This window comes from Melospiza melodia, chromosome 11 (assembly GCF_035770615.1).
Source record: "Melospiza melodia melodia isolate bMelMel2 chromosome 11, bMelMel2.pri, whole genome shotgun sequence".
Classification (NCBI taxonomy): Eukaryota; Metazoa; Chordata; class Aves; order Passeriformes; family Passerellidae; genus Melospiza; species Melospiza melodia.
Window position 1 is genome coordinate 31,561,613 of NC_086204.1, and position 287,639 is coordinate 31,849,251.

Here is a 287,639-nt window from a genome sequence, read left to right on the forward strand (position 1 = left end):
GAGGAGCATGCAGGACAATGTCACAGTGTGCCATCTGCAGAGACCCACGAGCACTTTGGGGATCCTGCGTTTGACCAAGCGGTCTGAAAGGCAGCTGCACGTCAGAGCAGACCCAGAAGGGTCCCTGTGCTGATCTAACTCATGGCCACTGCTCCAGCTGAGCTCTGCCTGCTCCAGCAGGGCTGGAATTGGCCCCGCTGCAGCAGGGCCCTGCCGCAGAGCCCTGAGCCGGGGCTGCCGCAGCCAGAGCCGCCGCAATTTGGCTGATCCGCCGCAATTTCCTCCTACACGCTGAGCTGATCCGCACGCTGACCTCGGCCAATTTGTCTTCTTTCTGGCAGAAATGTCATCCGAAAGGAAGTTATTAAGTCAAGGAGGTAATTCTGCAAGAGCAGTCCACTGTATAAACAGAACTTGACCCAGGGTAATTTATTTCCAGTCCTGCACAAAGGTATGACCAATGCCTTAAAAATATTCATGAGGAGTTTTCTCTAGAAAATGAGAAAGAAGTGTGAAACAGCCTTTAGAATCAGAAGAGATTTGGTATCTGTATTTAGGAGAATAAACATCTGCAGACAGTAGAGGTGGCCTAGAGTTTTGCTAACCAATAGCAAATTTTATTTAATTCCCTCCCTAATGTGTTAAACTACATTGATGTTCCTCCACTTAACAACATTGCAAAGGGATAATTTACTGTCTTTTTTCTTTACCAACTTGATAGACTGCTTAAAAATCATTTTAAAAAGGAGGCAAAGAGTGAAAAAAATACTAATTCCTGCTCTCTAATGTAGAAAAAAAAAATTAGAATGCAGTTGGAGGCTGTCTTCCTTACTAATATTAAATTAATGCTTTGCTTAGCCTAAAGCAATTTCCTGACCCAAGTCCAGTTCTCAGCACATCCAGGAACCCAAACCATCAGGCTTTTCTTGCGCTGGGTGCGCACACAGGCACCGACAGCTGGAGGGAACCCGCGGCCCCCGGCCCCCGCAGCGCCAGTGGTGCCCAGGCACAGCCCCGGGTCCCGGCCTGGCCCCTCCGCCCTGGGCAGGGCAACAGCCACAGGTCCCCTCCGGCCTGCCCCGCTCTGGGCGCCCTTTGGGCTGGCTCCAGGAAACGGCCCCGGAGAGAGGAGACAGGAAAATCACCAGGCTGCGTCTGCAGAGAGCCGCTGGAGCAGCCTCCCATCTGGGGCAGGAGGCGCCAGGGCTGGTTTGCAGGCAGAAGCTCACATCCAGCTTTTGGCAAAACTGCCGGCAATGTTGTCATGGTTTCAAGAATCAAAAGAGTACAGAGGGCTAATGTCACAGTTCCTACGTCATCAAACCTTTTCTTGGTGTGCCAAGGTATGAAATGGTTAATTGTATTTATATTGAGCATGCACATGACTTCCCGAGCTACGGAAAGCGGCTCCCTTTCTTGCCTGGTATTTACACTTACATTAAATAACTCACTTTCTAGAAATACCAGCATTTGGAGCTTAAGGAACTTCATGGTATCAAATGTTCCCTTGATGGCTGCACCTGGACCCGGATGAGCTCATTGTATACAACTACAGCCCCACTCAAATGCATTGCCTGCTCTGTTTGCTTTCACCAGTGAAACATGATGTATGTCTCCAACAAACACAGAATCTGCTTTTTGTTCTTGCTCTTGTCACCCAAAAGGAATTTCACAACATATTTTATTTGGTTATCACATAAAGTCGTGTTATTTGCAGTGAGTTTCATATCAGAATTCTTCCTACAGCTCATAGTACCCATCAGTCCTTCATACTATTATCATAATAATTGTTTGGAATTATCATTACTGTTACGTATGCAGAGAATAGAAAATTAAAGTAGCACACAAATCAAATGGAAAATGCATTTTAAAAGACCAGAATTCAAATCTAAAATGGCAGGCACAACAACACGACCTCTCTGTGGAAAAGATGTGGGTCTTCACAGCTGTGGATGAGGCACTCCAGAAGATTGTTCATCAGTATACATTTTAATACAACCTTAAAATATTAAAATTAGAACTGGGTGAGAAGTGCTCAGCCAAATAATTTCAGTTCTGTTTCAGAACACAAGCCCCTCTGTTCCCTTCCTGCCTCCTCACTGTCAGCCACAGACAAGGGGACAGTGGTGTCACCAGCAAGGTGTCCCAGGGAGTTTCACATCCTCCTCCAGCTGCAGCACAGCCAGAGAACCCACCAGTGCAGCACAGCTTGTGGGGAGCCCTGAGGGCCCAGGAGCCCCTGGCACAGCTGGTGCCAGCCCTGGACCCAGGCCAGAAAAGTGATTAAGGGCAAAACCAAAGGAGGAAATTTCACAAACAAATATTTCTTTCTGTTCCAAACCTTAGTGATCTTTTGTCTGACAGTAACAGGGATGCACTAGCAGCCTAAATACCCATGCCACAATCAACCAACACACCAACATGACACACGTGTCCAAGTTACTGAGTTACACTCTTAAATCTGGAGCAAGATATCCTTTCAACGAGTCAGTCTGGAATTGATGTCAAAACACTCCTGCTTAGGTCAGTCTTTGAGCAAATTGAGGACAGAGGGTGGTTTCCAGTGAGATACCAAGGTTTAGTCATTTGATGGAGAATGTACGATTGGACCAAGCAAAAGTAAACTGCAAGAAGAGTTTCCTGGTTATATATATAAACATACATACTAGCACGAGCAGTTTTATCATGGCAAGTGCAGCAGGCAATGAACCATTGCTCTGCCTCATTCCTGCCATAGGGAGCACTGACACCTCTAGGAATTTCACCAAACAAGCTCCTGATAAAAGTGCAAATAAAATAGAGTAAAAGAGATTTGTAATTGCAGTTGAGGCCCCCAGCTTGAGAGAATTGATCTCTGTCTTTTGCTTTCCAGTAGCTTCTCTGTGTGACTCAAATATGTGCCCCACTTTACCTGTCTTTCCATAAGCAATAACAGTTTCCCTTTTAACACGAGATTTAGCCCTGACTGTGGCTGCAGCGTGCCCACAGCAGCAGGGAAATCACCTGCTGATACCTCACAGCCCCGCACACCTTTGCCTCGCTCATTTCTCTTGCCCTGCCCAGCTCCTGGGCAGCTCTCTCCAAGCAGCAGCACTGAAATCCATCAGGGGGGTCCTTGAGGCAGGGTGAGCTGCTACAGAGCTTGCCCAAACAGCAGCCTGGTCTGGGGGTGCCTCAGCCTGTGCTGCGCGTCCCTGGTGCCAGCGGAGCCCTGCGGGTGCCAGCTGTGCCCTGGAAACAGCCCCGAGCGCCTGCGAGCAGAGCCAAGCCCAGAGAAAGCCCCAGACAGACACACAAGGGCTGGGTCTGAGCTGCAAACGCAGCCGATGCCCAAAGCAAACACTGCAATCCACTACTGCCCACTGCAATCCCTTACTACTCACTGCAGATGGAAACCGTGTAAGCCTACACTCTTCACACCACATTTTGATTCAATACCAGCCAAAGACCAGAGCCAAAATTCTGTCAAGACTCCGCTCTTTTCAGTTTTCATTCCTGGAGAAAGAATCTGAGGGAACAACATGGCTAGGACACCTTTAACCTAATTAGAAACTTATGCCCTCTTACAAATGAATAGAAGAGATACAGACAGTGAAAGGAAATGTCATCAAAATCCCAGGATTCCAACAGTCACAGGGATGTGAGCAATCCTCTGGTAACCCTATAGCTGCATCAAAAGCAGCCAGTGAGCCCCAGGCAGTATTGCCAAGATGATTACTCAGTTCCTCTTGGAAGTTTGCATCCAGCTTCATATCTTACGTGCCCCACACTCTGCATTCTGCAACAGGTAAAAGGAAACTAAGCCATGTGTTCCTGTTTTAATTACAAATCCAACCCTTTCAACTCATTCCTGGATGACTTAATCATGCTGGGAGACTGAGCAAAGCTGACAGGTGAATGTGAGCATAAGGAATACACCGTTGTTAATCTAAACCTTTCCTCTGCACTGGGGGCCTCCCACCACGACTGGCAGGAGTGAAACACCCAAGGGCCCCAGGGAGGACTGGTGTGGTTGCAAGGCTCGGGTAGAACCTGCACAGCTCCCCATCTCTGGTACATTTTCCTTTGTAAAACCCCTGGGAAATGCAGTTTGCAGAAACTGAGAGGAGGCATACCAAGGAACCGAATGATTTACCCATGGGCATACAGATGTCACGCCACTGACATGACAGGGGACTGACATTCAATGTCCAGAGTCCTTGGCTCCTTTGCCAAGCGCACTCTCCACACCCAATCCGTGCCCAAAGGCCTGTGCCAACCAGCCAGAACCAGGAGAATGGCAGAGCCTGGGGTGTTGAAGTCACCTCCAGCTGTAACCAGGCACGGCTCAGCATGCCCTGCCCTCATGCCCAGCACGGTGTCACGGCTGGGGAACAGAGCTGCCTCTGAAGCAGGACTATGGCAGAAAAGCAGAGGCAGGTTTGACCTGATTCAGGATTTTCCTTCCAACACCCACTACCACATACAGCACAACACTCAGTATCCAACTGAGATCTCCTAGCAGACTGGTGATGGAACATTCCAGGCCCTTCTCAGCCCTCAGGATGATAGCAGATGGCTCTGTACTTCACCACTCAGATGAAAACCCATGGGTTCAGAGGTATTTCATCTCTCTGCAGCATGTCTCAGCTTTTTCTCTACCAATGACGATTATTCAATAAAAGTTTGTAACTTCAACTTCATATCCACAATATAAATCAGTTTTAACTGCACAGTCTAAATATGTGAGTGTTCTGGCAACCAATTGAAAACAGATAGGTTCCTGCTCACAGCTCCATGGCAGTGAAAACCATGACAAGCTGAGGAAGGTATGCTCAGAAAGGAAAATCTCACACCAGTGCTCATATGGAAATGATTTTTTCAAAACACTGTGGTATTACAAACCCAGCCCAATAAATAGCAAGGTCACAGTAGCATTGTTCATCATGGCATCTCCTGTAAAATTCAACTTATTCAGCATTTTTGGCAGTCAAGACCCTATTTGCTCCTCAGTGTAAAAAGTTAACAGCTGAACAAAAGAGTCATCTTCACCATTACTAGTTATTTCTAAAGGTTCTCAAGCTCAGGAATTAGGATATAAGCTCCCGAGCGCTGGAACCTTACCTGTAATATAATTGCCTACCTACCAACATGAGACATTGCACACTTGCTACTTACAGTAACAAAAAATCACAACTTTATTCGTTAGCCCAAGCCTGCCAGGGCTCAAAGATCTCTTTGGAGAAAGCTCTCTGATACACGGTTTAACTTTCAGTTGCTCTGTGTGGAGTCGGGAGCTGCACTCAAGGGCTCCCATGGGTCCGTTTCAGTTCAGGATATTCCGTAATTCTATGCATGTTGTTGGGCCAAGACCAAAGCACCCATGATAACATGTTCAAAAGTCGTGTACATGTGTCAGTTTACAGAGGTCTTCTTGAGAGCCTGTGTGGGCTGCCCTGGATGTGTCTGTGCCTGGAGAAAAGCCATGATCAAACACACTCATTTAAATTAAGAGACAGGAACAATTACTCAAAAAAATTCCTGAGTGAAGGCTAAATTTGGTCCACTTGGAGATTTCATAAATACAATGTAGTGGTGAGCAAAGTTACCATAAAACAACGTGTTTCTACCCAGTCACGCAGCCCTGAGCAGGGGCTGGCCACCTTTGGGAGGATCCAGATGCTGGCTGTTCTTCCTGGCAGCCCTCAGATGGACAGACAAGGGGAAACAAGCATTCCCCTGCTCAGGGTGCTCCAGCTTCTTGCACCGGGGAAACCCTTCAGCTGCTGCTGTGCCAACCATTCTTGTGGCCTGCACACCCCCATACAAGACACTTTTTCTGTTTTCAATGGTTCCTAATCCAGGACAGGAATCAAACACGTGCTTAAACACATACTGGAGTCCCATGGAAGCAAAGAGAGCAGCTTAGGAATCAGTGCCAAAGCAAGGAGAGTTATTTCAGTGGCTTGGGAAACACAGCTGCGGTTTTGCTCTCCCCTCCCTTGCTCCGAGCTGTCTGTTCTCAGCCCACCCCTGGGCCAGCGAGGCCGCGTGCCCCTGCCAGAGGAACGTGGCACCAAAACCCCCCTGAGAGTCCCTCCCCACAGGTGTCCCTTGAGGGCCTCACCGTGCTCTGCTCACACACTGCATCTGCCCAGGAGCCTGTGAGCGATGCGCAGGATGCTCGGGGGCAAGGACTGCGTGCTGCTTGAAGATTGGGGCCACATTATTCCCAGGGAATCTAACCTGCAAGAACCATCAGCAGGATGAGAGGAGATGACCCCAGGTTGCACCACAGGAGCTTTAGATTAGATATTAGGAAAAAAGTCTTCATGGAAATGATTGTAAAGCCCTGGCACAGCTGCCCAGGGCAGTGGTGCACTCACCATTCTTGTAAATGCTCAAAAAATTATGTGGCTGTATTACTTAAGGACATGGCTTGATGACGAACATGAGGTTGATGGCTGGACTTGATGATCTTAGAGGTTTTTTTTTTTTAACAATTCTATAATTCTGTGGTTGGAGTTTCTTCTCTGTTATTTGGAAAAGCCATGTTTTTACTGTATTTTTCACTCGGGCAGCTCCTTGCAGACTGCCATGCCGGTGTCACACAGGGAGGGGCAAAAGGCAGCTCCAGGAGCAAGAGGGCTGGCTGTGTCTGCTGGTGAGGAGACAACCAGCTTTGTCTGTAGAGGAAAGAGGTAAAGTATTGCTGCTACCCAAAAAGTCACAGTGTGACTGAGCAGCAGGCTTCGGAGAGGTCTGAGCAGCCACAGGATGGCTGCAGCCACAGTCAGCCTTCCACAGAGGCGCTTGCACATCACAGACACAACCAGCAGAATTCAGCCCGTTACAGCCCTGCTGGTTCTGGATATGCTTTTTTTCCTGAAATGTACCTCTGCCATCTGATTGCTTATCAAATAATTAGCCTAAATTTGGTCTTTGAGTGGTTGCAGCTTTTGGGGGTGAATGAGATTTCTAGCAGCTCGTTCCTGTCCTCTCACTGACATGCATAATGGAACATGGGCGAGGAAAGGGAATAAGGCAGGGGCCTCCAGCACTGGGTGGGCAGGGCTGAGCACCCTCCAGAGACAAACCCCACACTGCTCTGGATGCTCAGGGATCAATCAGCCCTTCCCCATATGTTGTGGCAAACACTTACATATCCCACGGAAGGGTTGTGTTCACTGATAAATACCAGATTGCCTCAACATGGCTGTTCTGGGACTTAAGTTTCTTGAAAAATGCAGCTTTTATTAAAGACAATTAAGCATTGTTTTTTTTGGTGTGAGTCACTGAACTGCATCATGTTCTGCCTTTGCATTTTGGATGATCTGTATGATGATACTGGGAAAATATAACAATTTTGATTACTACAGCAAGAGCAAGGGCAACAAGTTCTGATCTTAAATTTCACAATGCGCATCTATTACTACTCCCATATTAACAGAGCAGAGCCCTGAACATGTTCATTTTTTACCCATGCTCCTTGGGAATATTGGAATAGTTATTGTTCCATCCCAGTTCTTAGATACTACAGCTCTTCAGTTTACCAGCTCAAGCCAAATTCATACTGACTTCAGGAAACTATTAGAATATTTCAGCCAATTTTCCTCTAGCAAGAAGCAATCACTTGGGAACAGAAAGGATTAGACTCCATCTTCAATGGGGCCTAAGCAGTTTTTTAGGCACTTTCTCAGGAACACCACTTTGGAGAATCCAGCTTTCATGGTCAGCCTTGCAAAGGATTTTCCATCAGCAGTAAAAGCCTTCGGAAGGGAACCAAGGCTTTGCTGCCATTCAGTCCATGGAGCCAAATCCTCATCACCTGCGCAGCAGCGGGGGCAGGATTTGCCTCTGGCCGCTCAGGGGGATCAGACACTGTGACTGCAGGGCACATCCACCTCATGCACAAAGGCAGCGCTCCAGGGTTCCAGTTCCATCAGAAAGGATTCTCCCACCGTGATGTAAAGGTGTTATGCCAAAGATGTTGCATAAATTCCTCGGCTTTCTTTTCTGTCATGACTGCTGGCTAAGTCCCAGGCAAAAATGGGCACGTGAGTGTAGACATACTGGGGTTTACCTCCCTCCCCTCAAGAGCGGCCCAAAAGTCAGTTCTGACTTGGTGGAATTTCTATTAATTACAAGATCCTGTGCCTATTGCAAAGGTAAAAATCTGCCTATTAAGAATAAAAAAGTGTTAGGCATCAGAAATTACCAAGCAGACTTTCAGAGCCTCAGAGGTTGCGCTGAAGCATTTTCTCATGATCTGTTAACAAATGTTGCGTTCCCTGAGAAGAAAGACTCTCCCTTTGTTTGCTAAATATAACTCAGACCTATAAGACCTGTACAAAATACACTAAACCCAAAATAATAAAGCAGCAGTTTGGATTCCACTTCCATCCAGATTTTTGGAAATTTCTGTAGTCTGATCTCCAGCTGATGAAAGAGGAGCGTGACCATGTCTGCGAGAAGAACCCACTCCATGATGAGAAAACCAGCTGTGGCTAGGACAGGAATGGCCCTCAGGACCATTATTCTGTTGTGCAGCACAGGTAATAACGCCTTGCAGCTTACAGCAGTGCCAGTCTTGTGATTGCTGGGGGAAGCTTCAGCCTTAGCTCCTTTGTCTTGCAGGTTTGGATTTCAGGAGGTTTCAGGGCTTAACAAGGCCTTGAAACACTTGGCCAATTGTTGTTTTTTTCCTTTCATGTAGTTAGAAAACGGAGACTGAAATGGGGAAGAATCTTTCAGAAAAAAAAACCCCAACAATTATACAGTTTGTATATTTAAATATACAAATATACAAATATACAAATATAACAGTTGTTCTTAATTACTATAAAAATATGAAGATATATAGAAGATTTAGATTTCATATGGAAAATTCTAATCTCTAATTAGAATTCTCTTTAAAGCTTGATTCCCTACAAAATACATCTCTGTGACACAGCTTTCCAAAGGAGTCCAATTAGTTTCTACAAGATAAAATCGAAAGAATTTCTCAAGGGGTTGGTTTCTAAACCATTTTTATTCTAAATTAATTTTTATTCCTAATACCAGTAATAAATTATTTTTACCACATTCTTTTACCACATTCTGAGTTACAGGCTGCCACAAAATTACCAAGCCACACTACTGGAATAAAACACTTTAAAGCTTACCATTCTTATGAAATATTTTGATTACATTATTCCGTTGATCTTAAACATAAAAAAAAAATCACAAGGGAAATTCTTGTGTGGTTCAAAGCCATATTCACCTGGTTTGATCTTTTGTTTTTGTCTTGAGTTAAAGCTGTACTCATTAACTTGAAAAAATACAAGCAAACTTTTAACACTTGTGAGTTGAGTTTGACTCAATGTCCTGGCAGCTTTCCTGGGGAGGTGTTGCACAGTACCTTATTTTGCTTTCACAGATGTACAACAACTTAGAGCTCCATAGATGATGCTGGTGCCTCTAAAATAGTCCAGATATATTTAAATTTACATTAAAACACAAACACTAGGCTGCCACAGCCTTACAAAGGGTGACCATAGTGCCAGCGTTTACACTGAAAACTCAGAGTAAATTTTGGGATGTTCTTCTGTGATGAAGAAAGGTGCAAAAAGCAAGGACAAATGGGTCATCAATTACTAAATAAGATGTTGGATTTTCCTGAAGGTGCGTGACTGTGCAAAGGCCATTTGTCAGCAGGAGGGACTTTGCAAGAGCACCTTTCTTACCACCATGTAGTTTGATTGTGAACTTTGAAGGTCTCTGGGGTACGGTGCACAGCCTCTGCCAGGGGAGGAGATTAATGCTCGCAGTGTAACCTGATGTTCAGGACACCCCTCTGCCTCTCCAGCCCCGCAGTCAGGGTGACCTTGGTCACACACAGGTCACTGTCACAGGAGCGCTCACCAACAGCAGTGTCCAAAACAGCCCCACAGTCCCCTGCATTTAAAGCAGATGGTGATTGTTGAAGTGTTGTGACACCTCACATAAGCAAGTACCTGTTGTCCTGTGCCAGCGCTGAGCCAGCCGCTGACCCTGCACACGCACAAAATGCTCGTTTTGTCCCACTCCAAAATACTCGTTTTGTCCCACTCCAAAATGCTCATTTCAGGCTTTGTTGGCATGGCAAAACAAACGCAATACAACGCAGCACACTAAGGAAGCCAAAGGATGCATCCACAGAAAAGATTCGCAAGGTAATTTTCACTCATGGCAAAACTGAAGAAAATCCCAGCTCCCACAACACACATACCAGGTCCAGACATAAATTTCCATCTCTGCACACATGCTGTTTGTACTTACATTGCCTGCCAAGTGGTTTTAGAGAAACGTTTATATAAAAAAATGTGCTGATTCATCAACAGTAATTTTGTATGTAGGGAAAAAGGTCAGTTATGAGAAACTGACAGTTTCAATATCCAATCAGAAATCCAATTTTAGAAGTCCAAACTAACAGTTTCAAGTTTTTATTCGAAGTCACTTTTTACTATGAAAAACTAATAGTTTTTTCACAATTTTTGAAAATATAATATGAAAGGAAAAAAAATTAAATTGAGAACATAATATTTTTAAATATTCTAAGCAAGCAGTTACAACTGACTCCCTTAATTTTTGTATTTTCAGTTCTTCCTCACATCTTAATGGTACATGCAGTAATATGAATAGTGGTCTTAAGTGTTTTTGCACTATTTTTCCCTTCAACATCCCTCTAAGTACTATCCATAGATGCCAGAGCTTCGTATCAGCATGATTCAGAGTGATGCAGAGGGCTCACTTTGCAGGGAATCAAGTCCAACACGCTGTGGAGGACCTGCTCTGACAAACATTTCCATTACAGCATTCCTTACTGACCCTCTGCCAATGCTCCATGACAGCATGGCACACTGTGAGCCCTTGTGAGCTGTCCCCAGCTCCCTGCTGCCCCTCGGGCCCACCAGCAGGGACACGGGCACCTCGGGCACCTTCAGAGCTGATCACACAAAGTCATTCACAGCTCTGCAAAATTACACCCAGTTATTAAACACTGTCCTGAGCCACCACCAGCAGCAGCAACCCAAGGACAGAAGCCTAGACTAGACTACAATTTGCTTCTACATTTTAATAAAAAATTACCTCCTAATCAGCCTTTCCTGTAAGTCCCAATTAAAACGACATCATGGAGGGTCTAACAGAATTCTCCAAAGTTTCTTTCTACAAATTTATTTTAAACAAAACAAAACAAAAAATGAAAGTTGCGTGGGCTCTGTGTTGCAGGTCTTGGCTCTCAAGGCAATTAAATCCTTCTGCTTTTAAATCCCCAGGTTTTTTACCCAGCAGAGCAGAGAAAATCTCTCTCTGTTCATGGGGAAAATGACAACTGGGATTTACTTATTTGTTCTCATTGCAAGGCACCCCACTGCCAAAGCACTCCTCCCACCCTGACCACGCACCTGGAAAGGGCTCTGCCCCGCTCCACATGGGGAAACGTGCCCTTGGCTTCCCACAACCACCAGCACCAAATGCCAGGAAAAAACACACGCAGGAATTAAATTAAACAAAGGCGGTACTATCGAAAGGGTCCCTAATACACAAGATAAGCTTTCACACTTTAGCAAACATTTTACTTCCAAAGGACAGCAATCTGGGTAGCCCAGAACATTATGTAAGGGACATCGACAACAGAAGAATCATAAAGTTTAAAAGTCTCTCTTAATCAATGACAAATTTAGTACTTGTTGCTACAATTACAAAGATAATAGTTCCTTATGTCAGTGCCTTTGGTTTTGCAGCTGTAAAATAGCTTTGAATTCAGCATTTCAAGTAACAGAAATTAATAGGAGGTCATTCCTACCAGAGAAATTTTAGGGGCCCATCCTCTCTAATCATCATTAAAAACTAAATCCACAGGAGAAGAGGCACTTTACTGATTGTCAAGTGGAAGCTATTATTCATTTGATGAAGCTCTTGGCACTGTGCCATTTATTCTGCTGTAGAGCCTGCTGGTTGCTCTACTTCATCTCATGCAATCAAGGTTGTTTCTGCCTGCCAAGAGTTATTTATAGAGTAGGGGAAAAAAATAGCAATATGCTCTCTTGCTTCAAAAACAAGTTTCAAACTTTCTAAGTGAACAACTGCCTCCCTTCTCCCTGGTGACATTCTTCTTTTTGACCTGCACTAGCACAAAAACAAAAGCACTTTCCTAGATTTCATCTTTCTTGAAACATGAAAACAATTCTCGTGCCGTGGACGTTTTCATTGAGAAATCATCTGATTTTCTCCAGTTAGGATTCTGCACAGCCACACAGCCACAGCAGCAGGCAGCTGCTCCCGTCGTGCCACCCCTCCCAGCCCAGCATGCCAACGGGGACGGGCAGAAAGGACCTCTGAGGGTCCCTGCTGCAGCTCCCCTGTACCTGCAGAGCAGGGAAATTGTGTTGGTGATGGGGACGCTTCCCGTCCTCACTAAGCTGCCAGTTTGAGGAGCCAGCCAAGGCATTTCAGATGAGGGATGATGAATTTCCATCCCAAAGTTTGATTCTCCAGGTCCAGACCCTGTATAATCCTTAGACCCAGGTGGGGTGGGCTGCAGTGCTCTGGGAGGCCTTTATGCCCTGTATGATGTGCAAACGACTGTAAATTCCTAAACAAAAGCCTAAAGTCTGTTTTTTACCTCAAGGCCAGTTTAAATTAGGAATCCTAACGTTCTTGAACTGAAATACATAAAATCAGAAACAGTCTTTAAAGTGAATGTAGTAAAACATCACTACTGTTGAGTTTGAGCATAAAACTAGGACCAACCCTTTATGGTTTATGTAGTTTTTAAGAGCAGCCCAAAATAAAGCTCAGACTAAACATCTGAAAAGGGGAGAAAATTGATTTCCTGCATGGTAAGACTAGAAGTCTCATAAATGTTTGGGGAGAAAAACTATCAAAGTGCAATTGAGTAATATTCAATTCTGATTTATTAATCTCAAAGCAAACTATTGTCGTCTCCACTCCAGGAAATATTGTTAACCTTCAATTTCCAGAGCCATTAACCAGTTGATTTAAACAGACATGGTTATTTCAAGTTTACTCATTGCAGTCCTGATGCCTTTGCTCACACAAGTAGCACCCTGTTCCATGGGTGTTTTCCCTGATATCACAAAATTCTTTCCTGAGCTACCTATCACTGGTACTCTATTCCACCTTCAAACATAACAAAAAAAGCACAATCTCTGCACCAGTCTCCTTCGCCCCTAGACCAAACTAACAATTCCCTGATGAAGTCCATAATAAATTCTCTCTGGTGTCTGATTTAGGGATGTCTGGGTGACAGCACAGGCAGGGGCAGGCATGTGCAAACAGCAAGGGATGCATGCAGCAGCTCTGCAGTAATCACAGAATCATTTGGGCTGGAAAAGCTCACCCACACCACTGAGTCCAAGTGTTCCCAAGCACTGCCAAGGCCACTAACCCATGTCCCCAAATGCCACATCCACAAGGCTTTTAAATTACTCTGAGAATGGGGATTCCAAAACTGCCCATGGCTGACAAATTACTTGTTTGGTTTGCTAACTTTGTCTGGAGACTAACAAAGATGATTAAACTAGCCCTGTTTCTAAGCTTTTATTATTTTTATCATCTTTTTATCAATCTCATAGACAAAAAAGCAGAAATTTTATTTCAGATAATGATTTCCTAAAGTACCAACCAAATGCAGAAACGCTATTTTCTATTCCCTTCCTTCTGACCAAAACAAATTTTGCTATAACTTTGTGGATTATTAGTCAAACAGAATTCATAAGACATACAAAGAGCTACTTAAATACAACTGCTATGGAGAGACTACCAGGAACTCCCTTCAGTAAAGAAAATGTTGAGTATTTGTTGGCCAGTTTCCTAGGGATTTCATACATAATAAACAAAGTACATTACAAGCTCTTGATTTAACAAAAACCCCTGAATTATGCATTTGTGTAAGAACAAGTATTGTAGGCAACATTTCACAGGTATGCAAATTTTATGTAAAATATTGTTTGCATATGTGTAATACCCATCCCCCAAATAAAACGTGGTATAATTTCAAGGAAGAATTTTCAGCATAGTAAACTTGATCAAGAAAACACAGTTTTCTGAAACAACCAGCAAACCTATTGTTAAAACTGGGATGTGAAAAAAAATATGCATAAATCACTGGAAAATCATGTGTGCTTTGAGGATTATGTCTTGGAGCTGGTTTTCCCATTGGATGACATGCCAAACCCCAGACACCAAAATGGGTTATGCTGAAAAGCAAATACCAGTCATTAACTTTCCTGTGGTTTAATAATTACACCTCTTCCTGGGGATGTGATTAAACCACACACAGCATTAGAAAACAGAGGGAATTAAGTCAATATGCCTCAGAGCTGATGAGTAAGTGACTGTGTGGATTCAAGAAAAAGCTGGATCAGATGGCTGACTGAACGTTTCCAAGGTCCGTCCAGCAGTGCAACACACGAATGCAATAAGAATAACATCACTACCAGATGTAGCCGTGTTTCCCCCTCCGCAAGGAAAATGCAGCATTGCATTACAGACCAGTGTGAGGAGCGCCATGGTCAGCAGAGACCTGGCCCCCACCACGAGCCCTGGCTCTCCCAACGCAGGGATGACTCCTTGGCAAAACATTTTGGCCCACCATTTATTCCATCACCAGTGCTGTGGGTTTATATCCCTAGCTGGAACACAGAGAAGAGCACCTGAAATGCCTGGCAGGGAACTGAAGCCCCTTAAATCGTAAATGCAACCAAACTGAAGCCTGTAGAAAGGAGCATTCAGCTCAAAGACAAGCACTCCCATTCCATACGTGCCCGGCCAAAGACAAGCTAAGAGTCCAGACATTTGTGTTCTCTCTCCCTTCACCCTTGACCAGCACTGCAGTGTTGGAAACACTCCCAACACTGTGCTACAGCATTGTGCCATGATCCACGTGGCGCTGTGAGACGACATAAGCCACAGGAAACATAACTTCTGAAGAACTGTGCTAAGCAAACACTCCCCCATTTCTCAATTTTTTAACTGGAGTAACTCCAGGAAATTCACTCTAGTTACATCTGGGTGGGAAGCAACAAAGGGGGGAAAAACAGTTTCTGTGTTCCTGCCTTTGCCTGTAGGACAACACTGCACGTCACACTGACTGTGGGAAACTGGCAGGTACCAAAGCATCTACAAGGAGACAATGAACTCAGACTGTGACACTGCGAGGGACAGTTTCCAGCCCTACCCTGATGTGTCTTGCCCTCCCCACATTTTTCTCAGCCCCCTTGCTTTCCAAGCCACACCTCACCTTTGTGGCTGCAGACCAGTGCAGCCCCGGGGGAGGCTGAAGGAGGAAGGACTGCGCGTTCTCCAGGAGCCCTTGGCGGGCACTGGGCAGCTCCATCACAGCCCCCGAGGAGGTTTGCAACCTGCTCTGGATCTGAACCAGTGACCAGGACAGAAGGGACCTTGTCAAGGTTTTGTCTGTTGAGCCAACCCAGTGCTTCTTGAGCTGAGCAGCAGCCCAGCTGCCAAGTGTTTGTGGACTCCAGTGAGTGAGATTATTAGTTTTTACCTTGTATTATTTTACATTCTCTGGAGAAGAGAGCATTTTGGCAGAATTTGATGCAAGCAATAAATAACAAATTGTAAAAAACCTTCCAGCTTTATTAGGCCCACTAATAAATCAGTTAATACATCATGCATGATCTCTTCGGGTCAAGTGCCAGTCCTTCTGCAGGGACAGCTCTTTTCCTTTGCCCACTGACCATGCTCTCTGACTGTGGCATGGGAGGAGGACTCATTCTAAAACCATTTGCAAGCAACAGGAACAAGCCAAAAACGTTTGGCAAAGTTCAGAAGGATGCTGGCTGAGGAGGCCAAAGTAATTGGCTTTGATGGAGCAACATCAGGGAGGAATTTAGGACTAAAGCATTTCAGTTGTGAGCAATTTCGGCTCCAATGTCACCATCTGGTTTTGGACAGTTCTGTAACTGTGCTGCTCAAGGCTATGCTCCTGGGAAGACCTGGCAGTTTTGTACCAGAGCAGGGACACACAGCTACCCAGATGCCGCTTGCAATCCCGGGTAGGGGGAAATAGCAAAAGTGACAAGGTTTTTATTGTTTTTGAGCATTTTTCTTCAATAGTTTTGTGGTTCTCTGTGAGATATGCAAAGAGAAGGCATTGCATCTTTCAGTTATTTGAGAAATCATTTTACATCAGTGGTAACCAGATTTTGGACCAGATATAGCCAATGTGCAGTTTATTTAAATTGTAGGGATTGCAGGACTGAAATGTGTCACATCCTCAGAGTCAGTGATGTGATATTTTATACTCCAAGAAGACCCAAAAGCACACCAGTTTATTTGATAGACTGGTCTATTATTAAAAAAGTTATAAAGATAATAAAAATAAATACAAATTATAAATATAAATTGCAAATAAACATATCTCTTTGCGAGAAAGGTGATAAATACATAATTTTTAATGAAGATGCATGCCTCTGAAATTCCTCTGACCACTGAAGCAGAAATGCAATTTATCCCATTTTGATAGTCTAATCAGGAACCTTTAAAAAAACAACTATTTCACTGAATACCAGAGCCATTTCATAGCTCTTTTTATCAAAATCATATGGATTTACAGCATAAGCAAGGGACCCACAAAGGGTATGGAGCTCAAACACTTTGACCATAATGAGTGCACTGATTTCTGTATTTTCTAATGTAAAAGAAACTGAAGAATTAAATTAAAGGTACATTTCATGTTCTGAGCTTCTTGCAAGAATCAGACTCTGCTGAAATTCAGTAGCTCTTTCCGTTGTCAGTATCTCCTCTACCTGGACTGCCTCACTATTTGCTTTAATGTGCTAAATCTACTCCGTAATCACAGGAGAGGAGACCACTCAGGTAACTGCAGTTTATTGGAGGATGTCACTTTAGCCAGCTATCAGGCCACGCTTCCACAGCCACACTTAACCACATGTGTTGCACATACTCATTTTCTCCCAAGCTGTAAGGAAGTACACAGCACCTGTGTGTGGATGCTCTCACTTTGAGCAAAACCACGTTACTCATGCAGACTCAAAAATGCTATGCTTAAATGTTGACATTCACAAAGTTCTACTGCAAACCATATTTAAACAAAACAGATTTACAATGTATGCTCTACAAGAAGGGATTTTTCTAGCAAATTCTGGGATTAGCCTAAAGGAAGTGTGAGACAATAAATTTTAGCACTTTAATAAACATGTGATTCCCTGGAGAGATAAAAAATTTTTAAAAGAGAGGTGTCATTGTGGTCTGCAGGCCAGATTGTTTCTGTGTTTCTGCCCTGTTACTCGCTGTTCCCACTGTGTTTACTGGAATAAATGGGCAGGTCTTCTCGGAGTCAGGTAGAAGCTCAAGGATTCTTTTTCACCCTCTGTAATTTCACCCACAGCTACCCAGGGAATCAGGCTGTATAAATATTGACAAAGAAATACACATAACAAAAATATTTATCATTTCTGTTTAACTCAGCACTGAAATTTTGCTTCAGGATATGAGGTGTCTGTTTCAGTGAATCTGCTCATTAGCAGCCAAAACAAGCAGGATTAGAAGATTTGTTTTTCGAACAGGATCCGTGATGCATGCCGTGGTTTAGAAGCTGTGCCGCCGACGGCGAGGCCGGAGGAGCCTTTAGCAGAGCACAGGGGAGATGTTGTGCCTGGCCCTGGCAGCGCCGCACTGAGAGCCGACAGCGCTGCTGGCTGAACGGAGCTCGCTGCGGCAGGTGCAGGGCGATAAAGGCACTCGTAAGCGTCTTATTCTGACTACATTGAAGCAAAAAGACATTTTTCCTGGACTGTCCTTCCTAGGAGATTCCACACAGACTGGAGTATGAGTAAATATTGAAACACGCACGGATTCTCGGCGTAGCAGCAGAGCAACGCCATTCCCAGTCCAGCCAGAGGGATTTCAGTGCTAACAGTACAACACACGGAAGAAGCACGGCGCCCAGGTCAGAGTGAGTGGAGCCCTAGCACGATGTCAGTGCCAGCCCACACCTGGCTGCAGCCCAAAGCAGAGCGGGCACAGCAGAGCCGCGGTGATGCCCAGCGCCTGCTGCTCCTTTCCTGCCACCTTCACCAGGAACCTGGCGAGCGCACTGAGGGCCCTGTTCTTGACAACCCCAAACAGCAGCTTGGCTTACTGAGCCAGTTTTCTGCCATCTGCCATGAAGAAAATAAGGGGAGCCATGCTGTATTCGTATGAGCTGCTCAATTCCTATGCCATCCAGGCAAAACAGGAGCCCATGTTATTTCTGTCATTAGTTATAATTAGAGAACTCTAATCAACCCCCTGCCTGCCTCAGTACTCAAGTGTTTGAACTGCAATTTTACTTGTGTTCTTCATTAAGCAGAGGGAAAAAGGAAAAGAAATTCATTCATGAAATTTCCATCCATATCAAAGTCTTTTATTTTAGGATTTACTTCCAACTTACACATCTTTAGACCTCTCAAAGAGAAATACAGTCTCGTCCTCTACCATTCTCTTTCATGCAACATCTTTGTAATGTCTGTTAAAGAGCAGAGAATTCTCATTCTTCTGTTGAAGTAACTACTGGAATTTGATGCAGAGATGAAGAAGAAATATTAAGAGAACACAAAGATCTTCAAGACAACAGAGGTATTTATTGCACATACTTTCTGGTGCAGAAGGTCAAAATTACTTAAAAATCTTCAGCATCTTAAGTCTCAGCTATTTCCAATAGATGGAGCTGATGACATAATTACTAGTGATTAAATTTTAACATTTGTTAGTGAAGGATCTTAAAAGGCACGGGTTAGCGGCATCAAGCCCAGAGTGAAATGTTCACCAGGACTGCCCAGATGCCATGACACCAAATTTCACTTCCACCCACTCCACTGTATAGACACTGGGTGTCACAGATTTCACAGGTTGCTGGATTTCAAAGGTACCTAGAGACCAGAGAGAGGGATAAATAATCATCCTTTTACTCCATCTTATGCTTGCAGGAAAATGTGCCATCTATGCGAGCTACATCAATCAAGGCTTCTTTTGAGCCAGGTGTTTCTCTCTTTTTTCACAAACAGAACGACATGCTACTAAGAGAGCCTCAAGGAGACCAAGCCACCTGAGCCTGACATGGTGATATTTGCTGGACATTGATACAAGAGACTGACGCAGCAGATTTCAGACACCAAGCTGATCAAGGCATGTAAAAGTTGATGAAAAACTACACAAAAGGTTCTGTTTTAGAAGAGATCACTCAACTGCTGACTGTGATATTAGCAAGACCTGCTAGCCAAGTATCAGAGGGGAATACCTTTTTTTTTCCCCAGAAACCCAGGACAGTTTATTCAGAATTTGGCCTCAGACACAGCTAATTGCCTATATACTTTAAAGAACTAGTAACATTTAACTAAAATTTCATGCTGCCTTGTGGAGAAGAAAAGTCCTCTGAACCTAGAGTGGGCAGAACCTCGAGTAGAGCACATCCTGAAATATACCCATGTATAAAACGTGGCCAAACTGCCAGCCCTGAAATCCCTGCAGTGTGCTGTGAACTCCAGCAGTAATTGGACCAAGATTTACTGGATTCAAGGAGCTCAATGTCACCAAGTATGCATCTTGGTAACATTTCCAAAGAGGCTTTCCAGACTGGAATCAGAAAGGATGACACCATACATCAGCAACAGCCTCACCCTCTTTCTGGAAAAAAATCTGCTGTGTTCACATCTGGCCTGGGTCTGCATTTCCCTTACCTGAAGCTGCATGGTTTTGCTCAGCTGTAGCCAGAGCCCCGATTCTTCCTCAAGATCCCCAAAAGCCTGTTCCATTTTGTGGGGAAGTGTCTCAGGTATCAAGCAGGTACCAATGTATGACCAAATGCATGTTTTTCAAAAGGCACCTGGTAGATCAGCAGGCAAATAAAAAGTGTTTTTAGCATTGGTCGTCTCCTGAATTTCACCCACACAGGAAATGGAAAATGTTCTCTCTGCAAAGTTAGAAAGGAAAAAATGGACCCAGATTTCAGATCTGTTTTTTAACAAATCAGGCTAAACATCTGGGAAATTCAAATCCCCTAAAAGGACAAGGACAGTTTTAAACTCTACTTACATTTGTCAGAAATACTAAAAGTCTTAAGTTTACTCGGAAGGATTGACATTTCATTTTATTCACCCTGAAACAAAGGGAGGATAAGAAGTACCACCCAAGTCAGGAATAAACACAAGTACACAAAGTCAGGATCATCTGAGAATCTTAAAAATGCAGATGGAGCTTGGAGACAGACCCTTAAATTTTAAACTTCTACTAAGAAAAAAAAATGTTGCATTTTGGTCTACAAATTTAAAGTGAATGGGTGCATCCTGATGTTTATGAGGATGCAATAAAGGAATGGTAGATCAGAAAAAGGGTTAATAAGGAATTATCTGATTACAAATGTAACTAAGATAAAGAGTACATCAAAAGAAAATAGCAAACAATTCCAGTCTGTGAAACATTTTGATTCAAAAACAGCTGATTTCAGCAAGCAAACTCAACCTATTCAGTTACATATGAAAGGGGGGAAAAAAAGTTGTCTTTTCAGGAAATCTTTAGCATTACTGATTCACTGAAATTTGACAAAGGACTGATAATGAAACATTTGAAGAAGATGTTGTGGTGGGAGATTCAGCAGAGTACAAGCCTCAATAGCCTGTAATTAAGATCAAAAGCCTCCAAATACTGTTACTATCCTAAGTTTCCTAAAACTTGTGGAATTTATCGTGTCCTTAGATGTAGCAATGGAAAGAATATTTTCCTATGTAAACATATTTGGACAGAGTTCAGAAAACTGGCAAACACAGGTTTTTCTGGGACTGGGCTTAAAGTTAAAGCCAAAGTAAAAAAATGCATGAAAAAACTTCCTTGTTTAATTCAAAACATCCATGACACGTGAGAGCAGAAAGCAGTAGTCCAAACAACAACATTATTAATGAAACAGAGTTGCAAATTTGAAGACAGTGAAAATATACACTAGAGGGAAAAATACGTGTCGCAACAGGGAGCTGCTGCTTCCCTAAAACACTCCTCCAGAGAATTTCCTCTTGCTTTTCAGGCAGTGTGTTTCTTTCACGCAGGACAGAGATAAGCCCACGAGTGTCGGAGCAAGCGGCGCTGCTCTGGGTGCGCAGCATGGCCGGGGTGATGCATGGCAGGAAGGGAGTGTGCGAGAGCAGGGACCTCAGGCTGGAAATGCTGCAGGGCACAAGCGGGGGCTGCTGGCACCTGCTTTCAAACTCCTCCTGGCCTGCTACTTCCACAACTTCCCTGAGAAGCCACTTTCCGTAGCGAGGAAACACTGCTGACCAAGCAAAACACCGCTTATCCACTCAGGGCAAAATAGTCTGCCTTTTTGCTGGGAACCGTAAAAATAAGTGCAATGAGAAAAATAAGGCAGTCACGCATCACGTCTGACACAAAGCCCTAATCCATCACCACCACTTGGGGTTTGGCCGTCTCCAACCTGCAGCCACTCCTCGCTGTGGCCCCTCAGGCTCCCGCCGGCAGCACGGGGAGCCGGTGCCCTTGTGCAGGGTGCGCGGGTGCCAGGAGGAGCCCTGAGCGTGCCACCCATGGCGGGGCGGCTCTGAGCTGGAGCTGGGACCTGCAGCGTGTGGGTGCCCTGCCACTGCAGGGCACGGCTTCCCCCAGGACGCACGGGACAGCGGCGGCTGCTCCAGCTGCTGTCGCGACAGGGGCAGCTGCACCAGCCCATGCTCTGCGGACAGCGGGAGCGGGAACCCAGCCTTGCTCCAGCTGCTATCGCGACAGGGGCAGCTTTCCCAGCGCAGCAGGAGCGGGAACCCAGCCCTGCTCCAGCTGCTATCGCGACAGGGGCAGCTGCACCAGCCCAGCAGGAGCGGGAACCCAGCCCTGCTCCAGCTGCTATCGCGACAGGGGCAGCTGCACCAGCCCAGCAGGAGCGGGAACCCAGCCCTGCTCCAGCTGCTATCGCGACAGGGGCAGCTGCACCAGCCCAGCAGGAGCGGGAACCCAGCCTTGCTCCAGCTGCTATCGCGACAGGGGCAGCTTTCCCAGCGCAGCAGGAGCGGGAACCCAGCCTTGCTCCAGCTGCTATCGCGACAGGGGCAGCTTTCCCAGCGCAGCAGGAGCGGGAACCCAGCCCTGCTCCAGCTGCTATCGCGACAGGGGCAGCTTTCCCAGCGCAGCAGGAGCGGGAACCCAGCCCTGCTCCAGCTTCCATCGCACCGTGCCAGCTGCAGGGAGGTGGGACGTGGCTGCCCGACCGGGAAGGGATGCAGTTTTAGCTCTGGGTTAGAGGAGCCCTTTGCCACCTCGTTAGCCCCGTGCTCCCAGTCGCGTTAGACCGCGTTCCTCAGCGCTCGGCTGCCCGGACGGTTGTGTCATGCGAGCAGCAGGCTGCACAGATGTCAGATGTCACGCTCTATCTGATGAAGAGGTCTCTGCCTCGGGCTGTTTATATATAACCTACCAGAATTTCCTGCTGCATGATGAAATAATTAGGGGGCCCTCATGCAGGGAACAATGTTGTGAGTAGGTTGCAAAGGCATTACACATACAGAAAAAAAGAAAATTCTAGGCATTTTCCTTATCTGTGATACAATCTTCTAAGACTCCTTATATACCAACTTGTATAATTCAACTTGTTTGTATTATTTCTTTTAATGTTCTTCATACAGATGCTAAATAAAGGCTTCAAAAAGTTCAGCAGCGGTCTTTCCTTTATGCTCAGATTACACAGTAGGAATAACAGCATGGGAAAACCAGAAAAAAAAATGGAGATTTATTTCTTTGTTTTAAATCAGGATTGCTTTTTGCATCTTAAGTTGGTGAACTCTAAACTGCGGATAGCTTAATAGAAGCTGATCCTGTCATCAGACTCCTTTTGTGGCACTCTATTTTTTCTAATCAGTTTTGATTTACAACTGGTTTTATCCATAAAGAGATCACCTATATGCCCACAGACGCTCCATGTGCTGCTTCATCTCCCAGCTCACTACAAAATCCAGCTGGATCATATCCCCAGCTGCAGTCTGGATCAGCTTCCCTCTGATCGTCAAGCCCAGGAGGGAGGCTGGCACGGGGCTCTGTCCAGAAACACCCCCAGAGTGGAGACCCTGCAGCCCCTGAGCCCTGCCAGGGTTGTGCCAGCGCCCTCACCCTCTGCTCTAGGTGCAGAGCTCAGGGCACCACAAGCTGCTGGCAGTGAACACGGGCAATGATCAGGGCACCGGGAGCTGCTGGCAGTGAACACGGGCAGAGCTCAGGGCACCGGGAGCTGCTGGCAGTGAACACAGGCAGAGCTCAGGGCACCGGGAGCTGCTGGCAGTGAACACGGGCAGAGCTCAGGGCACCGGGAGCTGCTGGCAGTGAACACGGGCAATGATCAGGGCACCGGGAGCTGCTGGCAGTGAACACGGGCAATGATCAGGGCACCGGGAGCTGCTGGCAGTGAACATGGGCAGAGCTCAGGGCACCACGAGCTGCTGGCAGTGAACACGGGCAATGATCAGGGCACCGGGAGCTGCTGGCAGTGAACACGGGCAATGATCAGGGCACCGGGAGCTGCTGGCAGTGAACACGGGCAATGATCAGGGCACCGGGAGCTGCTGGCAGTGAACACGGGCAATGATCAGGGCACCGGGAGCTGCTGGCAGTGAACATGGGCAGAGCTCAGGGCACCGGGAGCTGCTGGCAGTGAACACAGGCAATGATCAGGGCACCACGAGCTGCTGGCAGTGAACACGGGCAGAGCTCAGGGCACCGGGATCTGCTGGCAGTGAACACGGGCAGCTGCACACACTGGGCCCTCCAAAACCTCCTGGGGCTCAGCAAACCCCGTTTTAATGAGGTCAGCACATCTGAGGCAGAGTTGGAAGTCGTCTTAGGGGAGAAAGTTTGTTGAATATTTGGCATTGGGGTAGGCTGCCCAGAGAGACTGTGAAGATACTCGTTGTCATTTGTTTTGAGAGTGCAAAAGTATTAGATAGGTCTCATGGTTCGAATTAAGAAAATGAATGAATATCCATTTTCAGATTGGGTGTGTAACTCATAGCCAGCCACCTAGCCTGGATTTAGACTTTCTCTGGGGAGACCGTGAACAAGTAATAAACATGTAATTAAATGGTCAAAAATATGTCCAGAGAGTTAATCAATGGGGTATTCTCAGAGCAGTGCAGTAGGAAACAAAGATATGCTGAAGAAACACCTAGACATGATAAACGAGTAAGTCAGATTTTTTTGTAAATTCCTCATATCACAAGGTCATTCGATAATTTTTATTGGAAGGAACATCAGAAGATGATCTCGGGACCTGTACTCAATGCAGGGACACCTCAGCCTCTCAGCAAGTGACCGTGGGGGCTTGGCTGCCACCAAGATCAAACCGCAGCAATCATGCTGGACCTCAGTGTAGAGCAAACCGGGATGAACCATGTCACCTTTTTACTTCTTACACACCCTCAAACAATGCATCAAGACATACCAAAAATCTTTTCAGAAGTCAGAATCAACCTATCTTCCAAACAGCTCAAACGGTTGCCGTAAGTCTATCACATTTACTTCCCATAATTCAAATGACCACAAATAATTGGAAATAGGATAACAGCATAAGACAAGTTTTCTGAGTGCTCACCATCTATATGTTCACGGTTAGGAAAACTAGATCCGTGTTTTTATTAGAACACAGCCTGGAAAAGAAATTGACATTTCCCAAGTATCAAAACATACATATGTCGCTGTCCTACAGATACATAATATAAAACAATTTCTAAATTATCATTGCCTTCCTATGTCTATTAAGCATCTCAGCGGTCTTCCTTTACCCATCTTCTTGTCTAAATGGATTCTGTCTTTCACTGAGCAATGGTTCAGGCACAATAAACAGACACTTGTTTGAGTGTGTTGTCTCTAGAGGTATCAGTTCACATTAACACTTCTGAAGTTAGGTTTGCATATAGCACAGCTTACAGCACCACCACGGTAATCAATCTGAAAGGCTGAAATAGAACAACATTTCTTTGATCTTAGTTTTCCATTCAGCTCACTATTTAATAGCTTCCTTAAATATATCAAGGAGAGAGACACTCATTTTTTCACCACCATGAAAACCATACAAGTCCTGAACATCAGTGAGGCTCTGGGTGGGGGCACACGGGAGGCGGGAGCGCCCCTCACACCACGAGCAGCAGCATTCTGCCTCCTCTGAACCAGACAGCAATGCATTCCACTGCGCTGCTATTCAGCCTCTGCCAGCTCATTTTGAGTTCCTTATTCTCGGTGCACATTCAAGAAAGAATAAAAAGGCCATAAGAGAAGGAAATTTTTGCTGCTCATGTATTTGAAGACTACAACCATAACAGACATCAAGCCACCTATCATCAAGGGCAGGACACCCTCAACAGCAGTCATTCCTCTCTGTAAGGGAAAATCAGCAATGACATGTGATGATGGAAGGCTTTGCCTTCCTCAAGGGCCAATTTAGCACAGCAGGAGAAAAGTAGCTCAGGCAATATGCATCTCAAAGCAGAAGAAAAATTTAAGGCAAGAAGAGGAAGACTGGATTTGGAAAGGAGAGTAAGGGATGAAAGCAGTAGCACTAATTGTGGGAAGGATAACCATGACAAGGGCAGTGGATAAAGTGGAGAAAATTTAGTCCTTGCAGCTTTTTAGTGTATAGGATACCTGGACTGAGAAACCTGGGAGAAAACTAGGGTTGGAGCCTAGACAAGTGTAAGTTACAAGAACGGCTGTTTCTCTGTTCAGCTGTTTTCTACCAAAATGTAAAAAACCTTTAAGACGCCAATACCTGCGCGTCAGGTGTCTTGCAGCAGGCTTGCAGAGCTACGGCTCTCGCTGAGTTCTGACCTCATCTCTCAGCTGTGAAGGCCTTGCTAGGGCAAATAAACGGGAGCAGCTTCTGGCCCCGCATGTTTGTCCCCAAACCCAGCCCAGATAAGGCTGTTTCCCTGTTGTCCATCCACCCTTCTGGCCCGTGTTTGGCGCAACCTCCTCCACACAGGAACATCTCTGTCTTGCCTAGGCAGAACTCTGCATGGTGCTGCCCAGCTAGCGAGAGCCTGCTCACACCACACCCCTCGTGTGCACCACGTGCACTGGGGTGGCACCGTGCTAGACCCCCATCCTCAAGGACCCCAGGCAAGTCATTAATTTCCCTGCACCTCTGTTTCTGCCTCCAATAAATTTTACTGACTTACCTTACACAGCTGAGAAGAAAGATTATTAAATTAGCAATTGAAAGTTGTGGAGAATTCCCTTCACACTGTCTGCTGCCAGAGCCCTGGAACTGTATCCTAAACAATTTACAAGTTCTATTAGTGTCTGTTTTTTGAATAAATTATTTGTTGAATGAGCATTATCTTTTGACCTCTAATTTGTAACATCAAGTTACAACTTCTGCCTAAATGTGCATTTTAAACAAAAACCCAGTAGTGGTAGGATAAAGGAACAGCAAAGCCTTATACAAATTAAATATGATCACTTGAAGTTGATGTATGTTACACAAAACTTTTCACCTATTGTGCTCTGTCCTTCAACCCAAAAATTTCATAAACTGAAATTTTTTCCAAGTTTCTATGGATTTAGGCAGTCCATTTGAAAATGGAATTCCACCTGTCCTGTAGGCAAAGGACACAAAACAGACAGGTCCATTTTTCCAAGCTCACAGGAAATTTTGTCTTGGTGGTCCACTAAATCCTATATATTGAGGGACAATACTGAAATGTTTTCAGTGTGAAAAGGACTCTAGTCTAGGGCAAACCTGAACTCCTTTTCTGCCCGTCCCCGTGATTTTTGTGATTATATATATCCTTATCTTAGTTTTTACCTATTCTTAGTTTTCCTTTGCAACATTTCTAAGCCCTATTCTGATAATCATTTTATTCCCTTGTTTTCATTTTGTTTGGCAACAGCTGAGCTGGCAGCAAGCCCAAAGCCCGGTAAATGACAAATCACTACCAGATGAAGCTGTGAGTTTTACACAGAGCATGTCTTCTAGCAATGGAATACTTTTGAGGCCCAATAAAAATTACCAAACTGACTGAGAAGACAAGTTCAAGCCTTTTACACGAAGGCCTGCCATTAACAAAAACCAGATTAATTCTCCAATCAGTGAAACTAGTGATTTGGGTAATGAAGCCTCTGAAAAGCTGAAGAATCAGAAGCAGAGATAGAAATGCAAATCCTTAGCAGGGCCCCCAGGCTGGTTGCAACACTTGCTGCCTCACAGGAGCAGGAAAGACCCTCTGTTCCTCAAGCAAGAAGGAGTCACAAGCCAAAATGATCTCAAGAAGCACTAATGCCCCTTCCATCCTCCGTGTCCGAGTTGCAGCTCTGTGCCAGGTGACCTCCCTGCAGAGCACCGAGCTGACACGGACACAGGGAGCTGCCCAGCATCCCAACACTGGGGCCAGAGAGGAAAGTGACCCAGAGAGAATTCCTGCTGCCAACAGCTGTCACAAACCCTTCCCTGCAGGCCGTATCCCCTGAAGCACAGCTTACAGCCGTCACAAACCCTTCCCTGCAGGCTGCATCCCCCGAAGCACAGCTTACAGCCCTACCAAATCCTTCCCTGCAGACCATATCCCCTGAAGCATGGCTTACAACAGTACCAAACCCTTCCCTGCAGGCTGTATCCCCTGAAGCACAGCTTACAGCCCTACCAAACCCTTCCCTGCAGGCTGTATCCCCTGAAGCACAGCTTACAGCCGTCACAAACCCTTCCCTGCAGGCTGTATCCCCTGAAGCACAGCTTACAGCCGTCACAAACCCTTCCCTGCAGGCTGTATCCCCTGAAGCACAGCTTACAGCCATCACAAACCCTTCTCTGCAGGCTGTATCCCCTGAAGCACAGCTTACAGCCATCACAAACCCTTCCCTGCAGGCTGTATCCCCTGAAGCACAGCTTACAGCCCTACCAATTCCTTCCCTGCAGGCTGTATCCCCTGAAGCACAGCTTACAGCCCTACCAAACCCTTCCCTGCAGGCCGTATCCCCTGAAGCACAGCTTACAGCCCTACCAAACCCTTCCCTGCAGGCTGTATCCCCTGAAGCACAGCTTACAGCCCTACCAAACCCTTCCCTGCAGGCCGTATCCCCTGAAGCACAGCTTACAACACTACCAAATCCTTCCCTGCAGGATGTATCCCCTGAAGCACAGCTTACAGCCCTACCAAACCCTTCCCTGCAGGCTGTATGCCCTGAAGCACAGCTTACAGCCCTACCAAACCCTTCCCTGCAGGCTGTATCCCCTGAAGCACAGCTTACAGCCATCACAAACCCTTCCCTGCAGGCTGTATCCCCTGAAGCACAGCTTACAGCCCTACCAAACCCTTCCCTGCAGGCCGTATCCCCTCAGAGGGTCAGCCCCCAAATGGGCTGAAGTTAGGATTGGGAAAAAGGACGTTTCCCCTGGGTGCCCTCCAAGCAGGCCAGCATTGCCTTTTTCCCAGGAGTCCTCCCTGGGAACCCAGCATTGAAGCCACAAGGCACAGAATGTGAACGCTTTCCTGAACCTTGTTTCATCCTTCCCAGGCTGACACCTCAGGACATCTCCTTTTATTATCCAAAATTATCAGACAAGAACTGAGGAAAGCCACCTTGCAAAAACTGTCTTTTGCTAGGTTTCCCTGTCTTTTGCTAGGTAGGTGTTTTAATCAAGGATTTGGCACTCACAGTACACTTGCAGGTCGTGTAGAGAGGATCATTGCCTACTCTAGTAATATAGAGAGAGAGGCCTGAATTTCTGTGAGTAGTGATTTTGTAGTAGATATAGAATGATATGTGGATGTAAACCAACAGTGTTCTGAGTCACATAACATAGGCTGGGCAGCATCTGGCTGTGGACATAGCCAAAAGATGTAAAGTGAAGCCGTCAGAGTCCTGAACATTCCTGAGGTGCACCCTTCCCAGATTGTCATAATGGACGATATATCCGTGCAGTGAATGTTGCAAAGTAACATCAGAGGAGAAGGTAAAATCTCAATTAAAAAAGAGTGTTTGGCTATAACCCTGTGTCCCTGGATGTCACACGACAACAAAAATTCCCTGCAGCCTCTCCCCTGGTCTGCCATGGAGAGGGCCCCCATAGGCACCCATTGCACCCCAGCGTAAAAGCAAGGGCAGCACCCATGGTCCCCAGGAACACGGGCCAGGGAACCCCAGCACCGCCACTGCAGAAAGCTGCAAGGTAGAGGTGAGAGCAGCCTCAAAGGATTCAGTCCAGACAATACTTCCCTGTCCCGGGGGCGTCAGACACCGTCTGGGAGAGGCCTGTCAGCCTTCATTGGCTACAGGTAATGGTATAGGGTAATTTCTCCTGATAATGTCACTGCAAGAGGAAATCCTGCAGACTAAACTCATTAAAGTCTGAGGGGAGCACTGTGAGGGGCTCCTTCTGCAGGGAGAAGGACTGTAGGCTGGGTTTGTCTGAGTGGGAGAGCATCTCTTTTGGCATATGGTTGGAAAGCTCTCAGGGATTTCAAACACCCTTCTTTGGCCTAAAAGTCCAAGTTTTCACTTCAAAGTCATCCTTCCTTCCAAAATGCAGCCCCCCAAGGGAAAACAAAAATACCAAGGGGAGATGGCAGATCGGTGCTCAAGAGCCAGTAATTTAGAGGCAATTGAGCAACTGTCATTCATTTGCACTCTTATGTCAAGCAAGCAAAAAAATAAGACACTATATTGCTGTAAGTGCTTGTTCCAGAGGCTGTTAGGGCTTTGAATCAAGACTGATAATGCCTTGAGTTGCTGAAGGGCAATGTCATGTGCCCAAAACAAGCACTGCTATCTCTGCAAGGCACCTGAGGTGCACGCAGGAGTTAGCACCTGGCTCTCCCCTCCTCTGTGCTTCCCCAGGCCTGGAGTGAGGCCCTTGTGGCACAGGAGGAGGGGGCACCACGACAGGGGCTGTCCGTGGGGTGAGCAGCCAGTGCCCACCAGGCTCCCACCGTGTGGGCAGCCCTGCCAGCCCTCAACCACAGCTCCTCTGGCCCCAACAGAGTGCACACACTGGGTGCTCTGCGCTTGGCCCACACCTGGTCTCTGGCTCTGAAGCACTGACCTGCGCATTGGCAACAGATTTGAGAAAATGGGAATTTCCTCCTCTTCTGAGAAGCACAGTGGGACAACTTATCTACTCAGCTCAACAGAAAAATGCCCTTGATTTCAAAAGCAAGGCAGCCTGATCCCTGATCTTTTGTAGGAAAATATTTTGACAGTGTAACAGATGAAATTAGCTAAAGCTAGGATGACTGGCACTTAATCTGATAATCCCTCCAGAAGCAATTACCTTGAAACTATCTGATAAAATCTGTTCCGTGTGTGTCTGTGCCGTGGCAGGGCAGGCACAGCCCAGCTGGCACGCAGCTCTGACCTGGCCATGGCTGAGGCCGCGGGGCCTGGGGACAGTGTCCTGCTCACGATCCTCTCCTCCAGCCATCCCACTCCTTCCTCCACAACACAGCTGGTTCCCACACCTCTTGAGAAACATGGGACTTGACACAGGCAAAATTCAGTTATCTGGTTAGAGAACCTCAGCTTCATCACAACAAAACAATTGTGGCTTTCATCAGCACCAGTCAGAAAGTTTCTGATGGACAAGCACTTTAAGAATCAGCTTGCCACAAGTGAAACAATTTAGGGAAACAATATGTCGCTTTTGCAGAATATTAAGCTTCCTCCAGTATCCCATTTGCAGAGGAAGATATTAGACTCCTAACTGCATCCATGATTCTTCCAATGCTTTCCTAAAATAATTGTTTTTATTTGGAAACTTAAATGGAAGGAGCCATACATATGTAGTGCAGAATATATTTGAGTCATCACTTCTATGCACTAAGCTGGTCTAATTCTGTTTCCTTCTTCATTCCTGACAACGCACTTTAAATCCATTTGCATCAGATCCATGAGTTCGTGTTTTTGCCCTGATATTACCTCACACTTAAAATGAGAGAAATAGGGTTGTAAACAGACAAATCCTGCACCAATGTGACCCATGGGCACTCAGCATGGAAGGACAGTCCTTCAGGTGACCCTGAAGAAGGTGAGGGCTGTTCTCTCTGCTGGACCAAGCTGGAAGAAGCCTCCTGGCGCACCATGAGATGCACCTGGCTAAAGACTGACGCAAACCCTGAAGAATGCATTTTGTGGGAGCAGATGACCTCAAATGAGCTTCAAAATTATGAACTTTTGTTGGAGAAGGTGTTTAACTGTTCTCTGAAAGTAAGGCAGGAGGAATATTTTGCCTCATCCCATGAGAAAATGAGATGTTTTGGCCATTGAAATCACAAAGACACACTTGGAGAGCAGGCTGTCCTATCTTAACTACTCTTGGTATCAAAATGTGACTGGTGCTTACACAGAGTGAGTAAAAGCTCATTTGCCAAATGAAACTGGTGAAAACATACTTGGTTCTTAATTTTCTCTTACAGTAAAACCAGAGTTTCTACAAACCCTGAAATACAGCAGAGCTGGAATGAAGGGATGCTTCAACTACACAGCAGAATTCTTTAGTGATATGAACTTCAGAGAAAGGAGGACCCAGGAATATACTTAATATGATTTATTAAAATTGACCCTGAAAATAAATTCTATTTCTCTTACATCCCTATTTTAAAACATGGAGGCTTTTTCTACTTAAATAAAACTGTTTCTGTATTTGAGGTCTTAATTATATAATTAGTAACAACAACAAATTAAAATGAATTAATCCCATTCTGATTTATTTTGCTTGTGGTGTTAAATAAGAGGTACACAAAACACAATTAAGTAATTTTAAGTCTTCTGTTTAAATCCTAATCAGAAATTGCCACATCTAGATAAAGCCAAACCAAAACAAAGCTTTTCATTTGTTATGAACTGAGAAGTGCGTAAAGTGCACAGTGCCCACTGACTGCTTCTTAGTATTTCTGGCTAAAAAGTTGCTCAACAATTTCAGGACTGTGCACAGATGATTACACAGAATCTACTACTTGGAATAATTAGTGCAAGAAAGCTTCAACTACAGTGTACAATATACAGACAGACATTGCCCTGAGGATAGGGAAGGTCTGACTCTTGCTAAAATGAAGAGAGGAATGGTTTGAAGACTTGCACTGGTACCAGTACTCAACCCTCATGTTGTGTGCTGACATTTCTGCATGCACCTCACCCCCAGGCAGCCCGCTGCGTTCATTTTTAAGCACTCAGACTTGTGTCTCTAGCTAAGGCATTGCACACACCCAGGTGAAGCTCAGCACGTGGCCCACAGACCCCGTTTGAGGGTCCAAGCCCTCCCTCAGCTGACAGCAGGCACAGACAGATGTGGGCACTGAACAAGCAGGGGCAGTGCAGCGGGGCTGGGGCACGGTGCCAGCCCTGCCAGAGCAAGGGCTGCTGTCTGTGCTGGCACAGGCTGTGCCCAGGGACACAGCACCAGCAGGAGCACAGGAACGCTGTGCCCATCCCCAGGGCAGGGGGACACCTCAGCTGCTGCTGCACTGGACAGGCTGTGCCCAGGGATGCAGCACCAGCAGGAGCACAGGAACGCTGTGCCCATCCCCAGGGCAGGGGGACACCTCAGCTGCTGCTGCACTGGACAGGCTGTGCCCAGGGATGCAGCAACAGCAGGAGCACAGGAACGCTGTGCCCATCCCCAGGGCAGGGGGACACCTCAGCTGCTGCTGCACTGGACAGGCTGTGCCCAGGGATGCAGCAACAGCAGGAGCACAGGAACGCTGTGCCCGTGCCCAGGGCAGGGGGACACCTCAGCTGCTGCTGCACTGGACAGGCTGTGCCCAGGGATGCAGCAACAGCAGGAGCACAGGAACGCTGTGCCCATCCCCAGGGCAGGGGGACACCTCAGCTGCTGCTGTGCTGGCACAGGCTGTGCCCAGGGATGCAGCAACAGCAGGAACACAGGAACACTGTGCCCGTGCCCAGGGCAGGGGGACACCTCAGCTGCTGCTGTGCTGGCACAGGCTGTGCCCAGGGATGCAGCACCAGCAGGAGCACAGGAACGCTGTGCCCATCCCCAGGGCACAGGGACACCTCAGCTGCTGGCAGTGTGACTGCACCAGAGAACAGAGCCTCACGTTCCTTCCCATCCCATATGCCATATCATGTGCATGTGACTAGCAGAGGTCCAAGAGTTATTGGGCTGTTTTGGGTGTTCTAAATTAGCCCACCTGTGCACACACAGAGACACTATCTGCCCACAGATGTACATGTGTCCCACCAGTGCCCATTGACACTCATGGGGTAAGTCTTGGAATGGAAGTTGGTAACCCCAGCACAAATCAGAAAACAATATAACATGAAGCAGATTATTTGTTGGATGGTCCAGCTGCTCTCCCACCACCTCGATGCAGTTTGTGAGTCCCCCGTCTCATCTCATTTTTCTCCAAGTGGTGCCCAGACTTCTCCCCTGCATGGGTGGACCAACCTCTCCCCTGAAGATGGCAAATGTGACCCTGCACTGTTGGGCTGCTCCTAAAGCCTGTTGAGAGCCAAAGCTTGCAACTGTGTGCAGCACAAATGAGAAGGTCAAGAAAGGGAATCAACATAGCTGTTGATTTTTCAGGCAGCCTGAGCACCAGAGAAAGCGTTGTTCCCTTGGAAGGCACCAAAGATACAACCAATGTTAAACACAAATTCTCCTCATGGCAAAAAACACATAAAATAAATTGCAGAGAGAGCTCTTAACTATTCCCAGGGCATCAGGCAATGAGGAAGGTACCTCACCTGCCAGTTTGGCAAGCACATCAGTCAACTGTGTCCCCTCAAGGAGTGTCATCATAGACCACACCAATTCCTTCTTACTGCAGGGATGAGTCCTAACCAGTGCCTCTGTCTGCTCCAGTAGGTGTATTTGTGGTTAGATGGGCACTGCACATTGGACATTTTCATTTCTCTGCTGTACAAATCAACAATCTTAAACCACATTCACTATTCATTCAATATGGGAAGGAGTCCTTCACTATACCAACACTTTCTTTGGTCTTTAGATGTAATTGCTGTCTGGTCGGACTCCATTCTTCTTGTATATATCATCTAGTCACACGTATCATAGCTGAATAGCACATTCATAGCCTCTAGCTCTGAATAGAATCCATATGTTCTCTTCTTGTACCCCTGCAGAGATTTAGCAGTCTGAAATACTTCCTATGGGATCATTCATATCCCATTTTAGACCAACATTCAGACATAAAGCAGCATCATGAGAATGTGGGGAACAATCAAACATCAATATGAAAATCCCCCAAAACACTGGTATGAACAGCAGTGAAGAGAGGATAAATGTAATTTCCATTTCTGAACTGTCTATGATTTTGTCTCCCCAGAAAGTGCAGATTTCCACAGTAAAAGTAGAAATATAGCAAAAAACATTACATAATATAGGCAGTAAACAAGGCAGAGAGGGGCCATGTCTCCCACTCTGCTTGCAGCCACCTAGGAGGCCAAACCAGGCAGCCCTGGTGCCCTCACAGCTGCTGCTGTGACGAAGCTGGCAGGCGTTCACAGAGTTGTGTGTGTTCCACCTGCCAAAACCCTGGGCTCCAGCCCCACTGGGCTCCACACACCGCGAGACTTTCAGTGGGCAGGAGCATGGCAATGCAAGGGCTTCACTTTGGTGTTCACTTTGGTGGAAGTGACACAAAATGCTGAGCATGGACCCATTGCATAGTTTGTTTTGTAAATCTGCCTCTCAGTGTCACCAGGAGCTGATTGAAGGGGATGTAAGTGTTTGGATATTTATAATAGAGCAGTAGACTCTGTATTATAGTCTGTATAACTGTGATGGCAAGTCAATGTTTCACTGAATTCTAAGTTTTCTTTCATCCCTCAAACTTTCTTTCCTTGAGAGTTGATGAAATAATTTTTCTCCTGCTCAAGCACGAGCATTCAGATTGGTACCAAGGAACAGCAAAACATTAAACAATTAAATGCTGTTGTATGTAAACCCTTTTTGAGGTTATCAGTCAGAGGTGACTCATCTCAACAAGTGTTCCTTGTATATATTAAAACAGTTGCTTTTAAAATTACTGTTCTTTCTGTCACTCTCTTGTCCTTCTGTAATATCACGTTAAGCAACAAACAGAAACCTATCTTACACAACCAGCAAAAAAAGCTCATTTTCTGTTGACTTCTGTTGTGGAGTACAAATAGTACCTAAAGTGCTTAATGAGAGCACAGCATCTCTCCTGGGCCCCAAAAATGTGATGAGTGGTTTTGTGTAGAGCAGTGGGGTGAATAAGACTGCGTTGTTAACTTGCCGTTAAAGTAATCAACCTCTTCAGTTACTCTTTTTTTTTTTTTTTTTTTTTTTTTTAACATATGCTCACTGAAACCTATCCTTAATGTCCTTCAAAAGCAAAGACACGATAGTTGGGGTGCTGCTGACTGCAGCAGGAATAGGACTGGATCCAGATTTCCATAATTATAACCAAGGTACCACAAAACAATGATTTTTCCTACAGCCACCATGTGCTCATAGATGAAAGATGTATTTTAAACACTGACCAGTGTCTTTTCCCGTGTGAACAGGTTAGTTAAACTCAGAAAACAGCTCAAACCAAGCAGGTTGACATATGTAGTTGTGTTAAACTTAACATGTTATTTTCCCCATTTTGTTACCTGCCCAAAAGCATTAGAATGTTTTCAGGCACTAAACTCAATGAAAGGAGTCTGACCAAAAACATACACTCTTCAGGCTCTTCGTTCTCCTCCAGATCAACATCCCTCTGGCACCAGCTAAAATTTCCCCACTCAGTTCTGTGTCAGTCAAGAGCTAATATTGTCATACCAGTTTTAAAATTATAAGCACCAAGAATAATAAGATTTCTCATTTCTACTTAGAACACTGCCCTTCTTGCTTCTTAAAACCTGCAGCCTCTGCACTTTCCAAATAAATGTATTTTATTTCAAAGTATTACAGTAGCACTTTGTAAACACCAGTTTACATAACTGTAAATGTGGATTTACTTGCAGACGTAAGCAAAAATTTCGTCAATTGTAACCTGCGGCCAGCAAACCAGAATCTCGTTTCTGGAGGCTCGCTGTGTTTTTCAGACCTGGTATGAACGAATCACCTTTCTTTCATTAGCTCCCTTCCCAATTTGCCCACTTACTAAACAAAACAGCGTAGCTCGCTAGTCCCAAATGTGCTCGATTTTTAACAGACATTTTCACTGTAATACAGACACTTAACGCTGTATAAACACACAGTCACAAATTGGCCGCGGAAGAATTTGAAAGATTAATCTGCCCTGGAACTCTGTTTTTCTCTGAAAAGCATTGGCTGTTCTGTGGGAAGGGAGCTGTCGTTCCTCGCAGAGGCGGCTGTCTGTCCCCCTCGGCGGGGGCTGGCACCCACGGAGCCCAGGGCAGCCGGCTCCGAGGGCATTGCAGCGGGCGGCGCTGCCCGGCTGCCGCTGGTCCTTGCCAGATCCCGCTCTCGGGGACAATGGCCAGCGGGGCCAGGAGCAGGCGGCGGCCCGGCTGCCCTCCCGCTCTGCCCGGCACAGCCCGGCCCTGCTCCCCGGCCGCTGACCTCGGCCGCCCCCCCTTCGCACGTCCTTCCCCGCCATCTCTGCCCCTCCACGGCCGCAGCCCCGACAGCGATCGCGGCCCGCGGGCGGAGCGGGCTTGTGCGAGCCCCGGGGCGTGGGCGGTGCGGGCCGGGCCCGGTGGGTCCGCGCGGCGCGGGCGGCTCACGGCGCCGGGCAGAGCCCACGCGCGGGGATCGCGCTCAGCCGGAGCGACCGCGGCCCCTCCGGGGACAGCTGGGAGAGCGCAGGCTTTCCGCGATAGCCGCGCGGGTCCCGGGCAGCCTCCCCCTTGCCGGGCCTGGCGGCGCCCTGCAGAGCCAGCTGCAGGACGGGCAGACGGATGGGTGCGCACGGCCGCCGGTGGCACGGACCCCAGCCGGGGCGGCTCCGGACAGAGCGGCCGGACAGCCTGCGGGGGCACAGGTGACTCCTAGGGAAGCTCTCCTACTGCCGCACCCCTCGGGTGTTTCCCAAAGGCCGTCCAGGGAGGGGCTTCCCGCTGCGCCCTGTCCGTATGGACGACGGCCGAAGCAGCCGAAAACCTTCCGAGCGTACTGTGGCCCCCGGGCCCCGGCCTCCCCCGCACAGGCTGTCCCGGGTCTCTTCCAGAGAGTGATTATTCATCGCATGAACAGAAGCGAAAAGCGCAAGGCCGGCAGACCCGATATCTTTCAGGCCCTCCAGCGTGGAGTTACCATGCTCACCGAAACCAGGACATCCTTACAATGTTGTGTCTGTGTATGTATAAACAGCCCACCATGGTTTCCAGTTTGTCTTTGCCTTCCATTACTTTAGGGGCAAAATGTACTTTTACATTATCTGATCGCTGCTCTGATTTCCTCCGTCCCCAGCGCTTTCTGTAACTGAGTGACAGCATGACACAATTAGCATAGATACTTAAAAAGTCAACTTCTACATCAAGTGTTCACCGCGATTTCAGAAACGCGGAGATGCAACACTTGATTTGAACAGGCACGGCTTGCATCCAGATAATACGTTCAGAGTGCAGAGACCAAGAGTTGAAATTAATGAAGACGTTCCACACTGATATGTCAAAATTATTCCCTGCACGTCTGGTCGCAGTGCAAGGGCCAGCAGTCTAAAAACATGCAGGGCTGCATCTCGCTGATTCCTTTCTTGCCATCTGCCTCCCCGCCCCAGCTCCCTGTTGAAGGGAAGGGGAAAAAATGCTAAAAAAAAAAATAATTGGAAATTGCATAAAAGTCTTGGTCTTGGCAGGGGAACCACACACTCAGGAATCCAGTTAGGGAATAGGAATTTTTCCCTTTGACTGATCTTGCCACTCACAACTAAGCAAACAGAGCTCTACACTAGAAGAGCCGTGGACAAAAGCTGCATGTTTGCAGCCCTGAAACATCATAGACCCGCAAACCAGAGACAGCCCGACCCAAGTGCATTGCACTGATTTGGAAAACGAGTCGCCGGTAAGAGACTGGGTTCGTTTCCTTCCCGTTAAATCAGCCCAGAGTCAATTATTCAGGGCTAGTCCAAACCCTGCATCTTTTACCACTGGCTGGGATCAGTGGGGGTGCAAACTCACAGAGAGCAAGTCTGAGGGCGCTGGCTTGGCTCTTTCTTCCACAGCTCAAGACACGGCGATCTACAGATGAAAAACCTCTGGACACTTGCAGGTGTACAAACACCCAAGTAGTGCAAAGAGACGGTTGAGACGAGAGGGGAGCTGCCGGGGAAGTGAACCTTGTCCCGAGGGTGTCGGGCTTCCCTCTCTGAGCCGCCCGCCTCTCCGAGCTCTCCTGCCAGCAGCTGCTGGGGGCACATGGGGTGGCGCTCCGCTGAGGGGACGGTACGAGCCCGCGGTGCCCCCAGCCCGTCCCGCCGGCAGCGCGGAGGGACCCAGGGCGGGCGCTGGGATGCGCGGCTCGGGCACCGACAGCGCCGTGCCCAGCGGCACCGGCCGGCCGTGGGCACCCGGTTTACCCTGGCCCTGGTGTCGGTGCCCGTTTTTCATAAGCTCACCACAGTGGCGGTATTAATTTCTTACAGAACCTGTTTTAACGGGAGAACCGGTGTCGCTGAAGAAGACTCCAGAGAGAAGCACCCAGCCGCATGCACTTGCAGCACGGTGCAGTCTCTGATGAAGGAGTCCGTGTGCCAACACCCTTTCATTAAAACAGCCCTAATTCTCCGCGTTCAGTATTTTCTTCATGCTGTACCTTATCGTCAAATATTTAAGAGATCTTTCCTATGTGCAACTGGTCAGCGCTCCCACCTACAAACATCCTGGTGTAACTCTTGAGAGAGGGGAAGCAGAACCAGATACAGACCCCCGTCGGAGGGTCCCGCTGGACTCACCCGCTCTTCTCCCCTCTCAGCCTCAGCAGGATCAGGCCAGGGCCACCCTGCCCGCCGCCGACAGGTTCCCCTTCCCTCCCGTCTCCGCCGAGGGGTCCTACCCGGCGGCCCAAAAGGGGACACATGCTTCCGATGTGCTCAGAGACAGCAGTGGGAGAGCAGGGTGCACATGAGCCGCGAATTCTCTAGAGCCTGCGTGTCTGCCCGTTTCCATCTCTTCAGAAAACGATGCAGGAAACATTCACTAAAATATCGAGGGCGTGTAATTTAAGCGATGAAGTTTAGACTGAGCTTCGGAGAGATGGGTGATAAAGGTGGACGGCCCAAAGTGTATCCCGGATAACCAAGCCCATATACTTCCCACGTCCGCCCCGTACACGGTATCGCGTTTCTGACCGCTTCTGAGAAATAACGCCTCTCTCCAATTAACTCGGCAAAACTGCTCACCTCTTGCGAAGCCCCTCCGGCCACAACAATAACCCGGATCTGCTGACGGACTGTTCTCTGGGCGCGTTTTCCTCCTGACTCCCCGAGCCTCCCGCGCCCCGGGGCGGCCGACACAGCCTGCGAGTCCGCGCAGCCATCGGAGAGGCCCTGGGCGAGCCCGCCGGGCCCCGCACCCCCGCAGCGTCCCTGCCCCGCCTCCGCTGAGACCCCCGCACTGCGCGGGGCTGCTCCGAAGCCTCGGGGCGGGCGGAGAGACCCGGCGGCCGCTGCAGCCGCGCCCGCTCCTCACCCGGCGGAGCCGGCTCCGGACGCCGCGCGGAACATGGAGATCTCCCGCACGCTGGCTTTCCTCCAGCACCGCACTATGAATTACCGCTGCTCGTAACCTCACGGTCGCCGCGGGAGATAACGCGCAGATAGACTTTGTTGATTCCTACCGCTGTATTTTCAGAGCGAAAAGGCGCATAGGAAGGGGATTGTTTCATAGAAATCTAACCCGCAGCCCTCCTTGGAGCGCGCACCAACCTCATTAATTATCTCGTTGAAGGCGCAGGAAATACAAAGACGATCGACAGCCTTGACACTGCTCCCGGCCGTGCCCGATCCGCCGCGACCGGGCTCACCGCGGGCTCTCATCACGGTTGCCCGGCCCCGCCGCAACGCATCCCTCGGAGCCCCTCGCCAGGTGCTCATTTTCTGTCGTGCTACCTGCGACAGACGACAGCAGTGCTGTCCTGCCTCTGTCGGTCAGGGATGGGGAGATCCGCGTGGGGGGCAGGATGGGGGCTCGGCAGGATCCGCGCCGGTCCGGCTCCGAGCCCAGCGCTCCGCTCCGCCCCGCCGCGACCCGCGGGGCCGCCCGAGCGCTCGGCCGCTGGCGCCCCGACCGGCGCTGCTGCGGACGGAGCAGAGCCCCAGGGGGAGCCCTGCTGCGGGGGGCCTTGGAGAGCGGCGGGAGCGGTCACCGGGCGCCCTACACCGGGCGGCACAGCCCGCCGCCGGCGGGGCGGCTGCTCGGGCCGGATCGGCGGCCGCGTTTGCGTCGGAGTTTGAGCGAGCACAGCCCGGCCCCTTGCGGGAGACGCCAGAAGGCCAGCTCCGGGTCAGCGCAGGTGTTGGTCAGGGCTGGGCCGGTGCTCCCCGGGGCCAGCCTTGTCCGTCTTCCCTGCCGGCGCTCGGTGCTCTGGACGCCGAGCCGCGTTACGGCCATCCGAAACCCCAAAGCCCTGCTTGCCTCGCTGAGTCAGCGGTGTCAGGGACACCGAGACTGGATGTCAGCGGGATTCTGCCCACGGTTAGATCGGTTAAAACCGCTAGACAAACGAGTAATTGACGGGACGTCCCGGCTTTACCGAAATTCGGCACAGCCGAGTTACGGTTTCACAAGATCGGGTCTCGGGATTTGAAACAACGATTATCTTTTTTAGCGGGAGAGCAGTACGGGGCTTCTCCTTCCACACAGCTCCTCAAACGCAGAATTCCCGGCATCATGTTTTAAAACGTAGGGGCAATTCTCTCAGGTCACTTTACAGAGGATCAACAGCACGTCCTGCATCCGTGGTGAGGCGAGGCTGAGCCACAGAGGTGAGGGGAAAGATGGAAACTAAACGACAAGTTTAATTAAAAGCAGCTGGCTGGTTAAACACCTGCCTAGAAGTAGATACCCGGTTATTTATCTCACCTGCGAGGGACGAGCTACTGCTTTATTCTGCTCCAATGTTCCGAGAGCGCACCAATGGTGCTTGATGCGAGGGAACTCTGCAGACAAGATTTGTAGTCGTGCAGAAAGGGTGCCCGTAACCCACAGCCTCTCCACGGAGAGACGCCGGCTGATTCTGCAGGCAGTGAGGGACAGTCGGCCTCCGCACCCTCTGTTCCTGGTGCCACCGGGACACCGGTGTTAATCAGCAGCACCTGTGGGAGCTTAGAGCCGGAGGAGCGCTTCCATAGCTCAGGTGCTTCTATTTTAGCTAAATGAGAAAGGTTTTATAATGGGAGGTGCAAGCAGGAGGTGAGGTAGTGAGACAGATGGAGGAGCTGCGAGTTTGAGCTGCAGGATTCGCTTGTGCTTTGGGATTTAGGAGTGCGGGAAAATCGCTCGTACTGGCTCTCCCTTTCCATCGTGTCTGTTTTCTTCGCTAATAGGGAGATGCGACTGGAACGTGTGCCTAGACTGGGGTGATCGGGGGAAGTTGTGGCAAAAGATTAGGACAAGTGAGGGGGTTCTCAGGGGGGTTGTTTTTTGTTGTTGTTTTGTTGGGGGGGTTCCGTGCCTCCTCCCCTCGCTAAATCCGCACGGGCTCGCTAGCGGAGATAACGGAGATAACGGCCCCGCCGCGCTGGAAGGCGGGTTCTGTGCAGGAGGTGAGGCCAGCGGGGCAGGTCCACCCACTTGAAAACAAAACTTTTTTCCTGCAGGCGCTGAGAGCAGAGACCGGCGCGAGGTCCCCGGAGCCGGCTCGCCGCCCGCCGGGGGCTGGAATGCGGTAGGGTAGGGCCATGTATTGGAAGAGTGACCCGATGTTCGTCTGCAGGCTGGAGGACAAGGACCTGCCCGCGCTCGGGGGCCCGGCGGAGAAGGTGCGCGGGGGGCGGCGCAGCTCGGCGGGGCCGTGGCCTCGGCCGTGGCGCTCCCGCCGGGTGCCGCGGACACCGCGGCCTCCTCCGGGGTCCTGGCGGGACCCGCAGGCATCGGCGGGCCGGACCGGGCCGGCGCGGGGCTCCTGGGCGTGGCGGGGCGCTGACCGTTGTCTCCCCGCGCTCCCGCAGGCCAGCCCCGCAGCCGCTGACGAGGACTCCTGCTCTTCCTCCGCTGCCCTGTCGCCCTCCTCATCGCCGCGGTCCATGGCCTCGGGCTCAGGCTGCGCCCCCGGCAAGTGCGTGTGCAGCAGCTGCGGCCTGGAGATTGTGGACAAGTACCTGCTCAAGGTAAGGGCGCCCGACCCGGAGCCCCCTTCGTCTGGCGACTGCCCTCACCGCCGAAGCCGGAGGGCGGCCTGCTTAGGCAGAGCCTGCCCGGGTGGCCGGTAGCGCCCGGAGAGCCTCGGGGAACCGGGCCCGGTGGGATCCGGGGCTACAGCCCCCCGGGCGGCCCTATCGCTCCGCTCAGCCCTGCCCGCCCCGGACGGCGCGGAGCTGCCGCGGACACGGGAGCGCGGGGTCGCAGCGCGTTTGTTGGCGGTGCTCGGGCCAGAGAAGGGACCCTAGCTGCTGTCGGTGCTTCGGGCGGCGCTGCTGGCTCTGGGCTGCGCGCTCCTGACGCACTGGGAGAAGCGCGGAAGCGAATGGAACGGGGCGTCCCGACCGCGGCCATTCCCGCGCTCTCTCGGTCAGACGGCGGCGGCGCGACCTGCATTTTACTGACACAGGTCTGGGGGGAACGGCGTGAGTCTCAAAGCCAAAAATAACTCTTGAGAAATGGAATAAGTTATTCCTGCAAAAGGTGGCTAACTAATATATTTGAAGGAAACGAGCTGCGTGCGTGCAGAGCTGTTCTCTTGTCTTAGCAATCAGAACCGAGTAAGATATTTTAAAAACAAATAAACAAAACTAAGTGGCTTTAAATATGAAGCGTTACTGCGGGGGGAGGTGTGGGAGAGAAGTTTATTTGCTTTTCGTATTATAGCCGTTAAAATTATTCTGGGTCAGAGTTTTGCCGTCTTTCCTCTCAAAATTGAGAGTTACGATCATGGTAGAAGTCGGTTGATTCCATCAATTTTAGACGAAGTTGTTGTATAGTCGCAAATTGATAGGGGGTAACACCCCTGGAAAGACATCTTGTGTTGTCAAATCATCCGGTTAGGTCTTCGTTGAGGTGGGGAGGTCTAAGTAAAATGCCTGCGGGAGCTAGTGTCCATTTAAAGTGGGGCTGGTGCAGGAGCTGCCGCGCATCCCTGGTTCGGGTGACCCCGTCTCCCTTTCGGCAGCTTGGGCTGGCACAGAACAGGCGGGTGGACAAGGACCAAAACTGACTTGAACTCAATTTCAGTTCTGTTAACTCTCGTGACGTTTTGGCAGCTCATTGATAGTTTACTGATCACTGCTGTCTCCTATCTGAACAACCAGGATAACGGGACTTGGAGCAAAAGACCTCTGAATTATTTAGCCTTGAGTTTAAATTAGCTGCTACTGCTTCTTGTGTAGGCAGAGAGGAATCGATGCCGGTATGCTGGTGTCCAGCAGCAGCACACCTTTCAGCTTCATCAACTGGCAAACAGGAACACAGACAAATGGCATTAAATGGGACAGCCAGGGAAGCTGCTGGTGTCCCGCTCTTTGGAAGTTGTGTAAACTTGTCAGCATGTGGGAAGGTGGCTGCCGACAAGGATAAGGGTTAGGAAAGCATTGGGCAAACGGCAATATTACACCCTGAAGAATGACTGAAATGGGTGATCCCAGCATGGGTGTTGGAGTCCATGCATTGCCTTCTCTGAGGTTTGTCTGGCCATGCTCTGATGAAAGGCACATTCCGGATTACCTCAAATCTGCTTTTCCATAGGGAATATATGGGCTATTTGGTATGAGATGAGAAATTGGCTCAGTGGGGAGAAACAAATTAAAACATAATCATTCTTTGGTTTTCAGAATTCCTCCTCTACAGTATGGGATTATCCAGAGGGCTATTACTTAATTTGTGTGGTCACTGGGAGTCTTGGGTCGTCAAATCATTTATTTAGGTGATGTGCAATGTCTGTGCAATTAAGGGTTCCTTTTAAAGGAAAGTAGAAATTGAAATAATTGCTCTCATTTTATTTTTTTTATATGCCCAAAAATGATATGTAAGTTTCCAAAAATGCTGATTTCTACCGCATTCCATGACTATGTTTAGTTTTGCTATGGACATACTAAAGAAATATTGAACTTGCTATTAAAACACCTGCTGCTGTTTTGAAACTCAGATGCCATTCACCAAATTTGCTTTAACAGCAACAGGGCAAATGGAGGAGTGGGTGTTTTTCTATTTGACAGACCTTTTTCCCCTTCAATACTCGTGTTTTAAAATTTTAAATAACTTTGTAATGTTTGTTTTTTGTTAGGCAGGAATCTGTACAGACTAGGAAATAGAAGTGTGTTAGTTAGTTGCCTTTCTAAGGTCACATAAGGCCAAAATTTGCTCTCTTACTCTAGTGCTATGGGAACAGAACTGGCCACAAAGCACCTGCATGGAACTTGTATCTCTTGCTTCCTCTTCTACCGCTTTTAATTACAAACCCATGAAAGCTTATTCTGAAGACTTGAATCAAATTCGTTTACCTTCAATAAACGTGCAGTTCCATAGAGAAAACATCTTGCATTCAAGATAACTTTTCTGTGAATCATGGTGCATATAACATTTGATCATTTCTGGAAAAACCCCGGGGTTTGTAAATATAAAATGCAATATTGGTAGTACGGGTATTGAGGGGTGGTTTTTTGTTGGGTTTTTGCAGGTGAATGACCTCTGTTGGCACGTGCGCTGCCTCTCATGCAGCGTTTGCAGAACGTCCTTGGGAAGGCACACCAGCTGCTACATCAAAGATAAAGACATCTTCTGCAAACTTGATTATTTCAGGTATATCATACAGGAATATAATTTATCAGATAACTTGTTATACTTGCTTGTTTCTTTTCACTTCAGCCACAACTGAAATTCACTTGAGACTTTTTCATTTGCTAGGTTTATTTTCAGCAGTTTAAACTATGGCTTTTCTTGAGGAGGGACTTGGGGAACCCTAAGTCTGTGTAACGTGACCTCCTGCTAAGTCTCCAATCTGCCTTTCCCCTGTTGCACATAGCTGCTGTATTTATCCCATCACTCACTCGTGTATGCATGGAGGAGTCCCTGCTGCAGTTTGGTTGTAAAGCCATCCTGTGTGCAAAGAGTCGTCCTTGGATAATGCTGGCTGAGAATGCAATGTAAAATTGAGATGATCTGTTTGGAGCAGTTCTTCACTGGTGTAGGGCTTAAGGCATCACAAGGAGCTGTAAAATCAACCCAGAATAAATCCCATTATAGTGAAAAAAAGCTTTCAGCAGTTACACTTTTCTGTGATCAGTTTGATTTAGAATGTGATTCCTTCAAAATTACAGGCTAATCTTGCAAGGAAGAATATTATTTGTGTTGGCAATGGAGTACTCAGGATGCAGAGTTTTTGATCCAGAAAGCAGCAAAAATTGCTGCAGTTAATTTTGATGTGATTGCTAGTACTTCTCTAGTTGGATTGCTAGACCAAACTATCTCTGGGGTTCTCAGGTGTGCAGTGAATAGATTGCATCCAGCTAGTCAAGTTTGAGACATAGTGGGAGGGGGCAAGCTGAGTGCTGTAAACTTCTGAAAAAACTAAATTTGTGGGACTTGAAAAAAATTTGGGTCTGCAAAGATCTTGGGGACAAATTCTTATCTAAATAATCAACATATTTTGATGGCTACTTTCCTCTTCAAAGAGAAATTTTCTAGTGTAATAATGCAGATTTTCTAGTTTATTTAAAAATCATAATGTGATGTGAATTGAGGAAATAACTATGAAGATGCAGGTTTTCCCCTGTCTGCTGAAGATGCTAAAGATTAGTAAAGGGGTAATCTAGCTAAATATATTAATTCAGACTACCACTAGAATAATGTGAAATACATTTGAAAAACTGGAAAAATTTTCAAGAGTCTGCTGTTTCCATCTTTCAGCTTTTAAGAGTAATTATCTTTATAAAAGGAATGATGAGGAGCTATGAATTCACGTAGCAGTTAAAATGCTTTGATTTTGCTCTTTGCCTTCTGAAAATACTAACCTCTGTATTTCAGTAGCGTCTTGCCTTAAGCTAGCATATAGAAACTTGCTGATTTTCCTTTTTTTTGCAATGCCAGCGCAGTCGTGCTGTGGGCTTCAGCCGCGCTGCCACAGCCCGGTCACCCCAATCCTGTGGGGGCCTGGCAGTGCCCGGGCCCGGTCTCAGCTTCCCCGGTTCTCGTTGTGGGGGCCTGGCAGTGCCCGGGCACGGTCTCAGCTCCCCCGGTCACCCCAATCCTGTGGGGACCTGGCTGTGCCCGGCCGGTCTCAGCTCCCCCGGTCACCCCAATCCTGTGGGGCCTGGCGGTGCCCGGGCGGTCTCAGCTCTCCTGGTCACCCCAATCCTGCGGGGGCCTGGCTGTGCCCAGCCGGTCTCAGCTCCTCTGGTCACCCCAATCCTGCGGGGACCTGGTGGTGCCCGGGCCCGGTCTCAGCTCCCCCGGTTCTCATTGCGGGGGCCTGGCGGTGCCTGGCCGGTCTCAGCTCCCTCGGTCACCCCAATCCTGCGGGGGCCTGGCTGTGCCCGCCCGGTCTCAGCTCCCCCGGTCACCCCAATCCTGCGGGGGCCTGGTGGTGCCCGGGCCTGGTCTCAGCTCCCCCAGTTCTCGTTGCTGGAGCCTGGCTGTGCCCGGGCCCGGTCTCAGCTCCCCCAGTTCTCGTTGCTGGAGCCTGGCTGTGCCCGGGCCCGGTCTCAGCTCCCCCGGTTCTCGTTGCGGGGGCCTGGTGGTGCCCGGGCCCGGTCTCAGCTCCCCCGGTTCTCATTGCGGGGGCCTGGCGGTGCCTGGCCGGTCTCAGCTCCCCTGGTCACCCCAATCCTGCGGGGGCCTGGCTGTGCCCGCCCGGTCTCAGCTCCCCCGGTCACCCCAATCCTGCGGGGGCCTGGTGGTGCCCGGGCCTGGTCTCAGCTCCCCCAGTTCTCGTTGCTGGAGCCTGGCTGTGCCCGGGCCCGGTCTCAGCTCCCCCGGTTCTCGTTGCGGGGGCCTGGCGGTGCCCGGGCCCGGTCTCAGCTCCCCCGGTTCTCCTTGCAGGCGCTACGGCACTCGCTGCTCGCGCTGCGGGCGCCACATCCACTCCACGGACTGGGTCCGGCGGGCCAAGGGCAACGTGTACCACCTGGCGTGCTTCGCCTGCTTCTCCTGCAAGAGACAGCTCTCCACCGGAGAGGAGTTCGCGCTGGTGGAGGAGAAAGTCCTCTGCAGAGTACATTATGACTGCATGTTGGACAATTTGAAAAGAGAAGTTGAAAATGGTAACATACTGCTTAAGAAATATGTTTGTGGTTCAGATTTAATTAAATTGTTGAGGTTTGCTCCATTTTCCACACTGGGAGATAATTGGCTGGTTTTACTAAGACTGGAAGCACAGGTACTTGAATCAAAGTAATGGTAAATTATTTCATATTCAGGGGATTTTATTTGTTTGCTTTGGTTTTGCAATTTTGGTTTGGGTTGGGTTTTTTGTTTGGTTGGCTTTCTGGTATTTTTTTTTTTTTGGGGGGGGCATTGCTTTTTTGTTTTCTTTTAGTGCTTTGGGTTTTTTTAGTCTGCAGAACTTGTCTTGTATCCTATGGAAAACAAAATATCAGCATATCCTGTTGATAAAATATCATGTTACATTTATTTCTTCCCTCACTTGCAAGGGAGTTGTTTAGGGCATAATGTGTTATGATGCTAGATCAATTGAATTTTGAATAGGTTATGTTTTTTTAAAGCTGAAATTCAGCTGACCAACTACTGTTGGTTATTGCTGGAGAACAGCCTGACTTACAGCAACATTGTGAATGTTTAGAAGGCAGTGTTGTTTTCTTTTTAATGTTTCAGGTAATGGGATTAGTGTGGAAGGAGCATTACTAACAGAACAAGATGTTAATCATCCAAAACCAGCAAAAAGGGCTCGGACCAGCTTCACAGCAGATCAGCTCCAGGTAGAGATACTGCTAAAAACTTGTGTAGCTTAGGTTAAGCCGGACATGGGCACTGAAGCAATAGAAAGTTTTATGCATACAGGGGGAAAGAAAAGCTTGAATGCTTTAAACTACTTCATAAACTATCGAGACACAGCATGTTTCTGGAAGTTTACCATGAAATAGTACTCTTTGAGCTCTTTATTTCCCTGGGGGAAGGTTGTAATTCTGAAGAGTGGAAACAAAAAAGGTGGTTCTATTTGATTGCTCGATGAAATCTATTTAATCAGCCATTTACATCACTAAGCATAATAAAAAAAAATATTCTTTAGATTATGTAATGTGAAAAGTTTTTCTGAAGATGGCTACTGTATGTGACTTCAAGACATTAATAAGATGGAAGTTGGAATTGTTGTAGTGCCTGCATCTCCTCCACTTTCCAGGTTTCTTGTCTTTTTGTTGCCTTGACAAGAGTTAACTTCTATTGAGACAGTTTAGAGCTACTTCAAACTCTAGATAACCACTTGAATTAGCTTTCTAGGGAAAAACTCTAAGATAGGGCCAGCTTCCAACGAAAGAGGGGATGGTGGGACAAGATTTAGAGGTTTTAACCTGTAGTGAGAAGGAAGTTGTGACTTTCTACCTAATCCTGACTGTACATCCCTGCCTTCAGTTTAGCAGGTTTTTGACTTTCTGGTAACAAGAGTTATTTTGTTGGCCTGTCCTCTAATAGTGAAAGCAGTTGAGAAACTCATCTTGAGGTGTAATAACATGTGAGGTGTTAAGGTAGTGCTATAAAAAAGGGCATGGAGTTGTTCAAAGCTTCTGTTATAGTCATGACTGGAGAGAGGAGGTGGTGTTAAAACACAAAACAAGCATGTAAACAATAATCCATCTGGGTGCACAGGGCAAGGGCTCTGGGCATTGAGCTTGAACTTCAGCAAAATGGAGCTTTTTTGCCCAGCAGAAGCTGAAAGGGAGAGAAGATCAGCCATTAGGATGGGAACTGTATTCAGGGGCTCTTCACAGCTGCTGTCATTCAAATTTCCATGTTCCCTTCTTTGCCTGTTTAAAGTAGATTGTAACATACTTTAACAGGTGTTTGAGGTCTTATGGCATCTTGTTAGTTCATGTTACTTTCTCTCTGCTTGCTGTACCTCTGTACCTCTGTACCTGTCCTCGAGGCTGCTATAAGACTTTACTTCCAACAAGAGAAACACTGGGACAAGTGCACTGTCAGAGTTGGCAGCATGTAATTATCTCACAAAGTACTGGTACAGAAGAATGTCCACACTTTTCTGATGGTTTTGTTCTTTAGCACCTCCCAGGACCTGAAAAGGCTCAGAATGCTGGAGAGGCAGTTTGGATAAGGGCTGGAGTGACGGGACAATGGGGAATGGCTCCCACTGCCAGAGGGCAGGGATGGATGGGATATTGGGAATCAGGAATTGTTCCTGGCAGGGTGGGCAGGCCTGGCACAGGTGCCCAGATTTGCTGTGGCTGCCCCTGGATCCCTGGCAGTGCCCAAGGCCAGGCTGGACACTGGGGCTGGAGCACCTGGGACAGTGGGAGGAGTGGGAGGTGTCCATGCCCATGGCATAGGGTTGGAACAAGGTGAGCTTTTAAGGTTCCTTCCAACCCCAACCAGTCTATGATTCTATGAAAAATTACAAAAGTAAATAGTCTGTATCTTCAAAGATGAAGCCAGGCAAAGTTTGATGGGTCAAAAATCCAAAAAACAAAATAATGCTTTGAAATTGCTGAAGATACCCTGCAGAAATCCATGAAGCCCTACTTTCATAAACAGGCCGAATCCTTAAAGCCTGTGAAAGTTTTCAGTGTGCAGGCCAAATTGACATTTACTTCCTCAGAAAAAAGGTGTAATTTATATTCTTAAGAGAAGTCCTGACTACTTCAATTTTCTGTCAAAAGATGAGTGGCCAAACCATCAGAAAGGCCAGGTTAGCCACAGTGGAGCCTGTTTCTTGGGGTGGTAAAAGACAAAGGAAACAGCATTCCTGTATCCTCCATGGAGATGTAAAGAAGATCAATTATTCCATTTAACATAGGATGCAGATAGTGGTTGACAGGTTCAGAGTGGTGGATCATGGCTCATGCCTTTTTATGCTGTGGTCTGCTGCTATAGGTATTTATTGAGCATATTTGAGTTGCTCTGCAGTAAATTTTCTCCTATAGTTCTTTTAATGCAGTCTTACAGAGGACTTCTTCCAGTTTTTACTACTACCAAGCAGAATGGATTTCTCTAATTTCTGATAAATGTCACAGCTCAGTCAAGCATAGCAAGGACTTGTACTTTGGCTTTGGGAGATTTTTTTTTTTTTTAATGTATTGAGTACTCTCTAGAGACTAGTGATCACAAAAAGTTTCCTGAAGACAAGCAAGGAGTAGTACCTTAGTCTGAAAATACTGTCTAATGTGGCTTTTGATACAAATGCTCCTGCAATCTCGTGTCTTGCCTTTTCAGGTTATGCAAGCACAGTTTGCTCAGGACAACAATCCAGATGCACAAACACTTCAGAAACTGGCAGAAAGAACAGGCTTGAGCAGGCGTGTTATACAGGTAACAGTGTGAAGTTCCTTGACTCACAGTCTGGTACTCATCCATTGGAAATGTTCAACCAAATTTTTTTCTAAGGTTATTCTAACATGGAAAAAGATCCTAATCTCTTTTAACTTTGGACAACATCCTTAGTCAGGAATAGGTCTAGAACAAGCATCGTAATTTGGAAAACTTGCTATATTCCTCTTGTACTTTGTGTGAAGGGATTAAGTCTTCTAGGAAGAAACTTCTCAGCCAAAACAGTACAGAAATTGGTATTAATTTATTTCAAATATATATTTGACTGCAGTAGTCTGTTCTTAAGACTTGCACTCTTTTGGAAAGCGTCTGTGGTATGACATTAGGAACAAGTGAATATCTAGCCATTTGTTATAGACAGCAGAGTTAAAATATGCACCCATGCCAACCAAAACTGAAACACAAACTCTGAATCCTTGCTTGAAGATGTCTCTCAGCAAAAATATTGATGCATTTTTTAAAATTCACATACACAAATGTGATTTTAAAAATATAATACAAATTATATATTTATATGTTAATATAAATAAAAATTAATTTTGAGCTGCCTTGGCTCATTCTAGCTTGGAAGATTGACAGTGTTTCTATAGAAATGACGTATCTGGCTGCTGCAATCAATCCTTAAAAAAAAAGAAGGAAACCTTTTCCATGTGAAAAGGCCAAGTGGGTATTGTGTGTGAAAGATGCTTTGCTGGCAGTAGCTCCCGGCAGGGAGGCGCTGGGTCCCAGCAGGGCTGCAGGTGATGAGATGTTGCTTGGCCTGGGCACGCCGGCCCTGGAGATGCCCAGCCCTGTCCCTGTCCTTGGTGGGTGCTGGCTACTGAAAATGCATTCCTGACTTGACCACGCTTGTACGTTCAGAACGTCAGCATTGCATCAAAGGCCAAATGAACTATGCAAACTCAGCTTAAGATAAACTCCAAGGTGGTTGTTGTTGTGCTAGTATTGAATGTGATGTATCAATGCGATGTGTGTTTCCCTCTTTTTCAGGTGTGGTTTCAGAATTGCAGAGCACGCCATAAGAAACATGTTAGTCCTAATCATTCATCAACTGCTCCTGTCACAGCAGTCCAGCCCTCCAGGTTGTCTCCACCCATGTTAGAAGAAATGGCATACTCTGCATACGTACCCCAGGATGGGACTATGCTCACTGCTCTGCACAGCTACATGGATGGTAGGTATAACAGCCTCGCTATTTTTCTCCTCATAAAAACGTTATCAGCTGTAGCAAAACCAGTTTACCTTTCTGATTAAAGAAACCCAATGGATATATCAATACTGTACTTGCTATCTACACCTCATTAAGAAAGCAGTAGCCCTTCACTGCAACAGCATGGCTGAAGATCTGAGTATGAAGACCACTATTCGTGCTTCTTCTAGTTTATTAAAACAAGAATAAGAAATTAAATACTTATTTAAACATCTACTTCACATATTTTAATAACATTTAATTTTAATGAAAACTGTTTGGCACCTGCTCCCTGGCTTTTGTCCCATGGACTCTGAGTATGCTCAATCCAGCAAATTCCCTGAAAGCTTCAGCTTTCCTCTCAGTAACACACAATCAGAGAGAGTGGGACAGGCTGGTGGTCAAAAGTGCTTCAATCTTCGTTTGTCTTATGACCCAGCAAGTCTACAAATTTGGGTCCTATTTGTGATTAGGAGGATTGTGAAGGTTTTGGGAGAACCAGGCTGAGCTGCATTTGTGGCCTGAGCTTGTTTTCCTCCAGAGCAGGGGGGTTAAGAGTGGCCAACTGGGGGAGGAGTGCAGAAGCTGGGTTAGGAAAAACACAATTGCTGCAGGGTTGGGACAGTGAACTGTCATTATGAAGTGGATTCACTGATTTTTAATCTTGTGCTATTTTCAATGAAGTTGACTGGTAAATGTTTCTGTTTTTGTAGCTCATTCTCCTACAGCTCTTGGACTTCAGCCTTTGCTACCCCATTCAATGACACAGCTGCCACTAAGTCACACCTAATTCCTTTTCATCAGGGATCTAAACTATTAAAGATGTAACCTTAAGTCACAGTGTATTGAAAATATAATTGGAAAGATATTAATGTTAACTTTTTATTTAACACCCAGAGCATTTTCAAGAAAATTTTTGCCCAAGTATGTACATCTATTTAGCTTGCAAGACACTTTTATGGATTCTGCATAAGTAACTATTAATTGTTTACAAGCCTTATTAAACACCTTTTTGTATTGTCTGGAAGTAGTCTGCTCTAGTTATGTGTGTGTTAATTTATTTGTCATCAAAAGAGCACTTTGCCTAAAAGAAAGGACTGACAATTGTGCAAAATGTTTACAATTCTTTGTGAAATTGTAGTTTATCATTAGGTTTGTATTTGTAAGTTATTGTTAAAAGTATTACCTGTATTTGAGTTGTGTAGAGCCTATATGTTAAAGCTTATTTCTGTGAGTTTACAAAAATAAATTTTGTTTGCAAATATTTTCAAAAAGAACTGAATAAAGTTTCTGCTGTAGCATGCCAAGCAAAAATGTTGCTGTGTCTATGGCTGAACTGTGATCATTTGTCAAGTGCGTAAATTGAATCTTCAATTTTAAGAGAAAGTCCCTGGTATACTGAGGAACATTACACTGAAGTCCTTCAGGAGGGCTCATATCTATTTCCATTGATAGTAAAAATAATTTAATGGATTTATATGGATCTTGAAACACTCCAAATATGTGCTGTACAAGTGGGTACATGCAAAGCAGTGCTGCCTCTGAGGATGCACACCTGGAGGGGGAAGGGAAACTGGGTACCTGTTGGACGGATTTTAATCTGTGGCTTGGCAAGTGGAAAACCTGAAGTTGCATTTGCTTTAACATTTTGAGTCTTTCTTACTTCAGCCTTTGTTTTCTTCCATTTTTTTGTCTTGTGATTTTGTTAAGCAGGGCGATAAATAAGAGGCAATAGTTGAATAGTCTGTTTTTTAAAAGTAAAATCTAGTCTGGCATTTTAACTGACCAGTATCAAACTGCATATGAACAATGACTGGAATTCATTCAAATGGACTACAGTCCATGGTGTTTAGAGCTGTCAATGTGCCAAGAGTGGTAGAACATGTTTTGATATACTAGTTTGATGCGTACAAGTTAGTACAAATTCAACAGGTTTTTTGTCCTCAAAGACTAGTTCCCTTGAATGACTTAAGACAGTTAGATCCCCCTTGCTCACTTAAACTTTTTTGCATCAGAAGGAAACCATATTTTGATAGGGTGTATGTGTCCATATCCCTTTTTTTCCCTCTCCCAACTATGCATTAGTGTCTACTTTGTGAAATTCCTTAATGGTGCTGGTCAAATCATTTCAATTTGGAAAAGGTAGAGTTCTCTGTTGATGAATTTTGTGAGCAGAAATTTGATGGCAAGCTCTGAATTAATAAAGTTCTGTAAGCTACATGCTGGCACTGTTTTAAGTGCTGCTCATAGGTGTCTGAGCTAATCTGAGTAGCCAAAACAATCTCCAGCGGTTTAAGGCTTTTATTACCCTGCCTTTTTTTTAACTTTTTTTCACAAAACACTCAAAATTGGGGCTGTAGTGGAACTTGACTGACCTTACATTTTATTTGAGCATTCATAACTTCTAAATTAAATGCCCTGGGTAGAACATGGAATTCCAGATGCCATTTTCAGTACCTAAGCTAGCTCCAGATATTTGCATGGTACCAAAGTACATGTGTAGCAGTAGACAAACTACTTTTTGTTCATTTGTCTGATGTGAAGTTTTACCAGTTAAATGCTAAATAATGTTAATTTAGATGTTAACATAAATTGGTAATTTGAATTGCAACATGGGCATTTGCACTGAGCCCCTTTAAGAAAAGGTAATTATTCAGTCTTATTTAAAGAACTGAGTAGCTTCAGCTTGTCAGAAACAAAAGCAAGTTTAAGCTTATTTATGAAACATCTCCTTCTGTTCAGTTCCAAAGTCAGAACAGGATTAAAGTACATGGGGGAGCAATTTTCCTATTTCCCTATGAAAATGGGAAGCAGGAGCATTGATCTTTTGCTACTGTTGAGTGCATGAGCAGATATTTATTAAAAGCCATGTGAGATATTTGTGGATGGGGCTGGGAAAATGCAGACTGCATTGAAAATAGGAGACTGCAGCAGAGAATCTGGGCTTTGAGTCTTCCTTTGCCAGTGCCAGAGCCGTCAGCAGCTGGCGTTGGGCTGACAGAGTCTGTTTAAAACTCGGCCATACTGCAACAGAAAACAGTCCCCTTTCTGAATGACATAACAGTGCCATCACAAACTGCACCAACTTTATTTCCCAAGATAATTGCATGGGAGAAAGATGTCTACTGCTGAAAGTCTCCCAAAACCAAAGGTTATTACCAAAACAGGGAAATCTTAGGACAAGTAACAGTATACTAGTATATAAAAAAACACACACTTTCTTATTTTAAAATTAGACCATTGTATGTTTAAGATAGCTACTTCATTAAACAAAATCACACAGGGAAGAGTTTGAGTTTTGTTTAAAATAGGTTAGCAAGTCATTCAAGTAAATTAATAATAAAAATATAATTTGAACACTTTGTAAGCTGCAATACGCTGAACACGGGACTCACTAGCAGACACTTTTTTTACTATTTTCAGAAACAATCAGCAGAAATACTAGCATTCCTGCAATAGGATACAGGCATTTAGCCAAAATATGATTTTAAGATCAAAGAAGTGTATATCTATGTTATGCATAGTTAAATGCATAAAAATGTTACCTTTCAACATGCACTTTGATCTTCAGTGTCTCTGCAGGAATTTGTACAGGTGACTGGGTGGGCTGGGATGCTCAGACATGCTCCACTCACACATTCAAATATGCCAGTGCAGGTTTATCACTACATCAGTTCAGAAAGAGTTGCCACTGCAATACAAGAGCCACTAATATAAAACTCTCAAAGAGTTTAACAACAATTTTTTAAGCTCTGCTGACCCAGAACCATTACAGCTGACTGCTATACTTTGATTTGTTATCTGTTTTGGACCATTGTTAGCGTTCTCAAAAAAGCAGCCCACTTGTGAGTTTAAACATACCAATGTCATGTCTGTCCAAATTGTCAGTATTTCTGTAAGAAAGTGGAACTTTGTAAACTAAAACAAACGAACAAAAAGTAAAATAAAAACTACTAAACCCTTATGACATTATCATTTGGAGCAAAATAAGTACAGACCCTTCTCCTGGGAGGACTGAGTCTTTTCCAAACTTAGCGTCTTTCAGACTAAAATTAAAACAGATTGCCCAGAGAGCCCAGGCAAACCAACAGAAATGAGAACCTGGGACTTAATGAAATGAAAGTTGATTCAAGACAGGAAATTGAGTTGGTCAGAGGTGTTGAAAATGATGGCAACCAGAAACTACATTACGAAGCTCCACATAAAACAATCCTTTCCTTCTTTAAGCCATCTGCAGATGTGTGGATTTGCAAAGGAACATGCCAGGTTATTGCAGAAAATGCATCAAAACCAACATTCATCTGCAAAGTCAAACCACAAAGATGGTACACATCAGATGCTGGCTGAGACAAAACCAGAAATATTTTAATTTATCACCAGGGTCTGTTTGACTGTAACAGGTCAGTTATGTTACCATTTCCTTCCTTAGCAGAAATTTCAATCAGACCAGACCACTGCTGCACTGTAAGTGTGGCTCAGGGTAGCTGCAGCACAATGGCAGCTCGTGGTGCCAGAGCAGAGTGGGGCAGCCTCTTTCCCCTCTCCCTGAGCACCTGGCAGCAGTGCCTGAAGGCGCCTCCCTGAGCAAGGTGCTCCGAACATCAGTGCTTCCCAAAAAGCCTCCTGACTGAAAATGAGCAGCCACGCCGTGTTCCACCAGCTGGTGACATGGGTCACTGGCCCACGCCCCAGGGCTGCCAGGGAGACTCACCACCACGTGACATTCCTCTTGGCTAACCAAAAAGAACAAACTGTGCAAAAGTAGGATCCCTAGAAAAGACTGGAGAGCAGACTGCTCGTGCAAGAGAAAAAGCTCCATGTAGCCTTTGAACTAATCTGGATGTGGATTAAAGTTTCTATGGCATGCAGCCAACATTAGATTTAAATGTAATGTGAATAGCAAGAAAACCATGTGAGATTAAAAAAACCCATCAGTCTGAAAACAAATTTTAAAAGAGGCAAGAAAGCAATTTTATTAGTAAACCTGACATTTGCTTAAGGAGGACAACATAAGTAATAGCTGCAGTCAGTTCCAACAGGCTGCATGTGTTAACAGGAGACACTGATGTTAGTTCAAAAAATAAAAATGTCAGATTTTAATCAAAATAACAACATACATATGAGACACATAGTAAAGGTCCTCTATGTTCCAGAATCCCCTTAAAATAACTTTAATACTACAATTTACCTTCCAGTGTCTGGGGACGCTATGTTAGATTCTTCAAGGCTATACATGATCACTTGAACTCAATATTCTTTAACCTACAAAATGCTTTACTGTTATTGTTACTTTCTGGACTGAAAAAAAAATTGAGCTTTACAGCAATGCTTTACAGAACAAAATGTATGAAGGTTTTGTTTGCCAAATTTGCATCAGATTAAATGTTAAAATGAAAAAAAACCCAAAACAAATAGAAGGGAAAACAAAAGTAACTACACTTTCATGGAGATTAACCATAGAACAGTAGAGTCTTTTATCTCTTCCAAGCAACTGTAATGTACCTCTTCCCATGTGGCATGGTCTCAGTCAGTCTAGCTGCTCACCTGTGCTCAAGGAACACCAATATTCCTCTAAAGATCACTTTTACTTGTTCACCTTTCACTGTCTAATTTGTACTGAACTGGCCCACATCTAAACCTCCTAGACTGTGTCATTCCCCTCTCCATAAGCATTTGCTTTCAAAGAATCACAGAATGTTCTGAGTTGGAAGGGATCTTCAAAGATCAAATCCAGCTCTTAGGTGAAGAGCCCACACTGGGACCAAACCCACAACTTTGTCACAAAACCCCTTTTCCAGCAGCTGCCTACCACCCCTTGTGGCACAGACCTGGGCCGAACAAGTACTGCTACTCATGGCCAGTGACTGGACAGCACAAATCAACCAGTCTCCCCACCAAAGCTGATAGCATTTAACCCTTGCAAAAATAGCATCATATAGTATAAGCCTCATACGCACTCATTTTCCCTAAAGTGATATATGCTGCAACTATGCGTACACAGAGTCTATGTCTGCATATATTCACTATCCAGCCACTGAATACCAAACACACAGCCATACCAGCTTTCTTTGCTAACTCAAAAACTTGCTTTGCTAATTCAAGGTCTCATTGCAGGGAATGCTAAATGCCAGAAGCAACTTCAGACAAGGCTCCCCATGGGGAGTGGAACGATTTACAAGGCATACCTTGAGTCCAAATTCTTCCTTTTTCCCCACTCAAAATAAGTGCTCCACTGCTATGTCTGCTGAATTCCATCCCCATCCCCGAAAAGGTTTTGCATGAGGCTTGGTGGTGGCCTTTTTCTTTTTCTGTCGTCCAGAAAAATATATGCAAACTGGCCAGATTGGGAGTCATCTGCCACAGGTCATCTGCCTGTGAGGCTCAGCCAACTCATGGCGTACAGTAAAGGTTTCTTCACTTCTCACAAAGACAGGGGAAAATATGACTGTGAGCCTCCTAAACTTCAAAAAAGATTTCTACTGAGTTCTATGGTATCATTTCAGCCATATACCTTGCTTCATATAAGATCTCAACTCAGATTCAGACAAAACCCAGTATAGTTTATTCTTACATTGTTTTAAAAAAATCTAAATTCAAATGAAAAACTGCAACAAGCAATCCTCCGTCCTTTATAACTAAACCCCAGAATTCCCCTCCAAGCAGGAGCCGCGGCCCCTCCTGGTGCCTCCTCTGCTTTGCTCCTCGCGGCAGCGGCTGCCCCGCACGGCCCCGCGCCCCAGGGCACCAACCGCGCCCGCGGCACCAACCGCACCCGGCGGCACGAACCGCACCCGCGCCCGGCGGCACCAACCGCGCCCCGCGGCACCAACCGCGCCCCGCACGGCCCCGCGGCACCAACCGCGCCCGCACCCCGCGGCACCAACCGCGCCCCGCTCCGCCCCAGCGCAGCCGGGGCCGCCCCGCACCCGTCCCCGCGCCCGTCCCGTCTCCGCTCCGCCCCCGCCCGCCCCGCGGACAGCCCGGCGCGGCGCAGACGCACTCCGGTTGTATCGAAATCTTTATTAGAACAATCCCCAACAACTGTGAATCAGAATTAAGCACTTCCGTTATCAAAGATATTTAAACAATAGGATTCTATTTCTGCATAGCAGAAGCAACAGGATTTAGAGCTCAAATCATCATGCTCGTGGTTAATTCGGTTTTGACAAAACATTACGATCTTAAGAATCATATTAATAAAACTACCTTTCGTTTCTTAAACCTCAAAGAGCCATTTGTATGGCTTTAAAACTCATTATTTGGGACAAATGCATGTGGACATTTTGTAGCATAGGGTAACAGACAATTTTAATACTAATAGCACTAGTATTACTTGAACATGAAGAAACACTCATTTTCAATTGTTTACAGTGCAGTACAAATTACAAATTACCCCAAAAATCATTGCCTGTATCAAAAGTTTAAAAATTTAGAACAATTTATAAAACGGTTCCAGAATAAGAAATTATCAGTCTTGAAATGGAGAAGGAACCTTATGCTTATAAACACACAAATAGATGCATTACAGTAATATATACGTAATTTTTAGCTTTACTTCTTGTGTTGTAAGTAGCAAGAGCCCAGTTCTACCCACAGTTACACAGCTACAATACACATGATCATTGTAAACAGAAAGCAGAATAGGGCCTACTCAGAAGTCCACAATATCACAAATTAAAGCTATTTTAAAAATCTACTGTATAAAAATGGAACAGTCTTGCACTGTTTTCATTTATTTGCAACACTATTGTTACATTTTCTCCTGGACCACACCATCAATTTTCATAATCTCTCAACAGCAACAGTGTGCTGCATCACACAGTACAAACACACCTGACATCCTTACTACAGTTGATTTTTTGTTAGCCAATTTGAAATAAAGTGTTGGTTTTCCTTTCTAGCCTTTTCTGTTTTGTAGTCTACACGGTATAAATGAATTTCAAAATGTAATCCAGGTAAAGTAACAGCCAGTAAGGCACTTTGTCTGCAAGGATACAGCTGTCCAGACTGGTCAAAGGGAGACATTCTGGGTAATTCAAAAACAGTCAGTTTATTCTTCATAACCATTTCTCTGACAGCCCACTTGTGGAAGAACACTTACTGACAATTGAAGAATCAGCCTGACATTGCATCCACCAAAATATTTATCCTGTTCTACAGCAGAACATGCAATAGTGAAATATTTCATAGAATACTAACATTTAAAGGAATATTCAGCATCCTTGGATCACCCAAGAATCATCTGCTGAATACTGTTTGGAAAAAAAATCCTCATCAGAAGAAATGATTCTATCTTCTTGTTTCTGTGTTTTGTTTCCATGGGGGTTTTTTTGTTTGTTTTGATGGTTTTGTGTGTGTGTGTGTGTGGTGGTTTTTTGTTGGTTTTTTTGTGGTGGTGGGGTTTTTTTTTTGTGGGTTGTTTTTTTTTTGTTTTTTTTTTTTTTTTTTTTTTTTTTTTTGTTCTTACAAAATTTGAAGGCTTGACATTAAAACTTTGGTATAAAACACGTAAATGAAAGCCGTTCAGTAATATGCTTTAGGGAGATACAGTGAATCCAAACCAAACTAAACAAACATGATCACATGGATGTGATAGCAGGTGTTTTCTACTGTCTTCGTTTCTGCATTCTGCTTGTTTGTGATTTAGAGAATGTTTATTTTTCTGCTCATGTAAAAGGGTCTCTCTTCAGATCCACCTGCTTTCCACAGCTCCTGGCAGGGAGAAGGTGCCTGGCCCGACCTTGGCATGCCCTGGGCAGCTCAGGAGCTGCTGGTCTGGCCTCCCACGGCTGCATCGCTGCGCCCGCGAGCACTGACCCCGCGGCCCTGCTGCACTGGTGCCGCTGCGCCACCAGCCCTGGCGGGCTCACCTGCTGCACTGGTGCCACTGCGCCACCAGCCCTGGCGGGCTCACCTGCTGCACTGGTGCCGCTGCGTCACCAGCCCTGGCGGGCTCACCTGCTGCACTGGTGCCGCCGCGCCACCAGCCCTGGCGGGCTCAGCAGCAAAGCACACGGCATGTTTGACTGCGTTCCACTCTCCACAGTAAAAAAAGCAATTTTTCATTTCATATTAAAGCAAGCAACAAAGTAAAAGTCCAAATCCAAAAACGTCAATATTAGTACCTCCTCTGTGGTGTGCATCTGCAGACTCTGGCCCACAGGATTAATTAGGAACCATTATAATAAGATAGTCTTCAAATATCTTAGGCGAACCTTTCCCAAGTAAATATTTGTATTATTTTGACTAATTATTTGTAATTTATTTCTAGAAAGCCAATTTTAATATTAAATAATTTCTACTTACTGAATTTATTGATTACAAAATCTACATGGTATTGCTTCGTATTTTCACAGTTCTCATAATTACATCGTAAGAAAATGGCTTTTAAATTTTCTTCTCAAAAATGATGATCAGTTACATTCTAAATACTTTCACAAAATAGTGAGAGGAGCAAACTTATACATATATATAATTTTTACCATATATAAATAATAATACAATTTAAAACTTTCACTTTTAGAAATTCCTTTAGTAAATGCATAGGTTTGTTACAAAAGTTTTCTAATCAAATAACTGTATACTATTTCCTATTAAGTTTTATTCCTAGTAAACTCTGTGGTTACATTCATATGATAAAAAGCAAGCTATATTCAGAAATATGCTTTTTCAATTGAGCTCCCAGTAAGACACTCAAGTTGAGTAGAAATATAGATGATGTAATGCAGTTTCTTTAGCTGAAAATTAATCATTAGTATTAAAAAAAAAAAAGCTTTAAAACATGGATTGTAACAAGATCAACAGCTTCTTTAATCACAGAATGGTTACACATACCCCCAAAAGTTACTGACTTCATTCTCAAAAAATATTAGAATCATGGGGAGGGTGTGTGTGTGTGTAATCCATACCATGCACATAATGAGAAAGGAATGATGATGATGACAATGATGAAAAACTTAATCTCTCGGGAGTCCTTTCTTTTCCCCAAAGGTGGAATTCCCAGTCCTTTCTAAAAGTCAAGTTTCCTCTAGGGTATCTCAGGAGTGGTTACCAAAATCTCAAGCTGCCTATAATCAGTAGCTATATTTGAAACCATATGCCTTTATTTTACATTATTGGAGTCCTAAACTGAACTCCTAATTTTTGCTGCAGGGAAAAGGCTCCAGCATACATTGGACCAAAGAGAAAGCTTACAAGGATACTCCCACCTGCACCTCAGGTCACTGAATTTCAAGATCGTACCATGCCCATGACTGCAAGGGTATGGATGGCAGTCACTTGTGCATCAACATGACCCCTGACCCATGGCATGAGGGACAGTATTACTGCCTTTGCAGTGATCACAGACATCACAAACCAGAGCTGTAAGTTAGACAGCAAAATCCCATTGGGATGTAGATGGTCAGTAAACTTTCCCCAGAAACTTGCCTTCAAATCGTCTCGAAAAGAATTTGCACTTCTTTTTGTGACACCAATGAACACCTAGGGTTAGAAAAGTATTTCCAGGTGCTAAACTCCTGTCACAGAACTAGCAAATGTATGGCACATGTCACTCCTGGAAAGTACTGGAATAACTTTTTCAATCCACTGGAATCCATTAAAAACAGGGGCAGGCCTCAGCACGGCTGGGTCCTTGGCTCCCCCAGGAGACTAATAAATTAAAGCCTTTTTAGCTCCATCTTGGTAGTAACAGACTTGATAAACTCTCCAGTGTTAAGACTTTTTCCATCAGCAGAGCTGTTACTTAATGGCAGTGACAATTCCACTACTGGGAGGGTCACAAACCCCACCAATCGTTAATGTGCTTTCTACCAACAGGTGTATTAATGACTTTGTACTAATGACTGGGCAAATTTAACAATCAAAAAGCAAACTAAATCTTTCAGAGCATCTTTCAGTAGTTGAATAATTCATTCTGTACCACGAGAAGATTTGAGTTCAATGTCCTAGTACCTTACTGTGTGAGGCACTGGGAGCACGGAGACGTGCAGGAAGTGCAGCCCCAGCCCTCTGCACCTGCAAAGTCATTCCAATGGCTTGGAGCCCTCCTAAGCTAGGCAGAGGCAATGGAACTCCTTGTGCATGCACACAGAGTGAAGACTTTCGTTCAACGAAAAAAGGACTGCATTTAGTTTTCCTTTCAGTGAAGCTCAACCTCCCTGTAACACAGAACGCAATCAGAGACTTGTCAGGGTTAGGGGGATATTAACACATGTGCATCTCTCTTAGACATCAGCTAAAAATTATACATTCACCATCTTGTACCAGATGAAACCTCATTTGTGTAAACCACAAATCACTTCAGCTGCAGTGTGACCTTCTATCAGTTATATAATCTTTTAAGCACAACTCCCATAAAACTTCACCTCAAGCAGTATCAACTTGAGTATTTTCTGACTACCTTCTTTGGGATCTGCAGGGTACCATCATGTCTTAAAAGATGCAGTTGTGGATGTGATTAAAATATCACTACATTTTTCAGTGTAGGAAATCATTAATGCATGTATAATCACAGTTTAAATAGCTGCAAACCAGCTTGTACAAAAAAATACAATCATAGCACCATATTTACAAATTTAGTACCATCTCCTCGTTAACTGGAGTCTCAAACTATATTTTTTTATGGCTAATTAGGTTATACGTTAGTGCTTTCAAAAAATTGCCTGGATTTCTTTTACAAATATACACTTATAAGAAACATTATCAAAACTGCTGTCATCTAAGGCAGCAACTTGTATTACAAAAGTTATTAAAACATTATACACTTATAAAAGTTTCAAATTTACATTTTCCTTTTCATAGGCACTCTATAAACTAAAATGTGGCCTTGTTTTCACAGCTGTTAGTTTAAGCATTTAAACTAGTTAAATGTTACCAATGTTGCTCTTTTTTTTTATATAAGCAAAAGGAAAAAAGAATCACCCATTAACCAGAAGCATCATTTACAGTTTTTACTTTTGCCTACTTTATACACGTTTTGCTTAAAAGTGACACTTTTTGATGTTGAGGTTTAGTGTTCATTATCCCGCTGCCTTCTTAGGGCTTAGTTTCTTCTTCCCTAGAATTCGGTGGAGGCTAGCTGACATGAAGTAGGGTTTTGCTGTAGATCCATCATTTCTTTCCAGGTCTTCACCTGAATTTACACAGCCAGACCAGTCAAAAAAGAAAACAGCAGTACAACCACACACACAGAGACACAAAAAGAATTGAAAAAAGGAGAGAGCAATAGACCCAACATTAAAAGATATGCAATCAAGCTAATTAAGCTTTATTATTAAGTTGATGAATGACATGATAAAATTTCTATTTTCTTAGACCACAATAGGTTTTACATGATGTGGAGACACAAACATCTTGTCATTTTTTAATGATAGCAATATACCCCTTTTTTTCTCCAGATCTTTGGTTTGGCAGTATAGGTAGAAACTTTCAAAAACTCTCATTCCTTCACTGAACCCTGCTGTTTTGGAAATCTCTTGCTAGAAAATGTGTCACAAAGACCGCCATGGAGTTAAGCACTTTCTAAAACTGGACCATTTTTCACTGCCTAAGATAAAGTTTATTTGAGAACCTGTTGCCGTGAATTAATAATATTCTATCTGATCTATTGTTCATTACTTAATGGTAGCATTGGAAGTAGAACAGAATATGAATAAGCAAGGCAGACATTACTTTTTTCCCTATAGAAAAGTAGGAGCTGAGTGTTATTAGTGCTATGTTTGCCTGTGATCATGGTTGCTTAGAACCAAAGCCCATAAAATGAGATAAATAGGATGTAGTTCTCAACTAAATACCAATTTTGAGTTTTCTAACTGATCTTATTCCTATGATTCTTTGGCAACCCGGTTTTTCAGAATCCCTGCTAACCTTAGTTTCTATGGAAGTGAGGTTAAAGTGAGTGTTTAAAGAATCAGTATTACCATGTCTACCTCACTTCAGTAATGCATAGTGTATACTTATGAAAGATGAAGCCTATGACTATTTCCGTTAGTATTATCAAATAATTTGCAAATTGCAAGAACAACCACTACCATGTAACTAATTTCTACTTGTGTCCTGCCACATGGCAACACACTTGGACCTACCAGAATGGTTTTCATTATAGAAAAATACAGCACATGGAAGGTACTACATGCTAAGGACACCTGCTTCTTATAATCATATCCTAATTCAAGAACAGCAGATTTCTTTTGTAATTTTAGTATTCTCTATCTGGGCAGCCTGAACAGCAGTCCCTTTGATTGTTTGCCACTGGGAGTCCAAGAGACAGTTAGCTTCAAGTGGTATTTCACAGAATCTTTAAAGGTAATTCAGCATAATACTTTGCTCAGGGTTATTAAACTGAAAACAAAGTACCATCTATATACCAAAGAATATATTCGTTACTGTCAAGACGCTTAAGCAAATCAAAACTGTACAGGACTGGCTCTTCACAAAGCACCCAGAAGCAAACTTAATGAAATTTAAGGAACATCTGAAAAACAAAACCCAGATATTTCCATAAACCATAAAGCTACCTTACACTTCCTAAAGTAATTAAATTTGAACACTAAAGCATGGAAGACCGTATCACAGACCCAATATGAAAAGAGGCTGCTAATTTTTCATAGAGTTTGCTAGTATGCCACCAGACTTCTGTGTCTGGAAGATAAGATGATTTTTTACTCCTCTTTCCATGACTTGCAGGTAATGCTGAAATGTAGTACTTACAAAAGCAGAGGAAAAGTGTGTCGACACACATTGCATAGACGCTGAAGAACCCGTGTGCAACTAAGTAGGAGCCAATGATGACCGTCTACAAAAAACAAACCACAATAAACCTCCAAATTTCTTTCAGCACCACTATGGTAGTAATAACACAAGTAGGAAGCCTAGTCTGCTATGCAAATTTAGAAGAATTTAATCTCAGCTCTGTATTTCTTCCAAAGGTTACCAGTGCTGTGGACAGGGATCACAAGTTCAAGACACAGCATCCTAACATGTAGTAGCTTCTAGTTTTCCAGCTGGAAATAGCTCCAAACTGAAATTATATCAACCTCTGAGGAGAATATATGCCAAGAATATTCCAAACTCCTTCAAGAATCACTCAGAGATGTCCTGAACTTTAAGGGGGGGCTTACAAAAGGAGAGAGAGATGCATTGCAAGTCCCTTCCATTAGAAGCCACACTGTCATCAGTGTCTTGCTGCCTGGGAAGGCTGAGGAAATGTGAAACCTAATTTTTCTGAAGATTCAGAGCCACTGCAGTGCCACTTCTGCCTGAAGGATCCCAAGGACTGGAGGGCAGCAGCTCAGTTCTCACTAGAGTGGATACTATGCCACTGAGACGCTGACCAAAGAAGCTGTACCAGACCATGCCCTGAGTAGTCTGAGCACCTCAAACTGCCCAGGCATGCAGGAAATTAAATGGTTGCCTTACCAACAATGGTACCCAGTAGTAATTTAGCATTGGCACTTCCTGTGCAAAGACTGGTATTCTCTGTGTGAAGAAAAAGAATGCAAGAACACCTGCAAGAAGCACAGGCAATTAGTTATTTCCATGCTAGTTCTAATTTCCCAGGATCTAAAGAATGGATAAGACAGAAAACAGATCCAAGGCTGGTTTCAATAAAAGTTTGTAAACAATACATTCTTCAATACCAATTATCTAACAGAAGAGATATGTAAATTAATCAATTACCATAGAGATATTAATGGGCCCAGAAAGACTGTAATGAGTTGTTTTGTTTCACTATTCTACTGAATTTAACAGCAAAATTAATAAATACTGTAATTCTACAGTGATGACAAAACATTTTATATCAGCTCTTGGTCCTAGTTTTACTTTTGATTAAAATATAATTAATTAGTTAACTTTGAAAGTACACAGAATGCAAAATATGGCTATATGTAAAATAGGTTTGTGAAACTGCTGTGATAATTTGGAGAAACCACAACAGAACACTGTCAACCTGAATTTCTGAAAGTGCTTCATTTAAAAGATAGAAAAACACTTTTCTGTCACAAAATACCATGAATAGTCTACTTGATAACTACTCTACTGAATAATCTATTTGACATCTACAGATAACAAAGAAAACCCTATAAGGATGCTACAAATACACTATTTCTTTTACTATAGCCGATAGATATAAGGGGCTCAAATTCAGCAAAGCTTCAGGTCCTGCAGACCTGTACCACCACATCTATAGGCAATTGTCTGTTACCAAGTGAATCACATTTGCAATTCTGTTCAGTTCTTATAGAAGGAGAACTGACTGTGGCTGACTTATTGGATGTGAATTTGGTTTGATGCAGCTATGATGATGTGGCTGCAGAAGTCCTTGCACCAGCCACACATTCAAAAGCTGTAAAAGCAATTATGGAAAAGACACTGTCAAGGCAAACCAAGTGCTGGGCAGGGGGGAGAAAGGGAAAAAATTGGTTTTAGATCAATCTAGCAAATCCTAGAAACACAAAAACAGATTTCCAAATAGTTAGACAAATGAGAACCTCCAGCTGCTAACTAAGCGTATATGAATATGGCAGGCATACTTGTGGGTACCAGAAAATAAAGCATACCATTTAGAAAACAAACAAGCAGCTTACCTACACCACCAGCAACAAGGATTTTCCCCAGAAATAGAAGGAAGTCTGTAACTTTGTCCAAAACTGCAACCCTGTTTAGCAAAGGACAAATGAGACATAATCGTCACAACCAGACATTTGTATTCTTTCTCCTTAAATCTATGGATAATTGCAAAACATGACAAGAAGCTGTCTTCTGCTGGTTTTACAGGCTGACAACACAGCACCACAGACAGGCAGTGCTGAGATGGGTACTGCTACAGCATCATCTCAGGAGGCAAAAAAGCACTGAGCCATTGTTGGGCAAGGCCTTAATGTAGCAATGCTGCTACAGAACTGACATGGAGACTATTTATTTCTCAAGTTGGTTTAAAAGAAATCAAACAACCCAAAATTCAAAATATTCTTATTTCAGCTTTTCTTCTAGGGGCACAGATCAGCCAGGCAAGAATAGGAGAAGTACAGATCAAAACAAAAAGCCGTATTTATGTAGATTGCTGGTAGGCCACCTTTTCACTTCGTCCTATCAGGCCATCTTTCATGAACTCATACTATGCCAAATCTACTATTCTAAGACATCATGGTACAACATGAAAGGCAGGAAGGTTCAGAGCAGGAAGATAATCACAGATGAACAAAGGCAGACAGAAAAGCTGATAATAAATCTGCAGCTCTCATTGAAGCACAGCAGGGAGTTTCCGTTCAATGTTCTGCCAGCCTGTCTTATCATAAACTGTAGATAAATAATGGGATGAAAAATTAACTTTGTATCTTCAACCTCTTGACAGCACAGAATGGATGTGGCAATACACAGAACTGACAACTGCGAAAAATGAATGTTAAGAACTACTAAAGAGACAAATCATCATTAACCAGTCAGAATTCAGATTTAGCAAAATGCACAAGATAAAAACATCTTTATTTGAAACAACAGAATTATATGTCTATCTCTTCACTATTGCTCTTATTAAGAGCAAAACCATAAAGGGCAGAGAAGTGATATTCTGTAAGGAAATGAAGGCAGCTGCTCTCCTATTTCACAGGCATTACCCAGTATGGACATCACTGTCCTGATATTAGTACAGGGTAACACAGTGAAGATATTCCATCTCCCAGCTCCAGTCCTTTTCTCTTCTTACTTAAGTGCCATTTCCACTTTCGTCTTTCAGCCCTTGCCTCCATTTCTCTCCTCATCCAGTCCTTCTCTTAATGCTTTTAAACCACCTAACCAGTTTTACTGAGTCTCTTGCTTGGTAATGAGATTGTGTTGTATTGCATCAATATGGCCTGCTCCTAAGTTATTCTCCCATTACGTTTTGATCTTACAGTAGCAAAGGAGGAGCTAGAAGCAAAGAAGGAAAGTACTGATGAGAACAGGGAGTTTGGCAACACACTCAGTAGTGGAAAAAAGGGCCAGGAAATTTCTAAGCATCAGAGGACATCTGGTTATGTTAAAGACAATCTTTTTGAAAGGAAAGTATTCTGTGTTCTTTACTTCCACTCTCCAACACCTCATAAGATTTCTGAATGAATCTGAAGACTTTGGTTTTTTTTCCTTTCCCTTTCTCAGACCAAGTGGACCAAAGCTCAAAAAACAAACATATGACAGATGATGAGCACCCCATTCCCATCTATCTGCAGATCTCCTCTCAGAGGCTCCACTTGTTTCTTGGAGGCATTATTACAATGTACTGGGTACTTAGGAATTTAAAGGACCAATCACAACAAAACAATGAGAGTCCATCAACTCTGCATAGGTTACTACACTGGCCAGCCAGCTGTTATTCATGGAGCGTAAGAAATGAGGGCCACATTTGAGGACAGAAGTGGCACTCAGAAGATATGGGAAAGGAAAGAAGTGTGCCCACAGAGTGCAATAGTAGGAACTCCTGACATTTCCAAGAAGGGAAGGAGACAGTCCCTTACCTCACCACGTTCCGCATGAGCAAAAAGAATGCTTCCTTTGCTGAGGTGCAGAAGTTTTTACCATATATGGCAATCTGTAAAATAACAGTGGCTGTTAAGTAATTTAAATAATTAGGGTACGTTCTCATATGCCAGGATCCATCTGCATGTAGTGCATAGTTCTCCCTAATTTGTGGCCTTGAAACTCAGATGAACATAAAACACTTTCCTCAGTCACTTGCTACTTCTCAATGTTTCCCATCAGGCTGGGACAGAATATTATCCATCTTTCCCCTTCAAATCACCTGACAATGAGCATGCTACCCCTTGTGACCTCACAGGTACCAGACTAAGTACTTTGCTAAGCAGAGCAAAAAAGGTACTTGTCAAGGCGTTCTTCTTCCTTTGCTGGTTACCTAAACTAGATTTATAGTCAGTGGAAAAGAATAGGCACTTGGAGAGCTGAAGTGAGCCCAAGTGAGATAACTACCCCTGTAGTTATCTCCTTGGACCTGATGCTGCTTTCCCGGAAGAAGAAATCTGCATAAAATAAAGCAGCAAAAGCTATTCAGGAACAAAACTGTTTCTTCCTGGAATAGTGTTCACCAGGGTAAGACATACCAGAACAGCTCCCAGCTCAGACAGTTTATGAACTGTAAAGAAGATTGTCAAAAACACTTCCTCTTCAAGATGGCAAAAATTTGTAATATCAATTGCATCAACACAGGTTGTAATGGACCCACTACAGCCACCTCCTCTGAGACGAGAAGTCTGTGACTGTACCATTCAAACACCAAAATTGCTTACAACTGGAAAAATCACAACATCTTCACATCAATTAACATACACAGATTTCAGCCTAGAATGTTCCAGCCAGAACATCCTAGGCTGAAATCTGTGTATGTTAATTTATGTGAAGATTTCAAACATCTCTTATCTGGAAGCTAAGAAGGCTTATTTGAGAGAAATATCACTGCTTCTGCTAGTAGAATTTGTGCTTCTAACTTCCAGGTGGAAATATACAATCATCACATGCCTTATGACCTCCTTATTCAACTAGCACCTCCAAACAGAAATGTCATCAACATGCAATATGAAATAAGCTAATATTCCTGTTGAAATCGGGGTATCAATTATTGAATTACAGGGCAGTTAACCAGTTATTCCATCCTTTCCCACTTATTTTGGGGGGGGAAGGGTGATGGACAAAGACAGGGAAAAAAAGAGGTTGAAATTAGAAGGAAAAAAAATCGTACTTTTTCATAGTAGAACCACACACATGTACTGAAAACTCCCATAAATCCCATCATCAGCAGATTTAAGTATACTGCTGGCTTTTGATGAACTAGTAGTGTCTAGGATATTTTAATGTTCTAGACAGGGGAGACAACATGCAGACATGGGACATACCATGATGTAGGCATTTCTGTTTATAAATTTTAAGAATTTTTCCAAACACCAGAAACAGCACTTGAGGCAGCAGAGTAGGAATCTAGTGAAGGAGTTCTGAGTACCTGAAAAGAGCAGGAGAGAGTACATCATACATAGAACTCATTAATAGTCTTCAGAATGTAGAAAGCTATTCAGAAGAAGACTTTGAATTGTGACATTATATTTTTATTTCTTGGTATGAACTCTCTCTCTCAACCAAATTGAACTCACTAGCTTTCAATTAGATCAGACTCATATCCCATCTGAACTTTGCATTAGGTTCCCAAGAACATAGACTCAGCTTGAGTAAATGAACACAAATTTACTGGCTTCCAAAGAAACTACAATGGATAATGTGGAATTAGTCTCTTTTCCTTGCTAAAAAACAGCTTGGAAGGAAGTAATATAGCAAGGAAGGTCTTAACAACCTAGGGCAGATTAATAAATCTCACCTTTCAGTTTGTGATCCAGGTATTCCAGTATTACTCTAATAAGCTGGACAATTGCAAGAATTAAGGCTCCAAATGCCAGCGAACCTGTATGGTATCTAAAAACAAAATATTTGACTGTTATGTCACACATGTGCCTATGTACATGGATATATGTATGCATATATGCATGTATTTACAAATAAAATCAGAAGTGAAGGAAGGTCCTTTAGTGGGAATTACACAAAACGAATGGACCCTTACCCCGATCCACCACAGAGGAACAGGATGAAGCCACTGGCGCTGCTGGTGTTTGTGAGTGTCTGTCTCTCAATCTGTCTACACATGTTGTGTACATGTATTTCGTGTGTGTGTCTACCGGGAGTACCTGCTCAGCATTACAACTGGGTGGATCTAGGGGCAGGGAGCTGCAGCAGCCTTGGTGCTGTAGGGCTACAGGATGCAGTCTTCACCTAATAACTACATCTTCCCAATTGTGTTGGTTGGATGGACTAGTTTTATTCATAGTAGCTTGTGCTATGCTTCGTTTAGGATTTCTGATCAGAACAATTATAACACACCCATGTTTTAGCCAGTGTTGAGCAGCACTTGCACAGCACCAAGAACTGCTCTGCTCCTCACCCTGCCCCACTGATAAGCAGGTTGGGGGTACATGAGGAGCTGGGAGGGAACATGGCCAGGACAGCGGATGCCAAATGACCCCAGGGATACTTCACACCATACTGTGCTGTGCCAGGCAGTAACAGCTGGTGGAAGGAGGGGTAAGAGGGGAGCATTTCAAGTTACAGGTTTTGTTGTTCCAAAACACTGCTACACATGAAGAAGCCCTGATGTACTGGGGATGTGCGTGCCAGTGGGAAATGGGGAATGAATTCCTTGCTTTGCTTTGCTTGTGCATGTAGCTTTCTTTTGCCTATTAAACTGTCTTCATCTCAACCCACATGCTTTCTCATTTTCACCCTTCAGATTCTCTTCCCCATCCCACTGTGGGGGAACAAGCAGGCAGCTGTGGGGGGCTTGGCTGCCACTGAGATTAAACCATAATGCTGACTAATCATTTTCTTAGGATATTCTAAGATTGGCTTCCCTAGATGGAAAAAGAGCATTTGTCCGATACATGACAAGGCTCGCTTCCAGCTCCACAGTCTTACCGTATTGCTCGTCCAAATGAAGAGAAGAGTGGCCACAGTGGAATATCAGCTGGTTTTCTGTAAGCCCAGTAATAAGAGGCAAAGGCACCAGCAAGGGTACACTGACCCAGTGCAATTGCAAAGTTCACCAGCCAGAGAAAGACAAAGGCATTGGCTAACTGGAAGATGAAGATGTACTTATGGTACAGGCTTTCTCCTCCATAAAAAGCAAAAGTACACTGAGCACCTGGGCACAATTTAGTCACATTGGTTGTGTTAAAAGTCTAAATAGAAAGAAAAATAAACAATCATAAGTAATGAATTCTATATACATAGTGTCTGAAGTTTAGCAGGTTAATACAAATAACATAACTCTCCTTGATGTTCCATTATGTCATTCAAAACTGCAACACTACGTAACCTGTTTACATATTTAAGGACTCATATCAAGGATTTATGCTAGTTTTTAAAGAATTCTTAAATTCAAACCCAGAGCCAAGTAAAAAAAAATTACTTTGAAGGCAAATTTATTTTGAAAAATTTAATTTGAAAGCAAAATTAAAAAAAAAACCAAGACAAATATTTTTGGAGCTTCATAAAGGTAATTACTGTGCCAGAAGAAACTAAGCTTCTGCTTCAAATCGTGGCTAGGCCCTGAGCAACTTTGAGGTGCAGCTTTCAACATTTACCACTGCCTTTGGAAGACCTCACAAATTCAAGAGCATCTTTCCTATAAAATTTTATTTTTGTCTCTTCCTTTCTCACTCTGTAAATTAGAATGCTAACATTTACAAGACAGTTTAGCAGAAAAACCAGTTTATGTCTGTAAAATAAAGAAGTGTTACCTGAACATCAGGCAATATTTTCAGATTTAACATGGGGACTCATTACTTAAAACACGCACATTTTTTACTAGAAGTGCATTCAATAGTGATTAAGAAATGCAGTCAGTATAGCTTTCCCTATAGGTAAATATTTGTTACACTTACCTCTGGGTCACAAGTCAGGTTTGCGTACTTGCACAGTGTTTGATTAGCCATTACTTTATACACAGGTTCTCCTGATGTGGCCAGAAAACTGAATGAAATATTTTAAGGAGGAATCACAAAACTGTGGTTTCTGAGCAACTTAGGATTCTGCAGTGGGTAACCACTAGCTCCAAAGAACTTGTATATATAACAGAAAAACTGCTCTCGCTCTGCAGAGATGGAGCTGAAGGGTTGACAGACAAGACCAAGCACTCTCATTACTTAAAGGACTACTGCAAACTCATCCCTGGAGCTGTAATAACCCCTGACCAGAATGGGCAGGGCACATAACATTGAAAACCATCCCCATCTCTCCTCCATATCTATCTTTGACAAAGCAGATTATACAGTAGTTCTTGTATTTTGGCAGAAGTAGATACAGAGCATAAGGATGAATTAACACTGCCCTGATCAGCAACAACTGACACTCTTTGAATATGAAATAACAGCCTGCTTTTTAATCAGCAGTTTTCCCCTTTTTTAATACTTACCAAACCCTTGTTGTTGAGGAACAAACAGTGATTGCTGTTAGGCAATTCAGAGGAGATAGTTCACTGTATATTCACTCTCTCCTTTCTCATATTTTTCTGAACAAAACACATACATAACCCGTTCCACCTCCAGTTAACTAAGAAACCATTAACATCAGGCCTATGGAGCACACAGCACATTAAAGACCATATTCACTCTTCACTGAGGGCCCATTTCACCCCCAAGAGTCAATCTTATGCAGTACACAAGGCTTTGTACAACCCCCCTGCCTTGGCCTGACTTTTAGTCCAGATTTTTTTTAATCTAATAAAATCACTGTCTGGTTTGTGCATCACATGTAGATGTGCAGTGCAGAAGACTGCATCAGAGGAGTAAGTGCTAAGTGACCAAACAGTCCTCTTAATATTGGTTTAATTAACGTGAAATAGCAGAAAATTATCTAGTTTTGCAGACCAGAAAACTTGCTCCAGATAGGTACACAGACAGAAGGATACACAGCTGTCACAGCCCAGTAGGAAATACAAATTGCAATGAGTAAGAAGGTGACAATTGGGTAGAACAGTGTAGACATTATATAGCCAATTGCCCTATAAAAGAAACAAAATATATCAATAAGCTGTAACAATTCCAGAAACTAGCTTTTTATCAGTCATCTTCTAGCAATTTTAGTTTCAGAACCTTGTTGACACTCATAGCATAAGCTAGTACTGGGATCTCAGAATACTGCAGGAACTTTTTTTCTTATGTATTCAAGCCTCGACTTTGTCATTTCTACCACTCCACTTTTATCAATGGTACTAGAGTGAACTTTTTCCATTTGCTATGTTCCAGCTTATCTTCTACTTTCTCCTTCTTCATGATTTCTTCAGAGACCTATCTCTTTCCAAGGCCATTAAGTGATTTCCATGACATCTTCTTGCCAGCTGCTGCAGACCCTTTATGTCCTAATTCCCACTCTGCTCATCCTGTGTTCTTCCTTCACTCCTACAGAACTGAAACGACCTTATTCTATTTTGTATTTGACAACTCTGTTCCCAGCAACTTTCCTGCCTTAAGTGCTAGCTAGGTAGGGGCAGAGACAGTCAACTTGTCTTTGCAATGCCTGGACAGACTGCACCTTCCTGCACTTGTGTGCCTTTCCTTGCACATGCTGTACATAAGTGGTGCTCACCTATGACTAATGGAAGGCAAAATAAATAATTGCCTTTTTCTGTTGACAGCTTAGACAGCTTCTTTTAATATCAAGGTATATGTAGCCTGATATTCTACTGCTAATTCCTGTGGCTAGAATGTGACTAGTGGCAGGAACTTGACCATGCTAGTTCCCACTCTGCCAGGGACTCATTCTCTGGAAGTGGGAGTTGACACCAGCCCTCTTGGTAAACCTGCTGCTATCCCAGAAGTGAACATCTCCAACTGGGTATCTCACTGGATGTAAATTCAGAAAGCATGTGCTTTGTTTACTTAAACTTACAGGCTGGCTCTCTTTATCACAAGCCTTTTTGTCTAGTACTATTTCTTACAGTATTTCCTCTATAACTTAGGGCACCTCTGATGTCATTTGTTTTATAGGATGCAGTTTCCAGACAGCAAAAGGAGAAAAATTTACTCAGCTTCTAAAGGTAAAGTAGTAAATGCTGGGGGGAATTCAAGGAAACTGTCATGTCCAATCCAGAGGTTTTGAGCCAAACATCAGTTGCTGTCTGAGCACAGAGACAAAAAAGTCTATTACAAGTCACACAGGAGGACACAGACTTATGCTGTTTGAGAAATAATCACAACAAATTGGCTGTGTTCAGCAGTTATTGGCAAGCCTCTTAGTATTACAATAGGACATGAAATAAAACAACACGCACGTTGGAACCTCCAAGGTAAAAAAAAGGGAAGTTTATTTCTCGACCTTGATATATATAGAATTGGAAAAGTGATCCTGGATTGGAGGATGAAATTGCCACCTCTTCAATGACACTGGTCAAATCAACAGTCCATGAAATTTCTCCTCCTCCAGAAAGGAAGGCAAAAACAATCATTATTTACATAAAGTGTATGAGAACTCCATTACAAAAATGTAAACATCAAAAGGCTTAGAAGAACTTAGAAAAACAAGGCGACTAAGTTAGTTACCATTAAGACCATACCCTATTATTCCAAAACACTGATTAACAACTCTTGTTTCTAACTATGGATTTCAAGTCAATTACTGGCATTATAACTAATATTTTTGAAAATGTAGCTAAAAGGTATTGAAAAACATAATTTGATTTCCAATCATTAGCACCTTATTTTTTATCTTCCTAAATATATGACCTGGTCTGTTAGGTTTACAGTAATTACATACAGTGTTTCATCTCATCCATTATGCATGAAAGCAAGAAGTTCACCTTCAAGTAACCTTTCCATGCTGCTGGAAAACTACAGAATGTTATTACTAATCAGCAAGAAGTTTATGAACTTTCTAAAATCCTTCCACCTGTCAAGGTTGTGAACAAAGGTTTTGAAGAATGTTAAAAGTGTTCCTGGATTTTAATGAATGAGTAATTAATTAAAGAGTAAAATTTAGTGCTGCCTAAATTAATTGCTATGTTCTAATTGCACAGTAGCATAAGACAGGAAACAGATACCTGGCTAAATGCAGAACTTCAGTATTTCTTAATTCCATGACAAAAATCCCAAATTGTGATTCCTGGGAACCACAGAGGCAATAAAGATGGCAGAAAACCACAAGCAAGTGCTCATAGATAAGCTTAGAGCTAACGCTATGTGCTCTGAGAACACAGGCTTGCTTTATGGACCTATGAGACCATAGCCTATTTGCAGTGAAATCCAAGTGACATTTTAAGTCAGTCAATTTTAAGTCCATTTATCCTTTGTAATAATCTCAATTAAAAAAATCCAAACTCCAAACCAAACCAAAAACAAACAAAAAAACCAAACCAAACAAAGGAAAAAAAAACCAACAAAAACCCCAAACAAAACAAAAAAAACCCCACTAAATGTTCTGTGTAAAACTGCTTAAAATAGGAACCACTGTGAACAAAGCCTATGCAGACTTCAGGAAACACACAACAAAGAGGTCCCTTTAGCCCAGAACTCCCATATCCTGGTTTGCCTTCTTCTTTACTCAGAGCTAAGAAGACATATCTTAGACCACATCCTCTTACAATGTCTGGTCACAGAAGTTTCTTTTTCTCTCTGCAGATTTATGCCTGTCCACACAGAAGTTCGACTGGACCCAGTAGAATCTCCTGGTCTTTTCTTAAATAGAAGCCAAAGCCAAAACAACACTAATCCTCTACCACTAGTGTAAGACTCAAGGAACAATCCAATGACAGAGAAAAGTTGGCACCTACAGGTCCCAGCCTCCTATAAACAGTATACCACACTTAGATTTTCTGCTGAGACACCTTCTTTGCACTAAGCATATGTGGTAACATTAAGAATGTATGAATTCTTAAGGCAAGAAGCAGAAAGATAAGAAATACCTTACTTTAAAAGAGAAAGCTCTATTAAGCACGACCTCATTAAAAGGTAACTGATATTCCTTGAACGCCTCCTGTGAATTCCTTGTTGAACCTGCTTCATGCAACAAATGCAGTGTGGTATTTTAAACCCCAATTTTCTGCCCTTGGTAATGCAAGATAGAGTTCTAGAAGAGTGTACTCTAGAGATCATTCAATAAAATTCAGCATATATTAAAATCAGACAAACATACCTACTACCTTCCTTCAACAGTGCAATAGCAATCCAAATCCGATTTCTTAGGAAGATCAGCATCAGTATGATTATGACTTCAACACCACAAAGTATGATCACTGTAAACAAGCAAATAAAGAAATTAGATTTATCAAGAACAAAACCAATATGCTGCTTCTGTAATTTTTTCCTTGTAATTTGAACTATTGTTCATGAATAAAATTCTGTGCCTGAGCAGTTCTTTCTACAACTGCACCTGCCAAACTTCAATCCCATTTCATAGGTTTTGAAGTCCCATTGAAAAAAAATTCTATTTGCAGTGAGTTAGTCAGAGTGTGTATGACCCTGATATTTATGTTTTTAACAGAAAAATGGAACATCTAATTCTCAGAAAAATATTAACTTCAATGTGACTGCAGTATCTAGCCTTAGATACAATTCATCCTTTACAAATTATACTTCCCATAAAGAAGAAATTTGCTCATAATACAAGCATTTGTTCATGCTATACTGTTGCTCATTTATAGTATTTAGATAATAAAAAATAGGAGATGAAGAGTCAAGTTTTTCATGGAGAGTGCATTTTTCTGATCTACATTGTTCTAAAATGTAGATGTACTAAAATCAAAAGGTTTGTTTGAGTATTACCTTGGCATGAGCTCCTTTCACCTCATTTAAGTTAAAAAAAAAAAAGAGACTAAGATAGGACCATCCTGGTCCAATTACTTTCACCTTCCAGTTGCATTGCTGGAATCATGCTCTGATATTAGAGAGCTGAGAGCTCTTAACTATAAGCAGCATTTGAATCATAACTGTGATTTCAGTAGAGTCTGCTTCTGCCCGCTTTCTATTCGTGTTGGTTCAAAACCTACTTCTGCAGTAGAAATAAGAAAAATCTGGGAACTTCACCTAGAGAAGACTGAGTCTTTAATGCCTGAAGCACACATCCTCCAACTCTGAGTCATATCCATTTACTTTTGGTGCTTCAGATCATTAGACAACACCTAAACCAGCCCAGTAGGGGCAGATTATTGTATGCAGCAGAACCTGTGTCCTCCAGCTGAGACCAAGAAGTTCTGTGGAGGGAGAGGAAGACAAAAGGGACAGTATACCCTTAAGTATCTAAAAACTTATATGAAGGTTTGCAAAGGAAGATGAGATTTGGCTTTAGGTCCCACAGCTTAGAGTCTCAGAATATCAGACCCAATAGTCACAGATGATGTTGAATTGCAATCCCAAGTATTACCCCTGGCAACAGAATAGCAGGTGCCATTCCCCCATGAAGGAATATAAAAACGGGTTTCTTTGAAGTTGGTCTCATTCCAATTTGACTCTGTTAGATTAATGTACTTGTCCAAAACACTGTGAAAAAGGCAAGCATTGTCAGTACATGATGAGTTCTAGACTAGGACTCTGACTACGTTTTCTTCAAGGATATGTAATTATTTACTTTGCTAAGTGATTTTGGAAAGCAATTTAATTCCTGTGTACCGTAATTTACTCTTGTGAAAGTGACACTAAACTCTAGGTAAACTATACACGGGCTGCTAAGAATCAGGCAGGGGAAGAGCCTGAAGAGTTACAGGGGAAAAAATCCATAATGAAGTCCTAATATTGTCTACGGAGAGCACACTAAAAAGCTCTGCCTCAACAATATATATAGAAGATGTCTCATAAGTTTAATGATCCAACACAGAAGTAAATGAAGACATAAATAAGAGATAGGAGATTTAAGCAGTAAGCTACTGCTCTATTAATTTAGCTACCAATAGGGAGAGGCAGTGTTTTTGGTTATGATCCATTCATCATCAGTTACAAGTCTGTGTGTCTTCGAACAGAGCAGTAACAGGAGTGCAAGCAATATTCGACAGTTATTCCTTCCCTCTTCTGCTCTTCCTTTCTTGTGGGGGAACGCGTGTATGCTGCAGGTTGTCTTGTTCCAGTAGGATTTTGTTTAAAATGGTTTATTTCACAGTCTTAGATCAGACAACAAGAAAATTCAGTGACCTAAGTGTAAACTGACAGGAGACCTCATTGTGGTCCTCAACATCCTCACAAGGGCAACCAGAAGGGCAGGTACCGACCTCTTCATTCTCATGGCCAGTGACATGACTCCAGGGAACAGCTGGAGCTGGGTCGGGGGATTTGGGTGGGAGATCAGGAAAAGGTTCTTCCCCAAGAGTCAGGCACTGAACAGACTGCCCAGGGAATGGTCATGGCCCCAAGGCTGCCAGAGCCCAAGGAACATTTGGACAATACTCTCAGGCACAGGGTGGGATTGTTGGAGTGTCCTGTGCAGGGCCAGGAGCTGGACTTGATCATGCTGATGGGCCCCTTCCAACTTGGCACATTTTATGATTCTAAGACACAAAACAAGTGTAGTTATTAATGTGACTTATTAATCTCATTTCTGGGGCTCTCAAGGAGGGAGAAAAAATAATCTGAGAGAGAAAAGTACACTTCCTTGCACAACTTCATCGTGATGAACTTAATTACTGCCTTCTGCTTTCCCCATGGTGAAGACTGAACACACAGGAAATAGAATGCTCCTAACAAAAGATTTTTTCATTCTTATCACTAGTGTGATTGCATTATCTCCCCTTACAAATATACGAGTCTCTTTTGAAAAAGCATATTTTTACACAATACAGAGAAAGGGAATTCTGCTTTCTCCTCTGAGCAACATGTGTAGAGGAGATTTAACAAGGCAGAAAGTGAATTAAGACACTGACTGATTTTCCTGAATATCCATTAGCAGATACCAAATGTAAAAGGGCACTTACTAAATGCTAACCATGTTTGCCTCAGTTGCAGGTACACTTTGAAGTCTGTCTGGAATCCAATATCATAAACAGTGAGGTCAGATCCAGGTATTCCTTTAAGATGATCATACTCCCAGTAACAATGCCAGATGCCTTTTAAAAAACAATCAATAAAATAGGAGTGTGTATGAAGAGCGCAAAGATGCAAATTAAAAAAAAAATATCTTACAAGCCAAATGTTTTGCTTTTGTATAAGCCTGTCAGGTCAGCAAAGCCCAAAAATGTATCACTGTGAGACTAGCCAATTATGATATCATATATATGGGAAAGAAATATCAGTACAAGTGATTACAGACTAAGCATACTGTGCATTGGTAATGCAGGTTACTACATCTGCTGCTAAGTATCAGCACAGCTGGATTCTTACTGCGTTGTGCTGCCATTTATGTCCTTCTCACTTACTTGTGTCTAAAACTAGGCATTAATTTACCCAATTGTACCATTTAATTGAGTTAACTACTGATTTTCCAGACTTAAGCAGTAAGAAAAAATAGTCTCAGAGGCTAGAAAATTACACCTACCATAACCTATAATTCCAATCACACCAAAGATGAAAATCCAGAAGAGAACCCCAGCTGTGAACCTCAATAACACAAGGAACAGCAGACTCAACATCATTGCAATGAACAGTCCACTAGAAAGTGAATAAACAGAAACACAGAGAAAATGAGTGTAAGAATCTATTCACATTCTTGCATTCCTGTTACTTCAAATGAGGGTCACTTCATCTCATATAATAGCGTGATTTGTAAAAAAAGTATTAAAAAATCTTCGTTATGAAATACATTCTCATGGCTGTTATCTGCCATTACAAACAGCTTATATATGATGATCTCATATATGTGTACTAGGTTCTCAGGCTGGTTGAATGGGATTAATAGAATGCCTTTTTTGTCACTTACACCAGCTGAAAAACTCACTGCCTTTTTCAGGCCACAGTCTAATCTACAGTACAGAAAGTTAAATTGGAGGGATACCTATGTGTGGGGAAGTTGCTGGTTTATGTCCTCCACAGAAAATCCCTGCTTGCAAAGAAACAATGTTAGTAAACAACATTCTAGAAGCTTCCTAGGGAAAAAAAAAAGAATTACATTTAGGAGAAAACCATCAGGAGGTTAGAAGGACATAATTTCTACTCATCACCGCTTCTACTAATCAGAAGAAGAAATGATCAGGGCACTATGATGCATAGAAAGAAACTGTTAAGAGCCTTTCTATGAAGTCCCTAAAGGCATTTACAGTGCCTTTTCTTCATCAAGACAATAATTAATGTAATGTAATGTAATATAATGTAATGTAATATTTGTTTTCATTTCACTCCTAGAAAGCAAGTCAGAAAGGAAAAAAATTATTGCAAAAGGCTTTTTCACTCCACATGGCTTTTTAAACAATTATGAAGAAAGCAATATGAATTATTAATCCCATTGAACAAATATCCAGCTCAGATGCTTTAAAGAACATTTCATGTCTCATTATTTTTAGTAGGTGTTACACGCGAATTTTGTATTAGTACGGACCCAAAAAAATTTAAACCCTCTTCTCGCCTGTGTTCAGTAACTTTTCCTCTGAATGTTCCCAGCTTATTTAGCCAACAACCAAAGCTAAAAAATGTGGCAGCCTGATCATAAAAAAAATCACATCAGCTTATTTAGTTAAACCTTTCTAACTCTGCCTTAAGTCCTATGTCTTTAATGGCTTCCTAGCCTGATGTATTTTCCCTTTCTGAATGATTTACTGAAATTCAGAATATATTCCTCAAGAAAAGTTGTAGTTTTGGAGCTCCATCTTGAAAGCAGTAAATTACTTTTATCTAAAGTTATCTTTAGCTATACATGAGTCCTAGTAACACCAAAACTGAGTACGTAGTAGCAACTGCCTTCAACAGACTAGTTCCCTTAAACTGAGGCTTGAAGCAGTAGTTCTTTTGAGGCATGCTAAAAACACTACAGCAATTCCATATTTAAATTCTAATCCAGCCTCCCTTCAGTGTCAAGTCTTTGCTGTTAAAAACTTTACCCAGCCTCTGGCACTTAAATATATTTGTCCAGAAATCATTTGATCTATGCTATCATTGGGTGAAAAGTGTGATGAAAATTATATCCAACTACTTTGAAGTGGTAACACTTCCTTACAAAAAAATACCATATTTGAAATGTGGAAACTTTCTTCAATATTTAGAATTTCTGTTCAAAACAATGGTCAGTTCTCTGTCCAGTGTGTCCAGTGGTATGTCCTTTGAAAGACTCTGTACCACAAGCCTGATTTCAGTAAGAGAGAGAGACCCAAGCTTGCTGAATATCCATGAGTTTCCTGCTACTAAATATTGTGAGCTGAGTATCAGACTATGAGAAAGCTGCCTTTCCACCAGTGTCTGAACACCTTTAAAAGCTGACAACATGTGTTTCTGAACGGACTAAATCTCCACATTATTATCTAAAGTATGTATTAAATGCTGTGGGTTTGCATTCAGGATTGACTAATGTATGCTTAACATGTGCATGTTAAAGGTTCTCACCTGGCAACAAATTCAGTTCCTGTTTAAATAGATCAACACACTGGTCCCTCATAATCAATATTAATGGGCTAGGAGTTCACAAATACTTACATATTTACTTCAACAAAGAAGCTACTTCTCTTGTTTTGGTGCTGCATTTTAATTAATTGGTGATTAATATTAATTGCAAGATAAAGTTAATACTGTTCAGTAATTGTTCTTGATGTTGCTTTGCCTGCTGCATTGGATTTATGGATTCATATTGAACTTAGGGATTATAATGGGTTTAACTGAATATTGCTTGCACAAATTCAGAAACTATCTGTTTTATATATGTACTAGTGATACTTGGCAAGTGCAACTGGCTTGAAAGTTACTTAATTAAGATTTTTCAGTTTTGGAATTGCTACACACATGGGTGCTGCAACAGAACCCTGTTCCTCCTGATTTTCTGACTGGCAGGACATTAAAAAGCTAATCCAGATCAACTGACACTCTATGTATGTCTGCTGTACTATCCTTACCATCCACAGAACTGTAACTATCTTATTATCATGTGTGATGAAAGGAAGTTACAGTTCATCGAGTTTTAAAGTAGAATATGTACCAAATACATACACAATCTATTTTTTTATTTCCTGCACATTGCAAAATGAGTTTCGAAACACAAAAATACCAAAAAAACCCTTACATTAAAATCCAATACCAAGAAATGGCATAGTCTTCAAAAATTTTCATTCCAACTGATCTTGCATCCAGGACATTATTGATGCCACTGAGAAAAGAAAAATCAAACAAAAGCTTGCTTCAGGTAGAAAAGAAGAATTTATTTAGACAACAAATATGATCAGTGAAAGAATTTGAAATATCTTTGGTAGTGATAAGAGTATACTAAAATTTTTTTACAACTATACTCCAGTTCTGTCACCAAATCAACATCAATCACAGTTAAAGCAAAGAAAAATCTATATAAGAATGTCTTTACAAGTCCTGAAAAAATTAATTAAAAAGGCTTTATTGTCAGAATTGCTTATTATGTCACAAGGCAAGTGTATACTATCAATATCTGCAATGTAGCAAGGGACAAACAGTAGTGACTCTCTAGAGTCTAAAAGCATAGAACCAGAAAACAGGTCAGTGAAGCAACTTGATGGAACTGTTTTTCTATTGTGCAGAATGCTCACCCACATAATAGTTTTCCGAAGAATAGCCCAATACATTATTTTTTACCAGAAGCAGGAGCACTCGGAGGAGGTGAGATGCCCAGAGTACTAGGCCAGCCCATGGTAGTGGAAAGGTCATTACAGAGCGGCATAGCCAAGGCCATTCCTGGCTGGCCTGAGTCCTGCAGCATGAGGATTGCATTTGAACCTCAGGTAACTTTCCTTGCAAAACTTATTTTTGCTAGAAAAAACAATAATTATTTAAAAAAATGACTGAGACCGTCAGACTTAGGCTTTTTGCACTTTTTGCTCCTTTCTGCACACCACAGTACTGGATTTCCTTAACGGAACTTTGGAAGTGCTCAGGCACAGAGAAAGCATTTGCTACCGAGTCTAGCTTGGGTACCCTCAGTCATTTGCTACAAGAGATTCTGATTCTTTAAAATTATTAAATTATTGTGCAGAATCCAACAAACACCGAAGAAGGGTAAAACCTACTTTGCAGCTTCCCTGAGATCAGTTACATTTCTTGTTTTCCCTCTTCCATCTTTGAATGTAGTCTGATTTGCCACGGTCAACACACCATTCTTCGTGGAGAAGTCTGGGAAGCATCTCTTCAGAACTATTCAAAATATCAAAACAAAGCCTGCATATTACATCTCATGTCAAGCTCTGCTTTTATCATGTGTGTTTTGCAACATATTTAAATAATTTCAGATTCACAGTCAATTGTTTTTCCACTGATTATATAGCAATATGTTGACTTTGACAAATCTTGGAAGAGCCATTGCATTCAAGATTATGATTTTTATGCTCGGAGGCTTTTTGTCTAAGCTCAGGCATGGTCGGATCATAGATTTCAACTGGAGATTATAGGTCCTACCAAATAACAACAGTACTATACACAGGAGTTTAAGAATTTGTAATAAATGTGGAACTTACTCTCTGTCAGCATCTGGGCAGCTTATAAAAACTGCAGATTCTCAAATATGCCATTTTATGGTAATAATGAGACCAGCCCCCAAGGACAGATTCAACTTGACTGAGCATGAATCATATTAGCCCCAAACCAATATATAACAGCAAGTGTTGTTTTCCTTATATGCCAGATGAGCTCCAGTACCAGGCACTATCACTAGATATTCTTGGAGATGAAGCAATGGAAAAAAGACAGAAAGAGCTGGTTAGAGGGAAGAGGAGATTATAAAAAAGCGAGAAAAGGAGGTGTTTGCATACTCATTTACTCTGCCCTGTTCTTTGCTGCAAAACATCCTTGGTTTCATTCCAAAGAGAAGAGCAGGTGAGTCCTCCTTCAGAGGTGTACTTCACATAACTATTCAGTGCTTTCCTTACCAGATTGCAACAAATACTGATGCCAGGGCTCAATAATCAGTCTGATCTATCTTCCCCAGCAAATATTCTGAATAAATTATTAGGCAACATATCTTAACATATCTTTTTCTCTAAACTGTAATCTTTGCTCATTGATATAGTGTAAAAGAATATAAGAGCTTCTTCACAAGTTATTTTATGTCTTTTGGGTCAGTACTTCAGTTTTCATACAATTCAGACTATGTTTAAAAAATTTTATCCGTATCTTCTCCTTTTAATGACATATTCCTGGTTTACATGATCCCTACTTTAAAGTATGGCAAAAATAAACAGCAATTTCTTCTGTAAGATTCTGGGTCAATACTACACTTGTGCAGCTGAGATGAGCTCTGAGATCAGTGGTTATCCACTCAGAAACACCTGCTGACCACAGTGACATTTTTTGCTCTGGAATTCCTCCATATGTCCTGCATAGCCAGCACTGCACTGAAAGGAGAGCTGCATTGTAACTGGGCTGAAGTATTGTTTGAAGTTCAACACATGGCCAGGCCATATGATCCTTCCAACATTTGTAGCATTTTCTTTATGCCAATGGCATCGCTTGCTCTTGTTTTGGAAAGCACAATTTCAGTTGAAGAGCTTTTGCTATCAGTGATGATTCAAGAGCAAGAAAGAGCTCAGCTTGACCTGATCACACGCTGAATATTCCCAGACAACTGTTAGAAAAAATATTAATAAATATTTGTATTTTCAAATTGAATTGATTTATGCTTTAAAACTGAATGAATGTGAATGTCAGATAAACAGCTCCTAGTGATGTTGCCAAAAAACACATTTCAGACTGGAGTTGTGCTTTAATATGAATGCTTACAATCTGCTAAGATGTGTATAAGAAGTAGAATCACTCACAAGGCCTGCTTGGAATGATCATCGAAGGACAATCTTCATCGCGTAGGACTTGAGCAATAGACTAAAAAGGGGAAAAATAGGAATGCTGAATAACAGTGTAACAGTATGTTTGTTTTTCACCCAGTCTGAAGAATGCCCCAAACTGGGCTTTGTAGCCTCCTCCCCAAATTTCACTGGTGGAGCTGCAAGATACATTTATATCTAAGTGAGAATCCAAACTGTCATTGTGATTTGGGAAAAGACTGTTCTTTTCTTTTCTTTTCTAGTGACATAAAAGACTTTTGGATCAGCATCTAAGCCAGAACTGACTGGACAATTGTTCCTTGCCTACCCTTTATATTTTCTCTTAAAAAAAAGTAAGATTTTAATCCAATTAATGTAGCTGAATTGCAAGACATTTTAAAGATGGGAAAAGTAACACAGTACATTTGAGTACAAAATCAGTTATATGAAGGATAGATTAATTTTCTTAGCTAACTTTCCAAGTAGCTATGGATGACTTAAGAGCCTTAAGAATTGGATTGAGACACTCTACTGCTGTGGGGTACTTAAGTACTAAAGGATACTGCTTGCCACAGTACTGCAACTGAATGAGTAGCTGCAGGTAGTCTTTTAAGCTAACAGCAATCATTTGAAGAGTGGAGGTTTAGTGTGCATTCAAGACCCTGAGCCTAGATTAAACAACTGTCAAATCACATAAATGGGACATCTCCTTACGTGCTGAAATCAGAATAATTCAAATCTTTGATGCAGCTCAGTAAAATCATGCATATTAAATACTGCTTGAAGAAAAAAATGTACTTTATCATCTACAGATACATACACACCTTGCGAGGATTGTTAAAGCCAGGTTTGCAGAACTGTCTGAAGTAATTCCACTGATCTGGTCTATATCTGTAGGAAGCCTGAACATCAATGTAGGTTGCAAACCTGTCTGGGCACTTTGAGACACAAAGCTGCAAGAAAAGAAAAACATAAGTAAAGACACACTCTGTGTAGAGAACGGTAAGGAAAGTCAGTGTAATGAAAAAGCAAGAAAAATGCCACTGCCTTCATTAATGTTTACTGCTGGATTTAGGAAAGATATGTTCTCCTTTTGATTCCCTAAATGAATACTTCTAGAATTCTTTGACAGAAAATACTTTCAAAGTGTGTTCTCCTCATATCTGGCATATCAAGTCTCTCTCTGTATCTTCTTAGGTTCTACACATTCTGATAGGCAAGAAGAGCTTTCAGTCTGTTGAAAGGAGTATTATTTTTCTGGGCAGCAAGAAAAAACCTCTGAAGTCCTCCTCTATATCTATCATCAGCAGTATACAAGAGCAAGGGGGTGTGACAGCTACTTCTACAGGATACATACAATTTTTTCCTACTACATGTATAAGGGGAACTTTATTTAAAGAAAGTCTCACTAAAATCCAAAGTCTCGGGTACTGTTATTCCATCCTTCTACACAACCTCTTCAGTCAATTACATCTATACAAATATTGTCAAGTTAGGTGTAAATCACTCAAAAGTGACTTTTAACTGTAGACTAAGAAAACACTTACAAAGCCAGGGTATGCCTATGACAAGTAGTCATGCTCACATGACTCATGGTATAGCCATTATAAGCCAGATTTATGTGAGAAATCAGGTGAGGACTGGGGTTTATTGAATGCATCCACTGAGAAGTTGTGATTTAGATTTAGGATATGGAGAAGTGGCTGCCCCAATGAACAGACTCTGAAGGTTCTGCTGATCCCTGGAATCACACTAAGGACAGACGTTCTGACTCCTCAGCGTTAAGAATGTGAAGTGGTTTGAATTCAATCTTTACAGCAAGCTTGAGCCTTTTCTAGAAGGCAGTTTGTTTCCAAAGCTGTGCTATCCAAACACCCTTTGCAAAGCTCTGCTGTCCAAGTACCAGAGAGACATCATGCACCAAAACTGTCTTTCATGTCAAGGGCATTCTGTCCTAAGTAATTCGCCAAAAAGAATTTTGGGAAGAGGTCTTGTACTAATCCTTAAAACACAGCAGATACTGCAAGAGGGTCTCTCTATAGGAGTATTTTAGTCCTATGGACTACCCACAGGCCAAGGAACAAAGAAAGAAGAGTTTTGTCCTTGCTGGGACAACAGGTGACTAACAAGTACACACTTTACTATAAACTGTTTGCTATCTATGAAACAGGCAATGAAATGTGCTGTCTATGGATCCAATGGACTGTATTAACTGTTTTCAAATCCAGCCTTACTCAAGAACTGAAGCTCCTCTCATGTTAGTTCTTGGGGGTTCTTCCTCCTGATATTTATATGTATAGGTCAGGAATGAAGGACCCTGTTTGCAGTTCAAAAGAGGAATCACCAAAAAAAATTTCTTCAGCATTTTTCGAAACAACCAGTCATTTAACCATCTGCAGTAACAAACAGCATTCAAAAACAGCATTCTTAGTTTTGGAGATGTTGCATATTTGAAAATGAACAAAGTAACTACTCTGGTCCCAAAAACTCTCCTTCAACAAGTATTTCACCCAATTTGATTCATGGCCATTGCCAACCTGACCACAGCACCAGCCAAATCCCACATAATGACCTCATATATCTGAACAGACTGAACTGTTCTAGTGAAAGAGTCTTAAGACTGCAGGGCAACAGTGTCAATGTGTGCATGTGGACAGATGGGGATTCCTGAAGCAAATCTGCAGCTGATGGAGCAAGTTTTCATTCTGACAGCAACTAGCCAGTCTTAAGAGGGTTCTTGCTCTTTCTTGTTAGAAATTTTCATGTTTTATGATCAGGAAAATTGTCTTGCAAGAAAGATCAGGAGGTTAATCTTAACCCACACAAATGCAGTGACTAGGTTTATTTCACAACTTCACGAGGAACCACAACACAACAAACAGAGTGCAAATTGTGACATAAGGGAAGAATAAGCTTTCAAAATCTTCACTTTTGAAAGAGACATAGGCTCCAATCACACCCAGATAATCCTGTCAATGGCAATATGCACAGTTTCTTGAACATGTTCAGCTCCTTAGGTATAAATCAGTATTTTCTGCATGCACTGAATACTACTGGATAGCTGCTGTGATGAATTCATAAATAAAAAATTGTTGTGTTCAAGTCAGCGGACTTTTTTTGTCTACTCTTATCCAAAATATACAATCTTGTGCATTTCCACTTCATTTTTCTGACCGTCATACACTACAGAGAGTGTGCTTGCTACAAGGAATTTATAAAACAACCATGTTGTATTTTGAAGGAAATGAACAACAATTTTTAAATCTAAACAAATACATGTCTAATTTTTAAGCACCATGATTAAGATGCAGGGAAAATATTTTATCTCTACATTTTCACTCACCTGTGTTGTAGGGCACTGTAGGTTTATTAACACTACGGGGCTGGCACATTTCAGGATGTTGAAGTAAAACAAAATGGTCTTGTTCCTATGGAAATGGATATAAGATAATAATCACCATAAATATAGGTGCTTATACATCCTACCATTCCAAAATTTGTAGTATACATTGATATTTAAGTTTTATTACTGTGAACATCCATATTGCAAATACAAGACAAAAAAAATCCCAAGCAGACCTTGAATGTTTTACATCAAGACATCTATGAAACCAGAAGTAGTTGCTCTAAAGAATGATAATTTTGACACGTTTTTATCTGCAGCATGATTTTAAGCTGAAACAATCTGTGTAGCTGTAGTCCTGCCTTGAGAGGCTGAGGTTTGTAGAATAACCCTGCAAAAACATCATAGTCTCTGCGCCACCAACATCCTGCATATGAAGTGCATGCAAACTCACCATCAGCAAATGCTTCACTGTAAGAGTCTAAAAACTGCCTAATTTTTGTTGATCAGAAGGTGGCACCAAAACCAATCATAAACTTTTTTGGTTGGAAACCAAAAGCAGTTGTCCAGAAAACAGAATATAATATCATCTACTAATAACACTGACAAGATCCCCCTTGATATAAATAAGGGTCAGTCTGTCAGTCCTGCATATTTGACATCTACTGGAACTTGGAGCCTTGTGGCAGCTGTCACTTAAGTCTGGATTTGTTGGAAGCTTACGACCCCAAGATCTCTTGATTTTAAGACTTGGGTTTTGAAGACAGCAAAATGTCATGTTAGACTTCGCTACATCAGAAAATTATCAGATAGCTCTAGTGAAGATAATATAGCAGTAGACCTGCCCTTTTTAAACAAAACTTCAAAGCCAGTTAGTCTGGGTTACGCAGTGCCCCTGCATATGCACCCCAAGAAATGGTGCATATGCTCCCCTATGGACTATGAAGGGCCACCAAGTTGATCAGAGAGATGGAGCACTTCTTCCATGAGGAAGGGCTGAGAGAATTGGGATTCTTCAGCCTGGAGAAGAGAAGGCTTCAGGGCTGTCCGAACTGTGGCTTTCCCTGAAGGGAGCCTACAAAACATTTAACCTGAAGGGACTCTATAAAAAATAGGGAGTTGCTACTTACAAAGGCCTGGAGAGATGGGGCAACAGGGGATGCTTCCCACTGACAGAGAGTAGGTTCATATAGAATATTGGGAAGAAATTCTTGGCTGTGAGGGTAGTGAGGTCGTGACACAGGTTGCCCAGAGAAGCTGTGGCTGCCCCATCCCTGGAAGTGTTCAAGGACAGGCTGAACAGGGAAACCTGGTCTAGTGGAAGGTGTCCCTGGCTGCGGAATGAGGGTTGGAATGAGCTTTGAAGTCCCTTCCAACTCAGGCTATTCTATGCTTCTGTGATGTGTTTGAGCCCCCACTGACCTTCACCATGGCACTGCAGCACAGTGGGAGCTCTGTCTTGTGAGCAGAATGGCAATATTAACAATGAAGAGTGCTTGGGCTAACAAGGCTGCCCCTCTTCTATCTGTCCTGGTTCAACATCAGTCCTGCTTCTACATCTCATTGTATCCCCCAGACTGGGACACATCTTCTGTTTTCCCACCAGCATGTGACTCCCACCAATTGCTAAACAGGGCTATACCATCAAAGACACTATTTAGCACCACTGCACATTCAAACTCCATTTAAAACTGGGATCAACTCAACTGCCTGACATTTTTTACAATGTTAACTTGTTTTCACTGAGGTACATTCATTCTGCTATGCACTGTTTAAGAAAAGACACATTCTGGCAAAACTAATTCACCACCACTAGTTGCTCTTTCTTTGAATTAGTAGAATACAATTTTGGACTGAAATGCCATCATTCTTCAATAGTTTCTTGATAGTATTTATGATCTGTGAGCTGCTCAAAACCATTAATTAATTATTTTTTTTTCTTAGCCCACTTGCTGGTATTGACAACAGAAAAGAAAGTTTAAATATATACATAACACATGAAAACACACACTAAGAATTAGATCTGTATTCTGTATAATGAAACTGTGTTGTATTCCATTAGTACATTATGCTCTGTAGAATGCAAAACGAGTTCAGAGATTACACGTCAACTAATGGATAGATTACAGGAAGACATGAAGAGGTCTAACAGAAGAATTTCATGATGATACAAAAATAATTCATTTGACTGCATGGCATTCTATGGAGTTCAAATGGATTTTTTCACAAGCCGTGAATGTTGGCTTTGTTTCTAACTTGCCTTTTCTACTCCTCAGTGAGATTACTGACAATACTTGTTACAAGGACAAGATTCAAAACACAAAGATTGTGATTACTTTCCAAGAAAAATGTCTCAGACTAAACCCTTGGAGACTTCAAAATACCACAGCTCTGGCTGAGCCTTTCACTCTGCTTACTTTCAGGAGATCTGAAAAACAGTGGTATTGACAAAAGCTTCACAAGCACATCCTCAGCCCCATTCCGGGGACTAGAGGGACTCTTTCAGAGGAGTATCCTGGCCTACTGCCATAAACACACTTGCTTTTCTGGTAGGTTGTATTATGTGTATTATTTATATCTTTATAAGAATCTCCTCAATGTACCAAATAAATGCCAAAATGCAGTCTCAGTAGCTGTATTATTTGCCAGCAATCCTATATAGGGAGGGTCACTTGTAAATACAAACCGAAAATCACAGTGTAAGAAATAACTAAAGGGAAGACTCAAGTAACATACAGAAAGATGGAATGGGAATGAATGGTAAGAATCAGAGAGAAACACCTGGCTCCACATCACACAGGATATTGAAGCTGTGTGTCTGAGACTCCCAAAGTCATTTGTCCTCTACTTCCTACTGGTGACAGAGGGGACAAGGACAAGTCGCCAGCATGGTAGGGAGCATAGAAATGTTGCAGTGAGGGGAACACACACGCCACTACAACTTTTTCCTCCTTGTTTTTCCTCTTCAGGAAGTTTGACTCTCCAACAATTGCTATGAAGAATAGTCTTGAGTGTCGAACAGGTTTTCTTTCACTAGCCTGTTTCCCCTGTAAAAAAAACTTGAGAGGATATATAGGCCTAGCTCTATTTCTGTTCTAGTCTCTATTTCCTGCTCCTCCCCTTCTGAACTGCTCTTTGGACAGTGGCTTGCAAATTTTTTTCCACAGAAAACTAAATGGAGAAAGAAAGAAGCAGCAAAGGATTGTTATCAAACACTAGCATAGCATCCAGCTTCTTGACAGTGACAAGGGCATAAGGCATGCCTAAAACTTACCTTTTGAAAGGAAGACGGTGGGTGAAGAAGCAAACCTTTTTAAAATTCTGTTTCATAAACCATTCAGATTTTTAAAGAAAACATAGATGCAACACCTTTCTTCCCTGAGCAACTATTTTCATGTGTAATTACTCTGTTGGTATCAACTAACTAATTTAACTCTTACAATTCAAAATCTAAAATGACAAAAACAGAGACAAGTAAATAGAGCCATTTAGTTCTCTTTTCCTCCTGTTTTCCAAGGAGGATGTAGTTACGGCTGCTCATCTCCCAGACTACTCAGTCTCTACCGGCACAGGAAAAAAAACAAGAGCCTTTCACTACAGACTTTTATGTTATTTGGTGCATATTGACAAAAACTATAGACCAGGCTAAAATGCCTTAAGACTTCTTTTATCCCAAGGTGGATGAAGAATTACACAACAGGTTATGAATTACCCAAACTTTGGCAGTTAGAAGCTGTGCCAGCTAGTCACCTTCTATGCAACTGCTGACACAATCTTTAAGTTATATTGATACCTTACAAAAAATATTCTCTAAATGACACAAACAACTGCCTTACAGTAATAATTTGGATCTGGAATTGCACTGGGAAACGAATACATTTCTGAGCTTTATTTGGAATAAACACAGAAAGAGTGTCACTGTCTATTTGACAGAGACTTGAAACCTCACATCTTTTTCACAGCGCACAACTAATAAAGGCATGTGAATGGATTTAGTACTCACTCATTGAGGGTATCTCTCTGACCACAGAACTGCCCATAGCTGTCAGTTGGATAAATCACTTTCCTGGGGTCCCCGTGCACCCAAGCTGCAAAATACACAATACCTCTTAAGATACTAGTCAACTGTTCATAGTTAATGATTAAAATTAGCTAGTATGAAAATGTATCACTTGTAAAGTACCATTTTACACTTTGTAGATCAACACTGAAGAGTACTGATTAGTAGATTTCCTAATGAAATATGAAAATGCAAAGCACAGTAAGTTCTACTAAGATATGGATTAAACTGTAAGAAAGCAATCCAATGCTCCAAGTCCCTTCCAGTCTGACCTTGAACACTTCCAGAGATGGGGCAGCCACAGCTTCTCTGGGCAACCAGGGCCAGGACCTCACCACCCTCACAGGGAAAAATTTCTTCCTAATCTCTAACCTAACTCTGCCTTCTGTTAGTTTACAAGCGATTTCTCTGTGCCCTGTCACTCCTGTCCTTGCACAAAGTCCCTCTCCAGCTCTCTTGGACACCATTTAGGCACTGGAAGGAGCTCTAAGATCTCTCAGAACCTTCCCTTCTCCACACTGAACAACTCAACTTGTCAGCCTGCCTCCACAGCAGAGGAATTCCAGTCCTCAGAGCACTCCTCCTCTGAACTCACTCCACTATGTCAATGTCCTTCCTGTGCTGGGGGCCCAGAGCCAGATGCAGGAGTGCAGATGGGGTCTGACAAGAGCAGCAGAATCCCCTCCTTTGACCTGCTGACCACACTTCTTTCAACACAGCCCAGGATACATTTGGCTTTCTGGGCTGCAAGTGTACATGGCTGGCTCATGCCCAAACCTTATCAATCCGCATTGACAATTCCTTCTCCTCAGGGCTCCTCTCAACCCAAATTGTTTTTCTCTAGCTTCCGCTACCTGAAATTTTCCATCACAGTTACTTTGTTATTGCAAACTTTCCAAACCGTGTCATTTTTTTTAAACACACCTAATTTTGAGTGGGGTTTTTTATCAGTAAACACATGGCTTTGAACTTCTCCCTAATTACCTGCACAAAAGCAGCTCTTCAGAGAAAGACCTTGGGGCCCTGGGGGACAACAAGCTTTCTCTGAGCCAGCAGTTAAACCTCAGGGCCAAGAGGGTGATGGGATCCTGCCGTGCTTCAGGAAGAGCATTTCCAGCAGGTCAGGGAGGGATCTCTGCTCTGCCTCTCTGCATAATCCTGTGAAGCATCTCTGGAGTGCTTGCTCTGGGCTCATCGGGACAAGGGGAACGTGGAGCTCCTGCAGCGGGGTCAGAGGAGGCCGCAGAGCTGAGCGAGGGCCTGGAGCATCTCTATGCCCAGGAAAGGCTGAGGGATCTGGGGCTGTTCAGCCTAGAGAGAAGCCCCAGCTGAGAGGGCCCTCAGCCCTGTCTGTCAGCATCTGCAGGGCGGGGGCAGAGCATGAACCCGGCCCTGCTCCGGGACCCAGCCATGGCACCAGAGAAACGGGCAGGGACTGAGCCCAGGAAGTTCCATCTGAAGATGAGGAAGAACTTCTTCCCTGTGCAGTGACTGTGCACTTGAACAGATTGCCCAAACAGGGTGTGGAGTCTCCTTCACAGGGGATATTCCAGAACCATCTGGACACAATCCTGCACCATACGCTCTGAGATGACCCTTCTGAGCGAGGATGTTGGACCAGATGACCCACTGTGGTCCCTTACAGCCTCACCCAGTCTATGTTTCTGTGAATTACAATAGATACTGAATGTTAATTCATTACTTGCTTCTGTGAAAGGCATCACTTATTGATTGGAAAGCTTTGCACTAATATTAGCAAAAGGGACATTTCAATAAAAAATTCCAACATTCACAAAGCTGCTTCCCATCTATATGAAAAGGCATTACTATACCTCTATTTACTTACCCACAACTCCTAATGCAATGTAACCCAGAATGACAACTATGAAGATCACACAGCAAATAATATCTGTGCAGTGCCTAGGGGCAAGAAACACTTTTTAAAAATAAGGTCTTTAATATGACCCTTCAAAACCACTGATTGTCATATGGTATTTTAACATCTGAGTAAGATATCTGCACGAGCACTTTGCAGAAATTTTAGTCACAAACTCACGTTTGAGGTGTAAAGTCCTGTTTTTGCAGCAAGACCAGCAAATAAACGTGTATGCTTTTTTTGCTGCAGACAACGGAACATATTGAAGAACAGATGTTGAAACAAGTAATACCTTACAACACTGAACCCATGAGATCACTTACCATACAAGTGATGATATAAGTGGCAAGACATACTACAGGATATCTGCCTCAGAATTCATTTTTAGAATCTGCCATTCTTTCGGTTTTCCAATCCATGTTTCCTCTTACACAGAAACATTTTTAACATAAAAGAGATAAAGGGAACAGATTTTTTAAACAACTGGAGAACTTGAAATGTGTTTCCAAGTGTGGACACTTCTTTAGAGAGTAACAGCTCTATAATCTCACTGAAATAAACTTTTGGTGAGGTCGAGATGGTACAGGATCCAGGGTCAATATGATAGTAACCTAAGACAGGACAACTGCTCAAAATTGAAGGTGCAATGCTAAAACAATGCTTCTTATTTCCCCATCCTCCATTCAGAAGCAGTTCTGACACCACTCAAGCTTGGCTTGATACACTGGCAATAACATAAAGATACTTCACAAATTAGGACAAACTCCCTAAATAAGTATTTCTATTTATTTCTAAAATTATTAGCTTTCAGAGAGGAAGAAGTACATCCTGCGTAGACAAGGATAGCGTGTTTGTGTTCAAATGATAGTATGACAAGTCTGTAGTGTGCTTCTCTGTCATAAATTTTCTCCTGAGAATGGTAAAACTGAAGTAACTTGTGGTTCTCTAATTTGTTCTTCTCAGTAACAGCACTAAATGCTGGTTTAGAACTTAGCTCTCTACATCTGGAAAAACACTGAAAAATTGCCCATGATTAAAAGTTGGACTTGATGATCTGGGAGGTATTTTTCAACCTTAATGATTCCGTGATTTCCTTAGATGCTTTCTGAGCAATTTCACTCTGCTTGTAAACTAATGAACCTTCTAAGTGGTGACATGCTTTCATGTGCATTTCATAAAACTAAGTGAAGTCAAGCCAGATTGTTCTGTTAGGTGGCTCTGTCACCAAGAGGTGTATCAGAACTACAACACATGTTAGATGGCAGATACTAGCCAGTGCAAGGCACACAGACTTGGCATTCAAACTAAAACGACTTAAGAGCACACAGCTTAATACTCCCTAGTAATCATCCATCCTCAAGGGTAGAAAAGATGGTGGTCTGGATTTAGAAGACTTGCAGAATCAAATTCACAAGTTTTGCTAAAAAAATTTTTAACTCCTGTTCACCAAAAGAATTTAACAGAGTGGGTTATGATATTTACCTGTTATGAATAGGTCCTCTGAACTTCGGGTCAAATTTCCTTGGTTCACCTGCATTTAAAATAAAACAGTATAAAAGCATGTCCTTATTTAAAATAAAATCTGTCCAGACAGGGATGTTAACATCAGCCTTTGAAGAGCATCTTCCATATATTAATATTTAATCATTTTTCTTAAAATCATTTCATATGGGCAATACCAGTAATTCACCAATAAAATTACCTAGGTTTTGTATATGAGATTAAAGCTTTTTTTCTTCCAACTTAAAAATATTGAGGGCCTCACATTCACCATGTAATAAGTTACCTTTAATGTACATCCTATCACTATGCCTATGCACAGGCTCACAATGTATTTGAGAGACAAGGATTATGCCTCCCAGTCACATGCTAAGTGTGTCTGACAGCAAGTAAATGAACCCACCTCTCTGCAGTTACAGGCTAAGAGCTTCTGATTTTCCTCCAGAATCACAGAATGTTAAAGGGTTACAAGAAACCTTACATATAATCTAGTCCCAACACCTCCTGCCATGGGCAGGGACACCTCCTCCTAGACCAGGTCACTCAGAGCCCCATCCAACCTGCCCTTGAACACTGCAAGGGTTGGGGCATCCACAGTGTCCATGGGCAATCTGTTTTTCATGTGGCTATCCTGGTTAGCACAGTTCCAACTGATTCACTCAACACATTAAAAAACCCCTATATTAAAAACCCAGCAAATACTAACCCACCAACCGGTGCTTCTCATGGGGACCTGAATAAGAGAAATTAAAGTACAATCTCACTTGGTAAAGAGTAATAAATAATTACAGTCAAATCAAAATTTTCAAGATTGGGTTACTGTATGAAGAGAAACAAGCAGCTTTTCATTCAGCAGACCAGAATTTGGATTTTTCCTTTTGAAGCTAGCTATTCAGCTTTAAGGGACTTTTTCCTTACAAAGTTCAGTGATTGTGAAGATTTAGTGAACAAAATTCTATGCAATGAAAAATTACTCCTTCATTCAACTGTCAAAGCTACAACACAAATTACTGCTTCAGAGTGCTTTTTCACTGCTTTCTTAAGGATTTCCTCATCTGAATATCCCTGGTATTACACAGTGCTACCAGCCTAAATTTCCTCCCCGGGGCCCCAAAGAAAAATACTTATTTTTGTCAATTAGAGGACAAGTCAGCAATTTCTCAAAAGCAGAATTTGCTTATTAACTACATGCCAGACTTTGTTCTTGGTTTGTATCAGAAAAACCTTATCAAAACACACACACACAGCAGTACAATAAACACAGCAGTTAATAAAATCCTATTTGTCCTTCATCTGAGGTACTCAGATCCACCTTAGCAAGCTCCTGCAACAAAAATATCTTAATACAGAAGAGACCAAAAAAATTAAAACTTTAGAAAAGTGATGTATGACAGCAATGCTGGGGAGTGGAATAAGCTATGCTGTGATGCATGGTCAGGAAAGCAAAAGTACCATACACAATACCTAATGTTGGGCAAACACCTGTATATTGAATGAACAATTTTGAACAGAAATTCCTACAAAACAAATATTTCTACTACAAAATAATTCACCACCAGAACAAAACCATATGTAACATCACACCCCACAGACAGGTTCTGGCTTTAAGGCACACTGAAGCTGAACTTCTGTTCTTTGCTCTTACAGGATCTGTTGAGCACATAAGAACAGCCACACCAGATCACACAAAGAAATCCACCAAATCCACATCCTGAATGTTATAAGGGGCCATATCTGAGGAGGAATGCAACACCAAGGCAAACACTGTAGTACTTCCCCAACACTGATATCACAGAGACTTCCACCTGCATTTTTCTTAACTAAAAGTACTGACTTTGCATTTAATAGCTCTGAGTGAATTTCTTTTTCATTCATTGAAAAATTGAGATTCAAGGAATCTCTATTTACCTTGCATATACTTTAACAATCTGCAATGCTCTACATCACAGAGTACTACAAGTCAATCAAACATTGAAGTACTACCTCCTTTTATCTGTTTTAAGCTTGCAATCAATCAGTTTATTACTGTACTGTGTAACACGGCAGCATGTTATGCTAACAAAAATGTTACAAATTATTATACTCAAATGTCCTGGTCTGCTCAAATGTTTCTTGGACATAAGCCATTTCATAGTTTTGGTCATGCTTATATTCCTTTTCTTACCCTTTACAGTGCTACTACAGACCACTAGAAAAGGAGGGGCCAGAATGGCACAGGATATTCACCACGAACATTGGACGTGATTTATATAATCCCATAATGACTCTTTCTATCTGACTTCAGTCCAGTCCTAACAATTCTAACAGTCTACTTGCTTTTATGGGCAAACATTTTATTGAGTCACCCATTAAGGCTCCAAGTTCTCACTCTTGAATTTTAGTAGTTAGCTCAATCCCAGTACTGGAGGAGCCTAATCTCCAAAGTTATTCAATGTTCTCCTTAAAAATTAGAACAATTAAGTAGAATGAACATTTTGAAACTGTGCAGGTGACAAGTGTTAAAATACTTCTGGAGACAGAGGTATTTATCAAAAAGGATTTTTATAAACAACACTTCAAAGTGAATTTTGTAAAGTAACAAAAGTTGTAAAGGCAAACTCTATCCAGGAATCCATAAGGAACAACTGATTTCAAAAACACTGTTGAGAAGACTCCTAAAGGATTACAGCACACTACAAAGAGAGAATGAGTCAGTCAAGCAATGTCTGCAAAAAAAGCAACACACTTTCAAGATGTACGAACATGATTGAAAAAGTCACTATTCCTTGTGCTTGGGGGCATGTGAGGCCTCAAACGAATAATGGCACTGATCATGGAAATAGTCATTTCTATTCTAGCTATAGAATAGAAATATTCTAGATATACAGTATCTTCTTGTTTATTCAGAAGATACAAACAAATTTGTAGAGAGAGTAGTGGGACTTATTAGAAAGAAGATACTAGGAGGTTTACAGAAAGCAGTAAATGAATGCAACTTCAATGCCTGTGATTAAGCAAAGGAGCACAAAATAACAGTCTTCAATCACCATGCAAAATTTACAATGATCAGTAGTTCTGTTTCCTCTACCAGTTAGATAAGCTAACCTCAGTTGCAGCAAGGATGGTTTAGATTAGGCATTAGAAAAATTTTCAGGACACAATCATATACTGAATCACACACTGGAATTTTCACCACACTAAGTTTTTAAGAAAGGATTATAGAAATATCACTTGAAAACAGGAAAATGTAACATCTCAGCACACAGAGAACCAAATGGATCTAATAAATAAGAGAATAAAAACAAAGCACTACAGGAAGGGACATCTAATTCAAATGGAGACTCTCATCTCCAACAAGCCAGAAGACAGATGCTGAGAAATAGAAGTAACAGCCACTAACAGCTGTAAAATTATTGCAGTACTGCAAGTTCCTTCCAAGAACTGTTCCTCACACCAGCAGTCTCTATGCTTATGGTGGCACAGTGTTGGGCAACATGGCTCAAACCACCTCCTCTGTCACTGAGCTCTTGGTATAAATTCATTACAGAATATGGTAAGAAACAGTAACAACATTCTAAGTTCAAAATACACTTGAATTCACTGTCAGAATTAGTCTGGATCCCTGGAACACTTGTTACAGCTGATCACAACTGTGATCAGTTTCATGGAACAGAAAAAAAAGAAAAATGCCATCTGTTTAATCTAAGTTTTCTAGCTTAATTCTAAATTAATTCAAATTCTCTACTTTATTACTACTATTCTTTAAAAATTCAGAATATATTTTGGGGGAGGTGAGGTGGGAATTATTTATGTTTCTAGTATCTACATTGCTTCTGGTAAAAGCAAACCACCTCCCCAGCTATAAAAGCCCAAATATATTTAGAAAGCAAATTCCAAGTTTTAGGAGTTTGGTAGGCATAAGGAAGAAAGAAGTGGTGAGGGGAGACTTACACCTTTCGCTAAGATTAAAAACTGGGATTATATTTTTTCTTTGCAGATGAGACAGATCTATTTTACAGGCTGCCTTATAATATGAAACTTGTGTATGTTGAAGTAAAATACCATTACCAGAAATAACTGACAAGGTATTTACAAATTCTGACTCCAAATAGCATATTAAGTTAATTGGTACACTTTATCACTGTAATAATTTTAAAGAGCAACTCTAAATTACTTACCTAAAGTAAAAATCGACAATATACACATGTAAAACTTACCTTTGATGTACAATTTAAATAAACTAGCAAATGACATGTGTGAAAAAATTACAATATTGCTAATAATTGAAGAAGTTACAGGAAACCATTTGAATCTGCATTCAAGCCCATTTAAGTCCATTGAAATTACACAGTTGAAATATGTAAGATTTAGATCAGGTGTTTTGAATTGTTCTAAGAAAGCAAGTAAATTACCATGTTTTCCATAGTAGTTTTCTTCATCTCTGTCCATGTTACTGTACCTGGATCAGTTGAGAAGCTGTCTGTATGAGATACCAACTGTGTACTTCTGTGTTGCTAGCTAGCACACTTAACCCAGCAAGCCGAGATACACAAAAATACTATTTAAATAGATTTAAAAATAAAGGTGATTGTCAAGGACTTCTCCAACTAGAACAGAAATTCACAAAGTAGGCAGGCCTTTCTCTGAATAGAGAGTTATCACTCAGTGCCTTGTCAACCTACCCAAGCCAGTCAGTAAAAAGAGGAATGACTCTTATCAGCTTGTACTAACCTACACTGCACACGCAGAAAGGGAAACACCTGCACCTTCCTGCATATGGAAGTGAATATAACCCCAAAAAAATCCTGATGATTTGCTAACTGAAAATAAGGTAAAACACTCTTGGCTACATTTCTGTAGCCTGTGCTACTGTGACAGTAAATAGTCTTTACATGCAACAGATGGCCACATCTTTCTTCCTCTATACATATGACTAGCACTCCAAAGCTCAAGCCATATAAGTCTAAAATGTAAACTGTCTTTTGTATACTGCATTTCCAGTCTTGTCAAGTGGAAATCTATCTGTAGAAGTAGTCATAATTTACTAAATTATTTCTTACTAGTATGTACTTTTTGTATTTCTGCACAGCACAAAAGTGCAGAACAGAAGAGGTAACGCTAGAAGGTCTCAGCATTGTTACTTTGATACTGTAATGTTTTAATAGTGAAACGAAGTACAAGGCATTGTACTCAGTGTGTGAATCAGAAAGCCTGAGGCAATCTCTCCTTTGAAGCCACAAAGGAACAGAATCTATATGTGGTGATCCTGACCAGAATGAAATTTCCATTCTCTGTGGAATATGATTAAAACACCAATTGTAGAATTTTGCAATGAAAAATGTGTATGCTTGCATATGCACTCCTGTGATACTGTACAAGACACGGCTGAACTGCAAGCTGGAACGACAAAAACAACACTTTTAAGTCAGCCCTGTCACTGCATAGTACGCAATGACAAAGAAGAATAATCTCATATGATGTTTAACCAATGATGCCTGTGATATGAAGTCAAAGCCCGTTTTGTTATTAGAGAACTTAGCAGCAATGTTCTAATGTTTACCAAATCAGAAATTTAGTATAACCAGTATCAGGCAACCAAACATTGAAAATGTAGACTGATCTCCTGCAAAATATTAACTGTTGACTGAACCCTGGTACTTAACTACCTCCCAAGACCTCCTGTCATTCTTAGGCATATAGGAAAAAAAAAAGAAATGCATGAGGCCAAATGACTGATTTTACTGTGCTTCCATTCAAGTTTGCACCTCTGTGAAAAGCTGCTTCTCAAAATCTCAATATAGTAAAGGAACAGAAGGCACTGAACACACAGTGCTAAGCAAAAATGCACACTAACTAACATGCATCTGGTCAGCAATATATTACTCAACTTCAATAAACTGCTATTTCTGGTTTGATAACTATTAATTTCTTCAGGTTTCTTCCTGGTGTTTGGTCAACAATTACACATGCCAGTGACTAGAATTGGTACAGCTTCTTAAGAAAATAGTGTTTTTATTACCAAGTCGTTGGATCTGCATGCATAGGCACTGCTCCCCTCTACTGGAGCACATCAGTCAGTTCAAGTAATTCAAAATATTGCTAGAAAAGGCCTCAGCAATGGTAAGGCCTCCGCATACTCAAGCTGCTAATTGAATGTTCAAAGATGCAAGCGCACAAGACAACAAATTAGGCTGCTACCAAATGCACGGGGTGTAGCAGGATTGAAAGAGGTTCATCCCAGTTATGTTTCTTTAAAAAAATCACATTAAGATTTTGATTCTTCTGATGTGTTCTCAGGAGGATAATAAACAAATCCCAACACAAGTTCCTGCAAAACTGATCTATCCCTTTCAGAGGCAGAAACTTCTTGAACATATATAAAAGCCTAAAATTTTCAAAGTTTACAGTCTTAATTTTGCAAAGAATCCAAATAAATATTTGAAATGTACTGCTGTTTAGTGGTAGTCAATTTAATTATACTTAGAAGATTTTTTAAGGCAAACTTAAGACACATTTTAAGCCCCATGAATATTCCTTATGCAGACACAGCCTAATAATCCTAGTAATGTAAAATAATGCATTATTACTCTATGATACACGTGTTGAAGCATCCTAATAAGTCAAAAGATTGACATTAACACAAAAACATCTGTTTCAGTAAGTCTTGTATCTGGTTTACTGGCATGCTGGGGCTTTTTTCCTCTTTGAAAGAAAGATTCAGGTATAATATCATGTGTTGCATATAGGAAAGACCTTATAAAATAAGGGCCTTGTTACCTTTGTAAAATCATGGCTCAGGCCTGCTACTTTGGCTAAGAAAAAAAAGACTATGGGAAAATGACTCAGCTGAATTGGAGGTAGATAATTTATATAACCATTACATGTTCACATCATGGTTTATAGTGGTCGGTAGGATTATGTTTGTTACGTTTGAAAACTATGTAACTGATAATGGGTTAACTGCTTAAAAAGACCTGCTTTTTGCAATTAAGAGACTCTCCTTCGCACCTGCCTGGGGACTGTGCATCGCTTTGCTTCACACCATCATGCACACATAAATTGCAACTATAAGAAAAACACACTTATGATTCCTCTCCTGTGTAATAAATCATCCTAAATGGTAGCTGCCTTTGAAATATCTTTTATGTGCCAGTATAAGTTTCTGGACTGCCATTATGCTACGGATACTGACTCATGACTTGCAAAAAATGGAAGGGTGAAGAGAGGAGTGGTAGATGAGATAAACAAGTCACCTCATCACTTAGCTGTCCTTTTCTTTACAAAGCTGCAAAGACAGAGATCTCAACGTACAAGTCAGTTTCCACCTGCAGTCCAAATTTCAAAAGTGACTGTTGCTGACTTACAGTGAAGCTGAGGGCATTCAGCACTGCTCACAAACCAAGTGCCATTGCTGCAAGTCTTACCAAAGGACAGAATAAAGGAAGAGGGGGTAAAAACACAACACAGTGAAAGGCAAGAGTTTACGGTTTCAAGCAGACCAAACTACTATGAACTAGTTAGTTTTACCCATCATTCAGATTCCTTTGTTTCCCAAGAAGTCCAGGGCATGTGCACAACATAAAGAGAATTGGCCAGGAATCCTGAGGTCAGTGATTGTTCAGTGGAGAAAGCTGACCGTTTTTCTACTGTGGGTCAAAAACCAAGCACTAATTCAAACTCTAAGAATAAAATTATTATCATTGCAGTCTCCTAATTAGCCAGGTAGCCGAAAAAGTATGACGTCATAGCCTCAAGACAAAGTGAATGACAACACGTCGTACTCCCAGATGACTATCAGTCCAAAGATTGTGCAATAATTTTTCCTGAAGGTGACTGTACAATTAACATGCTGTCCATGTTCACTTAACATTAGAAAAAACATGATATAATCTCATGTCAAAGGCCCACATTTAACATTCTCCTAATATTAGTGACAGCACAGGCTATTAGGCTGGTATTGAAACATACCAGTTGTCAAACAATTACTCTCAGAAAGGGGACTGAAAATGTATACCATTAATGTATTACAAGCAAATTATCAATGAACTGCTATTCTACCATGCGATCAAAAACATCAATAGCTAGTGGAACTTTTACAGCTCTCTGAACAACAAACAAAATATTCTCAGCAGTTTGGGTCACACACAGCGCTTCATTACAGTTCCCATTTCAATGTGCTTATTAGCTGTTCCCTCAAATTCTTCTTTGGAGCTGAAATTGTCTGTCCTTTCTTTCCCCAGCTTCCATTTCTTATTCTTGTTCTGCGGCTAATGCAGCAACAAGTTTCATGGAATATCCAAGCAAAGACACAGCTACCAAAATACTTCTGAAATGGTGTGATGTGTGGGAAGAGTATTTCTCTGCAAACTCAACTATCCTGCAAGACATTTTTTTCAAAGTGAGGTTGGGCCCAGGAGACTGGGTGAACTCTAGAACAAAGCAAGTTCTGTCTGTTACTTATGTTTGATGCAACTGTTTTGTTAAATATTTCCTTTTCCCCACGCTTTGACATATTAATCCAGTTAGAAAGGGCTCAATCTTGGAACACACTCTCATGCTTTAGCAAAAACAGCACCTAAAATACAGCCTTGACAATGCTTTACCCAGAAAAAGGAGTGTTTTGAAATAATCAGATGCTTTACCAAGGATCAGAAAATGCCACTTTTCTGTTTCTAGTTTGCTTTACTCCAGCTGATCTAGAATGACAGATGGCAGTTAATGATATTTTCTCCTAGCAGAGTCTCTAACCCCAAATGGTTTATACCATAACATATCATTGTAACTTTTTCTAGTTATTCTTATGCAGTAAAATGCTGCATGCATATACCGTACCAAGACCTTTTCAATAAATCATTAAAATAGCACTTTTATCATCTCAGAGGGAGGGTGTTAACTTCAGCATCTACCACTTATAATCACAACACAGCACTGTTGCAGCTGGGAAAAGAAGTGCAACTATACATGTTTTTTTATATATAAAAACGCCAGGTGGATGAAACAAGAGCTGGATTATTCTGGACTTTGTGTATACCATCTATATGCCACTATTTAATTTGTACAAATGCATTAATTACTTTGGAAGCATGAGAACAGTTCGACTCACAACCTTATGAATAAACTAGTGTCTAATTCACAAAAGCCACGTTGAAACTGCAGTAATCAGAGCCTTGACCGCAATGCATAATTTTGAAGATGCATCTTTCTCTGTATACCAAGGCTTTTTCTAATAGCTGCATATTAAACCAAGAATGGTCAATGGTTGCCTGTATTTGTTTAATGAGTTGGCTTTTTTTTTGAAAGCTAGATATCAAAATCCTAATGCAACATGTTAGTGAAATGTCCAGTATAAAATGAACATAGCTATCACATGTCTCAAGTTGTTCCATAATTTCAAAATTTGTCAGTCAGTATTAGTGACACAATTTTCAGAAAGCTAAGATAAGGTTCTATCCTTTCTCTCCCCTCCTTCCTGCACAGCCTTTTTAAACATTTAAAAATGCAGCTTGTGTCTTGGACACAATGAATTGTCAGGAGTCCAAATTTTAAAGACAATTACCTCTGTTTTATTTCCTCTTATGGTTCTTGATGTCTCGGGGACTCTCTGCCTGGTATGCACTATCCTGTTACTGATGTAGTACGGATGTATGACACCTCTACTTCAGCAGGAAGTGCTTTCTGAGCACATTCAGAAACTGGCAAATTCACTTTTACATTTAGGAACCCACTTTTAAGAGGAACTGTATTCCTGCAGGTAAACATAGGAATTTGAACATAATGTTTACACAATTACAGAATGTAATGTATTGAGTTGGTAGGGACCCTCAAGGATCATCAAGTCCAACACTCCACATAGCACCATCCCCAAGAGTCATATCACGTGCCCAAGAGTATTGTCCAAATGCTTCTTGAAGGCTTGGTGCTGTGAACCTTTTCCTAATAGCCACCCTAAACCTCCCCCAAAATGACTTCAAGTCATTCCTTCAGGTCCTGTCACTGGGTACCAGAGAGAAGAGATCAGTGTCTGCCCCTTCTCTTCCCAGCATGAGGAACTTGTAGACTGCCATGAAATCTCCCCTCACTCTCCTCTTTTCAAGGCTGAACAGACCAAGTGACCTCAGTGGCCCTTCATACAGCTTCCCCTCAAGGCCCTTCACCATCTCTGATACCCTTCTTTGGATGCTCTCTAAGAGCTTAGTATCTTCCTCATATTGTGGTAACCAAAACACACAATGCTCAGGGTGAAGCCGGCCGGGTGCGGCGCAGAGCGGTACAATCCTTCCCTTGCTCAGCTGCTGGTGCTGGGCCTGGTGCGCCCCAGGCACAGTCAGCTCCCCTGGCTCCAGAGCACTGCTGACTCGTACTTCAACTTTCTGTCAGCCAGCATCCCAGGATGCTTTTCACAGCACTGCTTTCCAGCATCTTATTCCCCAGTCCGTCTCTACAGCCTGGGTTGCCCATTCCAGGGGTAGAATCTGGCATTTGCCCTTGTCAAACTTCATATGGTTGGTGATTGCACAGTCCTCTAGCTTGTCTTTCTGGTTTTGTTTTTTTTTTCATTAAACAACAACAAACCCCCCAACACTACTATTACAAAATTAAATGAGTCTGGTACCGAAATCAAATGGAAGGTGTAAAATAAATAAGATAACCTTTTGCTCCAGAACAAGTTATGACTTAATGTTAAGGGTAAAGCAGACTATTAATAGCCTTTCACAATTCATTTTTGGGACTAAGAAAATTTATACCACTAAACCTTTAGCACAAGGTTCAAATTCCACAAAAAGTTTACATCTCCTGGACTCTGACCTTTGATAATTATTATCATTTTCTGTAAGATAGACTCTTGGTCCTACATGATTAATTACTCCAAAATGCACACAATTCATAGATTTGTCACAGTTTTCCATTAAGAACTAAAAACAAATAATTTTAAATTGTCTTTTACTTCTTATTGATTTTTATACTAAGAAGTATTTACTAGAAATCAACTATTACAACCTATTTAGAACCTTCCATTTAAAACTTATGTTGCAAATTTAAGATTTCTTTTTGATGCAAATAGAATACTGGAAGTGGCATTACAAATTATGTTTTCCCTTCTATTGAAGTAGAAGCATTTGAATAAGAGCTTTGTAGGTTAGACCAGTTCAAAACCAGAAAAATTAAATGAGAGTATTCTGTAAAAGAAGTATATACATAAAGTTCTGCTTTTAAATATAACATTAAGAAATTACAATTTATTTTTTTTTTAATTGTAAGCCAGACATACTGATTCACTCAAGACAAACTGCTGCCTCTCACCCCCTTTGTTTTTCAATAGAATATACAAATATCCACTCCCACAGTCGTTTATTCTGAGGGAAAGGGGGCCACAAATTTCTGAAGTATGGTCTTACAAAGTAGCACAAAAATTTTCTCTGGGAAAATTGTTTCTACTATTAAATGCACAGCTTTCAGGAACTCTTAGCCCTATGGTCTATGAGAATCTGGCATGGGAGCTGCACTCAACTGAGACGGCTGATTACTAGAGAAGACAGAAAACCACCCAGAAAATACCCCTATATAGCTTGGAGAATTAGTAAAATTTTAATCAGTTTCTTTAACAAGTCCCTGGATGCCATTATTGTATGACAAGCTGTTGCAACACATTTTCTGTGGGTGTCACCACCATTCTCCTTGCATTCCATCTCTGAAATAAAACCATTCTTTTGCTTAGAGAGATTGAACAACTGTAAGCAGAGCAAGGCATTTTCTGCCCTAGTTCAGGTCTACGCCTCAGGCACGCCCTTTTGGTGCACATGTGAGTGAGAGAAGGGCTAATGCCAAGCCCCATGAGCTCTCTGTTCTGCCCCAGGCCTGGGCTCACCACAGCCACGGGACGTCCCCCGCCAGCCGTCTCTGGAGAAGCTCCGGAGCAGCGCCGCGAGGAGGCCTCAGCCAGGCCTGATCCCCGAGCCGCAGCTCGGCCGGGCCCTCGCCATGCACGGCCCAACAGCTTCGCGCTCCTGCCCGACGCCACGGAGCCGCCCGACCCTACTCAGCCCACGCGGCCTGACTGCTCTGCCCGCAGCACCGGCCCAGCGCCAGCTCTGCCTGCCGGCCGCAGGCTGGAGCAGCCCCGGCCTCGCTCGGACCTGCTGGCGGTGCTGAGCACCGTACAATAGGCCCTGCCGGCCAGCCCGAGCCCGGAACTGGTAGCCCAGCTCCTAAGGCAAACCTTGATCTGGCAGCGGGATGCTTACATAGAGAGTGACTAATTGATTTTTATTAAAGAACAATGTAACACAAGTCCAAGCATTTTTAACATTAGTAAAACTTTTTCCCTCAAAAGAATATTCTCCACAACAGCTGAAGGGTTGTTTCACTCAAACATTACTGAATACCAATAGATCATGTCTGCAGAGCAGCGTCTGGTAAATTACCCTACATAAAGCTGCACAATTTAACATATGACATGTTGATATTCAAGGCATTTCCAAAGCTCGAAAATGTCTTATTTTGCCTTTAAAAGGGGCATTCTTTGAAGCAAGCACCCACAGTTTCACTGAAAGACCCACTGCCCAAATGCATGACCAACTTTTGCACATGGTTACTAGTACTCAATATGCTATTAGAATACAGAAATAAAACCGTTCAGATGGGGATTTGGTGACTCATAAGTATTTATGTTTATTTAACATTGTACATAAAATGCATTATTATTATGAATGCCTGCCTTTCTGTACAGTCTCTGTACCGCATACTGTCTGGTATAATGAACAAAGCACCAGCTCCTGGTTGTTTCTGAACCATTAGATATGCAGTGACAATTAAGAGTTTGTAAGGCTATGTTAACTAGATGCAGTATTTTAACAGGCAGGCACATTTTCATTTATTTTGCCTTCATTTCTGAAACTTCTGCCACTTACTGTAGGATGTTAACACTGCTCTGTAGTCTTAGCAGTGTTAACAGTGGCTCTGTGTCTGGAACAGTGAACACATTCTCTAAATTATAATACAGGCAGATTCAATTTAATAATATATTTGAGCAAATACAGTTGCTGAGAAAGGGTCAGAAGTAATGCTTTATTCCAAGTTTTTTCACTTTTTAATAAAAACAGACTTCTACTGTATTCTCTATTTTGTCTTCATAAAAGAAAATACTCTGAAATCAAAAGCTTGACTTTACACAAAGCCTACTGTATCCTCAGACAAAAGAAGAGGACTGTGACTTTTCTGTAGGCTTCTAAAGGAACAACATAGTATGCTAAGTTGGTGTGCATCCTTTGAGCCAGGTTCGATTCCTAGGACTGTTAGCAAATAAATAATCCACTATTAGTTACAGGTTTTTATTCCTCAAAGAACTTCTTGGCACAATTAATGAGAGATTGTTACACCCTAATGCAGAAAACAATGTCTCCATACATTTCGTTACTAGGTGTTACAACAACGAAATTATTAATTGAATGGTGATCTGAAAACTGAAATATTTTGAAAGTAAGAGGACTAAGTCTGGAAAATTTCAAGTTAGCTGGATATCTGTAAAAACTGATACACAGTGACTCCTAAACCTGTACACAGACTGACTTGCAATGCTACTATACCAAGTGCTGTGCATTATGAGAAAAGTCTTTCTAGGAAACGACCCATTTCTTGCAGAAGCAGGTGTCAAGTTAGTGTCTAAAGCACAGAACTGGCTCAGATTCCCCCTCCATTTCAAAAGAAAAATACATGATATGCTCATTGTATAAGACTAGGTTTATTATGACTCGTTTGAAGATTTTCCATTTTGTGATGGGTAACCTAAACCGAATTTGGAACTTGTCTTCTATTGCTGCTGGTGCATCAACTTAGAACAAAACAACTGAAAAGTATAATCCTAGATGTAAATCCACATCTAGACTGAAATTATTATAGGATTAAAGCCCATATATATGAATCATTAGATGTGTATCAGCTATATGTAGAATTAATGAAGACGTGACCACAAAAGATAAAATCTTCTGGGAATGCTTCTTATTGTTCAAAAGAAAGGGTACTCAGTGATAACCCAGCCCAGTATCTGCTTCATTACAGTAATGGGCCATGGGCCTTCCTTGCATCTTAACAAGTGTTCAGGATCCAAAAACTGGACATTTGGTTAAATATAGATGCTGAATCAGACCCTTGCTATTTTGTAAGAGAGGAGATATTCTTACAGACTTCGCAGCAGCGCCAGAATAAAACACACTCGTTATACATAAATTATATGAAAGGTGTATTCCAGCTGGAATGTTTAACACATGAATATTTAACAGACTGACAAGGAACATGTGTAGAAGAAACATCTCAGACAAATCAAAACCAGACCAAAATAGGAGGCAAAATAAGATTTGGGGAGATTCTCAGAATATGTATTAATCTTAGCAACACCAAAAAAGTTTTTAAGAGAGTTGTGAAAAAATATGAGAAGATGGAAGCTGTAGGAATAAGAATTTGGTTTACTGTGATGAAAGATCAGAAAATTCCTTCCCAGTCTCAGAAGTAGAACAAGTCTTATCTTCTTACAAAAAGTCACAAAATCTTACAAACCCAAGCATTTTACAGTCCTAGATTCAGCTTTATGATTGCAGATGTACCTTAACATCTTGAGAATAAGTAAGCAATAAAATCATAATTATATAAGAACTTGCTGACTGGAAGTTCTGGTACTGTTTTCTTAGCTAAAAATGCTTAATATTAGGCCCAGATGCCCAGAAGTTAATCTCAGGTTTAATCTCCCACTCATTCCTAGAAACTGATGTCTTATATTTGGTAAATATTAATAATCATGTAAATAATAACTGGAAATTAATTTCTGCTCATATATGTGATAAGGTTGTAATATCCTGTGAAAACTGTGAAATCCTAGGAACTGGAGGCAAAATAAATTTTGCAATTTGAGCTTTTAGCATTACAGTTTTATTGCTGAATCAACTACAGTGCTTTTTTCTTAGGGTCATCCGCCACTGAAAAGAACAGTCATGAAATAGTATACTACTAATAAACAACTAATACATTGTTATTATTGCTGTTGTTGTTACATGTCCCCATTAAAACTGCAATTTTTGAAGAGGTACACATTAACACCCAAGTTACTTACACTTTTCTGTGCAATGTATGAAGCCAGTTGCAAGTACACAGATACCAAACACGTGGACTGAAAACAGGTAAGCTTAACATTCAGCTATAAAGGTGCTGCTAACATGCTTTGCTACATGGAATTTATAGCAGGAAGGTTTCCGTGGCTAGTAAGTCTGCTCTTGGTGCCATGAAGAATTCTACTCTGTCTTTCCCAATGGTATTCTAAGCAAATGCCCTCAGGACACGTGTACCTTCAGATACTGTGCTTAAACTCTGTAGGTAATGCCTAAAGAAGGCATTACCACAGGACACCTAATCTCATCTCTTGTGACCTTGAAGGAATTGTACATCAACAGAAATGTTATGGTCTGCAGTCTGAATTTGCCTTCTCCAATGAGACACCACACCATAGTATTAATTCTGATGAACCTCTGGTTGATGCAAACAAAAGGTACTGCAAAACCTCAGTGTGTAGAGGGAAGATTTCACAGTGCATGCTTGTACCCTACTTTTTCCTATGTTCCGTTATTCCACCCCTCTCTTAAAAAAACAGAAAGTGAGGAGGAAGACATTATAGCTGTACTATATTATGTATAAATGTGAAATATGTGAATTTATTATCACCACTCACTAAATATTCCAGATCTCTGGAGATGCTAAAACACCCCAAACTATTAACTAACAATTTTGCAACAGTTTTATTTTACCTACTTTTTATTTCCATGTGTAGTCTGTGAGCATACACACACATAGATTTTAAATTTTAATTGGAAGGATTTTTTTCACTGTGACTCTAAAATGCAAGGTTTTACAAGGTGACGTGTCCACATGTTATTGAATAATAACACTTTTTGTCACCTATATTTAGCTAGCAGGCTACATACATTCACTGTTCTGCTAAGAGAGCAATCCCTTCATACTAGGGACATCTTCGTGGAATTCTTCTGGCTAAAAAATCAGTAGAAAATGTTCAAGGATTCGTAAGTGCTATTTCCATTATCTGTAACCGCCAAGGTCCCAGGTCCTGTAATCTGTTTCCTTCTGTTCTGTCAATGTCCTTCAACCCTCATTTCCTAGTTCACATTCTTAAGTTATTCTCCATCCTGAATCACAAATTATTCTCCCTTCTTTTCCCAACCACATTTTTATTACCATTCTGCTGCCATTTATGAAACAAGACTGCTCCTGAGTGACATTTCCATTCTGTTCACCCTTAGAGATAAAAATGTTTTATACATTTTTAATGTGGAGAGCTGGTCCAAAATCAAAAGGCCATGTAAGAAGGTACATAAAGGCCAATCAAATGAAGGGACTGGTGCATACTAAATCTACTTTCTATACCTGAATACATAGCACTAATTAAATATCTCAGTGAGCAGTAGCATTTGTCTAGTCTCCTCTGAAATTGTGTCATTTACACTGCACCATCACCCATTAAAACAAAATCAGCTCTTCATGTCTCCTAAAACATTTTGCCAGCCAAGAATCAATCTGTTTGGAAGCCTGTCACAGAAAATAACTGTGAAGAGTGACATCAACATTCCAACAATATTGTAAATTATAAGGTAACTAGAAACTAATTTGAAAAAAGAGAGATGTTTTGTAGAAACAACTGTGTTGACAGAGAGATTAATAAAAGGAAATGTCCAAAAAAAGACTTCATGTTACCAGAAGAAAAATACGCAATATACATTCCTTTCTTGTGTATAATTCAGCATTAAGAATTTGAAAGTTGAGATTCTAAATCTTGCAAATCTTTTTTAATTTGCTCAATTAAAGACAGGTATCTGTATGGGTTCCACAGGAAAGGTCCTGGGTTAAGTCTTTCTTGTAAGTCAAATGAGACTTGAACTAGTTGAACTAGTCTGAAATAATGGTTCAGAAACTCCATCTTTCTCTACTGCTTCTATATTGTATCTTCTCTCTCTCTATTTTTTTTTTTTAGACAGATGGGGTTCTTAAAGAGCAACCTAAATTTGTGTGGCAATTATTACAGAATTCCAAGAAAAGCTGCAAACATATGCATTAAAAATAGCAAGAAATTTTGACTTTCTCATGCTTTAAGCAGCAGACCTCATGCCAGAGAAACTGATGCCGAACTATCAGAAGTTTTTTGACTGCCCTTTTAGTATTTTCTGGAAGGTTTTCTTTACTCTAGTAACCCAGTTTGGTCTTGCCTAAGGTGAAGAGAGTGATTTATAAACTGAACTAGGGGAATAAAAAAATGAAAATAAGCAGATATATGGGATCCTGTTACAGGCAAACCACACGGACAGTATTTAAAAGTTATGATCACTGTCAGTAAGCCAAGGGGAAAACAGTACTGATTGACAGATACACTTGCCTGGTGGGAGAAGCTTGGTTTCCAATCTCAGAGTACTAATTTTATGTTAAAGAGCTCTCAGAAAAAATAAATCAAAAGAAACAGAGAAACAAAAAAAAAATCACACAAAAACCCAAACAACAAAACCAAAAAAACCAAAACCAACTTATCCAGGATTTTCCTTGGCCTCTTAGCCAGCGCATCCTCATACAGGAACCACTCTGTTGAGATTTTTACAGCAGTAGAGCTCTTCTGAATGTTTGCCCATTCAGACTTCCCAATCACCTGAACAAGAGAGGTTATTGCTAAGAAAATATGTGGTCTGAGCAATAGCAGTGTTTCTTTTTTTTATGAGTGCTACTTCCAGGATGGCAGGATTGTGGGGGTTTTTGTTTGGTGCTGGCTTTTGGGTTGGTTGGTATTAAAATAGGGCTGATCAAATGTTTTAGAACGCTAATGTTTTTGACATCCCAGACTTCCTTCCCTGTCAATGCAGCAATAGCAATATTTCTTCTTCAGCTTAAAAGGCACAATACCAGATGTCCATCTAAACTGTGATTAACAGGGCTTGATTAATGATTAAGTGGAATAAAAAATCCTCTGGAGGGGAAAAAAAAAGTAATAAAAAAATAGAAAATAGAAAGCAAGTGGAAATGGAAACAACTAGATAAGCAAGGGAAACAGGAACAAGATGATGCAGAAGGGTAAACTGAAGAACAATCTGTAGCATAAGTGCAGTAGAGTTTATAAGACTGATCAGGTATCCAGGAACAGCAGCAAATTATCCATATGTCCTTCACTGAAGACAGGTCCACCACAAGTTGTATTTAGTAGGCAATCTAAAAGCATTGAGTTAAAATGGGACTTTGGTTATCCTGACAGCTGCAAAATTGAATAAACTATTCAAAAAGTCAATTTCTGAATCAAAATTTTGAATGTAAAGCACAGTGATTTTGTAATTAAGAAGTGTGAACTGAAAGAAGTTCAAATTCTAGCATGTTTTCAAGATACAATTAATATTATGACATACAAAGAGTTGTTTCTTGAATCTTAACCATCAGCAATAATTTCTTTTAATTCACCTAAACATTTTCTCGTTAACAGTACACTCCCATCCATTGAATCCATTTAAGTCAAACGATAACTGTAAACTATGTAGTAAACTGTGCATAAATGAGAATTTGATAGTGACAATAAGTTATTACTTGATAAAATGAAAATTGGATAGTCACAATAAGTTATTACTTTATCTTGATTTCTGGATAATACACTAATGAAATTATTCCTGAATGCTAACAACAAAGACAGAACCCTAAAGATAATGAGCATGTACTGGTAAAATGCAGAGTGAGATGACAGTAGATATATATCCTGAATGTTTTAAGAAATGCAATAAGGAACTTGACCAAAAGAAAATTACCTGAAACACAACTATGTATTTTCCTATTATTAATAGACAAAATGAAGGTTAACATATGGTTTTCTTCTTGGAGTATCTTTTGTGAGAGATCTCAATGACTAAACCTAATCAAAGCTTCTATAAAACCTGAAAGGATTAATATATATTAAATGGGACAAGTTGGGAATACTAGGACACAGAAGACTGACTTTCGAGTCTCACATGCCAGAAGGCTGTTCCAAATTGCTATTCTGTTCTAAAGATGGAAGCCAATGCTTTTCAATCCCAGGCTTTTTTTGACATACCAATAATTATCCCCAGTCTCTCTTCCTGCTTCACCACAGGCAAAGAAGTAAAAAAATGCTTGACTTGCGGATTACTGTCTTAAAAATCTGAAAATTAAATAAGTTTGCCAGTGACTCTATAGTCTTGCAAAACACTTTTAACTATGTGTTTCCTGATTATGTTATGCCAAGACATAAGTCCCCGTTTCCCTCACTGTGATTTGGATACCTACCCTGCTAAGCTGTACAAGTTAAGCAACTTGTGCTGGAACACTGAAGCAGCTATGTGTCTTCACAGAGCACATAAAAGCCATCATTCAGACTTAAAGAAAAAAAAAGGATGGCAGTGGATTGGCCTCCCACTCTTCAAATACTTCCCACCCACCAGAGAATTCAAACAAAAAAACTATTCCACAGCGCACATTCCATCCTACTGGTATTCCCAGAATAGAAGTGTTTCAATTGTTTGGCACAGTGCATCACCAGGAATAAATACATCAAGCCAACCAGAGCTTGCATTAGGTATTAATTAGATATAATTTCTGGGATATTCTGACATTTTGTCACAATATCAATACAATTACATTTTCAATTGCTTTGAGTGCTACTGAGAAATGGTCCTGAAGCATGAACAACTTCTCACACATTGTGCAAGTCTCCCATCTTGAGCAACACACAAGCATTAAAACCAAACAAATAAGAGGCTTCCTTTACTAAATAAACATCTCCTCATCTTTTGTAATGTGATAGTACATGGCAACATTCTTCTTACTCAGTAGTTCCCATGGAAGATTTTCTTATGGTCAGAATATTTCTTTTATTACAGATTCAGCACGCTAACTCGGCAGATTTGTAAAGATGTCCAAACAACTTTCAGCTGTATACAAAATCTGCTGCAAACTACTTTCTACCAAGTTCTATGAAAGCTGCAAAACAAATGAAAAAATCACCTCCAACAACTTCTTGATCAATGTTTATCACTACTGAGGTGTTGCCAAAGAAAATGGCAGGTTTCTTTCAGGGGTCCGTCATGCATTACAGAGGACTCACAGCTGCAAGTCAAGTACAAACTCCTCCTGAGAGAAATCTTGTGTTCTAAATAAGATTGTATTTTGGCAATCTGCAATTACCTTTAAAAAAAAGTTTCAATGGTGAAATAAACTGCAAATATAACCTAAAAAACCTTCAGATTCCTTGCTTTTTGTTCATATTTATTTTGATGTAGAATTGAAACTAATAGAGTGAGAATAGGAAAACCATAAAATTCCTCTAAAACAGAGGACCACAATGAAGAAGCACGCGATAAACTAAAACTGCATTTTGTAACAAGAAGACAGATTGATAGAACAGAGAGAAAGACAATAATGAAACACAAAGCAGATATTCCAGATGCCAGATGCATAGATAATGTCAAAATTGATGCCTGCAATGACAACAGCTATAGTTGAAGAACTGGACATCCATACTAATAATTTGCATAAACTTTCTTTACTCTTGGAGGGATGCAACCTCACAATTATTTAGAAGCATCTACATTAGTAACATTAGCAGCATTTGGTTGAGGGATTGCGTTAAATGGTCAGGAGGAAGCTGTGAGTAACCACAACATAACTTACCACAGGTTCTGTAGTGCAGCTAAAGCAGCAGAGAAAGACAATATAATACGTAGCTGTCATCGAATATAAACATAGCCCATAAAAACATAAGCACATAATTTAATCTTCTAATCAAATATATAGCTTTCATCTATCTTTGAAAAAGAAAAGAAAAGGTAAGGACATGAGTGAAAAGTAAACCAATCCCAGCTTACTCCACTTCCCTGTAAGCGGAAATCATGTACAAGACCATAGCAAGGGAAAGCAAACACATATGGCTTTCTCCTTTATTACACTAAGCATGACTGATATCAAAGTTAAAATGCCCTAATGTGACAGTGGTCACAGGGGTTCTTGGATGAGGGAAGAGACGAAAATGTTGACTCCATGTTCAGAAGGTTGATTTATTATTTTATTATATATATATATTACATTATAACTAACTAAAAAGAAATAGAAGGAAAAGGTTTCCTCTCAGAAGGCTAGCTAAGAATGGAATGAATAACAAAGGTCTGTGGCTCGGACAGAGAGAGAGAGAGAGAGAGAGAGAGAGAGCCAGCTCTGCTGTGAGTGGTCACTAAATCCAAACATCCACCCAAGACCAATCCCAGATGCACCTGTTGCATTCCACAGCAGCAGATAACCATTGTTTGCATTTTGTTCCTGAGGCCTCAGCTTCTCAGAAGGGAAAAAATCCTAAGAAAGGATTTTCACAAAAAGATGTCTATGACACCCTAACATCAGGAAAACATGTTTTAAGATAGTGCCCAGCTACCCCAACAGTTTGCAAGTGCTCATCAGGTCTGGGCGAGAGGATGAGCCGACAGGCCAAGACAGTGCAAGCTTGTTTGGAAGATCAAAAAAAGCACAGCTAGACAGACTACAGTCCTACCCTTCCACAAATGCTCCAGAAAGGCTCTTGGGGTCACACAGTGAGAACAGAAGCTACTTCCTCTTTCAGTTTCATTTACTATGCAGTCTACAGGCAGAATGTTACCCATAAACAAGAGAATCTTCCCAAATGCAGAACAGTCCGTATTAAGGACCACTGTCATTCAGTTGCCCTAGTTTGGTTGCACAACTACAACTTCTTATTTTAAAGGCAAAATTAATACAGGGCAAATTCAATACTTTAAAATTCACTGCAGGATGCCTTTTAAAGATAATCTTTGGTACAGACATAAAACTATGATACTTTGCCTTAAAGTATGACAGAAAATGGTTAGAGATGACACATTTTAGCACAAGCCCCTAAGGACTAGTCAAATCTAACAAACTTTAATTCCCATGTTGAATGCAGTATTATCTTTAACTGATCCCACTAACTAAACTGACCCAACAGCTTAAAACAAGTCAAAAAACAGGTGACCAAATATATATTAATTGACCATCCACATCCCCCAAGAGTCACTCAGCAGGGAAAAAAAGAAACACTTCCCCACACTGTTCCTTTACCATGCCATCCTTTCTTACTATATTTTTCTTATACTTTTGAGGGAGAAGAACATAAATAAACAAGATTTTTAGGATTTCTCATCTACCTTATTCTGGCAGTGGTTACAGTGTACATAACAGGGAAGAGTTTTGTAAAAAAGCTCTTGGCAGTTGGGGGCGTTCATTTTTTTCTGCTTGCAGAGCCACATTTCCAGGTGTACTATACAACTTCATCGATTGTCGTTGACTCAGAATTCTAGTGCACTTCTTAATTTGTTTTCCATCTCCACTTAGAGATTCACTCGATTTGGGGTTACTTTCACTTTGTTAAGAAACTTTCACTGATTTCTATTCCTATTCTGCTTGTCAGTATCCTAAACCACTCATTCACTACCTACAGATTTTTGATTCCCCCAGTTGAAAGGAAAACCTTTCATTATAAAAGGATTGGAAGAAAAAGCCAAGTTCCCAGCAGCTGAGCTCTCTTTAGTATCCTCTCTACAATTCCAAAATAAGCTTCCAGACAGCTGCCAAGATGGTTTTTTCCCTCAGACTGGAGCCCAAAATGGTGCCTAACCTCAAGTTTGTGGACTGTTGGTCCATGGCTCTTGCCACAACACTTAGTCATTTGCGAAAAGCCTATCAGCATAAATCAGAAAGGATCTGCTCTGCATGAACTGCATAACTACAAATACAATATAATATAACATTATGTTACTTGCTTTCCAAATGAAATTATGCATTCCTAGTTATAATAAATCTGTTAGCAATATATATGTACCTATTATATGCATATTTACGTAAGTACACACACACACATATATATACGTGTGAAAGAACTGTATTATCTCACAAATCCTACACAAACCTTTAAATTACGTATGGGGGTAAACATTATTAGAGTTCAAGAGTATTGGTCACAGGGCACATCACTTCCCTGTTTATAGCAGTTGCTTAGATGCTAGCACAGATATTGCATTGTACTGAAACCAAGAAAAAGGCGCATTCACAGATACAGCTTACTGCCTTTTGTCTGATAGAATAAAGCAACACAGCATAGGAATTATTTATCATTCTGCCAGGGGGTGGGAGGAATCTAAAAATAAATATTGTATTTTGCTACACTTAGCTAGTTTTTAGCAACCTGATCGTATCCAGGAAGTTATGACTCTTATAAAAAAAATCAATAATGAAAAAACCTAGTTAATTTTAATGCAATAGCCACTAAAATAATTTATATATTAATACCAGAGTTACTATTCCACATATTCATTTATTTCAAAGTACACTGATTATAAAGGACACTTACTCAGATACTAAATTTCAAGCACATCAGCTTGTACAAGTGTAGATGATCTGCATGCAATAGATACTCACTTTCTTCCATATATAATCAGCTGTACAGAAGAGAAAATTATGTGGTATCCCAGCCCACTCATGTTAGAGCTCCTCTTTCTGGTGAAACATACTCCTAAAGTACAAATGGGTTCCCACTCTTACCACATCAGAAGTACACACTAAATCATCTATTTTAATAGACATCTATTGGTTTAATGGAGGTACAAGCATGGGACTTCCTGCTGAAGAAGTAACCCACCAAAAATCTTTTGGGAACCTTAATAAGTGGTCCTCTTTACAGAGAGGATCATTCTAGGCAAAACTTCTTTTTCTTGGCAGATGTCAGAGGTCAATCAAAGGCATCATTCCAGGTTTTAGTAAAACAGAAGACCTTTGACTTCAAAGTGACTGCACAACACAGTACCTTCAAAGAGTACAGTCACTTGTACAGCTCTCTTGTTCAGCACAATCTAGTAGGGAAAGGATGATTTCATTTATGTGGAATGAGGCTGGAAAAATGCAAATATCCCTTAGTTAGAAGGAACAGTCAGATGTATCCCATCTCTGCCCATGAAAAGTTGCCTATAATTTGTATTGGCATGTGGACAGCACTGAATTTCTACATCAGCAGTAGACTCTGTGGGATTATCCCACAAGAGAGAGAGATTCCCTCCTGGCTACGTTTATTTCTGGGTGCTTATAGCATCCCAGATACTGCAAAGTGCCACAGCAGATTAATGTGATAAGAACTCTTGATGCTTCATATGGATTGCAGCTCTATTATTTGGAATGGCAGGTATGAAGCTATTTATATCTATACCTGGAGAGAAGTGAATTCCAGAGACTGGAATTCTAGTACCATAAAAACTTGGTACCAACAAATTTAGTCTGACAATATGAAAAGGAAAAAAAAAAGCAGAAGCATTCACAAAAAGTTTAAGTTGCACAAGTCTTTTATCCAAAATTATACTAACAATCATCCTAACAAAAATAAAACACAGGTTTATAATTAACTCTTAAACCCCGCACAGTTACCTATTTAACTTGTCACCACTTCCCCACATCATCTTCATGGACTTTGAGTCCTGTGTATCACACCACCTCCCAAGTAAGTGTTCATAGAAAATAAAGTTGAAAGGAACTTTGAAAGGCTCTTCTGTTAGTCTTCTTTCAGCATTTCTTGGGTACTTCTTCACTGTTTCCTCAACCTCTGACTGAAACACCTTCTTCAAAGTCCCAAATGATTCAGTACAAGTTCCATATATGGAAATCTAAACATCCAGGTTCACTTATATGTTGTACAGTGCACAGCCACCACATTTTCCTTACTTTCACTGTAACAAAGTAAGGTTGTTAACAAATATGGGTATTTATCTTCCCTATATTAAACAAATCAGAGTATTATTCCATAAAACCTCGTTCCTAACCTCACAGGAAAGCTCTTATGTTTATGTGCTTTAATAGTCCTAAGTTAACATAATTTACACTATTCCTAGATGCTTCTGCATTATTTTATTAGATTATTAAACAATAATGTTATGTCAGACTCCCTGACATAATATCCAGATGCTAAGGAATCGCATTAGCAGATTTTGTAAATCTGACTGCCTGAGTCGGATACTAGCAACAGAAAACTCAAATAAATACAGTTAAGCAACTGTGAATGTGACATGCCTTTACACTTCAGGAGTGAATGCAGAACAAACAGATTTTCTCATATCCAAGTGAAGATCAGTTATCAAATTTACTAAATCATCTCCACATTTCTGTGTATTTAACTCTAACAGCATTTTTTCTTCTGACCAGATGATTATGGCCAATTTATTTTATTTTTGCGTATTACGTAACAGTAACAACTACTTAACCTGTGCAGAATAAGATATTTATGACTCTAATATAAGGATACAGTGTAGAGAAATACAGGCCTAGTAGAACAGGAGAGACTTTGAGAAGCAGAGATGCAAGATTGGATGATAATACACTATACAGGCTTGGGATGGTAGTAGAGAGAATTTCCCCTCAACTATACATTAGAATCCTGCTTGTTAAAAAATATAACCAAGTTTAATTAGTCAACAAGAAGCCTAGCTTATTAAACTCTTTCTAGATAATGTCCAGTGACTGTTATACATAACCCACTCAATAGAGTATAACTATGCATAACAGTTCCATTAATCTCCTTGATTATAGGTGTTCTGATTGTATTGTCCTTGCTCGTGGCTGAGCCAATACCTCACTACCAAGCATGGCTCAGCTTAAGTCAATAAGCTAAAAGATGCGCAACACTCAAGTGCTAAAGGATGGCAAATGTAAAACCTGGATACTTTCAGATACTCTAGAATCTTAATTGGACTTGAAAATGCAGTAATTAATTTGGCTCAAGAATACAAAAAAGTGCTAGACCACTAGGTGAGGAAAAATTGTATTACCTAAATCCTACCAGTTTTATTGCCTATTCACTTACTGACTAAACCATCTCTGGTATGGAGTACTTTTCATATTTTCACAGAATCACAAAATTATTTGGATTGGAAGAGACCTTGAAGCTCATCTCATTGCAACCCTCTGTCATGGGAATGGACACCTTCCACTCGACTAGGTTACTCAGAGTCCCTTTCAACCTGGCCTTAGACACTTCCAATGATGGTGCAGACACAGCTTCTCTAGGCAACCTTTTTCAGCACCTAATCACCCTTGGAATAAAAAATTTCTTCCTTACATCCAACCAAAATCCTCTTTCAGTTAAAAACCATTGCCCTTTGTCCTGTCAATAGAAATCTTGGGGGAAACAAAAAGGGAAAAAAAAAACCAAAAAAAGAGGGGTTAAAAAAAGGTATAATAAAATCTTTCTCCATCTTTCTCACAAACCCCCATTATACATATCAAAAAGCTGAACAATCTCAACTCTTTTGACCTTTCCTTTTTTCACCTCATAGGAGAGGTGCTCCAGCCTGTTAACCATCTTTGTGGCCCTCCTATGGACCCACTCCAAGATCCCTGCCTTGCTTGTGTTGGGAATGCTGGAGACAGATGCAGTACCTTCAGGGTCTGAAGGTGGGGTCTCACCAGAGTGGAGCAGAGGGGCAGAATTACCTCCCTCAACCTGGTGTGCCACTTCTTCTCATGCAGCCCAGGACACCACTGGCTTTCTGGGTTGCAGGTGCACATTGACAGTCCACAGCCAATTTTTCATCCACCAGTATCCCAAGTCCTTCTTCTGCAGCATTGCTCTCAAATCATTCATCCTCCAGCTTGTGCTGATAATGGGGATCACCTGACCCAGGTGTAGGACCTTGCACTTGGCCTTGCTTGACTTCAAGCAGCTTGCAGATCCTCCAGCTTGTCATGCCCCCCGTCCCCCACCCCAAATGGCATCCCTTCCTTTTAGTGTATCAACTGAACCACCCACCTTGGTGTCATTTGCAGCCTGTGCTGAGGGTGCACTTGACCTCATTTATTTTGTTGATGCACATTCTGAATAGCACTGGTTTCAATACGAACATCACTCCTTACTGGTTCTCACATGGATACTGAACTAGTGACTGTAACTCTTGGGACAAGGATGGTGTGGAGGACATTACGACAGAACCAGACAAAAAATGAAGCAGCATGCTGAGAGAGAAAGTTTTCACTCAGAAAGACCTGTCTGCAGTAAAAAAACAACAGGGAACATATTACAAAGTGTTTAAAAGACTTAAAATTTTTCCCAGCCTCCCAAGTTTATTCCACAGTGAATCATTTTATGTAAAACTAGGATGCTGGCAAAATCAGGTATGGCTGAAGCTCTGTAACTAGGTTTAGCAGATCTACTCAAAGATCTGATGATTTATCCCACCTAAAACATGCACAACAAAGCCTAAATGAAGTGGACCTAACTTATGTCAGAGAAGAAAGGTATAAGCCATCTGAATCTGCATTTCACTATTTCCAACATTTATGACTATATTAAAATTTAATAAAGTGTTAAATTGAGTTTCACTTTTGATATGAACCTACCCCACTGGTATGAAATTTGAACCTCAGAAGGCAAAATTAATTACATACACACGCACAAGGATTTACCAGCAGTAGCTAGGGAAGTTTTATCTGCAGTAGCGCCACAGCCAATAGCTCCCATATAGTACGACACTGCTGTGGATAAATAGTCCATTTTCTTCAGTTTGAGGATGCCCTTCCTGGGCGGTACACATACATAAGTGGAGGAAATTAAGAATGGTAAATGCAGGCCAAGTGACAAAAATGACATCTTGGTAGTGTCACAGTTCCTCAAAAGCTGTTCCAAGTGAAACAGAACTTCCCTAGCAATTTGAGTTGGAAATAATAAATTGAGCCTTCTCAATGTTTCTCAAAATAGTGATAAAAGTTTTTTTTAAATATTTCATCATCCCTTTGGCCTTCAGTGTCCATTTGTAAGGTAAAACTGAACTGCAGTTCACTGCTACAGGAAATTGTTTATGGGACAATTACTGATTCTACAATGAAGTAAAAACTAATTTCAACATTCATTTCAACAGTCACATGACAGCATTTAATACTGCTGTCACATTAACGAAAAGTACTGCTTCCTTTAACAAAAAAACCCCCATTCCTAAACCATGCACTTGACTGATCTCTTCTAAAGAATCAGACTGATGACACAAGTTAAAAAGCTTTAAGAAGTATTTGCCTTTGTCATTTATAAATGCTGTGAGGAATCCTTACGATTCCAAGGAAAGAAGTTTAGGACATCTATTCCTCTGAAAAATATACCTGCAGGGTAATAAATAACTAGCTGCAGACAAAGACAACAAAGTCAAGAGAATAACTTTTACAGCAATCTAATTTAAAAAGAAAACTATATTACGTATGCTCAATTTGAAAATGCTCCACTTTTCGTTTTATAATTCCTCAACATTATGGAATCTAATAAGGAAAAGAACCTTGCTTGCCAACACACAAGAGCAGAGCAATTGCTCAGGATTTCTGTAAATGTACTAACACAATAAACATTACCACTATTAATACCCATACATGTAAATGAACTAAAAGGAAGTAAACCCACTGATGAAACAGCTCAAATAGACAAAATTCTACAATTCTTCAGAATGCTGCCTTCCTCCCTTAAGGTGAATAAAAAGATTCACCCTTTCTTACCCATGTAACATACTTTCAAAATGAAGTTTAAAAGATTACTATATAATGACAGTAAAACACTTAGTATCACTCATCATGACTTTATTAGAGGGATCTTGCTGACAAATAGCAAATGAGGAAGCATACATAGTACTTATTAAACTCTATTCAAAAGCTATTTTTCCCTTTCTGAATGCTGCGTTCCCGCTCTTCTTCCAGAATAATACTTCCACTCTTTCTGCCATCAGTGCTGAGTATCTATGATCTTAGGCCTACACTCCCACTGCAGTAATCTGCAAAACCATTTGAATTCCATAGGAATAGAAAAAGATTCTCTCAGAAGTTAAATTACTTCAGACTCACCAATTTTTATTTCACCTTAGCTTTGTGGCTTGCCTTCCCTCCCTAAAGGCTTTTTTTTTCCTATTCCCCTTTCCAAAGGAAGGCAAGCCATGGATTTTCATTTAGTCAGATCAAGGTTTACATCATGTCAGTGAATTAAAAAACAGATTTTTCCAAGGTGCAAACCAGCATGCCTATGGTACCGAGGCAAAGGCTGCTTTACCAAGCCACGTTTATGCTTTTCCACAATGCGGGTCATTGCTGGAGGCCTTCGGGGCTCCTGGAGCAGCAGACCAGTCCTGAGGGGGTTTGCTCATTCTGCACGTTTGTTTTGCCACGGAAATATCACGCACATTGGAAGAGGAAATCAGCTTTGCAGCAACACCTTCAAACAAGCTAAGCAGCTTTGCAAACCCCGTGCCCCCCATCGCAAATACATGGCTTTCCAAGGAGCAATTAGTGCAGAGCCCAAACACGCAGGTGTGCCCCCGGTGACCTTCCCGCGGCGCCGGCCGGCAGCACCAGCGGGCAGCTCCCGCTGCACGCCCCGCGAGCGCCGGCAGCCCACAGGTACCAGCGCTCAGCGGGCTCCGCCCCCGCACACCGCTCCGGCGCCCCCCGGCCCCGCTTCAGGCATCCCACACTCGAGTCGGCTCGGCCCGGCCCGGCCCGGCCCGGCCCGGCGTGCGCACCTGCCGCCCGGCCCCTCTCTGCCCCACAACGCGGACAAAGCGGCCACAACGCACCTGCTCCCGCGGCGAGGGCGGCGGCGGAAGCTCCAGGTCTGCCCGCCCCCATCTCTGCGCCCACCGGCTCTTTCCCTGAACCGATCGTTCTGCTTTGCTCCAGGCCGAGCCAGGCGCTCCGGCGTCCCGGGGTCTACCGCCAACACGGGGGACTCTGCGGCCACCGCGCCCCCACATTCGCCAAGGGGCACAAACTCCGTCTCCCTCCGGCCGCCGCTGTTCGGCCGGGCGGATCTACGCTGTAAACAGGCCGGAGGACAGTACAGGCGCCGACCGCCCCCGCCCCAGCACCGGCGCTCGCCCCGCCGTGCCCCGCGCTCACCGTAGAGATGTGCGGAGGCTTCGCCCTTCCTCGCCATCGTCTCTCGATGCCCTCCACGCCGGCACTGCCGGGGCACAGCCAGGGGCCCGGCGCCTTCCCCCGCCGCTCAGCGCGTTCTTTGTTGCCGCGAAGGCATGAGAGGCGGCGGCGGCCGGGCAGCCTCCCGCTCCGCTCAGCCGCGGCCGCCCGCAGCACCACCCGCACCCCACGCCCACCCTCCCGTCCCGCCGGCTCCGCGGCGACGCCTGCGCCGACCCGCGGGGGCGGTGCCGCTGCCCGGGTCGCGATGAGGGGGAGTGCGGGCGGAGCTGCCGCGCCGAGGGCCGGCGAGGGGTGCCGGGACGGGTCGCTGACTTCGCGTGGGCCCGGCGGCAACTTCGGCATCTGAGGAGAGCGAGCGAGGCCGGACCCAGCGAGCCGTACCTGGCAGGGCGGTCTCCATCCTCCGGCGCCAGCCCCTGCTGACCGCAGCCGGGTGTCTGTGCCCGTGCCCTGCGCAGAGGCCGGAGCTGTTGCCGCTGGTGGGAAGCGGCCGGCCGGCCCTGGAGCCGCTCCCCGCCCGCCCGGGCCCCGCCGAGAAGCGCCTCCCTTGGCGGAGCTGTCCGTGCGGCCCGTGCTGAGCGCCGGGCCGGCCGGGCCGCCCTCGGGCCGCAGTCTCCTGCCCAGCAGGAGCTCCCGGGGCTGGAGGCAGCCCTCCGTCTGTCCCTGACTGGGGAAGTGTGCTGGTCCTGGGTTGCAGCATTTTCATGATTCAGTCAAAAAACACCCTCAATACTGAGAAATACTCAATTCTGGTCATAAACTTTCCTTCAGTTGCCATCCTCCTCCATGCGTTTTATCTGAATGGGACAAAGGCCACTTACGAGCAATTAGTCCAATTGCTGAGATTCTTTTACAGTCGTGACAGCACAAATCATCACTACAGTAAAAGGCCACTATATGCAGATGTCATGATGTTATTATCTGTTGTCACTAAGTCCAAGACAACAGAGTATTTTATAAGACAAAACATTTTGAAATGACAGAAGTGCACCTATCAGCCATTACTTGTATTTTCAGACATGAGCTTTGGAGGAAAAGTTACTTTCCAAGGCTTGCAAATAAAGATATCCTTCCTAAAACTGGCTTAAGACCTCAAAAGCACATGGCTCATTTATTGATGAGTAAGTTAATGCCCATAGATCATGGAAGTTGTTGCTCTGCTTGTATGGAAATGTAAACCAATCATCTGTGCATTAGTGAGGGCACGTTCCTTTTACATACAAGGTGTGTGCATCATCAGGTCTTGTAGAGGTAGCTGCCTTGGCTAGTTTCAAGAAAATTAAATCAGGCATATTTACGACCTTAACTATCCTCCTAGCATTCTCAGTTCAGGCCAATCACTCCAATATGAATTATATGCATTATATTAAAAATACATATGTAGTTTTGTCTGATGTAGTTTTGTCTGGTAGTAGTGAAAATACTGGGGGGAATCACTCCTCCTCCCCCCCATATATAGAATTGTTAGAATTTATACTTTTATGTATATATTTTCAAATGAGTACTTGCTTCCTTCCTTTCATCCCATTTTATCAGAGTGGGCAGAGGTTTATGACTTTGATTCATGATCATAAATTTGGGCAGAGGTTTATGATTCTGTGCACTGCTCATAGTCTACAAATTTATTGAGAGCTCCTTCTTAACCTGTCTCCCTAACCACTAGGCCACTTACCTAGCCTAGCTACCCAAGATGCCTGTTTGTGTTCCAGGAAATGGATCTCAAGTAAATACCTGATGTGGAAAAGGGTTGATGTACTTTGCTAAGAAGAAATTCTTATTTAATCTCAGTGATGTTGACTAGGAAAACAATTCTGACAATCTCACCTGCAGCAAAAAGATCTTCTTGTGTCAAAGACTGAGTCGAACATGAGAAATGCGGCATAGGACAGCTTTGTAAGAAGGAAGGAAGTGTATTAATGTCTTCTGGCTCATTCTGATAAGGCATGGCAACCTAAAGGTAGCAGGGCATGACCAGATTTGATCGTCAGAGCTTTAGTGGCATGCTTGAGGAAGCTTTTACCCCTTGTGCAGGGGAATGTATCGATATATAGTACATAGCTGTATTGTTTGGCATGGCCTCATGGGTGCGTGGCATCGGGCCAGTGTCAAACCACAACAACAGCCTACCTTCAAGAATGAATATTGGAATCACAACAAAAACAAACATAGGTAATACAGGTAGTATAGCCTGTTCTACAAATAAATATCTATGATACATAAGTATCACATATTATATATATATATATAATACAGAGCTTATACAATATCTATATTGTGTCTATACTATACAGTTTATATAATATAGTATTTATATCCTCCAGGAGAAGTAAATTTTTACTTGGTTCTGACCACCAGAACCAAGGAACTACTAAAAAATACACTAAAATAAAAGAGAAAACTTGCTAAAAAGCATTCAAAATGTTAGAATAGTGCTAAAAACTACAAGACAGCTATTTAGATAGATAGAAGGCTATGTAAGGAGACCACTTTGAGACACAGCAGATCATCTTTGTATATTCATGTATCTCTGAAGGGCCTGAGATATGGCAGAAGGAAATCACCAGGACTAGATAGAATAAAAAGGGCAGTAGCTACAAACAAGGCACAATATACCCATACTCCTTTAACCTACCAAAATAGGGAACAATTGTGATCAAGTGAGTAAATCATAAAGGATCACTAAATTTGGCATGTTAAGTGTGAAAGAACAGTAAGGCAGGCCAAAAAAGAATTTGACTATTAATTGCAAAAAAGGATGCCAAAAAGAATATTTTGTCTAAAGGCCAAGAGGAGGAAAAGAATATGTAGAGTTAATAGGATATTTTCCTTAAGTCTTCTATGCACATATAGACTTGAAGATGATAAGCATTTTCACAATTTTTTGAAAATACTTCCAATAAAAATCCATAAAACTGCTGACCATGCCTCTGAATGTTGCAAATAATGAAAACTACAATAATGCAGAAAGATTTCTGTGATATATTGGAAAAGTATAATTTTTGTAAAGAGAAGTCAAGGCTCAGAGAACTACTGAAGACTTCCCAAGGAGCCAGAAAACATGAAAATGAGGGCATACAGCTGATTTTCAAGTTATTTGGATTTCTGAAAACATTCCACAAGGCTCCTCATGAAAAAAGTTTTAAATAAAATAATCTACCATAGAGAGAAAAGTTATTTTATGGCTGAAAATTGTCAAAGGGTGTTAGAATGGCCTATCATTCCTTGCAGCACCAGGACCCTTCCTGTCCTGCCCTGCTGTTGGAGGCCACGCCGGTGCCGGGGATGCAGGGTCCCTGCCAGGCAGTGACGTGGCTGCTGCTGCCTTCCTGCTCGTGGTGCACAGTCTTCAGCAGCACCTACACGCAGCACTCACCCTCAGCTCCAGCACAGAGCACAGGCAGACACGTCCTCTCCTCCTCCTGGGCTGGCAGAGACAAAAGGTCACTAGTGCAGGCACGCACAAGACTCCCTGGGTGCCCAAGCACATTCACCCACTACTCCTGGCCAGATCCCCGCCTCCTTACCTGCCTCAGGAGAGCCTATTTCCAGGCTGGTTCAGCTCGATGCTTGCTGCAAACATATTGCACTCACAGATCCCACAGGAACTCCACGCTCACAGGTTGCCATGGATGGCAGAATGGATCCCTGCCTGTCTGACGGCCTGATGTCTCCTACTCATTGGCAAGTCCAGCTTGGAGTTTGCCAGGAAATGAGAAATGCACACCCACTATGGAGAAGATAATCCAGCACCACACACGCAAGGTGTGACATGTGGTCACGCTCCAGCTACTGGTGCTGAACCCGTCACTCACCTCACCCACAGCAGCCCCTCGCAGCAGGAGAATTTCAGGACACGCACTCACTGTGCCCACCTCAGCATCTGGCAGCTAACACCTCCAACCACTCCAGCAGCAGATAACGAGACCTCCACAACACCAGCAGCACCAGTGGGCACTTTACATTCCCAAATGTAACCTTGGTACCAAATCCACTCATAGAGGACCCTTTATCCTTACATCACATATACACATGGGAGAGTGAGATTGGGCTCAGTCAGACAAGTGTACCTACTGCCCTTTTTAACATTGACTGGTCTATTTAATGGTCCATTCTTTATTTTCTCCTCTGTTCCTCCAGATGCAGTTCCCCTGCACATTCCTTCATTAGTTTGAATTGCTCCACAGATCCATTTCCACATTATGGACCCTCACATTTGCATCTTATCAGGTGCAAAGTCCCAGTTTGTCTGCAGTTTATTGAGAGACAGTTTGTTCCTTGTCTTTATCACTGTTGTCTTTGACTGTCAAGTGTGTGTCTCCACATTTTGTTTATGGCTTTCCACCTTTTCTTGTTATCTCATTTGACAAGACCTTTGATCAGATAATCGTACTGAAATAAACATTCCTCATCAGTTAGTAAGACTGATTTGTGTGTCATCCCTGACTCCCTTATCATTTGTCAGTCAGGTCTTTCATGTTCTTATTTATGGCTTCCTCCATTTCTGCACTGAAAAGGTTCATGACCAGATATCCTTAAAGAAGCACACATTTTCCTTCCACATAACCTTATGAAAATGTTTTTTTAATTGGTGGGGTCACCCATAGATTCTCAAAGGCTTGTATGTTGGGACTCTTGTTCCAGATACTCATCAAAGATTTTAAAAAGGAGAGGAATACTGAAGAAGGAAAATTTGATGCCAATAGTTATGGGGCTGAAAGAATTTCAGAGAAGCTCAGGGCAAATAAAATGTAAAATGGCATGGAAAAGGCGTGAAGAGAAATAAGTACATACAAAGATGAGCTTTGAGTTGACCATTATATCCCGCATCCTGTTATCATAGATAATACATGAAAATTTTCACTTTGGTGTTCAGAGGAATTTTAAAAAAGGGTAACAGAAAATCACACAAAAAGACCATGGAAGTTATACTCTTATCTTTTTGCAAGAACATGAGCGACTTTATGATTCTGATTCTTTGACACAAAGCTAAGACATTGCAGGAAGTACTCAAAGATGATTATTCAGCTTGGAAAAGAAATTGCTATTTGGATATAAACACTTCTTTTTAATCAAATCTTAGACCCAAAGAGGATGACTGCCTCAAAGATGTTATGTTTCAATGTGCCTGACTGAATTCAACTAGTAGGGACTACAAAGGAAATTATCAGATGTCCGATTAAAAAGAAGCAACCTGGAGTGGTTCTTCATACTGCAGAAACTAAGCTGTGGTTCCCAACACATTCAAAAAGCAATCAGTCAAGTTAATGGAAGAGACATTTATGAAGCATTATTAAACAAAAAGGCATCACCTCCAGCTCAGGAAACTTATAAATTGAAAAAATTTTGGAGGGCAGAAAAAATTTAGAAAAAAAATTTTATAAAATCACTACGTTATTGGTAAATGACCTGGAACCATTTCCTGACCATTCTTTGTTGCACTACCATAAACTGGAGACTATGTCAAATGGATGTTTGGTCTGACCTAGTACAAGTCTTGTTACTTCCATGGAAAAATGAGCTTCAGCTATTCATGTTGTAAAGAGCCTCATTGTTTGTCACATGAAGGTCAGATGAAAATCTCAATTGCCACCTTCTTGTGCTCGTATTCTCAATCCCAGCATTCTTCTTCCAGAATCTCCAACCCAAGATGTCTCCCCTTCTTTCGTTTTGCACTGCACATGCCTCAATAGGGCTATACCTCAGCTAGTGTTTCTAAATTCTACCTTATACAATTCAACAACAAGCAACAGCTATCATCATTATTGAATTGTCTTTATTATGCAGGAGTAAATTCTGTCAGCTGTTATAGAAACTGAACTCTTGTGATTTAAGGCATATTTTGCTTAGTGTTTTGTCATTTGCTGCACTTACTAAAAATAAGTATACGTGTCTTACTATAAAATTAGTGTCAACACTGTATCAACACACATGGTTTGGTTCTTGTATAGTATTAAATAATAGCATTGGTATAGTCTTGCAGAGCCACAAATGGAGTTTTACAATATAAATCTTTATTAAAATCCCACCTACCATAGTGTCACGGTGGTGCTTACGTGGTACCTCACTTTTAGTCAGCTTGGGCTGGCAGAGTTGTAACTTCACTGTTCTGGGGTCTAACCTACAAGCAAGTGTTAAATTCATTTGCGAGAGGTATGTTCACTACAACTGGACTTTTACTAATATATGATTCTACAAGGAGAAATGTACCAAACAATGTATCTTAAAGATTTTTAGGCTACTAAAGTGCCAGCTACAGCATGTTTGGTGCAAAAATCTCCTACTTACTTCCTTTACATATGGCCAGGCCTACCTCTCTTTCTTAATGATCAACTTGTTTTCATATTTCATGCAAGGAAAAGCCGTGCTTGTCTAACTAAGCACTTGTTTCTTAACACAGCTAGTCCTGAAAAAGTCTCACCGTACTTTAAAAAAAAATTAGGACAGGTGATTTTTACATTAAGGCATGGTTCAAAAATTATCTTCTCAGGTTTCTACTGACTTTCTTTTTCTTCGGAAAGTCAATAGAGAGCAAAATTATTACAGGATGCCACAGATTGTTTTTTAATTTTTCTCAAGCTCTGTACATCTGTCCCTTCTCTTTCCTTATGGTTCATGTTTGATAGTCACATAAGTGTAACCCAGTGTGGTTTGATGACATTAAGGAAAAATATTTGGTGTGTTTACAAATAGTAGTTAAATAAAAAACTTTCAAGACTTAGAGCTGCTATGACTTTGTGATTAAATGAGATTGAAAATTTGACATTAAGTACTGTTTGTGATACCCAGAAATTAAACAATCTAAAATATACCTCAAAATATTTCAATTCAAGTATTACATTGTCTTGATTTTAGATCATTCAGAGTTTTCCACAGAGATGCTTTCCTTTTTTTTTTTATTTTTCCCCAATAAATTTATTGTTTTAAAAACCATGAAAACTCTAGGAAAAAAACCCTAACCACCCACCCTGAGCTCCTCAACTAAATCCCAAGACAACTCATGACAAACTAAAAAAATCACAAGAGCTTGCAACAGAAATTTAGAAAAAAAAATGTTTGATTTAAGATGTTTTAAGTTACTATTGTATCAGGGATCAAAGAAAAGCAAAACAGGTCATAACTATGAAGAAGTTGCCATGCTTGTTGCATTGCACTACATCAAAAATTATTCTACTTTAAAGATCATGAATTCAGAACCTACACACAAAATTTTACGTTTGTTTTGTGTAGTAACTTCAGTAACTCTTAATATATAAATCACTGCAAAAAATTTCATTTGCTTTTCATTTCTAAAACAAAAGTTCATTAACAAATGGTAAAATCCTGTTTGTTGTTAACGATTTAAAAACCTCCAAACCAGTAACACACCTAAAATTAGTAATTACTAACATTTAATTATTACTAATTAGTAATAATTGCTAATTAATAAAAAATAACACTTCAGCCTAGAATACAGTTGCTAACTTTAAGGGATCAGCATCCTGGTTCTGGCCAGGACCAGGTTAATTTTTGCAGTGGCCAGGAGGCACATGGCCAGGACCCAGAGGTTATTCTTTGCCACTTCACCATTGTTGGGGCGGGAGGAAGGGGCTGCTTCTGGTTGTAGTAGTTAGGATTAATGAGCATTTTGCATATGAATCACTCTGTCTCTTTTGCATACTTTTATTATTATTGTTACAGTTACTGGTATTTTTCTTATCCCATTGCTATTTCCAGTAAATTGGTCGTAACTCATGACCATATGTGTCTCCAGTTCTGCTCTCCAGCCTGCCATAGGGGGAGTGAGAGTGATTTGAAGAGTCACAGAGGGAGCTCTAAATCAGGGAGTACCATTCCTAAACTACAACATTACAAAGCAACCCTATATCTAACATTACATGATACAATGTATACTTTTATATGTTTAGTGGAGGAGCATGGAAAAATATGTAATTTGCAGAAATGGAATTCAGAGATCAGGTTATTAACAGGTTATTAACTGCACAAACTCAGATTATGAATAAGCAGTGTCAAATCTTGTGCACATAATCCATTTAGTTTGCTCCTGTAAGAATGTGTCTCCCCCCATGTTTTGTCATTGGATTTATTGCCCTGAATACCCTTCCAAGAAACAGATGCTATATTCTTCTCTTCAGCCTGCCACAGGAGGAGGGGAAGAAGGAAGGAGCAAGCATAGTTTGAAGACTCTCAGCATCAGCAATATATTGGGGAACACCATTCCTAAACCATGACAATGAGCAGTAGTTTGTAGTGTAATAATATTACTGTGCTTACTGTAAATGCTGTGTTTACATTTACTTACTGAAATGCTAAATTATGCATTTCAGCAATAAGCATCATGCATTCTGCTGGTTAATATATAAGAGAGTATTCTAGGTTAATAGAGAAACATACTGGGCAGTATCTAATTCTTACTGCAGTAAAAGTTATCAGAGGAATATTAATTAAGAAATACGACACAGTATTAAGCGTTTGAAAAATGAAAGGCAGATGCTGTATTTCCTGCTTCAGAGAGACAGGCAAAAAAATCTAACTACACCTTGTGGAAATTTTTATCTATTCGCACTCCTTATGTAAATAAGTTGAACCTCAAAGTTCTACTAGTTCAGGCTTTGACAACAACCTTGCCATCCTTCATACCCCTCTAATCCCAAGTACTTAGCAGAAATGGACCATCTGGGTTTTGAATTTTCTCCTCCAGATTGGCCTTGGGAAAACTATGTTGACAACATATTGCCAAAAGAATTCTCATTTGTTTACCCAAGGAGATGTGAAGAGAGGTAGCAAAAAAAAACCAATTTGAAGGAGAGAAGGAAGGTAAGCAAAGGTATAGCTTTATCAGTGAAAGCTGCATACTGAGCAGCTGATTTTAGAACCTTAACCTTATCGTTTAGTGGAAATGTCCTGGAATACCTTTGTGTTGGCTCTGTGCACTCTTTCCTTCCTTTTTGTGGAACAATTTCTTTTCTTTAACATCTACAACCCTGCAGGAGATCACAGATGGTTAGCAGCTTTTTACTACAGAAGCTTGCTTCCAGGAAGTACAGACATCTGTCTTCAGAAGCAAGTAGCAAATTTCACATGCAAAGATGCTTCTAGCGTAAGGCAAACCAGGACAACATCAAATGTTATTGTGTATTCCTGACTCAATTTCTTCAATTTGACAGTTTCAGACAACAACCTTCTCAGTCTCTGTCTACATGAGCGGTTCAGATTAGGTGAGGAGTGTAGTTTTGAATGAAGTTTCCAAATTGTCCCTACTTACGGTGTCTAACTTGATTTACAGAGAGATCTCAAAGCACATGGACTGATTTTTGGAAGAAATTTACTCAAACACATGGTCTAGGAGTGCACCCAAAATGTTCCAACCCCTTACTAGGGAACACTCAGTCAAGCTGGAATTAAAAACACTCCAAAATGTTCTTGAGGTCTTGAATAAAACATTTCACTGCATAAACCAAATAGCTGTGTTTTGCATTACTTCCTGACGTCAACATTCCCTCAGTGTACTGATGTATTCAATCTCCCTGCTTTAGGGATGTCCTCAACCCCATTCAAAGCTGTCTCTCCACCTCAAAAAAGACCTTATTCACTACTTAAGGGGTATGGATCCTAAAGCATCTCAAAAATCTCTAAATCTCAAAAGCATCTAGAAATAATGTTTCATTTCTGATCACTGTAGGATTTGAAGCACTTCCTGCAGCTAGCAACTATGTTTATTATATAGCATTCCTACAGGTGTTTAATCATGATCAGTCAGGTGAAGTTGCTTGTTACATATGACAGGATGCATTACATACAACATCAGCTTTTTATACATACTCTGAACCCATCTTTAGATTTTGATGTGTGCCATCTTAGAATATGCACAGTATAATCCATGCCAGAAATCAAAAATTAAAAGTTTAAAGCTTTCAAATGATATTAGCATATTTCCTTATATACGATCACAACACGGTGTTGCGATGAGAAATAAACCAAAGAATACAAAGATATTGTGTACACACAAACTACACAAATAGTTAAATAATATATAGGTGGAAAATGGACTGCTCAGTAATGAAATTCCCTCACTATATTCAGAACCATGATCTGTGGAACCCTACATAAAATGGAACACAAAAATGCGACTTTGAGTGCTGGTATTTTAAAGCCCCACTGCAGCTTTACATTCCAAAGGTATGGTGTACTTGAAACAGGAACATACAGAATCTTCAAAAATACTTAAACAACACAGTTTTAAGCTATGCTTATGTCTTTTACTCTATTGCCCTGAAAGTACAGGGGAAAAAAAATCTCCTGATTTAGAGTGAAAAAGCAGCAGCCTATACACTGAATCAAAGCTGTCCACTTGCCTTCCTTAGGTAATCACCTGAAATCACAACAGTATGAAGTCTATAAAACATTACAATCATCTCTTTTCAGACAACTGATAAATATGTCTGTAAATAACTTTTATATGGCTAGTTTTCTATCAAACTGTTTCTTTTTGTATTAACCACAAAATCAATACTGCCAACTGTCAGAAACAAAACAAGCAACTAAGAGCCAAATATAAAAAGGCAATAATGACACAAAAATATTTGTTGCATACTATTTTGTATTATTATGCAAAATAAAATGTTATTAAAAATCTAGCTTCCAGAAAAATATTTATTTTGTTAATTTTGTTGAAATTTCACACCAAATAAGGAATTCACAGAGAAATCAATGGCTGCCATTTTTCTTGGTATACTTGTTTTAATAAACCCCTAAACAACACTGCTGTGAAACAGTACTATTCAAGAGCATATATTTTATTCGCCACAGATAATTTCCAAAAGCATTGCTTTTCCTTTAAAATACAACTGGAATAAAGAGCAGTTAGAAGCACATTTTAGGTAACTATCAATACAGACGATACTTAAAACTCCCGTGCGCCAGGCCCAGTCACTCTCCAGTTCCTGGCACACTTCCGAAACATGAGTTTATGATTCCCTGAAGCACAAATTACAGTAAAATGCTTACACGGGCTTTTCTGCTAACAGGTGAATGATGCAGGTGACTGGAACCAGCCTAGGACACCCAGCAAACAGGCGGCGAAGCAGCACACACCGGGGCACGGACACTGCCCGCGTTCGGGCCGGCGGGCCGGGGCGGGCCGGTCGCGGGGCACGGCGCTCCTCCCACGAGCGAGAGCAGCAATAGGAACTCGCCGGAGGCTCTCCTCGCAGGAGCCGAGCAAGGCGAGGGGGGGCGGTCGAGCCTAGGGCTGCCTCGGCCCAACGGGCGGGCCCGCGTGGCACCGCCCCGGCCCCCGAGCACCGCCCCGCCGGAGCTGCTGCGGCTGCCGGGCTCTCCCGCCGAGATGGCTGCGCTGAGGGCGACGCGGGTGAGCGGCCAGGGCGGGTGAACGCTCGGGGGACACAAGACCCAGGGAGAGGCACGGGACGGGACGGACCGCGGCGCTGCCGGTGCTAGCGGCCAGGGGAGCCCGGGCGGCGGGGAAGGGCGGCGGGATCGCAGAGGGCGAAGGGCGGAAGAGGCAGGGCCAGCCTGCGTTCCGCCCGCCGGGACTGTCCGGACGGCTGCGGGCGTAGGGGCTGCCCCGGTGGGGAGAGCTGGCAGTGGGCTGGAATCCACCCGCTGTGCTGCTTTTCCTGCCTCGCAGTATTACCCGAGTTTACGGCCGTAATCCTCACGGTTCGAATGGGTATTGCCATTTGATGTTCTTCACTGGCGATACTGCACAGCCCTGGGGATCCTCATGGGGCAAAGGCCGCGTCGTGCCAAGTGTGTCTGGCACCTCTCCATTTAACGGTGGAGACGGCTTCAAAACACCGGGATTAGAGTTCAGGGTATTTTATCCAATGCATTTCCTTTAGCGTACGTAGCTGTACTACGTATGTTATTTCTAAAAAATATGTGTGAAATATAATAGTTGGTTTTCTAAAGTACAAACTTTCTACTGTATTGAACCACCAATAACCTCACAGCTTCAAACTAGAAAATTAAAACCATTCAGAATTCATTTAGCATTGCACATGCCTTTTTCTAGATTCCCCATTTTCAGAGGCATTCATGAGTCTGAATTACTTGAAAGGCCCTTCACAGCCTCCTAGTAGCAGTGTTGGTTTGCCCTAAATTGATGCAGCTTGGCTGCTGGTCCTGAGTGTTGCTGTGAGAGTGAGGGAAGAAGTCTCCATCTGAAGTTGGTATATTGTGGCTCAAAATAATGCTTTAGGCAAAGGAAGCCCATAGGGAGGAAATTACTATTTCAAGTTCAGCCTCCTGACATGTTACCCCCGCAACAAACTCTTGATAATTCTTTTCCTTTTTGCCCTGAGATACATGAGGCAGAATCAAGGTTAGCGACCCTTAGCTTATAGTTGTCCCACTGTTTTCTGTGACGTGCATCTTTTCAAACAGGTTCTATAGCTCTTTTGGTAATAAAGAGATTGCATCACTTTTGTGAGTAGCTTTGTCGTACCCTTTTCCTGGTAGCACATTCTTCCAGTGTTAGTCTTGCTACACTGATGATTGCATTTGTAATTGCGACAGAATTTATACAGTAGTGCAAGGAAATGCAGTAGGAGTTGTATCTGAACATCACTAGCAGTAGTTTGTCACTGAATCCAACTGTTCCTCAGAGTTAAGCAGTGAGAAAGTTGACAAGCAGACAGATCCAAATTTTTACATGTAGCAAACCCTCATCCTTTGTCATCTCATCAGTCATGCAGCTTCCAGGTATGAGTCCCATCTGTCCATATTTCTTGGTGGGGGTATTGTTGAGTTTTTCCAGAGTAATCTTAAGTGTTATCTTGCATACTATATTGCAATAGACATAATTTCACTGGTTTAAATTTTACAGCTTCTTTCGTATAGGGTATCACTTTCAGCATTAGTTTGAATCCACTTTTCCAAGTGTAAACAAAACCTTTTGGTGGCAAAGCTATGCATTAGTCTATCAAGAGCTGCTCCTTAAAAAAAGAAAAGAAAAAAATTTCAATCATCTGGCTTTTTTTCAATCTCATCTTGTCTTTTTTCCAGATAAAATAAGGCATAAATAATTCTGAAGAATCAAGGTCTATCTAGATTTTTGTGGTATTGTTTTGGCTTTTAATATGAGAGGTAGCAGTAACAGAAAACTTAGCAAGATACTCTTTTGCAATGTCTATTGTTTCTAAAAACTTGAAATTAATAATATATTACCTACAGCAAAATGCAATCCTGAATTATTAATAAATTGACAGTACCAGCACAGTATGCAAATATGTCATAGCCTCTCCCTCTTCCCTGCCTGGAAGTGTTCCTTCTGCATTTCTTCACCTTTGAACTTTATAGATGTTTCCAGTATCCTCTGGAAATACTTTTTTCACTGTGTTGATACCTATTATTGGCAGTATTCATCATGCTTCTTGAGCTGTGTTATAACCATCTATTATATAGCATTATTATTAAGAGCACAGTTTATCTACTATAACTTTTTTGAAAGTACTTGTTGCCTCCCCAGCTGTGTAACTTTCTGCAATGTCCTTGTCTTCTACAGTTCCCAGTAAAATTTCTGTGATTTTTTTTGCATTACTATCAATAATTTTTTTTTTTTATGCTAGGAAGTAAGTGACTGCTCTGATCACAATTAAAAAAAAAAGTCTACATTTTCACAGAAGAAAATCAAGAAGAAGCCTTTCCTTAGTGTTCAGGCAAATTTGGTTTTGCAATATTGATTTGGGCCCTCCTAAAAATTATCCAATTTCATATTTTTCACTAATTTTCAAACATTTCAGAGATTCATAGCTCTTGAAGAGAGTAAACCATCCTCTTAAATTCAGACATGTTTTTGCACAGTATTAAGACATTATGAAAATGTAGCCACTATATTTGGGGCTCTAAACTTGAAAAAGCAGAGAAAGTATTTACAATGAAAAAGAATTAATTTATGGTAAGTATTAGGAGAAAAAATAAACTTCAGATAGCCGTCTCTCCTGTTGGAGGACAATAATAATCACCAAGTGTCAGTGGCAGCAGCTTATTAAAAGAAAGCAGAGATTAGTGTAGGATATTATCAAAATATTCTGATATATTGGCTAATAGGTAGGTTGTTTTTAAAATCTTGCCAAATCTGAATGTAGGTAAGCATTGAGTAATAGGATATTCACTAGAGGGCCAGAAAATGAAGTTTGATGAGTGTGTGTATAAATAAAAGAAATATATATTGTTGTGCCTCTGTGAACATAGATTTTAATTATAGTTAATAATTTTTAAATACTCAATTGCACAATACTTAAAAGTGTCCCGTTAAAGCCTGACATTCTTGGTAGAGGTGTCAGTTCATGTAAGTGCTGCTTGCTACAGGAGGAAAACACAATGTAGCCAGTAATTGTTTTATCACAGTAGTAATTGTATTTTACTTGATGTGACACAGTTTCTAGAGAGGGAATCTAAAGTTGGGCTGCAGATAGGTTAGTAGGTTTAGGAGGCTTGAGCTGTAAAGATCTTACACCTCATGTTTTTTTCCTCTCTAGCAAATGCTTCAAACCATCACAGGGCATGGATGGAGGTCCTATTCTAGTAAACCTGCTCAAAACTTACATGTAGGCAAACCTGGAGCTGGCTTTAGCTTTGGTAAGTAGTACCGTTTTTGAAAGAAATGTAACAATAACGGGCAAATTGCAGAGTTAAAAAGAAATCATATCCTGTATTGTAGTTCACCGTGATTTTAAGATGAAGGTCTTTGTTCTAAATATATTTCTAGTAAAAAAATAGTTTGAAAAGCAAAGTAACTTTATTCTTAACTGAGGCAAGGCAGATATGTTTGTAGTGTTCTTAAGGTTCTCTTCTTTTTTTAACTCATGTCTATGATAAGTTTTTTTTATTGCCTGAGTGTTTTAGCTTTGAATACTTACCTCATATTGCTCTTTTCAATGTTACACTACCTAAATGTAGTCATAGTTGAACTTGGTTATCAAGAAATGCAAAAAAAGAAATTCATCTTGGCATATTATATATAACATATATATGCAAGCAAATTTAGGGGATCAGAGCTAGATGTTTGAAATTGAGTCAGGATCTTTGGGCAACCTCTGTATTTTTATGCTTTTAATTAGCACAGCATTCTTCTTATTTCTTTTGGTAATACATTTTATGTTACACAGTCATCTCTGCTTCGTTTTCAGTATTTTGTGGATAATTTCATCAGACAAGTAAGTGTGTGTAGGGGTTGATCAGAGAACAACAGAAGTTTTCTCCCAGGAGGAGAAGGAATCTGAACATTTTTGCTTCCTGGAGAGCCCCAAATAGTGGTGGCTTGGGTTATCCTGGAAGGATGCTCTTGTTTTCTTTTTTATCATAGTCTTGACAATTGGCAAAATAAAAGACAGCAGAGGATTTATGATCTTTTTCTCTTTTTTAAAATAGAACTTACTGATGAACAGAAAGAGTTTCAAGCTACTGCTCGTAAATTTGCTGTGGAGGAAATTATTCCTGTTGCCGCACAATATGACAAAACTGGAGAGGTAAATTCTACCATAGTGTAAGGGAAAATTTGGGGAAAAACAGACTTTTATCTTAACCTGCATAAAATTTAAAGTTTTGGTTGTTATGAATCAGAAGATGATTTTACCATGTCTGTTTCAGTATCCTGTTCCACTTATAAAGCGAGCTTGGGAGCTTGGTCTTATGAATTCACACATACCAGAAAGCTGTGGTAAGTAAACATTCTTTTTAATCTGTAAAATGAAACAATGAAAAGACATTAGATGAGATTCCTATGTGTAATTATGGATTCTGTACTGTCGCATTAATAGTTGCATACTTGAATAATCTAAATTTAATCAGTAGGCAAGTTGACACGTACAAGTGTGGTACTAGGTATGGGTGTAATCAGGAGACAAATTAGGCAGATTATGGTTTAGTAATTTATGACCAGATTTTTCTACCGTGATTACAGCTGCTTAGTGTTCCCCTGGTGCAGTGTCAGCTGATTAGGCAGAGAAATTAGAAGGTCACGTTTTGTTCTAGTCTCTGACACAGGCTGGAGCAATTTAAGAGTTTATTCCAGAAGGACAGTTTTTTAGTTTAGATTAAGTGCAGTACAGCAGAGTCCTGACTCATAAGCTGTATGAGTGATACAGACAAACATGATATGCTAGAGAAGGGTTTTAGTGAAAGGAACTCATGCCTCATAAAATCATTGAAGTTCTCTGAAGTAGCTAATAAATGTGTGAGCAGGTGATAGAGAATGCCTGAACTTCCAAAATAAGTTTTAAAGGTCATCAGGTTTCATACTGGCAAAATTAGCAGCACAGCCTTGCTAGGTCTTGTGCTATTTGGGATGTCTATAAATAAACGGAGAAGGGCATAAATGCCATAAATGCAAAGGTGATAGAGTTTGCTGATAATACTTAGTTATTCGGCACAGAAAAGATGATCTGGTTCAGACAGCTGAAAGACAGAAAAGGTCACAGAAGAGAATGAGAGTTAAAATGGCAATGTGATTCCAAAAAGAAAAAGTGATGCACATGTGAAGGGAAAGAATCAATCTGAACTTCACAGAGGAAAGGTATGCTGTGCATTAGATACTGCCTCTCAGAAAAGACATCTTTGGATCCTGTGAACATGAGCATAATGCTCAGAAGTGGTCAAAACTGTAAAATCTAAGGTCAAGAGGGACTCTTAAGGGAATGAATTAAAAAGAAGAAGGCATAATTATGCTGCCTCCTGAATGCAAATTGCACTTGCTTCTTTAACTCATTATATAGTCAGATCCTTCCTTCTCGAGAGAGTATTAGGGAAATGGAGAAGGTTCCTAAAAGGATGACAATGAATATAGAAGTTTTATCTTCTGTTACTAAAATGTTAGTGTCATGGGAGAATGTGAAAAGGGATTGGTGGTTCACTGTCCCTTTCAATATAACTAGAAGGCATCAAATTATGTCAGCAGATGCTAGATTCAAAACAAGTAAAAGGAGATGGTTCTGCATGCAGCGTGGAGTTAATTTGCAACTTATTGCCCCTGTAGGATATAGGTGCTAAAATTTGACATAGATTCAAAAAGACACTGGTTAAATGCATATAACAGATGTCTGTCAGGGGTTGGCATAAGAAAGATACCAAAGAGAATTATTTCTTTGACCGAGGAAGTCACCTGAAAGTTCAGGAAAATATTTTTGAGGTAGTTGTTATTGTACTTGTATGTAGTGTTGGCCAGTTTCCTGTAGTGTTGGCTTCTGTCAGAAACAGATTACTGCATTGGCTGTCTACTAATATGGACACTTTTTTGTTCCCAAATGCTTTTGGCTCAGGGGCCCTTTCTCTGCTTCCTAGGAACTCTTAATTCTTGAATGTACAGTAGTAAAAAAATGTGAGTGGTACATTCTTGCCATTTTGTGCAAGTTGTCCCACGTTAATCAAACAATAACTCTGGACACATGACACATAATTTTCAAATAGCCTGTTACTCTTCTGATGAAGATTTATTTAAAAAGCTTGTGTGAGAATGCCTAACCAAACCCAGTACACAATCAAACGTATATGGAATAGTACACTCCCATAAGTACGTTGTGTAAATCATTAATATGAATACATTATAATTTAAATCCCCTTGAGTAACTTAAATACTTCAACCATAGGTGGCCTTGGCCTTGGCAGTTTTGAAGCGTGCCTTATTACAGAAGAGTTAGCTTACGGATGTACAGGGGTTCAAACCGCCATCGAAGCAAATTCCCTAGGGGTAAGTTCTGTCTTTTCTTACATCTCTTAAACTATAATCTCTACCCTTGAAAGAGCCAGATTAACAGTCTAAATATTTTTTTTTCAGCAAATGCCAGTTATCATTGCAGGAAATGAGCATCAGCAGAAAAAATACTTAGGAAGAATGACAGAAGAACCAATGATGTGTGTAAGTATAACTGCTATACTGCAGAATGTTTCTAAACCACTTTAATTGTATTACTCCTTTTTTTTTTTTAATTCCTTTTTTTGTGATTTTTTTTTCCTGAACACTTATATGTACTCACAACTTAGCCCTGTTTGATTTATATGTAAACAGTGACATTTACTGAAAGGTAGCGAATACCTAATGAGATACATCCAGTAAGTAAACAGAAGATATTAAATTATCCTCATCCTAAGTCACTTACCAAAAATAATAGGGTTTTTTTTCCCTTTCAAGAAGGGTTGTAGATGTTTAAGAAAAATACAGGATTTATGTAAGGAGACCCTCAACTTGGATGGGAATGACACTCGATTTGTGATCTCAAATATTACATAAATAGTACTTGTTACGTAGAAAGAAGTAAAGATTTGTCTGCAATGTATATCAATTTACAACTAAGCCTCCTAAACTGAACGACTCAGTGCTCCTATTTTCAGACTTTAAAGATCCTCAGCTTTCACATCAGAATTTTTGAATCCTGGAAGTAGTAACTTAAGGATTACAGAATGTTTCTGTTTGTTTAAAAGCCAATTTTATGTATTATTATGGATTTATAAAGAAAATTAACCTTTACTTGGCCAGCTGTTGGAAGGGGGGAGGGGGCCAAGTGTAGGGTTGTTTTGGGGTTTTATTGGGGAGTTTTGTTTATTTGGTGTTTGGATATTACCATGCAGTTCACTTAAACCTTCAGCAGTTAGTTTGATGCACATAATCTGTGTGAATTTGTAGCTGACTAAAGATAGAACTTTTATTCCACAAGAATTTGCATCTTAATTTCTTTTAGGCTTACTGTGTAACAGAGCCTGGAGCAGGCTCTGATGTGGCTGGTATAAAAACAAAGGCTGAGAAGAAAGGAGATGAATATGTTATTAACGGTCAGAAGATGTGGATCACAAATGGGGGGAAAGCAAACTGGTATGTTAACTGGTGTCATAGTTCTATGCTGTGTCTTTACCCCACCCTTCCAACCTCAGTTAAATTCTTTAAAGACCAATCCTTTAAAAACCAGACACAAATCTGAATGTTCTCTGTGTTTCAGAAGACTACATTTTAATCTCTGCCCAGTTTATGAGGATCGCTATCAGGATAGCATATAAAATGCAGTCTTGAGTGCTATGCAAAGCCTAAAAAGAAAAATGAGTGATGACACTATGACTCCACACTCAATAATAGCCTCTTGAACCTTTCAGCTATCAAAATTAAATGTGATTCTACTAGAAACACCTCTGACTCCTAGTGAAGCTAGAAATGCTGTTATATTGTAGTGTTACTTTTTATTTTCTGAAAAGAAAACATTTTCCATCTGTCAAAGATTGCAGATATGTCTTGTGTTGTCTGGAGTGTGCTTTTACAATGTAAACCTCTTATATCATGTCTTACATCATGTTGATTCACAACACAGAAATTTCCCTGAATTCAAGTGGAAGAAACTTTATACATTTTCCCAGAAATTGAATTTTCTTGTTATTTTCTTGTTGCAGGCAGACCACCCACCAAAGACAATCTGTCCGATTTCTTTTGACCTTACTAAATACCACAGAAGTGATTTACAGCTGTTTAATTTTTAAGAGAGATACTTATCTACAACTTATACTTAGAAAAATAAAATCAAGATCTTTGAACTCAGATTATAACTTTTACATCCAAGAAATTATGTTCTAAGCATTAATTTTTATCTACATGCAATGAATAGGTTTCTTTTGTACTATATGGGAAGCTGTTAATATCATAAAGACTTACAATACATGGAAAAGGTAGGGAATATTTGCATGTTGATCTGAGCAACTTTATGAAATATTGAATCTTTAAAACTTCTACTCTCTTGCTCCCTCTTATTTTATTTTCAGGATGGGCAAGAAAGAAAGGCTGTTAACTCACAGACAAAATTTATTATATGGTAGAAATGCACATAAAGATGTTTAAAGTGCTAGATAAATATATCTTGTTAATTGTGAAGATAAACTGCATCCATCTACTTTGTTTTACACTAGGTATTTTTTGCTAGCACGTACAAATCCAGATCCAAAAACTCCTGCAAGCAAAGCCTTTACTGGATTCATTGTGGAAGCAGATAGCCCAGGGATACAAATTGGAAGAAAGGTGAAGACTGTATTTCTTGTTTGACAAGTCAGGAACTGTTGTTCAGTTCTAAACCAACAATAAAACAAATGTACCACTAAAGAAAAGATACTGTTACACAACTGAACAGTCTCATATGCTTATGTGCTTATGTGTGCTTATATATGCTTATCTTTTAATTTTCAAAACATAGAGGAACTATGCATGAAACATAATTTTAAAGCGATTAATTCAAAAAAGGAATTATTCAGAATGGTCTAAAGTAAGATGACTACTTTGGACGTCTGCAAAGAGTCTTTGAAAACGACTATATTGGCAGGTGCCAATAAATGAGAAGTAGTATGCCTTGAAAAACTAAGAAGCAAGCTGGACAATTTTGACCGCAAATACATATCTAGTGAGTTTTAATTTTAGCTAGTACTGGTCAAAGAAGACACCTTAGAGATACTGATGCTACTTCTCTCTTTACAAAAATTACTATTTTTAATAGTAGGTAAAACTGAATGTGGAACATTAGTCAAGAAATCTGAAAACTTGAAAAACTCATTTATTTATTCACTTGTAGTATACCTGTACTTCCTGCATATTAGATTCTTTCCTTTTTCCACTTGCATCTAAAAGATAGTTGAACTAGAAGAACACAAGAAGACTGCTTACAGTGACAGAACTAATTTCATATTAAGGAGAAAGTAAGCTGTCCAACTTAGACAAGTTAAGGGCATGCTGGTCTGCAAATACAAAACTAGTATGTGTCTGGCACGTGGTAATTTTTAGATTGGGTGTTTTGGGGAAGAAAAACTATGCTTTGAGTGAACAAAAAAATGAAAACATAATGTACTTTTGAATAATCCAAATTAGTAGCACATCTGTAAATTTCCCACTTCAGGAAATGAATATGGGTCAACGCTGCTCAGATACAAGAGGCATTGTCTTTGAAGATGTGAGAGTCCCAAAAGAAAATGTATTGATAGCTGAAGGAGCTGGCTTTAAAATCGCAATGGGAGCTTTTGATAAGACCAGACCACCCGTAAGTATCAGGAAAAAAATAGGTTATAAAATATAGCAGGAATTTCTGATTTTTTATTCTGGCCTGTATTAAATTTAGGTAGCAGCTGGTGCTGTTGGATTGGCAAAAAGAGCCCTTGATGAAGCTACTAGATACGCTTTGGAGAGAAAAACCTTTGGGAAACCAATTGTTGAAGTAAGTGTGGGGGCAGACAATGCATAAAAGCTTATGTTTTCACACTAGATGTACTACTACTGATTTTTCAAGGTTATTCCTTAATATTTATATATTTATATATTTATAATTCCTTCGTTTTTATATTATACCTCAGCCATTTTGTGGTTTCCAAGTATATAGGTTGCACTATAAGTAAACTTAGCTATGTGGTAACTTCAAGTGTTTTTGGTAATTTATCAATGATAGGAAAAGCAGAAAGAAAACTCTGCCCCAAAGCTCAGAACTTACATACCAACTGGGCATACTTAAGTTCTTCAGCACTAATAAAGAGGGATCTTCAGGAAAGAAGAAAACATCTGAGGTGTGTGGAACAAGATATATTGTATTAGAGTACATTAGAATACCAATAGAATACATTGCCCATCATGCTGCTTACCAGATCTGAAAAAATATGAATAAACAACAAGAGAAATACCGACAAATAGGAAAGAACAACTTCAACTATTGTTTCATCAGTATTTAATCCCTATGACGAGAGCGTGATGCATGTTCTGTATAACTTCTCTTGTACAACTTACTGAGTTTTTTCAAAAAGATCACTGCATTAAGAAGATTTTATCTTTCCTTCATGTCATAGAATTTTAAGCAGGCAATATTAACCTAGTTTATTTCATCACAGCACCAAGCAGTGTCTTTCTTGCTTGCTGAAATGGCAATGAAAGTTGAACTCGCTAGGATGGCTTACCAGAGAGCTGCATGGGAAGTTGATGCCGGTCGCAGGAATACCTACTATGCTTCCATTGCAAAGGCATTTGCTGGTGACATTGCAAACCAAGTAGCTGCAGATGCAGTACAGATTTTTGGAGGAAATGGATTTAATACTGAATATCCTGTAGAAAAGCTAATGAGAGATGCTAAAATCTACCAGGTAAGTAAAAGAGAAAGTGGTAATGCATAGATTTTATACAGAATAAAGTAATGGCTACTTACTTCAAATCATGATGTGCACATATTAAAAAAAAATCATTTGAGAATTAGAGCAGTAATCCTTCCATTTAAAGAAACAATCATTCAAATCAGGAAATTACTTCATACTAAAGTCATTGCGCTTGATAAAAACTGAAACCGCTTAAGAGAAATAAATTATATTTTGTGGGTTTTGGGTTTTTTTCCTCTCTAATGTGGTAACTCATTGCAATTCTTGCATTGTCAATTTTGAAGTCTTTGAATTCTTAGGGAAAAAATCATGATCAAAATACCAGTGCTTGCTCTGGGATTCTGTAAGTAGAAGTGGTTTACATATCATACTGTTCTTGAAAATCTCTAGAGATGCAAAACTTTTGACCATCTGTCTGTACCCTGGACTGATGTCTTTTTATAGTTCAGCTGTCTTCTTAGCCTGAACACTAAAGCAGTTTCTTACCCCAACGACTTATGAGGGAAAAGATGTTTTTTGTTTGGTTAGGGTTTTTGTTTTACTTTTCCATTAAACTTTCCGTTTGAAACTTTGGTATTAAAAGCTGTGTAGAATGCTGGGGTTGATGTATGAACAGTATTGGGTATCATGGTTGTGTAGTTTAAACCCAGCTGGCAACTAAGTTGCCACACAAGGAAGCTGCACACTCCCTTCTCCTTCCTCCCTGCTCCTGAGGGATGGTGGACAGAATTTGAAAAAAAAAAAAGTAAATCTCATGCATTGAGAATAATTGAAATAAATTTAATAATAATAAGTTTAATAATTGAAATAAAGTAACTTATAATAATAAAAGAGAGAGGCAGATAGGAATAGAACCCAGGAAGAACAAGTGATGCACAATAAAGTTGTTCACCACCTGGTGACCAATGCCCACCTCGTCCATCCACGGCAATCAGCGCCCTCCTGGTCAACTCCCCCTAAGTTCATGTACTGGCTGTGACTCTCTATGGCATGAAATGCCCCTTTGGCCATTCCAGGTCAGCACTCCTGGCCATGCTCCCTTCCAGCTTTTTGTGCACCTCCTCACTGGCAGATCACAGGAAACTGAAAGTCCTGGATTTCCAGTAAGCACTACAGAGCAAGAACTGAAACATGAACATGTTACCAACACTATTCTCACAAAACACAGCACTGGACCAGCTACTAGAAAAACTATTAACCCTATCCTAGCTGGAAATATGACATGTAAAATGATTACCTTGCATGTGTTGTATCAATAGAAGTGTGACAAACTAGAGTGATTATCCACTTTTTTAACAAGACCCTTTTGTACTCATATTTAGCCCATAGTTCACTGTAATCACCCAGGTTTTTTACTGCAGTGTTACTGTCAAGAAATTATTCCATGTCATGTTGTAACTAGTATATTGGCATATACTATGCTGCAGTTTTTAATTCAGCAAGAATATTTTAATTTCATTCAGCAAAACCAGTAATCTTCATTGACATCTAACACTGACACTAATTGTGACTAGATAAAACATAGCAAAGTAGATGATTTCAAGAAATGCACATAGACCATGACCTCTAATGATTGTTAGCTATAACAGCTGTCAGTCCAAGATTCTAGGCAGTTAATATTTGTCTTACAGCTGACTTCAAAATGCAAACTAATATTGCCACTAGCCAAGAATTTATTTTTCTCAGTTTAAGGAAAGACAACTGCTATGTTGGTATCCAAAGGTCCCTATAACTAACTTCACTTCTGTGAGTGAGGAAATGAATGACTAATTGAAATCTGTGATTGGGATTTTTTTCCTGTCAAATTGCATGCTTTTTTAGAGAATGATGGTGCAAGGGTTGATTGAGACTGATTTGACAAAATTCCATTATTACGTAGTTTTTTCATTACAGTGATCTAAATGCATGGCTAAGTAGGTTTGTTTTTTTAATTAATCAGATTTAGTATTAAATTTTTAATGACTTGTCAGTTCCATTTCATCCCCAAAAGAATTCAGGAAGGGGTTTTGTCTTGCAATCATTTTGTCCATGTCTCTTGATTATATCTTACACTTCACTGTGCTTTGCTGTGTTTACTGCTCAATTCCAGATGGTATATACTTTTGGCCATACATTGCATGCAGAAAAACTTGATTTTTCAAATTGTCTTTCGTATGTTTGATCGTTTTTGGTATTACACAATCCTTTTATTGTGTTTACTGATAACATTTTTACATGTCCTTACTGTGCCCTAGTTTTGTCCGGCTAGAAATCTTGGCTACTTTGGTAAAACCTCTTAGGTTTGGAAACTCTTAAATTTGGAAAACTTCCTTTCTTTAATTGTCAGAGAGTCTTGAAACTGTTTCCATCAGCTTACAAGCCAAAACCTTTCCTGTAATTACTTAATGAGATTGTGAGTTGTGATATCTTTGATTGATTCCCATGGCTGTGCCCATCAGCAAGTGCAAATGTAGTGCAGTAGGAGCAGTTTGGTAGACTGCAGGAGCAGCTGCTGAGACTCTGACAGCCACACTCTGAGCAGTTTGAGCAGGCCGGGTTCATAGCAAGCCTGTTTCGTCCCTTGGAATGTGTGTCCCTGACAGGCATCCAGCTGTTAGGGTCCAGCTGTAGGCTTGTACCATTAGGGCTTTTCTAGGGATTGCTGAATGTTTAGTATAGAGAGAAAGCAGACTTCTATTTCAGTTGGTTTTAGAAGGCGCCTAGTACTCACAAAACACAGTCTGCTCTGTGGACTGGATCAACACAGGGTAAGCAGCAGCAGAGAATTCACCCTGGGAATCAACAGCTTGTTCTGAACCAGAACATTTATGTGAACACAGGTGATAGGATTCTTATTTTTAAAATGCTCTTTAAGTTTCCTGGAAAGATTATTCCTAGAAGTGAATTTGCATGATTTCCAGCATTTTGCTAAACCAAATTTTGGCAGAACTGGGAGCTGAAACATTAAAATCTCTAGACTATGTTGCCTCAGTCCTTGCATTACATTGCAGTATGCCTGTGGAGCATATGTCCTCCTTTGGCTTTAGAACTTTATAGTTACTTTTTTGTCTATTTTTGACTTTGCTGCCAGCAAACAAACAGAAGAGAGGGATGATGCAGGCTGTTTCTAGAAGAAAATGCAAGAATAAAGAAAACCACAAACAAAACTGTGTGGGAGAGAGTACTAGTTGACAAGAAGCAATAGAAATAAATAGATCAAAGACAACAGACCTTGAAAGGCTAGTTAAAGAAAACACTTAAGGACAAATCATCTCTTCCCTTCTACCCATGATTTCAGATCCTACTTCGAAAAATCTCAATAATGTATTTTCTTCCTTAAATAAGAGGAATGTTGTCACCTATTTTCATAAGAGCCTTACTGGCTTTAGATAGGTGCACCTGAGAGAACAAGACTTTCTCAGTATCTTGTATGATTTACATTTAATTTAGTCCACTGTGATTACTCCGGTACACTGGAATTTCCTCTGTTTTCTTCTGTCTTCCTGCACATCCTAATCCACACTGGATTAGTGCCATGGAGGTTTACAAATGTATACCCGTTAAAACCTTTTTAAAAATCACCCACTAACATTATTGCAATTCTTCTTTTCAGATTTATGAGGGAACTGCTCAGATTCAAAGGATGATCATAGCTCGTGAACATGTTGGCAAATATAAGGCTTAAAGAAATGTATAAAGTGTGTCTGGTGCTGCTGTAGTGTTCTGTGCTCTTATGGAAGAAGATTTTAGTGTGTTTCTCAATAGAATTAAAAAGAGATAAAATTCCTTCATAATATTTTTATTCTGTTCATTATTAAGCACTGATTCTGTTCTCAGTATAAAATAAGATAATCAGAGTGTAATTTTTGACAGTCGATGCTGCATTTCAATAAAATATTTTTAAGAGAAGTGTGGTTGTTTTGTATTAATTTTGCTTGTCATATCACTTTCACTGGACAACTAACCCAAAATACTATTTCTGAAGTACAATAATAGCTGTATTTCAGTTTCTCTATGCTCTTGCCCCAAGCAGCTGAACAGCCATTCCAGTTGAGCAGCAGGAAAGCCTGCATTGCTACTGTCTGTGTGTGTCTGTGCTGGGGATTTATATACTAGTCAGATTCTGGCCTTTACACTCTGAAGCATGTACATATTAAATGAGGATGAATTACTTCAAATGAGAATGTGTAGCTTTCCCTTAACAATTACTTACAATATGTTTTTTATTTAAAATCCAGTATATTTAAACACAAAATCAGAGAGTATGCAGAGTTGGGAGGGACCCACAAAGACCATCAAATCCAACTCCTGGACCTGCACAAAAATCCCACTCTGTGCCCAAGAGCATGGTCCAAATGCTGCTTGAGTTCTCACAGCCTTGGAGCTGTGACCACTGCCCTGGTGAGCCTGACCATTCTCTGGGGGAAAAACCTTCCCGTAATGCCAAACCTAAACCTCCTGACTCAGCTCCAACCATTCCTTCAGGTTCTGTTACTGAGCACCAGAGAGATGAGATCAGTGTCTGTCCCTCTTCCCCTCACAAGGAAGTTGTAGACTGTGACTGGGCTCCCCTCCAACTCTTCTTCAGGTTGAACAGACCAAATGACCTCTGCTGCTCCTCATACAGCTTCCCCACAAGGCCCCTCACCATCTCCACTGCCCTCCTTAGGATGCTGTCTAATAGCTTCATGTCTTGTATATATAAACCTATTATTCCTTTCCATCAATGCATATACTTAACTATGCTTGCAGCAAGAACAGCCAAGAAGAAGGAATTTGGAGATTTATTTTTTAAACCTTGGATAGACCTTTCTTGGCAATGCTGGCAGAACAGACATTCCCTGGAGTTTTTGGACAAATTACTGGATACGTGAGGCTACACTGCATCCAGTTCTAGGCTCCCCTGTATAAGAAAGATGGGGACTTAAACAAGGGAGTCTAGCACATGGCTAGAAAACTATTAAGGACCTGAAGCATCTGTCATGTGAGAAGAGGCTAACTTTTTAGCCTGGACAAGAGAAAGCTCGGGTAATTTTATCTATGTGCATTAATTCTTGATAGGATGTAATGAAGAGGAGGGAGCCAGCCCCATAGTACCCATTAACAAGACAAGAAGCAGCAGGGACAAATTAAAATACACGACATTCCACTGGAACACAACTTATTTTTTTACTGTGAGGGCTGTCATATGCTGGCAGAGGTGGTGGAGTCTCCATTTGACACTCAAAACTCAACAGGTAGTGGTCTCGAATAACCTGCTCTAGCTAAGCCTACTTGGTGTAGGTGGGTTGTGCTCCATGATTTCAAGAGGAATCTTCAAACCTCAATTAATCTATTAAGTAATTTCCAATTTCACTCCAAAATGTCCTTGCCTGTGTCTGGTATCTTTCATATCTCATCTGAATTTACTGGATGGTACTAATACTATCATCAGGTATAAGCTCTGCAATCCTTATTTATTGAGTAAGCTAGCTGGAAAATCAGTTCTGTAAAGAAAGCATTTAGTCTCTATAAATTACTGACTTTCCTCCAGGAAGAGTCATAATGCAACATCTTTGGTAAGTATTTGACATATGTAAGACCTTATTTTTGACTGTCCTATGCAACATTATACGTACTACAACTTCTTTGATGTTTCTGCCTGGTATAGTTCAGGGGGAATCAAAAGTTGGTAATCATAAACAGAATCACCCAAGGCAGTTTTAATTAGGAAGCAAGAAACACGGTTTTGAGCAAAAGCACAGTTACCTTTACCCATTTTACCTGCGACTAAATTCTTGGATTTGCTTTTTCATAGAGCTGAGGAAGGAAACCGAAGTTATTTCTAAACGCTGTTTTATTTGATGTGATGCAAGAAAGTGCACAGCTGGAGTTAGTGTAGTTTTAACTGCTGGTTCCGGAATAGACTTTACCTGCGGCAAGCCAGGAGGCCACAGCCGCCGCGGGCCGTCCTCAGGGCACAGCGCGGCCCCGCGGCCCCGCGGTCCCAGGTGCGCAGCGCCGCTCGCTTCCGCGCGGCCGCCGGCGGGCGGGCACAGCGCGGCCCCGCGGTCCCGGGTGCGCAGCGCCGCTCCGTTCTGCGCGGCCGCTGGCGGGCGGGGCCCGAGCGAGGCCGGGCGGGCACAGCGCGGCCCCGCGGCCCCGGGTGCGCAGCGCCGCTCGCTTCCGCGCAGCCGCCGGCGGGCGGGCACAGCGAGGCCCCGCCGGCCGCCGCCTTCCGCTTTGCCGCTTCCCCTCTTCCTGTGCGTGCGGAGACCATGGTGGGTAGCGGGGTCGGCGTTGCGGCTCCTCTCGCCTGCGGGAACGCTTTGTTTGCTGGCGCGCGGCTGCATCGGCCTTGGAGAGACGCGAGTCGCGCTGCTCCGCTCGGGGGGATGGGAGTGGCGCTCGCCTTTCCAGCAGCCGCGGGAGCGCTCGGGCTGGGCCGGGACAGTGGGGGCGCGGGGCGGCACGGCTGGGCCCGGGGAAGGGCTCCTGCGTCCGGCGCTTCAGGGTACTCTTGGCGAGTTGGTGTTATTTCCTAGCTTTCTTGCAAGGCTCGGTTCGTAGCCTTTCCTGGGGAAGGGTTTGGCCAGGCCGAACGGTGATGGCGTGAGATACGCAACCTGACCTAGGCTCAAAATAGCTAGAGAGATGTTTTTTCCCAGAGTCGCAGTCACCGGTGTTGGCTGTTTTATACCAAGTTGCTAAAACGTTTTTACCTGACATTTCAATTGACTTATTGGTGCTTTTTACAGGGGACACCTCAAAAGGATGTTATAATAAAACCCGATGCTCCAAGCACATTACTTTCAGAAAAACATGCGGACTATATAGCTTCATATGGAACAAAGAAAGATGATTATGTAGGTATCAGTTTGTTACAGTACAGCTGTGGTTTTGTTAACAGTAATAACCTTTATTTATTGGCTCAGAGCTAAGGGTTAGATGCATGTTAAAAAGCTAATTGTTTTTTACCCTGCAATCCAAAGTGTGAAATAAAGGTGCTCTTGCTAATGTCTCTAGGTCTGTGATGAGTTTTGGCATGTATTATCTGACTATAAATTTGAAGATTATCATTTTAGCTGTATAATTGCTCTGAGACCTGAGAAACAAGCTACTAGCTTCTTCATTCACTAGAATGCACAAGTAGAGTTGTATTTGCATGTTACTCTTTTGATGGGACAGCTTGCAGTCGTAAGTGGTTGGGTGTAGTCCACAACAATGGGACTCCACTTCCAGCAAATTGTCAATAACTGCGTACGTGAAGAAAAGTTGCGGTTACCTTAACTGTTCACAAGAGCATGCCAAGCACTGTTGCTTTCAATTGTAGTGCATGTGAAAAAGTTTATGTAGTGCGGGTGATGTAATCAGTGTAAGAGAATTCAATGTGAAATTTCTCTCCCTAGTGGGACTTTAAATTGTGAGAGTTTTGGCACTTGGAAATAGACTTGTTATTTTTTGAGACTAGTTGGGGTGGCAATTTGAGGGCTTCTTTGAATGTCAAGATAATAAGTGATGTGAAGTGAACTGGTGCACAACTATTTGTAGCTAATTTGACATTAAGCTTGACAGTTTGAACTAGAAAAATACAGGGAGGGAGGGAGGGAGTGTAGTACGTGTTGGTATCTACAAGCGCATTTTTCCGTATGTATGTGTATATACGCATGTGCATGATGTACAGAATATCTGTGAGTGGCTGAGGTGTAGTTGATAAATGGTTGGAAAATGGTTGACTAACTAGAAGCTATTTGTGAAAGTTAACTAACGTATTTTCATTACCCTGCATTGGTGGTGTGCTTATCTGATCAAGAACTAAAATAATGCACTGTTTAGGAATACTGTATGTCGGAGTATTTGAGGATGAGTGGTGTGTACTGGGGACTGACAGCAATGGATCTCATGGGGCAGCTGCACCGAATGAACAAGGAAGAAATTCTCTCATTCATCAAATCATGTCAACATGAGTGTGGTGGAATAAGTGCCAGCATAGGTCATGATCCTCATCTTCTGTATACCCTCAGTGCTGTCCAGGTAAATGTAGGAGGGTAATTTTACAAAAAAGATTAAGATTTTGATGAATGCAGATTTATGAACCAGTTACTGTTGGAGGCCCATGACAAAAATTATTTCGGTATCTTAATAAAAAAAGAATCTACTGGACAAAACTTTAGGATTTCGATGTATTACTTTCTAAAAATTGACATATTTGGGAATTTTTTAACGGTCAATTAATGGTTACTGCATTGTTGCCAGTTTAGTAAGTTGTCTTGGAATACTCCTTAGCTACAGGTTTTACTGGAGCATTTTATAGATAATTTTTGATTTTATAAATTATTCTTAGTGTTCGTTGAGGTGACAGATAAGTATGACCAAAACAAGAGCAAAATTTTTTATTTTTATATGAGTTTTTTGGGGGTGTGTAATTTAAAAATTGTACTAGTGTGCTGAACATTTAATTTATTTGGTGCATATGCTCCCCCTCATAAGAAGTAACTCAATCTTATTTTTTCACTGCAGCTATCTCCATTAAAGACTTGTTTTTCACTATTACTCATTCCTTTATTTTGTTTTGGTTTTTTTTGTTTGCTCTGCTGATGCAAATAATTTTGTGAAAAAGTACTGAAAAGGCTCAAACACTTCTGAACAATTAGCTAGATTGCTTGCAGGGTGCGTCTCATTCAGTCTTATGGATGAAGTATTTTAATGGCATTACAAAAAAAAAAAACAAAATGGCATTCTTTTCTAGGCAGAAACTATGATGGATTTAAGATATTGGGTTTGAACCCCTTAGGTAGGACAGGATGCTCTAAGGTTGATCATTATTACCACTTTAGCACTAGAATTACTCTGAATAACACTGTGAGAACCAGGCCACTAAAGTTTTTCCAGGCTGTGATGTTTGAACTTTTCCAAACTGTCCAATCCAGCTCCTTTCACAAATTCCAATTCAGTATAAGGGGGATACAATTTGAGGTTGTTACCTTACCTATTAGATATGTTAGTTCTTAAATATGTACTTGATTTTACTAGGAGATATTTTCATGTTAACTAAATTGAGCTGTAGCTCTCCAAACTGAAAAAGTGTTGACAAATGCTGATGTAAAGTTTTTGTGGCAAACCTAACCAGCGTATCTTAATGAGTATGCATGGTCTTAGTGAACAAACAGCATTTAGTGCTGTCTACGTATCCAGGATGTTTAAAGGGTCACATCATATGTTCTTGTGATCTCTCTCAATAGTAATTTGTTCAGGTTTGCATTTAAGGTGCATGTTGTGATTACATATTTTCTGTTGGAATTGTAGGTTCTTGTTTTTGGAATTTTCCGTAAGACTTATATTTTATTTGACTTCAATTTTATCTAACAATTGAAAGATTCCAGCTAACTAGATTTAAAGTCATAGTGTCTAGTGTTTTTCAGATTGGTACTATAATATTGCTTCATTTCAGCTGGGTTTTTTTCTATTTTGTGCTGTATAATAAATTCTTATTTACTGTCTTTACTGATTTGCAAGGTATGGGTAAAAACATAAAGTCAGATGGGCTCAGGAACAGTACTGTTGTTTTCACATGATATTGTGTCATACAGATTTGCTGGTTTAAATCAGCGGTGGAAATGGGAAATTGGTTTGGAAAATTGTATTCCCTACTATAACCTTCATTTTTCTTCCAGAATATATTCACTCTACAGTTGGTGGATAATCATATTGTTCATACTTTAATTATTGCATTTTGGTTCTATTAATTAAATTTAAAATTTTAATCTAAATAAAAATCTAATAATGTGAAACAAGTTGTTGTTGATAAGTTTGCCCTGTAAGTGGAGTTAGTAACTTAACATACACATATCCAAGTAGTCGCAGTGCAAAACTACAAATTGGTGCATCCTAGGTGTCATTGTCCCATTACAATATTGACCATAATCAAATATCTGTTCTACATATTGCTGACATAAAATAAATAAACCTGGTTGTGCTTTTGAAAGGAGACCTCAACACTGTAAAGTAACAAAGCGTGATAGAGTTCAGTTTGAATTGTTTCTGTCTCCCTTTGAGAATGCCCTAAAGGTTTTAGACAAAGATAATCTGCAGTGCAGAGATTAACTACCAAAGTGGGAAAAATGTTTAATAAATCTTACCAAATAGTATTCAGAGTTAATTAAATCATGTCTTTTATAAATCCATGATTTTTTTTTTTGTTAAGAAATAAATTTTTAAAGTTTTTGCTCCTCTTTGATTATTACTGTGTCCTTTCTTTCCCCTCCCAGATTCTTATTTTATATGATAGTCTCCATGTAGTTGATGTAAATAAAATTGTTGAATATATACAGAGCTTGCAGAAAGAAGATGGATCGTTTGCTGGAGATGAATGGGGTAATTTTTAGATCTTCTAAATGTAGTGTCTAGGTTGACTTGTGTAAGTCTATAAAGTAAAGTTTTCTTGGATGGTCTTTTTTGCATATGTATTATATGGGAACACTTTTATTTTCTGAGTCATGAAAAAGAAGAGTTAGTGAAGGACAGAATTATGTTTCATTCTTGTCTAAATATTCTCAACTTCAGTTCCATTCTTGTATTACGAATAAAATGTTTTGATGAAGAAAACTTTCGGGCATTTTTAACTTAACAGTACTTTGAAATACTAGATACGCTCTTTCATAAAGGAAAGTTTTATACTTGCTATTTGATGGTAGTTAGTAATGACTTATATCCATGTCAAATATGAAAGGATTTTTCACTTTGTGCGAGTGAGAAAAACTGGGTTTGTACTCATTAACTTCCCTTAATACTGATTTTGTTTCTGCATATAAATTCTTTATGAACAAATACAGCATTTTTAAGCTGTGGCATAAATATTTAGTCACTCTCAAGGTATTTATCACCACGGATGACCTAAATTTTAAGAAAATCTATTGCGTATCATTCTTGTTCAGGTAAAATTCAGCAACCGAGATCTTAGCAGTATATGTATGCTACTGTAAAGGTAGACAGTATGCTGTGCGCTAAATTGGTTCATGGTTTGCTGCACTCTTTTTATTGAAGTATTCCGAGAGGCGCAGCTGAGGGAGTGTGATCCCTGATGTAGGATGGAGCAGCAGATATTTGGTTTTTGTGTTTCAGCTTGTGAATTTCTTAAGAACAGAAGTCTTGCAAAAGTTTGACCAAGAAACAGAAAATTTGCAGCTCAGTTAAATTTTAAATTGTGACTTCAAGTATTAATTGCCTAGAGTTTGTGCTAAAAGAGTTATATTGGACGTGACAAGCAATCATTCTGTTACAGGTGTAGGAGCTTAGGTTTTTCTTCCAGGTACAAATATGCAAGAGAAGCCTTGTAACATTTATTGGATTTCCCCTAAAACAAGAAATGGCTTCCACTTCCGGCTGGATTTAAGGCAAAGCAAGAGCTGTCTGATTATTTTTGCATTATTTCCATTGCTCTGCAACTGTCTGTAGAGCACTACAGAAAAGCTCTAAAATTAAACAGCTGTTTGTAAATTACCACTAGCTGAATTGATTTGGATATATAGCTGTCCAGCTCTAAATGAGTTGACTTTTATGCACAGTAAAACATACAGATCACTTAAATGTAATGTATATTTTCTAAATTACTGGGGAAATAATTGGTAAGCTGGAAAATTAAATTGTATGGGGGGATTTTTTTTAGCTGATTTTTGTTTTTTGATGTAGAACCTAGGATTTTAGCATTTTGTTCTGTACTTTCAGTAGTGATTTAAATGTAGGTTGAAAAAATAATTGATTTCATTCCTTATCCCCTACATTATAGGAGAAATAGATACAAGGTTCTCTTTCTGTGCTGCAGCCACTCTTGCACTTCTGGTAAGTCCTAAACCATCACTTGCATAAGTAGAGAATCAATTGGTACTGCTCTTTGGTACTGCTGAAGTTTCTGCAGAAAATCAGCTTGACAGGAGATCAAGTGCATTAATTATTTTCTGACTTTCAGGGAAAGCTGGATGCTATTGATGTGGGAAAAGCAGTTGAATTCGTTTTGTCCTGTATGAACTTCGATGGAGGATTTGGTTGTAGACCAGGTTCCGAATCACATGCAGGACAGGTGAGTTTCTCTTTATATGGAAGTACTTTAAATTAGCAAGCATCACATACTGGCTATAAATGTTTCTTTACAACATGTATCCGTGATGACAATGGATGTACCTCTTGTTTCCCAAATGCCTGATTCTAGTGTCTTAGTTAAAATAAATGAACAGATAAGTAACCTAATCTGGGAAGGTGAGTCGAGACTTGAGAGTTTAGGTAGGAAAAAAGACAGTAATAGAACAGCTTTTAGGACTGTATTTGAGTCTTCACATAGTGATTTTGAAATTGCTAGCATGAGGATTTTTAGAGAATTTGAAATGGGTATCAATGGAGACGGTGAACAAGATTTATCACTTCTTTCTGACAGAAGTCATAATGAGACATAAACATTAATTGTATAGTCTGTTTGAGATTTATCAGCCAATGAACCCAAATAAAAATCAGATGTGAATCCTGTAAAGAATTACTGAATTTTTTGAGGAACGCCAGTTTTAGATGACATACCTAACTTAGTAATGGGCATATTTCTCAGCTAGAATCACTAGTGTTACACACTGTTACTGGTGACAGTGAATTCTGAAAATAGCTCAATAAAATGTACTTGAGAAGAAAATGCAGTAGTATAATTAGAAAAAATTAAGGGATCTTGCGAGGAAGACAATCTAAGTAACTTCTTTCAACAAGAAATTTACATAATGGAAATAATTTTAAATTTAAACTTACCTTTCCTATATTTTTTTAATGGAAAAGTTTAGTGCACTTAACCTGAATATGTGAAAAAAAATCAACTTTTAATGCTGTTGCAGTTACCTGTTAATTTTGCATAATTAGGGTGAGTAATGCCATATCTAGGATTCACCTCATCACATGAAAATATTTAAGGCATTTTGTTGATAAGTGTTGGGTTTCCTGCCCGTTCTTAGTTTAAAATCGGGAAAAAAGTAAAATCTGTTACATGTAAATACCTTATAGTTTCAATGTACAATAGCATTGCCCATATAGTCTAAATGGCTGGACCATGTTCTAGTGTTTGAGGAAGTCAGTTCCACAGCTGAACCCACTCTGTTTGCAGCTGGCATTTTCTGTGAGGATTAGGACTATCGTTCACATACCCCTTAAAAAGCTCTCTCTTTCACCTCCATGAAGGTTCAGTATTTTTCAGAGAATGTTGCCAAACCTGATCTCCTTTTATGAGCGGGTGACCTGCCTAGTACATGAGAGAAAGGCAGTGGATATGTGTACCCAGACTCGAGTAAAGCTTTTGACATGCTTTCCCACAGAATTCTCCTGGAGAGGCTGCAGCCCATGGCTTGGACAGGGTGCAGTCTTGGCTGCATGTCCGGACCCAGGGAGTATTGGGGAGTGATGTTAAATCCAGTTGGCGAAGGGTCACAAATGGGATTCTCCAGGGCTCAGTTTTCGGGCCAGTCCTTTTTGATATCCTCATCATGTGGTCTGGAAAAAGGAATCAAGTGCATCCTCAGTAAGTCACAGGAAGGACCAGTTTGTGTGGGAGTTTTGATTCATGGGCAGCTGGCTCTGGACAGCCTGGATCCATGGGCCAAGGCCAGCTGTGTGATGTCCAACAAGGCCAAGTGCCGGGTCCTGTGTCACGAGAACCCTGTGGAATGCTCCAGGTTTGGAGCAGCAGGAAAGGACTTCGGGTGCTGGCTGACAGAAGCTGTGTATCAGCCCAGGTGTGCGCAGGTGGGCAAGAAGGCCATTGGCACCTGTACCAACCACAGTGTGGTCACTGCACCAGGGCAGGTGGTGTCCCTTGTGCTGGCACTGCTGGGGCGCCTTCAATCCTGTAGGCAGTTTTGAGCCCATCACTTCCAAAAGGAGATTATGGTGCTGGAGCATGTCTAGAGAAGAGTAATAGAGCTGGAGAAGGGTCTGGAACATAAGGCCTGTGAGAAGCAGCTGAGGGTACTGGAGTGTTTAGGCCTGAGAAAAGAAGGTTCAGGAGAAACTACCTGAAAGGAGGTTGTGGCAAGGTGGGGGGTGGGCCTCTTCTCACAGTCATTTAGTTACAGGACAAGGGAAAATTACCTCAAGTTGCACTGCAGGAGATTCAAGCTGCATGTTAGAAAGAATTTCTTCACTGAAGGAGTGGTTAAGCATTGCAGCAGACTCCCTAGGAAAGTGGTGGAGTGTCCATCTCTGGAAGTGTTCAAAAAATGAGTAGATGTGGCACTTCCTGATACCGTGTAGTGTTATTTGGTGGTATTCTGTCACAGACGTCTTTTCATAAAAATCTTTTCTTTAAGATTTTCCCTTCTGAGATGCTGAGGCCTCAGAAAAAGAATGTAAACAAGGGTTATCTGCTGCTGTGGAATGCAACAGGTGCACCTGTGATTGGCCCATGTTGGATGTGTATAATTAATGGCCAATCAAGGACCGAGCTCTCTCTGGGACAGAGTCGGAGAGAGCTCCTTTGTTATCATTCTTTTCTTCTCTATTCTTAGCTTAGCTAGCCTTCTGAGAACTTTTCCTTTTATTCCTTTTAGTACAGTTATAATGTAGTATATATATCATAAAATAATAAATCAAGCCTTCTGATCATAGAATCAACATTCTTGCCTCTCTCTTCACCTGCAAACCCTTGTGACCACAGTCACAGTATTCAGTTAAAGGTTGGACTTGATGATTTTAGAGGCCTTTTCCAGCCTTAATGATTCCATGATTCTTTGCTTTTTGTGCTTCACTGCTTTCTTAGTGACCGCATAAAATGTGACCAAAGTATGCTGTTGCATCGTAAATGTATCTCCCAGGAAAAAACTATTAATTTTAAATTTATTATTAAAAGTGGATTAAATTAAAATTAATACAATTAATTTTATCAATTAATTCTATTAACTAATTAATTTAGGAGACTAATAAAATTAAAAGGGGATTAATCAATGCAGGTACATTACATGGCACTTTGAAAGTAAGCCTGACTGTACACATAGGTAATTGCAAAGACAGTTAATGATCTGAGTTAGCCTGTTTCTGTTAGGGAGTTCATTTGGTCTTTTGTTTACTGTTTGCAAGCGTTAGGGTAAAAGGCAGGTACAGGAACAAACCATAGACTGGATGCAAAATTTTTATAAATGCCATATCCAGCCTGCAGAAGTTGGTTTGACTACTCTGGCTTGAGAGTCTGTGTTTTTAAAATAAAATTATATGGCCCTTTCAGAATCTCCTAGGATTACGTTCCAAACCTTGCATTACTGTCTTATATTAGTGAAATATTACAAATTGTGCTACTGGTACCTTTTTACAAAAGGAACTATAACAATAACATGATTTTTCTAAAGGAAAGGTCTTTAAAAGTTGAAATGTGTGTGAGCTTATTTTGCATTGTTTATATGACTGTATTGCTGCTTTGAGATCTTCCTGCATTTAGTCTGCTAAACTGTATTTAGTTATTAAATACACAAAAAAATTTATGTCTGTAATTTTAGATCTATTGTTGCACAGGATTTCTGGCTATAACAGACCAGTTGCATCAAGTAAATGTTGACTTGCTGGGTTGGTGGCTTTGTGAACGTCAGTTACCTTCTGGAGGTCTCAACGGACGACCAGAGAAGGTATTTCGTGGCTTCTTTTCTTTGTTCAAACCTCAATGGAGATTGCTTTTTCTGAACCTGAACTACTGCAAAATGTTATGACTTCCATAAAACATTTAGTAAACTTTTCAAAGAAGTCAGGCCTTCATCCTGATTCTTTCTCTTGTTACTAACACCTGTTATGCAGTCCTTAGCTATGCTTCATTTGAGTCCTCAGTATAGCAAAGTACGCATGTTGAAGGATATCTTGCTGGCCATTTGAACCATTATCCTGTTAAACTGGGTCTTTAATATTTTCTGAGTTGGGGAATCTTTCTGTAGGATTTGTATAAAAATTGCTGTTCTACTGGATGTAAATCCTGAGTGTCACAGTGTTCAACATCACACTAGAGATTTGTGTAACCTAGAATAATGTCTGGCAAATAGATAATCAACCAACAGATTCCCTGCTTCCCCCCCCTTGCCCCCAAAATACAAATAGTTGATATGAACTTCTCTGTATTTCCTCTTCAAAGAAACGCTGTGGTTTTTCAGCCTCTCTCACAGAAGGTGAAGTCTTTAAAAATCACATTCTTGTGGTCTTGTTTCTTGAAGAAATTTGAAAAAGATAGTTTCCTTTCCTGAAAACAGAAGTCCGCTGAAAAGAGACTCTGTCAAGAAATTCTTTTACTCCAAAGACACTCTAAAGTGTTGTGTCTCTGCAAGAGTATTATGATAGCACACCTGATAATGTGCAGAATTACCAGTAAAATTTGCAACATTATGTTTAAAACCCAGGCAAATATTTAATCTGCCTCTCTGCTTGCCAGTTACCTGATGTTTGTTATTCGTGGTGGGTGCTAGCTTCTTTGAAGATGATTGGTAGGATACAGTGGATTGACAGAGAGAAACTGCGCTGCTTTATTTTGGCGTGCCAGGATGAGGAGTCTGGAGGATTTGCTGACAGACCAGGAGATATGGTAAGTGATATTTTTTCTAAATAAAATACACATGAAAATTTCAATTGGAAATATCAACTTTTGTTTGAGTGTAACTCAGCTCATGGTCTAGGTGGGTTTTGCAGAGGCTGCAGTTTCCTCTGAAGGAAGAATAGTGTAGAATTGCCATTGAAGGCGTACTTGGGGAGCGCATTCTTATAACGCACATGTATCCCCCAATGAAGTCAGTTCCATTCCTTGCAAAATCTGGTTTGGTCCCCCATAACACACTCAACACAAACCATTTCTCACAAGACCATTTGGAAAATGTAAGTAAAAACGCTCTGTTTGATGGTGGGTTTTCCGGTGCATGTGTGGGTTCTTTGGGTTTATTATTTTGTTTTGTGAAATGGTCTGCAAGCTAAAGTTTGGTGTAGGTTAAATAGTCTTCAGCTCTCTTGGTGGTTTTGTGTGATCTAATTAAATCAAGAGTTTTTATTAAGAATCCCTATACACTAACTTTCATTCTTTGCTAGCCCAGCCACTGAATAAATCTTGTAGCTGACATTTGTCTAGCTGAGAGAGGAAGAAGCTTTTGTGATAACATTGTCAAGAGGCTGGTGCTATGGATTTTTTGCTTGTTGAGAAAGCAGTTAAAATTTAGCCAGTCTGTTCTCTGGTTTCAAGTGGAAGTAACTGATACTGTCCCAGTGAAATGGCAAATAAAGTTTTTATCTCTCAAGAGTGCTGGACAGATAAAATAAAAAGTATTGTGAGACTTCATTCCTTTTGAACACTTGGCTTATTTGTTAACGGTCTGGAAAGGTATTGGCTTTTTATTGCAGCTGAAAGGTTTTTGAAAGGTTTTTATTGCAGATGCCCATGTCTGCTCCCTTCTCCACAAATGCATTAAAGAATAAAGTAACTTTTTTTTTTTTTTTTTGCAAGCAGGTACTTTATTCCCAGTTGGGGGAGAAATCTGTTAACTCCAGTCTGTCATTTGGAAAGTGTTTTTGTGTTCTTAAAATAGGAAGAGTTTTGTATTTCTAAGGAGCTTACAGGAAGACCTTTTCTGTTTTCAGAATTCTTGAAGAAATCTCCAGAACTTTAAGTTTAAATGCTTTTCTATCTTTGAGTAATGAAATATGTGTATCTTCTTGGAAGAGCATCTCTGAAGAGCCTTTTCTCTATAACTAAGGAGAGCACCTTTGAGACAGTTTTTCTATGTTACATTAACAGTCATTTAATATTATTTTTACCTGTCTTCAATTGCTGAAGTGTAGAAATTTCTACTCCTGTAGAAATGTTGGCTCCCAGGTTTTTGCTTTATTCTTGCAGACACTCTGTCCTAACAGACCTTGTTGTTTAGGGATATTTTGTGTTTGGGTTGTTTTTTCATTTGTTTGTTTTGTAGGGGGGAGAGGGGGTGCTGGTCCTGTGGTTTAGGAGTAGAGGTTTGGGAGGGGGTTGTTTTTATTTATAGTTCTGGGAGGTTTTCTAGCAAAATAGGTTGCTGCTTCCCTCTCAAGGTTTTACACCTCGGCTCTGTATTTGGAGACCTATAAAGAGCATTATGATGTTTCTGAAGAACAAATGAGCAATTTATGGAAGCGGTACCTGTAGATGATCCAGTTTACTTTTAAAATGTTAATTGGCTTTGCTTCTACCACCCTGTGATATTGCATGCTAATAGATAAATGTGAGTGCTTTTTAACTCAGAGTTGAAAATCATCTCAGCAGCAGATAATTGACAAGCATGCCTGAGTAAATCACAGTATTGTAAATGCTGGTTATGGAAATTTCTTGCCTAATACATGTTAGCACAAATGAAAATTTATTCAGTTGTATTGTCTTCCCCAGAGAAGCCATGGAGATTTTCTGTTCTCTTGCTGACAAATGAAAATTTCATTCCATACAAGTGAAAAAACAGTTGACTTTTGGAAACAGACACAAGCTTTCATTTTTCTTCCAGGTGGATCCATTTCACACCTTATTTGGTATTGCTGGACTATCTTTATTAGGAGAAGAACAAATTAAGGCTGTCAATCCTGTCTTTTGTATGCCAGAAGACGTCCTTCGAAGAATAAATGTACAGCCTGAGCTTGTAAGCTAAGCCTTGTAAAAGACAAAAGCTTTGTACGACCAATTGCTTTTTGGTTTTACTGATTTATAATCTCATCTGTGAAACTGTCAGCATATTCTTCTTTCAGATGTGTTGATGTGTTTACATTATGTAAGTAAAGCAATAGCTTTGCTGTGGACTTTGTCACTTTATAAATTGTTTCAGAACAGGCTGGTTCTCTTAATCTGAGTGTAACATGTTATTTTGTTGTATTCTAAGATGTGTAGAAACATTTCAATTCTGTATCTAAATGTATGGGCCTTGGCTTTTTTTTTTTTTTTTTATATAATTTTCAAATCAGAGCTTGACTGTGTGAATGCTTAACTTTTCTATTCCTGTAATATCAACCATGCTAGTACTGATCTTCATACAGGCCTCTTTTGATGGTGGATCATGCAAAGCACTTTACAAAAACAAAAAAAAAACAACCAACCAAACAAACAAAAAAAAAAACACCAAAAAAACAAAACAAAACAAACACAAAAAAAACCCAACAAACCACTAAAATCCTACCTGAGGCCTGCACTTAATACCACACTTACATATTTAATTATTCCTGTTCACATTTGCCATCGCTTTTCTATACTGAGAAACAGCTGCTTCTTCTCACAGTAATTGGTACCAGTAATACCATAATTATGGTTCTTTTAAATATACAAATGCTTTCATTTATTGATGAGTCCCTTAGACAAAATTCCACTGATACTTGAGATACAGCACACCTTGAGTATGTAGAGTGAAACTTGCTAACATTCAACATTCTAGAGAAGGTCCTGTTGGATGGTGACTTGTAATCGAACATAGAGTTAATGCTAAATCTCTTGCTGGGTTGAAATCCTAGCTTTTGTAGCTTTTAAGACACTAATTGTCAACACTTATTTTTGGTGTAGTTGGAAATAAAATTAGCTGTGGAAAATACTTCTTCTCTGAAAGGTGAAATCCTCTTTGTCTTCATAGAAATGCATAGGATTCCTCCCAGATGGCAGCTGCCATGAAGTATGGCTCTTCTTGGTCTTGGATTTCAGGGGCTGTTTCCAAAGTGACCTACAGACATTGGAATGAAATCATTATTTACTGTGTAAAGGAATTGCTCTCCAAAGCATCAGCCAGGGTCTAAATGTGCCATTCTGCCTTTTAAAAGTACCAACATCACAGGATTTTTCTCAGATTAAAGCTTCCATGGAGTCGGATCTCTCAAGCCTGGCCCTTGAGAATTGTGGGCCTCCTGTGAACTGGTCTTGCCAGAAGGGCTTGCTGAGTTTTCCACTGCGTGGAAAAGAGATCCCATTTGGAGCCTGAAGCCTCGTGTTTCCTGTAGGATTTCCACTCCTAGAATTGCACACTTTGAAGGATTTCTTATAGCAGAAGTTTTCTGGGAGCTAGGACTCTGGCTGGATTAGGGTCTCTGGACTCTCAGGTGAAGTGACCTTGAGACACTAGGGCATGCAGATTTCCTTGCTGTTGAGAAGAGCTATTGTTGGCACCCAGGAGCCATGGTCTGAATGGGGGTGTCACCTCTTAAATTTGCAAATATCACAGGATTTCTTCTAAATGAATGGTGCTAAGAACATAAGGTCTGGCTGGCTTTTGACTTAGAGGCGCCTCCTCTAAATTGGTCTTCAGACGCTAGGTTGGAAAGTGTTCCTACATATGCCAAATAGCCCTTGTTATGCAATTAATAAGCTTCAAAGTACCATGGAGTTGCTGCCCCTGCAAAGATTTTGGCAGAGCCTGGTTGTGGTGCCCCACTCCACTCCACCACCCTTAGCAGGTCCTTATGGTTGCATGGGGAATCATCGTGGAGCATGCCAACCCAGCTCCATCCTGGGAACAGCACCTGTATTTTACCCTAAAATTTCTGTCCCATTATAGCTCCTGTTAGGATACAAATGTAACTTCTCGGTTTCCACTGATTTTACCCCCAGTCATCTTTCCATACAGACATTGCTCCACTCCCCAGAGGATTATTGTGAGCAGATGTGAGCTCTGCTGTCCCTTTGGACTGACAAAGACAGAGGTTTTGTCCCAAGTTGCTTTTGAACCTGTCCTGCACCTGTTACGAGTCCTCAGTCTCCTGCAATTTTGTGGGTCAGTCACATGTAAAACAGCACAGCTGGCTGGCATGCTTTGCTCATGAGGGGAGACAAGAGAAGAATCCCTCTGCTCACACCAGACCTGCAGCTGCCAAACCTCACCAAAGCACCTGAGGAGCCCCCAGGGACTGATGGTACAGAAGGGAGGTGATGGAGGACAGCACAGCAGGCAGCCTGCCCTCCATCTGGGTGTGAAGAAGGCAGGGCTGGGAACTGTAAGCAACATCCCAGCAGGTCTGGCTGATGGTGCCACCCTGAGGGCTTCCCCTGCCTTTGGGCAGTCCCAGCTGCTGCAGCTCACTTGACAGAGACTCATTGTCTATACTGTGCTTGGCTGCACTGGAGATGATGAAGCCGAGGACAGCAATGGTTGCCTTCACATCCCCTGACTGCAGATGGGAAGGAGGGCGAGCTCTGTCACCTTGGGAAGGCGTCTGCAGAGTCACTGCTGCCCGTCTCTGGAGCGTGGCTCCATTGGGGGACCGTGGTAAGGACAGCAGTGCTCACTTAACTGTGCACCTGAGGACAGCTTCAGGATCTTGTCATACTGTGGGAGAGCAGAGCTTCACAGTAAACACCAGCTAACACACTGACTGCCAGTGTTAACACTAACAGTTCTTACCTAAATATTAATACTAGTAACACTTACTATGCGTATTATTAATCCTAGTAGAGGCTGGTAGCGTTCTTTAGGCTGAGGCTTGCATGAAGAATACAAAATTAATTAACGTTGCTGATTATGCTATTGTGTTGAAATACTTGGCCTCCACTGCGGTAGCCCCACGCTTACCTCGATGGCCTGCCCCAGCAGGTCCCAAAACACCTGGATGCAGATCAGCTTAAGCTTCACTGATGTGATAAACAGAGTTCACTCTTTATAATTTTTAAAATTTTAATAAAGGATAAAAGGACAAAATAATCCAGCACTGGGATGCTTTTAGCACACAGCCAAAGAGCACAGAGGTAGCTTAAAAACATGTTCACTATATACTGTTACATTGCTGAGGTTACAGGCATATTCATTAACTTACACATTATTCAAACATTCCTTTAACTTTTTGATGTTCCAGGAACTCTCTTGTTTGGTTTTAACCTCTGACTTGTCTGCAGAACGTTCTGTAAATTAGGTCTACATATTTTATTTCTTCCTGTAGTTTTATCCTGTTGCTTCACACTCCCTGATAACACTGGTAAGAGTCGATAAATCCTTCCTGGATGCTTAAGCTCTTTTTGTGTCACTATTATCTTATCACTTGGTAGGGGCAGTCTGCAGTTATAAGAAGCAGAATAATTGCTTTACACCATTTTCTGAGTTAGTTACATAGAAGTATTTTAGTTTCTATTTTAACATTTTGCTAAAGCCTACCATATATTTATCACGCTACTATTCATATGAAATATACAGTGCATACATAAACTGGCATATTACACTATACAAAGCAGTTCAAAGTAAGTATAAGTTTTACCATATCAAAATACTTGTAATGCAAAAAGCTAATCTATGAATGTGAAAGCCAATATTGTTTTATCATCTATAACATCCGACGACGAGGGTGAGCAGCGGGCCCGCAGCAGGCGGAGGGCGGGCAGGGGGACGCGGGCACTTAACTTTGGCCAGGGTGCTGATCTCGGCCAGTCGGGGCAGGCCAAGTCCCCGCAGAAGCGGAAGCACTGCGGTAGAAGAGGCACCCAGAGCCCGCAGCGGGCGCTGCACGCCCTCCCCGCTCCCGAGCCCTCTCCTCACCAAATCGCCGCCGCTCCCTAGTCCGCCCTGCTGTCGCAAAGACGACACGGAACCCCTCCCGGGCTACACTCCTCTCCGCCTCCTGCCCCGAGTGCCGATGGGGCTCTCCGGTAGGGGCTCTGCGGGAGTCTTTTCGCCGGGACCTGGGCACGAGAGAAGGCCGGAGAAGGGGACGGGGGTTTGGCGAGCGCCGCCGCCGCCGCCGCCGCCGCCGCCGCCGCCGCCGCCGCCGCCGCCGCCGCCGCCGCCGCCGCCGCCGCCGCCGCCGCCGCCGCCGCCGCCGCCGCCGCCGCCGCCGCGGCCCACGCTCCCACGGGCCTCAGCCTGACGGCTCCTAAGCCTGCCAATCACGGCCCGCCTTTCTCCGTCCGCCCTGTCCAATCACAGCCGCCCTTTCAAACCGGAAGCGGTCCCGCCAATCTCAGCCCGCTCAGTCGCGGCTCGCCGCCTCAGACTGGCCCCGCTCGCCCGTACGTCTGAGGCGCCGCTCCCGCCACCGCCGCTTTGGGAGCCGGCGGAGCAGCGTCCCCGCTGCCGCTGCCTCGGCAGGCGCTGTTGCGGACGGCAAGGGCGGCCGGGAGCTTCCAGTTCAGGTCCTGGTCGGGATCAGGTTCTGGTCCAGGGAAGCGGGCAGGCGGCGGGCAGCGGGCGGACGCGGCCACAGCAATGGCGGCGGCGGGAGCAGCGCTTGAGGGGACCGCGGGGAGTCGCGGATCCGAGCGCGGCGGGAATGGGCGGGCTGGGATTGGTGGAGCCGGCAGGCGCTGCCTCGGGTTGTGATTGGCTGGCTGTCCGCCCGTGGGGCATAAATAGCGGGCGTTGGGGCGCCAGTGGCGTCAGTTCGGCGGCGAAGCTGGGAGCGACGGGAGCTGCGGATGCGCGGTCCGAGGAGCGGCGCTGCGGCAGGACGGGACCCCCGCGGCAGCTGATCCGGGGAGCGCCGGTGAGCACGGGCGCGATGCCTGCGGCAGTATCTGGGGCCGGCCGTGTCCAGTTCTTTCTGCCGCGCCCTGCGTGGCGCGGGTAGCCGGCGGCTGGTGTGGGGCCTGGAGTGGCGCGGTGGGGGGGGCACCGTCTGCTGTCACTGGGGGCTGGGAAGTAGCTGCTTCGCGGTTTCTGGATTTAAAGAAATGTTCAGAATACGAGGGATAAAGCTTGCTTTTTGTATTTTTATTACTTTATTTTCTTTTTATTTGTAATGTTTTTTTTCTTAATTGTGTTATTTTATTATTGCCCGTTTTAATACATCTTTTTGGTTTGATTTGTTTTTTTTACTAGATGTGTCATGTTAATTTGGTAAGGGTTGTGGGACTGGGGCTGAAACACCAGTTGTGAGAGCAGTGGGGACATAAAACCCCAGGGTGTGGAATAATGATTTTGGCATGAGTCAGGCCCAAAACAATGTGGGGTGGTGGAAATGCTGAGGCTAGATAAATGCCATGGGAGGAAGGCATGGAGCTGCAGCACAGGGCCTGCAGGTTATGCCTGGGGGTTCCCAGCCCCTGCCCTGTGGTACCAACGAGGGGCTGAGGGTGTGGGGGCTCAGAGGGTTCTAGGGCCCAAGAACCAGCCCAAGAGTGCCTTTTGGGATGGGGGGGCAGGAGTCCAGTGGCTGTTCCCAGCCCCCGGAGCTGCCTGAGGGGAGGTGAGGGGGCCTTTGTGCAGGTGCTGGGCTGAGAGCCAGGGTGAGGGGGAGGGTGGATGTTGAGCTTCAGGCTTCCAGTGTCCCCAGAGTTGGGATGCCACTTAGGGTTGCCACTTAGGGCTGGGTGGGTGGATGGGAGAGCTTCTAGAGATACTGAAATTGTAATGATGGCAGTAACTGATTTGTGGCCTTATCAACAGCCCCAAGGTGCAATGAGAAGCATGAGCAGCTTTTAGCTGCAGCCAGTAGGAAGCTGAGGAGCTGGAGCTGAGGCAGCAGAGCTGGAGGAGACAGAAATATGGTAGGGTTTGATGTAAAACCTCTGTGGGGCTGGGATAGGGATTGTGGAGTGGGGAGGTGAACTGCATGGTTGGAATTGAAATTGCTGTAAGGGCTGTGATCAGAGCTCAAGAACTAGAGCTAAAACAAAGATCCTGTCCTGAGAGGCACAAGTAGTATTGTGTGGCACTACTGTGAAGATTTTGAGCAGAAAGTGCAAAAGAAGAGCTGGCAGTTAAATAAAGCTTGTGGGACTGGAGCTGAAATCACTGGGGCCGGGGTGGGGACGGCAGTGCTGCAGAAAGAGTCACTGCTACAAGGGATACTCACTGTGGATCTCAGGACTAAACGCGGAATGGGACACAGAGCTGGAAGAAGAGAGCTGGCAGTAAAATAAAGCTTCTGGGTCAAGAACTAAAAGAGCTGAGATCACTGGGCCTGGTCTTCATTCTGGGACTGGAATTGCGCCTTAACACATCACATTAACCTTAGGGCTGGTACCTGAGACTGTAGTGTTCTTGCGCCGAGATCACTGTAGGCCTGTGACATGGATGCAGGGGCCGGGTATTGCCACTAATAGTAGAACAGGATGTGCGGGGTGGCGAAAGGGGGCTGCAAGGTGGCGCCTGAAAACCCCGTCGATGGCAGACTATTGCCTGCGCCTGTGATGGCACCTCTTGGGGCGCACTGTGGGGCTGGGAAGTGGACTGCGGGGCTGGCAACTTGAATGAAAATGGCAAAGGCACTAGACCTGTGAACGGGGCTGTGGGCATCCAGGAGAACTTACGCAGGGGGTGGCAAAGTGACTGGGGACTGCTGGGTGGGGGCTAAAATCACTGCAGGGCTAGCATATGGATGGTGGGGGGTGGGCTTTCGGAGGCTCGTGCGGGAGCTGAATTGTTTCCAAGCTGGAGCCAAGAGCCAGATGCTGGCATTTGAAGCTGGAAAAACTCAGAGCTGGAGCTGGAAGAAGAGAGCTGGCCGTAAAATAAAGCTTCTGGGTCAAGAACTAAAAGAGCTGAGATCACTGGGCCTGGTCTTCATTCTGGGACTGGAATTGCGCCTTAACACATCACATTAACCTTAGGGCTGGTACCTGAGACTGTAGTGTTCTTGCGCCGAGATCACTGTAGGCCTGTGACATGGATGCAGGGGCCGGGTATTGCCACTAATAGTAGAACAGGATGTGCGGGGTGGCGAAAGGGGGCTGCAAGGTGGCGCCTGAAAACCCCGTCGATGGCAGACTATTGCCTGCGCCTGTGATGGCACCTCTTGGGGCGCACTGTGGGGCTGGGAAGTGGACTGCGGGGCTGGCAACTTGAATGAAAATGGCAAAGGCACTAGACCTGTGAACGGGGCTGTGGGCATCCAGGAGAACTTACGCAGGGGGTGGCAAAGTGACTGGGGACTGCTGGGTGGGGGCTAAAATCACTGCAGGGCTAGCATATGGATGGTGGGGGGTGGGCTTTCGGAGGCTCGTGCGGGAGCTGAATTGTTTCCAAGCTGGAGCCAAGAGCCAGATGCTGGCATTTGAAGCTGGAAAAACTCAGAGCTGGAGCTGGAAGAAGAGAGCTGGCCGTAAAATAAAGCTTCTGGGTCAAGAACTAAAAGAGCTGAGATCACTGGGCCTGGTCTTCATTCTGGGACTGGAATTGCGCCTTAACACATCACATTAACCTTAGGGCTGGTACCTGAGACTGTAGTGTTCTTGCGCCGAGATCACTGTAGGCCTGTGACATGGATGCAGGGGCCGGGTATTGCCACTAATAGTAGAACAGGATGTGCGGGGTGGCGAAAGGGGGCTGCAAGGTGGCGCCTGAAAACCCCGTCGATGGCAGACTATTGCCTGCGCCTGTGATGGCACCTCTTGGGGCGCACTGTGGGGCTGGGAAGTGGACTGCGGGGCTGGCAACTTGAATGAAAATGGCAAAGGCACTAGACCTGTGAACGGGGCTGTGGGCATCCAGGAGAACTTACGCAGGGGGTGGCAAAGTGACTGGGGACTGCTGGGTGGGGGCTAAAATCACTGCAGGGCTAGCATATGGATGGTGGGGGGTGGGCTTTCGGAGGCTCGTGCGGGAGCTGAATTGTTTCCAAGCTGGAGCCAAGAGCCAGATGCTGGCATTTGAAGCTGGAAAAACTCAGAGCTGGAGCTGGAAGAAGAGAGCTGGCCGTAAAATAAAGCTTCTGGGTCAAGAACTAAAAGAGCTGAGATCACTGGGCCTGGTCTTCATTCTGGGACTGGAATTGCGCCTTAACACATCACATTAACCTTAGGGCTGGTACCTGAGACTGTAGTGTTCTTGCGCCGAGATCACTGTAGGCCTGTGACATGGATGCAGGGGCCGGGTATTGCCACTAATAGTAGAACAGGATGTGCGGGGTGGCGAAAGGGGGCTGCAAGGTGGCGCCTGAAAACCCCGTCGATGGCAGACTATTGCCTGCGCCTGTGATGGCACCTCTTGGGGCGCACTGTGGGGCTGGGAAGTGGACTGCGGGGCTGGCAACTTGAATGAAAATGGCAAAGGCACTAGACCTGTGAACGGGGCTGTGGGCATCCAGGAGAACTTACGCAGGGGGTGGCAAAGTGACTGGGGACTGCTGGGTGGGGGCTAAAATCACTGCAGGGCTAGCATATGGATGGTGGGGGGTGGGCTTTCGGAGGCTCGTGCGGGAGCTGAATTGTTTCCAAGCTGGAGCCAAGAGCCAGATGCTGGCATTTGAAGCTGGAAAAACTCAGAGCTGGAGCTGGAAGAAGAGAGCTGGCCGTAAAATAAAGCTTCTGGGTCAAGAACTAAAAGAGCTGAGATCACTGGGCCTGGTCTTCATTCTGGGACTGGAATTGCGCCTTAACACATCACATTAACCTTAGGGCTGGTACCTGAGACTGTAGTGTTCTTGCGCCGAGATCACTGTAGGCCTGTGACATGGATGCAGGGGCCGGGTATTGCCACTAATAGTAGAACAGGATGTGCGGGGTGGCGAAAGGGGGCTGCAAGGTGGCGCCTGAAAACCCCGTCGATGGCAGACTATTGCCTGCGCCTGTGATGGCACCTCTTGGGGCGCACTGTGGGGCTGGGAAGTGGACTGCGGGGCTGGCAACTTGAATGAAAATGGCAAAGGCACTAGACCTGTGAACGGGGCTGTGGGCATCCAGGAGAACTTACGCAGGGGGTGGCAAAGTGACTGGGGACTGCTGGGTGGGGGCTAAAATCACTGCAGGGCTAGCATATGGATGGTGGGGGGTGGGCTTTCGGAGGCTCGTGCGGGAGCTGAATTGTTTCCAAGCTGGAGCCAAGAGCCAGATGCTGGCATTTGAAGCTGGAAAAACTCAGAGCTGGAGCTGGAAGAAGAGAGCTGGCCGTAAAATAAAGCTTCTGGGTCAAGAACTAAAAGAGCTGAGATCACTGGGCCTGGTCTTCATTCTGGGACTGGAATTGCGCCTTAACACATCACATTAACCTTAGGGCTGGTACCTGAGACTGTAGTGTTCTTGCGCCGAGATCACTGTAGGCCTGTGACATGGATGCAGGGGCCGGATATTGCCACTAATAGTAGAACAGGATGTGCGGGGTGGCGAAAGGGGGCTGCAAGGTGGCGCCTGAAAACCCCGTCGATGGCAGAATATTGCCTGCGCCTGTGATGGCACCTCTTGGGGCGCACTGTGGGGCTGGGAAGTGGACTGCGGGGCTGGCAACTTGAATGAAAATGGCAAAGGCACTAGACCTGTGAACGGGGCTGTGGGCATCCAGGAGAACTTACGCAGGGGGTGGCAAAGTGACTGGGGACTGCTGGGTGGGGGCTAAAATCACTGCAGGGCTAGCATATGGATGGTGGGGGGTGGGCTTTCGGAGGCTCGTGCGGGAGCTGAATTGTTTCCAAGCTGGAGCCAAGAGCCAGATGCTGGCATTTGAAGCTGGAAAAACTCAGAGCTGGAGCTGGAAGAAGAGAGCTGGCAGTAAAATAAAGCTTCTGGGTCAAGAACTAAAAGAGCTGAGATCACTGGGCCTGGTCTTCATTCTGGGACTGGAATTGCGCCTTAACACATCACATTAACCTTAGGGCTGGTACCTGAGACTGTAGTGTTCTTGCGCCGAGATCACTGTAGGCCTGTGACATGGATGCAGGGGCCGGGTATTGCCACTAATAGTAGAACAGGATGTGCGGGGTGGCGAAAGGGGGCTGCAAGGTGGCGCCTGAAAACCCCGTCGATGGCAGACTATTGCCTGCGCCTGTGATGGCACCTCTTGGGGCGCACTGTGGGGCTGGGAAGTGGACTGCGGGGCTGGCAACTTGAATGAAAATGGCAAAGGCACTAGACCTGTGAACGGGGCTGTGGGCATCCAGGAGAACTTACGCAGGGGGTGGCAAAGTGACTGGGGACTGCTGGGTGGGGGCTAAAATCACTGCAGGGCTAGCATATGGATGGTGGGGGGTGGGCTTTCGGAGGCTCGTGCGGGAGCTGAATTGTTTCCAAGCTGGAGCCAAGAGCCAGATGCTGGCATTTGAAGCTGGAAAAACTCAGAGCTGGAGCTGGAAGAAGAGAGCTGGCCGTAAAATAAAGCTTCTGGGTCAAGAACTAAAAGAGCTGAGATCACTGGGCCTGGTCTTCATTCTGGGACTGGAATTGCGCCTTAACACATCACATTAACCTTAGGGCTGGTACCTGAGACTGTAGTGTTCTTGCGCCGAGATCACTGTAGGCCTGTGACATGGATGCAAGGGCCGGGTATTGCCACTAATAGTAGAACAGGATGTGCGGGGTGGCGAAAGGGGGCTGCAAGGTGGCGCCTGAAAACCCCGTCGACGGCAGAATATTGCCTGCGCCTGTGATGGCACCTCTTGGGGCGCATTGTATTTCCAGTACGTTCCCGGTACGTGCTAGGTACGGTTCTAGGTTTCTGAGATGGTCCTGAGTCGGTGCTGAGATGGTCCTGAGTTGGTGCGGATTGGTTCCTGGGATGGTTCTGAGTGAGTGCTGATTGGTTGCTGAGATGGTCCTCAGTCGGTTCTGAGATGGTGCTGAATTGGTGCTGATTGGTTGCTGGGGTGATCCTGAGTGGGTGCTGATTGGTTGCTGGGATGATGCTGAGTGTGTTCTGATTGGTTGCTGAGATGGTCCTGAGTCGGTGCTGAGATGGTGCTGAGTGGATGCTGCTATGGTCCTGAGGGGGTGCTGATTTGTTGCTGAGATTGTTATGAGTGGGTCCGGATTGGTTGCTGATATTGTTATGAGTGGGTGATGATTGGTTGCTGAGATGGTTCTGAGATGGTGCTGATTGGTGGTGATATGGTGCTGAGTGGATGTTGAGAAGGTCCTAAGATGGTGCTGACAGGTTGCCAAGATGGCCCTGAGTGGGTGCTGAGATGGTGCTGAATGGGTGCTGGTTGGTTGCTGAGATGGTCCTAATTGGGTGCTGATTGGTTGCTGAGATGGTGCGGGTTGGTGCTGAGACGGTGATGAATGGGTGCTGAATTAGTGCTGAATGGGTCTTGAGATTGTGCTGATTGGTTGCTGAGATGGTCCTTAGTGGGTGGTGCGAAGGTCCTGAGATGGTGCTGATTGGTTGCTAAGATGGTCCTGAGTGGGTGCTGAGATGGTGCTGAATGGGTGCTGATTGGTTGCTGCGATGGTCCTGGGTGGGTGCTGATTGGTTGCTGAGATGGTGCTGAGTGGATGCTGCGATGGTCCTGGGTGGGTGCTGATTTGTTGCTTAGATTGTTATGAGTGGGTCCTGATTGGTTGCTGATATTGGTATAAGTGGGTCCTGATTGGTGTCTGGGATGATCCTGAGATGGTGCTGAGATGGTGCTGAATGGTTGCTGAGATGGTGCTTAGTGGGTGCTGATTCGTTGCTGAGATGGTGGTGAGTGGGTGCTGAGATGGTGTGGATTGGTGCTGATATGGTGCTGAGCGAGTGCTGGTTGGTTGCTGAGATGGTGCTGAGATGGTGCTGAGTGGGTGCTGATTGGTTGCTGAGATGGTCCTGATTGGGTTCTGATTGGTTGCTGAGATGCTGCTGAATGGTTGCTGTGATGGTTGCTGAGATGGTGCTGAGTGGATGCTGCGATGGTCCTGAGGGGGTGCTGATTGGTTGATGAGATTGTTATGAGTGGGTCCTGATTGGTTGCTGAGATTGGTATGAGTGGGTCCTGGTTGGTTGCTGAGATGGTGCTGAGATGGTGCTGAATGGTTGCTGAGATGGTGCTTAGTGGGTGCTGATTCGTTGCTGAGATGGTTCTGAGGGGGTGCTGATTCGTTGCTGAGATGGTTGCTGAGATGGTGGTGAGTGGGTGCTGAGATGGTGTGGATTGGTGCTGATATGGTGCTGAGCGAGTGCTGGTTGGTTGCTGAGATGGTGCTGAGTGGGTGCTGATTGGTTTCTGAGATGGTCCTGATTGGGTTCTGATTGGTTGCTGAGATGCTGCTGAATGGTTGCTGTGATGGTTGCTGAGATGGTGCTGAGTGGGTGCTGATTGGTTGCTGAGATGGTGCTGAGATGGTACTGATTGGTGGTGAGATGGTGCTGAGTGGGTGGTGCGAAGGTCCTGAGATGGTGCTGATTGGTTGCTAAGATGGTCCTGAGTGGGTGCTGAGATGGTGCTGAATGGGTGCTGATTGGTTGCTGCGATGGTCCTGGGTGGGTGCTGATTGGTTGCTGAGATGGTGCTGAGTGGGTCCTGATTGGTTGCTGAGATTGTTATGAGTGGGTCCTGGTTGGTTGCTGAGATGGTGCTGAATGGTTGCTGAGATGGTGCTGAGATGGTGCTGAATGGTTGCTGAGATGGTGCTTAGTGGGTGCTGATTCGTTGCTGAGATGGTGCTGCGATGGTGCTGACTGGGTGCTCATTGGTTGCTGAGATGGTTCTGATTGGGTTCTGATTGGTTGCTGAGATGCTGCTGAGATGCTGCTGAATGGTTGCTGTGATGGTTGCTGAGATGGTGCTCAGATGGTGCTCAGATGGTGCTGAATGGTTGCTGAGATGGTGCTTAGTGGGTGCTGATTCGTTGCTGAGATGGTTCTGAGGGGGTGCTGATTCGTTGCTGAGATGGTTGCTGAGATGGTGCTGAGTGGGTGCTGAGATGGTGCGGATTGGTGCTGATTGGTTGCTGAGATGCTGCTGAATGGTTGCTGGGATGGTTGCTGAGATGGTGCTGAGTGGGTGCTGATTGGTTGCTGAGATGGTGCTGAGATATTGCTGATTGGTGGTGAGATGGTGCTGAGCGGGTTCTGATTGGTTGCTCAGATGGTGCTGAGAGGGTGCTGCTTGGTTGCTGAGATGGTGCTGAGATGGTACTGATTGGTGGTGAGATGGTGCTGAGTGGGTGGTGCGAAGGTCCTGAGATGGTGCTGATTGGTTGCTAAGATGGTCCTGAGTGGGTGCTGAGATGGTGCTGAATGGGTGCTGATTGGTTGCTGCGATGGTCCTGGGTGGGTGCTGATTGGTTGCTGAGATGGTGCTGAGTTGATGCTGCGATGGTCCTGGGTGGGTGCTGATTGGTTGCTGAGATTGTTATGAGTGGGTCCTGATTGGTTGCTGAGATTGGTATGAGTGGGTCCTGATTGGTGGCTGAGATGGTGCTGAGATGGTGCTGAATGGTTGCTGAGATGGTGCTTAGTGGGTGCTGATTCGTTGCTGAGATGGTGCTGTGATGGTGCTGAGTGGGTGCTGATTGGTTGCTGCGATGGTCCTGGGTGGGTGCTGATTGGTTGCTGAGATGCTGCTGAGATTCTGCTGAATGGTTGCTGTGATGGTTGCTGAGATGGTGCTTAGTGGGTGCTGATTCGTTGCTGAGATGGTTCTGAGGGGGTGCTGATTCGTTGCTGAGATGGTTGCTGAGATGGTGCTGAGTGGGTGCTGAGATGGTGTGGATTGGTGCTGATATGGTGCTGAGCGAGTGCTGGTTGGTTGCTGAGAGGGTGCTGAGTGGGTGCTGATTGGTTGCTGAGATGGTCCTGATTGGGTTCTGATTGGTTGCTGAGATGCTGCTGAATGGTTGCTGTGATGGTTGCTGAGATGGTGCTGAGTGGGTGCTGATTGGTTGCTGAGATGGTGCTGAGATATTGCTGATTGGTGGTGAGATGGTGCTGAGCGGGTTCTGATTGGTTGCTCAGATGGTGCTGAGAGGGTGCTGCTTGGTTGCTCAGATGGTGCTGAGATGGTACTGATTGGTGGTGAGATGGTCCTGAGTGGGTGCTGAGATGGTGCTGAATGGGTGCTGATTGGTTGCTGCGATGGTCCTGGGTGGGTGCTGATTGGTTGCTGAGATGGTCCTGAGTGGGTGCTGAGATGGTGCTGAATGGGTGCTGATTGGTTGCTGCGATGGTCCTGGGTGGGTGCTGATTGGTTGCTGAGATGGTGCTGAGTGGTTGCTGCGATGGTCCTGGGTGGGTGCTGATTGGTTGCTGAGATTGTTATGAGTGGGTCCTGATTGGTTGCTGAGATTGGTATGAGTGGGTCCTGATTGGTGTCTGAGATGGTGCTGAGATGGTGCTGAATGGTTGCTGAGATGGTGCTTAGTGGGTGCTGATTCGTTGCTGAGATGGTGCTGCGATAGTGCTGAGTGGGTGCTGATTGGTTGCTGAGATGGTCCTGATTGGGTTCTGATTGGTTGCTGAGATGCTGCTGAGATTCTGCTGAATGGTTGCTGTGATGGTTGCTGAGATGGTGCTGAGATGGTGCTGAATGGTTGCTGAGATGGTGCTTAGTGGGTGCTGATTCGTTGCTGAGATGGTTCTGAGGGGGTGCTGATTCGTTGCTGAGATGGTTGCTGAGATGGTGCTGAGTGGGTGCTGAGATGGTGTGGATTGGTGCTGATATGGTGCTGAGCGAGTGCTGGTTGGTTGCTGAGATGGTGCTGAGATGGTGCTGAGTGGGTGCTGATTGGTTGCTGAGATGGTCCTGATTGGGTTCTGATTGGTTGCTGAGATGCTGCTGAATGGTTGCTGTGATGGTTGCTGAGATGGTGCTGAGTGGGTGCTGATTGGTTGCTGAGATGGTGCTGAGATATTGCTGATTGGTGGTGAGATGGTGCTGAGCGGGTTCTGATTGGTTGCTCAGATGGTGCTGAGAGGGTGCTGCTTGGTTGCTGAGATGGTGCTGAGATGGTACTGATTGGTGGTGAGATGGTCCTGAGTGGGTGCTGAGATGGTGCTGAATGGGTGCTGATTGGTTGCTGCGATGGTCCTGGGTGGGTGCTGATTGGTTGCTGAGATGGTCCTGAGTGGGTGCTGAGATGGTGCTGAATGGGTGCTGATTGGTTGCTGCGATGGTCCTGGGTGGGTGCTGATTGGTTGCTGAGATGGTGCTGAGTGGTTGCTGCGATGGTCCTGGGTGGGTGCTGATTGGTTGCTGAGATTGTTATGAGTGGGTCCTGATTGGTTGCTGAGATTGGTATGAGTGGGTCCTGATTGGTGTCTGAGATGGTGCTGAGATGGTGCTGAATGGTTGCTGAGATGGTGCTTAGTGGGTGCTGATTCGTTGCTGAGATGGTGCTGCGATGGTGCTGAGTGGGTGCTGATTGGTTGCTGAGATGGTCCTGATTGGGTTCTGATTGGTTGCTGAGATGCTGCTGAGTCGTTGCTGTGATGGTTGCTGAGATGGTGCTGAGTGGGTGCTGATTGGTTGCTGAGATGGTGCTGAGATATTGCTGATTGGTGGTGAGATGGTGCTGAGCCGGTTCTGATTGGTTGCTCAGATGGTGCTGAGAGGGTGCTGCTTGGTTGCTGAGATGGTGCTGAGATGGTACTGATTGGTGGTGAGATGGTCATGAGTGGGTGCTGAGATGGTGCTGAATGGGTGCTGATTGGTTGCTGCGATGGTCCTGGGTGGGTGCTGATTGGTTGCTGAGATGGTCCTGAGTGGGTGCTGAGATGGTGCTGAATGGGTGCTGATTGGTTGCTGCGATGGTCCTGGGTGGGTGCTGATTGGTTGCTGAGATGGTGCTGAGTGGTTGCTGATTGGTTGCTGAGATTGTTATGAGTGGGTCCTGATTGGTTGCTGAGATTGGTATGAGTGGGTCCTGATTGGTGTCTGAGATGGTGCTGAGATGGTGCTGAATGGTTGCTGAGATGGTGCTTAGTGGGTGCTGATTCGTTGCTGAGATGGTGCTGTGATGGTGCTGAGTGGGTGCTGATTGGTTGCTGAGATGGTCCTGATTGGGTTCTGATTGGTTGCTGAGATGCTGCTGAGATGCTGCTGAATGGTTGCTGTGATGGTTGCTGAGATGGTGCTGAGTGGATGCTGCGATGGTCCTGAGGGGGTGCTGATCGGCCGTAAAGCGCGACTGTCGTAAATATGGCCGTAAAGCGCGACTGTCGTAAAAGGTGCCGTAAAGCGCGACTGTCGTAAAAGGTGCCGTAAAGCGCGACTGTCGTAAAAGGTGCCGTAAAGCGCGACTGTCGTAAATACGGCCGTAAAGCGCGACTGTCGTAAATACGGCCGTAAAGCGCGACTTTCGTAAAAGGTGCCGTAAAGCGCGACTGTCGTAAAAGGTGCCGTAAAGCGCGACTGTCGTAAAAGGTGCTGTAAAGCGCGACTGTCGTAAATACGGCCGTAAAGCGCGACTGTCGTAAATGCGGCCGTAAAGCGCGACTGTCGTAAAAGGTGCCGTAAAGCGCGACTGTCGTAAATACGGCCGTAAAGCGCGACTGTCGTAAATACGGCCGTAAAGCGCGACTGTCGTAAAAGGTGCCGTAAAGCGCGACTGTCGTAAAAGGTGCCGTAAAGCGCGACTGTCGTAAATACGGCCGTAAAGCGCGACTGTCGTAAATACGGCCGTAAAGCGCGACTGTCGTAAATACCGCCGTAAAGCGCAACTGTCGTAAAAGGTGCCGTAAAGCGCGACTGTCGTAAATACGGCCGTAAAGCGCGACTGTCGTAAATACGGCCGTAAAGCGCGACTGTCGTAAATACGGCCGTAAAGCGCGACTGTCGTAAAAGGTGCCGTAAAGCGCGACTGTCGTAAATACGGCCGTAAAGCGCGACTGTCGTAAATACGGCCGTAAAGCGCGACTGTCGTAAATACGGCCGTAAAGCGCGGCTGTCGTAAAAGGTGTCGTAAAGCGCGACTGTCGTAAATACGGCCGTAAAGCGCGACTGTCGTAAAAGGTGCCGTAAAGCGCGACTGTCGTAAATACGGCCGTAAAGCGCGACTGTCGTAAATACGGCCGTAAAGCGCGACTGTCGTAAAGACTGCCGTAAAGCGCGACTGTCGTAAATACAGCCGTAAAGCGCGACTGTCGTAAATACGGCCGTAAAGCGCGACTGTCGTAAATACGGCCGTAAAGCGCGACTGTCGTAAAAGGTGCCGTAAAGCGCGACTGTCGTAAATACGGCCGTAAAGCGCGACTGTCGTAAATACGGCCGTAAAGCGCGACTGTCGTAAATAGGGCCGTAAAGCGCGACTGTCGTAAATACGGCCGTAAAGCGCGACTGTCGTAAATACGGCCGTAAAGCGCGACTGTCGTAAATACGGCCGTAAAGCGCGACTGTCGTAAATACGGCCGTAAAGCGCGACTGTCGTAAATACGGCCGTAAAGCGCGACTGTCGTAAAAGGTGCCGTAAAGCGCGACTGTCGTAAATACGGCCGTAAAGCGCGACTGTCGTAAATACGGCCGTAAAGCGCGACTGTCGTAAAAGGTGCCGTAAAGCGCGACTGTCGTAAATACGGCCGTAAAGCGCGACTGTCGTAAAAGGTGCCGTAAAGCGCGACTGTCGTAAATACGGCCGTAAAGCGCGACTGTCGTAAATACGGCCGTAAAGCGCGACTGTCGTAAATACCGCCGTAAAGCGCGACTGTCGTAAAAGGTGCCGTAAAGCGCGACTGTCGTAAATACGGCCGTAAAGCGCGACTGTCGTAAATACGGCCGTAAAGCGCGACTGTCGTAAATACGGCCGTAAAGCGCGGCTGTCGTAAAAGGTGTCGTAAAGCGCGACTGTCGTAAAAGGTGCCGTAAAGCGCGACTGTCGTAAATACGGCCGTAAAGCGCGACTGTCGTAAATACGGCCGTAAAGCGCGACTGTCGTAAAAGGTGCCGTAAAGCGCGACTGTCGTAAAAGGTGCCGTAAAGCGCGACTGTCGTAAATGCGGCCGTAAAGCGCGACTGTCGTAAAAGGTGCCGTAAAGCGCGACTGTCGTAAATACGGCCGTAAATCGCGACTGTCGTAAAAGGTGCCGTAAAGCGCGACTGTCGTAAATACGGCCGTAAAGCGCGACTGTCGTAAATACGGCCGTAAAGCGCGACTGTCGTAAATACGGCCGTAAATAACGACTGTCGTAAATACGGCCGTAAAGCGCGACTGTCGTAAATACGGCCGTAAAGCGCGACTGTCGTAAATACGGCCGTAAAGCGCGACTGTCGTAAAGACTGCCGTAAAGCGCGACTGTCGTAAATACGGCCGTAAAGCGCGACTGTCGTAAATACGGCCGTAAAGCGCGACTGTCGTAAAAGGTGCCGTAAAGCGCGACTGTCGTAAATACGGCCGTAAAGCGCGACTGTCGTAAATACGGCCGTAAAGCGCGACTGTCGTAAAAGGTGCCGTAAAGCGCGACTGTCGTAAATACGGCCGTAAAGCGCGACTGTCGTAAATGCGGCCGTAAAGCGCGACTGTCGTAAAAGGTGCCGTAAAGCGCGACTGTCGTAAATACGGCCGTAAAGCGCGACTGTCGTAAAAGGTGCCGTAAAGCGCGACTGTCGTAAATACGGCCGTAAAGCGCGACTGTCGTAAATACGGCCGTAAAGCGCGACTGTCGTAAATACGGCGGTAAAGCGCGACTGTCGTAAATACGGCCGTAAAGCGCGACTGTCGTAAATACGGCCGTAAAGCGCGACTGTCGTAAATACGGCCGTAAAGCGCGGCTGTCGTAAAAGGTGTCGTAAAGCGCGACTGTCGTAAATACGGCCGTAAAGCGCGACTGTCGTAAATACGGCCGTAAAGCGCGACTGTCGTAAATACGGCCGTAAAGCGCGACTGTCGTAAATACGGCCGTAAAGCGCGACTGTCGTAAATACGGCCGTAAAGCGCGACTGTCGTAAATACGGCCGTAAAGCGCGACTGTCGTAAATACGGCCGTAAAGCGCGACTGTCGTAAAGACTGCCGTAAAGCGCGACTGTCGTAAATACGGCCGTAAAGCGCGACTGTCGTAAATACGGCCGTAAAGCGCGACTGTCGTAAAAGGTGCCGTAAAGCGCGACTGTCGTAAATACGGCCGTAAAGCGCGACTGTCGTAAATACGGCCGTAAAGCGCGACTGTCGTAAATACGGCCGTAAAGCGCGACTGTCGTAAAAGGTGCCGTAAAGCGCGACTGTCGTAAATACGGCCGTAAAGCGCGACTGTCGTAAATACGGCCGTAAAGCGCGACTGTCGTAAAAGGTGCCGTAAAGCGCGACTGTCGTAAATACGGCCGTAAAGCGCGACTGTCGTAAATACGGCCGTAAAGCGCGACTGTCGTAAAAGGTGCCGTAAAGCGCGACTGTCGTAAATACGGCCGTAAAGCGCGACTGTCGTAAATACGGCCGTAAAGCGCGACTGTCGTAAATACGGCCGTAAAGCGCGACTGTCGTAAATACGGCCGTAAAGCGCGACTGTCGTAAATACCGCCGTAAAGCGCGACTGTCGTAAATACGGCCGTAAAGCGCGACTGTCGTAAATACGGCCGTAAAGCGCGACTGTCGTAAATACGGCCGTAAAGCGCGACTGTCGTAAATACGGCCGTAAAGCGCGACTGTCGTAAATACGGCCGTAAAGCGCGACTGTCGTAAAAGGTGTCGTAAAGCGCGACTGTCGTAAATACGGCCGTAAAGCGCGACTGTCGTAAAAGGTGCCGTAAAGCGCGACTGTCGTAAATACGGCCGTAAAGCGCGACTGTCGTAAAAGGTGCCGTAAAGCGCGACTGTCGTAAAAGGTGCCGTAAAGCGCGACTGTCGTAAATACGGCCGTAAAGCGCGACTGTCGTAAATACGGCCGTAAAGCGCGACTGTCGTAAATACGGCCGTAAATCGCGACTGTCATAAAAGGTGCCGTAAAGCGCGACTGTCGTAAATACGGCCGTAAAGCGCGACTGTCGTAAATACGGCCGTAAAGCGCGACTGTCGTAAAAGGTGCCGTAAAGCGCGACTGTCGTAAATACGGCCGTAAAGCGCGACTGTCGTAAATACGGCCGTAAAGCGCGACTGTCGTAAAAGGTGCCGTAAAGCGCGACTGTCGTAAATACGGCCGTAAAGCGCGACTGTCGTAAATGCGGCCGTAAAGCGCGACTGTCGTAAAAGGTGCCGTAAAGCGCGACTGTCGTAAATACGGCCGTAAAGCGCGACTGTCGTAAATACGGCCGTAAAGCGCGACTGTCGTAAATACGGCCGTAAAGCGCGACTGTCGTAAATACGGCCGTAAAGCGCGACTGTCGTAAATACGGCCGTAAAGCGCGACTGTTGTAAATACGGCCGTAAAGCGCGACTGTCGTAAATACGGCCGTAAAGCGCGACTGTCGTAAATACGGCCGTAAAGCGCGACTGTCGTAAAAGGTGCCGTAAAGCGCGACTGTCGTAAACACGGCCGTAAAGCGCGACTGTCGTAAATACGGCCGTAAAGCGCGACTGTCGTAAAAGGTGCCGTAAAGCGCGACTGTCGTAAATACGGCCGTAAAGCGCGACTGTCGTAAATACGGCCGTAAAGCGCGACTGTCGTAAAAGGTGCCGTAAAGCGCGACTGTCGTAAATACGGCCGTGAAGCGCGACTGTCGTAAAAGGTGCCGTAAAGCGCGACTGTCGTAAATACGGCCGTAAAGCGCGACTGTCGTAAATACGGCCGTAAAGCGCGACTGTCGTAAATACGGCCGTAAAGCGCGGCTGTCGTAAAAGGTGTCGTAAAGCGCGACTGTCGTAAATACGGCCGTAAAGCGCGACTGTCGTAAAAGGTGCCGTAAAGCGCGACTGTCGTAAATACGGCCGTAAAGCGCGACTGTCGTAAATACGGCCGTAAAGCGCGACTGTCGTAAAGACTGCCGTAAAGCGCGACTGTCGTAAAAGGTGCCGTAAAGCGCGACTGTCGTAAATACGGCCGTAAAGCGCGACTGTCGTAAATACGGCCGTAAAGCGCGACTGTCGTAAATACGGCCGTAAAGCGCGACTGTCGTAAATACGGCCGTAAAGCGCGACTGTCGTAAATACGGCCGTAAAGCGCGACTGTCGTAAATACGGCCGTAAAGCGCGACTGTCGTAAAAGGTGCCGTAAAGCGCGACTGTCGTAAAGACGGCCGTAAAGCGCGACTGTCGTAAAAGGTGCCGTAAAGCGCGACTGTCGTAAATACGGCCGTAAAGCGCGACTGTCGTAAATACGGCCGTAAAGCGCGACTGTCGTAAAAGGTGCCGTAAAGCGCGACTGTCGTAAATACGGCCGTAAAGCGCGACTGTCGTAAATACGGCCGTAAAGCGCGACTGTCGTAAAAGGTGCCGTAAAGCGCGACTGTCGTAAATACGGCCGTAAAGCGCGACTGTCGTAAATACGGCCGTAAAGCGCGGCTGTCGTAAAAGGTGCCGTAAAGCGCGACTGTCGTAAATACGGCCGTAAAGCGCGACTGTCGTAAATACGGCCGTAAAGCGCGACTGTCGTAAATACGGCCGTAAAGCGCGACTGTCGTAAAGACTGCCGTAAAGCGCGACTGTCGTAAATACAGCCGTAAAGCGCGACTGTCGTAAATACGGCCGTAAAGCGCGACTGTCGTAAATACGGCCGTAAAGCGCGACTGTCGTAAAAGGTGCCGTAAAGCGCGACTGTCGTAAATACGGCCGTAAAGCGCGACTGTCGTAAATACGGCCGTAAAGCGCGACTGTCGTAAATACGGCCGTAAAGCGCGACTGTCGTAAATACGGCCGTAAAGCGCGACTGTCGTAAATACGGCCGTAAAGCGCGACTGTCGTAAATACGGCCGTAAAGCGCGACTGTCGTAAATACGGCCGTAAAGCGCGACTGTCGTAAAAGGTGCCGTAAAGCGCGACTGTCGTAAATACGGCCGTAAAGCGCGACTGTCGTAAATACGGCCGTAAAGCGCGACTGTCGTAAATACGGCCGTAAAGCGCGACTGTCGTAAATACGGCCGTAAAGCGCGACTGTCGTAAAAGGTGCCGTAAAGCGCGACTGTCGTAAATACGGCCGTAAAGCGCGACTGTCGTAAATACGGCCGTAAAGCGCGACTGTCGTAAAAGGTGCCGTAAAGCGCGACTGTCGTAAATACGGCCGTAAAGCGCGACTGTCGTAAATGCGGCCGTAAAGCGCGACTGTCGTAAAAGGTGCCGTAAAGCGCGACTGTCGTAAATACGGCCGTAAAGCGCGACTGTCGTAAATACGGCCGTAAAGCGCGACTGTCGTAAAAGGTGCCGTAAAGCGCGACTGTCGTAAATACGGCCGTAAAGCGCGACTGTCGTAAAAGGTGCCGTAAAGCGCGACTGTCGTAAATACGGCCGTAAAGCGCGACTGTCGTAAAAGGTGCCGTAAAGCGCGACTGTCGTAAATACGGCCGTAAAGCGCGACTGTCGTAAATACGGCCGTAAAGCGCGACTGTCGTAAAAGGTGCCGTAAAGCGCGACTGTCGTAAATACGGCCGTAAAGCGCGACTGTCGTAAATACGGCCGTAAAGCGCGACTGTCGTAAATACGGCCGTAAAGCGTGACTGTCGTAAAAGGTGCCGTAAAGCGCGACTGTCGTAAATACGGCCGTAAAGCGCGACTGTCGTAAAAGGTGCCGTAAAGCGCGACTGTCGTAAATACGGCCGTAAAGCGCGACTGTCGTAAAAGGTGCCGTAAAGCGCGACTGTCGTAAATACGGCCGTAAAGCGCGACTGTCGTAAATGCGGCCGTAAAGCGCGACTGTCGTAAAAGGTGCCGTAAAGCGCGACTGTCGTAAATACGGCCGTAAAGCGCGACTGTCGTAAATACGGCCGTAAAGCGCGACTGTCGTAAATACGGCCGTAAAGCGCGACTGTCGTAAATACCGCCGTAAAGCGCGACTGTCGTAAAAGGTGCCGTAAAGGGCGACTGTCGTAAATACGGCCGTAAAGCGCGACTGTCGTAAATACGGCCGTAAAGCGCGACTGTCGTAAATACGGCCGTAAAGCGCGACTGTCGTAAAAGGTGCCGTAAAGCGCGACTGTCGTAAATACGGCCGTAAAGCGCGACTGTCGTAAATACGGCCGTAAAGCGCGACTGTCGTAAATACGGCCGTAAAGCGCGACTGTCGTAAAAGGTGCCGTAAAGCGCGACTGTCGTAAATACGGCCGTAAAGCGCGACTGTCGTAAATACGGCCGTAAAGCGCGACTGTCGTAAATACGGCCGTAAAGCGCGACTGTCGTAAATACGGCCGTAAATAGCGACTGTCGTAAATACGGCCGTAAAGCGCGACTGTCATAAATACGGCCGTAAAGCGCGACTGTCGTAAAGACTGCCGTAAAGCGCGACTGTCGTAAATACGGCCGTAAAGCGCGACTGTCGTAAATACGGCCGTAAAGCGCGACTGTCGTAAAAGGTGCCGTAAAGCGCGACTGTCGTAAAAGGTGCCGTAAAGCGCGACTGTCGTAAATACGGCCGTAAAGCGCGACTGTCGTAAATACGGCCGTAAAGCGCGACTGTCGTAAATACGGCCGTAAAGCGCGACTGTCGTAAATACGGCCGTAAAGCGCGACTGTCGTAAATACGGCCGTAAAGCGCGACTGTCGTAAATACGGCCGTAAAGCGCGACTGTCGTAAAAGGGGCCGTAAAGCGCGACTGTCGTAAATACGGCCGTAAAGCGCGACTGTCGTAAATAGGGCCGTAAAGCGCGACTGTCGTAAATACGGCCGTAAAGCGCGACTGTCGTAAAAGGTGCCGTAAAGCGCGACTGTCGTAAATACGGCCGTAAAGCGCGACTGTCGTAAATACGGCCGTAAAGCGCGACTGTCGTAAAAGGTGCCGTAAAGCGCGACTGTCGTAAATACGGCCGTAAAGCGCGACTGTCGTAAATGCGGCCGTAAAGCGCGACTGTCGTAAAAGGTGCCGTAAAGCGCGACTGTCGTAAAAGGTGCCGTAAAGCGCGACTGTCGTAAATACGGCCGTAAAGCGCGACTGTCGTAAATACGGCCGTAAAGCGCGACTGTCGTAAATACGGCCGTAAAGCGCGACTGTCGTAAATACGGCCGTAAAGCGCGGCTGTCGTAAAAGGTGTCGTAAAGCGCGACTGTCGTAAATACGGCCGTAAAGCGCGACTGTCGTAAAAGGTGCCGTAAAGCGCGACTGTCGTAAATACGGCCGTAAAGCGCGACTGTCGTAAATACGGCCGTAAAGCGCGACTGTCGTAAATACGGCCGTAAAGCGCGACTGTCGTAAAAGGTGCCGTAAAGCGCGACTGTCGTAAATACGGCCGTAAATCGCGACTGTCGTAAATACGGCCGTAAAGCGCGACTGTCGTAAATACGGCCGTAAAGCGCGACTGTCGTAAATACGGCCGTAAAGCGCGACTGTCGTAAAAGGTGCCGTAAAGCGCGACTGTCGTAAATACGGCCGTAAAGCGCGACTGTCGTAAATACGGCCGTAAAGCGCGACTGTCGTAAAAGGTGCCGTAAAGCGCGACTGTCGTAAATACGGCCGTAAAGCGCGACTGTCGTAAATGCGGCCGTAAAGCGCGACTGTCGTAAAAGGTGCCGTAAAGCGCGACTGTCGTAAATACGGCCGTAAAGCGCGACTGTCGTAAATACGGCCGTAAAGCGCGACTGTCGTAAATACGGCCGTAAAGCGCGACTGTCGTAAATACGGCCGTAAAGCGCGACTGTCGTAAAAGGTGCCGTAAAGCGCGCCTGTCGTAAATACGGCCGTAAAGCGCGACTGTCGTAAATACGGCCGTAAAGCGCGACTGTCGTAAATACGGCCGTAAAGCGCGACTGTCGTAAATACGGCCGTAAAGCGCGACTGTCGTAAAAGGTGCCGTAAAGCGCGACTGTCGTAAATACGGCCGTAAAGCGCGACTGTCGTAAATACGGCCGTAAAGCGCGACTGTCGTAAAAGGTGCCGTAAAGCGCGACTGTCGTAAATACGGCTGTAAAGCGCGACTGTCGTAAATACGGCCGTAAAGCGCGACTGTCGTAAATACGGCCGTAAAGCGCGACTGTCGTAAAAGGTGCCGTAAAGCGCGACTGTCGTAAAAGGTGCCGTAAAGCGCGACTGTCGTAAATACGGCCGTAAAGCGCGACTGTCGTAAATACGGCCGTAAAGCGCGACTGTCGTAAATACGGCGGTAAAGCGCGACTGTCGTAAATACGGCCGTAAAGCGCGACTGTCGTAAATACGGCCGTAAAGCGCGACTGTCGTAAATACGGCCGTAAAGCGCGGCTGTCGTAAAAGGTGTCGTAAAGCGCGACTGTCGTAAATACGGCCGTAAAGCGCGACTGTCGTAAATACGGCCGTAAAGCGCGACTGTCGTAAATACGGCCGTAAAGCGCGACTGTCGTAAATACGGCCGTAAAGCGCGACTGTCGTAAAAGGTGCCGTAAAGCGCGACTGTCGTAAATACGGCCGTAAAGCGCGACTGTCGTAAATACGGCCGTAAAGCGCGACTGTCGTAAATACGGCCGTAAAGCGCGACTGTCGTAAAAGGTGCCGTAAAGCGCGACTGTCGTAAATACGGCCGTAAAGCGCGACTGTCGTAAATACGGCCGTAAAGCGCGACTGTCGTAAATACGGCCGTAAAGCGCGACTGTCGTAAAAGGTGCCGTAAAGCGCGACTGTCGTAAATACGGCCGTAAAGCGCGACTGTCGTAAAAGGTGCCGTAAAGCGCGACTGTCGTAAATACGGCCGTAAAGCGCGACTGTCGTAAAAGGTGCCGTAAAGCGCGACTGTCGTAAATACGGCCGTAAAGCGCGACTGTCGTAAATACGGCCGTAAAGCGCGACTGTCGTAAATACGGCCGTAAAGCGCGACTGTCGTAAAAGGTGCCGTAAAGCGCGACTGTCGTAAATACGGCCGTAAAGCGCGACTGTCGTAAAAGGTGCCGTAAAGCGCGACTGTCGTAAATACGGCCGTAAAGCGCGACTGTCGTAAAAGGTGCCGTAAAGCGCGACTGTCGTAAATACGGCCGTAAAGCGCGACTGTCGTAAAAGGTGCCGTAAAGCGCGACTGTCGTAAATACGGCCGTAAAGCGCGACTGTCGTAAAAGGTGCCGTAAAGCGCGACTGCCGTAAATACGGCCGTAAAGCGCGACTGTCGTAAATACGGCCGTAAAGCGCGACTGTCGTAAATACGGCCGTAAAGCGCGACTGTCGTAAAAGGTGCCGTAAAGCGCGACTGTCGTAAATACGGCCGTAAAGCGCGACTGTCGTAAAAGGTGCCGTAAAGCGCGACTGTCGTAAATACGGCCGTAAAGCGCGACTGTCGTAAATACGGCCGTAAAGCGCGACTGTCGTAAATACGGCCGTAAAGCGCGACTGTCGTAAATACGGCCGTAAAGCGCGACTGTCGTAAAAGGTGCCGTAAAGCGCGACTGTCGTAAATACCGCCGTAAAGCGCGACTGTCGTAAATATGGCCGTAAAGCGCGACTGTCGTAAAAGGTGCCGTAAAGCGCGACTGTCGTAAAAGGTGCCGTAAAGCGCGACTGTCGTAAAAGGTGCCGTAAAGCGCGACTGTCGTAAATACGGCCGTAAAGCGCGACTGTCGTAAATACGGCCGTAAAGCGCGACTTTCGTAAAAGGTGCCGTAAAGCGCGACTGTCGTAAAAGGTGCCGTAAAGCGCGACTGTCGTAAAAGGTGCTGTAAAGCGCGACTGTCGTAAATACGGCCGTAAAGCGCGACTGTCGTAAATGCGGCCGTAAAGCGCGACTGTCGTAAAAGGTGCCGTAAAGCGCGACTGTCGTAAATACGGCCGTAAAGCGCGACTGTCGTAAATACGGCCGTAAAGCGCGACTGTCGTAAAAGGTGCCGTAAAGCGCGACTGTCGTAAATACGGCCGTAAAGCGCGACTGTCGTAAATACGGCCGTAAAGCGCGACTGTCGTAAATACGGCCGTAAAGCGCGACTGTCGTAAAAGGTGCCGTAAAGCGCGACTGTCGTAAATACGGCCGTAAAGCGCGACTGTCGTAAATACGGCCGTAAAGCGCGACTGTCGTAAATACGGCCGTAAAGCGCGGCTGTCGTAAAAGGTGTCGTAAAGCGCGACTGTCGTAAATACGGCCGTAAAGCGCGACTGTCGTAAAAGGTGCCGTAAAGCGCGACTGTCGTAAATACGGCCGTAAAGCGCGACTGTCGTAAATACGGCCGTAAAGCGCGACTGTCGTAAATACGGCCGTAAAGCGCGACTGTCGTAAAGACTGCCGTAAAGCGCGACTGTCGTAAATACAGCCGTAAAGCGCGACTGTCGTAAATACGGCCGTAAAGCGCGACTGTCGTAAATACGGCCGTAAAGCGCGACTGTCGTAAAAGGTGCCGTAAAGCGCGACTGTCGTAAATACGGCCGTAAAGCGCGACTGTCGTAAATACGGCCGTAAAGCGCGACTGTCGTAAATAGGGCCGTAAAGCGCGACTGTCGTAAATACGGCCGTAAAGCGCGACTGTCGTAAATACGGCCGTAAAGCGCGACTGTCGTAAATACGGCCGTAAAGCGCGACTGTCGTAAATACGGCCGTAAAGCGCGACTGTCGTAAATACGGCCGTAAAGCGCGACTGTCGTAAAAGGTGCCGTAAAGCGCGACTGTCGTAAATACGGCCGTAAAGCGCGACTGTCGTAAATACGGCCGTAAAGCGCGACTGTCGTAAAAGGTGCCGTAAAGCGCGACTGTCGTAAATACGGCCGTAAAGCGCGACTGTCGTAAAAGGTGCCGTAAAGCGCGACTGTCGTAAATACGGCCGTAAAGCGCGACTGTCGTAAATACGGCCGTAAAGCGCGACTGTCGTAAATACGGCCGTAAAGCGCGACTGTCGTAAAAGGTGCCGTAAAGCGCGACTGTCGTAAATACGGCCGTAAAGCGCGACTGTCGTAAATACGGCCGTAAAGCGCGACTGTCGTAAATACGGCCGTAAAGCGCGGCTGTCGTAAAAGGTGTCGTAAAGCGCGACTGTCGTAAAAGGTGCCGTAAAGCGCGACTGTCGTAAATACGGCCGTAAAGCGCGACTGTCGTAAATACGGCCGTAAAGCGCGACTGTCGTAAAAGGTGCCGTAAAGCGCGACTGTCGTAAAAGGTGCCGTAAAGCGCGACTGTCGTAAATGCGGCCGTAAAGCGCGACTGTCGTAAAAGGTGCCGTAAAGCGCGACTGTCGTAAATACGGCCGTAAATCGCGACTGTCGTAAAAGGTGCCGTAAAGCGCGACTGTCGTAAATACGGCCGTAAAGCGCGACTGTCGTAAATACGGCCGTAAAGCGCGACTGTCGTAAATACGGCCGTAAATAACGACTGTCGTAAATACGGCCGTAAAGCGCGACTGTCGTAAATACGGCCGTAAAGCGCGACTGTCGTAAATACGGCCGTAAAGCGCGACTGTCGTAAAGACTGCCGTAAAGCGCGACTGTCGTAAATACGGCCGTAAAGCGCGACTGTCGTAAATACGGCCGTAAAGCGCGACTGTCGTAAAAGGTGCCGTAAAGCGCGACTGTCGTAAATACGGCCGTAAAGCGCGACTGTCGTAAATACGGCCGTAAAGCGCGACTGTCGTAAAAGGTGCCGTAAAGCGCGACTGTCGTAAATACGGCCGTAAAGCGCGACTGTCGTAAATGCGGCCGTAAAGCGCGACTGTCGTAAAAGGTGCCGTAAAGCGCGACTGTCGTAAATACGGCCGTAAAGCGCGACTGTCGTAAAAGGTGCCGTAAAGCGCGACTGTCGTAAATACGGCCGTAAAGCGCGACTGTCGTAAATACGGCCGTAAAGCGCGACTGTCGTAAATACGGCGGTAAAGCGCGACTGTCGTAAATACGGCCGTAAAGCGCGACTGTCGTAAATACGGCCGTAAAGCGCGACTGTCGTAAATACGGCCGTAAAGCGCGGCTGTCGTAAAAGGTGTCGTAAAGCGCGACTGTCGTAAATACGGCCGTAAAGCGCGACTGTCGTAAATACGGCCGTAAAGCGCGACTGTCGTAAATACGGCCGTAAAGCGCGACTGTCGTAAATACGGCCGTAAAGCGCGACTGTCGTAAATACGGCCGTAAAGCGCGACTGTCGTAAATACGGCCGTAAAGCGCGACTGTCGTAAAGACTGCCGTAAAGCGCGACTGTCGTAAATACGGCCGTAAAGCGCGACTGTCGTAAATACGGCCGTAAAGCGCGACTGTCGTAAAAGGTGCCGTAAAGCGCGACTGTCGTAAAAGGTGCCGTAAAGCGCGACTGTCGTAAATACGGCCGTAAAGCGCGACTGTCGTAAATACGGCCGTAAAGCGCGACTGTCGTAAAAGGTGCCGTAAAGCGCGACTGTCGTAAATACGGCCGTAAAGCGCGACTGTCGTAAATACGGCCGTAAAGCGCGACTGTCGTAAAAGGTGCCGTAAAGCGCGACTGTCGTAAAAGGTGCCGTAAAGCGCGACTGTCGTAAATACGGCCGTAAAGCGCGACTGTCGTAAAAGGTGCCGTAAAGCGCGACTGTCGTAAATACGGCCGTAAAGCGCGACTGTCGTAAATACGGCCGTAAAGCGCGACTGTCGTAAATACGGCCGTAAAGCGCGACTGTCGTAAATACGGCCGTAAAGCGCGACTGTCGTAAATACGGCCGTAAAGCGCGACTGTCGTAAATACGGCCGTAAAGCGCGACTGTCGTAAATACGGCCGTAAAGCGCGACTGTCGTAAATACGGCCGTAAAGCGCGACTGTCGTAAATACGGCCGTAAAGCGCGACTGTCGTAAAAGGTGTCGTAAAGCGCGACTGTCGTAAATACGGCCGTAAAGCGCGACTGTCGTAAAAGGTGCCGTAAAGCGCGACTGTCGTAAATACGGCCGTAAAGCGCGACTGTCGTAAAAGGTGCCGTAAAGCGCGACTGTCGTAAAAGGTGCCGTAAAGCGCGACTGTCGTAAATACGGCCGTAAAGCGCGACTGTCGTAAATACGGCCGTAAAGCGCGACTGTCGTAAATACGGCCGTAAATCGCGACTGTCATAAAAGGTGCCGTAAAGCGCGACTGTCGTAAATACGGCCATAAAGCGCGACTGTCGTAAATACGGCCGTAAAGCGCGACTGTCGTAAAAGGTGCCGTAAAGCGCGACTGTCGTAAATACGGCCGTAAAGCGCGACTGTCGTAAATACGGCCGTAAAGCGCGACTGTCGTAAAAGGTGCCGTAAAGCGCGACTGTCGTAAATACGGCCGTAAAGCGCGACTGTCGTAAATGCGGCCGTAAAGCGCGACTGTCGTAAAAGGTGCCGTAAAGCGCGACTGTCGTAAATACGGCCGTAAAGCGCGACTGTCGTAAATACGGCCGTAAAGCGCGACTGTCGTAAAAGGTGCCGTAAAGCGCGACTGTCGTAAATACGGCCGTAAAGCGCGACTGTCGTAAATACGGCCGTAAAGCGCGACTGTTGTAAATACGGCCGTAAAGCGCGACTGTCGTAAATACGGCCGTAAAGCGCGACTGTCGTAAATACGGCCGTAAAGCGCGACTGTCGTAAAAGGTGCCGTAAAGCGCGACTGTCGTAAACACGGCCGTAAAGCGCGACTGTCGTAAATACGGCCGTAAAGCGCGACTGTCGTAAAAGGTGCCGTAAAGCGCGACTGTCGTAAATACGGCCGTAAAGCGCGACTGTCGTAAATACGGCCGTAAAGCGCGACTGTCGTAAAAGGTGCCGTAAAGCGCGACTGTCGTAAATACGGCCGTGAAGCGCGACTGTCGTAAAAGGTGCCGTAAAGCGCGACTGTCGTAAATACGGCCGTAAAGCGCGACTGTCGTAAATACGGCCGTAAAGCGCGACTGTCGTAAATACGGCCGTAAAGCGCGACTGTCGTAAATACGGCCGTAAAGCGCGGCTGTCGTAAAAGGTGTCGTAAAGCGCGACTGTCGTAAATACGGCCGTAAAGCGCGACTGTCGTAAAAGGTGCCGTAAAGCGCGACTGTCGTAAAAGGTGCCGTAAAGCGCGACTGTCGTAAATACGGCCGTAAAGCGCGACTGTCGTAAAGACTGCCGTAAAGCGCGACTGTCGTAAAAGGTGCCGTAAAGCGCGACTGTCGTAAATACGGCCGTAAAGCGCGACTGTCGTAAATACGGCCGTAAAGCGCGACTGTCGTAAATACGGCCGTAAAGCGCGACTGTCGTAAATACGGCCGTAAAGCGCGACTGTCGTAAATACGGCCGTAAAGCGCGACTGTCGTAAATACGGCCGTAAAGCGCGACTGTCGTAAAAGGTGCCGTAAAGCGCGACTGTCGTAAAGACGGCCGTAAAGCGCGACTGTCGTAAAAGGTGCCGTAAAGCGCGACTGTCGTAAATACGGCCGTAAAGCGCGACTGTCGTAAATACGGCCGTAAAGCGCGACTGTCGTAAAAGGTGCCGTAAAGCGCGACTGTCGTAAATACGGCCGTAAAGCGCGACTGTCGTAAATACGGCCGTAAAGCGCGACTGTCGTAAAAGGTGCCGTAAAGCGCGACTGTCGTAAATACGGCCGTAAAGCGCGACTGTCGTAAATACGGCCGTAAAGCGCGGCTGTCGTAAAAGGTGCCGTAAAGCGCGACTGTCGTAAATACGGCCGTAAAGCGCGACTGTCGTAAATACGGCCGTAAAGCGCGACTGTCGTAAATACGGCCGTAAAGCGCGACTGTCGTAAAGACTGCCGTAAAGCGCGACTGTCGTAAATACAGCCGTAAAGCGCGACTGTCGTAAATACGGCCGTAAAGCGCGACTGTCGTAAATACGGCCGTAAAGCGCGACTGTCGTAAAAGGTGCCGTAAAGCGCGACTGTCGTAAATACGGCCGTAAAGCGCGACTGTCGTAAATACGGCCGTAAAGCGCGACTGTCGTAAATACGGCCGTAAAGCGCGACTGTCGTAAATACGGCCGTAAAGCGCGACTGTCGTAAATACGGCCGTAAAGCGCGACTGTCGTAAATACGGCCGTAAAGCGCGACTGTCGTAAATACGGCCGTAAAGCGCGACTGTCGTAAATACGGCCGTAAAGCGCGACTGTCGTAAAAGGTGCCGTAAAGCGCGACTGTCGTAAATACGGCCGTAAAGCGCGACTGTCGTAAATACGGCCGTAAAGCGCGACTGTCGTAAAAGGTGCCGTAAAGCGCGATTGTCGTAAATACGGCCGTAAAGCGCGACTGTCGTAAAAGGTGCCGTAAAGCGCGACTGTCGTAAATACGGCCGTAAAGCGCGACTGTCGTAAATACGGCCGTAAAGCGCGACTGTCGTAAATACGGCCGTAAAGCGCGACTGTCGTAAATACGGCCGTAAAGCGCGACTGTCGTAAAAGGTGCCGTAAAGCGCGACTGTCGTAAATACGGCCGTAAAGCGCGACTGTCGTAAATACGGCCGTAAAGCGTGACTGTCGTAAAAGGTGCCGTAAAGCGCGACTGTCGTAAATACGGCCGTAAAGCACGACTGTCGTAAAAGGTGCCGTAAAGCGCGACTGTCGTAAATACGGCCGTAAAGCGCGACTGTCGTAAAAGGTGCCGTAAAGCGCGACTGTCGTAAATACGGCCGTAAAGCGCGACTGTCGTAAATGCGGCCGTAAAGCGCGACTGTCGTAAAAGGTGCCGTAAAGCGCGACTGTCGTAAATACGGCCGTAAAGCGCGACTGTCGTAAATACGGCCGTAAAGCGCGACTGTCGTAAATACGGCCGTAAAGCGCGACTGTCGTAAATACCGCCGTAAAGCGCGACTGTCGTAAAAGGTGCCGTAAAGGGCGACTGTCGTAAATACGGCCGTAAAGCGCGACTGTCGTAAATACGGCCGTAAAGCGCGACTGTCGTAAATACGGCCGTAAAGCGCGACTGTCGTAAAAGGTGCCGTAAAGCGCGACTGTCGTAAATACGGCCGTAAAGCGCGACTGTCGTAAATACGGCCGTAAAGCGCGACTGTCGTAAATACGGCCGTAAAGCGCGACTGTCGTAAAAGGTGCCGTAAAGCGCGACTGTCGTAAATACGGCCGTAAAGCGCGACTGTCGTAAATACGGCCGTAAAGCGCGACTGTCGTAAATACGGCCGTAAAGCGCGACTGTCGTAAATACGGCCGTAAAGAGCGACTGTCGTAAATACGGCCGTAAAGCGCGACTGTCATAAATACGGCCGTAAAGCGCGACTGTCGTAAAGACTGCCGTAAAGCGCGACTGTCGTAAATACGGCCGTAAAGCGCGACTGTCGTAAATACGGCCGTAAAGCGCGACTGTCGTAAAAGGTGCCGTAAAGCGCGACTGTCGTAAAAGGTGCCGTAAAGCGCGACTGTCGTAAATACGGCCGTAAAGCGCGACTGTCGTAAATACGGCCGTAAAGCGCGACTGTCGTAAATACGGCCGTAAAGCGCGACTGTCGTAAATACGGCCGTAAAGCGCGACTGTCGTAAAAGGGGCCGTAAAGCGCGACTGTCGTAAATACGGCCGTAAAGCGCGACTGTCGTAAATAGGGCCGTAAAGCGCGACTGTCGTAAATACGGCCGTAAAGCGCGACTGTCGTAAAAGGTGCCGTAAAGCGCGACTGTCGTAAATACGGCCGTAAAGCGCGACTGTCGTAAATACGGCCGTAAAGCGCGACTGTCGTAAAAGGTGCCGTAAAGCGCGACTGTCGTAAATACGGCCGTAAAGCGCGACTGTCGTAAATGCGGCCGTAAAGCGCGACTGTCGTAAAAGGTGCCGTAAAGCGCGACTGTCGTAAAAGGTGCCGTAAAGCGCGACTGTCGTAAATACGGCCGTAAAGCGCGACTGTCGTAAATACGGCCGTAAAGCGCGACTGTCGTAAATACGGCCGTAAAGCGCGACTGTCGTAAATACGGCCGTAAAGCGCGTCGTAAAAGGTGCCGTAAAGCGCGACTGTCGTAAATACGGCCGTAAAGCGCGACTGTCGTAAATACGGCCGTAAAGCGCGACTGTCGTAAATACGGCCGTAAAGCGCGACTGTCGTAAAAGGTGCCGTAAAGCGCGACTGTCGTAAATACGGCCGTAAATCGCGACTGTCGTAAATACGGCCGTAAAGCGCGACTGTCGTAAATACGGCCGTAAAGCGCGACTGTCGTAAATACGGCCGTAAAGCGCGACTGTCGTAAATACGGCCGTAAAGCGCGACTGTCGTAAAAGGTGCCGTAAAGCGCGACTGTCGTAAATACGGCCGTAAAGCGCGACTGTCGTAAATACGGCCGTAAAGCGCGACTGTCGTAAAAGGTGCCGTAAAGCGCGACTGTCGTAAATACGGCCGTAAAGCGCGACTGTCGTAAATGCGGCCGTAAAGCGCGACTGTCGTAAAAGGTGCCGTAAAGCGCGACTGTCGTAAATACGGCCGTAAAGCGCGACTGTCGTAAATACGGCCGTAAAGCGCGACTGTCGTAAATACGGCCGTAAAGCGCGACTGTCGTAAATACGGCCGTAAAGCGCGACTGTCGTAAAAGGTGCCGTAAAGCGCGCCTGTCGTAAATACGGCCGTAAAGCGCGACTGTCGTAAATACGGCCGTAAAGCGCGACTGTCGTAAATACGGCCGTAAAGCGCGACTGTCGTAAATACGGCCGTAAAGCGCGACTGTCGTAAAAGGTGCCGTAAAGCGCGACTGTCGTAAATACGGCCGTAAAGCGCGACTGTCGTAAATACGGCCGTAAAGCGCGACTGTCGTAAAAGGTGCCGTAAAGCGCGACTGTCGTAAATACGGCCGTAAAGCGCGACTGTCGTAAAAGGTGCCGTAAAGCGCGACTGTCGTAAAAGGTGCCGTAAAGCGCGACTGTCGTAAATACGGCCGTAAAGCGCGACTGTCGTAAATACGGCCGTAAAGCGCGACTGTCGTAAATACGGCCGTAAAGCGCGACTGTCGTAAATACGGCCGTAAAGCGCGACTGTCGTAAATACGGCCGTAAAGCGCGACTGTCGTAAATACGGCCGTAAAGCGCGGCTGTCGTAAAAGGTGTCGTAAAGCGCGACTGTCGTAAATACGGCCGTAAAGCGCGACTGTCGTAAATACGGCCGTAAAGCGCGACTGTCGTAAATACGGCCGTAAAGCGCGACTGTCGTAAATACGGCCGTAAAGCGCGACTGTCGTAAAAGGTGCCGTAAAGCGCGACTGTCGTAAATACGGCCGTAAAGCGCGACTGTCGTAAATACGGCCGTAAAGCGCGACTGTCGTAAATACGGCCGTAAAGCGCGACTGTCGTAAAAGGTGCCGTAAAGCGCGACTGTCGTAAATACGGCCGTAAAGCGCGACTGTCGTAAATACGGCCGTAAAGCGCGACTGTCGTAAATACGGCCGTAAAGCGCGACTGTCGTAAATACGGCCGTAAAGCGCGACTGTCGTAAAAGGTGCCGTAAAGCGCGACTGTCGTAAATACGGCCGTAAAGCGCGACTGTCGTAAAAGGTGCCGTAAAGCGCGACTGTCGTAAATACGGCCGTAAAGCGCGACTGTCGTAAATACGGCCGTAAAGCGCGACTGTCGTAAATACGGCCGTAAAGCGCGACTGTCGTAAATACGGCCGTAAAGCGCGACTGTCGTAAAAGGTGCCGTAAAGCGCGACTGTCGTAAATACGGCCGTAAAGCGCGACTGTCGTAAATACGGCCGTAAAGCGCGACTGTCGTAAATACGGCCGTAAAGCGCGACTGTCGTAAAAGGTGCCGTAAAGCGCGACTGTCGTAAATACGGCCGTAAAGCGCGACTGTCGTAAATACGGCCGTAAAGCGCGACTGTCGTAAAAGGTGCCGTAAAGCGCGACTGCCGTAAATACGGCCGTAAAGCGCGACTGTCGTAAATACGGCCGTAAAGCGCGACTGTCGTAAATACGGCCGTAAAGCGCGACTGTCGTAAAAGGTGCCGTAAAGCGCGACTGTCGTAAATACGGCCGTAAAGCGCGACTGTCGTAAAAGGTGCCGTAAAGCGCGACTGTCGTAAATACGGCCGTAAAGCGCGACTGTCGTAAATACGGCCGTAAAGCGCGACTGTCGTAAATACGGCCGTAAAGCGCGACTGTCGTAAAAGGTGCCGTAAAGCGCGACTGTCGTAAATACCGCCGTAAAGCGCGACTGTCGTAAATACGGCCGTAAAGCGCGACTGTCGTAAATACGGCCGTAAAGCGCGACTGTCGTAAATACGGCCGTAAAGCGCGACTGTCGTAAATACGGCCGTAAAGCGCGACTGTCGTAAAAGGTGCCGTAAAGCGCGACTGTCGTAAAGACTGCCGTAAAGCGCGACTGTCGTAAATACGGCCGTAAAGCGCGACTGTCGTAAATACGGCCGTAAAGCGCGACTGTCGTAAATACGGCCGTAAAGCGCGACTGTCGTAAAAGGTGCCGTAAAGCGCGACTGTCGTAAATACGGCCGTAAAGCGCGACTGTCATAAAAGGTGCCGTAAAGCGCGACTGTCGTAAATACGGCCGTAAAGCGCGACTGTCGTAAATACGGCCGTAAAGCGCGACTGTCGTAAATACGGCCGTAAAGCGCGACTGTCGTAAAAGGTGCCGTAAAGCGCGACTGTCGTAAATACGGCCGTAAAGCGCGACTGTCGTAAATACGGCCGTAAAGCGCGACTGTCGTAAATACGGCCGTAAAGCGCGACTGTCGTAAAAGGTGCCGTAAAGCGCGACTGTCGTAAATACGGCCGTAAAGCGCGACTGTCGTAAATACGGCCGTAAAGCGCGACTGTCGTAAAAGGTGCCGTAAAGCGCGACTGTCGTAAATACGGCCGTAAAGCGCGACTGTCGTAAATACGGCCGTAAAGCGCGACTGTCGTAAAAGGTGCCGTAAAGCGCGACTGTCGTAAATACGGCCGTAAAGCGCGACTGTCGTAAATACGGCCGTAAAGCGCGACTGTCGTAAATACGGCCGTAAAGCGCGACTGTCGTAAAAGGTGCCGTAAAGCGCGACTGTCGTAAATACGGCCGTAAAGCGCGACTGTCGTAAATACGGCCGTAAATAGCGACTGTCGTAAATACGGCCGTAAAGCGCGACTGTCGTAAATACGGCCGTAAAGCGCGACTGTCGTAAATACGGCCGTAAAGCGCGACTGTCGTAAAGACTGCCGTAAAGCGCGACTGTCGTAAATACAGCCGTAAAGCGCGACTGTCGTAAATACGGCCGTAAAGCGCGACTGTCGTAAAAGGTGCCGTAAAGCGCGACTGTCGTAAATACGGCCGTAAAGCGCGACTGTCGTAAATACGGCCGTAAAGCGCGACTGTCGTAAATACGGCCGTAAAGCGCGACTGTCGTAAATACGTGCCGTAAAGCGCGACTGTCGTAAATAGGTGCCGTAAAGCGCGACTGTCGTAAATACGGCCGTAAAGCGCGACTGTCGTAAATACGGCCGTAAAGCGCGACTGTCGTAAAGACTGCCGTAAAGCGCGACTGTCGTAAAAGGTGCCGTAAAGCGCGACTGTCGTAAATACGGCCGTAAAGCGCGACTGTCGTAAATACGGCCGTAAAGCGCGACTGTCGTAAATACGGCCGTAAAGCGCGACTGTCGTAAATACGGCCGTAAAGCGCGACTGTCGTAAAAGGTGCCGTAAAGCGCGACTGTCGTAAATACGGCCGTAAAGCGCGACTGTCGTAAATGCGGCCGTAAAGCGCGACTGTCGTAAAAGGTGCCGTAAAGCGCGACTGTCGTAAATACGGCCGTAAAGCGCGACTGTCGTAAATACGGCCGTAAAGCGCGACTGTCGTAAATACGGCCGTAAAGCGCGACTGTCGTAAAAGGTGCCGTAAAGCGCGACTGTCGTAAATACGGCCGTAAAGCGCGACTGTCGTAAATACGGCCGTAAAGCGCGACTGTCGTAAATACGGCCGTAAAGCGCGACTGTCGTAAAAGGTGCCGTAAAGCGCGACTGTCGTAAATACGGCCGTAAAGCGCGACTGTCGTAAATACGGCCGTAAAGCGCGACTGTCGTAAAAGGTGCCGTAAAGCGCGACTGTCGTAAATACGGCCGTAAAGCGCGACTGTCGTAAATACGGCCGTAAAGCGCGACTGTCGTAAATACGGCCGTAAAGCGCGACTGTCGTAAAAGGTGCCGTAAAGCGCGACTGTCGTAAATACGGCCGTAAAGCGCGACTGTCGTAAAAGGTGCCGTAAAGCGCGACTGTCGTAAATACGGCCGTAAAGCGCGACTGTCGTAAATACGGCCGTAAAGCGCGACTGTCGTAAAAGGTGCCGTAAAGCGCGACTGTCGTAAAGACTGCCGTAAAGCGCGACTGTCGTAAATACGGCCGTAAAGCGCGACTGTCGTAAATACGGCCGTAAAGCGCGACTGTCGTAAATACGGCCGTAAAGCGCGACTGTCGTAAAAGGTGCCGTAAAGCGCGACTGTCGTAAATACGGCCGTAAAGCGCGACTGTCATAAAAGGTGCCGTAAAGCGCGACTGTCGTAAATACGGCCGTAAAGCGCGACTGTCGTAAATACGGCCGTAAAGCGCGACTGTCGTAAAAGGTGCCGTAAAGCGCGACTGTCGTAAATACGGCCGTAAAGCGCGACTGTCGTAAATACGGCCGTAAAGCGCGACTGTCGTAAATACGGCCGTAAAGCGCGACTGTCGTAAATACGGCCGTAAAGCGCGACTGTCGTAAATACGGCCGTAAAGCGCGACTGTCGTAAATACGGCCGTAAAGCGCGACTGTCGTAAAAGGTGCCGTAAAGCGCGACTGTCGTAAATACGGCCGTAAAGCGCGACTGTCGTAAATACGGCCGTAAAGCGCGACTGTCGTAAAAGGTGCCGTAAAGCGCGACTGTCGTAAATACGGCCGTAAAGCGCGACTGTCGTAAATACGGCCGTAAAGCGCGACTGTCGTAAAAGGTGCCGTAAAGCGCGACTGTCGTAAATACGGCCGTAAAGCGCGACTGTCGTAAATACGGCCGTAAATAGCGACTGTCGTAAATACGGCCGTAAAGCGCGACTGTCGTAAATACGGCCGTAAAGCGCGACTGTCGTAAATACGGCCGTAAAGCGCGACTGTCGTAAATACGGCCGTAAAGCGCGACTGTCGTAAAGACTGCCGTAAAGCGCGACTGTCGTAAATACAGCCGTAAAGCGCGACTGTCGTAAATACGGCCGTAAAGCGCGACTGTCGTAAAAGGTGCCGTAAAGCGCGACTGTCGTAAATACGGCCGTAAAGCGCGACTGTCGTAAATACGGCCGTAAAGCGCGACTGTCGTAAATACGGCCGTAAAGCGCGACTGTCGTAAAAGGTGCCGTAAAGCGCGACTGTCGTAAATACGGCCGTAAAGCGCGACTGTCGTAAATACGGCCGTAAAGCGCGACTGTCGTAAAGACTGCCGTAAAGCGCGACTGTCGTAAAAGGTGCCGTAAAGCGCGACTGTCGTAAATACGTGCCGTAAAGCGCGACTGTCGTAAATACGGCCGTAAAGCGCGACTGTCGTAAATACGGCCGTAAAGCGCGACTGTCGTAAATACGGCCGTAAAGCGCGACTGTCGTAAATAGGTGCCGTAAAGCGCGACTGTCGTAAAAGGTGCCGTAAAGCGCGACTGTCGTAAATACGGCCGTAAAGCGCGACTGTCGTAAATGCGGCCGTAAAGCGCGACTGTCGTAAAAGGTGCCGTAAAGCGCGACTGTCGTAAATACGGCCGTAAAGCGCGACTGTCGTAAATACGGCCGTAAAGCGCGACTGTCGTAAATACGGCCGTAAAGCGCGACTGTCGTAAAAGGTGCCGTAAAGCGCGACTGTCGTAAATACGGCCGTAAAGCGCGACTGTCGTAAATACGGCCGTAAAGCGCGACTGTCGTAAATACGGCCGTAAAGCGCGACTGTCGTAAAAGGTGCCGTAAAGCGCGACTGTCGTAAATACGGCCGTAAAGCGCGACTGTCGTAAATACGGCCGTAAAGCGCGACTGTCGTAAAAGGTGCCGTAAAGCGCGACTGTCGTAAATACGGCCGTAAAGCGCGACTGTCGTAAATACGGCCGTAAAGCGCGACTGTCGTAAATACGGCCGTAAAGCGCGACTGTCGTAAAAGGTGCCGTAAAGCGCGACTGTCGTAAATACGGCCGTAAAGCGCGACTGTCGTAAAAGGTGCCGTAAAGCGCGACTGTCGTAAATACGGCCGTAAAGCGCGACTGTCGTAAATACGGCCGTAAAGCGCGACTGTCGTAAAAGGTGCCGTAAAGCGCGACTGTCGTAAATACGGCCGTAAAGCGCGACTGTCGTAAATACGGCCGTAAAGCGCGACTGTCGTAAATACGGCCGTAAAGCGCGACTGTCGTAAATACGGCCGTAAAGCGCGACTGTCGTAAAGGTGCCGTAAAGCGCGACTGTCGTAAATACGGCCGTAAAGCGCGACTGTCGTAAATACGGCCGTAAACGCGCGACTGTCGTAAAAGGTGCCGTAAAGCGCGACTGTTCGTAAATACGGCCGTAAAGCGCGACTGTCGTAAAAGGTGCCGTAAAGCGCGACTGTCGTAAAAGGTGCCGTAAAGCGCGACTGTCGTAAATACGGCCGTAAAGCGCGACTGTCGTAAATGCGGCCGTAAAGCGCGACTGTCGTAAATACGGCCGTAAAGCGCGACTGTCGTAAATACGGCCGTAAAGCGCGACTGTCGTAAATACGGCCGTAAAGCGCGACTGTCGTAAATACGGCCGTAAAGCGCGACTGTCGTAAATACGGCCGTAAAGCGCGACTGTCGTAAAAGGTGCCGTAAAGCGCGACTGTCGTAAATACGGCCGTAAAGCGCGACTGTCGTAAAAGGTGCCGTAAAGCGCGACTGTCGTAAATACGGCCGTAAAGCGCGACTGTCGTAAAAGGTGCCGTAAAGCGCGACTGTCGTAAAAGGTGCCGTAAAGCGCGACTGTCGTAAATACCGCCGTAAAGCGCGACTGTCGTAAATACGGCCGTAAAAGCGCGACTGTCGTAAATACGGCCGTAAAGCGCGACTGTCGTAAATACGGCCGTAAAGCGCGACTGTCGTAAAAGGTGCCGTAAAGCGCGACTGTCGTAAATACGGCCGTAAAGCGCGACTGTCGTAAATACGGCCGTAAAGCGCGACTGTCGTAAATACGGCCGTAAAGCGCGACTGTCGTAAATACGGCCGTAAAGCGCGACTGTCGTAAATACGGCCGTAAAGCGCGACTGTCGTAAATACGGCCGTAAAGCGCGACTGTCGTAAATACGGCCGTAAAGCGCGACTGTCGTAAATACGGCCGTAAAGCGCGACTGTCGTAAATACGGCCGTAAAGCGCGACTGTCGTAAATACGGCCGTAAAGCGCGACTGTCGTAAAAGGTGCCGTAAAGCGCGACTGTCGTAAATACGGCCGTAAAGCGCGACTGTCGTAAATACGGCCGTAAAGCGCGACTGTCGTAAAAGGTGCCGTAAAGCGCGACTGTCGTAAATACGGCCGTAAAGCGCGACTGTCGTAAAAGGTGCCGTAAAGCGCGACTGTCGTAAATACGGCCGTAAAGCGCGACTGTCGTAAATACCGGCCGTAAAGCGCGACTGTCGTAAATACGGCCGTAAAGCGCGACTGTCGTAAATGCGGCCGTAAAGCGCGACTGTCGTAAAAGGTGCCGTAAAGCGCGACTGTCGTAAATACCGCCGTAAAGCGCGACTGTCGTAAATACGGCCGTAAAGCGCGACTGTCGTAAATACGGCCGTAAAGCGCGACTGTCGTAAATACGGCCGTAAAGCGCGACTGTCGTAATACGGCCGTAAAGCGCGACTGTCGTAAAAGGTGCCGTAAAGCGCGACTGTCGTAAATACGGCCGTAAAGCGCGACTGTCGTAAATACGGCCGTAAAGCGCGACTGTCGTAAATACGGCCGTAAAGCGCGACTGTCGTAAATACGGCCGTAAAGCGCGACTGTCGTAAATACGGCCGTAAAGCGCGACTGTCGTAAATACGGCCGTAAAGCGCGACTGTCGTAAATACGGCCGTAAAGCGCGACTGTCGTAAATACGGCCGTAAAGCGCGACTGTCGTAAAAGGTGCCGTAAAGCGCGACTGTCGTAAATACGGCCGTAAAGCGCGACTGTCGTAAATACGGCCGTAAAGCGCGACTGTCGTAAATACGGCCGTAAAGCGCGACTGTCGTAAAAGGTGCCGTAAAGCGCGACTGTCGTAAAAGGTGCCGTAAAGCGCGACTGTCGTAAATACGGCCGTAAAGCGCGACTGTCGTAAATACGGCCGTAAAGCGCGACTGTCGTAAAAGGTGCCGTAAAGCGCGACTGTCGTAAATACGGCCGTAAAGCGCGACTGTCGTAAATACCGCCGTAAAGCGCGACTGTCGTAAATACGGCCGTAAAGCGCGACTGTCGTAAATGCGGCCGTAAAGCGCGACTGTCGTAAATACCGCCGTAAAGCGCGACTGTCGTAAATACCGCCGTAAAGCGCGACTGTCGTAAATACGGCCGTAAAGCGCGACTGTCGTAAATACGGCCGTAAAGCGCGACTGTCGTAAATACAGCCGTAAAGCGCGACTGTCGTAAAAGGTGCCGTAAAGCGCGACTGTCGTAAATACGGCCGTAAAGCGCGACTGTCGTAAATACGGCCGTAAAGCGCGACTGTCGTAAATACGGCCGTAAAGCGCGACTGTCGTAAAAGGTGCCGTAAAGCGCGACTGTCGTAAATACGGCCGTAAAGCGCGACTGTCGTAAATACGGCCGTAAAGCGCGACTGTCGTAAATACGGCCGTAAAGCGCGACTGTCGTAAATACGGCCGTAAAGCGCGACTGTCGTAAAAGGTGCCGTAAAGCGCGACTGTCGTAAATACGGCCGTAAAGCGCGACTGTCGTAAAAGGTGCCGTAAAGCGCGACTGTCGTAAATACGGCCGTAAAGCGCGACTGTCGTAAATACGGCCGTAAAGCGCGACTGTCGTAAATACCGCCGTAAAGCGCGACTGTCGTAAATACGGCCGTAAAGCGCGACTGTCGTAAATGCGGCCGTAAAGCGCGACTGTCGTAAAAGGTGCCGTAAAGCGCGACTGTCGTTAATACGGCCGTAAAGCGCGACTGTCGTAAATGCGGCCGTAAAGCGCGACTGTCGTAAATACGGCCGTAAAGCGCGACTGCCGTAAATACGGCCGTAAAGCGCGACTGCCGTAAATACGGCCGTAAAGCGCGACTGCCGTAAATACGGCCGTAAAGCGCGACTGCCGTAAATACGGCCGTAAATAGCGACTGTCGTAAAAGGTGCCGTAAAGCGCGACTGTCGTAAATACGGCCGTAAAGCGCGACTGTCGTAAATACGGCCGTAAAGCGCGACTGTCGTAAATACGGCCGTAAAGCGCGACTTGCCGTAAATACGGCCGTAAAAGCGCGACTGTCGTAAAAGGTGCCGTAAAGCGCGACTGTCGTAAATACGGCCGTAAAGCGCGACTGTCGTAAATACGGCCGTAAAGCGCGACTGTCGTAAATACGGCCGTAAAGCGCGACTGTCGTAAATACGGCCGTAAAGCGCGACTGTCGTAAATACGGCCGTAAAGCGCGACTGTCGTAAAAGGTGCCGTAAAGCGCGACTGTCGTAAATACGGCCGTAAAGCGCGACTGTCGTAAATACGGCCGTAAAGCGCGACTGTCGTAAATACGGCCGTAAAGCGCGACTGTCGTAAATACGGCCGTAAAGCGCGACTGTCGTAAATACGGCCGTAAAGCGCGACTGTCGTAAATACGGCCGTAAAGCGCGACTGTCGTAAAAGGTGCCGTAAAGCGCGACTGTCGTAAATACGGCCGTAAAGCGCGACTGTCGTAAATACGGCCGTAAAGCGCGACTGTCGTAAAAGGTGCCGTAAAGCGCGACTGTCGTAAATACGGCCGTAAAGCGCGACTGTCGTAATGCGGCCGTAAAGCGCGACTGTCGTAAAAGGTGCCGTAAAGCGCGACTGTCGTAAATACGGCCGTAAAGCGCGACTGTCGTAAATACGGCCGTAAAGCGCGACTGTCGTAAATACGGCCGTAAAGCGCGACTGTCGTAAATACGGCCGTAAAGCGCGACTGTCGTAAATACGGCCGTAAAGCGCGACTGTCGTAAATACGGCCGTAAAGCGCGACTGTCGTAAAAGGTGCCGTAAAGCGCGACTGTCGTAAATACGGCCGTAAAGCGCGACTGTCGTAAATACGGCCGTAAAGCGCGACTGTCGTAAAAGGTGCCGTAAAGCGCGACTGTCGTAAATACGGCCGTAAAGCGCGACTGTCGTAAATACGGCCGTAAAGCGCGACTGTCGTAAATACGGCCGTAAAGCGCGACTGTCGTAAATACGGCCGTAAAGCGCGACTGTCGTAAAAGGTGCCGTAAAGCGCGACTGTCGTAAATACGGCCGTAAAGCGCGACTGTCGTAAAAGGTGCCGTAAAGCGCGACTGTCGTAAATACGGCCGTAAAGCGCGACTGTCGTAAATACGGCCGTAAAGCGCGACTGTCGTAAATACGGCCGTAAATAGCGACTGTCGTAAATACGGCCGTAAAGCGCGACTGTCGTAAATACGGCCGTAAAGCGCGACTGTCGTAAATACGGCCGTAAAGCGCGACTGTCGTAAATACGGCCGTAAAGCGCGACTGTCGTTAAGACTGCCGTAAAGCGCGACTGTCGTAAATACAGCCGTAAAGCGCGACTGTCGTAAATACGGCCGTAAAGCGCGACTGTCGTAAATACGGCCGTAAAGCGCGACTGTCGTAAATACGGCCGTAAAGCGCGACTGTCGTAAATACGGCCGTAAAGCGCGACTGTCGTAAATACGGCCGTAAAGCGCGACTGTCGTAAAAGGTGCCGTAAAGCGCGACTGTCGTAAATACGGCCGTAAAGCGCGACTGTCGTAAATACGGCCGTAAAGCGCGACTGTCGTAAATACGGCCGTAAAGCGCGACTGTCGTAAAAGGTGCCGTAAAGCGCGACTGTCGTAAATACGGCCGTAAAGCGCGACTGTCGTAAATACGGCCGTAAAGCGCGACTGTCGTAAAAGGTGCCGTAAAGCGCGACTGTCGTAAATACGGCCGTAAAGCGCGACTGTCGTAAAAGGTGCCGTAAAGCGCGACTGTCGTAAATACGGCCGTAAAGCGCGACTGTCGTAAATGCGGCCGTAAAGCGCGACTGTCGTAAAAGGTGCCGTAAAGCGCGACTGTCGTAAATACGGCCGTAAAGCGCGACTGTCGTAAATACGGCCGTAAAGCGCGACTGTCGTAAATACGGCCGTAAAGCGCGACTGTCGTAAATACGGCCGTAAAGCGCGACTGTCGTAAAAGGTGCCGTAAAGCGCGACTGTCGTAAATACGGCCGTAAAGCGCGACTGTCGTAAATACGGCCGTAAAGCGCGACTGTCGTAAATACGGCCGTAAAGCGCGACTGTCGTAAAAGGTGCCGTAAAGCGCGACTGTCGTAAATACGGCCGTAAAGCGCGACTGTCGTAAAAGGTGCCGTAAAGCGCGACTGTCGTAAATACGGCCGTAAAGCGCGACTGTCGTAAATACGGCCGTAAAGCGCGACTGTCGTAAATACGGCCGTAAAGCGCGACTGTCGTAAAAGGTGCCGTAAAGCGCGACTGTCGTAAATACGGCCGTAAAGCGCGACTGTCGTAAAAGGTGCCGTAAAGCGCGACTGTCGTAAATACGGCCGTAAAGCGCGACTGTCGTAAATACGGCCGTAAAGCGCGACTGTCGTAAAAGGTGCCGTAAAGCGCGACTGTCGTAAATACGGCCGTAAAGCGCGACTGTCGTAAATACGGCCGTAAAGCGCGACTGTCGTAAATACGGCCGTAAAGCGCGACTGTCGTAAATACGGCCGTAAAGCGCGACTGTCGTAAAAGGTGCCGTAAAGCGCGACTGTCGTAAATACGGCCGTAAAGCGCGACTGTCGTAAATACGGCCGTAAAGCGCGACTGTCGTAAATACGGCCGTAAAGCGCGACTGTCGTAAAAGGTGCCGTAAAGCGCGACTGTCGTAAATACGGCCGTAAAGCGCGACTGTCGTAAATACGGCCGTAAAGCGCGACTGTCGTAAAAGGTGCCGTAAAGCGCGACTGTCGTAAATACGGCCGTAAAGCGCGACTGTCGTAAATACGGCCGTAAAGCGCGACTGTCGTAAAAGGTGCCGTAAAGCGCGACTGTCGTAAATACGGCCGTAAAGCGCGACTGTCGTAAAAGGTGCCGTAAAGCGCGACTGTCGTAAAAGGTGCCGTAAAGCGCGACTGTCGTAAATACGGCCGTAAAGCGCGACTGTCGTAAATACGGCCGTAAAGCGCGACTGTCGTAAAAGGTGCCGTAAAGCGCGACTGTCGTAAATACGGCCGTAAAGCGCGACTGTCGTAAAAGGTGCCGTAAAGCGCGACTGTCGTAAATACGGCCGTAAAGCGCGGCTGTCGTAAAAGGTGTCGTAAAGCGCGACTGTCGTAAATACGGCCGTAAAGCGCGACTGTCGTAAAAGGTGCCGTAAAGCGCGACTGTCGTAAATACGGCCGTAAAGCGCGACTGTCGTAAAAGGTGCCGTAAAGCGCGACTGTCGTAAAAGGTGCCGTAAAGCGCGACTGTCGTAAATACGGCCGTAAAGCGCGACTGTCGTAAAAGGTGCCGTAAAGCGCGACTGTCGTAAATACGGCCGTAAATCGCGACTGTCGTAAAAGGTGCCGTAAAGCGCGACTGTCGTAAATACGGCCGTAAAGCGCGACTCGACTGTCGTAAAGATTGTCGTAAAGCGCGACTGTCGTAAAAGGTGCCGTTAAGCAAAACTGTCGTAAAAGGTGCCATAAAGAAGTGCTGTCGTAAAAGGTGCCATAAAGCGCGACTGTCGTAAAGCGCGACTGCTGTAAAGCACGACTGTCGTAAAAGGCGACGCCGCAGCGCTGTGCCTGCAGTGCGCCTGTGCAGACGGCAGGGATCGCTGTGCCTGCAGTGCGCCGGTGCACACGGCAGGGGGCGCTGTATAAAGTATAAAATATCAACTATCTATAAGAAGGAATAAAAGCTCTATATCATGTGCAGCATTAGAAAATTTCAGGCTCCCAGGGAATAAATCGTTTTCTTTAAATCATTTTCCTTTTGGAGTTTTTTTTACTCCCAGGTAGCCTGAAAATTACTACTGCTGCTTTTTTATTCTAAAGCTAGAAAGGAAAACCAAGATTAGAAATGCAGGGAAAGAAAGAAAGAAAAAGAAAAAAAAAATAAGGAAAGGAAATGAAAGGAAGAAAGAAGGAAGGACAGGAAGGAAGGAAGGAAGACAGACAAAAAACCCAAAAACCAGGAGGGCAAGGGGAAACCTACGGAAAAAAAAAATAAAAACAAAAAAAAACAAACCCACATAAAAAAAAAAAAACCTCGAGATGGGTGAGAAACCTCCCTCCCTGAAAAATCTAAGATGAGCAAGAAAAATCCCAGAAATACCACAGAAATAAAAACAGGAAAAAAACAAAATAAAGACAAAAAAAAAAAAAAAAAAAAAAAAAAAAAAAAAGAAAAAAAACCCCGAAAAACAAGAACAAGATGGGCAAGAAAAAAACGCAGAAGAAAACCCCAAGATGGGCATGAAAAAGCCCAGAATAAACCCCCAAGATGGGCGAGAAAAATCCCAGAAAAAAAAATAAACCAGAAAAAAACGTAAGAAAGGCAGAGAAAAAAAAAAAAAAAAACCAAAACAAAACAGAAAAGTACCCAAGATGGGCAAGAAAAATCCCTGAGAACAGACCAGAGAAAAACCCCAAAATGGGCAAGAAACAAAATCAGAACTAAAAACCAAGATGGGGAAGAAAAAATCCAGAAAAGAAAAAAAAAGAAGGCCAAGAAAATCCAAGGAAAAAAAACCAAAAAACAAAACACCTGAAAAAAAAAAACCCCAAGGGGGGCAAGGAAAAACAGGAAAAACTAAAAAAACCCAACAAGATGGGCAAGAAGAAACGAAGAAAAAACCCCAAGAAGTGCCAGAAAAAAATCAAGGAAAAAGGGAGTAAAAGCCCCAAGAAACAAGGCAAGAAAGAGAGGCAATAAAGGTCACAAAAACTCAAGACAAAAAAACCCAAAAACAAGGCATGCCAGAAAAAGGTACGAAAATGGTTCTGCCAGGTGTGATCAAGGTGAGCGGGTTCAGTTTCAGGTCCAGGAGATGAACAAGTGTCAGATTAGTTTGGAGCACTGCTGTGCAATGCAGCTGTGACAGGATTTATGTTTAAATATAGTTTAAATAAATTGGGGATTGTTTGGCTTTTATTGGGGTATGGGCTGGAGTTTTCATAAAAAATATAAAACTAGAAATGCAAATATATCATATATATATCGATATCAATAAATATTTAATACATATAAATATAAGTAAAAGAAATCTATTGTGTCAAAAGAATGTATTTATTATTATATAAAAAGGTATTCTCTCCAATATATATAATATCTATAAATATAACAAATGAAAATTACAAATATAGATGTGAATAGAATTATGACAAACAAAATTATTTTTAAACTTTTAAATGTGTTTTAAAGAAAGGGGTGTCTTTGCTTTTTATTTCGTTAGAGGCAGGGGTTTTATTTTAAATAATATAAGTACTTTAGAAATGTAAATCGACATACAGAAATATATAATAAATATATAGAGATATAAAGATATAATACCAAACTATGAATAGAAATAGAAATCTATGCAAGTAACATGAAGAGATGCAATATATAATATAATTTTTATTATAGAGTAATATAAATTCTAAATATAAATGCGAATATAAATATGAAAAATATATGATGGGGGCTCGGAGCAGCCCAGGTGTGAGCTGTAATGATGATGGGGGCTCGGAGCAGCCCAGGTGTGAGTGTGAGGATGATGGGGGCTCGGAGCAGCCCAGGTGTGAGTGTGAGGATGATCGGGGCTCGGAGCAGCCCAGGTGTGAGCTGTTAGAATGATGGGGGCTCGGAGCAGCCCAGGTGTGAGTGTGAGGATGATGAGGGGCCGGCTCCTGCCGGGGCGAGGCTGTTTTAGGGGGAGGCTTTGCCTCAGCTCCCTTTTGCATGGAGCTGCTGAGTGGAGGGGTATTGGAGAAAAAGTGGCTCCCAATATTACCAGTTAGATTGTGCCTGGGCCAGTCTGACCCTCGCTGCTGGGCCAAAGGCAGCAACTGCGGTGTGTCACTGCAGAGATACCTTAGCTTGCTGGTGGTTGCAGCTGGGCACCGAACAAGTCCAGGCTTGTAAGGGACCCCGTTACCTCAGGAGGATAGCTTCAGGCGATGGTGAAGAGAAAAAGGAGAGGATTCTGCTGGAGGGTTTCATGTCCAGAGGTTTATTCCATGGTTACAGAGGTCTGAACGTGAGGACCTGCTCCAACAGAACCAAGACCGCATGGTCTGATCACCTTTTTAAGCTCAGGGACAGGGGGAGGGGAGGTACAGGTGAGCCACCAACCAGGTGAGAGGGGCAGGGTCTCAGGGGAAGATGACACCCAGACAGGCCAATGACCTCTGGGCATAGGGGCATCCTTTAAACTTGACCAACCACACGACGCCTTGCTGGAACGTTAGGTCTGAGTGACAGGACTCACTCAGCATGGGGGTAAGGGGGAAGGGAGAGAGACATAGGCACACCTGGGAAAGTGACCTGGAAGGCCAAAATGGGACATTACAGCACACCACAACATCTCCCCCTAGTTTTGTTTAAAAAGAAGAGGACTATGTTTGTGGTGCAGAATGATTGCCAAACCATGGTTGGTAAATCAGTTCTTCCTCTACAGGAGGGTCAGTGTTTTCCACTGAGGCTTCTAGGTCATCCATTGGAGCACGGAGGGCTTCCAAATGGTAGACCTCAGGAGGGGGAGATGAGCTTGAAACTAACTTGAGAACCATGTGTTTGATTAGTCCAAAAACAATGCTAAAAACTACAATAACTATAACTAAAATAAACAGCACTAAAAACACAGTTTTCAGAATAGATCCCAACCAGCCCGAGAGTCCCCAGCCCTTGAACAGTCCACTCAGCCTGTTGTCAGTTTCTCTGTTGATGTCTGAGAGCCTTTGTCAAGGTAGTCCATATGTGGTTTGGGCTGAGGCACTATGCAGGAGGTCACAGGTGGGATGATCACGAGTAGGACGAGAAGCAGGCTCGGTCTCATGGTGTCTCGAGGCTACACACGAACAGTGGGATCTAAACTGCCACAAAAACTTGAAACAAATATATATTATAAACTATTCCAGATAGGAGGCTTAAATGGAATTTCCTCCAGAGAACGCGTGCGGCGTTTTCTTCTCCAGGCAGCATGAGCAACCTGGGGTGCTTCTGTAGATTTCTCTGATACCTTGGGAACATAGGGCTTTACCCATTTGGAAGGAACCCACCTTAAACCAGAGGGGGTGGACACACAGGCATATCCACGTCCCCAAGTAACCAATTTGTAAGGTCCCACCATTTTCCAAGTCTCAGGGTCCTTTCCTAAAACTGGAGGTTTTTCCTTAATTAACCTATGATTGCTCCCCCCAAAGTGGCGTAGGATGGGTGGGTTCAGGCTGTCAAAAGAACAATTCAGAAAATTTATTGTGAATAGCGCCCTGGATAACCGGATGTGGGGAGGTTCTACCTTCAGAACCTGTTGTTGCTGGTCCAGGACCCTTTTAATATCACGGTGAGTTCTTTCTACAATGGCTTGACCTGTAGGGGAGTAGGGGATGCCAGTTTTGTGCTCTACTCCCCATTGCTGCAGGAAGCTCCCAAATTCCTTGGATTTGTAAGCAGGCCCATTATCAGTTTTCAGCTCCTTGGGGATGCCCATGAAAGAAAAAGCCTGCAAGAGGTGCTTAGTAGCATCAATAGATGATTCTCCTGTGTGGGCAGAAGCATAGACCGCTCCAGAAAAGGTATCTACACTAACATGCACATATTTCTGCCGTCCAAAAGACTGTATGTGTGTTACATCTGTTTGCCACAGTTCACAATTGTTCAGTCCCCTTGGGTTTGCTCCCGTACTCACTGTAGGGAGTGCATGTTGTTGGCAATTTGGGCATGTGGCCACAATCGCTTTGGCCTGTTCTCGAGTGATGTTAAACTGACGAACCAGGCCAGGTGCATTTTGGTGGAAAAGCTGGTGGCTGATTTTTGCCTGTTCAAAAACATTTGGGAGAGTGGCCATCACTGCAGGTGCAGCAAGAGCATCTGCCCTTCTGTTGCCTTCAGCGATAAACCCCGGCAAGTCAGTGTGTGATCTGACATGCATCACATAAAATGGTTGCTCTCGGTGAGTGACTAACTTTACCAGCTTTGAGAGCAATTCGAAAAGTGCGATGTTAGACACATCTTGCAGTATTGCTTGATCTGCCCTGGATACTACTCCTGCCACATATGCAGAGTCTGTAATCAGATTAAATGGTTCTGAGAACCTTTCAAAGGCCCTAACAACCGCAGCCAATTCAGCAACCTGAGGTGAACCTTCCACCTCAGCAATGTCTGTCTGGGTTTGAGGATCCTTCCAAGTCATAACAGACTTGTGGGACCTCCCGGATGCATCTGTGAAGACAGTTAGAGCCCTTTTTAAAGGTCTCCTACTTAGAGCACTTCTCAGTTTTAAGGTAAATTGAACATCTTGTTCGAACAATTTGTGAGCGGGCCGCGCTACCGAAATTTGTCCTGAGTAGGAATCCAGAGCAAACTGCAACACTTCATTTTCTTGAAACAATTGTTCCAGTATTTTCATAGTATTTTGACCTGATTTTAACTCAACTGGAATGTGAATGCACTTAAAATCACATCCTGCTAACTCCCTGATCCGGGTCCTTGCTTTCCGGATCAGTTCTGCTACCAGCTCCTGAGGCTTTGTCAGTCTCTTGGACCTTTTGTGACTGAGGAAAACCCATTCTATGATCAAGAGAGGGTCCCTCTGGTCCCGGTCCTTTTTTGGTGTGTTCTTTGCCTTAGGTGTTTGTTTTTCCTCCCACTGGAAAATAATTCCATGGAGGTGTGGCAACTTACCTAGAATGATAAATTTGAATGGCAGGTCAGGCCGGCATCGGTTGGCCTGTCTTGTGGACATTGCAATCTGAACCTTTTCTAGAGCTTTCTGTGCCTCTGGGGTAATAGACCTAGGAGCACCTGGGTCCTCTCCCCCTTTCAATAAATTGAAAAGAGGGGCAAGGTCTTCATTAGTCAGACCGAGCCATGGTCTTACCCAATTCAAAGACCCACACAACTTGTGGACATCCGCAAGGGTCTTGATCTTTGGATTGATTTCTAATTTTTGAGGAACAATGGTCCTATTTCCAATTTCTAAGCCCAAATACTTCCAAGGTGGCATCTTTTGAATTTTCTTTTCCTGGAGCTCGAACCCTGCAACAATCAATGCATCGATCGTTAGGTCAAGCGCATGCGTGAGTAAATCATCATTGGGGGCACACACAAGGATATCATCCATATAATGATAGATGATGGCCTTCTCTGCGGCTGCACGTACTGGGGAAAGCAGGGAAGACACATACCACTGGCAAATAGCTGGAGATACCTTTAATCCCTGAGGAAGAACGGTCCAATGGTACCTTTTCATAGGGGATTCCATATTAATAGAAGGGACTGAGAATGCAAAACGCGGTGCATCGTCAGGGTGCAAGGGGATTTGGAAAAAACAATCCTTAATATCAATAACAGCTAATTTCCAATCTTGGGGAAGCATTGTTGGGGATGGCATACCAGGCTGGGGAGAACCCATATCTTCAATTACATTATTAATTTGTCGGAGGTCGCAGAGGAGCCGCCATCTCTTTTTGTCAGCTTTTTGGATGACAAACACTGGAGAGTTCCATGGGGACATGGTCTCCACAATGTGGCCCTTTTTTAGTTGCTCTTCCACTAGTTCTTCAAGCACCTTTATTTTTTGTTTACTTAGCGGCCACTGTTTCACCTGAACTGGTTTGTCTGTTATCCACTTCAGTTTTGGGGTGGGGCGCTGTTGTTCAGTGACTGCTGTACAAATATGCTGTGGAGAGTCTGGAATATCAATTGTGACACCCCACTGGGCCATTAAATCTCTCCCTAACAAAGGTTCTGAATAATCCAACACAAATGGACGGATATTAGCCAATTGTCCGTTTGGTCCCTCAAATTGAATAATGCTTTTGGATTGTCTTGCCAATTGCAGATCTCCTACTCCTTGAAGGTGACCGGCAACATTTTGCAAAGGCCAATGTGCTGGCCAGTCTTGTACCGGAATTACTGTGCAGTCTGCACCTGTGTCTACAAGCATCTCAATGCGTTTAGACTCCCCACCCCCACTGACATTACACCATAATTTGGGTTTGTCTTTTCCAATAACTTGGACCCGGGCGACTGTGGGCCCTTGTTTTTTGATATTTTCAGGTAAAGATGGCACAGGGATAGCTTGTGCAACAATTTGTCCCTTGGGAAGAAACAGGGGTGGGTGGAAACAATGCAGGCCGAGAACGAATTGCTCAGGATCTGATGTTGTCATTCCCGGAGCAATTTCGATCTCTTGTGGTGTGTGTTTGGTGTCCCCAATGACGATGTACTTACAACGAATCCGGCTCCAAGTACCTTTCTGTTCAGGATTTACAGACACAAAATGCCAATCAGTGTTCTCCAGATGGAGTGACTCAGTCAGCTGCAACCTGTAAGGCTCATTGACAGAAGATGTGGTTAACACAGGATCACTTAAATCATACACAGTCTTTGAAGCACCTGCTTCACTTACACAATCATTAATATTATCGCGCGCTTGATTTGTTTTGCTACCCTTATTCCCTTGGCCTGCTCTTTTTGTGTCTATGCGCCTGGCAGGCCGGCGCTGGCTCTTCAGTTTTTTTGTTGTTGTTGACCCCCAGGGAGGGCTTGTAGTTCTCCTCCCCTGCCATTTCTAAATTCATCAAATTCCCTTTTCAGGGAGCACTGGTTACTCCAGTGCCCTAGGTTGTTACAAAGCAGGCATGGTTTTGTGGGCTCAACCATTGCTGGTCTCCGCTGCTGCCCAGGGTACTGATGTGCTGAGGGAAAAGGCGCAGGGCTGGCAACGGCGACACGCTGAGGTGGTCTTGGCAGCAGCCTTGGTCTGGTGTCTTCAGCCACAGTCATCAGAGGCACTTTCCTGTTACACACTAGAAGCATGTCCTTTAACGTAGGGGTAGGTTCGAGAGGAAGGCTCAGGATTGCCGCTTGACACTGTTCATTTGCATTTGTAAACGCCAATTCCTCTAAAATTGCTTCCCTAGCATTCTCTTTTTTAACTTGTATTTCAATAGCTCTAGTTAACCTTTCTACAAATTTCAAAAAAGGCTCTGATGGTAGCTGTTTAATTTTACTATAGGGCTCAAAAGGCCCCTCAGGTTGTAGGGAAAAGAATGCTTTTTCAGCTGCTTCCTTTACTTTTTCGAGTGTTTCTGCAGGAATTGCAGTAGCTTGGATCGAGGGAGAAGACCATTGGCCCTCACCACAGAGGAGCTCAATGGTGATAGGGTTACCACTGTTGTCTTTGGCTGTGTTTGGATCAGCATGCAAGCCTGGGAGAGCATCTTTTAGCATTTGTTTCCATGCTATTTCCCATAATTTAAATTCCGTGGAGGTCATTAGACAGGAAAAAAGCTGTTTTAAATCATGTGGAATCACTACAGTCCTACTCAATTCAGAATTTAAAAGGCCACGGAAATATGGACTGTGTGGACCATATTCTTTGTGAGACTTACAGATCTCTTTAATCAATTGCCGTCCAAAAGAACTCCAATTAGCAGTTGGAACTGCTCCCCCCTGAGCAGCAGTCTGAAAGGTAACAGGAGCCAGTGACAACATGGGACTATGCATTGGGTCTGCTGTTCCCTGCTCTGTATCCCTTGAAACAGAAGCATTGGGATCACAGACACAGGTTTGGGGGATGGCAGTGGGTGTGTCCCCACCGTGGGAACCCGGGGAGGGGGCGGAGACGCAACGGGGACAGGGGGCGGGGACAGGGGGCCGGCAAGGGGCGGGGAAACCGTGGGAACAGGGGGCGGGGTCAAGGGGCAGGCAGGGGGCGGGGACACCTGGTGACATCACGTCAGCAGACGCCCCCTGGGAGGAGTAGAGGGGCGGAGCTGAGGGTATTGCAGGAAAGGGAGGGGGAGGGGGAAAGGTGTCACGAGGAACAGGAGGAGAGGGGGATGGGGCTGGAGTTTTGGGATGCTTAAGGGGATTTTGGGAAGAAGAAGACCAGGTTTGGGAAGATGCCACGTGGCATCCACCATCTTGTGGACCCCCTAGGGACTGGGGGCCATTTTGGGTAACACTACTCTCTGCAAAGCTACCACGTGCTGTGGGTTTCAGAGGAGGGGACACAAGGGATTGGGAAAGATTCCACGCAGGCTGGCCAGGGCCTTGTGGAGAGGGCAACTCAGGCATTTCAACAGAATTTGGGCGTCGACTTCCCAATGAGTTTGATCTGTTTAAAATACTAAGTTTTGGGGAAAGAGGTTTAGGGGTTTTAGAACTAGGAGAGGGAGAAACAGGGAGAGTAGAGGTACATGGCTTTACATTTGGCTTTTTCTCCATTTCCTTTTGTTTGAGCAATGCTGTACGAATTTGTAAACTCCAAAACACAAATTTAGCCGAGGGGGCATTGCCAGATTGTCCTAAGGTTATCAATTCATTTGCAACTTTATCCCAGAATTGAATGTTGTGGATTTCTTCAGGGGAGATTTGTGGGAAGTGGAGGAAAAGCCATCTTATAAACTGTTTCAATTTTCCCTTTGAGAACTTCACATTACTACTATTTAAAATGCTAACAATATTATAATACACTCCTTTTTGTACAATGCTGAGTTTCAAACCCATGTTAGATGTAAAAAGCAAAGTACTAAATCCCGCCTGACCAAAAACAAAGCCAAAATCAGCTACCGATTTCAAAAAAAAAAAAACCACAGATGGAAAGGGATAACGAGCCGACAAAAGCTTCACAATGCAGCTGTATATACTGCTTTTCAAATTCCCGGGCAGCAGCACCAGGGCACGCCCTGCCGAGCAGAGGCAGAAACAAAGCCTCCCCCGCCGTGGAATGCACCCCCCCGCGGAGCAGAGAGAGCAGCCACGCCACGCGGCAAGCCGAAACCGGGGCCCCCCGCGCCGCGTGTGCAGAGAACACCCCCCTCCCCCGCACAGAGAGAGAGAGAAAGATCTCCCGACCACGTGGAGAGAGCCGAGCTTGCAGAGCCAAAAGGAAGAGAGAGAGAGCTCCCGCGCGAATTCGAAAAGACAGCAAAACACGCGGCAGAAAGCTAATAGCTAGAAATCAATGAATTCCCGTCTGTGGGGCTGCGCAGCCAAAAATGCAAATGCAAAAAGGAACAGAACTCACGGCAGAGTCTGTTTTTGAGATCCTGCCCTACCGAGAGCAGAGATACTCACCCAAAATGGAAGCTGTAGCTGGCTGGGTACAGGCAGGTCTCTTCACCGGAACAGGACCTCTCTTGGGCGAGAGAGGCTACCCTGTCCTCCCTCTGGAAAATCTGCTCACCAGAAAGGAGCTGGGCTTTCCAGAGGCGCCGAACAGTCCACGAAACTTCTTCTGGGAATATTCCCTAAGTCTCTAGCCGAGGGCGAATAAACCAAAGCCCCTTTCAGCTGGATGCACGGCTGCCAGAAGCTTCGCCAAGGCACTGCAGGTCTGTCTTCGGGTGCAGAGTCGCTTTGCCCGCCTCAGGGACGCCAAATATTGGAGAAAAAGTGGCTCCCAATATTACCAGTTAGATTGTGCCTGGGCCAGTCTGACCCTCGCTGCTGGGCCAAAGGCAGCAACTGCGGTGTGTCACTGCAGAGATACCTTAGCTTGCTGGTGGTTGCAGCTGGGCACCGAACAAGTCCAGGCTTGTAAGGGACCCCGTTACCTCAGGAGGATAGCTTCAGGCGATGGTGAAGAGAAAAAGGAGAGGATTCTGCTGGAGGGTTTCATGTCCAGAGGTTTATTCCATGGTTACAGAGGTCTGAACGTGAGGACCTGCTCCAACAGAACCAAGACCGCATGGTCTGATCACCTTTTTAAGCTCAGGGACAGGGGGAGGGGAGGTACAGGTGAGCCACCAACCAGGTGAGAGGGGCAGGGTCTCAGGGGAAGATGACACCCAGACAGGCCAATGACCTCTGGGCATAGGGGCATCCTTTAAACTTGACCAACCACACGACGCCTTGCTGGAACGTTAGGTCTGAGTGACAGGACTCACTCAGCATGGGGGTAAGGGGGAAGGGAGAGAGACATAGGCACACCTGGGAAAGTGACCTGGAAGGCCAAAATGGGACATTACAGCACACCACAACAGAGGGGTTTATGGGGCGCTCCCGGCGCTGTCTCATGGAAGGACTGCGGGAGCTTCCCACAGGGTCGGGGGCACCACCTGGATCCGCGCTTGGGTACGTGGAGCATCGCTTAAAGGAGGCGCCGAGGGACGAATCTTTGTGCCGGGGAGCAGCAGCCGAACAGGTGAGCCCGTGTGGGTTCGGAGCGGGGAATTTTCTCCTTCCCCTTTGCAATTTCATCTTGCCAGTCCCTCCCCGGTTCCCCAGGAACACAAATGGAGCTTATGAAGACAAAAGGGATTAAGGAGAAGGAAGCAGCTCCTCTTCTTTTATTGTCTGCGTTTGACCTGAGGGGATCCCTCTTGACTTGTGGTTTTAAGGGTGTTGATTGCAGGAAAAGCTGCCTTTTCCAGGCTGTTAGGGGTATCCAGGGGGTTCTATTCTAAGGGGAATGGGAAAAGTATTCTTGTGGTATTATGGGTTTGATTTGAAGGCAGCCACCCCATTTGCACCACCCTCGGGTTTAAATGGCGGGGGCAGCCCTGGTGTCCCTCCTTTTCAAGGGTTTGAATGGAGGTCGAAATCGCCCTTTCCCATCAGTCGAAGGCTTTCATTTGGGGAGCGCCCCTACTTTTCTGCTCTCCTAGGAGGTGAAATTGGAGGGGAGAACACATTTCTTTGCCCTTGTTGAAGTGAGGTGCGCCCCGTCTGCGGTTTCGGGGTTGGCTTGCGGGAAGCCGCAGCTCCGGCAGCGTTTGCAGGGCTGCAATGGGGCTGTACCGCTGCATTGGAGGGCGCTGCCCGTGCCCGCGGCCCGGCCCGGAACGTTCCCGCTCGGGAGCGCTGCTGGCACGGCCCGGACAGCTGCCGGGGCGCACGGGGGATTCGGCGCGGCCGGGCCGGCCGAGGGCGGCAGTGGCGGAGCCGCGCCGGTGCGAGCCGTGCGGAGCCGAGTGGAGCCGGGCCGGGCCGGCCAAGGGCGGCAGAGGCGGCGCGGGCGCTGCCGCGCCGGCCCGGGCGGTGCCGGCCGCTCCGTCCACTCCGGGCGCGGGGCTCGGGCGCCGCCGGTAGCCCCGGGCCCGGTGCCGGCCCCGCCGGGCAGGGGCAGCGGGCGGGGCTCCCCGGGGCGGCGCCGGCCCCGCGTGCCGGAGCAGCCGCCGCAGGAGCCGCTTTCCTGCCGGGAGCCGCGCTCCGTCCGGGGCCGGCAGCGAGCGCGGGGTTCGTCCGCTCCAAGTTCGGCGGTGCCGTGGCTCGGAGGCGCTTTGGAGGCGTTGATGGCATCGCTGCGTTCGGTTTGCAGCGGCTGTCCGCTAAGGGATACGGTGTTCTTCCTGAGCGGGCACGGTTCTCGGTGCCGGTAGGGATGATAATGGTTTGTTTCGGATTGAGTTTTGTAGTCGGATATATATTTTTTTGCCGGGGTATTATGTTTAGAAGGGCGCGCAATGTTTTTTACGGGTCGTAGCGCGAAGCAGCGGTTCGCATTTTAATTCTGTTGCGGTGGCTTTTATTAGCGTGAGTGTATAGTGTTTGTTTTGGGCGGCTTGGGGTAGCGTCGTGTCGTTCATAGCAGCGGGTTTTTAATCTCGATAATTGCATGTGTGTTTATCGTCTTCCAGGGCTTTTATTTGTTTGGTTTGTTTGATTGTAGTGTATGTTTTATGGTTACGGGTAATTTGGGGGACATTGTTTATGGTTACGTTTGTCTTTAGTCTTTGTGTTTGTTTCTAGGTGGTATTTTTATTTTGATAGCTTGAGGCACTATGGGTTTATTCAGTTGGGAATAAGTTTTTTGTTTCAGATTTCAGTTTATCTGTGTTTTTTGGTATTATTCTTGTTGTTGCTTTCTTTATTTTCTTTTTTTGTTGTTGTTGTTGTTGTCTTTTAATGTATTTGCGTATTGTTTATCATGGTTTATTTTGGGAACGTGGGTTTTTATATGGTGGGTTTTTAAAGTATTTATTTATTTGAGTAGTCAATTTCTTAGTTTTTAGTGGTTGAGATGTTTTTCCATTTTGTTAATTAGTTCAGGTTTTAAAGTTATTTTTACAGAGGATTGTTTATTCTTTGAGTTAGTGTAGAGGTAGAATTTTGTTGTTTTTTATTTTTTTTAGTAACGTCGTTCAGGGTGAGTGGCACTGTCTTGAGTTTAGTAGATGGGATTGACTTTTTTTTACTACTTTTTGTAATTTGCTGTGTGTGTTTCTATAGGATTTTCTTTTATTTTGGTTCCATTTTTCTGTCGTGATGAGAATTATTATTGAAAAGAGTGTTCTTTGTTTTTTTGCTGACACTTGTTTGGCTGTTGGAGGTATCTTGATGTTTTTGGAAGATATTGGTGGGAATTTGATGCTGTTTGTTCTGTCATTTCATTTAGGAATTGGATTTTAAATATGCAATTATGACTCTAACTATATTGAAACAAAAGAAATAGATGTGTAGCAATGGGAATGGGCCAATTTTATTTTTATATATTCGGTCAATTTTTAAAATTTAACATGTAACATGAGTCATTATATGTTACAATAAGTTATTCTAATTTTAATAGAGTATTGTGTATGTTTATAGATATATGAATAGAGAATATAAATGTAAATACAACCCAAACAAAAATACAAATATATAAATGTATTGCAACTATATGCAGATATATAAAAAATTAATAATAAATTGTAAATGTAAAATAACATAAATTGATACAATATATAGTACAAGTAATACTGTGTATATTTTTTTAAAATAATATAGGAAATGGATATAAAATAGATATAAATATGGATGTGATCTATCTATCTATATATATCTATCATTTGTTGTATATTATGATAAATATAAATATAAAAAAAAAAATAGGTAGTTTAAAATAATGGATGGTTTTGTTTTTTCTTTGCCCAAGCAGGGGTTTTAGTGTAAAAATTACAAATACAAATAATATAAAGGTAGAAATATAAGTATAGAAATATATCATAAACACATTAAAGATTTATATAAAAATTAGAAATATAAGGAAAAATAAGTTGTAGCAGTAGATATGGTAAATAATAAAAAAAAAATTCCCGTATATTTTTGAATAAGGTGCATATTAAATATAGTTATTAATATAATGCATCAATATAAACTATAAATATATGTAAAATATAACTATCTATAAGAAGGAATAAAAGCTCTGTGTCACGTGCAGCAGTAGAAAATTTCAGGCTCCCAGGGAATAAATAGTTTTCTTTAAATCATTTTCGTTTTGCAGATTTTTTTTTTTACTCTCGGGTAGCCTGAAAGTTTCTACTGCTGCTTTTTTATTCTAAAGGTGGAAAGGTAAACCAAGATTAGAAATACAAGAAAGGGGAAAGGAAAGGGAAGGGAAAGGGAAAAGGAAAAGGAAAAGGGAAGGGAAGTGGTGAAAAACAGAGTGAAAAAAGTAAAAAGAGTTGGAGGGAAAAAGAGAGGGCATTGGGGAGGAGCGGTGCTGCCTCAGGTCCTTCCCCGCCGTGGGGCGAAGGAGCCGTTTGATGCCCGGGAGGGAGTGCAGGTCCCGGTGGCTCCCGGGGGACGGAGCGGTGGCTGTCAGCCCGAGACTCCAACTCCCGGCAGGCCGTGCTGCCGGCGCGGCGTGTGACGCAACGGCTATCGCGGCACATGAGTGGCTGTCAGCCCGAGACTCCAACTCCCGGCAGGCCCTGCTGCTGGCGCGGCGTGTGACGCAACGGGCGACGCGGCCCGGCATTTTTCTCTAAATCGGCAGTAAATACAGCTGAGTAAAATTAGCTTGGTTTTCTTCCTTCTTTTGTAACGGAACTGTTTTTATTAAAAATCCTATTTGAATATGTGGAAAAAGTGGGGATGTCCTGTAATATATCGTCGCTTTTCTTGTTTACAGGGTGCTCAGAAAGCATGCGTCCCTTAGAGTCCCACGGAAAGGTTCTCAGTGCGCTCTCTATCAAGGTATGTATTTACAAATAAGTGATCCCTTTAGATATTTGCCTGTGTACCTTTTCCTGTAATTCAGAGCTTGCGTTCTGTGGGTTTTATGATAAACCTGTAAAACATGTAAAAATGGTTTTGCAAGTCTTAAACCTTGAAGGTAGCAATAAGTGGATTTAGAGCCTGTTCTTGACCAGACAAAGGGAAAAAGTGTGACTTTGATGCTGAACTTGTCATTTTTCATTTGACTTGTCTTGAATGATTTAGGAATAGAGAGAACTAGAAAAAGAGAGAAATAGAATTGATTATTGAGCACTCCTCAACTGCTCACCATGGTTCAGTGTAGAGCCAAAGGGAAGGGTGATGGAACAGAGCTCTGTGCTTTGCAAGGAAATAAATTTAAACCTGACCTCCTCACAGAGTCTCACTAACTTCTTTTGTTTTAAAATACAAAATACGATTAGGAAGTGTTGGAAGTTAGTGTTTTCGGAAAGAAACGGCAGTTCCACAGAACATTCCATTTCACAGAGGCTCTGGGAACGATTCATGTTGTAAGTGCTGTCACTGCAATCAGTTAGTGGTTCAGCCTTGAAACGTGCACTTGGCCTTCTATAAAGCACTGTTTTGTTTGCCTTTCAGTGCTATGAGTCTTGATAAATTGGAGAAGAGCCCAAGAGAAATTTTTCATCCCTTGATATAAAAGGTAGGAAGTGACTTTTTTTGGTTTGGTTCTTTTTCTTTATTATTTTCTGGAAATAAAAGTAATTAAGTATAGGTACTACTGGTTTGTTTCTTCCAGTAGCAGGTGATAACAATAGCAGTAGTACTAGTAAAAATAACAATAGAAATAATAATAACAGTAATGTAATACTATGTAAACTGTCTTTATCCATTGAACTGGCCATTTCAAATCAAAACTTCTAAACACAAATCAAACCATCATCCTTGTAGAATCTTTCACAGCAGCGGGCTAAAGATCCTGGTTTTGTTGACAGGATTTATTGGTTCTGGAAGAACAAGAGGGAAGTACAAGCCTAACTACTTCTAGCTCACAGACCCGTCCAGTGAACCCAGCTTTGTGTTTTGGTGGGCTTGTGATGACTTTGAAATCAATTGCTCATTCCAGTAAAAAAAATTCATGTTTTTTTGAACGTGACAGCAGAAATAACTTTAGGCACCAACTGAATAATAATAGATCACCAGTTTAAGTTAAAAATTCATGCTATACTATCAAAATTTAAAGGTAAATTATTATGTATTAGGTGATGGTATAAAGTGTATGTTCTAATGTGTAATGCAAAGATACATACGTACCTGAAAGTGCTTAGAGGAAACAAATTTTTATGTCTGCTGTTTGATTGTTTACCATACGATATTTGGTTTCATTTCCCAGGGATCGGTGAATTTTAACTTTGGAGTCCACTATGCTAAGGATGCTCAGCTTACAGGTGATGAAATGTTCAGTAATGGTGAGTTTTTCACCTTCTCTTTAATTGCTATGCTGATCTGAATAAGAAAAAAAAACAAAAGCAAGAGAAAAAAAAGGATGGTTTATTATTTTTTACGCTGTTATGTTTGTTTCCTCAGTATTTGCTGCAGCTCTGCTTACCCAAGCTTTGGGTTCCTTCTGTCCCACTGGGAGTTGCCCAGTTTGGTTGCATCTGGTGAAATTCACCCTGAGACCTTACAGAACTAGCTCCAACTACGTGAGAGCCATTTGCAGTTCTCTCCAGACACCTGGAGAATGGGTGACGTTTCTGAGGATCCGGCGAGCGTGCTTCTATCAAAACTCAGTCTGTGAAATTTCTGGGGAAAACCCTTCTGTGTCCTGAAGGGTTCAAACTCTGGCGAGGATCCCGTTATCAGGTGCTCACCTGGATGGTTCCAGCTGCCAAAGGTAACACTTGTACTCTTGCCCTGTAGTTTACATCTATTGTATTTTTGTTATTTTGCAAGATTTTTTGTCTTTGCAAAATACTGTGCATTTCACTCTTTGGAACCTCTCAGATGGTTCTTTGGTGCAGCACCACCCCATGGGACACTTGGCTGCTGTCCTGAAGGGGTTGGTGGCTGGAATTGTGAATCCTGGAGAGTTTATGAGTCTTCTGTCCCCAGGGAGGTATCATGCTTTGTTTACTCTTGTTCTGTTGGTTAGGCGCTGCTTCTCGTTGCAAGTACGAATTTCAAACTGCCCTGTTCTTTTTTTAACTGTTTTCCTGGTTCTCTCCGCCCGGCAGGGAAAGACTCTTGTATCCTTGTCGTCGGGCTCGGTGCTGTCCAAGAAGATACGGGGACTAAAAAAATCATAAGAAGCAAAATATGACTGCAGGGAAAAGAAGCTGGAGAGAAGAGAAGGTGATGTTGTTATCCTTACCCTGTATTAGAAACATCCGCTGTGCTTTGATGCTGGCAGCTGCCAGGGGCTTGTTAGCTCTTTGTAGGCAGGTGTAGGTGTTCACTTGTAGGTTTTATCTCTGGACAAGTCAATTCAAACTTTGCTAAGCTGATATTTGCAGATTACTCTCTAGCACAGTCCAGCATGACATTTTTGAATGTTGTAAAAATACCATGTTACTTGGAAATTGCTAATGAAGAGAAGCTTTAGGGGAAAATAAGATTTCAGGGTTGGAAGATGTGAGAAGAATTTTGTGGGGACGTTAGACTGAAGTAAAGCACACTTGAAGCTGGACTGGCACGCTGGCAGGTCCCCTATTAAACAGTAGTGCTGAGATTAGCCTGGGGGTTGCCCATTGTTTCTGTAGAAATCAATGTTTCCTGGTCTTCAGAGGTAAGCTGCTTTGAAAAGCTGGAAGGTGCAGCACGCTGACAATCCCCGTGCTTTGGAATAAAAGTAGATTTCAGAAGGGTCCTAAGCTTTTGTCTTTTCCTAGAAGTCGATGTAATCCTGTCGAGGAGTTTTTAATTCTCTGTTGCCATGTCATCCATCAGAGCCCTGTTGTACTAATCTTATACAAGTACAAAACAAAAAATCAGACCCTGTCCCAAGCACTTAGAGGCCAGAACACGATTTCCTCAGGCTGCCATTTGTGTGCCATCGGTACTCACCACGAATTGAGCCCTCTGGCTCTGACAGAGCCCCTGGATGCTGACGGAAGGGGGCTGGTCACAGACCCTGGAGGTGCCTGTCCCCCAGGGTGGGAGAGGACGAGGCAGTGTGGCCTGCAGGGAGGGTGTCGTCCCCAGAGAGCAGCCGGCGACTCCATGCCTGCCCGGGGCTGCGGGTGCACCCTCGGGGTGGACGCCTGCCCTCAGGTTTCCCTCTGGGCACCCGGGGAGGGAACCAGGTCCATCCGTGTGGCAGCTGCAGGGCCTGCAGGCTCTGGGCCCTGGAGCCGAGTGAGCCTGAGCTGCTGCATGCTTGCTGTGAGCTTTGGGGTGAGCGTGCATCACTGCAGGCCTGGGATGGATTGAAATGCGCTGAGGAAAGCGGAGGGAGGGAGGGAGGGAGAGAGGGAGGGAGGGAGGGAAATGCTCTGTTAACATGTGCCAATTCTTCTGTCAGACTCATCACGGCGGGACAGCGTGAGGACTGAAAGTGTAAGAAGATGTGGAGGGAAAGAGAGAATCTGACAGGAGCAGCGAACGCATGAGTGCACGAATTTTGCTTTTTGCTTGGATGTAAACTCAGGAGTTGAGAGGAATTTGGGAGTGAGAAGGGACATTTCAGAAGGAGAAGAAGAAAAAGAAGTTGTTGCTACAGTCCTGGCAAAAGCTTTTGTTCTAGCTAATAAAAGAAGTTAGTTTAAAAAACAAAAAGGAAAAAATGTAGTGTTTTTTTTTTCCTTCACTATGATATTCATTGGTGGTATATGGTGTGTTGTTTTATTTCTTGGTATTATTAACTCTGTGTAAATTGTTTTTTGAGTGAAGCTGACTTTCTGGATGGGTTGGTTTGTATTTGAGGCAGGATTAATTTCAGTAGGGTTCTTTCATAGATTTCTGATGGGTATTACTGGGATTTTGGTTTTGTTTACTGTATGTATGAACCTAGAGCTTTGGTAGGGCCAGCTGGGCTGCTGGAGTTTTGGGTGTGAATTTATTAGATGGCTTTTGTTAGATGCAGTTTTTAATTTTTGAAATGTTTTTCAATGTAGTGGTTTTAAGGTGGTTTTTAAGAATTCATTGTATTGCTTTATCTTGTTTGTAGTTGGTGTATGATAAGGGATGTGGTGTGAGTTCTTGAACATTATGGTTTTGGTGTTCCTAAGTTCTGATTTCTTTGTGGTTCAATATTTTTTTTTATTTTTATTTTTTGGGACAGGGGCATTTATATGGTGGGTTTTTATAGGCAATATGTTTTTTAATTTAGGTAGTGATATTTTTTAATATTTTAATAGTTTAGGTTTTTTATTTTCATGGTTTTAATTATTTTTTTTAATTTTTTGAAATAACTTTTATAGATTACATGTTATTATTTGTGCATTAACATAAAGGTAGAGCTTTGGGGACTTTTTTTAGTAATGTTTAGGGTCAGTTGTGCAGTTTTGAGTCTAGTGCGTTGGTTTGATGTAATTTTTAATGGGTGTTTGTTTTTATTAGCAGTTGTGTCATTTTCAAGGTGTGTTTGAGTTTTTTGGGGTTTTTGAGATACTGGTTTAGGAGGAAGTTTATGATGAGAATGTGCGGAGGTTTTGGGCTACTTTATAGTGAGATTTAAAATTTATTTACAGTTAGGTTTATTTGAGTTTTTATTAGGGTTCAGTGACGTTGTGGGATGTTTGTTCTGTTAGTAATAGAAATAGGTTTTGTTTTGCTGTGCTGCGATGGGATGGGCGTGTGCTGCGTGCCGGTGCTGACAAAGGTACAGTATTGTTGTGGCTCTGGTGCGTCGGGTTAATGAACTGACATGGTTTAATATAGAGATGAAAATAGAAATAAATATACATTTAAAAATAAATATAACATTAGAGTGGTAAACATAAATATAGATAACAGATACATACATAAAACTATAATATATGGTATATAATTGTAACATGTTATCATATAGATAAATGATAGTCTATTTTATATATATATACACAAAGATATATAAATATAGATTGTAAATATAAAAATATTTAAATAGAGTTAAAGTAAATTGGGGGGTTTTATTAGGGTATAGGCTGGGGTTTTTAAATGATAGCAATAAAATATAAATTCAGATATACAAATATATATAGAAATACAAATATCTATACATATTTAATTTAAACAAATATAAGTAAGAAAATATGTATAATACAGAAAATATATTTCTATGATTATATTAGAAGGTATTCCCTCTAATATAGATAAAATCTATGCATAAAATAAATAAAAATATCCATATAAATATCATTATAATTTTGAAAAATAAATTTACTTCGTAAATTTTAAATCTGGTTCAAATAAAGGGGTGTCCTTGGTTTTTATTTGGTTAGAGGCAGGAGTTTTATTTTAAATAATATAAGCAATATAGAAATGTGGATCTTAAGATAGAAATATATAATAAATATATAAAGAGAAATTGCTAAACTATGAATATAAATTTAAATATAAATATATGTAAGTAATATGAGGAGTTGTGGCATGGAATATAAATAACATTAAATGGCAATATAAATTATAAATGGGAATATAAATATAAAAATATGTAAATATCGTTTAAAAGAAATGGAATGTTTTGGCTTTTATTTAAGTAGAGGCAGGGTTTTTATTTTGAATATTATAAGTGTTCCAGAAGTAAAAATCTTGACGCAGAAATATTTAATCCATATAAAAATATGAATAAAAAAATATAAAAAATATAAATACCTACTCGCATCGGATGTAATATAGAATATAAATTTATTTATATATTGACATTGGTAAAGATAAATATATAAGTAAGCAATATACATTAATATACATTATAAATACAAATATGAATATAACAATTGAACATTAGGATAAAATCTATTTAAATATTTTTTAAAAGAAAGGGTTTGGTTTTTTTTTATTGTTGTGTTAGAGGCAGGGTTTTTATTTTAAATAGTATGAATGTAGATATTGTTATATATTTCTAAATATTGAGATATACAATCAAGATATAAATATATATATAAACACAAAATATAAATAAATACAAATAATAGGAAGTGATGTAATGAAGAATACAAATAACAGTATACATAAGTATACATTTTAAATGTAAATGTGAATATGAACCTGAAAAATAGAATTTTATAAAATATTTAAGTACAGTTTGGAAGAAAGGGGTTCTTTTTGGCTTTAATGTGGATGGAGGCAAAGGTTTTATTTTAAATAATCCAAGTGTTACCGAAGTAAAAATCGTAACAGAAATGTATACTTACTATGTGAAAATATTTATAAAAATATACAAATAAATTTAAGTTTTAGGGATATATGCAATATGGAATAGAAATGTATTTATAAAAAGAAATGTATAAATGGACAGTGTACATCAATATACGTTGTAAATAGAAATGTGAATATTAATATGAAAAAATATTTTTAAAAATATTTAAATATTTTTTTTAATAATTTTTTTTGTGTTGTGTTTTGTTTTGTTTTGTCTTTTATCCTATTAGATTAGAGGCAGACGGTTTTTTTCCCTCTTCCCGGTTGTTTTGGGGCATTTATTTCAGAGCAGTTTTCGGCGGGGGTCGCCCCTGTTCTTTTTTGCCGCCTTCGCTGCCGCAGCCCCGAGGCGCGCTGCGCCCCCGGCTGGGGCGGGCGGCAGTGCTGCCGCCTTGTGGGCAGAGCGCGGTACTGCAGCCGTGCAGCTAGAGGCGGCCAGCTTGGGAGTGGCGCGTGGGCGATGTCGCGGAGTTTTGTTTGACCTTCTCAGCATGGCGGCGAAAAGGGCGGGGAAGTGGAGGACCGTGTGGGTGTTTAACTGCACTGCCTGCGCGGAATACCGACGTCATGGCGGCCCCGACGGATTTTTCTGTGGCGTTTCATGTGTACCCGAGACATGCTGTGGGCTCAGGGGCTCCGCGGGCGGGCGTATTTTGGCGGGTTTGTGAGAGGCATCTGGGTAAACGCCTCGCTGTGCCGGGGTCCTCTCACGTCCGCTTTCCCGCCCTGAGGGAGCCGAGCCGGGCCGAATAGTTCCGAAGAGCCGAAGAGTCGAGTGTGGCCGGAAAGAGCCGAGTTTCCCCGAAGAGCCGAGTGTGGCCGGAAAGAGCCGAGTTTCCCCGAAGAGCCGAGTGTGGCCGGAAAGAGCCGAGTTTCCCCGAAGAGCCGAGTGTGGCCGGAAAAAGCCGAGTTTCCCCGAAGAGCCGAGTGTGGCCGAAAACAGCCGTGTTTCACCGAAGAGCCGAGTGTGGCCGGAAACAGCCGAGTTGAGCCGAAGAGCCCAGTGCGGCCGAAAACAGCCGAGTTTACACCAAGAGCCGATGATAGCCGACTGGAACCGATAGCCGAGTGTAGCCGACTTGAGCCGCATTTAGACAATGTGCCGAATACGACCGAGTTTAGCCGAAGAGCCGAACTGAAACGAGTTTAGACCAAGAGCCGAACCACGCCGAATTCAGCCGAGTTTCATTAAACAGAACCGAACGACGCCGCAGCGCTCTGCATGCAGTGCGCCTGTGCAGACGGCAGGGATCGCTGTGCCTGCAGAGCGCCGGTGCACAAGGCAGGGGGCGCTGTATAAAGTATAAAATATCAACTATCTATAAAAAGGAATAAAAGCTCTATGTCATGTGCAGCAGTAGAAAATTTCAGGCTCCCAGGGAATAAATCGTTTTCTTTAAATCATTTTCGTTTTGGAGGTTTTTTTACTCCCAGGTAGCCTGAAAGTTACTACTGCTGCTTTTTTATTCTAAAGCTAGAAAGGAAAACCAAGATTAGAAATGCAGGGAAAGAAAGAAAGAAAAAAAGAAAATAAGGAAAGGAAAAAAGAAGGAAGGAAGGAAGGAAGGAAGGAAGGAAGGAAGGAAGGAAGGAAGGAAGGAAGGAAGGAAGGAAGGAAGGAAGGAAGGAAGGAAGGAAGGAAGGAAGGAAGGAAGGAAGGAAGGAAGGAAGGAAGGAAGGAAGGAAGGAAGGAAGGAAGGAAGGAAGGAAGGAAGGAAGGAAGGAAGGAAGGAAGGAAGGAAGGAAGGAAGGAAGGAAGGAAGGAAGGAAGGAAGGAAGGAAGGTAAAAAAACCCAAAAACCAGGAGGGCAAGGAGAAACCTAGGGGGAAAAAAAATAGAAGAAGAAAAGAAAAGAAAAACCAACAAAAAAAAAAAAAAAAAACGAAGATGGGCAAGAAAAATCCCTGAAAACAGACCAGAGGAAAACCCCAAGATGGGCAAGAAAAAAAATCGCAACAAAAAACTAAGATGGCGAAGAAAAAATCCAGAAAAGGAAAAACCAGGAAAAAAAAAAAAAAACCTGAAAAAAACCCCCAAGGGGGGCAAGGAAAAACCAGAAAAAACACCAAGATGGGCAAGAAGAAACGAAGAAAAAACCCCAAGAAGTGCCAGAAAAAAAGAGAGGCAGTAAAGGCCACAAAAACTCAAGACAAAAGAAAAAAAAAACCAAGACATGCCAGAAAAAGGTACGAAAATGGTTCTGCCAGGTGCGATCAAGGTGAGCGGGTTCAGTTTCAGGTCCAGGAGATGAACAAGTGTCAGATTAGCTTGGGGCACTGCTGTGCAATGCAGCCGTGACAGGATTTATGTTTAAATATAGTTTAAATAAATTGGGGATTGTTTGGCTATTATTGGGGTATGGACTGGAGTTTTCATAAAAAATATAAAACTAGAAATGCAAATATATCATATATATGTCGATATCAATAAATATTTAATACATATAAATATAAGTAAAAGAAATCTATTGTGTCAAAAGAATCTATATGTTATTATATAAAAAGGTATTCTCTCCAATATATATAATATCTATAAATATAACAAACGAAAATTACAAATATAGATGTGAATAGAATTATGACAAACAAAATTATTTTTAAACTTTTAAATGTGTTTTAAAGAAAGGGGTGTCTTTGCTTTTTATTTCGTTAGAGGCAGGGGTTTTATTTTAAATAATATAAGTACTATAGAAATGTAAATCGACATACAGAAATATATAATAAATATATAGAGATATAAAGATATAATACCAAACTATGAATAGAAATAGAAATCTATGCAAGTAACATGAAGAGATGCAATATATAATATAATTTTTATTATAGAGTAATATAAATTCTAAATATAAATGCGAATATAAATATGAAAAATATATGATGGGGGCTCGGAGCAGCCCAGGTGTGAGTGTGAGGATGATGGGGTCTCGGAGCAGCCCAGGTATGAGCTGTGAGGATGATGGGGGCTCGGAGCAGCCCAGGTGTGAGTGTGAGGATGATGAGGGGCCGGCTCCTGCCGGGGCGAGGCTGTTTTAGGGGGAGGCTTTGCCTCAGCTCCGTTTTGCATGGAGCTGCTGAGTGGAGGGGTTTATGGGCCGCTCCCGGCGCTGTCTCATGGAAGGACTGCGGGAGCTTCCCACAGGGTCGGGGGCACCACCTGGATCCGCGCTTGGGTACGTGGAGCATCGCTTAAAGGAGGCGCCGAGGGACGAATCTTTGTGCCGGGGAGCAGCAGCCGAACAGGTGAGCACGTGTGGGTTTGGAGCGGGGACTTTTCTCCTTCCCCTTTGCAATTTCATCTTGCCAGTCCCTCCCCGGTTCCCCAGGAACAAAAATGGAGCTTGCGAGGACAAAAGGGATTACGGAGAAGGAAGCAGCTCCTCTTCTCTTATTGTCTGCATTTGACCTGAGGGGATCCCTCTTGACTTGTGGTTTTAAGGGTGTTGATTGCAGGAAAAGCTGCCTTTTCCAGGCTGTTCGGGGTATCCCGGGGGTGACAGGGAATCCCTGCGTTCTATTCTAAGGGGAATGGGAAAAGTATTCTTGTGGCATTATGGGTTTGATTTGAAGGCAGCCACCCCATTTGCACCACCCTCGGGTTTAAATGGCGGGGGCAGCCCTGGTGTCCCTCCTTTTCAAGGGTTTGAATGGAGGTCGAAATCGCCCTTTCCCATCAGTCGAAGGCTTTCATTTGGGGAGCGCCCCTACTTTTCTGCTCTCCTAGGGGGTGAAATTTTAGGGGAGAACACATTTCTTTGCCCTTGTTGAAGTGAGGTGCGCTCCGTCTGCGGTTTCGGGGCTGGCTTGCGGGAAGCCGCAGCTCCGGCAGCGTTTGCAGGGCTGCAATGGGGCTGTGCCGCTGCATTGGAGGGCGCTGCCCGTGCCCGCGGCCCGGCCCGGAACGTTCCCGCTCGGGAGCGCTGCTGGCACGGCCCGGACAGCTGCCGGGGCGCACGGGGGATTCGGCGCGGCCGGGCCGGCCGAGGGCGGCAGTGGCGGAGCCGCGCCGGTGCGAGCCGAGCGGAGCCGGGCCGGGCCGGCCAAGGGCGGCAGAGGCGGCGCGGGCGCTGCTGCGCCGGCCCGGGCGGTGCCGGCCGCTCCGTCCGCTCCGGGCGCGGGGCTCGGGCGCCGCCGGTAGCCCCGGGCCCGGTGCCGGCCCCGCCGGGCAGGGGCAGCGGGCGGGGCTCCCCGGGACGGCGCCGGCCCCGCGTGCCGGAGCAGCCGCCGCAGGAGCCGCTTTCCTGCCGGGAGCCGCGCTCCGTCCGGGGCCGGCAGCGAGCGCGGGGTTCGGCCGCTCCAAGTTCGGCGGTGCCGTGGCTCGGAGGCGCTTTGGAGGCGTTGATGGCATCGCTGGGTTCGGTTTGCAGCGGGTGTCCGCTAAGGGATACGGTGTTCTTCCTGAGTGGGCACGGTTCTCGGTGCCGGTAGGGATGATAATGGTTTGTTTTGGATTGAGTTTTGTAGTCGGATATATATTTTTTTGCCGGGGTATTATGTTTAGAAGGGCGCGCAATGTTTTTTACGGGTCGTAGCGCGAAGCAGCGGTTCGCATTTTAATTCTGTTGCGGTGGCTTTTATTAGCGTGAGTGTGTAGTGTTTGTTTTGGGGGGCTTGGGGAAGCGTCCTGTCCTTCATAGCAGCGGGTTTTTAATCTCGATAATTGCATGTGTGTTTATCGTCTTCCAGGGCTTTTATTTGTTTGGTTTGTTTGATTGTAGTGTATGTTTTATGGTTACGGGTAATTTGGGGGACATTGTTTATGGTTACGTTTGTCTTTAGTCTTTGTGTTTGTTTCTAGGTGGTATTTTTATTTTGATAGCTTGAGGCACTATGGGTTTATTCAGTTGGGAATAAGTTTTTTGTTGCAGATTTCAGTTTATTTGGTTTTTGGTATTATTCTTGTTGTTGCTTTCTTTATTTTCTTTTTTTGTTGTTGTTGTTGTTGTCTTTTAATGTATTTGCGTATTGTTTATCAGGGTTTTTTTTGGGTATTTATATGGTGGGTTTTTAAAGTATTTATTTATTTGGGTAGTTAATTTCTTAGTTTTTAGTGGTTGAGATGTTTTTCCATTTTGTTAATTAGTTCAGGTTTTAAAGTTATTTTTACAGAGGATTGTTTATTCCTTGAGTTAGTGTAGAGGTAGAATTTTGTTGTTTTTTATTTTTTTTTAGTAACGTCGTTCAGGGTGAGTGGCACTGTCTTGAGTTTAGTAGATTGGTTTGACTTTTTTTTAGTACTTTTTGTAATTTGCTGTGTGTGTTTCTATAGGATTTTCTTTTATTTTGGTTCCATTTTTCTGTCGTGATGAGAATTGTTATTGAAAAGAGTGTTCTTTGTTTTTTCGCTGACACTTGTTTGGCTGTTGGAGGTATCTTGATGTTTTTGGAAGATATTGGTGGGAATTTGATGCTGTTTGTTCTGTCATTTCATTTAGGAATTGGATTTTAAATATACAATTATGACTCTAACTGTATTGAAACAAAAGAAATAGATGTGTAGCAATGGGAATGAGCCAATTTTATTTTTATATATTCGGTCAATTTCTAAAATTTAACATGTAACATGAGTCATTATATGTTACAATAAGTTATTCTAATTTTAATAGAGTATTGTGTATGTTTATAGATATATGAATAGAGAATATAAATGTAAATACAACCCAAACAAAAATACAAATATATAAATGTATTGCAACTATATGCAGATATATAAAAAATTAATAATAAATTGTAAATATAAAATAACATAAATTGATACAATATATAATACAAGTGATACTGCATATATTTTATGAAAAATATTATAGGAAATGGATATAAAATAGATATAAATACGGATGTGATATATCTATCTATCTATCTCTATCTATCATTTGTTGTATATTATGATAAATACAAATATAAAAAAACATTTAGGTAGTTTAAAATAATGGATGGTTTTGTTTTTTCTTTGCCAAAGCAGGGGTTTTCGTGTAAAAATTACAAATACAAATAATATAAAGGTAGAAATATGAGTATAGAAATATATCATAAACACGTTAAAGATTTATATAAAAATTAGAAATATAAGGAAAAATAAGTTGTAGCAGTAGATATGGTAAATAATTTAAAAAATATTTCCCGTATATTTTTTGAATAAGGTGCATATTATATATAGTTATTAATATAATACATCAATATAAACGATAAATATATATAAAATGTAACTATCTATAAGAAGGAATAAAAGCTCTGTGTCACGTGCAGCAGTAGAAAATTTCAGGCTCCCAGGGAATAAATAGTTTTCTTTAAATCATTTTCGTTTTGGATTTTTTTTTTTTACTCCCGGGTAGCCTGAAAGTTTCTACTGCTGCTTTTTTATTCTAAAGGTGGAAAGGAAAACCAAGATCAGAAATACAAGAAAGGGGAAGGGGAAGGGAAGGAAGGGAAGCAGGAGAGGAAGAGGGAAGGGAAGTGGTGAAAAACAGGGTGAAAAAAGTAAAAAGAGTTGGAGGGAAAAAGAGAGGGCATCCGGGAAGAGCGGTGCTGCCTCAGGTCCTTCCCCGCCCTGGGGCGAAGGAGCCGTTTGATGCCCGGGAGGGAGTGCAGGTCCCGGTGGCTCCCGGGGGACGGAGCGGTGGCTGTCAGCCCGAGACTCCAACTCCCGGCAGGCCGTGCTGCCGGCGCGGCGTGTGACGCAACGGCTATCGCGGCACATGAGTGGCTGTCAGCCCGAGACTCCAACTCCGGCAGGCCCTGCTGCTGGCGCGGCGTGTGACGCAACGGGCGACGCGGCCCGGCATTTTTCTCTAAATCGGCAGTAAATACAGCTGAGTAAAATTAGCTTGGTTTTCTTCCTTCTTTTGTAACTGAACTGTTTTTATTAAAAATCCTATTTGAATATGTAGAAAAAGTGGGGATGTCCTGTAATATATCGTAGCTTTTCTTGTTTACAGGGTACTGAGAAAATACGTCTCCGTTAGAGTACCGCGGAAAGGTTCTCAGTGCGCTCTCTATCAAGGTATGTATTTACAAATAAGTGATCCCTTTAGATATTTGCCTGTGTACCTTTTCCTGTAATTCAGAGCTTGCGTTCTGTGGGTTTTATGATAAACCTGTAAAACATGTAAAAATGGTTTTGCAAGTCTTAAACCTTGAAGGCAGCAATAAGTGGATTTAGAGCCTGTTCTTGACCAGACAAAGGGAAAAAGTGTGACTTTGATGCTGAACTTGTCATTTTTCATTTGACTTGTCTTGAATGATTTAGGAATAGAGAGAACTAGAAAAAGAGAGAAATAGAATTGGTTCTTGAGCACTCCTCAACTGCTCACCATGATCCAGTGTAGAGCCAAAGGGAAGGGTGATGGAACAGAGCTCTGAGCTTTGGAAGGAAATAAATTTAAACCTGACCTCCTCACAGAGTCTCACTAACTTCTTTTGTTTTAAAATACAAAATACGATTAGGAAGTGTTGGAAGTTAGTGTTTTGGGAAAGAAACAGAACATTCCATTTCACAGAGGCTCTGGGAACGATTCATGTTGTAAGTGCTGTCACTGCAATCAGTTAGTGGTTCAGCCTTGAAACGTGCACTTGGCCTTCTATAAAGCACTGTTTTGTTTGCCTTTCAGTGCTATGAGTCTTGATAAATTGGAGAAGAGCCCAAGAGAAATTTTTCATCCCTTGATATAAAAGGTAGGAAGTGACTTTTTTTGGTTTGGTTCTTTTTCTTTATTATTTTCTGGAAATAAAAGTAATTAAGTATAGGTACTACTGGTTTGTTTCTTCCAGTAGCAGGTGATAACAATAGCAGTAGTACTAGTAAAAATAATAATAGAAATAATAATAATAGTAATGTAATACTACGTAAACTGTCTTTATCCATTGAACTGGCCATTTCAAATCAAAACTTCTAAACACAAATCAAACCATCATCCTTGTAGAATCTTTCACAGCAGCGGGCTAAAGATCCTGGTTTTGTTGACAGGATTTATTGGTTCTGGAAGAACAAGAGGGAAGTACAAGCCTAACTACTTCTAGCTCACAGGCCCGTCCAGTGAACCCAGGTTTGTGTTTTGGTGGGCTTGTGATGACTTTGAAATCAATTGCTCATTCCAGTAAAAAAAATTCATGTTTTTTTGAACGTGACAGCAGAAATAACTTTAGGCACCAACTGAATAATAATAGATCACCAGTTTAAGTTAAAAATTCATGCTATACTATCAAAATTTAAAGGTAAATTATTATGTATTAGGTGATGGTATAAAGTGTATGTTCTAATGTGTAATGCAAAGATACATACGTACCTGAAAGTCCTTAGCGGAAACAAATTTTTATGTCTGCTGTTTGATTGTTTACCATACGATATTTGGTTTCATTTCCCAGGGACCGGTGAATTTTAACTTTGGAGTCCCCTATGCTAAGGATGCTCAGCTTACAGGTGATGAAATGTTCAGTAATGGTGAGTTTTTCACCTTCTCTTTAATTGCTATGCTGATCTGAATAAGAAAAAAAAACAAAAGCAAGAGGAAACAAAAAGGATGGTTTATTATTTTTTACGCTGTTATGTTTGTTTCCTCAGTATTTGCTGCAGCTCTGCTTACCCAAGCTTTGGGTTCCTTCTGTCCCACTGGGAGTTGCCCAGTTTGGTTGCATCTGGTGAAATTCACCCTGAGACCTTACAGAACTAGCTCCAACTACGTGAGAGCCATTTGCAGTTCTCTCCAGACACCTGGAGAATGGGTGACGTTTCTGAGGATCCGGCGAGCGTGCTTCTATCAAAACTCAGTCTGTGAAATTCCTGGGGAAAACCCTTCTGTGTCCTGAAGGGTTCAAACTCTGGTGAGGATCCAGTTATCAGGGGCTCACCTGGATGGTTCCAGCTCCCAAAGTTAACACTTCTACTCTTGCCCTGTAGTTTACATCTATTGTATTTTTGTTATTTTGCAACATTTTTTGTCTTTGCAAAATATTGTGCATTTCACTCTTTGGAACCTCTCAGATGGTTCTTTGGTGCAGCACCACCCCAGGGGACACTTGGCTGCTGTCCTGAAGGGTTTGGTCGCTAGAATTGTGAATCCTGGAGAGTTTGTGAGTCTTCTGTCCCCAGGGAGGTGTCGTGCTTTGTTTACTTTTGTTCTGTTGGTTAGGCGCTGCTTCTCGTTGCAAGTATGAATTTCAAACTGCCCTGTTCTTATTTTAACTGTTTTCCTGGTTCTCTCTGTCCGGCAGGGAAAGACTCTCGTATCCTTGTCGTCGGGCTCGGTGCTGTCCAAGAAGATACAGAGACTAAAAAAATCATAAGAAGCAAAATATGACTGCAGGGAAAAGAAGCTGGAGAGAACAGAAGGTGATGTTGTTATCCTTACCCTGTATTAGAAACATCCGCTGTGCTTTGATGCTGGCAGCTGCCAGGGGCTTGTTAGCTCTTTGTAGGCAGGTGTAGGTGTTCACTTGTAGGTTTTTTCTCTGGACAAGGCAATTCAAACTTTGCTAAGCTTATATTTGCAGATTGCTCTCTAGCACAGTCCAGCATGACATTTTTGAATGTTGTAAAAATACCATGTTACTTGGAAATTGCTAATGAAGAGAAGCTTTAGGGGAAAATAAGATTTCAGGGTTGGAAGATGTGAGAAGAATTTTGTGGGGACGTTAGACTGAAGTAAAGCACACTTGAAGCTGGACTGGCACGCTGGCAGGTCCCATATTAAACAGTAGTGCTGAGATTAGCCTGGGGGTTGCCCATTGTTTCTGTAGAAATCAATGTTTCCTGGTCTTGAGAGGGAAGCTGCTTTGAAAAGCTGGAAGGTGCAGCATGCTGACAATCCCCGTGCTTTGGATTAAAAGTAGATTTCAGAAGGGTCCTAAGCTTTTGTCTTTTCCTTGAAGTTGATGTAATCCTATCGAGGAGTTTTTAGTTCTGTGTTGCCATGTCATCCATCAGAGCCCTGTTGTACTAATCTTCATACAAGTACAAAACAAAAAATCAGACCCTGTCCCAAGCACTTAGAGGCCAGAACACGATTTCCTCGGGCTGCCATTTGTGTGCCATCGGTACTCACCACGAATTGAGCCCTCTGGCTCTGACAGAGCCCCTGGATGCTGACGGAAGGGGGCTGGTCACAGACCCTGGAGGTGCCTGTCCCCCAGGGTGGGAGAGGACGAGGCAGTGTGGCCTGCAGGGAGGGTCTGGTCCCCAGAGAGCAGCCGGCGACTGCCCGGGGCTGCGGGTGCACCCTCGGGGTGGACGCCTGCCCTCAGGTTTCCCTCTGGGCACCCGGGGAGGGAACCAGGTCCATCCGTGTGGCAGCTGCAGGGCCTGCAGGCTCTGGGCCCTGGAGCCGAGTGAGCCTGAGCTGCTGCATGCTTGCTGTGAGCTTTGGGGTGAGCGTGCATCACTGCAGGCCTGGGATGGATTGAAATGCGCTGAGGAAAGCAGAGGGAGGGAGGGAGGGAGGGAAATGCTCTGTTAACATGTGCCAATTCTTCTGTCAGACTCATCACGGCGGGACAGCGTGAGGACTGAAAGTGTAAGAAGATGTGGAGGGAAACAGAGAATCTGACAGGAGCAGCGAACGCACGAGTGCAGGAATTTTGCTTTTTGCTTGGATGTAAACTCAGGAGTTGAGAGGAATTTGGGAGTGAGAAGGGACATTTCAGAAGGAGAAGAAGAAAAAGAGGTTGTTGTTGTTGTTACAGTCCTGGCAAAATCTTTTGTTCTAGCTAATAAAAGAAGTTAGTTTAAAAAACAAAAAGGAAAAAATGTAGTGTTTTTTTTTTCCTTCACTATGATATTCATTGGTGGTATATGGTGTGTTGTTTTATTTCTTGGTATTATTAACTCTGTGTAAATTGTTTTTTGAGTGAAGCTGACTTTCTGGATGGGTTGGTTTGTATTTGAGGCAGGATTAATTTCAGTAGGGTTCTTTCATAGATTTCTGATGGGTATTACTGGGATTTTGGTTTTGTTTACTGTATGTATAAACCTAGAGCTTTGGTAGGGCCAGCTGGGCTGCTGGAGTTTTGGGTGTGAATTTATTAGATGGCTTTTGTTAGATGCAGTTTTTAATTTTTGAAATGTTTTTCAATGTAGTGGTTTTAAGGTGGTTTTTAAGAATTCATTGTATTGCTTTATCTTGTTTGTAGTTGGTGTATGATAAGGGATGTGGTGTGACTTTTTGAACATTATGGTTTTGGTGTTCCTAAGTTCTGATTTCTTTGTGGTTCAATATTTTTTTTTATTTTTATTTTTTGGGACAGGGGCATTTATATGGTGGGTTTTTATAGGCAATATGTTTTTTAATTTAGGTAGTGATATTTTTTAATATTTTAATAGTTTAGGTTTTTTATTTTCATGGTTTTAATTATTTTTTTAATTTTTTGAAATAACTTTTATAGATTACATGTTATTATTTGTGCATTAACATAAAGGTAGAGCTTTGGGGACTTTTTTTAGTAATGTTTAGGGTCAGTTGTGCAGTTTTGAGTCTAGTGCGTTGGTTTGATTTAATTTTTAATGGGTGTTTGTTTTTATTAGCAGTTGTGTCATTTTCAAGGTGTGTTTGAGTTTTTTGGGGTTTTTGAGATACTGGTTTAGGAGGAAGTTTATGATGAGCATGTGCGGAGGTTTTGGGCTACTTTATAGTGGGATCTAAAATTTATTTACAGTTAGGTTTATTTGAGTTTTTATTAGGGTTCAGTGACGTTGTGGGATATTTGTTCCGTTAGTAACAGAAATAGGTTTTGTTTTGCTGTGCTGCGATGGGATGGGCGTGTGCTGCGTGCCGGTGCTGACAAAGGTACAGTATTGTTGTGGCTCTGGTGCGTCGGGTTAATGAACTGACATGGTTTAATATAGAGATGAAAATAGAAATAAATATACATTTAAAAATAAATATAACATTAGAGTGGTAAACATAAATATAGATAACAGATACATACATAAAACTATAATACATGGTATATAATTGTAACATATTATCATATAGGTAAATGATAGTCTATTTTATATATATATATATATACACAAAGATATATAAATATAGATTGTAAATATAAAAATATTTAAATAGAGTTAAAGTAAATTGGGTGGTTTTATTAGGTTATAGGCTGGGGTTTTTAAATGATAGCAATAAAATATAAATTCAGATATACAAATATATATAGAAATACAAATATCTATACATATTTAATTTAAAGAAATATAAGTAAGAAAATATATATAATACAGAAAATATATATCTATGATTATATTAGAAGGTATTCTCTCTAATATATATAATATCTATTAATAAAAGTAAATAAAAATATTCATATCAATATCATTATAATTTTGAAAAATAAATTTACTTCCTAAATTTTAAATCTGGTTCAAATAAAGGGGTGTCCTTGGTTTTTATTTGGTTAGAGACAGGAGTTTTATTTTAAATAATATAAGCAATATAGAAATGTGGATCTTAAGATAGAAATATATAATAAATATATAAAGAGAAATTGCTAAACTATGAATAGAAATTTAAATATAAATATATGTAAGTAATATGAAGAGTTGTAGCATAGAATATAAATAACATTATATGGCATTATAAATTATAAATGGGAATATAAATATAAAAATATGGAAATATAGTTTAAGAGAAAGGGAATGTTTTGACTTCTATTTAAGTAGAGGCAGGGTTTTTATTTTGAATATTGCAAGTGTTCCAGAAGTAAAAATCTTGACGCAGAAATATTTAATCAATATAAAAAAATATGAATATAAATATATAAAAAATATAAATACCTACTCACATCGCAGGTAATATAGAATATAAATTTATTTATAACTTGACATTGGTAAAGATAAGTTTATAAGTAAGCAATATACATTAATATACATTATAAATACAAATATGAATATAAAAATTGAACATGAGGATAAAATCTATTTAAATATTGTTTAAAACAAAGGGTTGGGTTTTTTTTATTCTTGTGTTAGAGGCAGGGTTTTTATTTTAAATAATATGAATGTAGATATTATTGTTATATATTTCTAAATATTGAGATATACAATTAAGATATAAATATATATATAAACACAAAATATAAATAAATACAAATAATAGGAAGAGATGTAATGAAGAATACAAATAACAGTATACATAAGTATACATTTTAAATGTAAATGTGAATATGAACCTGAAAAATAGAATTTAAAAGATATTTAAGTACAGTTTTGAAGAAAGGGGTTCTTTTTGGCTTTAATGTGGATGGAGGCAAAGGTTTTATTTTAAATAATCCAAGTGTTACCGAAGTAAAAATCGTAACAGAAATGTATACTTACTATGTGAAAATATTTATAAAAATATACAAATAAATTTAAGTTTTAGGGATATATGCAATATGGAATAGAAATGTATTTATAAAAAGAAATGTATAAATGGACAGTGTACATCAATATACGTTGTAAATAGAAATGTGAATATTAATATGAAAAAATATTTTTAAAAATATTTAAATATTTTTTTTAATAATTTTTTTTGTGTTGTGTTTTGTTTTGTTTTGTCTTTTATCCTATTAGATTAGAGGCAGACGGTTTTTTTCCCTCTTCCCGGTTGTTTTGGGGCATTTATTTCAGAGCAGTTTTCGGCGGGGGTCGCCCCTGTTCTTTTTTGCCGCCTTCGCTGCCGCAGCCCCGAGGCGCGCTGCGCCCCCCGGCTGGGGCGGGCGGCAGTGCTGCCGCCTTGTGGGCAGAGCGCGGTACTGCAGCCGTGCAGCTAGAGGCGGCCAGCTTGGGAGTGGCGCGTGGGCGATGTCGCGGAGTTTTGTTTGACCTTCTCAGCATGGCGGCGAAAAGGGCGGGGAAGTGGAGGACCGTGTGGTGTTTAACTGCACTGCCTGCGCGGAATACCGACGTCATGGCGGCCCCGACGGATTTTTCTGTGGCGTTTCATGTGTACCCGAGACATGCTGTGGGCTCAGGGGCTCCGCGGGCGGGCGTATTTTGGCGGGTTTGTGAGAGGCATCTGGGTAAACGCCTCGCTGTGCCGGGGTCCTCTCACGTCCGCTTTCCCGCCCTGAGGGAGCCGAGCCGGGCCGAATAGTTCCGAAGAGCCGAAGAGTCGAGTGTGGCCGGAAAGAGCCGAGTTTCCCCGAAGAGCCGAGTGTGGCCGGAAAGAGCCGAGTTTCCCCGAAGAGCCGAGTGTGGCCGGAAAGAGCCGAGTTTCCCCGAAGAGCCGAGTGTGGCCGGAAAAAGCCGAGTTTACACCAAGAGCCGATCATAGCCGACTGGAACCGATAGCCGTGTGTAGCCGACTTGAGCCGCATTTACACAATGTGCCGAATATGACCAAGTTTAGCCAACCGTGCCAAGTTCGGCCGAAGAGCCGAACTTAAACGAGTTTAGACCAAGAGCCGAACCAAGCCGAATTCAGCCGAGTTTCATTAAACAGAACCGAACGACGCCGCAGCGCTGTGCCTGCAGTGCACTGGTGCAGACGGCAGGGAGCGCTGTATAGAGTAAGTATAAAATATCAACTATCTATAAGAAGAAATAAAAGCTCTATATCACGTGCAGCAGTAGAAAATTTCAGGCTCCCAGGGAATAAACAGTTTTCTTTAAATCATTTTTGTTTTGGAGTTTTTTTAATCCCAGGTAGCCTGAAAGTTACTATTGCTGCTTTTTTCTTCTAAAGCTAGAAAGGAAAACTAAGATTAGAAATACAGGGAAAGAAAGAAAGAAGGGAGGAAGGAAAGGAGAAAGGAAGGGAGGAAGGAAAGGAAGGGAGGGAAGGAAGGGAAGGAAGGGAAGGAAGGGAGGGAAGGAAGGAAGGAAGGGAAGGAAGGAAGGGAAGGAAGGAAGGAAGAAAGAAAGAAAGAAAGAAAGAAAGAAAGACAGACAGACAAAGAAAGAAAGAAAGAAAACAAACCAGGAGGGCAAGGAGAAACCTAGGGGGAAAAAAAAGAAAAGAAAAAAAACCCAACAAAAAACAAACCCACAGAAAAAAACCTCGAGATGGGCAGGAAAACCACCCCCCTTCCGCAAAAAAAAACCCCAAGATGGGCAAGAAAAAGCCCAGAATATAACCTCAAGATGGGCAAGAAAAATCCCTGAAAACAGACCAGGGAAAAAACCCAAGATGGGCAAGAAAAAAAAATCAGAACAAAAAACCAAGATGGCAAAGAAAAACCCAGAAGGAAAAGAAAAAAAAAAAAAAACAAAAACAAAACAGAAAAAAAAACCCAAGGGGTGCAAGGAAAAACCAGAAAAAACACCAAAATGGGCAAGAAGAAACAAAGAAAAAACCCAAGAAATGCCAGAAAAAAATCAAGGAAAAAGGGAGTAAAGGCCCCAAGAAACAAGGCAAGAAAGAGAGGCAATAAAGGCCACAAAAACTCAAGACAAAAAAAACCAAAAACAAGGCATGCCAGAAAAAGGTACGAAAATGGTTCTGCCAGGTGCGATCAAGGTGAGCGGGTTCAGTTTCAGGTCCAGGAGATGAACAAGTGTCAGATTAGCTTGGGGCACTGCTGTGCAATGCAGCTGTGACAGGATTTATGTTTAAATATAGTTTAAATAAATTGGGGATTGTTTGGCTTTTATTGGGGTATGGGCTGGAGATTTCATAAAAAATATAAAACTAGAAATGCAAATATATCATATATATGTCGATATCAATAAATATTTAATACATAAAAATATAAGTAAAAGAAATATATTGTGTCAAAAGAACGTATCTATTATTATATAAAAAGGTATTCTCTCCAATATATATAATATCTATAAATATAACAAATGAAAATTACAAATATAGATGTGAATAGAATTATGACAAACAAAATTATTTTTAAACTTTTAAATGTGTTTTAAAGAAAGGGGTGTCTTTGCTTTTTATTTCGTTAGAGGCAGGGGTTTTATTTTAAATAATATAAGTACTATAGAAATGTAAATCGACATACGGAAATATATAATAAATATATAGAGATATAAAGATATAATACCAAACTATGAAGAGAAATAGAAATAGAAATCTATGTAAAGTAACATGAAGAGAGGTATATATAATATAATTTTTATTATACAGTAATATAAATTCTAAATATACATGCGACTATAAATATGAAAAATATATGATGGGGCTCGGAGCACCCCAGGTGTGAGTGTGAGGATGATGAGGGCTCGGAGCAGCCCAGGTGTGAGCTGTGACGATGATGAGGGCTCGGAGCAGCCCAGGTGTGAGCTGTGACGATGATGGGGGCTCGGAGCAGCCCAGGTGTGAGTGTGAGGATGATGGGGGCTTGGAGCAGCCAGGTGTGAGTGTGAGGATGATGAGGGGCCGGCTCCTGCCAGGGCGAGGCTGTTTTAGGTGGAGGCTTTGCCTCAGCTCCCTTTTGCACGGAGCTGCTGAGTGGAGGGGTTTATGGGGCGCTCCCGGCGCTGTCTCATGGAAGGACTGCGGGAGCTTCCCACAGGGTCGGGGGCACCACCTGGATCCGCGCTTGGGTACGTGGAGCATCGCTTAAAGGAGGCGCCGAGGGACGAATCTTTGTGCCGGGGAGCAGCAGCCGAACAGGTGAGCCCGTGTGGGTTTGGAGCGGGGACTTTTCTCCTTCCCCTTTCCAATTTCATCTTGCCAGTCCCTCCCCGGATCCCCAGGAACAAAAGTGGAGCTTATGAGGACAAAAGGGATTAAGGAGAAGGAAGCAGCTCCTCTTCTCTTATTGTCTGTGTTTGAACTGAGGGGATCCCTCTTCACTTGTGGTTTTAAGGGTGTTGATTGCAGGAAAAGCTGCCTTTTCCAGGCTGTTCGGGGTATCCCGGGGGTGACAGGGAATCCCTGCGTTCTATTCTAAGGGGAATGGGAAAAGTATTCTTGTGGTATTATGGGTTTGATTTGAAGGCAGCCACCCCATTTTCAACACCCTCGGGTTTAAATGGAGGGGGCAGCCCTGGTGTCCCTCCTTTTCAAGGGTTTGAATGGAGGTCGAAATTGTCCTTTCCCATCAGTCGAAGGCTTTCATTTGGGGAGCGCCCCTTCTTTTCTGCTCTCCTACGGGTTTTTTTAAGAATTGTTTTTGCTTGTTCTTTGTTGTGCTTCTGTGCTTAGAAAACCTCCCTTTAAAATCAGTTCAGTTCATCAGTTGAACCTTTGTTTGCAGACCCTCACTGAGCAGAATTCATTGCAGACTCAGTGCACGCTGTGCCGGCCTCCCGGGAGTGTGAGGAGCTCATGTGTGCTACTTTTTGCTTTAGGACGCTCTGAGGTATTTATTCCTTTTGGGATACATGATGAGAATTCCCAAGAGAGGTAGTTATAAGGTATGACATCGGGAAAAAGCCTGTGTATTTGGAATGTTGTTGCTGTCAAAAGTTAATTTTTTCTTAGCCAGTAGTTAGCTTTTTGCTTTATTTTTGTGGTATCAGTATTTTGTTGTTTAAAAAATTGCTTCAAAATAAGTTCAGTGGCTGGGCATCAGTACCTTGTTCAGATTTGCCTATTTGCTTGTAGCTGAAATGTTCACATCTTGTTTATCATTCTATTTAAGAAACTGCTGCCCAGCCAACTAATAACTGAATATCTATCTGTCTGGGACACGGGGAGAGGATTTAGGTAATGTCTTTGTTTCCAGAAAGAAGTTCCAGTGTAGTTTCTAAATAGAGGAGAAGGGGGTGAAGACTCGGGGCTCTGATGCCGTTGGGGCGCCCCAAGGTCCCCAGGAGAAGGAGCCCCACTGGGGTGCAGGAGCAGGTGTGTTCTCATCTAATATTGAACAAATTTTAAATATAAATATGACAATTATAAGCATGAAAATATTTTAAAAATACTTAAATAAAGCGGGTTTTCTTTATTGGTCCATAGGCAGGGTTTTGATTGTAAGAATTATAAATACAAATAAAGGTAGAAATCTAAGTTTAGAAATATATAATAAATACATACAGATAAATATAAAAATTAAAAATATAAGAAAAAATTAATTGTAGCAGTAGATATTATACATAATTTAAATCTATTTTAAAATTTTATATATATAATAGATATCATTATTAATGTAATACATCCAAAGAAACGATAAATTAAAATATGAATGTATAATTATACAAAGTATAAATAAAAAATATTTCAATATCCTTTAAAAGAAGGGGTTTTTTTATTTATTTGGTTAGGGACGGGGTTTTTATTTGGAATAATGGAAGTATTATAGAAGTACAAAACTAAAGATAGAAATATACAGTCAATATAGAAAGATATTTGTAAAAACACGAGCGAACGACGCCGCCTTCGGCCGAATGGAACGAGCTCAGCCGAACCAAGGCGAGACCGGCCGAACCTGACGGCCTCGAGCGAACCGAGGCCAGGCTTGCGAGGCTGCCTGAACGGAGCCGAGCTCAGCCGAACCGAGCCCGCTGCTCTCGTGCGCGCTAATTAGCGCGAGTGCGGTCACAGCCTAATAAGCTCCTGTGCCACGCCGCGCTCCCGATCGTGTCCGTGCGATGGCCGGGCCGCCCGCGGGACGCGGCAGCAGGAGAGCCCCGAACCGGGCGAGTTTAACGTGAGGCGCCGCCGCTTGCCCGCCCTCAGGGAGCCGAGCGGAGTCGTGTCGAGCGCACTGAGCGGCTCCGAGTTCGGCCGAAGCGAGGCGAGCCGAGCCGCGCCGAACGTACAGAGCGGCTCCGAGTTCTGCCGAAGCGAGGCGAGCCGCGCCGCGCGCACTGAGCGGCTCCGAGTTCGGCCGAAGCGAGGCGAGGCGAGCCGCGCCGAGCGCACAGAGCGGCTCCGAGTTCGGCCGAAGCGAGGCGAGCCGCGCCGCGCGCACTGAGCGGCTCCGAGTTCGGCCGAAGCGAGGCGAGCCGAGCCGCGCCGATTGTACAGAGCGGCTCCGAGTTCGGCCGAAGCGAGGCGAGCCGCGCCGAGCGCACTGATCGGCTCCGAGTTGGGCCGAAGTGAGCCGAGGCGCCCCGAGCGCACTGAGCGGCTCCGAGTTCGGCCGAAGCGAGGCGAGCCGAGGCGCGCCGAGCGCACAGAGCGGCTCCGAGTTCGGCCGAAGCGAGGCGAGCCGCGCCGCGCGCACTGAGCGGCTCCGAGTTCGGCCGAAGCGAGGCGAGCCGAGCCGCGCCGATTGTACAGAGCGGCTCCGAGTTCGGCCGAAGCGAGGCGAGCCGCGCCGAGCGCACAGAGCGGCTCCGAGTTGGGCCGAAGTGAGCCGAGGCGCCCCGAGCGCAGAGAGCGGCTCCGAGTTCGGCCGAAGCGAGGCGAGCCGCGCCGAGCGCACTGATCGGCTCCGAGTTGGGCCGAAGCGAGCCGAGGCGCGCCGAGCGCAGAGAGCGGCTCCGAGTTCGGCCGAAGCGAGGCGAGCCGCGCCGAGCGCACTGATCGGCTCCGAGTTGGGCCGAAGCGAGCCGAGGCGCGCCGAGCGCACTGATCGGCTCCGAGTTGGGCCGAAGCGAGCCGAGGCGCGCCGAGCGCACTGATCGGCTCCGAGTTCGGCCGAAGCGAGCCGAGGCGCGCCGAGCGCACTGATCGGCTCCGAGTTGGGCCGAAGCGAGCCGAGGCGCGCCGAGCGCAGAGAGCGGCTCCGAGTTCGGCCGAAGCGAGGCGAGCCGTGCCGAGCGCACAGAGCGGCTCCGAGTTGGGCCGAAGCGAGCCGAGCCGTGCCGAAGGGTAGAGTCCAGCCGAATGCAGATGACAGTGGCCGAGTTTAGCCGATTACAGCCGAATTTAGCCGAGCAGCTGTGAGCCTTGAGGTGAGCGTGCATCATTGCCGGCTTGGGATTGAGTGAAATGCACTAAGGAAACCAGCTCTGGGGAGGGAGGCAGGGAAATCCTCTCCTAACGTTTACCAATTCGTCCGTCAAACTCATCACGGCAGGACAGCGTGAAGACTGAAAGTGTAAGAAGATGTGGAGAGAAACAGAGAATCTGACAGGAGCATCGAATGCACAAGTGCACCAATTTTGCTTTTTGCTTGGATGTAAATTCAGAAGTTGTAAGGAATTTGGGAATGAGAAGGGACATTTTAGAAGAAGAAGAAGGAGAAGAAGTTGTTACAGTCCTGGGAAAAGCTTTTGTTCTAGATAATAAAAGAAGTTAGTTTAAATTAAAAAAAAAAAAAAAAAAAGTGGTTTCTTTTTTCTTCACTATTATATTCATTGGTGGTATATCGTGTGTTGTTTTATTTCTTGGTGTTATTAACTCTGTGTAAATTGTTTTTTGAGTGAAGCTAACTTTGGATGGGTTGTTTTGTATTTGAGGTAGGATCAATTTCAATAGGTTTCTTTCACAGACTTCTGATCGGTATTACTGGGATTTTGGTTTTGTTTACTGTATGCATAAACATAGAGATTTGGTAGGGCCAGTTGGGCTGCTGGAGTTTTGGGTGTGAATTTATTAGATGGCTTTTGTTAAACACAGAATAATTATATAAGGTAACAGCAAATTACCCAATTACCCAATTTATCCAGCTATGTAACCTTACCACAAAGTTTTATATCTTGCCAGTTTTCTGTTCTTCTGCTCCAAGTAGTTGTTGTAAAAAAGAAAGCACTGTTACTTTTCTGAAGAGTTTTCTTCTATAACAAGCCCTTTACTGCCCTTGAATGTGAGTCAGAGCTAAACAGCTGCAGCTGCTCTGAGGGCTTGGTGGGATTAGCCCCCTCCCTTTTCCTGGGTGCCATGGGAACGAGAGGCGGGGCACAATCAGGGGTATATTAACCCCAGCCGTGGCTGAAGGGCTTCATTCCCTCTCGGGGATGTGCTGGGGTAAGAGCTCTCCTCCCATTTCAGCGAAGAGGCTTTTTCAGCTCGTCTCAGCTTCTTTTCAGCAGGTGTTTCTGGGCATCTAAAGCACAGAGGCTTGGAAGATTCTGTGAAGAAACCAGCATAGAACACAGGGGATATTTAGGTTTGTGATTCTGGGTTTTGTGTTTAGGGGTGGTAAAGTGCCTTTGTAATTTTTGGTTTTGCTCTGTTTTTTTTTTTGTTGTTGGATATTTTTTTTGGTGGAAATTTTGGTTTCTTAGGTTTTCTTTTTGGGGTTTTTGGTTGGTTTTCGTTGCTTTCTTTGATTTTTTGGTGGTTTCTGTATTTTTTTTTTTGGGGGGGGGGATTTAGGTGTTTTGGGTTTTTTTATTTTTGTTTTCTGGTTTAGTTATTTTTTTGTTGTTGTTGTTGTTATTGTTTTTTTTTTTTGTTTTTTTTTTTTTCCTTTAATGGAGGAGTGAGACTCCCTGAAATTCCAAGCTGTGTCAAGCACAACAGATTCTCAGCAGATTCATCATGTCTTCAGAGGGATCTGCCCAGTGTCAAGGATGATGTTTGAGACTCAGGCTTCTGATGAGCTGAGGATTGTGACTGGGAGAGGGAGGGTGAGCAGGTATCCAGTTAGGAGTTCTTGGGAGGGGGTTTGCAGGCAGCAGGGTGAGAAAGGGTGTTTATTTGTTTATTTGAGGCCCCCCCCCCCCCCCAAGGCTGTTCAGAAGCCTAGCAGAGGCATTGCCATGTCTTACAGCACACAAGGTCATCCACTGCATTCACAGCAATGCCATTTAACTTTGCCTTTCTCTTACCCAGGTACCACCCCTAATGAAGGCCACAGCCTTGGAATCAGGATGAAGCTGGAGCCTGAGGGAGCCAGGCACGCTCAGGAAAGGGCAAGTAGCTGCCTTGCAGGGATTTGGCCCACATAACTCTGGACTCACACTTTGGTTTTGGTTTTCTTTATTGTAGCTGACTGAGAGGCTCATAGGCGCTAACGAGGCCCTCCGAGGCAGACTCATTTCAGGTGCAGCGTGGATTCCCATCACCCATCATCCAAAAGATAAGTTTGGGGCCACGGCCTGGAGATGGTGGAGTAGCAGGTTGGGAATCCCTGGGACAGATTTAAAAATGAGCAGAGGAGAAAGCAATCTTCTCCAAGGGCCTATTAGGACAGCTAAAGGGCGAGGCTCTACTTTGGATGGCAGCTTTCAGGCGGGCAGTGCAGAACAGCTCTGGTCTGTCTGGTGCTGTCTCGTGTGCCCTGTTCCCTGGTGTGTCTTTGGGGTCCCTTTTCCCTTCTCCCCTCGAGGCCCTCACCACAAGCATGATGTGTTGTGTTTGGTGTCCCCCTGTTTGTCACGTTCTGTGTCACGGGTGTGTGCACCCGTTTGTGCCGGAGCTGTTCTGCCCTGCCCATGGCCTGCTGCAGTAGGACAAACCATAGGGAGTGGGAATTTGTAATGTGGGGTGTACTTGGGCTCTGGATGCTATTCCTAGGTTGGCATAAGGTGTTTGCAGCTTGTGAGTTACCCTGGTGGTGTTTGACATATGTTCTAACTTTCTTTCAGGTGCAGATGCATTCCACGCGTGGCAGAGGGTCAGGGTTAGGAGGTGCCGGGCCTTCTTAGGAGCGCGGTGAGTAGCAGAGTGGTGGGGTTTTGGCTGATGCGGTGCCAAGGTCAGGCCCTGATGTTTGGTTCTCTTTAATCTAGCTTTCTGAGAGACCCCAGCCCGGTGCCAGCAGGACCTTCCCAGCTGACGAGGTGGCCTTTCTTTGCACCTGACAGGGACCAGCATCCCCAGATGTCTGAGAGATAAGTAGAGGGCTGTGACCCACAGAGGGGATGAAGGCATGGTGCTGGTTTGGGAATGACTGGGAGGGGTTTTTGAGTCCAATTTGGAGGTGGGGGGTGTTCATGAAGTGGCCCCTTAGGCCCCATAAAAGCCAAGTCTCACTTTTGATCCCAGTGCTGAGGTGTGCAGGGCAGAGCAGTCCCGGTGTGTCTCGTGTCCTTTGTCTGTTGTGCATTATGTGTTGTTTGTGTATCCCATGTCTTTTACCTTAGGGGGGCCTTTCAGAAACCCTGGCATCATTGTTAGCATCTGTGATCTCTGCATTCCTTGGCCTGGCACCCGGGCCACAGAACTTTTGCCTGGGGAGCTCAGACAGGCATCAGACTCTCTTCTGTCTTTGGAAGCATCCAGTCAGGTGTCTTGTCAGGTCTTGTTCTGAGCTGTACGGACAGCTATGCCCCGCCTGGATCCATTATGGTGGATTAGGACTTGTAAAAAATGTGAGGGCAGGCAGAGGATTCTGACCATAGGATTCCTAGGCATCGATCTTTGCTGTTCTTGGAATAAATCCTTCAGTTCACATCTTCTTCCTCCAGGGTTCTCTGAGCCTCATCAGCTCACCATCGGTCTCAGCTCGGTCATCTCCTTTTGCATTCTCTCAGTCCTTGCAGCCATTTTCCTTGCCAAGAGATTTCTGTTCCTGTTGTGTCCCCGTTGCCTGTCCTGTGTTGTCTGTCCTGTGTCACGGGTGTCAGCACACATTTTTGCCGGGGCTGCTCTGCCCTGCCGCACAGCCTGGTGCCATAGGAGAAGTCCTGGGGACTTGGAATTTGTAATGTGGGGTGTAGTTGGACTCTAGATGGGATTTGTAGATGGACACAGGATATCTGGAGCTCCTCAGTTATCCTGCAACAGTTTGATTCTTGTCCTAACTTTTTTTTCAGATTGAGATGGATTAAATCTGTGTCCGAGGGCCCCGTCCCGGGTGAGGGGATTGCCCCGAGCAGGTGAGGCCCCGTTTGTCTCTGCAGCAGAAGTGTGTATGGTGACTGTGTTACAGCTCTGTTCTTTGTCTTTCTTTTAGGAAGTCAATCTGGATGCCAGCAGTCAAGGTGGGCAGGGGAGAGAAGTGGTTGTTATTGCTCAGCTCTCAAGCACAACCATTTTTCAGGAGATTCATCATGTCACAAGAGGGATCTGCCCAGTGTCAAGGATGATGTTTGAGAATGAGGCTTCAGGTGATTGAGGATTGTGACTGGGAGAGGGAGGATGATCAGGTATCCAGTTAGGAGTTCTTGGGAGGGGGTTTGCAGGCAGCAGGGTGAGAAAGGGTGTTTATTTGAGGCCCCCCCCACACAAGGCTTTTCAGAAGCCTAGCAGAGGCATTGCCATGTCTTAGAGCACACAAGGTCCTCCACTGCACTCACAGGAATGCCATTTAACTTTGCCTTTCTCTTACCCAGGTACCACCCCTAATGAAGGCCACAGCCTTGGAATCAGGATGAAGCTGGAGCCTGAGGGAGCCAGGCACGCTCAGGAAAGGGCAAGTAGCTGACTTGCAGGGATTTGGCCCACATAACTCTGGACTCACACTTTGGTTTTGGTTTTCTTTATTGCAGCTGACCGAGAGGCTCACAGGCCATCACAGAGCCTTCCGAGGCAGACTCATTTCAGGTGCAGCGTGGATTCACATCACCCATCATCCAAAAGATAAGTCGGGGGCCATGGCCTGGAGATGGGAGTGTATCAGGTTGGGAGTTCTTGTGCCAGAATTAAAATTTGGCTGTGGGAAAAGCAATCTTCTCCAAGGGCCTCTTAGGACAGCTAAAGGGCGAGGCTCTACTTTTGATGGCAGCTTTCAGGCGGGCAGTGCAGAACAGCTCCGGTGTCTGTCTGGTGTTATCTCGTGTGCCGTGTTCCCTAGTGTGTCTTTGGGGTCTCTTTGTCCCTTCTCCCCTCGAGGCCCTCACCACAAGCATGATGTGTCGTGTTTCTTGTCCCCCTGTTTGTCACGTTCTGTGTCACGGGTGTGTGCACCCGTTTGTGCCGGAGCTGTTCTGCCCTGCCCATGGCCTGCTGCAGTAGGACAAACCCTGGGGAGTTGGAATTTGTAATGTGGGCTGTACTTGGGCTCTAGATGCTCTTCCTAGATTGACATAAGGTGTTTGCAGCTTGTGAGTTATCCTGGTGGTGTTTGACATATGTTCTAACTTTCTTTCAGGTGCAGCTGCATTCCAGGCGTGGCAGAGGGTCAGGGTTAGGAGGTGCCGGGCCTTCTTAGGAGCGCGGTGAGTAGCAGAGTGGTGGGGTTGTGGCCGATGCGGTGCCAAGATCAGGCCCTGATGTTTGGTTCTCTTTAATCTAGCTGTCTGAGAGACACCAGCCCGGTGCCAGCAGGACCTTCCCAGGTGACGAGGCGGCCTTTCTTTGCACCTGACACAGACTGGCATCCCCAGATGTCTGAGAGATAAGTGGAGGGCTGTGACCCACAGAGGGGATGAAGGCATGGTGCTGGTTTGGGAATGACTGGGAGGGGTTTTTGAGTCCAATTTTGGGGGAGGGGGGGTAGTGTGTTCATGAAGTGGCCCCTTAGGCCCCATAAAAGCCAAGTCTCACTTTTGATCCCAGTGCTGCGGTATGCAGGGCAGAGCAGTCCCGGTGTGTCTCGTGTCCTTTGTCTGTTGTGCATTATGTGTTGTTTGTGTATTCCATGTCTTTTACCTTAGGGGGGCCTGTCAGAAACCTTGGCATCCTTGTTAGCATCTGTGATCTCTGCATTCCCTGGCCTGGCACCCGGGCCACAGAACTTTTGACTGGGGAGCTCAGACAGGCATCCGACTCTCTTCTCTCTTTGGAAGCATCCAGTCAGGTGTCTTGTCAGGTCTTGTTCTCAGCTGTAGGGACAGCTATGCCCCACCTGGATCCGTTATGGTGGATGAGGACTTGTAATATTACGAGGTTAGGTAGAGGGCTTTGACTGTAGGATTCCTAGGCATCCATCTTTGATTTATTCCAATAACTGCATTCAGTTAGCATCTTCTTCCTCCAGGGTTCTCTGAGCCTCATCAGCTCACCATCGGTCTCAGCTCGGTCATCTCCCTTTGCGTTCTCTCAGTCCTTGCAGCCATTTTCCTTGCCAAGAGATTTCTGTTCCTGTTGTGTCCCCGTTGTCTGTCCTGTCTGTCCTGTGTCACGGGTGTCATCACACATTTGGGACGGGGCTGCTCTGCCCTGCCGCATAGCCTGGTGCAATAGGAGAAGTCTCGGAGACTTGGAATTTGTAATGTGGGGTGTAGTTGGACTCTAGATGGGATTTGTAGATGGACACATCATATCTGGAGCTCATCAGTTATCCTGCAACAGTGTGACTCTTGTCCTAACTTTTTTTTCAGATTGAGATGGATTAAATCTGTGCCAGAGGGCCCCGTCCCGGGTGAGGGGATTGCTCCGAGCAGGTGAGGCCCATTTGTCTCTGCAGCAGAAGTGTGTATGGTGACTGTGTTACAGCTCTGTTCTTTGTCTTTCTTTTTAGGAAATCAATCTGGATTCCAGCAGTCAAGGTGGGCAGCGGGGAGGAGTGGTTGTTATTGCTCAGCTCTCAAGCACAACAATTTTTCAGCAGATTCATCATGTCACAAGAGGGATCTGCCCAGTGTCAAGGATGATGTTTGAGATTGAGGCTTCAGGTGAGTTGAGGATTGTGACTGGGAGAGGGAGGGTGAGTAGGTATCCTGTTTAGGAGTTATTGGGGGAGGGGGTTTGCAGGCAGCAGGGTGAGAAAGGGTTTTTATTTGTTTGTTTGAGGGCCCCCCCACAAGGCTGTTCAGCAGCCTAGCAGAGGCATTCCCATGTCTTGCAGCACACAAGGTCCTCCACTGCACTCACAGGAATGCCATTTAACTTTGCCTTTCTCTTACCCAGGTACCACCCCTAATGAAGGCCACAGCCTTGGAATCAGGATGAAGCTGGAGCCTGAGGGAGCCAGGCACACTCAGGAAAGGGCAAGTAGCTGACTTGCAGGGATTTGGCCCACATAACTCTGGACTCACACTTTGGTTTTGGTTTTCTTTATTGCAGCTGACCGAGAGGCTCACAGGCCGTCACAGAGCCTTCCGAGGCAGACTCATTTCAGGTGCAGCGTGGATTCACATCACCAATCATCCAAAAGATAAGTCGGGGGCCACGGCCTGGAGATGGGAGTGTATCAGGTTGGGGGTTCTTGTGCCAGATTTAAAAATTGGCTGTGGGAAAAGCAATCTTCTCCAAGGGCGTCTTAGGACAGCTAAAGGGCGAGGCTCTACTTTGGATGGCAGCTTTCAGGCGGGCAGTGCAGAACAGCTCTGGTGTCTGTCTGGTGTTGTCTCGTGTGCTGTGTTACCTGGTGTGTCTTTGGGGTCCCTTTTTCCCTCTTCCCTCGAGGCCCTCACCACAAGCATGATGTGTCGTGTTTCATGTCCCCCTGTTTGTCACGTTCTGTGTCACGGGTGTCTGCGGGTATTTGTGCCGGAGCTGTTCTGCCCTGCCCATGGCCTGCTGCAGTAGGACAAGCCTTGGGGAGTTGAAATTTGTAATGTGGGCTGTACTTGGGCTCTAGATGCTATTCCTAGGTTGGCATAAGGTGTTTGCAGCTTGTGAGTTACCCTGGTGGTGTTTGACATATGTTGTAAGTTTCTTTCAGGTGCAGATGCATTCCATGTGTGGCAGAGGGTCAGGGTTAGGAGGTGCCGGGCCTTCTTAGGAGCGCGGTGAGTAGCAGAGTGGTGGGGTTGTGGCCGATGCGGTGCCAAGGTCAGGCACTGATGTTTGGTTCTCTTTAATGTAGCTGTCTGAGAGACACCGGCCCGGTGCCAGCAGGACCTTCCCAGCTGACGAGGTGGCCTTTCTTTGCACCTGACAGGGACCAGCATCCCCAGATGTCTGAGAGATAAGTAGAGGGCTGTGACCCACAGAGGGGATGAAGGCATGGTGCTGGTTTGGGAATGACCGGGATGCGTTTTTGAGTCCAATTTGGAGGTGGGGGGTGTTCATGAAGTGGCCCCTTAGGCCCCATAAAAGCCAAGTCTCACTTTTGATCCCAGTGCTGAGGTGTGCAGGGCAGAGAAGTCCCGGGGTGTCTCGTGTCACTTGTCTGTTGTGCATTATGTGTTGTTTGTGTATCCCATGTCTTTTACCTTAGGGGGGCCTGTCAGAAACCTTGGCATCCTTGTTAGCATCTGTGATCACTGCATTCCTTGGCCTGGCACTCGGGCCACAGAACTTTTGACTGGGGAGCTCAGACAGGCATCAGACTCTCTTCTCTCTTTGGAAGCATCCAGTCAGGTGTCTTGTCAGGTCTTGTTCTGAGCTGTACGGACAGCTATGCCCCACCTGGATCCATTATGGTGGATTAGGACTTGTAAGAATGTGAGGGCAGGCAGAGGATTCCGACCATAGGATTCCTAGGCATCGATCTTTGCTGTTCTTGGAATAAATCCTTCAGTTAGCATCTTCTTCCTCCAGGGTTCTCTGAGCCTCATCAGCTGACCGTCAGTTTGAACTCAGTCATCTCCTTTTGCGTTCTCTAAGTCCTTGCTGCCATTTTCCTTGCCAAGAGATTTCTGTTCCTGTTGTGTCCCTGTTGTCTGTCCTGTCCTGTCTGTCCTGTGTCACGGGTGTCAGCACACATTTTTGCCGGGGCTGCTCTGCCCTGCCGCACAGCCTGGTGCAATAGGAGAAGTCCTGGGGACTTGGAATTTGTAATGTGGGGTGTAGTTGGACTCTAGATGGGATTTGTAGATGGACACATCATATCTGGAGCTCTTCAGTTATCCTGCAACAGTGTGACTCTTGTCCTAACTTTTTTTCCAGAATCAGATGGATTAAATCTTTGCCAGGGGGCCCCATCCCGGGTGAGGGGATTGCCCCGAGCAGGTGAGGCCCCATTTGTCTCTGCAGCAGAAGTGTGTATGGTGACTGTGTTACAGCTCTGTTCTTTGTCTTTCTTTTTAGGAAATCAATCTGGATTCCAGCAGCCAAGGTGGGCAGCGGAGAGAAGTGGTTGTTATTGCTCAGCTCTGAAGCACAACAATTTTTCAGCAGATTGATCGTGTCACAAGAGGGATCTGCCCAGTGTCAAGGATGATGTTTGAGATTGAGGCTTCAGGTGAGTTGAGGATTGTGACTGGGAGAGGGAGGGTGTTCAGGTATCCAGTTAGGAGTTCTTGGGAGGGGGTTTGCAGGCAGCAGGGTGAGAAAGGGTGTTGATTTGAGGGGCCCTCCCGCCACAAGGCTGTTCAGAAGCCTAGCAGAGGCATTGCCATGTCTTAGAGCACACAAGGTCATCCCCTGCACTCACAGCAATGCCATTTAACTTTGCCTTTCTCTTACCCAGGTGCCACTCCTAAGGAAGGCCGCAGTCTTGGAATCAGGATGAAGCTGGAGCCTGAGGGAGCCAGGCACGCTCAGGAAAGGGCAAGTAGCTGCCTTGGTGGGATTTGGCCCACATAACTCTGGACTCACACTTTGGTTTTGGTTTTCTTTATTGTAGCTGACTGAGAGGCTAACAGGCCATCAGAGAGCCTTCCGAGGCAGACTCATTTCAGGTGCAGCGTGGATTCCCATCGCCTATCATCCAAAAGATAAGTTTGGGGCCACGGCCTGGAGATGGGAGTGTATCAGGTTGGGAGTTCTTGTGCCAGAATTAAAAATTGGCTGTGGGAAAAGCATTCTTCTCCAAGGGCCTCTTAGGACAGGTAAAGGGAGAGGCTCTACTTTTGATGGCAGATGTCAGGCGGGCAGTGCAGAACAGCTCTGGTCTGTCTGGTGTTGTCTCGTGTGCTGTGTTACCTGGTGTGTCTTTGGGGTCCCTTTTGCCTTCTCCCCTCGAGGCCCTCACCACAAGCATGATGTGTCGTGTTTCTCGTCCCCCCTGTTTGTCACGTTCCGTTTCACGGGTGTGTGCTCACATTTGTGCCGGAGCTGTTCTGCCCTGCCGCATGGCCTGCTGCAGTAGGACAAACCATAGGGAGTTGAAATTTGTAATGTGGGCTGTACTTGGGCTCTAGATGCTCTTCCTAGATTGACATAAGGTGTTTGCAGCTTGTGAGTTACCCTGGTGGTGTTTGACATATGTTCTAACTTTCTTTCAGGTGCAGATGCATTCCATGTGTGGCAGAGGGTCAGGGTTAGGAGGTGCCGGGCCTTCTTAGGAGCGCGGTGAGTAGCAGAGTGGTGGGGTTTTGGCCGATGCAGTGCCAAGGTCAGGCCCTGATGTTTGGTTCTCTTTAATCTAGCTTTCTGAGAGACCCCAGCCCGGTGACAGCAGGACCTTCCCAGGTGACGAGGTGGCCTTTCTTTGCACCTGACAGGGACCAGCATCCCCAGATGTCTGAGAGATAAGTAGAGGGCTGTGACCCACAGTGGGGATGAAGGCATGGTGCTGGTTTGGGAATGACTGGGAGGGGTTTTTGAGTTCAATTTTGGGGGGGGGGGTAGTGTGTTCATGAAGTGGCCCCTTAGGCCCCATAAAAGCCACGTCTCACTTTTGATCCCAGTGCTGAGGTGTGCAGGGCAGAGCAGTCCCGGGGTGTCTCGTGTCACTTGTCTGTTGTGCATTATGTGTTGTTTGTGTATCCCATGTCTTTTACCTTAGGGGGGCCTGTCAGAAACCTTGGCATCCTTGTTAGCATCTGTGATCACTGCATTCCTTGGCCTGGCACCTGGGCCAGTGAACTTTTGACTGGGGAGCTCAGACAGGCATCAGACTCTCTTCTCTCTTTGGAAGCATCCAGTCAGGTGTCTTGTCAGGTCTTGTTCTGAGCTGTACGGACAGCTATGCCCCACCTGGATCCATTATGGTGGATTAGGACTTGTGAAAAATGTGAGGGCAGGCAGAGGATTCTGACCATAGGATTCCTAGGCATCGATCTTTGCTGTTCTTGGAATAAATCCTTCAGTTAGCATCTTCTTCCTCCAGGGTTCTCTGAGCCTCATCAGCTCACCATCGGTCTCAGCTCGGTCATCTCCTTTTGCGTTCTCTCAGTCCTTGCAGCCATTTTCCTTGCCGAGAGATTTCTGTTCCTGTTGTGTCCCCGTTGTCTGTCCTGTCTTGTCTGTCCTGTGTCACGGGTGTCTGCACACATTTGTGCCGGGGCTGCTCTGCCCTGCGGCATAGCCAGCTGCGATAGGAGAAGTCCTGGGGACTTGGAATGTGTAATGCGGGGTGTAGTTGGACTGTAGGTGGGATTTGTAGATGGACACATCATATCTGGAGCTCCTCAGTTATCCTGCAACAGTTTGACTCTTGTCCTACCTTTTTTTTCAGATTCAGATGGATTAAATCTGTGCCAGAGGGCCCCGTCCCGGGTGAGGGGATTGCCCCGAGCAGGTGAGGCCCCATTTGTCTCTGCAGCAGAAGTGTGTATGGTGACTGTGTTACAGCTCTGTTCTTTGTCTTTCTTTTTAGGAAGTCAATCTGGATGCCAGCAGTCAAGGTGGGCAGGGGAGAGAAGTGGTTGTTATTGCTCAGCTCTGAAGCACAACCATTTTTCAGCAGATTCATCATGTCACAAGAGGGATCTGCCCAGTGTCAAGGATGATGTTTGAGATTGAGGCTTCAGGTGAGTTGAGGATTGTGACTGGGAGAGGGAGGGTGTTCAGGTATCCAGTTAGGAGTTCTTGGGAGGGGGTTTGCAGGCAGCAGGGTGAGAAAGGGTGTTTTTGTTTATTTGAGGGCCCCTCCCCCCAAGGCTGTTCAGAAGCCTAGCAGAGGCATTGCCATGTCTTACAGCACACAAGGTCATCCACTGCACTCACAGGAATGCCATTTAACTTTGCCTTTCTCTAACCCAGGTGCCACTCCTATGGAAGGCCACATCCTTGGAATCAGGATGAAGCTGGAGCCTGAGGGAGCCAGGCACGCTCAGGAAAGGGCAAGTAGCTGCCTTGCTGGGATTTGGCCCACATAAGTCTGAACTCATACTTTGGTTTTGGTTTTCTTTATTGTAGCTGACTGGGAGGCTAACAGGCCATCACAGAGCCCTCCGAGGCAGACTCATTTCAGGTGCAGCGTGGATTCCCCTCACCAATCATCCAAAAGATAAGTCGGGGGCCATGGCCTGGCGATGGGAGTGTAGCAGGTTGGGAGTTCTTGGGGCAGAGTTAAAAACCAGCAGAGGGAAAAGTATTCTTCTCCAAGGGCCTGTTAGGACAGCTAAAGGGAGAGGCTCTTCTTTTGATGGCAGCTTTCAGGCGGGCAGTGCAGAACAGCTCCGGTCTGTGTCCTGTTGTCTGGTGTGCTGTGTTCCCTAGTGTGTCTTTGGGGTCCCTTTTGCCCTCTTCCCTCGATGCCCTCACCACAAGCATGATGTGTTGTGTTTGGTGTCCCCCTGTTTGTCACGTTCTGTGTCACGGGTGTCTGCAGGTATTTGTGCCGGAGCTGTTCTGCCCTGCTGCATGGCGTGCTTCAGTAGGACAAACCCTGGGGAGTTGAAATTTGTAATGTGGGCTGTACTTGGGCTCTAGGTGCTATTCCTAGGTTTACATAAGGTGTTTCCAGCTTGAAAGTTAAAGTTACTGTGGAGGTGTGTGACATATGTTCTAACTTTCTTTCAGGTGTGGATGCATTGCATCCATGGCAGAGGGTCAGGGTTAGGAGGTGCTGGGCATTCCTAGGAGCATAGTGAGTAGCAGAGTGGTGGGGTTTTGGCCGATGCGGTGCCAAGGTCAGGCACTGATGTTTGGTTCTGTTTAATCTAGCTGTCTGAGGGACACCAGCCCGGTGCCAGCAGGACCTTCCCAGGTGACGAGGTGGCCTTTCTTTGCACCTGACACAGGCATCCCCTGATGTCTGAGAGATAAGCAGAGGGCTGCAACCCTCAGAGGGGATGAACGTGGGGTGCTTTTTCAGGACTCCCTGAGGTGGGGGTCTGAGTTGGCTCTGGCAATGAGGTTAGCCAAGATGTTGCCCCTTAGGCCCCATAAAAGCAAAGTCTCCCTTTTGGTCACAGTGCTGAGGTGCGCAGCATGGCAGAGCAGTCCCGGTGTGTCTCGTGTCACTTGTCTTTTGTGTATTGTGTGTTGCCTGGATATCTCATGTCTCTTATCTTAGCCCTGTGAGGGGCCTCTCAGAAACCTTTCCTAGCATCCGTGATCTCAGCGTTCCTCGCCCTGGCACCCATGCCATAGATCTTTTGACTTGGGAGCTCACACAGGCAGCAGAAATGCATCTCTCTTTAGAAGCGTCCAGTCAGATGTCTTGTCATGTCTTGTTCTGAGCTGTACGGACAACCGTGCTGCGCAATGATCCATTATAGCAGAGTAGGACTTGTAAGGATGTGAGGTTAGGGAGAGGATTCTGACTGTAGGATTCTCGGGCATCCATCTTTGCAGTTTTTGGAATAAATCATTCTGTTTGCATCTTCTTCCTCCAGGGTTCTCTGAGCCTCATCAGCTCGCCATCAGCTTCAACTCTTCTTCTTTTGCATTCTCTCAGTCCTTGCAGCCATTTTCCTTGCTAAGAGATTTCCGTTCCTGTTGTGTCCCCAGTGTTTGTCACGTCTTGTCTGTCCTGTGTCACGGGTGTCTGCACACATTTGTGCTGGAGCTGCTGTTCTGCCCTGCTGCATATCCTGGTGCAATATGAGAAGTCTCAGGGACTTGGAATTTGTAATGTGTAGTTGGATTCTAGATGGGATTTGTAGATGGACACAGGATACGTGGAGCCCATAAGTTATCCTGCAGCCCTTTCACTTTCATCCTAACTTTCTTTTAGTTGCAGAAGGATAAATCCAGGGCAGAGCCCCCCATTCTGGGTGAGGGGATTCCCCTGTGAAGGTCAGTCACTGTTTGTCTCTGCAGAGGAAGCATAAATTGTGGCTGCTGCAGCTCTGCTCTTTGTCTTTATTTTTAGGAAGTCAAGGCAGAGAGCAGCTGTCAAGGCTGAGTGGGCAAGGTGAGCATTGAGTAGGGTACCGAAACAGTTGTTATTGCTGAGGTCTCAGTTTCTGGTGCAGCTCTAGGTACGTATTATTCCTCTTTTTATTTTAGATGGACTGCTTGCCATCTATCCTAGCCCAGCATGCCCATGCCAGGTGGGTTCAAGCTTAAGGTATCAGTGTAGCATACTTGTCAGGGTTGGGAGGTTGTGTTTTCACAGTATCTCAGCATGCTTTTCTGCTTTGTTTCTTTGCAGGTGCTGTCGCTGCCCTAGGCATGCCGGGGAAGAGAGGAGGGCAGGTGACTCGGAGTTTAGGCGGGCTGATTCCTAGGTGAGTGTTATGCAGCAGCATGCTAAGTGTGTACATTTTCTTTTTGCAGGTATCTTCCGGGCGGCCTCTGGAGTCAAATCAAGACTTGAGGTGAGCTGGGGCAGGGGTGCGAAGGAGTCCCGGGGATTACTGTTTTTGAGGGCAATAGTCACGTTTTCTGTTTTGCCTTAGGTACCCTGGGCAGGCTTGTAGCCACAGCTTGGAAGCGGCAGCACCGAAGCGCACACATTGAGAACGTCTCAACGTCCACGTCCGACCGAGGATGGATTTTGTCTGCTTGTCTTCCAAAAGCTAAGTGTCGGGGCCAGTGGTTGGGAGAAGGGGAAAAGCCTTTACTATCACAGGAGGCAATCTGATGTCAGCTTAGCAGAGAGGTCTGTAGTGGGACAGGCTCCCTGGAAGTAAAGGGAGAGGGTTTCTCCTCAGCCTCACCAGAGCCTTTGCCGGGCAGGGCAATTCCTACCCATCTCCACATTCTCGTGAACTTTGTGTCATCAGCCTTCTTCGACTTGACGTCGTCACGGCTCTTTCCCCCGTGGAGCTCGCCTTCAGGTCCGGAGCTGTAGCTGCAGTCACCTGGCAGTCCGCTTCCTTCTCTAGGCTTGCTGAGCCTCTCGAGCATCCTCCTAACTGCTTTGGCCCTAACTTCCTTTAATGAGTTGCATTTCATCATCACGTGCTGTTGTCATAGGGCTTCCTTTCCCTTGGCCTCATTGGCCTCTGGCTCGTCTTGTGCTAGGACTCTCGGGTCCCTAAAGGGAAAGTGCCAAGCAGTTGCAACTTGTCTCTGTGTTATGTCATCTGTGTCTATGTTATGGTGTGTGTGTCCATTGTCTTCCACGGCATAGGCCTTTGTTACATCTCAATGCTTTATCGGCTCTCTTCTGTGCCATGTTCTACTCACATTCCTTGCCGGATATCCCTTATTCCAGCATCTTTACATTTTTACTCTTTGAGACAGGAATGTCTCACAGGGACAAGATGTTCTCATCCATCTTCCTTCTCACTATCAGCTTTGGTAGTGCTTTTTTTTCTTGGACTTCTAGAGGGAGCATCTTACACCCTCCTCACGTGACTGCAGTAGTTCTATAGGTTCCATCTTCTCAAAGGGTACAGGGCTCAATAAGTAATCTTCCAGAGAGTTTTCTTAAGTCGTGGTTTATATTGTATGTTCCTATGTTGGCTTATATTGTATGTACTTACATACAGTATAAGTACGTACAGTATAAGCCAGCATAGGTACATGCAATGTAAGTGCATTGCCTTATATTGTCTGTACTTACACTGCATGTAAGCATGTCGCCTTATATTGTGTGTACTTACACTCTGTGTACACTTGCACTGTATGTGTCAGCTTACATTGTGTGTAGACTGTACCACTTATGATCGGAGCTGCCCTGCCCTGGCACATAGTCACAGTTAGGTAGAACAGTTATAACAACTTTACTGTTCATCTGTCTTTTGTGGGATTTTGGGTAGAAAATTCATCAGTCCAGAGTGGGGACAAGTCCTAGCTGTCAGATAGCCACTTGTTGACCCTTCCTGTTGTCTCACAGGTCCCCGAGGCTGCTGATTTCCCCAGGATCTGCCATTTACCTCAAGGAGCGGCAGCCAGAAGATGTGTCAAAGCACCTTCTTCAGCATCTCAGGGAAGGGCCACAGTGAGCGTGTAAGAAGGAGTGTGTGTGAGAGCACGTGGCTGTGTCTGTCTGCTCGTCTCTGCGTGTGTGAGCGCATGCTGACTGGATTTAACCTTGTGTATATGACTTTTGCTTTTCAGGTTTTGCAACTCATTGTTAAATTGAGAATAAAAAATCCCCAGCTGCCTTCCACCCTGGCTGTTTTTTTTTTTTGGTCCCGGCCAAGTAAAAACCCAGAAAAATACTCCAAGATAGGCTAGAAAAGGCCCAAAAAACCCAGTAAAAAAACCCAAGATGGGCAAGAAAAACCCAGAAAAAAGCAGAAAAAACCCCAAAATGGGCAACAAAGAAACCCCACAAAAATCCAGGAAAAAAACTGCAAGATGGGGAAGAAAAAAATCAAGAAAAAACCCAGAACAATCCCAGGGAAAAAATCTCAAGAGGGGCAAGAGCAAACCCGGGAAAAAAAGCTAAAAAACCCAAGATGGGCAAGAAAAGCCCAGAAAAAACCCAGAAAAAAAAAAAAAAAAAAAAAACAGGAAAAAGAAACCGGAAGAACTCCGAAGGTGGGCAAGGAAAACCCAGAAAAAACCAAGGAAAAAAACCAAACATGGGCGAGAATACCCAGAAAAAAACCCCAAGATGGGCAAGAAAAAACGCAGAAAACACCCACAGAAAACCAGGAAAAAACCTCAAGATGGGCAAGAAGAATCCCAAAAAACCCCCACAAGATGGACCAGGAAAAACCAGGAAAAATAAACCAGGAAAAAAAAACGGAAAAAAAATCCCAAGATGGGCAAGGAAAAACCCAGAAAGAAACCAAGAACAAAAACCCCAGACTGGCAGGAAAAAAACGCAAAAAAAAAAAACCAAGATGGGCAAGGAGAAGATCCTCAAAAAACCCAGAAAAATCACAGAAAATCCCCCCAAGATGGGCAAGAAAAGAAGCAAGATGGACCAGAAAAAAACCTGAAAAAGCCAAGAAAAAAAAAAAGGAAAAAAACCACCAAGATGGGCAAGAAAAAACCCAGAAAAAAACCCAGAAAAAAAAATTCAAGATGGGCAAGAATAAACCTGGAAAAAACCCCGCAAGACTGGCAAAAAAACCCAGGAAAAACTCCAAACTGGGCAAGAAAAAAAACTGTCGTAAAAGATGCCGTAAAGCACGACTGTCGTAAAAGGTGCCGTAAAGCGCGACTGTCGTAAAGACTGCCGTAAAGCGCGACTGTCGTAAAAGGTGCCGTAAAGCGCGACTGTCGTAAAAGGTGCCGTAAAGCGCGACTGTCGTAAAAGGTGCCGTAAAGCGCGACTGTCGTAAAGACTGCCGTAAAGCGCGACTGTCGTAAAGACTGCCGTAAAGGGCGACTGTCGTAAAAGGTGCCGTAAAGCGCGACTGTCGTAAAGACTGCCGTAAAGGGCGACTGTCGTAAAAGGTGCCGTAAAGCGCGACTGTCGTAAAGACTGCCGTAAAGGGCGACTGTCGTAAAAGGTGCCGTAAAGCGCGACTGTCGTAAAAGGTGCCGTAAAGCGCGACTGTCGTAAAGACTGCCGTAAAGCGCGACTGTCGTAAAAGGTGTCGTAAAGCGCGACTCTCGTAAAGACTGCCGTAAAGCGCGACTGTCGTGAAGACTGCCGTAAAGGGCGACTGTCGTAAAAGGTGCCGTAAAGCGCGACTGTCGTAAAGCGCGACTGTTGTAAAATGTGCCGTAAAGCGCGACTGTTGTAAAATGTGCCGTAAAGCGCGACTGTCGTAAAAGGTGCAGTAAAGCGCGACTGTCGTAAAAGGTGTCGTAAAGCGCGACTGTCGTAAAAGGTGCCGAAAGCGTTACTGTGCGAATTGTTCCGAAGAGCCGAACTTAAATGAGTTTCGACTAAGAGCCGAACCAAGCTGAACCAAGCCGAGTTTCATTAAACAGAACTCAACGTCGCCGCACCGCTGTGCCTGCAGTGCGCCTGTGCAGACAGCAGGGAGCGCTGTATAAAGTAAGTATGAAATATCAACTATCTATAAGAAGGAATAAACGCTCTATGTCACGTGCAGCAGTAGAAAATTTCAGGTTCCCAGGAAATAAATAGTTTTCTTTAAATCATTTTCATTTTGGAGTTTTTTTAATCCCAGATAGCCTGAAAGTTTCTACTGCTGCTTTTTTATTCTAAAGCTAGAAATGAAAACCAAGATTAGAAATACAGGGAAAGAAAAAAAGAAAATAAGGAAAGGAACTGAAAGGAAGAAAGAAGGAAGGAAGACAGACAAAAAAAACCAAAAACAAGGAGGGCAAGGAGAAACCTAGGGGGAAAAAAAAGAAAAAGAAAAGAAAAAAAAAAACAACAAAAAACAAACCCACAGAAGAAAACCAAGATGGGCAAGAAAAATCCCTGAAAACAGACCAGAGAAAAACCCCAAGATGGGCAAGAAACAAAATCACAACAAAAAACCAAGATGGGGAAGGAAAAAAAAAAAAAAACCAAACTGAAAAAAAAACCCCAAGGGGGGCAAGGAAAAACCAGAATAAACACCAAAATGGGCAAGAAGAAACGAAGAAAAAACCCCAAGAAATGCCAGAAAAAAATCAAGGAAAAAGGGAGTAAAAGCCCCAAGAAACAAGGCAAGAAAGAGAGGCAATAAAGGGCACAAAAACTCAAGACAAAAAAAAACAAAAACAAGACATGCCAGAAAAAGGTACGAAAATGGTTCTGCCAGGTGCGATCAAGGTGAGCGGGTTCAGATTCAGGTCCAGGAGATGAACAAGTGTCAGATTAGCTTGGGGCACTGCTGAGCAACGCAGCTGCGACAGGATTTATGTTTAAATACAGTTTAAATGAATTGGGGATTGTTTGGCTTTTATTGGGGTATGGGCTGGAGATTTCATAAAAAATATAAAACTAGAAATGCAAATATATCAGATATATGTCGATATCAATAAATATTTAATATATATTTATATAAGTAAAAGAAATATATTGTGTCAAAAGAATGTATCTATTATTATATTAAAAGGTATTCTCTCCAATATATATAATATCTATAAATATAACAAATGAAAATTACAAATATAGATGTGAATAGAATTATGACAAACAAAATTATTTTTAAACTTTTAAATGTGTTTTAAAGAAAGGGGTGTCTTAGCTTTTTATGTCATTAGAGGCAGGGGTTTTATTTTAAATAATATAAGTACTATAGAAATGTAAATCGACATACAGAAATATATCTTTATATCTCTATATATTTATTATATAATACCAAACTATGAATAGAAATAGAAATAGAAATCTATGTAAGTAACATGAAGAGATGCAATATATAATATAATTTTTATTATACAGTAATATAAATTCTAAATATACATGTGAATATAAATATGAAAAATATATGATGGGGGCTCGGAGCAGCCCAGGTGTGAGTGTGAGGATGATGGGGGCTGGGAGCAGCCCAGGTATGAGCTGTTAGGATGATGGGGGCTCGGAGCAGCCCAGGTGTGAGTGTGAGGATGATGAGGGGGCGGCTCCTGCCGGGGCGAGGCTGTTTTAGGGGGAGGCTTTGCCTCAGCTCCCTTTTGCATGGAGTTGCTGAGTGGAGGGGTTTATGGGCCGCTCCCGGCACTGTCTCATGGAAGGACTGCGAGAGCTTCTCACAGGGTCGGGGGGAACACCTGGATGCCTCCCAGACCCAAGCTGCCACCTCACCTGAGACGAGCTCGTTTGAGAGTCCCAAGCAGCTCCATCAATCTGCAACAAGGAACCTGGGGGGCTGAGTTTTGCTTACCTGGGCAAAGGGTCAGCATTAGTTTTAGAGAGCCGGTGGCCCGGAGTGGCTGTCTGTGTGACTTCTGATATTCTGCCTTGCACAGGATGCCTCCTAGATGTAAGCTGCCACCTCAGCCAAATCGAGCTCATTTGAGAGTCCCAAGTACCACCAGCAATCTGCAACAAGGAACCTGGGCGGCTGAGTTTTGCTTACCTGAGAAAAGGGACAGGACTAGTGTTCAGGAGCCTGTGGCCCGGAGTGGCCAGCCGTCTGCCTGCTGAAATTCTGCATTGCGCAGTATGCCTCCCAGACCCAAGCTGCCAGCACTGGAGAGTCAGGCTGCTTTGAGGGCCCCCAAATGTGTCCAGCAATCTGCCATCAGGAACCTGAGCTGGTGAGTTACACTTACCTGTGTAAAGGGCAGCATTGGTGTTGAGGACTCAGGGGCCCTTAGTGACCGGCTGTCTGCTGAAATTCTGCATTGCGCAGGCTGCCTTTCAGAGCCAAGCTGCCACCTCAGCCGAGTCGAGCTCGTTTGAGAGTCCCAAGCGCCTCCACCAATCTGCAACTAGGAACATGGGGGGCTGAGGTTTTCTTACCTGGGTAAGGGGCAGCATTAGTTTTCAGGAACCTGCGGCCTGGAGTGGCCGGCTGCCTGCTGAAATTTCACATGGCGCAGGATTCCTCCCAGAGCCAAGCTGCCACCTCACCTGAGTCAAGCTCATTTGAGGGTCCCAAGCGCCTTGAGCAATCTGCCACCAGGAACTTGGGCTGCTGACTTTTGCTTACGTGGGGAAAGGGTCAGCCCTAATGATCAGGGGCCTGTGGTCTGAGTGGCCGGCCGTCTGCCTGCTGAAGTTCTCCATTGCGCAGGATGCCTCCCGGATCCAAGCTGCCACCTCAGCTGAGTCGAGCTTGTTTGAGAGTCCCAAGCGCCTCGAGGAATATGCCACCAGGAACTTGGGCTGCTGACTTTTGCTTACCTGGGGAAAGGGTCAGCATGACTGTTCAGGAGCCTGGGGACCGGAGGGGCCGCCTGTCTTCTGAAATTTAAGACTGCGCAGGATGCCTCCCCGACCAAAGCTGCCACCACCGCAAAGTCAGGCTGGTTTGAAGGTCCCAAATGGGCCCAGCAATCTGCCATCAGGAACCTGAGCTGGTGAGTTACACTTCCCTGTGTAAAGGGCGGCTTTGGTTTTCAGGGCCTGGGGGCTCTTAGTGGCCGGCTGACTTCTGAAATTCCACATTGCGCAGGATGCCTCCCAGACCCAAGCTGCTGCAACAGCCGAGTTGAGCTCGATTGAGAGTCCCAAGCGCCTCGAGGAATATGCCACCAGGAACTTGGGCTCCTGACTTTTGCTTACCTGAGGAAAGGGTCAGCATGACTGTTCAGGAGCCTGGGGACCGGAGGGGCCGGCTGCCTTCTGAAATTTAAGATTGCGCAGGATGCCTCCCAGACCCAAGCTGCCCCCACCGTAAAGTCAGGCTGGTTTGAGAGTCCCAAGTAACTCCAGCAATCTGCCATCAGGAACCTGTGCTGGCGAGTTACACTTCCCTGTGTAAAGGGCGGCTTTGGTTTTCAGGGCCCAGGGGCCCTTAGTGGCCGGCTGACTTCTGAAATTCCACATTGCGCAGGATGCCTCCCAGACCCAATCTGCCACCTCAGCCGAGTCGAGCTGGTTTGAGAGTCCCAAGCGCCTCCACCAATCTGCAACTAGGAACCTGGGGGTTGAGTTTTGCTCACCTGGGTAAAGGGTCAGCATGTGTCTTCAGGAGGCTGGGGACAGGAGTGGCCGGATGGCTGCTGAAATTTCACATTGCACAGGATGCCTCCCAGACCCAAGCTGCCACCACCTAAAAGTCAGGCTGGTTTGAGGGTCCCAAATGGCTCCACCAATCTGACATCAGGAACCGGAGCTGGTGAGTTCCACTTCCCTGTGTAAAGGGCATTATTGGTATACCGGGCCCAGGGGCCTTTAGTGGCCGGTTGCATTCTGAAATTCTGCAATGCGCAGGATCCCTCCCAGACCCAGGCTGCCACCTCACCTGAGTCGAACTTGTTTGAGACTCCCAAGCTCCTACAGCAATATGCCATCAGGAACCTGGGCTGCTGAGTTTTCTTCTTCTGGGAAAGGGCTGGCAGTGGTGTTCCGGAGGTCTTGCCTGGAGTGGCTGTCTGCCTGCTGAAATTCCGCATTGCGCAGGATGCCTGCCGGACCAAGGTGCCTCCACCGCAGAGTCAGGCTGGTTTGAGGGTCCCAAATGGGCCCAAAAATCTGCCATCAAGAACCTGAGCTGGTGAGTTACACTTCCCTGTGTAAAGGGCAGCATCTTTTTTCAGGGCCCAGGGGCCCTTAGTGACCTGCTGTGTGCTGAATTTCTGCATTACGCAGGATGCCACCCTGACCCAAGCTGCCACCGCTGCAGAGTGAGGAGGCTTTGAGGCTCCCAAATGGCTTCAGCAATCTCCCATCAGGAACTTGGGGTGCTGAGTTTTCTTCTTCTGGGACAGGGCTGGCATTTGTGTTCAGGAGGCCCTGACTGGATTGGCTGGCTGCCTGCTGATATTTCTGCTTTGCCAAACGTGCCTCCCAGACCGAAGCCGGCACCAGTTCCAACTCCAGCTGCTTTGTCCTCGGCACGTGTCTCCTGCCATCTGCCATCAGGAACCCAGGTGGCTGGGTTACATTTCCCTGCGTAATGGGCGGCATTTTTGTCCAGTGCCCAGGGGCCCTTAGCGGCCGGCCGCCTGGTGAAATTCCACATTGGGCAGGATGCCTCCCGCACCCCAGCTGCCACCACCGCAAAGTCAACCTGGTTTGGGAGTCCCAAGTGGCTCCAGCAATCTTCCTTCAGGAACCTGAGCTGCTGAGTTACACTTCCCTGTGTAATGGGCAGCATTGGTGTCCCGGGCCCTTAGTGGCCCGTAGTGGCCTGCTGTGTCCTGAAATTCTGCATTGGTCTGGATGCGTCCCAGCCCCAAGCTGCCACCTGTGCCTAGTTGATCTTTTTGAGAGTCCCAAGCGCCTCGAACAATATGCCACCAGGAACTTGGGTGGCTGAGTTTTCCTTATCTGGGAAAAGGGACAGGACTAATTTTAAGGATCCCGTGGCCCGGAGCAGCCGGCTGTCTGCCTGCTGAAGTTCTGCATCGCTCAGGATGCCTCCCCGACCAAAGCTGCCACCTCACTCGCGTCGAGCTCATTTGAGAGTCCCAAGTGCCTCCACTAATCTGCAGCAAGGAACCTGGGGGGCTGAGTTTTGCTTACCTGGGAAAAGGGACAGCACTAGTGTTTAGGAGCCTCTGGTCCAGAGGGGCTGGCTGTCTGCCATCTGAAATTCTGCATCGCACAGTATGCCTCCCAGACCCTAGCTGCCTGCACCGCAAAGTCAGGCTGGTTTGAAGGTTCAGAATGTCCCCAGCAATCTTCCATGAAGAACCCGAGCTGGTGAGTTACACTTACCTGGGGTAACGGGTGGCATTTGTGTCCAGGGCGCAGAGGCCCTTTGTGGACGGCTGTCTGGTGAAATTCTGTATTGCGCAGGATCCCTCCCGGACCCAAGCTGCCACCGCCGCCTAGTCAGGCTGGTTTCAGGGTCCCAAATAGCTCCAGCAATATTCCATCAGGAACCTGGGCTGCTGAGTTTTCTTCTTCTGGGACAGGGCTGGCGTTGTTCAGGAGGTCTTGCCTCGAGCGGCTGACTGCCTGCTGAAATTCTGCATTGCCAAATGTGCCTCCCAGACCCAAGCCGGCACCAGTTCCAAGTCCAGCTCCTTTTCCCTCGGCACATGTCTCCTGCCATCTGCCATCAGGAACCCGGGTGGCTGAGTAACGCTTCCCTGAGAAATGGGCTGGCGTTCCTGTTCAGGGGCCGGGGGCCCTTAGTGGACGGCTAGCTCCTGAAATTCCGCATTGCGCAGGATGCCTCCCAGATCCAAGTTGCCATAGGTGCCGAGTCGAGACGGTTTGAGACTCCCAAGCGCCTCCAGCAATTTGAAATCAGGAACCCGGGTTGCTCGGTTTTCTTTACCTGGGAAAAGGGTCAGCATTAGTGTTCAGGGGCGTTTGGCCCGGAGTGGCCGGCTGTTTGCCTTCTGAACTTCTGCATTTCCCAATCTGCCTCCCAGACCCAGTTGGCCCCTGTCCCAATACCAGCTGCTTTGGCCTCGGCACGTGTCTCCTATCTCCCATCAGGAACCTGGCAGCTGAGTCACGCTTACCTGAGAAAAGGGCTGGTGTTCACATTCAGGGCCCAGGGGCCCTTCGTGGCCATCAGCCGGCTAAAATTCTGCATTGCGCAGGATGGCTCCCAGACCCAAGCTGGCACCACCGTACAGTCAGTCTCGTTCGAGGGTCCCAAATGGCTCCAGCAATATTCCATCAGGAACCTGGGATGCTGAGTTGTCTTCTTCTGGGAAAGGGCCGGCATTGGTGTTCAGGAGGCCTTGCCCGGAGTTGCTGGCTGCCTGCTGAAATTTCTGTATTGCCAAATATGCCTCTTCGAGCCAAGGTGGCACGAGTTCCAACTCCAGCTGCTTTTTCCTCAGCACGCGTCTCCTGCCGTCTGCCATCAGGAACCTCCGCCGGTGAGTTACACTTCCCTGTGTAAAGGGCTGCCTATTGCGTTCAGGTCCTAGGGGCCGTCCGCCTACCGACCTTTTGCCTTGCGCAGGTGCCCCCTAGACCTCAGGTGGAATCAGTTCCAACTCTAGCTGCTTTCACAGCGCTAAGTGGCTTCTGTAATCTGCCATCTGGAACGTGATCCGGTGAGTGTGGATCGATAGGGGAAAAGGCCGGTCTCCGTGTTGAGGGGCCAGTTGTCCGGAGAGGCCCACCGCCTGCTGAACTTCTGCATTGCAGAGGTTGCCTCCCGGACTCTAGCTGCCACCACTGCAAAGTCAGGCTACTTTGACAGCTCCCAGCGTCTCCCGGAGTCTGCCATCAGGACCCTGCGCCGTTGAGCGTCGTTTCCCAGGGCAACGGGTCAGCATTTTTTTTCAGGCACCTCAGGCCCAGCATGTTCCGCTGCCCGTTGAAATTCCCTATTGCACAGGATGCTTCAAGGTCGTAAGCTGGCGCAACTTGCAGGTCAGGCTGGTTTGAGCGTCTTAAGGCGCTCCCGCAATCTGCCATCGGGAACGTAGTCTGTTGCATTTTCTTTCCAGGGAAAAAACCTTGCTTTGGTGTTTGGGTGCCCGCAGCCTGGAGCGGCTGTTTGGCTCCTAAAATTCCGCATTGCGCCAGATACCTTGCAGACCCAAGCCGGCAGCAGGGAACACTCAGGCTGCATTAACAATAACAAGCGCCTCCTGCAAAGGGACACCAGGAACCCGGAACGGTTAGCTTTGTTTACCTAGGAAACGGGGTGGCATTTTTGGTAAGGACTCAGCCGCCACGAGTGCCCAGCCGGCTCCTCATATTTTGCATGGCACAGGATGCCTCTCAAGCCCACACCGGCACCTCTGCAAAATCAGGCCGCGTAGTCAGTCCCAAGCGCCTCCTCTGAACTAACCCGGGCAGGTGAGTTTCGTTTGCCAGGGGAAAGGGCTGGTGTTTGCGTTCACGGGCCTGTAGCCCGGAGCGGTGTGGTGTCTGCCGAAATTCTATTTTGTGAAGTATGCCTTCCAGATTCCAGCTGGCACCAGGGACACCTCAAGGTACTTTGGTAGTGCCAAGTGCCTGTTGCAAATTGCCATCTCGAACCTGAGTTAGTTAGCTGTCATTGCTAGGGAAAAGGGCCAGCACTGTTGTTCAGAGGTCTACGGACCAGAGCGGCCGGCCGCTTGCTGAAAAACGTGCCTCGCGCCAGACGTCTCACAGACACAAGCCGTCACCACCCCAAAGTCAGGTGGCTTTGTGAGTCTTAAGTGCCTCCTGCAAACCTTCCCCAGCTGTCCCTCGTTGTTAAGGGTTTTGATTGACAGAAAAAATTCTGTTTTTTCATTGCTTGAGGGATTTAAATTGAGGAGAACCCTTCGTTTCACAATATTTTTGGAGAACGAATTATAGGGTAGAATCAGTTTATTTGTCATGTTATCAGTTTCAGTGGACCTAACTGCCCCGCTGTCTAACTTTTATGGGTTCACTTGAAGGAAGCTGTGTCTTTTTCAGCATTTTTAGGATTTAAGTATTCATTTCTGGCCACTTTTTTTCCGTGCCTTTGGAGCAGGTATCTTAGAGAAGAGCGAGCCCGGCGTGTACTTAACACATAAGCCACCCAGGAGGTTTTTTTTTCTCATTTTTATTTCTAATGCAGTTAGGCCTAATTAGGAGTCCCAATGAGACTTAGACTATTTATGTCTTTATCATTCTTCTCCACCCTACTTTGTCCTACATGATGTTCTACTTAGCAATTACCAAAGACTAATTATGTAAGGCAGCAGCATATCACCCACTGTATCTATGTATGTAACCTTAAGAAAAAGTTTAAAGTCTTACCAGTTTTTTGTTCTTCTGCTGCAAGTAGTCGCTGTGAAAATAGAAAGCACTGTTTTTTCTATGAAGAGCTTTCTTCTTTAACAACCCCTTTGCTCCTCTTGAATCTGAGTCAGAGGAGCCAAACTGCTGCAGCTCTTCTGAGGGCTTTTATACCCGGTGGGATTAGTCCCCTCCCTTTTCCAGGGCATCATGGGAACAAGAGGCGGGCACTATCAGGGGTATATTAACCCCAGCCTTGGCTGAGGGCCTTCATTCCCTTCCTGGGAACTGCTGGGGTAAGAGCTCTCCTCTCATTTCAGTGAAGAGTCTCTTTTAGCTTATCTCAGCTCATTTTCAGCAGGTGTTTCTGGGCCTTTAGACAAAGTAACAGAGGCTTGGGAAATACAGTGAAGAAAACGCCGTGGAATACAGGGAGTATTTAGGTTTGTGGTTTTCAGTTTTGTGTTTAGGGGGGGTAAAGTACGTTTGTAGTTTCTGGTTTTGTTCTTGTGTTTGTTTTTTTTTTTTTTTTTCTTCCATTGTTTTTAGTAGGAGGGCAGCTTTCACAGATTCTAGGGTGTGTCAACTCCAGTACATTTTTCAGCAGATTAATCATGTCATAAGAGGGATCGTCCCTGTGTCCAAGAAGATGCGTGCGATTGGGGCTTCAGGGGATTTGAGAATTGAGAGTAGGTGAAGTGAGGGTGAGCAGGTATCCAGTTGGGAGTTCTTGGGGGGGGGTGTTTGTAGGCAGCAGGGTGTGAAAGGGTGTTTATTTGAGGGCTCCCCCACCCAAGGTTTTCAGATGCATAGCAGGGGCATTTTCACGTCTTTCTCACACAAGTTCATCCACTGCAGTCACAGGAATGCCATTCGACATTCCCTTTGTTTAACCCAGTTGCCATTCTGAATAAAGGCCGCAGCCTTGGAGTCAGGATGAAGCTGGAGCCTGAGGGAGCCAGGCCCACTCAGGAGAGGGCAAGTAGCTGCCTTGCTGGGATTTGGCCCACATAACTCTGGACTCACACTTTGGTTTTGGTTTTCTTTATTGTAGCTGACCAAGAGGCACGCAGGCCATTACGAGGCCCTCGGAGGCAGACTTATTTCAGGTGCAACATGGATTCCCATCACCCATCATTGAAAAGATAAGTCGGGGGCCACGGCCTGGAGATGGGAGAGTAGCAGATTTGGAGTTCTTGGGCCAGATTTAAAAATGAGCAGAGGGAAAGGCAATGTTGTCCAAGGGCCTCTTAGGACAGCTAAAGGGAGAGGCTCTACTTTGGATGGCAGCTTTCAGGCGGGCAGCGCAGAACAGCTCCGGTCTGCGTCATGTTGTCCACTGTGCCGTGTTTCCTAGTGTGTCTTTGGCATGCCTTTTGCCTTCTCCCCTTAGAGGCCCTCACCACAAGCATGATGTCTCGTGTTTCTCGTTCCCCTGTTTGTCACGTTCCGTGTCACGGGTGTCTGCACATATTTGTGCCGGAGCTGTTCTGCCCTGCCGTGTAGCCTGCTGCAATAGGACAAGCCCTGGGGAGTTGGAATTTGTAATGTGGGATGTACTTGAGCTCTAGATGCTCTTCCTAGATTGACATAAGGTGTTTGCAGCTTTTGAGTTATCCTGGTGGTGTTTGACATATGTTCTAACTTTCTTTCAGGTGCAGATGCATTGAAGGTGTGGCAGAGGGTCAGGGTTAGGAGGTGCCGGGCCTTCTTAGGAGCGCGGTGAGTAGCAGAGTGGTGGGGTTTTGGCCGATGCGGTGCCAAGGTCAGGCTCTGATGTTTGGTTCTCTTTAATGTAGCTGTCTGAGAGACACCAGCCCGGTGCCAGCAGGAGCTTCCCAGCTCACGAGGTGGCCTTTCTATGCACCTGAGACAGACTGGCATCCCCAGATGTCTGCGAGATAAGTAGAGGGCTGTGACCCACCGAGGGGATGAAGGCACGGTGCTGGTTTGGGAATTACTGGGAGGGGTTTTTGAGTCCGATTTGGAGGTGGGGGGTGTTCATGAAGTGGCCCCTTAGGCCCCATAAAAGCCACGTCTCACTTTTGATCCCAGTGCTGCGGTGCGCAGGGCAGAGCAGTCCCGGTGTGTCTCGTGTCACTTGTCTCTTGTGCATTATGTGTTGTTTGTGTATGCCATGTGTTTTACCTTAGGGGGCCCTGTCAGAAACCCTGGCATCCTTGTTAGCATCTGTGATCTCTGCGTTCCTTGGCCTGGCAGCCCGGCCACAAAACTTTTGACTGGGGAGTTCAGACAGGCATCAGACTCTCTTCTCTCTTTGGAAGCATCCAGTCAGGTGTCTTGTCAGGTCTTGTTTTGAGCTGTCCGGACAGCTATGCTCACCTGGATCCATTATGGTGGATTAGGACTTGTAAGAATGTGAGGGCAGGCAGAGGATTCCGACCATAGGATTCTTAGGCATCTGGTTTTGCTGTTCTTGGAATAAATCCTTCAGTTAGCATCTTCTTCCTCCAGGGTTCTCTGAGCTTCATCAGCTCACCATCAGTTTCAACTCGGTCATGTCCTTTTGCATTCTATCAGTCCTTGCGACCATTTTCTTTGCCGGTAGATTTCTGTCTGTGTGTTGTGTGCTTTGTTTGTCATGTCCTGTCTGTCCTGCGTCACGGGTGTCAGCACACATTTGTGCTGGAGCTGCTCTGCCCTGCTGCATAGCCTGGTGCAATAGTAGAAATCCCGGGGACTTGGAATGTGTAATGTGGGGTGTAGTTGGACTCTAGGTGGGATTTGTAGATGGACACAGGATATCTGGAGCTCCTCAGTTATCCTGCAATAGTTTGACTCTTGCCCTATCTTTTTTTTCAGATTGAGATGGATTGAATCTGTGCCAGAGGGCCCCATCCCGTTGAGGGGGTTGCCCCGAGCAGGTGAGGCCCCATTTGTCTCTGCAGCAGAAGTGTGTATGGTGACTGTGTTACAGCTCTGTTCTTTGTCTTTCTTTTTAGGAAATGAATCTGGATACCAGCAGCCAAGGTGAGCAGCGGAGAGAAGTGGTTCTTATTGCTCAGCTCTCAAGAACAACAATTTTTCAGCAGATGGATCATGTCACAAGAGAGATCTGCCCAGTGTCAAGGATGATGTTTGAGATTGAAGGTTCAGGTGATTGAGGATTGTGACTGGGAGAGGGAGGGTGATCAGGTATCCAGGTAGGAGTTCTTGGGGAGGGGGTTTGCAGGCAGCAGGGTGAGAAAGGGTGTTTATTTGAGGGCCCCCTCACACAAGGCTGTTCAGAAGCCTAGCAGAGGCATTGCCATGTCTCGCAGCACACAAGGTCATCCCCTGCACTCACAGCAATGCCATTTAACTTTGCCTTTTTCTTACCCAGGTGCCACCCCTAATGCAGGCCACAGCATTGGAATCAGGATGCAGCTGGAGCCCCAGGGAGCCAGGCACACTCAGGAGAGGGCAAGTAGCTGACTGGCTGGGATATGTCCCCCATAATTCGCGACTCATACTTTTGTTTTGGTTTTCTTTATTGTAGCTGACCAAGAGGCTAACAGGCTATCAGGGGCCCTCGGAGGCAGACTCATTTCAGGACCAACGTGGATTGCCATCACTCATCATCCAAAAGATAAGTCCGGGGCTTTGGCCTGGAGATGGGAGTGTAGCAGATTGGGAGTTTTTGGGCCAGCTTTAACAAATAGTGGAGGGAAAAGCAATCTTGTCCAAGGGCATGTTAGGACAAGTGAAGGGAGAGACTCTACTTTTGATGGCGTCTTTTTGGCGGGCAGTGCAGAACAGCTCCGGTCTGTCTGGTGTTGTCCCGTGTGCCTGTTACTTGCTGTGTCTTTGGGGTCCCTTTTGCCTTCTCCGCTCGAGGCCTTCACTGCAAGCATGATGTGTTGTGTTTCACGTCCCCCTGTTGGTCACGTTCCGTGTGACGGGTGTCTGCCCATATTTGTGCTGGAGCTCTTTTGCCCTGCTGCCTGGCCTGCTGCAATAGGACAAACCATGGGGAGTTGAAATTTGTAATGTGGGATGTACTTGAGCTCTAGATGCTCTTCCTAGATTGACATAAGGTGTTTGCAGCTTTTGAGTTATTCTGGTGGTGTTTGACATATGTTCTAACTTTCTTTCAGGTGCGGATGCATTGCAGGTGTGGCAGAGGGTCAGGGTTAGGAGGTGCCGGGCCTTCTTAGGAGCACGGTGAGTAGCAGAGTGGTGGGGTTTTGGCCGATGCGGTGCCAAGGTCAGTCACTGATGTTTGGTTCTCTTTAATGTAGCTGTCTGAGAGACACCAGCCCGGTGCCAGCAGGAGCTTCCCAGCTGACGAGGTAGCCTTTCTATGCTCCTGACACAGACCGGCATTCCCAGATGTCGGCGAGATAAGTAGCAGGCTGTGACCCACCGAGGGGATGAAGGCATGGTGCTGGTTTGGGAATTACTGGTAGGGGTTTTTGAGTCCAATTTGGAGGTGGGGGGTGTTCATGAAGTGGCTCCTTAGGCCCCATAATAGCCACGTCTCACTTTTGATCCCAGTGCTGAGGCAGGGCAGTGCAGGGCAGAGCAGTCCCGGCGTGTCTCGCGTCCTTTGTCTGTTGTGCATTATGTGTTGTTTGTGTATGCCATGTCTTTTACCTTAGGGGGGCCTGTCAGAAACCCTGGCATCCTTGTTAGCATCTGTGATCACTGCATTCCCTGGCCTGGCAGCCCGGCCACAGAACTTTTGACTGGGGAGCTCAGACAGGCATCAGACTCTCTTCTCTCTTTGGAAGCATCCAGTCAGGTGTCTTGTCAGGTCTTGTTTTGAGCTGTCCGGACAGCTATGCCCACCTGGATCCATTTTGGTGGATTAGGGCTTGTAAGAATGTGAGGGCAGGCAGAGGATTCTGACCACAGGATTCCTAGGCATCGATCTTTGCTGTTCTTGGAATAAACCCTTCAGTTAGCATCTTCTTCCTCCAGGGTTCTCTGAGCCTCATCAGCTGACCGTCAGTTTGAACTCAGTCATCTCCTTTTGCATTCTCTCAGTCCTTGCAGCCATTTTCCTTGCCAAGAGATTTCTGTTCCTGTTGTGTCCCCGTTGTGTGTCCTGTCCTGCCTGTCCTGTGTCACGGGTGTCAGCACACGTATGTGCTGGAGCTGCTCTGCCCTGCCGCATAGCCTGGTGCAATAGTAGAAATCCCGGGGACTTGGAACGTGTAATGTGGGGTGTAGTTGGACTCTAGGTGGGATTTGTAGATGGACACAGGATATCTGGAGCTCCTCAGTTATCCTGCAATAGTTTGACTCTTGTCCTACCTTTTTTTTCAGATTGAGATGGATTAAATCTGTGCCAGAGGGCCCCATCCCGGGTGGGCGGATTGCCCCGAGCAGGTGAGGCCCCATTTGTCTCTGCAGCAGAAGTGTGTATGGTGACTGTGTTACAGCACTGTTCTTTGTCTTTCTTTTTAGGAAGTCAATCTGGATACCAGCAGCCAAGGTGAGCAGCGGAGAGAAGTGGTTGTTATTGCTCAGCTCTCAAGCACAACAATATTTCAGCGGATTGATCATGTCGCAAGAGAGATCTGCCCAGTGTCAAGGATGATGTTTGAGATTGAGGCTTCAGGTGAGTTGAGGATTGTGCCTAGGAGAGGGTGGGTGATCAGGTATCGACTTAGGCGGTCTTGGGAGGGGGTTTGCAGGCAGCAGGGTGCGAAAGGGTGTTTATTTGGGGGACCCCCACAAAAGGCTGTTCAGAAGCCTAGCAGAGGCATTCGCATGTCTTGCAGCACACAAGGTCATCCACTGCACTCACAGCAATGGCATTTAACTTTGCCTTTCTCTTACCCAGGTGCCGCCCCTAATGCAGGCCACAGCCTTGGAATCAGGATGAAGCTGGAGCCTGAGGGAGCCAGGCACAGTCAGGAAAGGGCAAGTACCTGACTGGCTGGGATATGTCCCCCATAATTTTGGACTCATACTTTTGTTTTGGTTTTCTTTATTGTAGCTGACCAAGAGGCTAACAGGCTATCAGGGGCCCTCGGAGGCAGACTCATTTCAGGACCAACGTGGATTGCCATCACTCATCATCCAAAAGATAAGTCAGGGGCCTCGGTCTGGAGATGGGAGTGTAGCAGATTGGGAGTTTTTGGTCCAGCTTTAACAAATAGCGGAGGCAGAAGCAATCTTGTCCAAGGGCATGTTAGGACAAGTGAAGGGAGAGACTCTACTTTTGATGGCAGCTTTTAGGCGGGCAGTGCAGAACAGCTCCGGTCTGTCTGGTGTTGTCAGGTGTGCCTGTTACCTGGTGTGTCTTTGGGGTCCCTTTTGCCCTCTTCCCTCGAGGCCCTCACCGCAAGCATGATGTGTTGTGTTTCACGTCCCCCTGTTTGTCACGTTCCATGTCACGGGTGTCTGCACGTATTTGTGCCGGAGCTCTTTTGCCCTGCTGCCTGGCCTGCTGCAATAGGACAAACCATGGGGAGTTGAAATTTGTAATGTGGGATGTACTTGAGCTCTAGATGCTCTTCCTAGATTGACATAAGGTGTTTGCAGCTTTTGAGTTATTCTGGTGGTGTTTGACATATGTTCTAACTTTCTTTCAGGTGCAGATGGATTCCAGATGTGGCAGAGGGTCAGGGTTAGGAGATGCTGGGCCTTATTAGGAGCGCGGTGAGTAGCAGAGTGGTGGGGTTTTGGCCGATGCGGTGCCAAGGTCAGGCATTGATGTTTGTTTCTCTTTAATGTAGTTGTCTGAGAGACACCGGCCCGGTGCCATCAGCAGCTTCCCACCTGACGAGGTGGCCTTTCTCTGCACCTGAGATGGACTGGCATTCCCAGATGTCTGAGAGATAAGTAGAGGGCTGTGACCCACCGAGGGGATGAAGGCACGGTGCTGGTTTGGGAATTACTGGGAGGTGTTTTTGAGTCCAGTTTGGAGCTGGGCGGTGTTCATGAAGTGGCCCCTTAGGCCCCATAAAAGCCACGTCTCACTGTTGATCCCAGTGCTGCGGTGCGCAGGGCAGAGCAGTCCCGGTGTGTCTCGTGTCCTTTGTCTGTTGTGCATTATGTGTTGTTTGTGTATGCAATGTCTTTTACCTTAGGGGGGCCTGTCAGAAACCCTGGCATCCTTGTTAGCATCTGTGATCTCTGCATTCCGTGTCCTGGCACCCAGGCCACACATGTGATTCT

At 44.6% G+C, this 287,639-nt stretch overlaps 5 protein-coding genes, 3 long non-coding RNA genes and 1 other non-coding gene across 14 annotated transcripts; 8 read left to right on the forward strand and 1 right to left on the reverse strand.

The window, feature by feature from the left end:
- The first annotated feature begins 41,748 nt into the window (after nt 1-41,748).
- Nucleotides 41,749-53,043, forward strand: LHX8 (LIM homeobox 8). Its single transcript, XM_063165194.1, has 8 exons — nt 41,749-41,897; nt 42,087-42,245; nt 44,747-44,868; nt 47,107-47,327; nt 47,899-48,002; nt 50,467-50,562; nt 51,571-51,754; nt 52,483-53,043. Exons 1-8 carry the CDS (start codon nt 41,817-41,819, stop codon nt 52,557-52,559), a joined length of 1,044 nt encoding a protein of 347 aa, XP_063021264.1. The 5' UTR covers nt 41,749-41,816; the 3' UTR covers nt 52,560-53,043.
- A 4,715-nt stretch (nt 53,044-57,758) lies between these two features.
- LOC134422740 (uncharacterized) lies at nt 57,759-60,818 on the forward strand. The gene is made up of 3 exons (XM_063165131.1): nt 57,759-57,762; nt 58,433-58,776; nt 60,447-60,818. The coding sequence occupies exons 1-3, from the start codon at nt 57,759-57,761 to the stop codon at nt 60,816-60,818; spliced, it is 720 nt and encodes a 239-aa protein (XP_063021201.1).
- SLC44A5 (solute carrier family 44 member 5) lies at nt 58,775-127,398 on the reverse strand. Of its 5 annotated transcripts, none has more exons than XM_063166365.1 (22): nt 127,344-127,398; nt 96,948-96,996; nt 95,436-95,509; nt 93,533-93,617; nt 89,530-89,614; nt 87,011-87,139; nt 86,184-86,244; nt 84,441-84,564; nt 83,471-83,554; nt 80,807-80,919; nt 80,247-80,378; nt 77,483-77,582; nt 74,265-74,357; nt 73,240-73,327; nt 72,272-72,534; nt 71,124-71,218; nt 70,651-70,754; nt 69,262-69,335; nt 67,357-67,427; nt 66,188-66,276; nt 65,480-65,564; nt 58,775-63,902 (listed from the first exon to the last, which is right to left on the reverse strand). In XM_063166365.1, exons 1-22 carry the CDS (start codon nt 127,360-127,362, stop codon nt 63,790-63,792), a joined length of 2,130 nt encoding a protein of 709 aa, XP_063022435.1. In that variant the 5' UTR covers nt 127,363-127,398; the 3' UTR covers nt 58,775-63,789. The 5 variants fall into 5 exon arrangements, with proteins under 5 accessions (XP_063022435.1, XP_063022434.1, XP_063022431.1 ...); XM_063166364.1 differs by lacking the exon at nt 127,344-127,398 and adding an exon at nt 126,921-127,043; XM_063166361.1 differs by lacking the exon at nt 127,344-127,398 and adding an exon at nt 126,599-126,790 and having other exon boundaries at nt 95,436-95,525.
- Nucleotides 127,399-138,043: 10,645 nt separating this feature from the next.
- ACADM (acyl-CoA dehydrogenase medium chain) lies at nt 138,044-152,960 on the forward strand. Its single transcript, XM_063166366.1, has 12 exons — nt 138,044-138,330; nt 141,464-141,563; nt 142,356-142,453; nt 142,575-142,644; nt 144,569-144,669; nt 144,757-144,837; nt 145,658-145,788; nt 146,865-146,973; nt 147,839-147,979; nt 148,058-148,153; nt 148,815-149,063; nt 152,665-152,960. Exons 1-12 carry the CDS (start codon nt 138,307-138,309, stop codon nt 152,734-152,736), a joined length of 1,272 nt encoding a protein of 423 aa, XP_063022436.1. The 5' UTR covers nt 138,044-138,306; the 3' UTR covers nt 152,737-152,960.
- A 2,276-nt stretch (nt 152,961-155,236) lies between these two features.
- On the forward strand, nt 155,237-170,999 carry RABGGTB (Rab geranylgeranyltransferase subunit beta). Its single transcript, XM_063166367.1, has 9 exons — nt 155,237-155,311; nt 155,789-155,896; nt 156,867-157,064; nt 159,299-159,404; nt 160,816-160,868; nt 160,996-161,106; nt 164,540-164,665; nt 165,454-165,603; nt 167,534-170,999. The coding sequence occupies exons 1-9, from the start codon at nt 155,309-155,311 to the stop codon at nt 167,672-167,674; spliced, it is 996 nt and encodes a 331-aa protein (XP_063022437.1). The 5' UTR covers nt 155,237-155,308; the 3' UTR covers nt 167,675-170,999.
- On the forward strand, nt 156,056-156,138 carry LOC134423384 (small nucleolar RNA SNORD45). Its single transcript, XR_010029095.1, has one exon. It is a non-coding gene; the product is annotated as a small nucleolar RNA SNORD45 (small nucleolar RNA).
- Nucleotides 171,000-228,286: 57,287 nt separating the features above from the next.
- On the forward strand, nt 228,287-233,147 carry LOC134423368 (uncharacterized). Its single transcript, XR_010029071.1, has 6 exons — nt 228,287-228,635; nt 229,254-229,317; nt 230,008-230,083; nt 230,202-230,511; nt 230,852-230,969; nt 232,138-233,147. It is a non-coding gene; the product is annotated as an uncharacterized LOC134423368 (long non-coding RNA).
- Nucleotides 233,148-239,227: 6,080 nt separating this feature from the next.
- On the forward strand, nt 239,228-246,109 carry LOC134423367 (uncharacterized). Of its 2 annotated transcripts, XR_010029069.1 has the most exons (8): nt 239,228-239,377; nt 241,889-241,953; nt 242,561-242,624; nt 242,917-242,995; nt 243,315-243,390; nt 243,511-244,042; nt 244,161-244,278; nt 245,424-246,109. It is a non-coding gene; the product is annotated as an uncharacterized LOC134423367 (long non-coding RNA). The 2 variants fall into 2 exon arrangements; XR_010029068.1 differs by lacking the exon at nt 242,917-242,995 and having other exon boundaries at nt 239,230-239,377; nt 243,511-243,770; nt 245,424-246,107.
- Nucleotides 246,110-267,196: 21,087 nt separating this feature from the next.
- Nucleotides 267,197-270,533, forward strand: LOC134423366 (uncharacterized). Its single transcript, XR_010029067.1, has 6 exons — nt 267,197-268,385; nt 268,481-268,524; nt 268,626-268,669; nt 268,751-268,791; nt 268,873-270,370; nt 270,482-270,533. It is a non-coding gene; the product is annotated as an uncharacterized LOC134423366 (long non-coding RNA).
- The last annotated feature ends 17,106 nt before the right edge of the window (nt 270,534-287,639 follow it).

Excerpts from the sequence above, each read along its gene's own strand:
- LHX8 (XM_063165194.1), top strand. The coding sequence starts at position 41,817 with ATGTATTGGAAGAGTGACCCGATGTTCGTCTGCAGGCTGGAGGACAAG. Across the intron at positions 41,898-42,086 it reads TCGGGGGCCCGGCGGAGAAG|GCCAGCCCCGCAGCCGCTGA; the intron begins GTGCGCGGGGGG and ends GCGCTCCCGCAG. Across the intron at positions 51,755-52,482 it reads TCTGCACAGCTACATGGATG|CTCATTCTCCTACAGCTCTT; the intron begins GTAGGTATAACA and ends CTGTTTTTGTAG.
- LOC134422740 (XM_063165131.1), top strand. Across the intron at positions 58,777-60,446 it reads GGCGCAGACGCACTCCGGTT|GGTCTCTCTTCAGATCCACC; the intron begins GTATCGAAATCT and ends CTCATGTAAAAG.
- SLC44A5 (XM_063166361.1), bottom strand. The coding sequence starts at position 126,775 with ATGTGGGGGCGCGGTGGCCGCAGAGTCCCCCGTGTTGGCGGTAGACCC. Across the intron at positions 96,997-126,598 it reads CGCCCTCGCCGCGGGAGCAG|GTGAACCAAGGAAATTTGAC; the intron begins GTGCGTTGTGGC and ends TTTTAAATGCAG. Across the intron at positions 95,526-96,947 it reads AGAGGACCTATTCATAACAG|TGTTTCTTGCCCCTAGGCAC; the intron begins GTAAATATCATA and ends ATTTTTAAAAAG.
- ACADM (XM_063166366.1), top strand. The coding sequence starts at position 138,307 with ATGGCTGCGCTGAGGGCGACGCGG. Across the intron at positions 144,838-145,657 it reads CAGAAGAACCAATGATGTGT|GCTTACTGTGTAACAGAGCC; the intron begins GTAAGTATAACT and ends AATTTCTTTTAG. Across the intron at positions 148,154-148,814 it reads TTGGGAAACCAATTGTTGAA|CACCAAGCAGTGTCTTTCTT; the intron begins GTAAGTGTGGGG and ends ATTTCATCACAG.
- RABGGTB (XM_063166367.1), top strand. Across the intron at positions 160,869-160,995 it reads CAGCCACTCTTGCACTTCTG|GGAAAGCTGGATGCTATTGA; the intron begins GTAAGTCCTAAA and ends TCTGACTTTCAG. Across the intron at positions 165,604-167,533 it reads CTGACAGACCAGGAGATATG|GTGGATCCATTTCACACCTT; the intron begins GTAAGTGATATT and ends TTTTTCTTCCAG.